Source organism: Epinephelus fuscoguttatus, linkage group LG12 (genome assembly GCF_011397635.1).
Source record: "Epinephelus fuscoguttatus linkage group LG12, E.fuscoguttatus.final_Chr_v1".
Taxonomy (NCBI): Eukaryota; Metazoa; Chordata; class Actinopteri; order Perciformes; family Serranidae; genus Epinephelus; species Epinephelus fuscoguttatus.
In genome coordinates, this window is record NC_064763.1 from 38,262,502 (window position 1) to 38,550,859 (window position 288,358).

The window sequence follows — 288,358 nt, forward strand, 5'->3', positions numbered from 1 at the left end:
AACTATGAATGAACACATGTGGAGTTATGTACTTAACAAAAAAAGGTGAAATAACTGAAAACATGTTTTATATTCTAGTTTCTTCAAAATAGCCACCCTTTGCTCTGATTACTGCTTTGCACACTCTTGGCATTCTCTCCATGAGCTTCAAGAGGTAGTCACCTGAAATGGTTTTCCAACAGTCTTGAAGGAGTTCCCAGAGGTGTTTAGCACTTGTTGGCCCCTTTGCCTTCACTCTGCGGTCCAGCTCACCCCAAACCATCTCGATTGGGTTCAGGTCCGGTGACTGTGGAGGCCAGGTCATCTGCCGCAGCACTCCATCACTCTCCTTCTTGGTCAAATAGCCCTTACACAGCCTGGAGGTGTGTTTGGGGTCATTGTCCTGTTGAAAAATAAATGATCGTCCAACTAAACGCAAAACCGGATGGGATGGCATGTTGCTGCAGGATGCTGTGGTAGCCATGCTGGTTCAGTGTGCCTTCAATTTTGAATAAATCCCCAACAGTGTCACCAGCAAACACCCCACACCATCACACCTCCTCCTCCATGCTTCACAGTGGGAACCAGGCATGTGGAATCCATCCGTTCACCTTTTCTGCGTCTCACAAAGACACGGCGGTTGGAACCAAAGATCTCAAATTTGGACTCATCAGACCAAAGCACAGATTTCCACTGGTCTAATGTCCATTCCTTGTGTTTCTCGGCCCAAACAAATCTCTTCTGCTTGTTGCCTCTCCTTAGCAGTGGTTTCCTAGCAGCTATTTGACCATGAAGGCCTGATTGGCGCAGTCTCCTCTTAACCGTTGTTCTAGAGATGGGTCTGCTGCTAGAACTCTGTGTGGCATTCATCTGGTCTCTGATCTGAGCTGCTGTTAACTTGCGATTTCTGAGGCTGGTGACTCGGATGAACTTATCCTCAGAAGCAGAGGTGACTCTTGGTCTTCCTTTCCTGGGTCGGTCCTCATGTGTGCCAGTTTCGTTGTAGCGCTTGATGGTTTTTGCGACTCCACTTGGGGACACATTTAAAGTTTTTGCAATTTTCCGGACTGACTGACCTTCATTTCTTAAAGTAATGATGGCCACTCATTTTTCTTTAGTTAGCTGATTGGTTCTTGCCATAATATGAATTTTAACAGTTGTCCAATAGGGCTGTCGGCTGTGTATTAACCTGACTTCTGCACAACACAACTGATGGTCCCAACCCCATTGATAAAGCAAGAAATTCCACTAATTAACCCTGATAAGGCACACCTGTGAAGTGGAAACCATTTCAGGTGACTACCTCTTGAAGCTCATGGAGAGAATGCCAAGAGTGTGCAAAGCAGTAATCAGAGCAAAGGGTGGCTATTTTGAAGAAACTAGAATATAAAACACGTTTTCAGTTATTTCACCTTTTTTTGTTAAGTACATAACTCCACATGTGTTCATTCATAGTTTTGATGCCTTCAGTGAGAATCTACAATGTAAATAGTCATGAAAATAAAGAAAACGCATTGAATGAGAAGGTGTGTCCAAACTTTTGGCCTGTACTGTATGTAATCCCTCCAGCATGTTCTGGGTCTGCCCCGGGGCCTCCTACCAGTGGGAACTGCCAGGGGGCCAACGGGAGGCACCCAGGAGGCATTTTGATCAGGTGCCCATTCCACCTCTGACTCCTTTCAATGCAAAGGAGCAGCAGCTCTCCTCCGAGCACCCTATGAATGTCCAGACTCCTTACCCTATCTCTAAAGCTGAGCCCAGCCACCCTTCTGAGGATTCGGCCCTTCACTTCGGCTGCTTGTATCTGCAACCTCATTCTTTCAGTCATTACCCAGAGCCCATGACCATAGGCGAGGTTTGGGATGTAGATGGACCAGTAAATCAAAAGCTTTGCCTTCTGGCTCAGCTCTCTTCACCATGACTGCCCAGCACAGCACCCGCATCACTGCAGACGCTGCACGATTCTTTCCGGAAGAGGACCATGGCCTCAGACTTGGAAGTGCTGACTCTCATTCTGACTGCTTCACACTTGGCTGTGTGCCGCAGCCAGTGCATGCTGTCTATCACAGTGTGATGAAGCCAACAGAGCCACATCATCTGCAAAAAAGCAGAGATCCAATTCTGAGGTCACCAAACCAGACCCTTTCCTCCCCCCGGCTGCGCCTCAAGATCCTGTCCGTGAATATCACGAACAGAATCGAAGACAAGAGACAACCCTGGCAGGGGCCAACACCCATTGGGAAGTGTTTAACTTTATGATGAGTATGCAGACACAGCTCTCACATTGGTTATACAAGGACCGAATGGCTCATAGTAGTGACCCCGGTATGCTGTATTCCTACATAATTCCCCACAAGACTCTCCTTAGGATCTGGTCATGAGCCTTCTCCAAGTCCACAAAGCACATATAAACTGGATGGGCAAACTTCCACAAACCCTCCAGCAGCCCTGCAAGGGTAAAGAGCTGGTCCACTGTTGCACGACCACAACAGAATCCGCATTGCTCCTCCTGAATAGTTTCAGTTGTCGAAACATAAGAAGTGAGAGAAAAGAGAAGTTGAGCAATAGTGTTTTACACATAGCTGCTTTTAATTTGCGTCAACTGATTTTTTTTCCTGGTCAATAGGAGACAGAGCAACAAGCTGTAACACTGACTTGTTATCACTTTATAAATGTGTTCAAACAAACTTGTCAACAATTGCCCCCATCAGAATACACAGAGCAACATCAGCTTTTATTAGGGTCTGGGCAGCTAAGATGGCAGGACGCTATTGTAATCCTAGGTATTCTTCTTCTGCTTCTTCTTTCTTCTTCCGAGGAAATCATACTTCCCATGGGTGAAAACTCACCAAACTTTGCACAAAGGTCCAGTCTCATGCCAGATATCCTCAGCTGTAAACTCAAGCCAATAATCCTGATGGTGGCGCTACAGCAAGCGCCTAAAGTTCAAAACTTTGAAAAGTCATAACAAATCAACCATACGTGCTACAACTTCACAATTTCCATCAAACTGTAGCCCCAATACTGAAGAAACTTTTGTACATTTAAACCTATTAAAAATTATGAAGTTCATCACTCTGTTTTTTTCAAAAACTGTAAAACTTCTTAAACCTATCTCCTCCCACAATTTTTGCTCAATTGACACCAAACTTGCTACAGAGCATCTTCAGACTGTCCTACAAAAACTATGTTTCTCAGATTTTTGATTGATCAAAAATTGAGCCTACAGTGCATCAAAATGTTTGACTGTGTACTGTAAACATATACATGCAAATTCTTGCTAAATAAATCTTCAATGTTCATGAAAAAAAGACAAAATTCTAGAGTCATGGTAGATGATGTGTGGCAAATTTCAGAATTTTATCTCAAAAACTGAATTTTTGACAGCATTTTGAATTTTGCTCTAATGTGAACAATTGGAGTCAATGTAAAAATGGCAATTTTAAACATCAGTTTTTCACTTATGAAGCAAATCAATCATTGTTAATAAATTACCAACACCTCCATGCTGTCTAGATGCAATATGTGTATTTTCAAATTTTTGTTTTCATAACTGAATTTTTTTTTACAGTGGTTTGAAATCTGCTTTTCCATGCTGCTAAACCTGCACGTCTGGCTTAATCAGTTTGTGAAGCTACACATGAATTGTCACTGACTAATTAGCTCAGTGAGATAGAAATTGATTCTTCGTCTCAGAGGTTGTGAGTTCAAGCCTCAGCTGATGCAAAAGGCAGATTGTGTTGCTAAATTCCTAAATGTCTTCCAATTCTTCTGCTTGTTGCTCAGAATTGCCTAAAAATGCCCGGACCCGACCCATCGCTGCGCAGCAGCTATAATTTGGAGTTGTGTTTCTAGATATCCGGCAATCCAAGTCCATTATTAACTCTTCTTGTAGCTCTGTGTTGCTCTCTGCCTACTCCTCGGGGAAATATGTGGCTCTTTAGCTGCTAAATGCTCCACTATGTTCACCAGCTAATTGCTAAGTTTGTCTGTCTGCCGTTTGGTGCTGGGCTGTAAAACAATGAGCGGAGAAAAGAAAGAGGAGCTGTAGAGTTGGGTGATAATTCTCCATGGGTGCATCACTGGAAGCACCACATTTCACATCACACAGTCATTTGACACATTGTTAATATAGAAACAAAGATTAGTTCAGCTTTAACCAAATGCCCGTTGAGGATTGAAAAGGAAATTGTGAGACAGTATTACGAGACTATTAAAACTTAATTTTAAAAATGTGTCTGCACCACTGAGAGCATGTGTTTGAAATGGCAGCAAAACACAAAGTGTTTTAGAGGGACATGGACACAGATGCCTAGGGTTCAGAGGAAAGCACACAATAAACCAAAACACAAGCAAACTACAGAGTGGACTAGCGTTCATATTCAGCATGATAATTCTCCATTTGATTTTAATTGGTGTATGAGCTGCAGAGAAGCAGAAACATGAACACAATTGTTGGCTGAGGTTACAAAGCAAAAAGTTTTTTCTCTTTCTCCTGAGCTGTGGTGTTTGTGTCTCTGATTTCTCCCCCCGGCTGCCCTCAGTACCGATGAATCGATGAGGACGGGGCCGCCTCGGTTCGAGCTCGGTGTCGTTTTGAATTTCATGGACAAATCCGTCTGTCTGTCAGTCTGTCTGTTTGTCTGTGGAGCTTGTTAGTTTGTTTTGAAGCAAGGTTTGGTTGGTGATGTATTATCTCTCAGACTGGGGTTGTATTATCCTTCACTGACCCAAGACCAAGATAACAAGACTGTGGAGTAGAGGGCTGATAGCTGAGAGATGATAAGGAGAAGGGAGAGGCCACAAGAAACAAACACAATGTAATTTACTCCATGTTCTCTTGTTTCTTTTTATTATCTTTGTGCTGTTTCCTCATCTTCTTGTATTACTCAGTCTCACACTGAGGCCGTCTATCCTTCATATTTTGTGCAATGATTACAAATAGCTGTTATGATTATAGTTGGCCGTGAGCAAAAAGTTTCCCTCTGCCAGTGAAACAAGACTTGTTTCATTGTTGTCTGTTAAACTGTTGACTTTTTAACAATTTTGCTATAAAAACATGGATTTTTTTTTTTTCCTTGTGGTTCAGTTCAACCCAATTTTGTCTTGTCAAGGTCACGAGAGTCTGGAGCTTTGTCACTGTGGAGCTGCGCAGCTCTGTAGGGTCATTTTCATAGGTAGAGGTATAATGACAGTCCACAGTCCCATGTAGTTATATAAGCACGGTGGTGATGCGACCCTTTATGTTAAGAAAGATACATTAGAGTATTTTAGTTCTTAAGAATATAACAGAATTATATCATAAATTGGTTGTATCTAGGGCAGGTTATGTTTCCTATTAATAAGGGCTTATTTTCATGAGCTGCTCTTCCTCACTTGGCAAATAATGACTCACATATATTCAAACATATCTCACCATGATAAACGGTGACGTCTTTCATTTATATTTAATTTCATGCTGCCTTTAGAAATTGTTTTAGCAGCACATCGTGTCTAATAGCCCGCCACCTGTCTGTGTTTGAGATGCAAATCATTTATCCTGATTTTTAGATATTACAATGTCATGTTTTTAGGATTTACACAGGCATTGTATTTTACATTGTTGCCACAGTTTCATGGAAAAAAAAAAGTTTGTGAAAGCTTTTGGTGTAATTTATAAATGGGAAAACTTTTAGAAAGCTTTCATTGTGGGGCCAAATGTTTGTGATTGAGGGCCGGATTTGACCCATGAGCTATTATTTTTTCTGCTATTGGTCTTAGGGTTGGGTATCGTTCATAACTGAACCGATACAGTACCGGTACCGGTATCTGGAATTTGGTACCGGTACCAAATGGTACCTTATTTCGGTACTTTTTAACCCTATGGGCCCAAGGCCTTTTTGGGGTATTTTTACTGCCTTTACTTTTAAGCTCATATCACAGTCATTATAAAGGCTACATACACATGCTATATCTTTGCCATTATTTCATGTCCTTCTATGTGCCTGTATTTTATATCAATAAGTTTATATCAATGAAAAAAAACAAATCCGTGTTACTAAATTGTTACATTTTTACATGTATCTCATCATAGCAAGTTGGAAAATGACATATTCTGCCATATATGCAGAGGGGAGACTCTCTGGAATCTGGCGATATAAGAACCATGATGGTGGGACATTCTGTCACTTCACAGCTGTCCAAAACATGTGGTTTGTGCCAGGTGGAAATGATTGCCAGTATTTTTTCATTATTGCAAGAGTCAAAAGTCAAAAATGTGTTTTATCTGAAAGAAACGTGCAATATTTACATCTAAGATCATAGAAAAATAGTCAACCAAGTGCAATGATGTCCTCCAAGATAATATTTGTTTCTCAGTTTCAGTTATATATTGGTGGGACATTTTGGCATTGGCGGGGGGGCACGTGTCCCCCTCAATGTATATGGTGACTACGGCCCTGTCAGCATGCATAATTAGGCTGCAGTTGTCTGGGTGTGCAAAGGTGAAGTGCGCTTGTCTTGTCATACAAAGTTTGATGGAGTGTCAACTGGACAATATGGAGATATTTGCATCTTGAAAGCCGGACTACAAATGTGGACAGACAGGGAGAAACACACGCAAGCCTAAGACGTGGTAAGATACGATATTCCTCACTATATGAAGTGACTGATAACAAGATCTGTATAATGGATTGTAAAGAAATTCGTCAGGTTTTTATTTTGTAGACAATTAATCTGGATTTATAGCGTGATGGCATGACAGCACAATGATGGGTGTGGTATCAATGGAAAGCTCTGCTCCTGCACTTTCATGTGACACACGTGGCATTTCTGTGCGAGCCTGCATTCGTGAGTAATCCATCCAAAAGTAATGTGTGTGCAAAGCATGTATGAAAGCTCTGTTATCCATAATTTTATTGTAATTTTTCGCTGTGAAAACATTGGATTACCGACAAGTGCTTGGCCTTGTCGGAAAGCTACAGTTCTGCTGTTTCCGCTGATATGTGTGGCTTCTCACTGCGACGCATGGTCGCGGAGAAAATCCACAGAGAAGAACAGGTGTGAATTTGGATGCACCTTGCGTCGTTCGGGCCCATAGTCTAAACTTCTCAGTTTCAACATTTTATTGAGAACATTTAGGAACAGTGCTGCACGTTAACTTTTGTCTGCACATTTTTTTTGTCGCCATTGTTGCTGAGTCTGAGGTGCGAGTCATGCGCTCTCGCTCTGCCTCCACCTCAGGTACCGAAATTTGGCACCGATTCATTTTAAGTGAATCGGTACTTGGTTGTACCAACGTGAATCGGTACCAAGTACAAAAAGTACCGAGTTTCGGTACCCAACCCTAATTGGTCTGCGGTCACATTAGCAGCTCTCTGAGGCTGCACTTTGGCACAGTGAGCTAAATGCTAAATGGTATCAGAATCAGAAATACTTTATTGATCCTCAAGGGGAAATTGTGATTCATTACAGTCGCTCTGATGTAAAGAATAGAGAATTATAAGCAATAAGAATAAGAGTATGAAATAGAAGTATGTAAATATAAAGCACTGAAATAAAATTCAGTCAGGAACACTGAAGTCAAAGAAAACGTTATTTCCATTTGCAGTATTACATTTGGTGGTATGGCTCTCTTCTGGGGCCTCTGCCTTTCCTCAGGCCTACACAGAAAGCCGCTTCCATATGCCTACTGTACGTGGAAAGCATAAGGCAGAGAGAGCACAACTCTCTGCCCTTCCATGTGCAAATGAAGAAAGCCTAAGGCAGAATAAGCACACCTCTCTGCCCTTCCATGTCCAAATGAGGAAAGCCTGAGGCAGAATAAGCAAACCTCTCTGCCCTTCCATGCGCCTACATGGAAAGCCTAAGACAGGGAGAGCAGCAGCAAAGACCCCCTGGGAACAGAATAGAGCAGCATCAATGACAAACAGAAATTACATTGAATAGTCAGACACAGCATGAAAAGGAGGAGCTGGGGTGGAGCCAGGTTGCAAAGCAGATTGCAGAGGAAGCAGCAACAGTAGGCAGGCCAGAGGAGTTTGAGCCAATTAGTTGCATAGAAAGGAATCACGTCATCTATCAGCTGACTTTCTTTCATCAATCAGCTGCTTCATGGCTGTTTGAGATCAGCTGATGTAGCTGGGATGTAAGCTGAGCATGACATCGTGTCCTGCCTGACCTAATGCTATGCTCCATTAAGAAAGAAATGAAAACATTAAAAATAAATATAAAAATATAATGTGCATTGTGCTACAGTGTTTAACACTGGTACTTAAGATGTTAAAATATTGTAAATAAAATATATATTGTGACTGTGCTGAGGCTGTAAGAGTGAAATTGAACTACAATATATGCATCAATAGAACGTGTACAGTTAGGTGCAAGATAAAGTCGTGTGCTGAAGAATACTGCAGCAGTTAAATTATTGCACCCGACAGATAATGATGAATTATAAATGCAGAAGGTGAATGAAGTCCAGATGCCAGTCTACTGACTCAGAGCAGCTGGTACTCTGAGGGAGGAGTCGTACAGGTTGATGGCCACAGGCAGGAATGACTTCCTGTGGCGCTCTGTGGTGCATCTTGGGGGAATGAGTCTGTCACTGAATGTGCTCCTGTGTTTGAGCAGCACATGGTGGAGGGGGCGGGAGACATCCTCCAAAATGACACGTATCTTGGATAGCATCCTCTTCTCTGACACAGAGTCCAGCTCCACCCCCACTATGTAACTGTCAGTTTACTGAGTCTATTGGCTCAATAACCAGTAACCAGGTATAATGTTCACGATGATAGCTCAAAATGAACTCGTTAGCACGCTCAGATTGCTATGATCAAACAAAGTTGTTACGCAAAATCATATTTGACAAGAATGATGAAGTAAATCATGAACAAAAACACCCTCACATTTTGTTTGAAGTGTTTAAGTCCAACAGTGTGGGACCTTTGCTGCACCTCCTCCTCTTCTCCACCCATAACTTTTCTGTCTCTCCATTTAGTTCTCTCCCACGATGGCAGAAAACCAAAAACAGTCTTGGAAAATAAAGCAAAGTGAGTTTCCACACACGGACCTGCAGCTGAATCTGTCAAATGCGCCCTGCCCTCTGAATATGTGACACACTGTCATTGAAACATCTCTCCATTTCGCTGTGTAATTGCAGGGAGCTGCGTGCCGAGAGAGAGAGGAGGAGAGAGGGGGAGGGTATTAGTGAATTATGGGAGACAATTGGATTGCCTTTTTCTTTTTATAATAGTGCTGAGCCCTATAAAGAAACTTAATGGATATCTTCAGTGGAACACTGTGCTAATGTAATAGCCTGATCTCTGTCCCAGTTACAGCTCATGAGTCTGAGGGAATGCTGATTATTTGCTAATTAACTGGAAATAAATATGAATGGAAAAAGCATTATGCAGAAAAATAACCTTCTGATAACATCGCTTTAGTTTGCACACACTGAGAAATGTAAAAGCAGGGTTTCAATAATAATACAATAAATAAAAAAACAAAAAAATACAATTCAGTTAGCCTTTTACTGCTAAACCGTTCTTCGTTTACTGTGATCGTCCAATTATGTGATAGCTCCAATAAAAACCTAGGCCTTAAAGTGTTCCCACATTCCACCAAACCAAAATGGTCTCCCTCTCTCAGAGCCTCTGTGACAAGTTGAGCATTACGTGACGTCCCAGGAGAGTCGGAGAAATGGGCCAACTTGCAAAAGCAATATCGTTCCAGCCACGAATAAATCACTGGAACCTGAAAGCTATCAGAGTTAGCGGGTTGCCAGGGGAAATGATTATGGGATTAACGTTTGGGAAAAGTGTGTTTTTGCACCATCAGTCACAGAAGCGATTAAAGTAATACAAAACCTACAACAAGAAGTGACAAGGGGAGGAAATTAGAAAGCTCTGGGCAGCAGACATTCACTCCGCAGTTATTTAGAAGGGACGATTGCGGCTGGAATGAGCAGCCTCTCTGTCCACCTGGTGCTCTGTCATCTCTGCTGGATAGGTCGCTGCCTTGCATGTTAGAAAAGTTCCTGGAAATGTTCTGTTGTAAAAGTTAAGATGAGAAAACCAACATGCATTTGGCCAGATTAATGAGATCTGTGAAGTTATCAGCTTATTACACCTTTATTTCTGCACTCAGTGTGCAGAGGCCTTTACCTTGTGCCACCTAGTTTGATTCGGGCATTTATGAGCTATTTTGTTTGCCTTATGGTGTTATCCAAACACATTTTCAGTGATGTAGAGCTGTTCTGAGTGGACACATTTGAGGGTCTCTCTTCAGAGTACAGTCATCAGTTGTGCTTCATCCAGTAACATGTATGCTGCTTTGTAAGCGTCCACACTGTACAAAACTGTACAACACTTCACTCTGTGTAGCTGTACTCAGGCATTACAGTGTTTTGTGTTAAATGATAATGGTGTTCAGATGATTTTGTTCAGATTCTCTGGCTGAAAGTTTCAAACCTGTTTGATCTGATGTACCTGTAACAACACTCAACAGTGATGTCACAAGGTCCTGGAGTACACCTGTAAAACACTGCAGCACAGAGAGAAGTCATAGTATAGAATAAGATAAATAAAAAGGCGTATAATACCATGTCTTAAAACAATTGACGTATGGTGTGTCATAAAAAAAAGTCATGTAAAGTATGCCATAAAAATGTCATATAAAAAGCATTTGTATAGATTGTATGAAATAAAAAAAATCAGTAATATTACAGTATGGTATAAAATTGTAATAATTGTTAAATATAATTAATAAGTCACAAATAATGTCATAGCATAGGATGTCACAAAAAAACTTATTTCATGATATAGTATTTCATCAAAAATTACTAAGTCATAGTATAGTGTGCCACAAATGTGTCTTTTATGACAAAAAATGTATTTAATGACAAAAGTCATGAAATGGTATGACACGAAAATGGCATTTAAATGTCATAATATAGCATGCAAAAAAATCTTCCCTAGTATTTCACAAATAAATCTTTAATGTCATTAAAAAAAATGCCAGTGTGAACCATGCCATAAAAAATGCAATTTAAACAAAAAGTCAATATAGTATGTCACAAAAGAGTCAGTCATAAAACACTGAGAAAGTATTGTCTGCCAAAAAATGCAAAGTTTTTCTTTTTAAATGCCATAAAAAAGTCAATAAAAATTCATTGTACAATGTGCCACAAAAAATTCATTCAAAAAAATCATAAAAATATCATAATAGTAAGAATAGTATATTTTTTTTCCACAGAAAAAAAGCCACTTCTTCAGTAAGGTATGTCATAAAGATGTCATAGTAAATTATAGAATGCCACAAAAAAGTCATGGTATAGTATGGCATGAAAAATGTCATAAAAACTCATCATACAGTGTGCCTTTTACATGACATAGAAAATGTCATTAAAAAGTCATTGCAAAGTATGCCTCAAAAAAATTAATAAAATGTTACAATATAGCATGCCATAAGTATTCATGCTCCTAGTATTTCTCAAAAAAAGTAAAATAGCATTGCATATCATGCCATAAAAATGTAATTAACAAAAGTAATTAAAAATATGGTATGCCACAAAATTCTTTATTTTTTTTTTGCCATGAGAAAGTCATAAAAAAGTAATGAAAAAAGTCATAGTATAGTATGTCATTAAAAAATCATATAGTCAAAAAGTCATAGGTTTACATGCTGTGAAACATGTCATAATATAGTACATCTTATTATCATATCATCATATGTCATAAACATTTTCTTAAGTCTCTCATAAAAAAAGTAATGAAAAAAGTTATAGTATATAATGCCATAATAATATAGTCTGTCATAAAAAAGTCACAAAGAGTCATAGTATAGTATGTCATAAAACATTATCCTATAATATAGCATGTCATGCCGCTGCTTACTTTAGCATACAACATCCTTGGACAAATGTACATATTGAAAACAAGCTTCACAATGTAACACTATGGGAAATGGTGTTTAAGACTTTTTAATTATTTTAAATGCCTGAATTGTCACTAACTTGTTTTAATAACTACTTTTAGTAATACTTTTAGGACCCTGTGGGCGCACTGATTTATCAACTTTTATGTAATTCATCACCACAGACACATTTTCATCCAAATATAGAAACCTTTTTATTTTACAATTTCAGCAAAAATATTATACAATTCCAGTTTAATTGTACAGTTTGTTAAATATCTAAATACACTTTTACAGTTGCAATGTCAGTAGAAAAAAATATTGGATATTTTTTGTATGAGATACAAAATGTACACTTCCCTACACATCACACGTGATAAATTCACACACATGTACACAACATAGTGTGACTGGCCGATGCTGGCCGCTGACATTAAAAACCTTTGCGCTTATAAAATAAAATTTCTTTACACTGCTCACCAAATTTTAGTCTGAAAATTCATACTTAAATAAAAAGCATCTCGATATCACAACAAAAATTGGCAGCACTTTTACAACAGCCTTACTCCATAAACTGTGGAAAAGTATCGTGACTACAATACTCGATCCGTATTTCCACGCTGTTAAATGGTTATCAAGGAGATGCTCATGTCGTTGATACATGGTGATAAGAGGTTTTAATACTTCACCACAGTGGATATAAGATGGATTAAAGCACATGTAAAGAGTCACCAATAAGATTCAACCCCAGTTACAGTTTGATGTACTGTAATAAAAACATACTTTACATGTGCAGTGGAAAGGTACGATGTACTCTGATAAGCAAGAAACAAACAGAAAAAAAAATCACAACAAACTTCACTTCAAGGGATACAGTTAGCAACATTTTGGGCTATACTTTTGGCAAATTCCCCGTAAAGATCATATTAGTTCTGTTTCTGAGCGTAAATTTGAATTCAAATTGAACAGTTGCTTAGCAGTTTGTGTAAAACACAGTAATGGCACAGATGTTCATAAACACTGACATCATCTAGTTTGCTCCAAATCCCCTGGATCTGTCACACACAACAGTTCAAAATTATCATCATCTGCTCCTGATTATTCAAACAGAATGGCATCACTGTTGTTCCCTGATGAGGCTCGGAAAAAGAAAGCTACTCAAACTGAACACTAGCCAACGATATTAAGAGCTTTGCATTTAATTACTAAGGAGGCCATATTGTTGAAAAGCCAGGAGTGTTGGTTGGAGTGTTGAAGTAGAGCCTGTCAAAAGGCAGGTATTGTGTACGAAATACATCTTATTGGACTTCTGCTTAAAGCCGTATTCACTGACGTCTGTTTGCCACATAGCTGCCAATGCTCACCTTTTTTCACCAGCTAGTCACAGATTTTGCCCATTTGCTCTTTGGCACCAGGCAGGTAGCACAGAGTAGGTTTATCAGGTTGTATTTGGTGAAAACAGAAAGCTGCCTGCTGATGTTGGAAACAAAACTGAACTTGACAGTAAAAATGTGCCATAACACCAAAACTGGGAGCTAAAAGAGGCTAAAACGCTTATTGAGCTGCTTCCAATCCGACTGCCAAAAGCCCCATTTCCACTGAGCAGTACGGTACGGTCAGTTCAGTTCGGTATTTTTTTGTCTCCACTGTGAGAAGTTGTGGATGGCACCATGGAACCATTTCGTACCGTGCCCATTTTTGGTCACTCGTCTGTCTCACTGCAGTCTGTTCTGTTTTTGCGTGCAACCTTGTTCTGGGGACGATAAACGAGGTGTGGACATTCCATCTATGAGGAAATACAGTGAGTGAAAACAACCTCGCCCACGTCTAAGGGTGATGTTTGCGGTGTAAATGCTAAACGGACTTAGGGTCTAGGTACCATGTCTGAAGGGTTACTTTTAGTTCCAGGTGTTTGGTGGAAATGGGACTAAGTGTCCTGTTTCAGGAAAAAGCACTTGCAAAATACCTGGCATGTCAGCAGCAGTTTAAAATGTGAAATATTTTACATCATCATCACTGTCATTGTCTTTCAGCTACTTTATATGGTATGTGTAATGGCTCTTTTATGCTTAGACACGTATGCAGATGCAGATGGAGCCTTCTATCCATACTATGTGTTCATTTCGTTAGTATCTGGGCTCGTTACAGATACGCACAAATAGAGCAGTACCACCGGAGATCGTAGGGGCAGTGTAGCATAGCTCAAGCAAGATATGACCATAGGACGCGATGAAGAAATTTTAACCAAACAGAACAAATGTGTAATAGAGTGAAAAGAAAAAAAATCTCTGTCCACGTGTCGCTATGTATTCAATGGCCTCACAGACCGCCGTCTGCTACGCTGTCTCCGTTAAAAGGTACATTATTAAGACTTCCTTCACTGTCGCCATGTTTGTTGTGAGAAACTTTTGACTATGCCCTTGGGTCATGTAGGAAGGACGTATGGAATTTTGTAGGCAGTGACAGTCACAACATTTGGAGTCAACATATCTTCTTTGTACATAAAGGGAGTATAAATCCACCATCATTTTTTATCAAAGGTGGAGCTGATAGGAATCAAGTTCCAGTCAACAAGTTCTGATTTTATGAAACACTGTGGCTATGCTGCACTGTGAGATGAGCATGGCTGGCTCAGGGCAAACCAGATGTAATCAAACTGTTCTGTAGGACAGACATGGGAAAATAAAAACAAGGAGAAACTTCCAAGATGACTACATCTCTCGACAGGTACTCCAGCAATACAAAAATAACTTTACATTTGCACAAGTGTCTCATTTCAGCCCAAAATGTTGCCCTGTATATTCGGCCCTCTCCACAACTTTCTCCACATGTACAGTGTTCGCATTAAACAGCCTTAACAGTCCTTCACAATAAAGTCACATGATTGAACAGCCCAGATTGCACTACTGATCCGAAGAGGACTTTGACACGTCACCCCGATGACAGTGTTTTAAAAAGAACAAGGAAAAACAGTAGGAAATGTAGTGGAATCAGGGTGTAAAGAGGTCAGATGGGTGTTCAGTTTGGTCCTGTAGTGGAAACTTGGCTACAGCAGTGACTCAGTGGTCTGAAGCGGCAATTCCCACTCACCTCTTAACAATCTGACAATGTACAAGTCGCCCAGGCGTGTAGCTGGAAGGTCAGGGGAGGAAAGGACACAGACATCCTGAACTAAATTTAAAACTCTATGCTCTTCTATCAGGAGCGCAACGTCAGGATTTTTCTTCACAGTAAAACAGGTAGAGCGAATCATTCTCTAGTTACATCATTATTATATTACTTGATATATTGAGTAATTGGTAATTGATGGATTTGCAACAGAAATAAATGATATGTGAGGCTGTCAGCTGCAGGACAAATCACAGATTAGAGATATGCACGGTGCATGGGCTGCCACATTTATAATTAGTCTACAAAACATGGGAAATTCTACGTATACTGTTGAATTTATTCTTTTGTTCTTCACACTTTGTGGCTTTGGCTTTATTTCAATTCAAACTTCTGATGTCTCCTCTGAAGCAGATCAGCTAAAATGTGAAGTCAAGCAGACACTCACAACATCACATTGGCATTTCCAAGTCCATGACAAAGACTTTGCCAAAATATTCAAGCTTCTAATCTGAAGGTTATGGAAGAATATGGCATTCATTCGACAAATAAAAAAAATCTGTTTTATTGAGTAATTTTTTCTGTTTTTCGGAGTAATTTTGTTTCTGTTTTTTTTTTCTGTTTTTTGTGGTATTTTTTAAGAGTTAAGAGAGCAATAGAACAACAGACGCTTTCATTCATTTCTTGAGAGCTCAATATAATGGAAGCAAACATGACCTGCTTGTTTAGTTTAATCCAGTTTTACTTTGTTTTGGGTTATGTGTCCAACTGATTCTGGAGAAACACTGCAATGTCCAGCAGATCTGAATGGGCTTTTCGTCTGAACAACCGCAAAGTCTTAAGGTGCCTGCGTAAAGTCGACAAACTAATGATAACACCATCTATATGACTTAAAGACAAGAGTATCTCCCAGTGTCTCAAACCCAAAACAAAGTAAAACTGGATTAAACTAAACAAGCGGGTCATGTTTGCTTCCATTATATCGAGCTCTCAAGAAAGGAATGAAAGTGTCTGTTGTTCTATTGCTCTCTTTACTCAGAAAAAAATACTCAGAAAATGGAAAAAAATTACTCTGAAAAACAAACAAAAAGTGAATGCAATACGCTTCTGTAGAAGGTATCATCTTCATCATGATAAATAATTTAAACACTGTCTGTTCAACTTGGGACTCACTAAAAACAAAGGGTTTCACCTGGGGGCAGTGCCATGCATCCTGCGCCCTAGAGTGTAGCGTGCCTGATGTGTGTTCTCGTCGGCTCACATTGGGTTGTCTTGATACTCATCAGATAAGCTAACAAAACTGTAACCTAAAAACTCTTCATTAATCCAATCTTTGCCGTAAGCGCAAGATTTTTTGTGATGATCAATTCACAAAGATTCTCTTAGATATTTGCTTCTTGTAATTTACTGCTGGCATGGCTCCAACCACAACAAAATCTTCCCTACAGATGTGGAGTCTGTATGGTGATATCAATGTCATTTCCTATATCAGTAATATGTGTAATGTGCAAGACCATACAAATTATAGGAAAACATGAACAGTATATTCTTTATGCCTTCATACTTGTCAAACATCTAACAAACTCATTGTGTGTATTCAGTTTAATTTGCCTAACTGTCCAAGCTTTAGAAACTAAACTAGCCTATACTTCTCATTCTCATCAAACCAAAATAATTCAGGATTCTTGTTCTGCATTCATACATGCAGGTTATGATATAAAGTATGAATGTGTATTCAGAGAATGGGCTGAGACAGCACAATCACGGAGCTGGCCAATTTCTTAATTTATAAAATGCAGGATTTGGAAGTTGAGTCAAGTGTCTATTTGGAGGACTTTTTCTTATTATTAGTGCAAGTAATGAAAATCAAAATATCAGCAAAGCTACCTCTATATTTTCCAGCTCTGCAAAATGTATTGCGTCTGTAAGTGTCTTGACTGAAAAACTGTCAACAGATGGACATATGATTTGATCATTATAAAATCTGCACATTCAGTTCAGATTTAATTGGCGGTTTATCTTTCTTGCTTTTACATATTTGTGTACCACACAATCTGACATGCACAGACACATGTAAATTTAGCAAACTAATATGTTTGACGTATGTCGTATGCTGTAAAGCCCTGTGAGGCAAATTGTGATTTGTGATATTGGGCTTTATAAATAAAATTGATTGATTGATTGATTGATTGATTGATTGATTGATTGATTGATATGTGCAAGCTAGCCTAATCTATGACTTAAAAGTATCCTGACTGAGGTATTTTGAAAGTATGACTTTGTGTTTTGGTCTACAGCTAAAATCTAACAGAGCATGAGACATGGAATTTAGGATTAAAATGGCACAAACTGTACTGTACATTGTTCTGCTTCACAAAATTGGATTAGAGACTGGGTGCAGGCGACAGACCAGAACATCACGTTGAGCAGGAATCTAAATCATCATCGTTTCAACCACAGGATCAAAACAAATAATAAAAGAACGTTTCATTAAAAACAGAAAGAAAATCAAAAGGGGTTTAAAAAGGTGGCAAACAACAATTCCCTTTCCCATAAAAGTACTTTGGATCGAACAGGTGGGACAAACAGCACAACAGCATCATGTCGTTAAAATAGAACGGAGGTCTTCTTAGGGCTAGAGTTAACTTTTCAAGGCAGGAGGAAAATATGGTGGAAAAAAGTCTCTTTAGCTCTATTCACAGCCAGCAGTTACATGTGTGTTTAGAAAGCCATAGGAGTCACGAAGCCAGTGGTGCCTTCAATGTCCTTCACCAGAGTCAAAGGCAATTCATCCTCAATTCAAATGAGATTCTCTTTTGATGTAAAGATGAATTGTCCTCTCTGCTGATGTAGACATTTTAGACCACAGACACACACACATTCTGAAAATACACACACCTACATCTAGTCCTCTTCCAACAAGGCACGAAGATTTCATTCAAGTTTATCATTACACAAGTGCTTTATGCATTTTAAACCCACATTCATCTCAATCCCAGAGCTACCTCAGCGAGCCTATCCACAGTAATTCTCCCATTCGTCTCTCCGGCTCACACTGTACGCTAAAGTGATGTGTCAGCTCGGCAGCCGGCCAATCGGGCGGCCCTGCTGTGAATCAGCGGGCCTGCCAGTCACATAGCTAGTCATCCAGCCAGGCAGGCGTCCGTTTACAGTCCTGCCTGCTGCTTTGTGCCGCGACGTGACCCCGCGCTCAGCCGTCTGTGACGGGGTCGTTTCAGCGACTGATCAGCGGAGTCGGCTGGGGAGCAGCAAAGGGCGCAAAGACAGCAGGGGGAGACTCTAAGAGGGGTGACAGCAGCTCCCACCCCCACCATCACCACCACAAACAACAAACAAGCCCTTGGCCAGCAAGAGCTGGCCCGCACTAACCCTGGCGTTGGATAGCACTCGCCTCTGAGGAATAAAAGAAGAACGTGGCACAGTGACAAACCCGCAGACGACTCATCGATAAATCCAACGAAGACAGTACAGAAAAGAAGAAAAAGGAGCGAAGGGCATTAGAAAGGTCGTCGTCTCTTTCCCTCACGCTTTCTTTGTCCACTTCCACTTTCTACCTTCAAAGCAGCTCTGCCCACATTGGCCACAAAGAAGAGGAGAGCGGACCAGGAGAAAATACAAGCCAAGGGGGGCAGGAGACACGAGGGTGGATGAGGGAGGGAACAGAGGGTGGATTAGGGTTGTAAAGGAGAATCAATTCACCAGGTGATTTTCAGAGTGGTTCTGCCTGGCTTCACCCAGGTGTCAGGATGACTTTGGCTCAGCAGGAGCCCCCCCCCCCCAGGGAGGTTGTCAGAGCTGGAGAGACATAAGGGGATTTGAGAGCGAGTATGGAGAAGGTGGGCAAAGGTGCAGTCATGCAGGCAGATAGAGACAGACGTGCAGGCAGAGGCGGATCAGGAGAGACAGAAGGGGGAAAGAGATGGAGACAGAGGATAAAGGTACATAGACAGAGAGGGGAAGTAGAGAAAAAAACTGTGAGGGAACAGGTAAGGGGAAAGAAAGGCAAAAAAGGCAGAGAACAATTTAAATAGACAAAAGGAATGAGAAAAGAGAGGAATGTCAGATAACCAATCAACAGCAAAACCAGGAAGTGAGACAGACCCACTGCCAGAGTGGCGCCATGACAGAACAAATACATCTCACACACAAAATCACTTTTAAACACAAACCCATCAATCAGAGCTCAACTCAAGTCTTTCGTCTCGCCGATGTGTTTAACCAACTTCCCCCATGGTGTCCCATCCTGCCTCTGTCTGAGCACCCTAAAGAGAAACAGCTGTCACCTTGGTGCCAGGTAAACGGGGAACCAGAGTAAATGTATAACCCCATTTCAGAGCAGCAGCAGCAGCAGCAGCAGCAGCAGATCCACATCTGAGCGCGTCAGGAGTGGATGCTGCAGGGCCTCAGTGGGCGCCCCGGTTGAAGTGTTCCAGCACGGTGGCGTTGGTTTTCTCAAACAGCCACTGCTGGCTGGGGGAGGAGGGGTTACATGTGTTCATGAAGACTCGCCGCTCGTTCGGGTTGCTGTCAATACAGCTGTTACTGACGGTGTGATACAGACTTTTATCCTGGAGGAAAGAGGAGGGAGAAACAGGAAGGATTGTTGAGAGAAAAGAATTAAGATTAGAGTTTAAGCCCCCTTAAAAAAAATAGCTTTTCCATTTTCCAAAGCATACAATAACTTTAGCTGAAACCTGCGTAAGATTTTTAATCCATTACAGTATGGTCATGGCACTTTAACCTTTCCTATTTAGCATTTTAAAGATGTATTATAGCACTAGATAGTTTGTAAAGCCACGACTGTTGCAGGTTGTGGTAATGCTAGCATTTTATTCCATCACCTCAGCAAAGAACATGTTGGAATACCAAGAGTGTTTGCGATTATGGTCATTGAATTCAAGGCTGTCAGGAGCGCCAGTGAAGCCAAAGGGTCAAACATCATCAGTATATGCTTGAGGCATTGCATGTCATGGAAAAGCAAGCGATTGAGTGACATTACAAACGCAATAGCAATCAATCTTTGCAAGGACATGGTCTCGCAACTGACAGTCAAGAAAGAGGAGTTCAAAGCAGTGATTACAACACCAGAGTTAATATAACACTTAATATTAGGCTTGTGTTTTACTTGTGCAGTAGAATATTTCAGAAACGCATCTTTGGATACTTGAATACTTTAATTATATGGGTTTACAGTGGCTTATCCTACAGTCGGGAGTACATAAAATATAAGAACGTTTTAATGTCATCATGTATTACTGAAGGCTTCGATCCCTGTGTTTATACGACAACCTAAAAATGCTTAAAGTTAAAGTTGTTGGCATGTCAGGGTTTTTTTTGGGTTATGTTTTACATAACATTACATTACACTTTGCACAATAAAAAATGTTTATGTTCTGCAACTGTCTCATACTAACTCCTCCATATATTGTTTTGTTTTGTGGGGCAACACAAACCCTGTAATAATCAAGGACTAGGGCTGCCCACTAATAGTCGACCAAAAGTTAGGCAACCAGAAAGGTCTTTAGTTGGCACTCTTTCATTGGTCGCCTAGTTGCAGGAAAAAAGCAAACTCCAACTCTATCAGGAGCTGCGCCTTATCAAAATAAATCAAAACCTATATAACTGGAACATGTGGGAATTTAATTTGAAAGGACAGACACAGGAAGAGGCCATGCTCAACAGTCAGACAGGAGTCATGTTAAGTTGATCATGTTAGTGCAGGGCTACCCAGAGATTCACATCTGTCCCACGGACGATAGGCCTACACACTTATAAACAGCGCCTGGAGAAGATCAACTCTGCACTCAGGATTTCAGGTCAACAGGCTATGATACAGTGCTTGTTAAGGTTGCTTAGCAACCTCAGACGCAACCTGCCGCCACACACTTGAAAGCTGGCACAAAAAAGGCACAAGAATAGCTCCCAGCGCCGGACCTCATGTTCTCCAGACGTGGCATGTGTACGGCCTCTAATTTCCAGGGCTGGTACCTGCGGTTATTCCACAGGCTAGTTAATAACATGTTGGGCAGGAAATCCAAAGTGTGGGATCATTTTGAGAAGGTGAAGGACGAACCCAAGGTGATATGTAAACTCATCTTCATTGGTCGACTACAAACATGACGTATCATCTGAAACATGGAAGTAGCTACATGCCCATTAGCCCACAGCGTCATTAACAGGCGGCTCGCTCAGTGTGTGACGTGCACTTGGAGATAAAATATAGGCCTATATTAATGAAGGTTCATTAGTACGGTTTGTATTTCTCTGTAATGTAGTACAGTGTTAACAATGTTACTGATACTATTCTTTCTCACACCTTCAACTCAAACCATTGTGTTGCCCCACCCAAAATATATAGTTTCATAATTAAATTAATATCATAAACATGCTGGCGAGTAGTCGACTAATGGCCCTAAATGACCACTATTGGTCGACTAGGAAAATTCATATATTCATATATATATATATATATATATATATATATGTGTGTATATACCAGAAAACCGCCAGAGTCAATAACAAAAAACAAAAAACAAAAAATGATGTATAACCAATTGATAAATGTTTATAACACGCTAAAATGTACTTATTAGCAGATATAAGGGCTTAAATGATTATGAGATGTATTCGTTCTGTTTATTCATCAAATGTATTTGTCAAAAACTGTTTTGTACATTTTGCTGTATTAACCACCAGCTTGATATTTTCTTTTGCTTCCATGTGTTTACTGCTGTGAATAAGCTTGTTTGTGTCATCGCATTAAATCCTCGAAATATTACAAAAATATAAACACGGCCTCGTCTATGGCATGTTTTTGTATTAACTGAGCTTAAATGCGTAACAACAGCATAATGAGGTCCTTTGAATATCCATCAGCTTCGGGGCAGATTCTGTTTAAAAGTGCAAAACTTTATGAAATGATTACAAAGCCCTTAAGTGATTTATTTTTTAAGCGGTTTTGTTGTTAGTGTTGTTGTTTTGTACAGAAAAAGAACAAAGTGTTGAGAAAAGAGAGAGTGATATACTGAGATAATGTGTTTACAGTTTGGGCTCTGACACTGGGGTGCTCTTTCCTCTGCCGTACCTTTCTGTAGCGCCACAGCTGGTTGCCTTTCATGCCGTGACAGTCGTACAGGGTGACGGGGCTGTTGTGGGAGATGGCGTCGAAACAGACTTTTTTTGTGTGCATGGGGTCACCCACCCGGATGTCCTCTCTCCAGCCGAATGTGAACACCTGCAGGAAACAAATCCTGGTTGTTATGTTGAATTCTTTGTAATTTTAAAGCATTCTAATGCAAGCAGATTATTAAGATGGCTGACTCATACCAAGGTGAATCAACCCTTCAAGTCTCGTCAAAACAGACAAATTGGAGAGGCAGAAATTATGGTCTTTTAGAAAATCTGACCTGTACTTGCGAAGCAGCAAATTATGTTCTTAGCCTGTTAGTGTATTTAATGTAAAAAAGTAACACAGCAGGAGAAAATACAGTAAGTGCCGAGTGCACAACAATCTTTTAGAAAATGCAAGCTAGAAGAGAAACAGGATGCACTGTTCAAGTAACTAGTAAAATCAGGTTTTATTTCTGAGTATATGCTTGCCGTCTGTTAGTCTGTTCTCTGCACCTGGCAGCGATACCCTTCTACTTTAACTACATTTCTCAAAAACAAAGATTCTAGTTTTTGTTTCTTCAACATTCAAATCTCTACAGTCAGTTATGTCCGAGTGGTCACTGCTCCTCCAGCTCAGGAGGACTCTCTGAATGAGTTCCTTCACTCGTCTTGTACAAAATCAAAAAGCCCCGACCAGGACAGCTGCCAGGGGGCCTCCTGTGATTTGCAGTGAATCCATTTCTCGCTGGCGCTGAATACAGATTGCGACTGTGACACAGATTAAACTACAATGCATCTTCAGATTAAAGCAATTAAAGTGTCAGAGCTGTGAGGCACACTGTTTCAGCTGTGGAAACAAAAGGAGACATTCAATCCATTAGGGCTGTGTTATGAGCTCGGCTTAAAGATCTTCAGTGTGATGTGTGAGAACAAATGGACTGCTTTAGAACAATGCAAAGATAATGAAGCAGTGTGTGTGTGTGTGTGCTGTTTATGCTCATTCGACATTAATGTGCGTTACTAAAAAGACAATCAACAAAGGCGAAATCCACTTTCAGCAGTGGTTTTCCATGTAGTTACTTTATGTGTTGTAATGAACTCTCCTTGCTGTTGAACTCTCCTCTTGCTCACTTTAACCATTTCAACCTTCGAAGTAGACCTCTTTGTCACTTGAGGCATTCATAGTCCATCCATCCATTTTCATCCACTTATACGGGGCCAGGTCGTGGGGGCAGTAGGCCAAGCAAAGCACCCCAGGCGTCCCTCTCCCCAGCAACACTTTCCAGCTCCTACTGGGGGACCCCAAGGCGTTCCCAGGCCAGACGAGATATGTAACCCCTCCAGTGTGTTCTGGGTCTGCCCCGGGGGCCTCCCACCAGTTAGACTTGCCCAGAACACCTCCAGCAGGAGGCACCCAGGAGGCATCCTGATCAGAACCATCTCAACTGACCCCTTTGGACTCAAAGGAGCAGCGGCTCTACTCCAAGCTCCCTCCGGATGTCCGAGCTTCTTACCCTCTCTCTAAAGCTGAGCCCAGCCACCACATGGAGGAAACTCATTTTGGCCGCTTGTATCCGCGATCTAATTCTTTCCATCACTACCCAGAGCTCATGACTATGGGTGAGGGTTGGGACGTAGATGGACCAGTAATTCGAAAGCTTCACCTTCTGGCTCAGCTCCCTCTTCACCACAACAGTCCAGCATCACTGCAGACACTGCACCAAACCGCTGATCCACTCCATTCTACCCTCACTCATGAACTAGACCCCAAGATACTTGAGCTCCCTCACTTGGGGCAGTAACTCTCCACCAACCCGGAGGGGGCAATCAACTGGTTTCCAGCAGAGATCCATGGCCTCAGATTTGGAGGTGCTGACTCTCACACCGACCGCTTCACACTCGGCTGCAAACCGCTCCAGTGCATGCTGGAGGTCACTGTGGCATTCATAGTGTTTCTCTAAAACTGCAGATGTGCTGAGTAGGTAAAACAAGAGGTGCCTGTAGCTCAAATTTTAGACCTTGTCCTGCAGCAACCTATGGAAAACCTACCCACACCAGTCGTGCATACATTCACTTTCAAAATAAAGATTCTATCAATTCTAAAGGGACCTGATTACAATCAAACGACATTTGAGAAAAAAAAACTTGAGGATAATCAGACTGGATCTAAAATGCGGTTGACCTGAACAGAACAAAACAGAGAGAGAACACCAGCACAGGTAGCAGCACAATGCTCCACTGATTAGCAGCTGAAGTAAAAAAAAGTAAGGCAATATGTCACTTCTCCTGCATTACAAATGCTGCAAAATACTAATGCTGCATTTACAACAGCTTTAGTGTGTTTCCTTTTATCTGTGCACAAGTTGTGTCATATTGTCCTGTTTGTCTCAGTTGCACTAAAATGATTTTCTTTCAACTTTTATTGTAACATCAATAGGGCAAAGTTTAAAGAGCTTGACGAGGTGATTTATTTAGATATTTATGTTGCTGCTCACCTGTCCATGGCTCCAGCTCACCTCGCCCCGCCCCTTCACACAGGTCTCCAGTCGGATGGGACTCCCTGATACAAAATGTTTACTTTCCATACACATGCCGCTGCCCACGTTCCGGATCTACAAACACACATAACAGCAAAGTCATTAACAAGGATACAAAGGACATTCAGCTGTCAGTCAGCAGACATGATCATCATCATTAAAAGCAAGTGACAAGAGATTTTCTCAAAGACGTAATCACACAGGACATTGCGCACAGAATTGTTGAGGCAGATTCAAGTTTTAGAATTAGACTCTTGGTTTGGTTTATTTGTGGGAGGCAATAACATGCAAATTAATCTCTGATTCACATCAAACAAATGTGCTCTTTCCTCTCTGAGTGCAGTCAAACCAGATTTCCAGGCGGCAGTCTGTGCCACGGACAGATCTGATTGTTAGAGCCAACTGGCCAACATTTTCTTGACAGCCTCTTGAGTTATTTCAGAAAAAAAAAAATAGCTGTTAATAATGATTTGGATTTTTTGGTCTGATGCAAAAATGTTCAGCGTCTGAATATTCAGAGTACGGCTTGATTAAAGGCAAACTGTTTTTCTCTGTCAGTTTTGTAATGTGATATTAAAACAAACAAAAATTAAAAATAAAATTTCCATTTTTTGCTGTCACAACTTTGTCATGCTGTCCAGCACTACCATGAACCAAGTGTCTGCTTAATTAAAATACTGATGTGACAACAACATAACACACAGGCTTGTTGAGAATAAATTAAATATTATTTTAAGACCAAAACTTGGGCTCTAATAAAAACATTTTCAGGAGAAAATAATTAAAAGGTTTATTATTTTGTAGTCATGATGCCATGGTTTCAACTCTGACAAACCAACTGTTGAGACAAATTAATTTCACCGTCTCTCCTTTTGTGTTTATGTAAGACAGCTGACTGTACCTCTCCCCACGCAGCAGCAGGAGGCTCCACTGGTGGGTAGTGCTTGGGCAGATCCCAGGCCACCTTGTTCATGAACCACTTGAAGTTCATGCAGTTGAGGCGGTTCCTCAGCTCCTTCTGCACCGTCATGTCGCCTGCTGACAGGTGGCGGTACTCAGGCCGACGCTGGTAGATGTATTCGGCGTACTCGTCCATCCACACCTCTGCCACGCGCTTCAGGTTCTGAAATCAGAGTGAACCAGTTTTGTATGTCCATGTAAGGCGCTTTGTAAATGCAGTTAATCATTTTAAAATACAAAGATGATCGTAGTTTGTGCGATAGGAAAAGTTTCTGGAGCACTTCCTGTACCTGATTAGATGACCCAGTCTGTTAGACCGTCATTAGGTTTGTACTTGAATAAAATTGAGGCTGATCTAGAAACTTAGCAAAGTTTCACCTCAATTATCTACTTTACACTATAGATGGCCTGCACTTAACTCAATGCTGATGCTAAGTGAATTTGCTTTCCCACTGTGTCAGACAGTAAAAGACACTCACTTGAAAGTCTGCAGGTCAACCGGCTTCTTAGCAGATTTTAGACTCTCTGGACATCATGTCTTCATTCAAACACAGACTAAGACATCATCTGTACATCCTGCCATCTCTTAATGCTTTGATTCATCTGACACGACAAAGTGATCAAAGCCGCTCAGTAGAAAAAGGCAGCCAGTCGTCCTAAAGGACCTGTCATCGTGTCCCAGAGGGCGAGAGATGAAAAAAATAGGAGCAACTTGTCTCCAGTCATGAAAGCAGTTACAATACTGAACTCAATTATCAGCTAATTTACAGGGTGGCTTCATAAAAGACAAAGTGTTTCTGTCTCTTTTTCTTTTCTCCCTGACACTTTCATTATGACAGACGTAGCCTATTACACTATCTCATGAAACAGTGAGCAGGCTGAAAAGTTGGACTAAATCTGGATGGATTTTGAACTAAATGAAAACTGTAAGACTGGTTTGATGATCTCTGCCAAGACACCAGATTTATACAAACTTAAAAGCATTAGCATTTCTCAGATGTGGTGTTAAGCCTTTGACATGACCACTTCCTCGGAAAATAATGTCCCAAGAAACTGTGAGAAACATGCGAGACCACTTAAACTTTACGAAATAAGCAACAAAATGAGAACAGTGTCAGACAGAAATATCCTGAAACCCACCTTCTTTATATTGTGTAATTCGCCAGTTCGTGCGGCCTACATACATAATACAAACGCTTAGTGCTCGTCTTAGATCACAGTTGTCCCAAAACGATTGCTGGCGTGGAAGCTGATTTTGTGAGTTTGCATTTTTGCTGTTTTTAGGTGAGAAGTACCTCCAGGTTTTGTATCTCATCTGCATTTTTTTTTTTGTGGCTCTCCTTTAATCTTTAAACGTCTTTTTATGATTGCCTTTTTATGGTGTCACAAGTGTTTTCACCAGACTACAAAGAAAGCAGCTTGGAATTAACTACAAACTAAATTACAGGCAGATTTATAATGGCAAATGCATGAGAAAGACTTCACCTAATATACAAAAAGTATCAATCCTTCAATCAGTGTGAAACAGTCTAATATCAGAATGAAACTGTCTCAGGTTTCAGGTGACGGAACTGTAAGCAGCAATGACTGCGGGGCAGACAGCTTCTTCAACAGGCCCTTTAAGCTTAGACAATTGCAAACATGAAAGATTTACACCCAAGCAATGGGGAATCCATCCATCTGAATCATTTGAGGTGTGAAGTAGTAAAAAATCCTGTCAGCCTCTAAGGTACAAATGCATGTCTGAGAATACAGATGGTCGTGGCCTTGGAGGTATGGATGGTGAAATGAATGAAAATACAGGTTCAGTGAGCCTCCCAGCAATGTATAAATACACATTGTCCAGCCTTTGGAGGTACAGATGTAAAGGAAAAAACCCTCCAGCCACAAATAGACTCTCACACAGACTCCCTGTAGCATGGCTCATTGCCTGCAGCGATACTTGGGCTCTTCAGGTGAAGTAGAGTTCAGCGGTTCTATCTCCTTCCATGTTGACTGGACTTAGGTGGGTGGGGGACTCTTCTACCTCCTCCCTCTACTCTTGGGTGAGGAATAGCAGAGTCAGAGTTTTTGTGAATGTGTCTGGAGGGCTCTTGTTTTCAGTATCAGTGCTTGCTGAATGGGCTTGCCTGATGTACTGCTGTATTGTAAAGTAAGTATGGTATCTGTAAGTGCCAATAATGTCCTCTATAAGTGAGAGAAAACTTTTGTTTCACCATGAGACAATTAAATGGAGGAGAGATATCTACAAAATCAACATTGTTTTGATACTGAAACAACATACAGCATCTCAGGGAGGCTGAGTTAGTTAGCATGTCCATAAAGTTTGGAAACTTTTTTTTTTTTTTTTTTTTGCCAAAATCAGTGCTACAACAGCCATCAGAGCCGGACTCAAAGACTCAGACCGTTAGCCCAAATGTCCATTTTCTGACATATCTGGATTTTATCCAGATTGATTTTATGTTCGGACAGAAACAAAACACATGAAAAATCATTTTTGAAAATTGGATCCAAACCACATTTAGAGGTGCTTTGAAATGTGATTCCAATCACATTTCTACAGATGCATCCCATTCCAGATGCTCTGGTTGCTCAAATCCGATTTCAAAGTGTCTCACACACAACTATTACATCAAATGTAGAGTCCGAAGCGCTGAGCAGAATCTGGGCTGCTACTAGCAGAGTGCTGTGGAGGACAACATGGAGAACAAGTCTGTGGAAAGATGCTGACGGAGGAGTTCTGCACCGTGACTTCACTGTGCAACTGTTTGGAGATAAAATGATGGACTTCCATTTAGTATGATTAATGCAGAGAAATGTCTTGCCTATCAGACAGAATGTGCAACTTGTTACACTCCGTTTCCATCTTCAGTCTGACATTTTGTCCACTCTAACCAATTTCCATGGGGGAGGGGGATTCAATTTTCCCTAACCCATCATCGGAGTCCAACATATCAACCTGAATCTAAAGTCCTTTTAAGGCCATCCTGATAAGCAGCCGTGCCAACATACTTGTTTTACTGAGGTTTAAAAGGTGAGGTGGAATGAAGTTAAACAAACTATGATATCGGGCGATATTGAGAAGATGTGGATTTAAAACAGCCTTCATAGCAGCATCTTTCTTGTCTAATAATCCTTGCCATTATTGTTATCACTACTCAGCCCTTTTTAGACAGGAGTTGTGCAAATTTGCAGGAAAGCCCAATCAGTCTTCTTTCAGCATTGGTAGTATAAAAACAAAATCAGGGAGTGCAGCAAAATGCCGCCTACCTACTTTTGTTTATACAGAATGCACCTTTTTCGGGGCAATGGGGGGCGTGAGCAAGTAACAAAACGTGTAGCTCAGCGTGTGACGTAAACAGTGACGTGGGAGGGAAGCCGCGGCTGGTCAGTCCTTCGGCGATTCTCTCATAAGTCGGCCCGTCCTTCACCGTCCCCGTCATCTGACGGTTAATGGCCTCTTCGTTTGTGAGGACAAGGAGGGCGCGCAATTCCTTGTCTCCCCAGTTGCTCATCTTTACAGTGTCTGTCAGGTTTGTGTTTCCCTCTTGCTACTAGCTGCTCGCTAATTCCTGCTATCAGCTGTTTCCTGTTTATCCACCGCCAGTGGGTTGCACGTGCGGCGTCATCAACAGCTCCTCCCACAAGTCTTCAACAGCTCGTTGTGGAAGGCCGCCTCGGTCTTTTTAAACTAAAAAGGTTCCACCAATACGTCTACCCTACGAGGTGGAAAATTGGGCGCCTCGGATCAACTCGCCAATCTGGCTCCGTGTGTCTAAACGCTCGCAGCTTGCTGGCAAAACCACGTGACAATGCTTGACAACAGCATTAGTCCTGCCCATGGTGCTGATTGGCTAACTAACGAGAAACCGCTGTCTCATGTCACAATTCAAGATGCATTAGTCAACTCGGTGGAGAAGGCAGATTTAAAGGTCTGGACCTCGGCAAGTTATGAACACAACACCAACATGTCATCATTTTAAGCTGACATGGCAAATGTGCTACCAAACAGTAGCTTACTCACGCATCCAGTTGTTACAGAGCAACTTTATCATTCATTTAATTGTGTTTGTCTAAGTCCAATATTCACCCTCTCTACCTCGGTTTTCTCTGCCTCTCTCTACCAACTCCTGAGGGAATTATCTGGCTCTTTAGCAGCTAAATGCTGCACTATGCTCACCAACTGTGTCTGTCTGCTGTTTGGTGCTGAGCAGGTCGTGTACAATAGGGTTTTAATAGCTTTACCCCTGAAAATGTCTGCCTACATGATGACAGTGACCTTATTCCCTTGATTCAATTTCTACAACTGCAATGATGCCAGTGATACAAACCCAAATTATATTAAAACAGTGTATATTTTTAATGAAGATGTTCAGTGAAAATTAACTTGACTACAAAGTTTTATCCATTCCCGGTGAATACCAAACAAACTCACCACTTAACTAAAGTAAATCATTTCAAAGGGAAAGGCTTGCTTTTTAAATTACAATGTAGAGAGGCACACAGGGGAAATAACAGAATTCATCACAGCCTGAGGTACAGTAAATTTTTCTGCGTTGTTAAACCTGCTGCCCGTTTGATATTAGCATTCACTACAGCCTCAGCGAGGGGCTAATGGTCAGACGGAAGAGGCAAAAAACAGAGGTTTAATTACATATTCAGCCAAGGCAAACAGAGCCAGGTGTCAGACTGAGGCTGAGTCATGCATAATGAATAATGTTCAGCTACAGGCCAGACGAGCATTTTTTAAATATTTCCCATCCTGTGTCAAAATGTTGACGCTCACATGAAATAAAGAAAGTGGAGCTGATTATTGGAAAATGCTAAGCTGTATATTGTGGATACAGGGGTTTGATTCTGACCCACGATGCAACTCAGACCAGCGATAGTTTGGTTGGAGATTTGGGTGTGTTATGCTAGTGGAGGCTAATGTAGCCTTGCAGCAGAGATGAGGAGCTGGCTACAGGTCTTGTAAGCTTACTTCTTTTGAACTCCACAACTCCAGATTGTTTTTGTTTTTTTTCGCAACTGAAGTCTTATAGAATGGGATCAGCGATGCTCAAAGAAGCCAACACGCATTTGAAAAGCTCAAAACATGCTTGTTGTGCTCTGGGTGATCTACACACCTTGCTGTTAACAGCTGAGATGTTCTTAAGGTAGAACATACATTCCATTCAGCTCCACACATTCAATGTAAAAAATCTGACCATGAAAAGTTTACACAGAAACATCAACAAAAGCAACTAAGACATTCTTGTGCGTCAAGGTGTCCATGCTACCATGCTATAACACATCACACTCACCCTGGCCAGGCTGACCCCACCAGGAACTTTGTAGGGGACGTACTTCCTGTAGATGTGTCCTACCCTGGAGCAAGGGATGTCCTCCATTCGACCACCACACATCCACACCTACAGAGACACAGAGAGAGAGAGAGAGAGAGAGAGAGATATTCAGCAGTGTTTGACAATATCGGGTCAAGGTCTGGTCAAAGCTGCAGCGCTGGTGTTTGTGCAACTGAACAGTGTGAATATCAGATGAGCTGACAAGGTCGGCAAATCAGACAGATGAAACAAAACTGTGTGAAAAAGACAAAGCGTGGGAAGATGTGATGAAAACAGCAATGGGGAGCAAACAAGGTTAGAATGTAAAGAAAGGGAGAGATGGAAGGAGTGGGAGGATGACAGAGACGTGAAGCAATATATACTGTATGTACACAGTTGCAGGGTATATTGACTGGGGTCATGGCTCTGTGGAGAGAGGGATAAAAGGGAGGGACAGGGTATGTCTGGGAAAAAGAAAAGAAGAAAAAGAAGTCAGAGTAGAGATGTACAGTCAGACTCACTAATATATTATAAGGTTAGATAACAGCTTAAAAACTTCTGAAAATAATCCTCTTTTATGGAGAGAGCAAGAGTGAGAACACCAAAACAACCCAACAAAATGAAAAAGTTTGTAGTCTGCATAGAGACCGGAGAGAATAAATGACATCAAAGAGAACAAGACAAGTCAATCATGCTTAGCTAAATGACAAAGACTGAAATTGGATTTGTTATGCTACTTTTAGAAAGCAGAGCCTCTTTTCAAGTCTACAGGGTGTGAGTACTTGAAATTTCCAAAATAGATTTCTGGTGATGTATTACGTGAAACTTCATCAGAGCAGTCTGAGGTTAGAAGGTCAGACAGTGAAAGTTTGGGTGAACTTTAGTTTCCACTTTGAGTATCTTAAGGAACACTTGCCAGTTCACTCCTGAGCTCATGCATTTCTCTTTATACTGCAGAAATCCTTGAAAGTGTGACAAAGCTCATGTCTTTTGAATCAAATAATAATCAAATAATAATAATGGTTAAAAACTGTCAGTGAACCATGGAACCAGTGAATGTTGGGCATTTTAACTTGATAAAGGATGTGGATGATTAATTGATAATCTTACAAAGACAAATGGAAACCAGTTGCTGCTTCAAATGGTTAGAAAAATATGTCAAATAAATCTGAAGAACATGCAGTTGAAAATTATAGACAAACAGCAGGGAAGGGCAATACCTAACTTTTTATTTTATTTCATTTTATTTATTTATTTTTGGCTTTTTCCTTGCCGTTATTAGATGGGACAGTATAGGTGTGAAGGGGGAGGAGAAAGCGGGAGAGCCACTGTGGTAAGGTCATTGCCTTTGCACATGGAATGCCTACTCTACCCACAAAGCCGTCAGGTGCCCCGAAACTTTTTAAATTCGATATGACTTAATGTTAGAACTTTAAAGAAACCAATCCCGGCCATTAATAACATTGTTATTACAGATTTATTGTGGGCACATTCTTGTTTTTGTTCAGCCTCTTTGCAATCTGGAAATCCATCGGTTTAAAAAAAAAAATTCTTCCTTTACCTCTGGAGGCACTGCCCGTAGTTTTTCAACTAATGGAAGTGCAGGGGCCTCGGGGATCGCTCACCCGCTTCACTTCTGGCGGTGCCCCCAGTGCGACACTCCTACCTGCAACTTGAACCAAACGGCAGTAAAAACGTTGCCGCTAATGCCCTTTTTTCCTGTCGTGAGGAGTGGAAGGTGTGCTGGTGGATGCACAACGCTTGTAAGTTGTGCTGCTGTCCGTGTTTTTCACATTGACGAGACGGCGTTTTGGGTGGAGCGGTCGCCATGGACGCGGAGCTTGCTGTTTCTGTAGGTACACATTTCCTGGGGACACCAGCACGTCTCGGCCCCGCCCCCTCCATTGTGACTGGCTAAAGCGCAGCATCGCTCAACCTCAAAGATCCCCCCCCCCCCCCCCCGCCGACAGATTCTACAATGTAAATTGCAGAATCTGTCTTGAGAGATTAGCCTCTTTGTAACTTTCAGGGTGCATTTTTGTGGCTCCTTTTATGAATGTTTGAAGACGTTACTCACGTTGCTGCAGTGTGGCACTTATAATAAACAGCGCATCTTGTTTTATTTTTACCTTCAGGTGGATAGAACGCCACGCTATGTTTCCTTTCTGCCATATGACTCACGAGTCTCACGCTTCATACAGACGTGCGTCTGTGTGTGTCTGTGCACTAGGTTGTGACACAGGCTAGCTAAAAATGTCAGGGCTGTTTTGGCACAAATATACAAAAGAACTGAAATGTTTGGAGGTGATGCAGCCACCAACGTTTTGTTTATATGTCATTTTATATGAAGTATTGATCCCACAGCAACGTTACAAGATGAAGTGGAAATGATTTGTAGTTAATGGGCTACTTGCAGACTCATTGGCATGGTCCTAAAAAAATCACCAGTTTCTCACTTCTTTCAACTGATGCCCATCTATTTCTTTATCATTGAACTTAATCATCCATCCATCCATTTTCTGCAACAGCTTATCCTATTCATGGTCACAGGGAGGCTGGATCCAATCCCAGCTGGCATTGGGCGAGAGGTGGGGTACACCCTGGACAGTTCACCTGACTATCAAAAGGCTGACAGATAGAGACAGACAACTATTCAAGCTTGTGACTCTGCAATCACAGCCATGCTGGGTTATTCATACTTTCCTTGACCTCTTATACCAACTCACAGCACACCGTCCTCCACAAGCTCCCAAATCTTGCAATCTACTCCTACTACTCCTCCTGTCGTGACTAGAATCTCTTAGTTCTTGTCTAAAAACTGCTTTGATGTAACCAATGTTTCTCTATTTTTTTCATACCATGCTTTTATTCAGAATGACTTGCAATAACTTTGGTGTCTTTCTCACAGATGTGTCTGATGACGGACATAGCCCGGCCACAGGGAGAAGCTCAGTGAGTCAATAATGAGAGGAAAATGCTGCTCTATCCCTGACTGATGGACTCCCCTTCCCTTTTGGACTTGATAATTTCCAGTCAGTTTGTTGTTATTCTGCATCACTCCCCTTCCTGATTCCTCCAGAGTGGACATCAGCTGGCTGCTATTTCAATTCAATTACTTCTTGTCAAGTTTGTTGCACCACTCCAGCTTGGACAAACAGAATCGGGGGAAATAACAGATTGAATCCAACCCTCCCCACATCTCGCTGTAGGGAAGGTCTGACCTGCTGTGCCAATCCCTTCCATCGTCTTCATCCCGGACTGAAACACTTGAGCTTAATAACAGGGGCGCCTCGCGGCAGGGGGGATCAAGAGCTTGAGTTCAGCGCCGGTCAGATTAAATTGAAAGTCTTATCACTCGCCTCAAACACACAACTTCTACAATATGCTCACCTCAAACTATGAACACTAAAACCATACCGCCAAGGCACGTAGCAGCATTACCACCTCTTTTAAAAACAACTGTATTAATGTCGTGCTTTTCAAAAACAAGTCCCAAAATGCAACGAAAATGGGGCCAGCCAATGCTCTACAATACACGACACTATCAACAATATTTGACCCAACAGCATCGACTGCATTTACATACATATGTGATATATCTGATCGTTTATGACTGTTGCCGGTAAACTTCTTTAGATGTTGTCAAACTAAGGACTGTGGTTTCCTTTTTGAGGCCAATAGACAAAGAAATAGCTGCTGTAGGTGTTAACTGCATACTTACAAGGTACCCTGTGAAGTTTCTGACCACCAATATCACCAAGGAGCAATGTGTTTATGAGTTGGTCCCTGTTTTGTTTGCATCCAGTGCACATGCAGACTCATATTCATGTGCGTGTTAATACAGTCAACACATACTCCTGCAGATGGTTTCACGCTTGATCAAAAGTTGGTGGCTTTAATAGTGCTTAGAAACATGACATTGCCCCTACATAAGTGGGGAAGGAGCAGACTGCAAGCAAGCAAACATGGATGTTCATATTATTCCAAGATTTGGCTTTGAAAATGTTTTATGAGGAAGGAAATGCATTTAATGAGCTTCCTGGGCCTTAGTGAAAACTCCACAGGGTACTTTAAACAATTTTCCTTGAGGAATTTCGAAGTTTTTTGCATTTAAAAGACACAGATTTGGGGCAGGAATCTGCATTCTGACTAAAAATGTTTCGTGTATTTAACATTTGACTTTCACCACCCACTAAGTCAGTTGCCACAGATGAACAGAAGGCTATTTTTATTATTAAAAACAGTGATAAAACCTTCTACATGTCTTTGTCAATTATGCTTAAAACTGTTGTCTAGAACATCTGACAGTGTGATTTGAGGTTCAGGACAACAGGGTACGATCCTCTCACAACTGTCAACTGGCATTAGTAACAAAATAACAAATTAAACACCATTTTCTACCTTTGTTTTTTGGGTCACCTGTCATTGCACTCACTATGTCTATCTAAACTCTGTATAGTCAACATTAGAGAAGATTTGGACTGATGTGGGAATTATTCAGGAATCTGTATTGGGGCTAATTTCCTACATCTTGGAGTCATGACATTTTATTTCTTTGGGAGGAGTTTTCCTGTATTGATAAACCAGTTTTTTGGGGGGAAATCTCCTTTACAAGTGCAGCTGGTGGGTTCAAACTGGGGTCAGAGCTTCAGTATGGTATAAAAGTCTGTACATTCTTTAGCCTGACAGAGAACACTTGAGTCTACTCTCCATGCTGCACACTGAGTCTGTCACTTCTTCCGAGAGGAGAATTTCCCTCACACTAAACTTGCTGAATGTCTGAGCGTGCTTGAACGAGTTTTTATATAATTTTCTGTTGTATTAGAAGATTCGGCATCAGAATTCAGAATAGGAGGGCTGGTGGTTTGATCCCTGGCTCCTGCAGTCTACAAGCCAAAGTGTCCTTGGGCAAAATACTGAACCCCAAATGTGAGTGTGAGTGTGTGGATGATTAACTGATGAGCAGGTGGCACCTTGTATAGTAGTCTCGGCCACCACTGCATGAATGGGTGAAAAGTACCTGCAGTGTTAAGACATGTGAGTGGTTGCTAAGACTATATATATATATGCAGTCCCTTTCTCATTCGTTCCCTGCTCACTAGCTACTCTTGTACACTCCCCCTGTTGGTCCTGCTTAAAACAGCAATGTAAAAGCTTTCATGCATACCATAGACTGTATGTTGAATCACTATCATTTCACTATCAATTAGCAAAACAGAGTAACAAAACAAGTATACAGTGATGTGAAGGAGCAACAGAAGGTGAAACAAATATGTCCAATCAAAGCAAACTACCCAGCAGTGGCCTTTGTGCTTAATTGAGTGAGACGACAAAAGACCTTACTCATTCAAACTAGAATTCAATTATTGTGACGGGCCGTTCTGTCTGTGCAGAGCACGCTGACGGAGCCGGCAGAGAGGAGGGAGGGACTAGTTCTTATTAACATGCTGGCCAAGTCGCGAGCAGTTATGGCTATGCTATAGAATGATTCATGCTGAAGCACCAGACAAAAGCGTAATCTAATATGGTATTCTGAGTATGATTAATGTGGAGAGTCTTCCATGCAACAGAGTATGTTTAGCTCAAATGATTGGAACAAGAGTTGAAAGCATAATGAGGGATGTCTCATGGGCTCTGGAGCTATTTAGTTAAAGAGCTGTGGATAAAGAAATAAAACATGAGGAGAAACATAAAGAACATGATCCGTTCTTCTTTGAAAGCAATTCAATGTCAAAATACAGATGCTTTCAGCGTCTTAACACAAAATGAGCAAATGTTCATTAATTAGAGGGAGCTCTAGATGAAACTCAAGTGTACATCATTTGCACAAAGATGCAACAACTACTGAAACCCTGCGAGTCCCAATCTGTCTATTACTGTAAATAAAGCTGAACAATATCAGCAGAACTTGAATAGCAATATAAACTCCTATTTAAAGGGGCAAAAAGTGAAACCGTTTCACCGCTAGGTTTGCTGTTGTGCACTGCCTGTAGACCAAAACAAAGTGTGTCATGAGCCACACCTCCCTCTACCTCTGCTCTCCAGCCCCCACCGCCCCCACTCGCCTCATCTGGGCAGGTGAGCACCGCAGCTTCTCCACGGACTATTACATCCAGACGGTCCCAGTGTTTCTTCCGCAGGCTCCACTTCACTCAGCTGCCCGATATACCCGCTGCTTCTTCCCACATTAACCTGAATAACAAACCAGGGCTCGGTGCTCCGGTTGGATCCAAATGGAGAGCCGGGGTTAGCTGGGAAGCTAGCGGAGGCTAACTGGCTGTGCTGGCAGCTGAGTGAAGTGGAGCTTGAGGAAGAAGCACCGGTTAGCCCCCGGTTTCACTACAGGCAGATTCACTCGCCACAGGGGCGAGGAAATAAAACCTAAACAGCCAACTAAGTTTGGCTTAGTTTAGCAGTTAGCAATGTCTTTCACTCACTCTCAGTCTCTGCTGTGTTTAGCTATTTCCCTGATTTCCTGTTAGCATTAGCACTAGTTGGCTGCCACGTTAACGTCCCTACTCTTCTCCGTGAGCCCGTGAGCCCGCGGCTCATGGCTCCGGCTCACACAGAGTAGGGACATTAGCATTAGCTCCTGGAGTTAGCACTAGAGCTACTACGGCTACTGGAGTAGCTTACAGCTATGGAGCGCTTCTACCAGCTCTTCTAGTCACTGAGCCTCGCCTCCATCTCAGCAAATATATTACATTTATTACAAGTACCATCATTGAAGTAGGCAGGGGAATAGCTAAACACAGCCCGCCAGGCTACATTTTACAATGCTAATTGCAAATGTTAGCTGGGCTGCCGGGCTACTCACCTAACACAACCGTAACGCCTGACCCATTGCTGGGACAGAGCCGCTAATGACTCAAGCGCCGGACATTAACCCATGCTACGATTGCAACATTAAATTCAATTGAATCTATATAAATGTAGAGTATGTGTAAATGTAGAGTGAGTATGTAAAATAAGCATGCAAAAGATGTGAGTATGCAAACATTGTTATCAAAAATACTGAATACAAAGCCAATTAATTGATCAAATCAATGAAACTTACAATGAAGACAATTAACAAATTACAATTTGCCTATTGCTCATGTTTCTAACAAAATACCATGGTTCATAGTGCTCCCCACCACTTCTGAATTATACCACATTCGCAACAAGAGGGAAGGTTTAAACATTTTTAAGGAGTCCTCACACCCTGCAAACCCTCTGTTCAGTCTTCTCTCTTCAGCTAAAATACTACGTGGTATTAAAGGTCCATTGTGTTGGATTTAGGGGGAATAGGGCCATTTAAGTTTTTGCATTTTCACGCCAGCCACTGTGGTTCTCCTAAATTCTTGGCATGTGGGAGAAGTTTCAGTTCTACAACCTCACCACTAGCTGCCACTAAATCTTACACAATAGACCTTCAAGACTAGAACATTTCGCTGCCACAATAGCACTTATCCTGCAGGAATATGCATCCTAAATGCTTCTCTGGTTGTAAATTAAATAAATAAATAATAATAAATTATTGTGTTCTGAATCAGTGTTCTACATACAAAATAGCATCCTGTAATTCATTAATTTTCTGTAACCACTTATCCTGTTGGGGGTCATGGGGGGCTGGAGCCTATCCCAGCTGACATTGGGCGAGAAGCAGGGTACACCCTGGACAGGTCGCTAGACGATCGCAGGGCTGACACTTTGAGACAGACAACCATTCACACTCACATTCACACCTACGGACAATTTAGAGTTACCAATTAACCTGCATGTCTTTGGACTGTGGGAGGAAGCTGGAGCACCTGGAGGAAACCCACACTGACACAGGAAGAACAAGCAAACTTCGCACAGAAGGGTCCCCCACCCCAGGGTTTGAACGAGGAACTCTCTTTCTGTGCAGCGACCACACACGACACACTACACTGTGGCTCTGTGTGTGATGGTGTTGTGTTTACCTTAAAGGAGATCTCGTACTGTTCTCCTCCCCAGATCTCCAGACCCGTGTCATATCCTCCCAGCTCCCAGAACCACTTCCTGTCCACAGCAAACAGCCCACCGGCCATTACTGGTGACCTGGAAGACATGTAGAATACAGTTAGTGTGATACAGTAAAAGTGTGATGGACAATATGACATTGAGGTACAATCTTTCATTACCATAATCAAAATTCCACAAGATAATCTCCTGTTATTTAGGATAACTGTCATGGTGATTCAAGGCTGTTGCTAGGAAGCACTGCATGGTTGCCAGGGTGTACTGTGTGTTTAGTCATAACAGAGGCAGTACTTAAAGCTCTGGTGGTATGTAGTGTAGCTATTAAGAGACAATATAGACAAATAGAGGCTACGTCTGAAATGACTCTCTCAGTAACTCAGTCATTTCTCTCTATACAACACAAACTCAACAGTTTACCTCATGGAAGCAGCACATTGATATTTCTGACATTTATGAATCATCATTCTGCGTCATCGCTGACAGGTATTGTGTCGCACAACTGATTTGCACATCTATAAAATGCTCTGTGGAGTTGGCAGCAGAGAGTTGTGAACATGGCATTGATGCTACTTTTTTTGTTCCATTGTGGGGATTTGAAAGAGCAAAATGAAAATGGTAGTAAATATACTGCTCTGTATAAACGGGGATTCCTGACAGCCACACAGATATCACATCTGACTGCTTCAGCAGCACAGATAGAGTACAGTGAGGCAGACAGAAGTGAAAAATGCAGTGATGACAGGGATAATGAAAACGTAAAATCCAGATTTATTTTTGTTTGTATCTTATTCAATATTCTTGTAGAATACAAAGAACATCTGTCCACACAGAGAAGAAAGTTGTTCAGATTACTTATTGCTTCATTTCCATGAGGTTTGTGTTTTTCTGATGTCTGTGTGAGTTTTTTAGTAAATTTTATGAAAATGACAAAATTATGAGACTGCCAATACATCGGGGCCAACTTTGAAAACTACAGGAGGTAAGCATACCTAATGGTTTCCACTGTCGGTGCACCGATCTGATCTACCGTGGTGATCAGGGTGTCGATCCACAGATATGAACAATATGAACAGCCTGTCAGACTTTTTTACACATACTTACATTCAAAAATAGTTTCAAGTATAAAGCGTTTATTCAACTGAAGAAGAAAAACCAAAACATTTTTTTGCACATTCCTCACCATGATACAGCAATCCAGGATTTTAAACGAATATGGGCCAGAGGTATAAAGTTCCTATCCCATGCTTCCAGCGCCTTGCTCGAACCACACCCATCTTCGAACTCGGCCTTCATTATGATCTCAACTATGAATCTGGAAGGTTTCGTGACTGCATTTTGCATTACTTTGACGCAATCACACTCACAAAAGCTGTTTGCGGGCAGACACACAGACATATTAACACCTAGCAACATACTCAAAACAGCTTTTGTAATAGTTCCTGCCATAACAGGTGCCATCAGGACCACATTTTGCCATGATGACATGCACACACACAGAATCACAAGCTGGTAATGAATATTAGGATGTGGTTAAACCCGTCTTTTCAACCGGAACAGGTCTGAGCCCTGGCATTACTCATAAAAGAAGGCGTATCCTTCATTACTGTAGACAGCTCCCATCTCACTTGTTTTCCTTGAACATCCAAACTAGATTTGTGAATATGACTGCATGCTGTACAGCTCAATTTGATCCTATAAGCTGGTAAATAACAAGGACCTACTTCTGACCACATAAGACTGAATCAAGAGAAATGCAGGTCTAATATTTTATTACTGCTCACAGGCTGTGAGAGTTTATTCCTCCCAAGAACTGTGTATTTTCCTGCTGTATGTGACTATGTTTAGCAACCCAGTGACAGTCCGCACAGTGCAAACCCAATTAACTTATCCAAACCAATGTGAAATCTGACTGGTATGACAAGCTCTGCGGTGCCAAACATAATGGTCCTCGGCTCAGAGCGCAGAGGGAGCTCCTCCCTGGAGTGGAACTGAATGAAATGTATTGAGCAGCTTCTCACCAGGACACCAGTGGTAGAAACAGGGGGTGCAGTAGGGAAGAGAAAGCAACTTTTTATTTGGAGAGCATTTTGTATATTGAACTATGAAATAATACAAGATAGACGTTGGTTGCTCTCCACTGTGCTTTTTCTTACTCTGACCTTAACCACATCAAAAAAGGAGGCCATATGGAAGAAAAGTGTTCCACTAAAAGCAGTTCTGCCCTGTGTCTGAGGTAATTCAAGACACATTCATATAACAAAAGGAGGCACATGGTAGAATTATGTCTCACTTCAAATCCAATGTGCTGGGGTACCTTGCCAAAACACTCAAAAATTTTGAGGTGACTCAACTGTACCGAAAGCAACTGGGAAGATGCTAGAAGAGCAAATCTGAACTGAGTTAAGTTTAAAATGTTTTGACTTAAGCAAAAAAAAAAAAGAGCTTCATGACTCTCAACTGGAGTTTCTGAGTCAACTGAGTTCTTAGATCAGGAATAATGGTTCAAAGGTTAAACTGACATTACAGACCTTGATGCTGAATTCCTAATCATTTCCTTAGATTCACATGTTTTGCTTAGACTGTTTACATTCATGTTTAAAGTGTCCCATACCTGACAACAGTGTGAATGGATCTCCGCCCTGAAATGCCTCAGTAAAGTCACACACATGCACTTTGGAACAGCAGCAAAAAACGTAACGTTTGCAAGACTGGCATTTGGAGGAAAAATTAATGACATATCAGTGCAAGCGATTGCCTCCTGAATTATCGCTATAGTAGGAAAGTCAGTTTACGTTGTGTGCCATGTGCTTCTGTTTGGGTGAGAGTGTGCCGTATTTGCGGAAAAATGGTCCCATGGAGGCAAAGACATTTGTTTTTGGGATAATAGGCGGTACAGGCTTTCAGTCCACTAGCTCTATTAGCTATTGCTGGTAGCTCTATGAGGAAAGAGCTGTGATGTGGAGGGTTTCATGGAAGAACAGTTCTTCCGAATCTTTGGATGTCGAGGGCTACGATCCAAAACTTCTGTCAGTGCCTCATGACAAGGCTTACACGGAAGTGTCTGGTAGTTGGGCTCCAATGCCTGGTGACTGGGGCAGCCTAACGCTGGAATTCCACTACATGCGTGTCCATTGCAGAACGGCTGCACTGGTTATCTGCTGTGTGCTCCACTGTCCTTCAACACCCACCGGCTTCATTTGCTGTGCGGAGCGGTGCAGCTCCGCCGGACAGAGGGAGTCACGAGGACCCACGAGATCTCGTGAATTCATGCATAATCGCGCGATATAACAAGATGTCGTTTCTATAAACAGAACCACAAAACCAGAGGAGTAGTAGGAAGACATCTGGGTGCACCTCCATGATTAACATCTCCTCGTCCATGGTGTCAATGGGGTGAAATGACATCTGAAACCTCTGACCTGTTGACTTCAGGCCTGCCTCCGCCCATTATGACGTTTTCAAGGTGTAGTGCAGGGAAATATGATCCGCCATGAACACTGTGTATTTTATTTTGAAAATTACCTGCCCTGCACGATCTGCTCCGTGCTGAATTGCTGCGTGGTGCTCCAGCGTCCGGCAAAAATAGAAGTCCTGCGTATCTGTTGCAGAGGGCTCCGGAGTGCCGCAGCTGTGACGGAGCCGGAACGCAGCACAGTCGCAGCCGGTGGAAGCACACACATTGACTAGAATTTAAACGTATCGGCTCTGCTGCCGTTCCGGAGCGCAGACGCAACCAACACGCATCTGGTGGAATTTGGGGGTAAAGCAGCAGCAAAGTGGCTAAGGCAGCCCTCTGACATTGTATGGTGATTGATTTGCACCTTTGTAGTGTAGTATGACATGGAATAAAAACATGGATGTATGGAAAAAAACACATGAATTCTGATGTGACTGTTCTCACAGCTGTTGCAGGGCCAGTGCTCTGATATGCATCAGCTTTCGGGCCACAAAAGGATGTGGCCGTATCTAACTGGAAAATTGGTGTCCACACTACTCTAAAAAAAAAAGAAAAATCAGATATGATTCATATTAGAGCAAATAAATCTTATTTATGTCACAATTGCTGGTAGAGTGAATGTAGCCAAAGATACATGTCTCTGTGGGTCTCTGCACAAAGTAGAGGCCTGCGTAGAGGCTGACAATGTGTAGAGGCTGTGGGTTCATAAGGAAAAGGAAAGAACAAACCCTGCACTTCAAACCTGTACAAATATATATTCATATTCAAGAAAGTTTGAGCAAATAAACTCAGACACAAAGTGAAATGAAAGAAAAATTTGCTTGACATTTCATCATTAAAGGGATGGGGTTACAAGTGCAGTCAAGGAGTGAGTAAGCATGAGTGAGCCCTCGAATAATTGCACATTAAACCTTGTAAAACTTAAAAAAAAAAAAAAATACACGACCAGCAATATCACACTCTACTTTCCCTGCCTTCCTTCGGACAACTTGGTGGACAGGCCCTGAGACCTTCTTCTAGACATTCCACTGTTATAACATTTTAGGACTGCAATGCATTTCTCTTGTCTTTCTAATAAAGTGTACATTTTAAATCCTGTGATCCACGCTTGACAAACTTGTAGGATTTAGTAGAAACACAGGAGGCATAGACGTTACCCTCTCCAACTCTTTAAATATGTTTGCCACACTGCTGACTTGCTTGACTGGGTACAGTGGGTTTGAGCACTTCATTGTCCAAGACTTGTTACTTGCATGCTGGAGGAAGAAAACACAAAGCTGACACTTTGCCTCCCTGGAGTAGTGCTGAATAGAATGCAATGTGGACCGACTTTCATAAGGAGATAAAGGATAAACAACAGTGGCTGCAAGGGGACAGAGGAGTGGCGTGTGTTGCATGGGTGTGTGTATGACTGCACCAAGTGTAGTGATTGCAAGCTGTTGTGCGGTCACTGGAGTGTGTGAGCTTAGCAAAGAGATCATAGACACTGTGCGGGCTCTGATTTGTGGGGTGGAGAATGTTAGCTCTTGTTTGACGGAGGGCAAAAACACAAACACACTTCACCTCCTTGGAGTTGTGTGGAATGAGGCGCACTGGCTTCAGGATAGACAACATGGATATCTCCCAACTCAGATGAAGCTAGTGAACACAAGGATCATTTAAACACAACCACTTCCAGTTTAATTTACCAGAATAACAGCCAGAGGCACATTCAGCTACAAATGTTTGCCAATACACACTGTTTACTTTTAGCGTTAGCGCTCAAACCCCTGTTTGTCATCAAATATTAGATCTGCTGCCTAACACAATTACTTGAGGAAATTCAAATAATTTTTTCTGCCCCGAGGCTTTTATAATCTGCCGAGCTTTTACACAGCGGACGACTGCGTGGACATTAATCACTGTCACACCAGGAGCTGACGGTGGCTTTCAAATGAAGGGAAGAGAGGAGGGCGGAAAAATGAAGAGGCAGGTTGTAAAAAAAACAAAAACAAAAAAAAAAAAACACACACACCAGAATTTATCACAGTGTTGATAGCATTTCAATTTGAAAGCTGCTGGTTTTACTTAACACAGCAGTAATTAGCAGGGGGGCCTTGCCAATGCTAATTACAGGGCTGTAATTAGCTTTGGCAAGCTTTGCTAGCTTAGCTACCACGGCGAACAAGGCAACAAAACCATATCAGTTGTAAATATTGATATTGATAAATATTTTGATGTTTTCGTACAAGAAAAAAGTGATGGTGTATTTCAAAAGAGACTTCACTTACTGAATCTGTTTATTGTGCTCTTCAACAATGATAATTCTTACTCAATTACTCAATGTATCACTGAAAGAAATGATACCAAATAATGAAAATAATCAATAGCATGAGCCTCATTTATTTCCTTAAGTTTATATATGTATCATGCGATTACATTTGAACATTATATATATATGTATATATATATATATATATATATATATATATATTTGCAGTACTAATGGCACTAAAGAAGTCATTCCACAAGGGCTTTACTGTTGCCTTCAGTTCTGCACAATATTGTTGCATAGGGCTGTAACGGTACATGTATTTGTGTTGAACCGTTCGGTATGTGACTTTCGGTTCGGCACGACCCTGTACTGAATTATTGGGCGCAGGACATTATTTTATTTTATTTTGTTTTATTTTAATTCCGTTTTTGCGAGCCGAACCATTTAAAATATCTAGTTCCCCAACAGACATAATTGAGTGACGGACCGAGTCCGACCGTAAATCTCCGCTTTCACTTTGTGCAGCGCATTCTCGCACTTTGACAACATGGCAAGTGAGCCTGACGAACCTGAAGACCCACCCGCAAACAGTCCTCCGTTTGGGAACACTTTGGTTTCAGGGTAAAATAAAAAGATGGAAATAAACAAGTGGACAAGACAAAAGCAGTGTGCCGACACTGCAGAACAGCGGTCGGGTATGTACTTGGAAACACGTCTAACATGCTAACGCATCTAAAGTGACACCACCTGAGTTTGAACGTTAACCGGCACGACTAGAAAAAGCAATCTGGTGCAAACTACGATATTGTCGTTATTTAAAAAGAAAGAGCATTTCCCTGACCATCGCGCTAAAGAAATAACCAACGCCATTGGAGTTGAGTAAAATTGTTTAAGCTGCACTTGAGATATAAGCATGTTTTGTTTACTGCACTTTAACAAAGTGGGAAAGCTCAGTAAGTTCCCAGTAAAACTGAATCTGAGCAGGCTTTAAAGCTGACCAGCTGCACTATACTTTTTATTTTAATTGAGTAAAACTGATTCAGAATCATTCAAAAAATGTGTTAAAAAGAGTTATCTGCTGTGGTGGTACGTTTTAATAAGGTTACCAATAAGTAAAAGATATTTAATAGTTGTCTATTTTTTCATTACTGTACCGAAAAAACCCCCGAACCGTGACTTGTGTACCGAGATACGTACCGAACCGAGATTTTTGTGTACCGTTACACCCCTATTGTTGTATGAAGGGTTTATGCACTGCATTCAGACAATAATATTCCTCCTTATGTAACTGCCTTTGGACTCTTGTTGCTGACAGTCTGATTGCACCCTGCACTGACATTCTCAATCACCTGTGGAGGAGTTGCTTCTTCGTTTTAATTTACATATATCGCACAAATTCTCATGCATCATGGTCATGTAATGTAATGTGCACTGCTGACCAGATTTTTCAACCCTATTTACCGATGTCTTCAACGATCTAAACACAGATGTAATTTATTCACTGTTCCTACTGAAGCACTAGCGTGTTAAACAGTCTTTGTGACTGAAGCTCCTGCCTTCCGTTACCCAAACAATGAACCCTCTTTCTAAGGCACTTAGATCATTTCCTCTTGCCATCTTGATTCATAATCAGCATCAATGGGGTCTGATCAACATTTTCATATGCCACTGAGCATGATTAGATGTTAATTACTGAATTGTACCATGCAGTGCACCTGTGGAAGCATCTGCATTTGTTACATTTCTTCACTCATTTATTCAGGTTTTGCTATATGTAATATGTTACCATCTGCATTCTGTCGATGCTGATGTTCAGGAATTTTTGTTGAAATACTATTTTGTTGGCCGGCATTGAACTGAGTTTATTCTTAGATAAATGATATATACTGCATGTAAACACTTAACACTAGTTAACTCTAATTTGCAACACCTGCCCACAGGATCTTACTATATAATAACAAAAACTCTGTCTGTGTGTCTGTTCCACGTTTTTCTCCTCACTGACTTGGTCAATCCATATGAAATTTGGCACAGTGGTAGAGGGTCATGGGAGGATGCCAATGAAGCAATATTACATCAATTGGCCAAAGGGGGGTGCTATAGCAACTGATTGAAATTGCAAACTTTGAATGGGCATATCTCATGCCCCGTATGTCGTAGAGACATGAAACTTTGCACAGAGATGCCTCTCCTCATGAGGAACACATTTGCCTCAAGAACCCATAACTTCCGCTTATATAGATTTTCCACCATTTTGAATTATTTGAAAAACACTTCAAATGGATCTCTTCCTAGGAAGTTTGAGCGATCTGCATGAAACTGGGTGAACATAATCTAGGGACCAATATCTAAGGTTCCCTCTTGGCAAAAGTTGGAAAACTTCCTAAAACTGAGCTTCTATAAGGCAATGAATATTGCGGAGGGCGTGGCTCATCACATAAAGGTGTATAACATCTCAAGGGTTTCACCCATCACCACGCAACTTTGTAGGCATATGACCACACATAATCTGAGGACCCCTCCATTATTGACCCCATCAAACAAAATGGGGGCGCTAGAGAGCTCATTTCTTATCTAGGCCTAACCGCCATATGGATTTTTACTAAACTTGGTAGATATGTAGAACAGGACGCCTCAAGGTGACTGGAGAAATTTAACTCTAATTGGCAACTGGGTGGCGCTATAACAACCGAATGTTGTTGTTTTTTCTAATTTTTGGTATGACTAAGTCATGGTATGGTATGCTGCTGCAACAAGGGCTAGCCGCACCTTTCCCATGTCAACTACCAGTGCGCCCCACTTTTAAGTCAATACAACATATAAACACTTTAACTATCTGCCTTTCAACGTGCTACCTCAACTACTAATGTACAGTTTTAGCCCACTAACTATCCCACTATTGGCGATGGTACTACTGTACTTTCAATAAAGCAATCATACTATCAAATTCACAAAAAGTCTGTCTGAATACATTGCTCTTCTTAATGGGTTCAGTTGACTATTTAATCTGCAATTTCCTATGACCTGTACAGACGTTGCGCTAGACTTTTTTGTCGCCGGTCATTTTGACCGACAGGGTCATAAAAATCCGGTCATAATCTATTTTTACCGGTCATTTTAATTTTCATTTTTAAATGATAATAAAGATATTCAAAGACATTTAGTTTTCATTAGTTTGTTTTTAATAAATCCAACAAGCAAGTTATAATGTGTGCATTAATAAGGACATGAACGAAAAGATGAACATACATCCACACACCCGTGCCATTAGACTTCGCCCTGGACACACCGGACGGCACTAACGCATCTGGTTTGTCCAGGGCGTTATGTAGTTATGCCTGTAGGTTTGGTGACACAAAATTAAAATTGTAATGAAGTGATTATGGTATTGAAAAATGTGTTCAGTTATGCACTGTTGTGTTATTTTAAATTATAAACACGGCATTTTGTCCTCACGTTCCTCAGTGCGTGCTGTTGTTATTTTATTTTGAAAATTGGCCAGATTCTCTCGTCTTTTCTGTGTCCGACTTCCTGTTTGGTACGATCCGCTCTATCCAGCTTGACAGAAGTGATCCTGGCTCGTGTGAAAAATAGACCAGACGCCGAACTGAAGCGCTGCTTCCGCGGACGCTCCACTCTGCTCAGCGGCCTGTGTGGACAGTCAGATAGGTTAACATGGGCGCTGACTGCCGTGCTTCGGTTCCGCGTCAGGTGTGTCCAGGGCGTTATGTCAACAACGCTACATGAAGCAGATGAATGACTTTTTTCTGCAGTGTGAAAACAGCAGCCACTTAAACCACTGACTGTGCACTCCGCCGCCAAGTGGGCAGGGGTGGTAATTGCAACCGGTCAAAATGACCGACGGCCTTCAGATTTTCCGGTCATTGTTGTAAAAAAACGGTCAATGACCGAGAATATCCGGTTAACGCGACCCCTGGACCTGTATCCCAAACACACACCATGTGAAACTGTGCGTGGGCAACTGTGCACTCAATGGGTATGGACTAGTACTTAGTTAAAAATTTGAAATAGTAGTATATATTCTGAAATAAAAACAAGAAGCCACTTAAAACTGTGAAAGGTTTTGATAAAACAATTAAAGAAAATTAAGGCGACGTAGAGTAGTTTGTTTAAATCCATGGCCTTTTAAAGCATTTGAGTCGTTCTGGCAGCGTTGCTCCACTGGCAATGTCACCACTTTGGGTACAGGATATCAACAACTATTGGATGCATGGCGATGATGAAACAATTTTAGGATGGGCATTCATGGTCATCAAAGACTCCTGATAGCTGTGATGATCCCCTGATTTTTCCTCTAGCACCACTTTAAGTTTCAATTTATTGCTTTAGTGACATGTCTCACCAACTATTGGATAGATTGCCGTGTAATAAAGTAGAGAGTCACGTCCTCCTCAGTATAAATTGGAATGACTTTGGTGATCCTCTTACCCTTCATCTCACGCCAACATCAGATCAAATCTCCAATTTGCCTAATACTTTGGTTTATGACCAAGTACCTGACAACTCATCCCCCTTAGTTGTACTTTGTGTTTCGTGCCAGTGAGAAAATATTTGCATGATAAAATACAAAACTAAGATGTGAACATGGTCATTACATCTAAACATTAGCAGGTTAACCATTGTCTTTGTGAGCATGTTCGCAATTTGACATTGGATTTAGATCTAAGCACCACTGCGCCCTCATACAGCCCCAAGGAGCTGCTAATGTGGCTTTAGTTTTACAATACCACTACTGTTTTATTTGACAGAAAAAAACACAGAAATTCCGCAATGGCAGACCTTCCAGTAGCGGGACCCCATACAGACTCCCTTTGATTACCTGTTCACACACACACACTGTGAGGTACAAGCTCAGTATCGACCTAAATGATGGTGGCAACGAATATGTGCAGCCAAGTTTTTCCAAACTTTTGTTCTTCTTCTTCTTTCAGAGAAAAGGAAAGAGAGAACAGTTCAGCTTTGAATGTCTGAATTTACCTTCTCCACTGTTTTCATGTTACATTTTAGTTTTTCAAAGAAGGAAATCGCTTTGGAAACACTGTGGAAAATTGGATTTGCACAGTACAACTGCAGACTGAGCAAGCGAGCAGCTCCACTGAATTAACATTGACCAGCATTGACTGAACTGACCTCAACAGTTCCTAAAACAACTAGAAAAATACAATAGCATAAAAGTAAAGTGCTGGGCTGTGTAGCAAACCTCAGTGCTTTCTTATTGCAGACTGAAGTGTGTGCTTGGTCAGATTCTTAGTCTTAAATAATGTTTAATGTAATATCTCTTGGATTCAGGCTATATTTTATTTACATATGTCTTTATATAACACTGACACACTGTAAAGATTAAAGTAAAGCAGTAATAAAAATAATTTTCGTACTCACTAAACTCCATTTGGCCTTTAATATTTGGTTAGATTTGTACTCTTCTTCAGTTTTGATGAGTTGATTAACATTTCCTGATGCCAATCACAATTTTGCTTATTTTAGACAGTTGCCAAAGTTGTTGTAGGTCTGCTTGTGTTTTGACACAATTGCCAAGAACAGGTTTTAGTTTCTTCAGCTGGACAAAATCCCTGCTGGTCTTCCTTAGTCACTGTTCTTTGGCAAGTGTTAGTCTACTGATGAAAGGGAAAAAAAAAGAACTCAATGCACCATGAATATTCTAACTCTCAATTTAGATTTAATTAGAAATGCTCAAGTTGATATTCTCCATTTCAGTCTACTGACCTTGAGCAGAGAGAGCGTCAAGGCCTGAGCTTATTGCTAAATGAAACATTGAAGCCCGAAGGAGGGATGAGAGAGAGACAGGAGGAAAGAAAAGCGAGAGAGAGAATGAGGTGATGGCATTGACAAAAGACACAGTGACAGAAGCATGAGAACGGGGATAAAATCATATTCCCACACACACACACACACCTCCAAGATGGATTTTGCCGTCCCACCGTGCCTCATTCTCCGCTGCGGCAATGTCAATCAGAATGAAAATGAAAATCTTTGCGACTCAAATTGGATTTGCACTGATGAAGGTCATTTCATTGGGCAAGAAGAGCAGACTAATTCACGAAATGAGGATTGATTCTGATTGTTCTGCAGCTCATTTCTTCTTCTTTAGTCTCTTATCTTCCTGCACCACAGCCACCCTGCCTGATGATACCTACTGTATTTCCCAGGGTACCCAAATAGTCTTTGGCATCCAGACATAGAGAAATGTTGTCTAACTAATCCCTCAGGGCTCACAAATGGAGTGTCTGGCATCACATGCAGAGTTATTTGGCCTTACAAATAGCAAAATGTGTCTCTGGGTATAGTTTATTTATTCTGGCTTCCATTACTTAAAGGTTACCTGCCAGCAGCACAGGCAGCTGCTTGTTGAGGAAGGACACTGTGGTCGAAATCGGTCCTGTTTGCACTGGAGTAGTATTACCTGGGCAAGGACCGACTACACATGGATTTAAAACAGGCAAGCAGCTAGGGTGCAAACAGTTATTATTTTTAATCTCAACTACTGTTTCAATTAAGTGATTCATGTTTGAGTCTACAAAATTCACACAAGAGTTCCCAAAATCCCAAAGTTACAAAATCAAACAACTTATTTGATCTGACTAAGGGGGCGATCACACCGAGATGAAACGCTAGAAGCACGACACCAGTAAAACAATTGTTTTCCTATGATATGACCGGCGTTCAAGCGTCTTTTAAGATGGGCGTTTTTCTGGCATCTTTTTGGGTGCGCGTTTTTGTAGACACTTCTTTTTAGACGCGCGTTTTTAGACGTGCGTAGACGCTGTAAACTTAAAATATTTTCAACTTTTTGAGCGTCAGACGCCAGTAGCCAGTATCAAATCCTCCTTCCTGTTTTGTTGTGGCAGTTACGGCCGTTTGGTCAGTTATGGCAGTTTTACGGCACTTACGAGCGACAGACAACACAATGCAATCCGAAGAAATTTATCCTGACAATATTTGATTTTGAAGAATTATACAACACACGCACACCTCAGTACTAGTTTCATATAAGCTACTGTCTCTACTGTCTTTGAGAGAAACACTAGATTCATAGGGAGATGACAGGAGGTGTGTGTGTGTGTGTCACCCGGTTGCGTACGCACCCCCGCTCCACAGGCGCTCCTTGCTGTTTTTTTTTTTTTTGTCTAGTGCGCATTGAATAAGCGCTTCCAGCGTTTCTAGCGTCTTTGAAGCGTCCGCGTTTCTGCGTCTCATTTCTGTGTGATCGCCCCCTAACAGTCCAAAACCCCCCAAATATTCAATGATCACTTGTGTAAAACAGAATAAAGCAGCAAATCCTCACATTTGAAAGACTGGAACCCACAAATAGTTTGAATTTTGCTAGACATGTTTATCAGTTTCTGTAAATCTGCAAATTGTTTAAGCATTTAAAACAGACTGAATTTGCAAATGCTGTTGATGTTTCTGCTACAGCTAGCTGAGCTGAGTTTCTAGAACTTTCAGCTGCATCTTATGGTCTTCCAAGACGGATGATTTTAAATCAGACATGATGAAAGAGCAGTGCTTCAGGAAGTTGTCCACAATTGCCAAAATCTTGTGACCACATTCACTCAAAGGAGATCACACAAAAACTAAAACATTTGCTGTCGCCATCACACCAGACATCAGCTGATGCCACATGCATGGGATCTGATGTTCATAGCTGTTGTCGCCCAAAAGATGCAGACTATGATCACCTACTGTAGATCACATCCATTCTAAAGTGAAGAAATCTGAAACTGATTGTGTCCACACTAATGTTTTAAGGTAACTTTTTAATTGCCAGCTCAGTGGCAAAAGGTCAGAAAGGACAGGAAAATTATGCATTTTCTGATGGACCATCTTAGTGTAGACAAAGTCAAATGATATGGACACTGTTAAGCCCCAAACTGCACCCCTGTCATTGACTGTCCTGGGCAGCACGCAGGTGTAATAGATGATGTGTGAATGGATGTGGAAACAGTGCTGACAAAGCATGTACACTCACAAAACCCCTCTGTGAAGAGCGTGGCGCTAACACATTGAGTTGAAGAGTTTCAACTCACACTGGGGCCCCTTTGTCACAGATTTTTGTACTCATGGCACAGTAAGATTACTATGATAAAAAATCATCTAGCAAATATCAAATATGTCAAAAATAACTGCACTCACTCGAAGGGTTCACTGGGGTCATCCTTCTGGAGCTCTGAAGGGATGGGTATCCGTTTGTAGTACATTTCCCAGTCGAACGCTCCTCGCATGGCGTCCCCTGCTTGTGTCTCGTAGCCGAAGTTATCGTGGTCGATCACGTCGATCATCGGACACACGATGGTCTTCCTGTTCTGCGCGATTCGATCTGAGAGACACAGAGGGAGGCAGAGTGGTTGGTGGATTAATGACAACAGGTTGTGCAGAGAGGTTTTTCCAAAGCTTTTCGGCTTTAAAACATCTACTCGCAACTTGTCCTCACAGGTTGCAGATGTCTGGGAGCCGGGAGCAGCCCAACCAAAGCAGGATGTTCCCTTCTAAGAATCTTTTAGTTTCAGTTTTTTAATCTATAGTTTTTAGTTCAGGAGAGGTAAAAGTCTCCAGTGTTTCACAGAGAATATCAAAGATTAGAGAAAAGTTAGAAAAAAGTATTTTTGTGAAGCAGAAATGTTTTTCTCTCTACAAATCCTTTAAATAAACTCATTTCAGACAGCCTCAGATTTACTTTAAGGGTCCTGAACGCCAGGTTGGGAACCACTGAGTGTTTATTTGCTTGGCTGATACACCTATCAACCAAGCAAATAAAACACTCAGTCAGCTGTGACGGGTGCCCATATCTCGTCTCTACTCAGTTCCACCCAGGCTGCACTGTGTTACCTGAATTGGGATTAACTGGCTTCAATAACAGACAGTAATGCTGGTGATACTTTAATTAATTGATGAATGATATGATGTATGGAGAATGATCTGGGAGATAGCCATGTAGTACGTAACTGGGTGCTGCTTGGCATGAGTGATGCTTGCCAACTGCATTTTCCTACCACCCCCTCCAAAATGTCTGTTACTGTATGTTGTCAATGTGATGTTTATGTTTTCAGTTCTGTAACTGTCTGCAAAACATATAACTTCAGAAAGCTGATGTAACAGACAGCAAGTCAAGGTTTCTCTACAGTCTAAACACTGAACAAAAGTAGCCAGCAATGCATTAAAGACTCTTGATGTGTGTGGTGTTTGCTTTCTTGTAGTCTACTCTTATCTTTTTGAGTTTTGGACTTTTATCAGGACTCTGTAGCAAAAAGATGTTAATTTGACCCCAATCACACAGAGTGTGTTTAAGCTGCCTGGGGTGGCATTTTATAATTGTTTTCAAAGAGAGTGAAGCGTTTTGCTTGCTGCTTTTGCTTTCTTTTATGTGCCTTGTGTTTTTGCAGTAGAAACCTTAACGTCTCAAGTTGAAAAAAAAAACTTCAAGTCAGAGCAGAAAAGTCGTCCATTGACATTTTTTGTGTCATTTCTTCTGCAGTGGCAATGAAAACAACTGGTAGTGTACATAGTCTGTGTTAAGCTAACGTTAGCTCACTTTCATCCCCGTAGGCAAGCTGCAGGGCTCAATGATTGACAGCAGATTACCTCCTAGAACTTTAAAACTTCCCCCTAAAGAAACAAAACCAAACAAAAAACGGCCGTTCTTCACATGTTTAAGAGCTTCACATGGAACCAACATGGAACCTGTACCGTTCTGGTTCCAGTATCTAATTTTGAACTAATGAGAGCATTCTGACCAAAAATAAATTGGTTCAGAACCCAAAAAGTTGGTTCTCACCTGGAACCAAAAAACAGCAGATTTTCCTTGACCTGAAATGTGAACCATGATGACATCTGTGGGCGTGTCATATTCTACGGGTTGGAAAGAGTGGAGGGCGGCACGGTGGTGTGGTGGTTAGCATTGTCAAGAGGGTTCCTGGTTCGATCCCATGTGTGGGAGCCCTTCTGTGCAGAGTTTGTATGTTCTTCCCGTGTCAGTGTGGGTTTTCCCCGGATACTCCAGCTTCCTCTTGCAGTCCAAAGACATGCAGGTTAATTGGTGATTCTAAGGTCCTGTTTAGACGACAACGGTTTCTCGAAAAACAGAAAAGTCTGTCCTTTGCATTTTAGAAAACTTCCGCGTTTATATGATGACGTTATTGAAACGATCCCCGTTCACACGGAGCCGCAAAATCTACTGGAAACACTGTAGTATGTACGCCAGGCCAATGGGTGGCAGTGTAAATTTGCAAAGCAACACCACGGCATGACGCCAAGCGCTGAAGCGCCTTCCTCTACAACACGGTCATTACAAAACAAAGAAGACACAATGGCGAAAGCATGCACAGATAACTTTGTCTGCATGGACGACGAGGTGGAGTTGCTACAGTAACAGATCTACACTTCACTTCAAATCAACAGGGTGAGCAGCACAAACAGAGCTCGGCATTGTTGTTGTGACGGTCGGCATGCCTAGTTACTGGAACTGTAATGCGCATGTGCGAAAGTCTCCATTTTCAGAGGAATTGCATATTGCAAGTATACATGACAACAGAGACGCTGCCGTTTCCAAAAAGTTGCACTCTGGAACCTGTTTTCAAAACGTTGCGTTTTCAGGCACCCAAAACGCCGCTGTCGTGTAAACGATTGGCCAAAACGCAACTAAAGTTTACCGTTTTCAGTTGAAATCATTGTCGTATAAACGGGGCCTAAATTGTCCGTAGGTGTGAATGTGAGTATGAATGGTTGTCTGTCTCTACATGTCAGCCGGGCCTGCAATAGTCTGGCGACCTGTCCAGGGTGTACCCTGCCTCTTGCCCAATGTCAGCTGGGATAGGCTCCAGCCCCCAGTGACCCTCAAGAGGATGGATGGATGGATGGATGGAAAGAGAGGATGGAGAAGGCAATGAACTGAGAAACTGTAAGAAAAAAAGCTTGCACTTGTCTCATTAATGGTTGATCCAAGCTTGTTTTTTGGGTAAAAACAAATATCTGTAATAACAGGACAAGAGTTTTAAGGTATTCAGAGTAATCCCTGACTTTGCTTCTATTGTTGATTTCCATGGTGCAACACAGTCCATTGACTACACATCCTTTATTACAATGGTTCCCCTCACAACTGGTGGAGACGCAGGCTGGTTTGCTAGATAGCACAGAGGTTCAAAGAATCCTGAGCAGAACTGGTTCAAGAACCAGAGTTAATATGGTGGAAATGGTGGTATGAGGTTATGATACAGGTATAGGGTTAAGGTTACAATGCATGTAATACTGATGACTTGGATGGGTTTGTGTTCCTCACCCAGCAGTGGAGGCAGCCAGTTGACGTTGGCCTCGCAGTGGGAGTCCAGGAAGGTGATGACTTCTCCTTTAGCGGCATCGGCTCCAAGCAGACGAGTCCTGATCAGCCCCTCCCTCCTCTTGGTCCTCAGGATGCGAACCTTCGGCAACCGCATCATGTACTCCTCCAGCGCTACCTTTAGGTGCTCTGCAGAGATGGGGACATACACAGCAGTAATCAGAACAGCGAATGCATCAGAGTAATATAAAACAGTATTGATGTCACCAAAAAAGCACAATAGGTTCAAACCCTGTGCTGACATGAAAGAACGCTGCTTCAGAAAGTTGTCCACAAATGGCAAAACCTCACTACTGCGCTCTCTCAGAGAAAAAAAAAAGATCAAACGAAAACTAAACCATTTGCAGTCACCATCAAACAAGACATCTGCCTATGCCACATGCTCCAGACCGAAATGTCTCCCTGTAGGCCTACATCACACTCTCACCCATACTGGGGAAAAAAATCACTTACTTTTCTGCACTCACAGACTTTTTTTTTTTATAACTTCACTGTAGTCATTAGACAGAATGTTACCCTAAAGAGAAAGAATCCAACTGTGAGGAATGAAATTAAATCAGTCCCTCCTAACGTGCGGTCATAAAGCCTCTTGGCATAAGACAGTGTTCCTTCTCAAACTGCAGTGATGCTCATGAACATTTCATCAGACACAATCCATAATGCCCTATGAGGGAATTACAGATACTACACGCTCCCCAATAATCAGTTTATTGTTAGTGAGTAGATCACACACTGCAAGAGTTTTAAATAGTTTATTTCAGACTTGTTGGTGCAACAAATGAGTCACTTTGGATCCAGACTATATTTAAGTCTTTCTCAGGCTGCAAGAACACAATAAATATCAACAGAGAGGAAGCTGTTGGCAAAATGGGCAGCTTCTTCTGCTAAAACTGCAAATATACTGGAAGGTGAAAACATACAAAGATACACAAAGAAAAGTCAAACAAAAAAAAAAAAAAAAAAAGAAAGAACGCATTCATCAATCAAAGAGAGGGCTATAGATACATGTTTTGCTCCGGTCTTTTCACAGAGCTGCCTTCGACAGAAATCAATCTTGCCCTAAATGGAGCCTGTAAATCTTTCTGCTCAAACGTCAAGTCAGTTCTGACAGGTCAATAAAAAAAAATTGGAGCCAGGCTCAAGGCCATGTTTCATTTACTGTCTGTCTACTGTCACTGTGTTTCCAAAGCTGAGATACCATCAACCATCACAGAGAAGCACCATGAAACAGATCATCAACCCTGACGACTCAAGCGCCACTTTAACTTTTTAGGAGTAAATCATCACTGCGATAAGGCCAGGATTCGAAGAGCCAATAAAAAACATTATGGTTTGGAAAAAGGTCGGCAAAACTCCAATTCTATCAGTCTTATCATTTATCGCTCCTTCACACCTGTGAAGGCATCTGTCTAATACCATCCATCATGAGTCTCCGTTCGAGTCCTCAACATGTTGCTGAACTTCATTTGCATTTAATGCCATCTTGATTTGGGGAAGTCTTGATAAAATACCATATGGTGCAAACCAACTGGTCAAGAATGTCTCCAGATATCATGTTGCCCACCTTGACTGCACCCACAACAGATGCATGTGAAAATTAGACACCCAAAATGTAAAGCTGAAACGCTCCTTCGCCACAGAGATATGACTAAGCAGTGTTTTTTTTTTTTTTTTTTTTTTATTGCTCTTTCTCTTGGAACACAGACCGTTTGATTTTAACCAAAGCTGTCGTCTACAGCAAGTCTCCAAGCTCCTGCTCCATCACACATGCAAACAAGAATGAGTCCAACTGTCACTGCTGGTGCGATGATGTTTTTTTTTTTTTTTTTTTCTCAATATCCATTTTCTACATCATTACCACACACATCAAATTGTAAGGTCGGCACTATTTTATATTTGTATCATCAACAATAGCACTAAATAGACAACAGCCAGTGTTGGATAGAAACTATTAAAAAGGACATTAGAGAATCATAAGTGACATGTTCAAGTGTATTCCCTTCAGCTCATCAACAGCATAGCAATGTGGCTCCTTCTGGACAACACTGTATGAAAACATAGCTTTATCGCCCCTGTGGCTACACAGATTTGTTTAGGGCTGGGTATTGAATTTCAGTAAAAAATTTTTGGTACCAACCAAAATGCGTCCATTGGAAACTGTAAAGTATCAAAGGCTGGCATCCAAGCATCAACCTCCAGAACTAAAACAAAATTAAGCCAAATCAGGAGTGCCAAAAACTGCACTTTCTTTTGGCCACTTGAGGATGGCTCCATAAGCCAGCCAATCCCCATAGACTCCAATGCTAAAATGCCCAACTTTACAGCAGAAATAAACATAGTTTACAGCCTGGCACAAGAAATGGTTTAGGTCTCTTTAGCTACTTTCCCGCTGTCCAGCATGGTGGCTTTAAGTGACAAGCTGTCTGCACATAGTGTCCTGGCTCTAAAAAACCAAGATGGCGACGACCAAAAAGCCTACCTTGAGGCTTCAAAAGGGAAGTCCACAAACCAGTGAGTGAAGTCATGGTAGCTATATCCATTGTTTTATACAGTCTATGCTGGCACTGAATGTCTTGTCAGATTCTTTGATTACACAGTTCAGATCGGTGCAAGTATTGGAATGTTTCAAGTGATACCCAGCCCTGCGTAGTGGTGGTTTTACTCTTCCCACTGCGCTTGTTCATAGCAAATAGATAAAATAATGTCAATCCTATTCTTTAATTCAATGGGGTTACCAATTTAACAATAGCTCCTCAAAGTCACGTAAGACACACGCTGTTTCTGACTCCTGAATTATGTCAGTCAAATCGGATTTCACTGTCCAATAAGAATATGGGAATATCCGTTTCTTTTTTCATACAGTCTTTGAACAGGGTGCAGCGGAACGATTACTGTGACAGTGACATTCAAGAAATACAGTTATCTCTGACTTTCAGGACGCAGCCTAATGCAAGTCAGCCTGGCAGTGGCAGTATTGTCCAGTCCTGTGTGATGAATCCTCAACTGTGCCTTTAAATGCTGATGTGACACTCTAGAGATGATGTCATGCATTAACTCTGTCCAACACACACACACGCACACGTGCACACACTTGAATAAGCAATCAATTCAGATACAAAATGATTTACATTTTAGCTTTTCTGAATCTGTCTCTAAACTTCAGCCCGGAAACAGTGTTGTGTGGTCCAACAAAAAGAGCCATTATTTGCAGAATACAGGCCAGACATTAATAAAATATTACCTCTGTCAGTGTTCCTCATTGATAGCAGGTCTTACAAATGGGCCACTGTCACTGAGGAACCCCCCTCCAACAAAACCACTAATTGGATTCTGAATATCAGAGGAGAGGATGGAGGAAAGGCAGCAGTCCTTTCAAACCTTCACAGGATAAACCGAAGCTGTTAAAATGACAGACAGAACGTCTTTATCTCTGCACTCTGTTGTTGCCTTCCTGCTCAATTCTTGCTTTCCTTTTTGTCCCTCCTTTGTTCCTTCTCTTCATCTTCTTTCCGTCACTCAGCTCGTCCTTCTGTTTTGATGCTGCTTGGCAGCAGCTGCCTCTCGGGGAAGCAGTCCTGATTCCAACGGACAGCTGAGACACTGAAGACAGCAGGACAAGCCAAAACCAACAAACCTGAAGCCAGCAGGTCCTCAGATCTGTCTCTCCCACTCTATTCCTCCATCCTTATTTTCCTTCTCCTGTGATTTATTTTTTAATGAGCCTGAGTAAATGACAGCCCATCTCCTTGAGTCAAACAGCATCAAAACCCACCATTACTTCCTCGGACAAGACAGTCCAAACCGGAGTGTTTGGGCAAGACCAGATCTGACTAGACATTATTAGAAGCAGAGAAAACGTAATTAGGAGAGGGCAGTGAGGAGTGCTGTCTATCAAGCTGTCACACAGGCCTCTGCTGGTTAATCCTGAAAGACCCATTTGGGATGCAGCCTGCCTGAGGTGGTCTGGCTCAAATGAACCTGTTTAAACCTGTGTTAACGTTACTGCCAGAAGCTGTGCCTTAAAGCCAGGTGAATGATTATTCATCAAAGTGATAATCAAGCCTGCTAGTGACTTGAACATTGAGTGCAGTACGAACATTTAACAACAGTGACGCATTTCAACTAAAACAATTACAATAAGGGTGTTGATTTTGAGCTTTGATTTATATCTGCATCACATGGACATTGTAGAAACTGTAGCCCTTTAAACTACAGTCCCAAAATTTTAGAGGCAAGAAAATAATTAATTATATTATATTATATTATTATTTAAGCAATATATAAAAGACACTTTAACATAACTGTATGCCAATATAAGAACGTTTTTAATCTTCCTTGGTGCTTTCCTTTGGAGGTTTTCCGGGGCCTTTGAACTGGTACGAGACCCACGGGTAAACCCAGAACACACTGGAGAGATACTATATTTCATCTAGCTTGGGGACACCTCAGAATCCCCCCAGGAGGAACTGGAAAACTTTACTAGGGAGAGAAAAGTATGGACTAACTTGCTTAGCCTGCTGCCACCACATCTCTACTTCAGATAAGCAGCAGAAGACGGATGGATGGACCCTTAACGCTGGAAGCCAGCTCATCAACCTCATGCAAATTGTGGAATTTTCAAATTTAAAATGACATTTTTTTAAATTCCAAAGTGATGGACCATGCAAACAAGGTAATAAAAAACATAAGGATGTCCATTCTTTATACTTCCTGACAGCACTTAAACATACTAAATCTACCCACTATATGTGATGCTTTACGTTGGGTGGTTTTGTGTGCCTGCTTTACATATTTGCTGTGTGCCTCTTATCTGCTGTCCTTTGAATGTTTATTCCAATTAAACCAAGTAATTATCATATATGCTTCCATATGACAGCTTTACAGTCTATGTTATTGAACTATGTAAAGTCAAGTCAAATACAGCAACTCACCAATAAAACTAATATCTAATTATTCTATATTGAACTCATTCTCGAATGACTTCATACGTGCTGCAGGGTTCTGACACTGAAACAGAGGCCGAGGGGCTCCATAGGGTCGGTGCCACCTTTAGAGGAAAGGCCAAGGCTTCACCTTCATAATACGACAATAAATCAGCCCAGCAGCTATTAACCAGTAGGAGATTGATTCAGGCTACACTTTTGCCCCGCATGGAATGATTCTTACATAACCTTCCTAATGGCAGCCAGTGAGATTAAACAATGGACATTTGCATTGCATGTACAGCACATTCAGCGGAGAACAGGGGAGCAGGAAAGGTTACTGCGTCTAATTATGAATGGTTAATTTGACCTGAATAAATTGGAATACTGCTCCTCTGGTTTACGGAAAATTGGCGGGGCTATAAATCACCCTAATGAGAACAGGCTGACGTCTGCAAACATATTAGTCATTATTAGAATGTGAAGTCCAGGACATGATGAGGGCTCAGACATCATCGAGGCCCGGGTCACCTCCATGGACCCCATTTACCAAACAGCCGAACATTCGCTGCCCTCCATCTGTTTCTGCTGCGGGGATGCATTGCATCTTCCTCTGAGCGGTTAATTAGAATTCAGGCACAAACACCAAAACTAAGCTAAAGAGAAGACACATTGCAGTGTGGCAGGCTGTGCTCCACAAGTATCCAACAAGGGAAATACATGCATTTACCCTTATCAGACTGTTTATCTTGGTTCAGAAACCAGGCGCATGAAACATCCAAAAACATACTGTATTTTCATCCCTATGTACAGTCTTCCTCACTGGAGGTTTTTATTTATTTAATAATATTTTTCTGGGTGAGGCTGAGGGGATTTTCAATTCAATTAACCTCAAATTACAGTGGATCCAATAAGGCATCCAAATCTTGTCTTTCCAAGGTGCTGGATTACTTCCCAGAAGTCTTGGCGCAGCACCAAAGCGCCAAGCTGCTAATTTATTCCTCCAAAATATTCGGCTGCTCCTGTGAACTCCATCACACATCCTCCCTTTTTTGCCTTGTGCCAGGCTGGGAATATTTGAAGCTGCTTTTTTTTCTTGCAACCGTCATTTAAAAAAAAAAGAACAGGATGCTGAGGGAGCGTCTGTGATGATATAAGCCAGTCTTGGGGGGGATTTTAAGAGCACACTCTCCCCCCTGTGCTCCTCCCCCCGCACACAAAAATACACACCGCTTAAATAGCTACTGAGGCAATGATAAGAGATGTATTACAGATGTGCACTTTGCCGCCAAGCCGTAAAATGATGGAGGCAGCATTTTGATAAGCAAAAGGAGAGAACGGACAATTTCATGTCTCTGCCTTCAAGCACTGTCACACAGGCAGGCACACATGCTTCCAAACACAGCCACGACGCTGACATCTCTATCAGGGCTGCTGCATATTTGAATTTGAAGGTCCCACAATGTTTTAAATAAACATGAATTTTTCAGTCAGTTTTGCTCATACGTTCTCTGCGTAGAACAATACGGTTGGGTTCTGTCTCGGTCCTAGGGAGTCCACTCGACTTCCAGTAAGACCCAAATCTCCCCAGGTCCAAATCATATCAGGTAAGGTCTTGTGGTATGGCTGCTGGTCTCAGGTCAGAGTGTTAATAGGTCTAACAACCGAGCAACTCACTTTCAGATCTGATCATGTGGCATGTCATAATCTAGACAAAACTGTGTTTACAGTCACAAAACGAAGAGTGAGAACTGTAAAATGACATTATCACTGTTACTGTTTTTGATCACAGCTGCTTATACCCGATGGACCATCACGCTGCTGCCAGTGTTGGTGTTCTCTCTCTATTTGGTTCTGTTCAGGTAGACTGTATTTTGGATCAGGTCTATCATTTTGGTACCCTGGAAATCCAGAGTTCTCACGAGAGCACAATTTGAATTTGCTCAGTGAGTCACTCTGGCAATCAGTAATGATGCTCATTACCCATGCCGTTGGAGCCGAGCTGCACCAATCACATCGGTGTATCTGATATAGGTGGGCCAGAGGCGAGCTAAACAGATGACAACAGCGCTGCGACGAGTCCAGAATCAGTCAGTAAACACTGCAAGATGGCTACGGATGAACACCAGTTGTTTGAAACAGCTTTGGCCGCTACAGTGAACGAGTTAGACTTGGCTAACCAGACCAGATACGGCAAGAGTCTAATCTACCAGTTCCCCCCCCCGGTTCTGATTGGTCGTAGTGTTATCAAATTGCGTGCAGTGATATTTTCAAATGCATGCTTGGTGCCGCCCCTCGAGTTGGGCCATTTGCATTACTCATAGCCAGACCCTAAATCTTTCTAGATTTGGGTCTGGATTTCCAGGCGATCATTTTGGGTCTATTTTGGGCTGATTCTTACCGAAACGACTTTTAAGACTGGTGATCTGGGATATCAAAGCAGTACTTAATTTTATTTCTTTTCATGCAACAAGGGAACTTTTGTATCTGGCTCATCTCAGGCCTAAAACATTAACTGAGAATGAGGACTGATACACCCTGATGCACTTGTTTGTTGTGCGGTAAAGACAACTAAAAGTTAATCAGTGTTCTCCAGTCCTCTCTCCTTTCTCAATGTAGTTTGGTTTATAAAGGAAATTAATCACGATGCATGAGGAGCTAATTTGCTTTAGAATGCTACTATAAAGTAAAGGATCATAAGGTTTCACGTAACTTTCAGGAATGTAATTCTTGCATTTAAACCAGGAGGACGACGCTGCTTCTGGGCTTTGTGTGGTGGTGGCTGAATGAAGTCAAACTATCCACAGTTCTGTATAAGAGATAATGCATTGACACAGTCAACAGCCAGGTGTAAAGTATCTAAGAATTTGCTTTTTCCCTGCAAATAATAAATGGTAACACCAAAAAAAGAGGAGAGTAAAATGAAGTGGCATGACAGAGGAAAGTCGAAGCATACTGACTTCATAAAGACAGAACAGAAACAGAGAAAGAGTCACTGTTAGTCACTGTTAACGCGGCAGCACTGATGTTGTGTTCACTCTAAATCTCCAAACCTCATCCTGTCGAGCGGCTCTCGTACTGCTGCTGTCGACTGCTGTAAAAATATCCCTGTGGGGATTGTTAGTCCTTGAGAGAGTCATTGTCAGAGTCTGAACAGCAGCCTGCCAGCTCAGACCTGCGAGTTCAAGTTTTCTCACACATGCTGTCGTCTAGCTTCTGTTGAGGACAAGTACAAGGGAAAAGAGGAACGACTTTGCTGGCCCCTGATCCCATTTTTTATGTTCTTAAAATCCACGTGACCTCATAAAAAGAAGAGCTGTCAAGTTGTTTTCAATGGATCACGTAGAAATGAGGACATATTTCCAGCCTTCCACATTAAACAACTATCAGTATTGAAAATCTTTCACAGCCCTGTCTGAATAATAAGTGGCCCAACTTGATTCTGACCCCAATTTTGAAGAACTCAAATGCTCAGGCAGGTGTGAAACGTGAATCATTATTTTGTTTCACCTGTACATCAAGAGTTAGAGCCTCTGTTAGAGGTGCTTTGTTCTGACAGGTTCTGACAGATATCAAACTACCCACTTTTGCCTCTTCTGTTTATTCCAAAAAAGCATATAAACTGCCTCACTCCTGTGATGTGATAGTTGGTGTTTGCAAGTCTTTGTTGAATTTGATTTTGTTTGAATCACTGTTTAAGGATTTTTAGACGCATAAATACGCATTGTGTAAAAACTTAATATTGATTGCATTTAACTGTTGTTCTTCTGAGTGTTTTGGGATAAGCAGGGACTGTAGTTTAAGGCAGTAACCCCCAAATTCCACCAGATGCGTGTGGGTTGCATCTGCGCTCCTGAACGGCAGCGGAGCCGATCCGTTTCAATTCTAGTCAACAGCTTCACCGGCTGTTCCGGCTCCGTCACAGCTGCGGCGCTCCGGAGCCCTCCACAACAGATACGCAGGACTTCTATTTTTGCCGTACGCCAGAGCACAACGCAGCAATTCAGCACAGAGCAGATCGTGCAGGGCAGGAAGTCGTGCACAGAAACAAAATAAAACATCCAGTTACTTTTCATAATAAAATAAACAGTGTTCAAGGTGGGTCATATTTCCCTGCACGACACCTTGAAAACGTCATAAAGGGCGGAGGCAGGCCTGAAGTCAACAGGTCAGAGGTTTTCAGACGTCATTTCACCCTGTTGACACCTTGGACGAGGAGATGTTAATCATGGAGGTGCACCCAGATGTCTTCCTACTACTCCTCTGGTTTTGTTGTTCTGTTTATAGAAACTACATCTTGCTATATTGCACGTTTATGCGTGAATTCACGAGATCTCGTGGGTCCTTGTGACTCTCGCTGTCGGGCGGAGCTGCACCGCTCTGCACAGCAAACGCAGCCGATGGGTGTTTACGGACAGTAGAGCACGAAGAGGATAACCAGCGCAGCCGTTCCACAACGGACACGCATCCAGTGGAATTCCAGCGTAAGTTTAGACACTTCTCTGTTAATGCACGTGCATTTTGGAAGGATCCTACCTGTGGGCTTTAGGCCTCTCTCCAGTATCTCTAAATTTTTTATCAAAAGAAACCATATACTTGATGTAAGACAGCTTATTTCAGAGTTCCAATCAATTTGCACTCAAAACCTTACATAATCAATTCCTTAATTTCTTCCACTCTTTAAATGTTGTTCTAAAGATGCATTAGCCAAATCAATATAAATAACAGGGAAGGAAAAATAAAATCAACAAATACACAAGGTGAATAAGACTAAGACGAAGGAACAATGAAGGTAAATGAAAAGGAGAGTACTGTACAAGTAGAGGAAAAGAAGGAGGCAAAAAAACAGGCCACAGAGTAGAGAAATAAGTGATGTGCATTAAAGCTCATCTTCATGGACATCATTTATCGTTGCACTCTGGATCCTGAATAATAAATACCAGTCTCCATCCACTTAAAATCAGTACATTCAGCCAACGTACAAGAATGTCCTAATGTGAGCCACTATTCGTCCATCCTTTAGAGCTGCTTTTGCAACTTGCTGAACAGCCAAAAAACGGCATCTCAGCTCTCCAGGGAAGACTATTAAAACATAATAACAAGTCTTTAGCTCGAACACCCCCCTATCTCTTATTGGCCATTTCTCTTATCGTCGCTCATTTCCTCCCTTTCTCCCATTTTTCCTTCCGTTCTCTTTTGCTTTGTGCTTAATGGGTAACTTGCCTTTATGATTGTTTTGGTACTAAGATTGCCCCCATTAAGCTGGCGGGATGCCAGTTATTCTACTATTACATATGCTAATGACGCTCCTTTGGGAGCAGCTCCAATTCTCAATTTAAACTTCAATTACACAGAAATAATAATAATAACTGCTTTATGGAAACAAGATAAAACCAAGACCATGTCTCATTCTGTGATGTCATGTTCACCCTACGTGTTGAAACGGAAAGGAAATGACTTCAGAGCACTACATTAATTGAGGCGCGCAAGTTTGTCTGGGAAGAGGAGGTGCAACATAAGATAACTTTCGACTCAGTTTGTGATATCACATCTAAATATTTTCTGACAAGCGCTCTTTAAAGATAACTCTCCCAATATGCCTTTCTCTCTCAATCTCTCCCTTTCCGCTAACAGGCCTGGACACTTACAGGTGCTAATGAAGTCAGCCTCCCCGGAGAACAGCTCTCATCTCCAAAGTACACTCCAATTAAAAAGGAAGGAAAAAAAATAAACACTTGCTTAAACATGATAACGTGCTCCATTGCTTCGCGCTGCCTCTCGTGTAAAATCACCGCCTTTTACCCCCTGGCTCTGAACACACAGCTTTATTAAAAGGAAGCAACATTTTACCAGAACGTGGCTGCAGAGTGAGGCAGAGAAAAGTAAACGGGGAGAAAAATGTTTGCGAACGCAGATTAAGAGTGTGTTTCTCTGCCATTTTGAACACACTCAGTGAGCAACAAAATAGAAACTCTGACCCTGCAGAAAGAGTAGGACTCCCCTTTCCTTCCCTTTCTGAGAGCACATAATTGTTTATGTCCATAGAGAAAAATAGTATGTGCACAAAAACTCAATTTCAGCATTCACCTGAACAAACTTTTCCGTAGGACATTTTTCAAAAGGTTTAATCCAATCCAATATTATGCACTTTTGCTTGATTCATGAATTCTATGGTTAACCTTCCCTGTTCATTGATTGATCGAATAGTTATTTCAGCACAAAGGTGAATACAAGTAAGATGATTTCAAGAATTAAACAGTGGAACAAGACAGAGACCAGCTGGTTGAGCACTTTTCGAAATGTGCTACTGTATGTCAGAGGTGGATCATTACGGATTTACCTGGCAGGTAAATGTCTGAACACACAGATCACACTGAAACCATTGTTGTCTGTAGATCAACCACTTAAAGCCAAAACGTCAAGCTAACATCGTAGTGGAGCAGGTTTTTCAGGTTTTACTATCCATGACAATCATGCACACCTGAAGAAATGATGGGAATTTTAACCACAAGATAATACTTTTGTAGTGGCTATCCAGGAAGAGTTCAAGAAAGGTGAAATGATGTCAAAGTCACCATGACGTAGGAACTTTGCCTCCCTCTGTCCCTTCAGTAAAATAATACTGTTAATGTCCTAAACAAATATGAGACTCCATGATGCATTCAATGACCTGGACACAAAAATCACTTAATACTGATCCTCTTTCAAACGAACTTGCACAAATCCCTCATAGTACTGCGTATCAACTTTGTGCAGGTACATGAAACAAAAGATAAAATTAAACATTTAGCTTTCCTTTGATTCCATCTGTTACATCTATCAGGAATCCAATAACCAAGAGGGAAAAAAAAAACATAACCCAACATTTACACTTCAAACTGCGGCAGCACAATGTGTTTCTGCTGAGCAGGCTGCTGCCGTGATACTCGTCGATGATATCCACCTAAAAACTTTTTTTGGGAGATAAGGATGAATGTCCTTCCAAGTCTGTGTGGTCAGCTTGAACACTGGGGCACTGCAGGTCCCTTGTTGAGTCACTGCCACAACGTGTGTCAGCTGTTATCAGGGCCAGAGGTGGTCTACTGCGCCACTGTCTCTCGCATGTTGCTCCAATCTATTTCAGTAGTCACACGGTGGTACATGTACTTGCCTGCATGTTCAGACATGTAGATGACAGATGGCGAGCAGAGACATCCATGGAGAAAGTAGCCCATTAGCTGAGCTAACCTTGAAAGTACTGGGGAGGCTGGGAAGCCGGAGTGAGCCAACACTCCCCTGCAGGGAGAGCGAGGGCTGAACATCCTCCCTGCACGGGCTGCGGAAATTCAATTACAGCCTAATGAAGAGTGAGCTGACCTCCCCTCACCATCACCACTCCTCCTCCACATCTCCTCCTCCCTCCCCGCCTCTCATGCAGCTGGAGATCAACATGGACTGTAGCCGGGTTAGCAGGAACAACTGGCTTCACTGGGACAGGTGGTGTCTTTGTTTCTCAGTGCATCTGTCTCACTGTCTTACTTCCTCTTGCCATTATTACACAGCATTCCTCTCCTTTGTTTTCTGTACTATCCACCTCTCTTTTGCTTTTCACTGAGCCTGCAACCTGTTTAGTCTGTTTTGTTAGGTAGCTGTGATTTGAGACCGATAGCAAATGCCTAGACACCAGAAACCACCTGGTAAATATCACTTAGCTTACCCATCCTCACAAAATAAACTGTGCTAGAAGCTTGGTGACGTAGGTACTACCAGCAGGGCTGCTTGCTGAACCACTGTACCCAATGAGCCAACAGCTTACATGTCAGGTGGCAAGCTCACTAGCTTGGTTGCTATCCAGACAATTAAATTTCCTCTCCAGACATGGAATCATTGGAGAGATTCAGCCATCAATGTTTGAACCTCAGTCAGACTCGGACTCAGATGAGGAGTCGGTTGTGCACCAAAATCGATGACCAACAGATGTATCAGAATGGTAAATGAAGTTAACATCAGCACTGGCTGAGACAGCGTTAGTGTTTGTGAAGCATACAATATCTGCTACTATGGGGTTTTTAGTAGACACTGGAGGGAAGCTCCAGGGTCTGGTTTATATGTGTTTCCCGTATTAAACAGTGATTGGCTTTTGTATTAGTGACGTTGCTAATAGAGCTTGCCTGGCGTTTGTTTGAAACTCAGATATTAGGGAAGAGCACAGACATCACCCCCTTCAGTAGAGGATGGTGAAAACACGTCTCTAGTGACGAACTTTGCACAGATACAGCCAGTAAAGTCAGACATTTTAGGGGACATAATGATGAGAAAACTAAAGATTTAGTAGAAGGGGTCTTTTGAGTTCAGTCAAATTTGTACCATCACCTCCTGCCTTATAACTGTGTCTCATAACTGTGCAGCAATTACATTCCAACAGAGGAGGAATAAACAAAAGTTGATGGTGCTGCACTGCCAATGAGCTAAAACAGCTTCCTCTGTTTTGGACTCTCCAACTTTCTGTTTCCTCAAAGGTCAGCACTGTCTAGACAGCCTGCTATTGATGTCAAAGTTTAACAAAGTTGAACCTGATGGAAAATATTTAAGCGGATTTACTTCATCCCCACGAGCAAATCTGTCAATCTATTGACTTCCGTGCTAAACTTCCTGTCTGAGAACTTTCAAATCTTAAAATGGTCGGTGTTTGATATTCACAACATTGGTTTTCAGTGGAACACTTCTTTCACTATCCCCTAATACAGAAATAGCATCATGAATTCATTGGATTATATCAGCACGGATGACTATAAGTACATTTACTAAGGCGGTGGATTGATTAAAGCATTGTGACTGGCATGATGATTCCCCTGATGAGAGGGAAAAATAATATAACAGAGGACTATAACATCAAAAGGAGGGTGTTTGTTTTCATCATCATGACAGCCATTTGGCTAGATTTTAAATTTCCATCTGTCCTGCTGCCAAGAGAATGGCAATGCAGCTCTTACGCTTACTCAGACTGCAACACAAGGGAGATAATCTGGTTAAGGTGTTATTCATTTGCCAGGAACTGACATGATCACTTTCAGGCAATGCTATTACAATCGCTGCATTGACATTTTTAACTTTTTTCCAAACACTGAGGATGTCCTGAGAACTGAGATTTCAACACACAAAGAGAGATATGTGTGGTGCTAATTGTCCTCTTTATTACACTTGCTCTAATTAGTGTTTTTATGTATTCCATTGCCAAAATGCCTTTTACGTTTGTGTGTATTTCAGGTCACTGTCAGACACGCCAGAGATCTGTCGATGTCGACCTCATTCACTAATACAGGTTGATAAAAAGCATTAATTACTTAATTCCCCTCGAAAACATCCACCTCACCTCTCTGTTTCCCCCCTCTCCTCCCCTCTCTGAATGTTGTTTCATGCGTCTTTATTGCTCCATTTCGCACTCTATGACTACGTTTATTACTCATGCCCATTTATCACCTGCCTCCACACTGAACTGCTCTTTCATTTTTCCGAAAACCACCATTAAAAACATGTCATACCATCTCAAATTGCTAGCTACAAATTGGCAACCAAGTATACAGAACTAATTACTTGTTAAATTTTAAAAAAAAGAAAAAATGTAATCCACTCTCGAAGCACAAACACTGGAGTGTACAATCCCCATCTAGTTAAATACTTCATTTCTCCCACACTAATATTTCACTCATACTAACATTCAGTGTCCCCAAATGAAATATCCCCATTTCTGCTGTTTTCCAGACAGCTGTCTAATTGATCCCATCAGGCACTGGACAGTGACTGAATAATTGGACAATCAATCTGGAGTCAGTGACAGGTTTCCATCGCAGGAGGTGTTCCTGCAGTGTGGCTTAGCGGTCCTGCTGAGAGGGATTGTCTCTGTCACAGAACACAGTTAACCATGATGGATACATCTGGTCTCACACTGTCCCCGGTTTAATGAAACTCTGCTATGAAGACGTCTAAGCCCAATAACATGCCAGAGATGAGATATGAAAGGAAAATATGAAGCTGTCCTTTGGCTGACAAAATCTTTTGAAACCATGTGATTTCTTGCTATTTCAGGAATCTTTTGTAAAACAGCCAAAACATTAGCGATAATTTCTCATCTAGCCACATTTTGCCTTAATGAGTAAAAGATTCTTAACACTGACACAGCAGTCCAAGTAGATGTGCATAACTGTAACATAAATGCAGTAACGTCATCCTCACTGCATAATTCAATCTGTCAAACGTGGACAAAAACACACCAATAGGAGTTCCTCCAGCGTGCACAGAGGGTTTATCAGAGACTTTTGGCTGAAAACAGCTGCCTGCTGGCAAGGTTGGAAACAAACAACTTTGATGAGGTCAGTGAGAGTGAACCAAAACAGTGAGCTGAATGACGCTTTGAGGCTCCTTGGATCTGAGGGGAGCGGCATCTCTGTGGGTTCGTCACTTTAATCAAGACCTTATACATCACATGCAGTCATTTCAGCCATCGCCAGTACATACATATTGACAGTGCGGCTTCAAGGAAGTGAAGAAGCTTTAACAATTTAGCATATTACATTGTGGCAGATAAGAGGCACAATTTTCAGGGCCCGAGCTCTGACCACAGACAACTGCAAAGGCCCGAATGAAACTGAAGGAATTATTAGAACTGGTGACAAATTTGATATTTTATTGGTCTCGTGCTTGGGTGTGACAGGATGGCTCAGTAGCGCCTCCAACAAAATTTCTACAAAGCAGCCACCCTAAGCTGGTTTCACCTGCATGTACGAAACTAAGTCAGCACATGTGACATCCCAACACTTACATAAAGCCTCTTGGAGCAGTACCTTTAACCAAACAGGAAGTCAGACATTTTCCTCAAACTATGTGACTGTGACAAGGTGTCAAACTTCCATGTTTTACGATGGAACAGGAAGTGGTTTGTTACTCCAAGGTAGATGGTCCAATCTGCCCCAAGCTTCATGTTTGGTAAGAGTCTCGCCCTGAACAAATCTACATGCCAATATCTAGTTATTGTTATAGCGCTGCTACGGAAAACATCAGAGATGGGACCAAGTCACACATGTGCAAGTCTCAAGTAAGTCTCAAGTCTTAACCTTCAAGTCTCAAGTAAGTCCCAAGTCATTTTTTCTTGGGCAAGTCAAGTCAAGTCCTGTAATACTGTAGGTCAAGTCAAGTCCAAGTCAAGTCACCTTATTATTGTAATTTTACCTGCAGAATCTGATCTTAATAAAGTGAAAAGATAAGATATAAGTAATTGTCAGTAAACATTGACTTCATTGCTGCAATGTTTACTTTGCAGGGACGACCCCCATGTATGCATGCACACACACACACACACACACACACACACACACACACACACACACACACACACACTAACCAAGGCAGCAGCCAAAATCACCCATTTAGCTCATTTAACCCTGTGTTGCTCGTTCATAAAACATCCAGCCGGTCTTGTGATGAACCGGTTGGAATGTTCGCTCACGTTTCTGGGGTTAATGTTAGCAAATAAATTAAAAACAAGTTCCACCAAACCGACCCACCCCCCCCACCCCACCCCCGTATCGTATCAAGCTAAAGTTAGCTAACTACCGACTAACCAGATAATATTAGCTGACTGACAAGCACTTACCGGGCAGAAAGGCTCTTGGAATGACGAACAAAGTTTGAAGTTGTCGCCTGGCTGTCTGAGATGTTTATGTCGCATGTCTTGCACTGTGCTGTTCGTCTTTTGCCGTGATAATGGTAATTCTGAAAGCCGAAGACGATGACTCTCAGTACCCCTCCCGCTGACATGTTGATGCCTATCTGATATACGAGGGCCTGTTCCTCCAATAAACACATAAAGTACGTCGAGAGGGCATGACTGGGTAGTGATCCAATCATGACAACGCCATTCTCAGCCTGCGCTCCTACCGGGTAATTGACATTATTTTTTAAATTAATTTATTAATTTTATATTCTAACCAAAAACATGATAACACACAGAATAACACTCAAGTCATTCAAGTCATCATGTCTCAAGTCAAGTCAAGTCCCAAGTCTTTAACTTCCAAGTCCGAGTCAAGTCTCAAGTCTTTTAATTTTTGTCAAGTCAAGTCACAAGTCATCAAAACAGCGACTCGAGTCGACTCGAGTCCAAGTCACAATGACTCAAGTCCCCATCTCTGGAAAACATCATGTTTTATACTTTGCTTTGTATCTCCAAGCAGGTTGACCAGATCCACCATTAAAGAGCATTGCCATGGCAACCCCTTATATGCCAACAGGAACTTGTTGTAAATTCCATGTACCTTGTCCGATCTGTTCCAAATTTTAGTTAATCAATAAGGCTCCAGGCAGAAGACATAAACATGCCAATTACTTGTCATAAGCATTGCGCCTACTACTGGCAACAGGAAGTAAGTGTTGTCTGACAATTATCTTTTTATTTACATGGTGTGGTCTACAATTGATTTACAGCAACATGACGTATGATTAGTGTGTTGTGGAGTGCCAGCTAGTGGACACAGGAAGTGGTACAAAAACAGTGGTACAATAGAAATACCATCTCACTCCTCCTATGTATATATATATATATATATACTTTCTAAAAAACATAAAACATATCTATAAACATCCATCTATAATTGTTCCTAGTGGTTCTTTATCAGCCTCCAGCATCCTCGACTCTGGGTGTGATTTAGGTCAATACAGAATAAAAAGCTTATTATGTACTTTCTACTTGGGCTTGAAAATCTTTCAGTGTGATTTCAACCAGGTGACACAGCACTGGTAATCAACAACAGCCATGTCAGGACAGCTCATCTGATGATATTTCCATTTATCCACAGACGAAAAGTTTCATATTGGGCCAGAAGCAACATATCTGAGGGATAAAAATCATAGTGACAGCAGGGAATTTCTTTTCTTTTTTTACCAGTCCTCGCCCCTACTCAAAACCCAGCAGGTGCTGTGGCTGCATCATATTATTTTCTATTGAGGCAACTGTGAGAGGAAAGATTGGTCCCTCTGCCTTTTCTATGATGGATTTCTGTCTTTATGATTGCTGAATGTCAGTGGGAATAGGAAAAAAAAAGAAACAACACTTGCTCTTTGATTGAGGGACTGACACAGAAACCTGACATTTACTGTTTCCAACAATCTTTCGCTGAGTTAAGTTTCCCAAGTCAATCGCAGCAGAGATTAGGACTGAAGCTGATGGATCTATTCCTCTATTCATCTATTTGGATTCAGGAGCTTTGTTGATCTGATCCTTGGAAGAGATGGATATCACTCCCACATAAAACACATGGCAGTTCAAGAGGGACAAAACAAAAGAAAAAAATTTTTTGGCTGCAATTAATAATCACTTTCAGAGCCCAGCCGATTCATCATCATGGCCAATATTATCAGACAATTTAAGCTTATCAAATATGAAATACTGGGATCAAATCTGTTTGCCTACAAGTAGAGAGAAATAGCAGTGCTGAAATGACACACTTATGTTTTGGATAATTTCGTAACAGTGTCTTTATTAAGCAGATCAGATACACCAAATCCGGGGGAAGGAGGACCTTATTTTTTAATTTTTTTTTTAATCTTTATTTAACCAGGTTTGTCCCACTGAGATCAAAGATCTCTTTTACAAGAGAGACCTGGCCAAGAATGGCAGCACATGTAGTTTCAACACATTGTCACATTAAACATAGACATAAAAGATACAATTAACAAACAATTGAATTTACACAATCAGGTCGAGATCAAATAAAACATTTGCACTCATAAAGCCTGGATACAATGGGATTTATCGTGGACTTAAATACATTCAGAGATACCAGGCTTTGGAGTTTGAGCTCTGACTGCAAATTGTTCCATGAAGTTGGAGCAGAAAACCTAAAAGCCTTTTTCCCCATTTCTGTTCTGACCTTAGGAACAGTAAAATGTAAAAAGTCCTGAGAACGGAGACTGTGGGCTCTATTATTCAGGATTAAAAGAGATGAAAAATAAGATGGAATCATCATGTAAATCAAGATGTACCAATGGCCGAGCCGGCGCACACATAAAGATGACCAATTTACTTTAGTGTATAAGACACAATGAGTTAGAGCACCACAGTTTGTGATAAACCTCAGAGTGCCATGATACACACTATCCAGCACGTGGAGGCAGTGAGCGGAGGCATTCATATATAACACATCACCATAATCAATAATCGGAAGAAAGGTCGACTCCACCAGTTTCAGTTTCACCCCAAAAGAAAAGCAAGTCTTATTTCGGAAATAAAATCCAAGTAAAAGCTTCAGCTTCTTAGCAGTATACAGAATATGTGCCTTAAAAGACAAGTGGTCATCAATCAAGAACCCCAGATATTTAAAGGTAGATACAACAGTTTGTTGACCATTACTGGTGACAATGACAGACTGATTTGACCTTGCTGATTTTGAGTTAGTGAAAGTTTTGTTTTATCAGCATTTAAAACAAGTTGCAGCTGGCAGAGCTGTTCTTGCACTCTATTAAACACATTCTGCAGATATGTAAACACTTCTGTAGGCGTGGGTGCAAAGCAATATATGACTGTGTCATCAGCATAAAAATGAAAGGCTGCATTTGGAATATTCACCCCATTATTATTTATATACAAGGTAAATAACAAAGGGCCAAGTACTGAACCTTGTGGCACCCCCTTGTGGACTATGAGAACCTCAGATGAAACACCTTCTAACTGGACAGCCTGGGTTCTGTCTTTAAGATAGTTTGCAATCCATCCAACTGCATGTACAGAAAACACAACTGCTGTAAGATGTTCAGTCAAAATGTCATGGTCCACAGTATCAAAGGCCTTAGAAAAGTCTTTAAAGAGAGAAAGACAGCACTGTTTTTTATCTAAGGTTTCTGTTATATCATTTATAACCTTCAAGGCTGCAGTAGTAGTACTATGTTTTTTGCGAAATCCTAACTGGGAAATCGAATAGAATAGAATAGAATAGAATAGAATAGAATAGAATTAGTAGCCAGGTATTCTTTTACTTGTTCACAGACAAGGAGTTCAAGTACCAACAACAAGCTGCAGTTACTGTCTTTGGTACACGGAATCAATTTTACTTTACATGACATTCATTTTCACTTCATCGCCATTAAATGTGTTTGCATTGCAAGCAGCATGCCAACAATAGACCAACAGGCAACTGCTAAAGGTCAAAGCCAAACCACTTTTCCTCATTTTATAGCATTTACAGAGGTGTTATGATGTTTATGTTAGCAGATAAGGTTTGTTTATTTGAGGAAAATGTGATGCCACGAATCACAGTTTAAGTACTTTGAGGGACAACAAGTCAGCTACCAGAGAACATTGACAAGATAGAAATTACATTAAAGGGGAAGTCCTAATCAAAAACACTAGTTTTGCCGATACATTTTCATAAGATACTTGCAAATTTTTATTGCTAAATGATCACAAGACAACTAATTTCAAGTAAAGGTAAAACAGAACACAAAACTATACCATATAACTGTTTGAAACAGATGAAACTGTCTTAGTTCAATACGGATACCTCTATATGACCAACAGAAGCCAAAGAAGCAATCAGCATGAAGACTGGCCTTTTCTGTTTAGCTATCCTTAATGCCTGTCTCTGGGTACGATTCCGCACAAAATCAGAAGGAACACTTTACTACATGCAGACCAAAAGAGCCTGTGTTTACATGTTCCCAGGCAGGATCACGCAACAACCTCTGTGGCTGAAAAATGAAGCCAATCCAGACGTGCCAAAAACTGCAGTTCTTTTAACGGCCACTTGGGGCTGCCTCCAAAAGCAAATCAATCCCCAGAGACCCCCATGTTAAAATGCTTACATACAAACAGATGATGGCATGGTAGCAGTGTCCATAGTTTATAGATTCTATGGGCAGGATTAGCAAAGAGAAACAATAAGCTAAAAGGGTCAGTGACAGAGTACGGGTTAAAAATACACGAGTCAACCTTGGTCAATCATTCAACAGAGAATGGAGAGAATTGTGGAGCTTGATTAGAATTCAAATCTGACCCTGAGCAGGCCTTCCTCCTCTGATACAGTTATGTCTCCATTATGGCACCACAAAATGTTCTGTGACTATGAGCATGATGACCAACATGCATCTGGCAATCCATAGAAGTTTGTATCAAGCTGAGAGGCTTGACCAATCAAGTGAGTAAACCCATTTTTGGGTTATGGACATTCATATATTACAACATTTTCTGTTGGCCTTGCTACCGAGCTGCATCTTGCTGTATAAGGTCATAACATTACCAGAAAAGTTGATAACTTTAGTTTTCTCAACAAAATTAATACGACCGAGCAACTGCATCTGTTACATGTAGGTTTACATGTAACCTAGGTACGTGAATGCTACTAAAACAAAGTTTCTTTTGTTTTATTATTGTCATGTTACAGCTATCTTACATAGCCACACATATATACATTTCTCATCATTATAGAAAGAAAATATATTTTTTTAAAAAGCATTAAAAATTAGTTGTCTGTCTTTTACTCACTTCCAAATCAATTGCACATGCTTGCCATATCAAGACCTTTACCACACAAAGAGAGAAAAAGAGACTTAATTTAAACGGCATATCAGGGAAAACAGACAGAAGATAAAGTAATGATAGATGAGAAGAGCGGTTAATATAAAGAAACACTAAAGAAAGACAAGAAACAACAAGAACACAACTAAAAAAAAAATCTCACCACACCACAATGGACGCAAACACATACACTAAGGTGAGAAAAGAGAAGCACAAACAAGAAGAGACATCAAGAAATGAAACAGTGTAGATGTCAAGAAACAGACAGAGGCGCTAAAGATAAGAAACGTCGAGAAATAACAAAAAGGAAACAAGAAGAGACAAGATTAGATACACCAAGAAAAATAAAGAAACGAGAAGAGTGGCGAGAGGAGAGGAGAGAAAAGAGACATTAAGGGAGATGAGGGGAAGAGAGGAGATAAAAACAGCAGGTTTCAGTGTTTGCATGTTATCTGTGAGTCAGTGTTCTGCCTGAATGAACTGCTCCGACAATGCAGAGGTAAGCGTGGGCGGGGGAGAGTGAGAAAGGTAGTGCGAGGAAGGGCATGAGCACAGACAGCGAGGAGGGATTGAGATCATTTTACATTAATAAGGTGATAGTTATTGAAAAACAGATGAATATGGATGTAAATATTGCTAAATGTCATTTCAGGTTTTTCGCACACGCGTGGGCAGAAAGGGAAATCATAATCATCGCTCTGCAATTGCAGGTGAGATTTTGCATGCACTTAAGCAACCAGGTTACAGCTGGCCAACCTGGGTTCTTTACAATCATATAAAAGAGAAACATGATTTTTGTAATAGGATGCGAGGATTCAAGAAACATGACATCAAACAAGACCTATTCAGACAACATAATAATTAATTCTTTTCACCAGCCAGCCCTCAGGGTTCTTTGGACATTGAAGCTCCCTTGAATACGCCTTGCTCATAACTACACCACTATGTGATCAGAATATTGCAACTACAAAGGTATCTTAACCAAGTGTTACATCTTAGAGTCAAACTTTGGGTTGGGTTGAGAGGAACAAAGATGTGGATTGTATAGTATCACTGCAGATTTATTGCAGAAGTTAATTTTCTAACTAAGCTGTAGAGACATAACATTATTGAGTGGTATTTTTTTTTAGTAGCCAATATCAGACTATAAGGAAATAGCCCCAATTCATGTAGGTGAAGTCTTATTTTCATTTAACACTAGCACCATCAACACATAATGTAATATATTGTAAATAACTGGGGGGTTTTAAAACACAGATACCGAAAAAGTTGGGACCCTTTGTAAAACTTTGGTAAAAACAGGATGCAATGATTTGCAAATCATTTTTAACCTAAACTCAATTGAATACAGTACAAAGACAAGACCTCCCCCAGGAGAAGGTGAAAAGCGTTGCTGGGGACGTCTGGGGTGCTTTGCTTGGCCTGCTGCCCTCACTACCTGGCCCTGAATGAGCAGATAAAAATGAATGGAAGGATGGACAAGATATTTAATGTCTGAATTATCAACTTTATTGTTTTTTTGTAAATAAACACTCTGAATTTTATGCTTGCAACAAGTACTAACGGAGAAAGTAGAAGTCGTTGGGAACTGAGGACACTAATTATTGAATGTTTGACAGTAAAATTCTTTCCCATTTTTGCTTGACAAACAACTTCAATTGCTCACAGTCCGGGTATTATATTTTCATATTTTGCGCTTCATAATGCCTCACACATTTTCAATGGGAGTCAGGTCTGGACTGTCAGTCTGGAGCCCACACCCTTTTCCTACGTAGCCACACTGTTGTAACACATGCAGGATGTGTCTCATTGTCTTGCTGGAATCAACAGGGATGCCACTGTGAAAGACATCATCTAGATGGCAGCATATGTTGCACCAAAACCTTTATATACCTTTCAGCATTCATGGTGCCTTCACAGAAGAGGTTACCCATAATGCCATGGGCACTAACACACACCCCACACCATCACAGATGCTGATTTTGAACTTTGCACTAGTAGCAATCTGGATAGTTTCTATATACAGACTCTACATTCAGTGAATGTAGAGTCTGTAGGCAAACCCCGGAGATCTTGCCTCCGGAAGAAGAGCGGAAGAGCCCTGGTTTCCGGTTGTAGGCTGTTTGTAGTCCGCGTGATATTGACCAATCACGTTTGAGCCGGCTGGAGTTGTTGCCAGGTTGAACGGTCCATGCGATGAACTAACGAGGCGGAACATAATTGATGTCACTGCAAACTCTGAATCCATCGCAATGGTTCAGCATATTTACCTATATGTAAACGGAAGTCAGAAATGGAAATTCGCCTCCTCCGCCCAAATCAAACCGGAATGCCAAAAAATTGAGGGTCTGCCCCCAGAGGCTGTATCGCCATCTGCCGAAAGTCAGACGCCGAATACAGCTGATGGGTTCCGAGAATGCAATCTGGATGGTCTTTTCCCTCTTTAGCCCAGAGGACATGATGTCCATGACTTCCAAAAACAATCTGAAATGTGGACTTGTCAGACCACAGCACACTTTTCCACTTTGCGTCAGTCCATCTCAGATGAGCTAGGGTCCAGAAAAGCTGGTGCTGTTTCTGGATGTTGAAATATTACTTGCAATTTACATGGTAGAGTCTTAACCTGAATTTGAAGATACTGCATTGCCAAAGTGTTCCAAGCCCATGCAGTAATATTCTTTATACAATCATGTTTTTTACTGTACTGAAGGATCAAAGGTCACTGGCATTCAGTGCTGTTTTTCGGCCTTGCCCCTTATGTGCAGAGACTTCTGTGGATTCACTGAATCTTTTGATGATATCTCAGACTGCAGATTGAGATATCCCCAAGTTCCTCACAATTGTGCAGTGAGAAATGCTGTTCTTGAACCATGGGACTGTTTGCTCTCACAGTTTTTCAAAGTGACCATCCTTGCTTGTGAATGCCGAGCTTTTCAAGGATGCCCCCTTTCATACCAAATACTGACACTTGAATCTGTTAACCTGTTTACCTGTGGAATGTTCAAAAAACACCTGTTTGGAACACTCCAAACAACTTAACACTCTTTTGTTGCCCCTGTCCCAGTTCTTTTTAAATGTGTTGCAGGCATACAGCAGCTGTCACCACTGTTTAGTCTCCATTCAGTTAGTACTTTTTACATTCAATCTAGTTCTTTACAAGTTCTAAGCTTAAAGGAGACATTATTCCTTTTAAGGCTGGAATAAGCAGCAGCACGGCAGTAAGCACGCTGTCAGAAGCAGTACTGTAGAGTGAAAAGATTTAGAGAAGCAGGGCACAGTGGGGAGTAAACAAATAGAGACTTCCAATGAAAGCCATCTGACCCCCGCCTTGAATCTGATGATCCTCGACACACAACAACCCCCAACTGACGCCATCAGAGCTTCCAACAGCTCATACTCATTGTGTTTCTTAGACATACAGTTTACCTAAAAACACAGTACAGTTTTAGCATAGGATAACTCCTTTAGCACTCTTACGATGATACCACAAGAAGGTAAAACAGTTTGAAATGAAAAGAAGTCCACAATCCACCTGAGACTTTGCAGCACCCAAAGAGGAAAGTTTTCCGTCTAATTAAAACACAAAGTCGACTTCAGCACTGCGTACCAAGTATACAGACAAATATAAATCATCAGGTATCCTTTGAGTCAAATAGGAATAGTTGTATTAATTATGATTTCAAAAAGGAGAGAAGAGGCTGTTCCTGCAACAGTGCTCTGCAGTGAGGCTATAATTACACGACATAGAAACCGCGTACTAATTAGCACCTCAGAAAATATAACTGCACTCTGAAAAAAGCATCTCATCAATTGTTTATCTTCCTCTTGTCGGCTGTGAGGTACCAAAACAAAACAGCATCAATTAATGCAACAGGGCATCTGTAATACTGCGGGCTAGCATGCTTCCAAGGAGCAGGGAGATTGTTGTTGTTGACATCAGCATCAAGGAAATTGACTGAGAGGGTCTGATGAAATGTGAGCTATTTTTGTGGTGGCCATTTGGTGTTTCCTTAACCTTGTAGCTTGCTTTGCCAGTCTGTGTGGTATTTTGGTGCCTAAACAGGTGGGAGGATCATTAGCGCTAACAAGTGTGTCTGAGTAATTGGACTGAGAATAGACGTCTCAGAACTACATCTGTTTTTCTGGCACTATGTCACTCAACTTTCGTAACTTTTTATCAGTCAAGTTTCTCTTAAAGTTTACGTCCATGTCTGAGAAAATGTTGATGCTTCATACACATCATCCCCACAGCAGCATAGACGATCGAAACAATCAGCACAGTTTCAAGGTGGACACACAAAATTACTGTCCCCAACTGAGTATCTGACCAAATGTCTCTCCTTCTGCTCCTGAGTTCTGATGTTGAAAAATGGCCTGACAGTGTTTTTGGAGAACACGCTGATGTCGGAGTAGAGATGACCTTTGACCTTCTGAATATAAAATGCCTTTATCACATTGTCATCCTACTAGACATTTGTGTGAACATAATTCAGAAGGTCACAGTGACCTTGACCTTTGACCACCAAATTCCAGTTCATTGTTGAGTCCAAGAGGACATTTGTGCCTAATTGAAAAATTCTCCTATTGTGTTCTTGAGATATCGTGCTCACAAGAATAGGACGGAAGGACGAACAGATGGAAGGATCGAAAGATAGAAGGACAGACGGACGGACAGACAACCCAAGAAGATAATGCCTCCAGCAACGGTTATCGCTGGTGCATTTGATGTAGTTAAAGCAAGGAGGCTGGTAAATTAGTCTGCATTATCTATAAATTAATCTGTTGTCCGCAGCTGCTTTATACTGTATGCAATCTTCTCCTTCAGTTCATTAAATCCCTGCAGCCATGTGAAAGCGGCAGGGCAGATATATTGATAAATCTGCAGCCTCCCATTAGAGAGGAGCCACAGCAGAGCGCTGTGCCATTACGCACACACAGCCGTCCAGTGTCCTTGATTAAATCACATGCAAATGACACCAGGTTGTGACAAAATAATCACACACACATCTACACTCATCAGATAGGTTGGCTATAACTCATATTGTGATTGTTTATGAGGGATATGTTGATTTACTGGGGGCTCATTAATTCTGTGCATCACGGCCTCTTTTACTTTTTTTTTTTTTTCAAATTGAACAGTTCACTTTTTATTGTTGGAATGTAATACTAATGCTGCTATGTCACATTTTAGGATATGATGTGACTATTTGCAACATGAAAAACAGCAACATTATGACTGATATGGTAATTATGAAAACTGCACCAACCTACTTTTTTTTATTTGTTTATAATTATTGTAGTAATTAATAGTTAAAAACATCATCTACTGTTGGCTGCAGATTTATGGGGCCGATACACTGATTCTTCATTTGTTAAGCTATTGTCATGATGTGTCACTGTGACTGGCTGACAGCATATTTATCGAGTCCAGTCGCCAGAGAAAAAATGTTGGCATTGTTTGTTTCTGCAAACCATAAATACATTCTATTTGCACGTTTCATACATATAATAAGAGACATTGATGTATGAGCTGACTTCATCATCTGGAGGTGGAGGGGACGGTGGATGGCTTGTTACATAAGTGAGGCACCTGCAGACGACAGTTCTCACCCAACAAACAAAACAGTTGTGATTTAGCAAGTCATTGCTTTGCTTCAAGTAGCTGCTGAGGCACCAAATGTGGGTGTTTTGTAGCGAGCGTCAGGCCTCATTTACACCGCCAGCGATGCGCTCACATTAGCGCTCGCGAAGCGGTCCACAAGTGTAGCGGCAGCACACGTGTATTCACACCAAAACCGAATAGACACGTCACGCAGGAGCCGCTGCTGTCCCGTCAAAATACAAACCACACCCGAACAGTTGGTGACGGTAGTGCACCGTGACTGCAAATCTCCAATAAACCCCAAAGAAGAAGAATTGAGTTTGGACCCAAAGCCCAGGGTGGAGAGGTTTGCGCACCAGTGATTATTCCAACACTTGGAGAATTAATATTTAGCATCACAAATGGGCAAGTCTTTGTCTGCTTTGTATTACTAGCCTTAGCACAAACAGCCCATTCATCTCGGTGTCTACGGTGGCCGAGAGAATTCACAACACACACAAACACAAGTTTTTTGTTGAATACAGCAACCATGCGCTCGCATTTCGCGCAAAACAACAGTGTCTCTTCTATTTTCAAGTTTGCTCGTGAAAGCAGTGCTACTCGAGCAGCGCATAGAATGGATGCAGTGTGAATGCTCTAACCTGTTAACATGCTCGATGAAATGCAAACGTGAGTAAACAGCGACCGTTCGCAAGTGCATCACTTGTGGTGTAAATGAGACCTCACTGTTTTTCAAGTGGCTTTTCAGGCACCAAACATGTGTGTTTTGTAACAACCTGTCGCTGCTTTTTTAGCGGGGATAGCACCACATAAAGTGGTTGTATTTTACCAAGACATCCCTGCATTTCCTTTGGAATTGAACCCCGAAAGCTGAGCATTTTAAGCCAAAACATGATCTTTTCCTAACCAGAACAAAGTGATTTTTGTCCCTAGACCCAACCACATGGTAACCACAGTGTTGCTGAAACATCTATTCTGGCGATTATTTAGTTGCCTTTCCCTCCAATCTATATTCCACTTTAGCCAGCACCATTTACACAGTGTTGCTCATTGATAAACCAAAATAGCAGGTGTGTTTGAGGATGCCCAGACAATCAGCACACCCCCTGTGCCCTTCTGAGGCTGTAACATCGAGCTAAAAACTCACACACAAACATGCAACAACTGACATATACACACACTTGAACAGAAATTTACCTCTTAATGTCCAATTAAAATAATTCTTCATATCCTTCATTTTTCTCTCTCTCTCTCCCTTCATATATCTTTAGTGCAATATTTAATATCTAAGGAAATGGAAAAGTGAACAGGAAATTATGCGTCACACGGTGGCTATGAACCAGGCTTAATGATGAATATCTTGCTCCCTCCTCCGCTCACACCCCGGCGATAATATTGCACTTGTCCCCCGATTTATTATGCAAGGGTTCAAAGCTGTACATTAACTCCAGAGTTCAAACTGATTAAGTTGCCTGTGTGAGAATACAAATCCACACCAGGAAGTGGATTTTTTCTCTCGCTAACCTCGCTAACACTGGCAGGGTCGCACAATGCCCTCATCATCACCATCTGTTCAGAGGTCGCTGCAGTCTTTAGCTCCAAACACAATCACTCATGCAGCCTGTGAGGAAGCCAGAGGCTTTGCATTGAAAACTAATCCGCAGTCTCGGGACAAAAATTGGTTAACATCTTAAAAAAGATTAAAAAGAAAAGAAGATTAACACAAATATAATTATATTTTTTTGACAAGTTCCAGCAGCAGTGTGAGGATGTGATGCTGTCGGCCATGTTTATGTACCAGCGGTCAGTAATGAACCTCACATCATCACATCAGAAGTTAGCAGCAGTGACTCGCCAATATCCAGTAATTAAAAACAGCAAAGTTTTCCCTGGCAACCCAGTAGAACCAAAGTTTAAACATGTACACACACACAAATACAGAAACACACACACTCAAGAGTAGAGCGGTGAGCTCAGCTCAGCAATGCTAGCTGCTCTCTGATCCTTTTAATAAATGACCGAATGGGCCAGTGAGGTACATTCCTGAAACACTGACTCACAAGGGGGGGTGTGTGTGTGTGTGTGTGTGTGTGTTTTCTCCCTCTGCCTGCTTATGATGTACAAAAGCAAGAGCATCTTGAGATCACATCTGGGCCTCTGCAGAAGCTTGCTAATGCTCTGGTTTCTGAACAGCTCATTATTTGTGCAACGGTCACCAACACACTTGCAAACAAATAAATGGGGGATACATGAAAGAAAGAAAGAAAGAAAGAAAGAAAGAAAGAGACATAGGCAGAAAATACCACAGTCCACTAAAACTCTCAGTTATTACAAGCAAGCCTGCAGCTGGGTTCTTGTATCTGTGTCAATGTGTGTGCGTTTCCTAATCCGAGATGAGTGAGCGTCCTCTGTACCTTTGTCGCTGAAGTCGTCGACCAGGATGACCTCTGCTATGAGCTGTGGAGGAGAGCGGTTGAGCACGCTGTGGACCGTCCTCAGCAGCGATGACCAGCCCTCGTTATGGAACGGGATGATGATGCTGGTGTTGGGCAGCTTCTCTGAATACAGCTTCTGTTTGCAGCTACACATGAAAGAAAATGACAAATTCAGAGTGAGACGTAGACCTGAGTGGGTCATCCCTATGAAATAATAACCATATTTTGTAGCCACACTTGTGACATAGTGGTTGGTCCAACATTTTGGTTCTGAGTGAAATATAAATAGCTATAGGGTTTGTTTCTGCACAAAATAGTGCCTTTGCCATAATTCAATAATGACTTTTCATGTAGTGCCACCAACAGGTCATAATTTCTGCTTATTTCTTGTCAGGGCAGCTTTCACATGACCCAAACACCATCATGCCTCAGCTGTATGTACTGATGCTAACATAACATGATAAGTATGTGCATAGGCTTGGATGGTAAACATTGCATGCTTAAGCTTAACATGCCTAGAGCTAGAGTGCAGGACTTTTATACATAATTGAATACACGACATAACATCCAAGCCCTTGCCAGATGAGTTCACACCATGCCGATTAAGCCAAACGCCATGAGGAAAAGGTCTCTGTATGTCTCAGTAACTTTCTCATGCAGGCACACACAAAGTGATGTGTTTTACATCCACAAGCCAGAGTGAAGGGGGCAGAGAATAATTTACTGGTGTTTTCTTCTGATGCTATGTGTGTCAACAGTTCAAGATAAAGATGTAGGGGAAAGAAAGGGGGAGAGACCATAGCATCAGAGCAGCAGCTAGGAGTATGGTGGAGGCTACGAAGGAAAGTCCTAAGAAGCCTCCCAGAAAAGTTTCTGGAGTTGATGCTCCAGAAAAACAAGAAGAAACTCAAATAAAAAATACTTGAATAGAGTGCTCCTGAGGGCTGGACAGATGCGGAGTGCTCACCTGCAGGCATACGTCATAAGCACTTAAGCACTTGTATAGCGCCGTTCTAGTCATCCGACCACTCAAAGTGCTTTTTACATAAGAAGTCACATTCACCCTTTGACACACACATTCATACACTGGTGGCCAAGGCTACCATTCAAGGTGCCACCTGCTACTCAGTTTTTAACACACTGGCACACACATGGAACAGCAATCGGGAGCAATTTGGGGCTCAGTATCTTGCTCAAGGATACTTCGATGTTCAGACTGGAGGACCCGGGGATTGAAATGCCAATTGGTGGACAACCCGCTCTACCACTGAGCCACAGCCATTTGTTAGTCTTTGCCAGAGGGGGAAAAATTGTAAAATTGTTTGCATGGGCAACTCCTGATACAAATAACAGATTTTTATTTATCCTGTATAAAAAAAAAAATTCCGGGTTTACACGATCAGTTGTGAAAACGATATCCCTGTTCACACGAAAACTCAAAAACGGCAGCTTTTTGCTGCCATTAGCATGCCAGGCCAATAGTTAGCGATACGCCATATGTCAAACACCATAGAAGATCGTTCTGTGCATGCACAGTGATTTGTTTTCCTCTTGGTGCTAGTGATAAAAACAATGTGAAACTACATATTATGTAGCATAGTTAGCTGCTATGCACTTACTTATATTGGGCACAGCAGACTTCTTTGTGCGCCGATGTAGCGGTGATGTTGATGCAGCAGTGCAAAATTCATTTATAAGCTCGTAAGAAGTCCCAAAAGTGCTAACAAAACGTAAACAACCCGGCATATATCTGCCATTGTTGTTGTGGTTCCTGGGCGCCTAATGGGCATGTGCGAACTGTGTTGCGACGTCATCATTTTCCAAAATCTCCGTCTATCACATCGAAATGGATATTTTTAAAAACTTTCACTTTGGAAGCTGTTTTTGAAAATCTCTGTTTTCATTGAGGAAAACACCGGTTACGTGTAAATGATAGGTGCAAACGCAAAGATAAATACAAATTTTCAGAAATATACGGAACCGTATAAACAGGCCCTTATCTCTAAACAGTTTAACTTGACGATTTACATTTTAATTTTCTCAAAATCCATTTACAAAAGTCAGCTCATTCCAGTTTCTGGATCCTCTCTATTTATGCCATTTCAGTTCTGCAGTCCATACAACAGCTTTTATTAAACATTTTTTTTTGCAATTAAAAGTAAATTTAGGCGTATTTTAATGTAATGATAGCGACTTGAAAAAAAAGAGCTAATGATAAAGGTAGCTACAGTCAGTCACATGACCTGTTGGCCATAACATCTCTACCTAGTTTTATGAAATTATTTAGTGTGTTTCATTCAAATTTCCAAATGCTAATTGACAGCAGGACAGGAAATCTTCTAGAGCCAGTGACGCTGCCCTTTTCTTCACTGCACTGCAGTGCTCTCAAACCAGCCCAACCTGAACAATGTGTTGCTCTTTTAATAAGATGTAATGAAGCATACCACCTGCCGGCTTGCCCTTCCATCCCTTTCTCTTTCCTCTCTCTCTCTTTCTGAGAAGTCGAGGGGGAATCTGTGGAGACAGTAATTATCTCGGAGTCTCTCAGGCCTGTCTGGCTGCCTGAAACTCCCTCGCTCTCTCTGTCTCTCTATCATGTCATTCATTTGGTGAGTGAGAGTGAAATGAATGAATGAATGCTGCTGGGAGGTCTGGGTCACCCCCTGAGGACTGATGTGGCACCTGGTTGTCAGACACCTGTCACTCTGCTGTCACTCTGACTAATCAAACAGACACACCTGCTCCCCTCCACCATCCACCATTCAGTGCACCACCCCTATCCCTGTCTGTCCTGTGTGAGGCGTGTGGAACCTTGGCGGTCCAGAGCAGCCCTGACAAGTAATTTCTGTGGTCCTGTTGAGAGGATTTCAGTGTTGGACACAACAGCCCTTCGTCTGTCGGGTCAGACTTTGACCCGCTTTCGTTGGTCTGTGCATGATGAGCCAAGGTCTGGATTTCAATTGAAACCCATCGCATGACAGCTCAAACACAAGACCCTGCTTATTATGGACTATCATTAAAGAAAATAGCATTGGTTGCATAAGACACATCTAACAGTTACACAACAAAATTACAACACAGAGACTGTAATTGTGTCTTCTGGCTGCTTATAATGACGGCAATAGAAGCTGTACATTTTTTAAGGATTCAAATACAGATATTTTTCCTTTTTACATTATTTAGTAATGTTAGATATTTTCACTTTCAGCTTATTCAAAACACTTTGTTGTTGCAACCACATATGTAATGCCACAACAAAGTGCAATGAGTCATCTAAAATAGAACAGAAATTGATCTATTTATTGTGTATATTTCATTTTATACACGTCCCTAGCTTCATGAAACAGTCGCAGTTCCACTCCAGAACTACCTGGTTGGGTTTAGGTGAGAAAACTATATGATTAGGTTTAGAAAATAAACGTTTGGTCCGGACTTTAGGACTTTTCCGTTTGATCCTGACCAAATTTACAGGTGTGAAAGTTCCCCCAGACCATGGTCCAGAACAAAGACCCGAAATTTGGTCCGACCAAAATAGGTGGTCTTGGTCCGGCCCAAACGAAATCACGGTTCGGACTTTTGCAGTGTGAAAGCTTTTTTTTCGATAGTTCAGACTTTAAAACCTTTAACAGGAAGTTTCGGTGGTTAGCCTACACACGAAGAAGAAACACACAGGAGGAAAAAAACACACACGAAGAAGAAACACACACGAGGAAGAAACTGTGTGTGTCTGTGACTACCTGTACGGACTGAAGGCTGCTGGAAACTGTTGGGAAACCGTCCGACTTCACTGCAGCTTTCTGTCACCGCCCCCCCGCTGTGGCCGCCTGCTCTCGTCTACTTTACAGGTGAGGCGCAGTTCATCTCGAACGAGTCAAGTGCAGAGAGACGCAACATACGTAGTTAACGTCAATATGTCATTTGGTCCGGTCGCCTTAATGCAGTGTGAAACCAAACCAACCGGACCAAATGTAGATCCCCATTAGCTGATGTCATGACATCAGCTATTCTTCCTGCATACATTCAAATGAGCAAACGACACTCCCTTCTTTGGTTGGTGTGAAAGTCCCTAAGCTTTTGTCACTAACCATATGACACGTCACATAAGTCACTGGCCTAGAATGCTACATATACTAGCACACTAGGCTACGTACATTAAAAGAAGCCAATGTTGACTTTTCAACACAAACACTGGTCTCCTGGGTGAAAGTCCTGTGTTTGTTTGACCCATCCAACTTCCCTCTCGCCCACACTGTAGGTCGTTCTTCAAGATTTGTAGATCCAGTGAGGGTGCCGCCTTACAATAAACACAAGTATGGGCCTAAGAAAGCTGCTTGCACAGTCAAATGAAGTGGTCATTTTTTGCAAGAGCAGGCTCTACATTCTCACATTTGTGCTCCTCTGGATTCTCTGTTAACTAGGGCTGCATAGTATATCTTTTTCTTTATCAATATTGCAATGTCAACATATCACAAAAGAATATGATATTACACGCAGGGATTTTTTGAGTCAGTTGAAAGAGAGTACCAGTAGAAAACTGCACTTTAAAATATGACTATCATTCTTTTTAATCAGTGCCTTTTGTGTTTGGCTTAATGCTCAGTTTGTCCAAATGTTGGAAATAATTTCTTCTCAGTATTTCTTAATACAACATGCAATTTGTTACATTTTAGCAGTTTACCCAAAGCAGCAGAAATATTGCATATTCTCCTCATATCGTGCATCCCTACTTGAAGCGCTGTGCTGTGGAAGAGGAACAATAAATATACAAATAACTTTCATTCAGAATCTTAAAAAGAAAACGCTGCTGTCCAAAAGGCATGGAAATCATAAATCCCACGCTGGCTCCAAAGCTGCCTTACTGCTCCACCTCAGAGCTCACAAAAAATCAGACTGTTCCCCTGACAGCTATGGGAACGTACAAATTATTTTCTGTCATGTATTAATTTTAAAGAATGTGCAATGTTGGTGGAAGGTGGCTAGAATATTGTGGGATGGAAAATGCTTCATAATGGCACAGGATGCAGGAGATTTACAAATGTGGAGGAAAAAAATGTGAGAGAACATGAAGTGTTGTCCCGAAGAGACCTTGAGAGAGAAAACATTTTAAACTGCTTTCCACATGAAAGTGACGGCGGGGTCAAAAGAAGGCTCTTGTCAGGTAGAGTGAAAGCGCTGAAGGCTGATCTGTGACGAATCGGGTCAGCAGGTCCGAAGCTGTTTAGCAGACGGTATTTATAGTGTTGCTGGTGTGTTTATTTTCAGTATTTTGTTGTTTAATGAGTCAGAGGAGAGCTGGAAGAAACCCAGCAGTCTGTGCTGTAGCCACAGGTCCATATGGCTCATCATATCTCTACCGCCTGTTTTTTTAAGATACAAAACACAAGATTTTCCTAAAAACAATGTAGAGACTCATACAGAGGTAATCCCTCTCAGTCATCACTTATGACCCACTAGTAGTGTGCGGCAGTGTATTATTTTTAAACAGAAACTCTGGCCACTGCCTGTATTTACTTATTTTTCCTCCTATTTCCTGTGTTGGGGATGCTTATGGGCACGTACCCCCACTGAACTCAGGTGAGGTTGCAGTTTTATAAAAAGGTACAAAGCAGGTGCCAGGCCATAAGCAGCAGGCATCCGAGAGACACAGCACCAAGAAAAAGAAAAAAAAAGCAAATATGGCGAGGTGAAAACGCAAACACTTTCGTTGGTGCAACTACAAACCGTAATGCGGGGTTCACACTACTCGACATTTTTGTCTATTCCGACAGTCACTATGTCGGATTAGGCGATTATGGAGTCATAAAATCGTGCCATGGCCGACAGACCAACTTAGCCAACAGACATGACAGACTTCACGATGGTCCACGACCAATCATCCCTGGTCATCTTTCACGACATGTGTGGTGTCATTATAATAAATATTATTGCAGTCACTGTGGCTGTTCATGTGCCAACCAAATGTTATTTTAGTAATGTAAAAAAGCGCCAGCAGGTGGCAGGAGCTACATTTGAAGCACGGCATAAAACTATGCAAGTCACTGAATCTTCCACAACAAGTTTCTGCAAATGTTTCACAATAAAAGCCTTTTTAGAAAATAAGGAACACTCTCAACTGAAGTTATGGGAGGCTTTTAATTTTACACAGACACAGGAAGTGTTGAGTTTGAAATGAGGGCATGATGCATTAACTTTATCAAGGCAAGCGGGAGCGGATAAAAAGTAAAAATATAAAAATACAGAAGGAATAATAAATAACGACCCGTTTATAATGTATTAGGCTGGTACCCTCTGCAGTTGTGGTGAGTAAAATCCCCGCCACTTCTTTTTAAATGTTATTCCTTTATCCTCAATTAAAAAGAAAACACATTCATTGCTAGCTTGATGCTAATGGCAGCACTTACCGGGTTGCTAAAGTGCCTCTGCTGCTTCACGCCATCATTTTCCCTTTTCACTCTGTGTGGTAACATCCCTTGAGAAAATATCAAATAGCCTGGGGTGTTGTTGACCTACAGTTGTCTACAGCAGCAGATCGCTCTGTGTTTCTTTTGGTCAAAGTGACGGCTTCGACGGGAAAACTCGTGAACGACAAAAAGAAAAGCAAACATGCTAGACTTTCTGTTGGGAAGTCGTACGGCGTGCCAGACGTGGCGTTGGTTGTCGTCTACTATGACACACTACATGAGATAAAACAATGGATTATCACGTACAGCACTCATTGTCATCACGATCCGAGCAGATACCGTACGACGTTGTGTCAGGCTAATATGATGTAGTGTGAACCTGGCATAACTGACAATCATGCATGGTAGACCTTTAAAGCAACAGTACGTAACTATATATTTTTTAGCAAATACGACAAAACTTTATTTTCAAATAACTGTCACTATATGCTGACTGTTGTATGAGGCAGAAGATCTGAAAAAATCATACTCCTCTGCCTCCTCATGGTGCTCATAATGGCATTAGCAAGAATCACAAAAGCAACAGGTCAGAGCCAAGAAGTCTCTAACACAGCTGTCAATCATGTCAGTCACTGCTCGAGCACAATTAACCCAAAAACAAAGCATCGCCCACCAGCTGGAGCAAACCTTTTCATTTTACAGCTTAACATTATACTAAAATACATCTCTGAAAAAATATGAGAAAATATATAGGCAATGCAGTGACAGAATCTTGATGCATATTTGATCAGCGCTGCCTAGTTTGACAGTGTGACCGCAGCTCCAAGCTGTGATTGACATGATTGACAGCGGCTCTCCCTGACAATAGCCTGTGATTGGCCAAGTCTCCTGTCAGCCTAGATTTTCTAAAGCCTGAAAACAGAGCCGAGTAGAGGTGCAGACATCTAGTGTTCTTTGAGACCACCTGAATAACTATGTGCTCAAAGTTTTCAATGGGTGTTTTTGTCCAGTGACACCAAAATTAAGCTGCCTGCCCCAGCTTGAACACTTAATGTTGAGCTTAATGGACACCACCTCCATGCCTCAAGTCTATGATTAAAGGAGAATTTAAGCTGCATTTTAACGCACTAACATTTAGGATAATAGCACTCTTAGGCGTTGACATGCTAAAGTTTACCATGGCACCACCCTAAAGCAGGGTAGTCCAGTCACATCCGCAAGCTGTTCTTAGGGGACCCTAAAGTGTTTCCAGGCTAGATAGGATATATAATCCCTACAGAGCTCTGGGTCTGCTCTGGGGTCTCTTCCCATTTAGACATTCCCTCAACAAGGAGGCATCCAGGGGGCAGCTTCATCAGATGCCTGAACAACCTCAACTGACTCCTCCAAATGAGAAGGAGCAGTCCCTAAGGCAGAGGCCAGCCACTTCTATCTGCTATCTAACAGCTCCGTTTCTAACCTAAGCTCAAGACCACAGGTGAAGGTTGAAACTTAAATCGACTGGTAAATAGAGAGCTGAGCCTCGGGGCAAAGTACAGTCCAGTACAACGCATGCATTAATCTAAAGGAGAGGCAAAGGCTGACAGGAATTCGGTCAGTTTTCAAGGTTTGCTTTCACATCCAATTCAAGTGCTCGACAAGTGGATATTCTAACCTGTTAGCGACACTGGATAAAAGTCAGTAAATCACCAAAATCAGCAGGACCAGTCTTCTGGGGAACAACCTTCAATCTAATGTGGTCAGAGCATAATATAAAAACAAATACTGTTTAGGTATTTATGAAGTTTGCTCTGAATGACTGTGATACCCAGGGAGTGAATCCTGATGTTTCTGATCACCTCCTCACCTTCCCTCTGGTGCTGCCATCAAATCAACATTCCCATCTCTACTTGAGAAACATCAAACTTTAATGGGTAGTTCGCTGTGAAATTTACTTGCACAATTAACTGGAGTACAATGAGCATTGCGGCAACTGTGGTTCACCATGACCACTGTGGTAAAACTAGACTTTCTGCTCCTTCAGTTCTCCTTACTCTCCTTCCTCCTGAGGAACTGCTCCTTGAAAAAGAACCCCAGTCCCCCTGCAGTCAGAATAAAGGCCGCTCCTGTGCTGCACAGCACACATCTATCAGTTCTTCACACCTCGTGCACAGAGGGGGACATCAATGACACTGATAATTGCTGTCAAGAACACGGTTTATAAGCACATAGGTGTTGTGTGGTGTGTAATCGGCTTCTGTCAGTGTAAGGCTACATGTCTCCTGTGAATAGACTGGGCAGGCTGTTAATTGGAACAATTGTTCCAAACAGTGGATGTTGTAATGAGTTGGGAGAGATCCAGCATGGAAAATTAAAGGTGTAAACAATGCAATAAGTCTGGTTTGGTGTTGGGGTAGAATTGTCCTATTGACCACTGTCATCCCATCACAACTGGTGCAGGAGGGGGGATGGGCGCTCAGTGCAGCTACTCAATGTATCCTCATACAATGGTTCTTATGGTTGAGGAAAATAATCATGGTTGGGTGTCACAATTAGACATGATGTTATGTACAGTCCAAGAAGCAACCTCTGAGGCTGAAAAATGAAGCCAATTCAGAAATGCCAAACACTGCAGTTCCTTGATTGGCCACTTGAGGCTGGCTCCAAAACAAAGTCAATGCCCATAGATCTCGTAAGTTGTGTGTTTCTGTTTCCGGTACATGGGAACTTAAAAATCGATTTCTCATAATGTATTTCAATGGCTAGATGAAAATTTTTTTCTGGTCCCGTTTGAATTGTGCCATGAATTTCACATATGTTGTTTGTGAATTTTTAATATATTTTTTCGTGCAAAGAAGGCTACAATTTAGCGGGAAGAAGTTTGATACTGTTAGGTTTTGTGTGAGAGCGCTTTGTGGACTACAGCTCTTCGCTGCTCTTGACGCGTATGATATACGTCACCACTCGCACTCGGAACATGGCTGTGTCTCTGGTACACCTCACCGCCTTCTTCTAAGGAGAGGATAAAAGCCTTAAGCCTGGCGAAAACCACTACAAGTCTGGACATGTGGAAAGTTTCAGCTACGTCAGCATCTTGATCTGATGGCTCCGTAGATCGTAGCAGAAGACGCAGCAGCAGCACTGTGAGTTGAGAAGTGGAGGGAAAGTGTGATGACGTGACGTCACATTGGCGACAAGTAGTCTCTCATTACATTGTTTCCACAGCCTTTAACTGAAGAATCATACAATAAACTGTCAAACTCTTAACATGAAAAAATATTATTTAGACCCACACAAAGCATGTGTGTAATCCAAGGCATTTAATGACTGGGACCAGAAAATAATAATTTTCTCTCCATTGACTCCCATTCATATTTTCCGAGCCTAGAGGTTCGATGGGGGTCTACCGGAAGGGGCGTGACTTACGAGCTCTATAGACCCCAATGTTAAAATGTCCAACTTTACAGCAGAAATAAACGTGACAACCATACAAAGTCGCATTTTTGGATAACCCACCTGTTTATATTTTATTAAGGCTTAAAGTTGAATATATTGAAGGGTGGGGAGCTTGCGTGACAGGCTGTTTGTTCTCAAGTCTAACAGCAGTCAGATCCATATTATGTTGAAGTTTACAGTTCAAAAGAAAATTCTAAAAGAACTTGTTTTGGCAATTCGACCAAAAGAATTCCTTCAGCCTAAGAGTTGGCCTGGTCAGGCTGCAACATAATAAAATACATTAATACAAGCAGCTGTGCCAACATTTCTGACTCATACTCGGAAATAAACAGCCTCTCCTCAAATCATCAGAAAGCTCAGAATTCTATCATCTATTTGACTTTCTGTCACCTTCCCTTAAAAAAAACAGATTTCCCAGGTCTGCCTTGCATTCAAGCTGGCCTCTCGTCCAATAGTCAACCTTATTTTTGGGGAACAACAACCATCTGTCATGAGGGGCCGGGAGTCTGCAGGTTTTCAATCCAACCAAAGGCTGCACCAGGTGATTCATTTTTACTTTCCGGTTGATGGAGTGCCAATCTGTGAAATAACCTGCTGCAGTCTTTGGCTGGAATGAAAACCTGCAGACTCTTGGCCCTCAGTGGCCTGCTCCTTCCCCTATTCAGATGAAACTGCTCATACAAACACACAAGATTTATTTCTTTGAGGAAAAACGGCAGTTTTGCCCGAGGTTACCGCGCATTTTACTGGAAATTCTAAAAGGAAGTGCTCTTCGTCTGGTCACCATTGCACAGTCCATAAAAATGACTGATGTGGCAGACTGAAATGGGATGAAAAACACCAATGTGCTTCAGTTGGATCTGCTCTGGAAAAAAAAGTCGCTGTTATTTGTTGAGTCAGAAAATCTATTTATCTAAAATGTAATTACAAATCAATTCTAGTGATGGAGTCATGGTTTAACGTGACGCAAAACAACTTATCAAGACAGATGTTTTTGCAGAAAAACTGTGCGCACTTTATCAGTATTTATAGTTTATTACCATTTGCAGTGGTTGCATCATAAACTTTGTATAATACTGTCAGTTATAAAACACCCTCGAGTGGCTAGTATACAGCAAACTGGCCACACCTACATGTTTATCTTGGCACATCGTCCCTTGCTCTTCCTCCACTGCCTCCCTCCCTGTGTAAACACCCCTCACACACACTCACACCCACACACAGCTTACTTTGGATGGCGGATGTCCGGGACGGAGCGATTGAGGGAGATCCGGTCACTGACATAAATGTTGAAGCCGTTTTCTCTGTAGGCCTGGTCGACACGGTCAGCATCTGTCAGGGGGAACGCTTTCCCCTGTTCACCGTTACCTGCATCAAACACACACAGATTTCACTATCAAGACAAGTGCGAGACCTCAGTGTATCAGTTCCACCACACTGTATCTCCTCTGCAGATAAATATATACTGCAGGAGTTACTGAAAGCCTACACATCCTTTAAAAAACTAGGAAAATACTTTCATTTAGATAAGATAATGGCCATAATTAAAGTTTAAAGAATAATTTCTGGCGAAGTATTAAAAGTGGTGAGCCTCAAGGTTGGGAGCGTCCTGAAATAAAACCAGCTGAGTAGGTTTTCGCTCTTGTGAGTGAACACAGATCACAAACTGAACAAAATTCCCATCATATGCTAACTAATCATCAGTGTTGCTTTCCCATGGCTACTCTTACAAGGGAAAGAAAAGCTTAGAGACTTTTTTTTAAAGACCTTTTAGTGCCAATATGAATAGCAATTAATATTAATTTCAGCCAAATCATCACTTAAACTGTGAACCAAATCTGACTACCTCTCTCTGTAGTGTGTGGAGTTTGCTGACATCACGCCCACAAGCTATCCTGGTGTGTGGAGCATGTATGCTCAGGTGACCGCCCGGCGTGCAGCAGTGACCAACATAGACGCAGAAGAAGAGCAGGAGCACGACCATGAACAGGCTGAGTTGGTGGCAAAAAAACGCAACGTCTATTACATGGGAATACTTTGGATTCAGGTACGGCGACGTTGAACAGAAAGACATGCTGTGTAAAAGTTTAAAAGTTAAAGTCGCCACGTCCCGCGGCAACACGACCAATCTATATCAACACTTGAGACAGCACAGAGAAAAGTAGGAAGAGTGCATGCGAGAGAAAGCCAAGCCATGTAACATTAAAGACAAAGAGACAACTGAAAGCCGCCAGAGTCTCATAAAACAACATCCAAGCACAGTTACGCAAACATTTGTAAGTGTCACGGGGAAATCATGGACTCCATAATAAACTATATAATAACAAATGAAAAATTGAGCAATTTTGCTCGGGTTCGGCCCACTTGACATGCTGCTGTGTTGTGCTATGGCGTGCTGGAATTTGTCATTTACGTGACAACGCCTGAACGCAACACAGGCTCGCTCCGCTGTGCGTGCAGTGCCGTGCTGCGCTGCGCTGCTGTGTGAGCAGCGTGTATGCCTGTGCTCAGTCTGTCGATGGTCATTGACACACTGTCTGTCCATAACAATAACTACGTCAGGTCAGTGCCCCCCGATATAATGTAGGGAAACACTGAATCAAGCGAGAAGACTCATGATACCATTTATGTATTATATTGTAATCGCAATCAAAAATCGCGATATTGTCCACTCAAATCGCACATTTTTCTCAAATCGTGCAGCACTAGTCTAAAATTTAAAAAGAAATAGGATAATATAAAACAAAAGAAAAAATAATGAGTACAGAATACAACATAATGTCTTGTTGTGGGTTGAATCAGTTAGCAATGACCTAATTGAACAGATTTGTTTGCAGCCCTGGTCTGTATAAATCAAAGCTCGGACATTAAGAGCAAGAAACCCTCTGATGAAACATGATAAAATAAACACGAACTCTAATGGCTGAACTGCTTAAGAAAGTTTCATATTTTCACAGCTTTAATTTGTGCAGATTTATTAAAGGAGAATCAGGGACCTGCGGATACCCAGGGAACAAAAACACCCCTCATCATTCACAAACATGCATGTTTCATTAAGCAGAAATGATCCACTTTCCCTCCTAAAGGTAACAAGTGTGCAAAATAACTTTTCCCCTTTAACGGCTCATTTCAGAGATAAACCCATTTCAACTAATTTACACTGTTTGTATAGAAGCTGATTTCCCTGAGCAGAAAATAAAACTGAGTTGGTGATGATTGTACCAGATATAAACTGTATTTATGACAGCAGAACTGCATTCGAAGCAGAGATTTACACCGCTGCTGCAGAGCTGGAGAGCAATAAGGCCCAGAGAATGGGATGGTGTGTGAGAAGAGCAGTTAATCTGGATACAAGTGTATAAATGTGTGAATCTTTCTTCAGTATATTGGATTTTTGCACTACTGTGAAGACTGCACACATAATATACAGGTCATCTAGTTGTCTATCTACATCTCTATATGACAGAGTCGATGAGGAGGGACTCTGAGGAGGTTTGGACCTACCAGATCGAGAGGCATCTCTTTTGATTGCATCATAGTTGTGCCAGTCTTTCCTCCGCACGCCGTCGCGCCCCACCTGAGCGTCCTTCCCCACCCGGTTGACCCCCTGTGGACACACATAAGCATGCAGAAAGGTGGTCATGAATGCTGTCATACACACTGTGAAAAGAAAACCTGATTCATAAGCTGTTTTATGAGAAAATCAACTCTTAAATGTCACAAAAGGGGCTGGTAAAGTGTGATAGATTTATTATTGGTGGACATTTTCAAGTATCTGTAAGTTAATTTTCATAGTTATTATGTAGATCTAAAAGGCACCTTTTTTTCCATCATCAAGATTTCATTAGATGCCTGTCAAAGTAAGATTTCCGTAAAGATTATTCATCAACCTCAGAACTCTGTCTGAAAATGTGGTTACAGCTGCAGACTGACTGTAGAGGTGGAGTGGTGTATTTGTGCACTCATGTCCTATATTAGAAATTTGCTTAGCTACAAATTATGCTCTGAATGCAACACTATTTTTCAGCTGAATCTCAAGCACCAGATCTGTTTGGCTTCTCCACCAGCCTACAGTGTCTTTAGGAAACACTCACAAATGGTCATCAGTGATGTAAGATGTAAAAAAAAATGTGATGTTAGTGAGCTAAGATTTGCAAAGCAACCAGTGTGCACCGTTAAAACAACACACAGTGCTGCACACACAATAAGGTTTTTCCCTGGCACTCTGTCAGTATCAGTGTCAGCGAAGAGATTTCTCCAGAGCATCAGACTCTCACTATCCAACAGCGTTCTGCTGAGAGTTTATCCACGGAAAGTGTGCTCTTCTATTTCATGCTTGACGATCCTGTGAGGAGAATATCAATGCCGTGACGCACAACTCCGCGGAGGCCTTATATACACAACCACACACATACAGACAGATACGCTGCGGTTCAGCATACAAAGGCAGAGGCTGTTTCTTCTTCCACTTAGTCATTCTACACACTGAGTGACTTTCAGTGACTCGGCATCTTGAATTACAGGATCACAGAACAATGGAGAAATAATTAGCTCGATGGGAGGAGGCAATTAGTGAAACACTTTAAATACAAATGGCGCCACTGACTGCATGAAATACTGTGAATTATTAATCAGACTGCTAGCTTAGAGGAATCTGACACTGAATAAACTGTACAGTATATAAACACAGATCTGGTTTGAAGACTCGAGTTACGTGTGTGACTATCTTGTGTTTCAATCTTTTTGAGGACCAAGTGTTAGACCCTGACAGTGAGGACATTTTGGCTTTGGTTTTCAGGTTGAGGTTTGAGGTAGATTCAGGTAACTGTCAAATTAAGGTTTGCAAATGGTAGTATCCTGTTATGGGGACAAAAATATGTTCACACAGGAACATCAGCTGTGTTTCCATTAATTGTAAAGCAAATTTTTAGTGAAATGTCGCACAAAAGAAATGTAAATTACAGATTTCCATCAACTGTTTTGGAGTGTATACACTAGGCTCCTCAAGATGGGATTTTTTCCACTGTAGGGATGCACCGATCCGATATCTGGATCAAATATCGGCCCCGATATCATCAAAATTGATGGATCGGGTATTGGAAAATGCAACCAATACCTGAGGCGATACTTTACCTTTAAATCTGTTGCGACACGAGCTATGTCATACGTCATGGAGTGAAGGAGAGAATCTGCTGTGTGGAGGTACTTCACACTATTTCAACTGAACTGAACCAAACTGAAAAAGCTGGATCGGTGTATCTCTATTTCCACTGGTAAACTGAGTAGAAGAAGAAGAGGTTGTGAAATCAAAACAAAATAATTTGCATCTACAAGGGAAATATGGAGAGAGGTCTTGAGGAATTTGTTGCAATCTCGCAAGTTTTAACTGTTCTTTCATGTCAGCTAGAGCAGCACGGTGGTGAAGGGGTTAGCACTGTCCTTGTGGGGGGGACCCTTCTGTGCAGAGTCTTCATGTTCTCCCCGTGTCAGCGTGGGTTTCCTCCAGGTGCTCCAGCTTCCTCCCACAGTCCAAAGACATGCAGGTTAATTTGTGACTCTAAATTGTCCGTATGTGTGAATGTGACTGTGAATGGTTGTCTGTCTCTATGTGTCAGCCCTGTGATAGTCTGGCGACCTGTCCAGGGTGAACCCTCACCCTCGCCCAATGACAGCTGGGAATGAATGAATGTCAGCTAGTACTGGCCAGGTCTAATGCTGCCTAGAGATGAAGCCAAATGAATGCAACGATTCTTATATATGGTAAAATACCACAGCGTTACATACCGATCAGTCATGGGAGTTATAAGTTACTAATTATTTGGCGTAGGCATTTCAATATCCCATTTATTAAAACTCTTCTTTGACAAAGGCAAAAACCACCTTATGCAAGCGTAAAAAACTTTTTGGCGCATCCATCCATCCATCTTCTAACCGCTTATCCTCTTAAGGGTCGCGGGGGGGCTGAAGCCTATCCCAGCTGTCATTGGGCGAGGGGCAGGGTTCACCCTGGACAGATCACCAGACTATCACAGGGCTGACACATAGAGACAAACAACCATTCATGCTCACATTCACATCTACGGACAATTTAGAGTCACCAATTAACCTGCATGTCTTTGGACTGTGGGAGGAAGCCGGCGAGCCAGGAGAAAACCCACACTGACATGGGGACAACATGCAAACTCTGCACAGAAGGGCTCCCCCACCTGGGATTGAACCAGGAACCCTCTTGCTGTGAGGCGACAGTGCTAACAACCAACCGTGCCGCCTCGCTTTGGCACAATTGAGTGAATTTTTGCGAATTTTGCTATTTACATACTGCTTTTCTAATAGGATAAAAATGGCTATTATGGGAACTCTCATCTCTTCATACATACTATGTAACACAACTATATAGTAGTACATATAGACAGACTGCACTGGATCACATCTGAACTCCACACTCTACACCGTAACGTCTACATTACATTTTTTAAAGACTTCTCATTCTCTTGGAATGAAAGCTTTTATCACAACCCTCCATCATTCCTCCACATAATATCGGACTGCCTGGGTGAACCCGACACAGGGAAAACCTTGAACACCGTGTTTCAGCTTGTTTATTATTCCATCTCCTGACTGGCCTCTGCTTAGACACAGAGATGCTGTATAGGATCCTAATCTAAAATTCATTCAGCTCTCTCTCTCCACTCCTTCCTCTATTCTTTTTTCCCCTCTTCTGCTCACCTCTCTGCTTCACCCCCTCTCCCACTCTCCTCCCCCTCTTTCTGTCACAGGCAGATGCCCTCAGTGTGTCATACAAGGACCTGACAAGCAGCAAGAGTCCATCTGTGCAAATTTATACTAAAAAGAAGCGAGATTGTGCCGCCCCATTTCCTCCTGATTAAAATTTCAGCGCACGTCGCCATGATATTCCTCTGGGGCTTTTCTTGCTGCTCAACAAGACCTTGAAAAACAAGACAAGGAGAGAGGAAAACTTTTCTGCTAATGTGTGCACATGTTTAGTTTTGTGGAAGCAGAACGGGGGCGGGTACTGAACCTAAAGAAAGTAATTGAGACTGACAGTCGAAGAGGATGGGTATGAAAAAGACAGAATAATCTTGAGGAACAGATGGGGGATGCAATCGCTTGTATGTAATAAAAGTGGGATAAGACAAGTAAAAGGACTAAATAGCCAGTTGACTTGTACAAATTGTGGATGTTGTTGGGCTGAAAGACAATACCAAAAGCTCAAATTAAACACGGCTAACCAGTTTATGCTTCTGTTTAGATATTCATTTTGGGAGCGTCATTAGTTATGCATTCCATAATTTTGGCTTCATGATGGTGTTAAATGAAGTCAGGGGATCACCAAAGTGATTACAACTCATCCTGAGGAGGACATAAAAGTGTGTACCAGCAATCCCTCCATTACTGGCATTTCACTATTTCACTCAATCTGTGCCGAAGTGGACTGATCAACAGACACTGCCATTTGTAGAGTCTTGTAGCATTGCTAAAAACGCAGTTAATAATAACCAGACGTTCTGAAATAAAGCAGCCAATGGCAGACATTTAAGTCCATGAAGAGCTTGTTAGGGGGGCAAAAAATACAAATGAGAGCTACAACTATCTTAAGACTTTAGCCCTCGCAATTGTTTCGTCGAAAATATCCACATCAGTGCGGACACTGTCCCACAAGGGACACAGTATTAGATTTGTAGAAGCTGATGAATCTTTCCAGTAAATACTGGCTGAAAACAGGATGCTCTGTTGATCAGACAACAGATAAGAAAGCAGTCAGGGGACAAGATTCTCGGGAAGCGCAAACCTCCGTCAACACTGTCCAATGCTAAAACGCAGGGCACACGGATGCAGTGCCACACTTCTGCTGCAGCAGAGCATGTCCATTATAATCAACTGAAGCTGCTTCACTGACCACGGGAGCGGCGCTCGTCAGGACGGGCATCGCATGGCTCTTCTCTAGTTTTATCCAGCTGGTCTTTTTTTTCTCTCTCTCTAAGCACTGAGAACCACCAAAAGGCAAAAGCTACTCAGAACTGTATAAAAAACAAATACAATCGGTCCAAAAAGTATTGACATGAATACCTCATTGTGCCAGAGGTAATGTGAAGCAGTACAGCAACCTTGTGGGTGTCTTTACATTTCACGTGAAAATAAATCAGTCAAGTCAATGAATCCTAGAGTTAAAATGATCCAGTTAATTAATTCAGTACCAGTTAATATAACTTACACTTCCAAACCCTTCATAACCAACCTCTTTAACACTTGGCAAAACAAATTATGCACACAGTGAAGCTGGCAGTAATCACACAAAGACAGAGTCCGTGTAGCAGGTAAAACATCTGTTTCTGCCCCGCCTACGTGACGCATTGCTTCCATACCTGATGTATTTTGACTGTAGGACTCATGCAACAATGTGCCAGCTTGCACTTTTTGTTACATACATACACACCCCTCACGTTCAGCTATATTTCAGTTGAACTGAGAGCTTTGAACATACTGTGCATACAGATGGGAAGTATAGAGGCTGATTAGGTTGCAGTGGCTTGAAAAGTTTCCTCTGGACTTTTTGTCATTTCTATTCTATTTCTCAATAAACTGCATCATTAAATACAGAAATAAAACTAGAGACGATGATGTGCTGTAATGTTGAAAGAAAAAGGATCATTTATTTACTTTAAAAACTCCACAGGGCAACTTTAAATTTGCTTAATGACAGTGCAGGTTAGTAATGCAAGAGCTATTCACAAGACAAACCCGGCTCTATCTCAGCCAGCTCATAAGAATGCACATTCATAGCCAACTCAGACACGCCAGCCCAGATGAGGCATTGAAACTGAGCTGAAAATAAGGCGGCACCAAACATAGTCATCTGTTTCTCTGCTGTACTACACAGCCGAGTATTGCCTTCCTCTACTCTGCTAATCACCATCATCAGAAAGCTGAGGCTCCATGCAGCCACAAACTCATTCCACTCTGGGCACTTTTCCGCTCTATTAATATTCAAGACACAGCACAAACACACTGATAGGACATTGGAGGAACGACACCACGATCCACACAGGCTGTGCCGTCTCTAACCAGCGTGCTCTCATTAACTGACAGGCTCCAAAATGTCTCTGAAATGACAAGGCAAAACAGAAATCTATCTTTAAAGAGTAACAAATATTCTGCTTAAAGTAGGAAAGCAGCATGAGAAAGATCTGAGGAGAGCTGAGTGGACAGGGATGTAACTCGTGTCACCTGGCAGTGTGAAGCCTCATTAAATTTAATGTAGCCTTTTAGTGGTCTATTTAACTGATGACAAAAGGCCACATGTCAGTCAGTGTTTGCGCATGGATTCATGAAAAGACAGACTGAGAGTGTCAGTGAACAACGGAGACGGACACATGCGAGTTGCCTAATCTACCTCAAATGAGATATGTGCAGTGTCCAAACTCAAAAGCTTCCTCCTACAAAGACCACAACCTGTTAAAGTAAACCTGAACCTCATCCCCGAATCAGACCCTAACTTGGGGAGGAGTCGGGGACATGATAAGTTTAATATGGGAATATTTTGCACAGTCAGACAGTCTCTCCTGGAAGACACTGACGGATTGTTCATATGCAAAGTAACTTAAACAGTTGTGGCAAGAATGAAAAAAGGAGAGGTAGAGAGAGAGAAGGACAAGCGTTTGCTTCTTTCTCATTAATGTTAGACTGTGGGGTGAAGTGAAACAAGAAACAAGTATCTACTGTGGCTACAGTATGATGTAACTCAATATACCAGTGACCAATGATGACCTAAACACCAACACCTGGTAATTACAGCTTGGGTAAGCAGTTTACTTTTGGTGTCACTGGACAAGTATCCCATAATAAACTTCAAGCATAATTAAGTGAACTGCACCTGCTCTTCTGTTTGCAGGTCATTTTAGAGAGAGGGCATTCCTACTGGCTGTTCTACGAATGCAGATGCAGGTGCAGGTCCCTTTCGGTGCTGAGAAAGTTGCTAATTCTAACATTGGCAACAACTGCCTGTGCTGCAAAGTAACCAACGAAAAGGAAGACAGACTTTTAAAAAAGAGAATCTGAGAGAGAGTTCGACAATAAGCGAAATAACATGTGTAAGAGATGGAGTTAAGAAGTTGCTAACAGTTTAGCCTTCTGCTAACCGGCTCATAGCTGAAGCTTCAAGTTAGCTAGAGTCTGAATCACAGTGTGTTCTCTGCCTCATTCACCGCCGCTACAGATCACAACACTGGGAGGAGAGCAGGCAGCAGCTCCGGAGACAGACCCCCCGTCAGTGGCCCCAGCAACCCAAATCCAGCCAGTGCAAAACCCCAAAACCAGGGGACAGGACAGCCCTGACTCCCCACCGGATCAGCAAACTTTCTGTTGCTGCCATTACACAGATTAGACCTGGCACTTCCACTGGCTACACCAACTGGCTGTCCATCTCTGGAGCTGCTGCCTGCTCTACTCCCACTGAAGCAAATCACAGTGGCAAGGAGTGACCCAGAGGGACCTTGGGGTGATTAGCTAGCTAATTCTCATTTGTGGTCTGACAAAACACAAAGAGAAATAGCGGAAGAAAGGGGGCTGAGTGAATATGCTGCGCAAAACTAAAATAAATCAATGTATAGGAAATGCAGGGTTATTGTATGAAGCGTGTGCATATGCTCTTGGTTGTCTGGTGGAAGAGGCTTAGGACAGACCGAGGAGAGCTGCAAGAGGAGGGTGTATTTTCAAACTTTCCAGGTTTTTTATTCATTTACTTTTTGCCTTTTCCAGATTCCTGCCTACCCCAGCTTTACATGATCTTTTTTGATTTTAAGAGTGAATGAGAACAGTTTGAATGCAACAACATGCAAGTGACTGTGCACAAGGGGATTATGGCGTCGTCAAGACCTCAAAGCACATACTGATTTAGGCTTCCAAATTCACGCACAAGAAGGTGACATTTATCTGTAACCCTGCGGAGGACAGAGTGGAACAACACTGCCGACTCGTTACGACATATTCAGTTTTGAAATGTGGACAACACCTGAATTAGTACAATATGTGGGGCACTGAAATCGCAGGCAGTCATTGGTCCATCAGTTTTCCCCCTAGTGACCTCGATGGAGGGATTTGCAGATTATGAAGAGCCTCTCTGAAATGCTGGCTGCCCAACCTCATTTCCATGCTGCTGTGGTCTTCTGTTAATCTGCCCAACAGCAGATTATGTTTGCTGTTCGGTCAGATAGGGTGGGATTGGTGCTGCTGCTGTGGGTTTAGGCTCTCAGCAGCTGTTGCGGGACATTACGCAGTAATACAGCACCAACATGCCAGGAGGACGCTTCCTCCAATTGGCATGCTTGCTTTGATTCTGAGCTAAAGAGCGTCTGGTCTACTTTTATCTTTCTGCCTATTTCATTTCCTTCATGCAGTTATTCTTTCATTGCCACTCTTCGTTATATAATATTATTAAATCTGTCTGGCTAGAAAGCTGAACAAAACACTATCCTTGGCTTTGGTTTAGTTGCATTTAGGCCCACTGTGCTAAAGTTGCAATGCCACCTAAGGTAAAAATCAGGTGCAAATACTAGCTGGCTGCCAGAATGTTGTCAGAGTGGTCTTTCATTTTTAGAGGTACAGTGCCGAGGTAATGTCGCTGTCATCCATGAATGATCACCTTAAAGTTGCCGGTGAAAGGAAGGAGAAAAATAAGAGCTCTGCAGCGTAATACAATAGATTTTTTTCCCCTCTTCCTTTCGTTTACAAATTAGTTTTCTTGCCTGCTGCCTGACACTTTCAGCATTTAGGCTTGAATGAAGCCCTGAGGTGTGAAGTGGGCACCTGCATCACACAGTGGTAACTGTGGTTTCCCTCTTGCGGCTCTACTATATACACTATGTCACAAGGTTGTTCTGCTGTGGAACCACAAAACAAACCTATGATTGTTCTTAATTTCCTCAATGCTCTAATCAGTCTTCTGTGAACACTCCTTGAACTTTTGTTGGTTGCAGTTTTGCACGATACTTTTTAATTCCACAAGTTGGGCCAAGCATGCAAAACATCCTCTCATACTGTAAACAATTTCTGTTGTTTTGATTTTAGGTTTGGGTGGAGAGTAGCACTGCCTAAAAGGCCAAGTTTACAACATCCCTTCTTCACTGCATTAATGCTACACAGGCAGGACAAAGAAAAGACGAGGGAGCAGGTATGATCTTGATTTTATGGTAATAAATTAAAGAATAGGTCAAAGTTTTCAAGTTGGTCTTGTACTCATTCCTCCTGTTCATAGTGGCTATGAAGAGATCCTTTTCTGAAATTCTTCAAATGGAAAGAATGTTGGACAAAATCGACCATATTCGTTCCATGAAAAAAAGAAATGTATTTAAGCAAAATTATGTAAATTTTTACCTTAAAATAACAGTGTTAAGATCATTTTGATGGCACACTGACTTGTAACAGAGAGAGAGGTGCCTCTTTCATTCCCACTCCACATCCCAGATGCCTCTTCTTGTACTGTGTAACTTTACTGAGTGGGTAGGATATGCCAGAAGAAGTGCTAAAGCTTTATGGCTCTAGCTAGCTCGGCTGTTTGGCACTGCTTTTCATTTTGTTTTCTCAGTGCTCCAGCTGTATGTGCGTGATTCTAACATTTTATTTTGATACAATGTGTGCAGACAGTTTGAAATGAACATTTTAAGGAAAGAAGCTAACTTGGTTTTGTCAGAACGGAAATTTTTCATTCATTTTATTCAACTTTTATTTAACCAGGAAGTCCCATTGAGATTGAAAATCTTGTGCAATAGAGACCTGGCGGAGGTAGCAGCCAATCAAAGCACATTTGGAATGCAACAAATACAACTTTTAACACAAAAATCCACAATAAAACAGCAACTACTCAAACAAGGTGGCCTCTCAAGAAAAACAAGCACGTCTCTGTCACCACATTCTTTATGATGCCTTAAATTAATCAATGGAGATAAGTGTTCCTAATTTTAGATCTTTTTGGAGATTGTTCCATGTCCAAGGTGCAGAGTAGGAGAATGCAGTTTACCCCAGATCTGTTAAAACCCAGGATACATTGAAATGCAACCACCAGGAGGAGTGTAGCTGGTAACTACCAGAGCTGACACACAGACGGGTGCAGAGGTAGGCCGGAAGTTTGCCCAGTATTGCTTTATAGATAAAAATATACCAGTGCTGTTGTCTGTGAGTGGTCAATGACGTCCAACCCACCAAAGCATAAAGAATGCAGTAATGATGAGTAAGTGACTTCGCATTTGCACTTCACTTTAAGCTTCCTAACTAGAGCAGCAATATGCTACATTAAATGAAGCTTCATCATCACACACCATCAACCTTTTATATAAAACTTCCTCAGTTTCCACAGACACAGTTTCCTTGCTTCCTTCACTTACACTGGAAGCACAATGGGTAGGGATCTTTCGAACAAGAGAAAATTCTACTGCAACCTGTTACAGTGTTGATATGGGCACCTGGCTATTATTTTGATTTGAAAAACTGTGAAATGTTCATTTAGGATGAGACAGACTGGAAACAGATTATAAAGTGACAGCTCTGAGTGAGATTAAATTTTTGCACTCGACAATACAATAACACAGTAATTTTGTTGTTCTGAGGTATTTATCATTTCCAAACTGTGATTTTTGGGAATGCTACAAAAGAGATGCTCAGAGGTGCAAGGACAGACTGAAAACAGCACAAACTCTAGAAGCCTGTCTCCCAGTTAGTGATAATCTGAGAAATGTTTTCTGATTATCTGCCTGCTTTAGAACATCATCACATTGAAACGGCACAGACGTATTGATACTGGCAACAACCAGTGCTCACCAAGTCTTAATAATAAATGTTGTACATGTAATGATGTAGTCTTGGGGCTTGTGTCTGGGCCATCACAATGTACTTCCTCAGGAGGAAGGCCATTTTGGGACTCAAAAGTGGAACTGTATTCCTGGAGTCTAAAGGCAGGAAAAAGTGTGTAAAATGCATTTAGGGTTTCATGGAAAAGATTCCGTTGTGAGAAAACTGCCTGAATTTCATGCAGTGCTGCATTTCCTTACGTGGCAAACAAAAAGAAGATAAACCCTTATTCTTCTTGCTGCAAGACCTCTGGACTGCCTTGGGCGTAGTGGAAGCGCTGGTATTACCAGCAATGCAGTGTGTCTGATAAGAACAGAGTTACCCATTCATTCTCCAGGGAAGATGAATCAGACCACCTTAGGTCAAAACTTCCCTTTTGTGTTTCCTCTCCTCTTGCTGAGAGTCGATAGAAGCTCGGAGTGAGAAGAGGAAGCTTTTCTTTTCTTTTCTTTTTTTCTGCCCATCCTGTTCTGTCAGATCACAGGCCGATCCACCTCGACCCCCCCAGAGACACAATTACCTGTCGGTCCTATTCTGCCTCACCCTCTGCTCCTCCTCTTCCTCTCCTCGACAGACAAGTCAATTTGCCCTGGCTCATCACACAGAAACATAAGCTACCAATCTTCGCTTTCTAAAAATAGTACACTGAATACCACGGTACACACCAGCCTACACCTCCACCACCACACCAGTAACAGATCCAATGAGCTGTTGATCCAACTGTGAAACTAAAATGAATCACTTCTCTTGCAAAGTGGTTTGCTGGCAAATGGTCATCTTTGGTGTCATGAGTTACTGTAGCTTTGAAAATGCTACACAGCAGTGGGCATGCATCATCCCCCAAAATTTTGGCTTTTCTGCGATACCATCCCTATCCCTCCGACAAAGAAGTCCAACTGAAAGCGGGCAAAGAAAGTAATTTGTTTTCAGATGAAACCATCCTGGAGGTGTGATCATTCAGACAGTGAGAACTAGTGAAAACACAGAGGAAAACAAAATAAGCAGCAAAATGTTAGTCAAAGGGCAAAGGAAAGAAAAAGGAAAAATATATTCCAGAAAAAAAACCTTTTGACACGATTAAGAAAAACAGCCACAGGCAGCGACTGCATTGCTGAACCCATTCTGTTGTTTGGTGTTTTCTTATCCCTCGGAGAAATATTGAGTTAGAGAAAAGCCAATTGGGAGTTTTGACTGTAGATCTATTCCAAATCTCTGCCCCCCCATGGACTCCAGCGCCGCTGCTCTTTGCTGCTGAAGTTGAGGATCTCCAGGCGGATATTGAGGCACCGAGACCTCCCTGGACGAGGAGCCCGGCAGAGCTGCCACACAGCGTCTCATCTCCCAACAGGAGTCATTATCCACAGCTCTGCTGCGACCAGAGATACCAGGCAGAGGACTGGACAAAGGCCATGACAGATGGCTGCTTCTCTGCCTTCTGCAGGCGCAGAACTGTGCTTAATTCTTGGATGCCTGACACAGACGCAAAAATACTGGCAATTTTGAGACTTTCATGTTGTGCAAACGGTTTCACCCCTTGCAGGATGTTTATTCTGCAGAAAATCAGTGAGTCAGTGTTCATCTCAACTGCCATCAATGTAAACAGTAAGTCCTTGCCATACCTACACACCTGCTGCCAAACAAAAGCCACCACTCTATTAAATGTTTTCATGGATTTAGTTCAGCAGCATATTTATAATAGTCTAACGCTTCACCACACAGTTAAGTTTTAAGTATTATGCATCTATTTAAAGAGGAGAAACAATAATCCCTCATCCTACGTGGCATCCCAGAGGATTACAGTAGTGCCAAACATGGGACTTGGACAGATGTGTATGACAGAGCACATGTTAACCTGCTGAAGGTGCTAAAAATAAAAAGAATTTTAACAGGAGACATGGTGTGATGGATGTGTGAGGAGCTTCTGTGATAATTTACAGCTGTGTTACTGCTGCCATGATCACAGCTTCCTCTGGCTCTCGTCCAGACCCATCTGAGCAAAGTGCTGTTCAAATAAGCTCCTTATTATCATGTCTGAGAGGGAGGAAGCAGGGAAATACTGTACGGTGGCCATTAAGTGCTTAGCTGTGGTGCTGCCAGCTTTAGGGGCTGCTTTTGTCTCATCCGAGCTGGATGTCAAACCTCTCCTATCGTCCTATGGTCCCTGGACCTAATGCACAACAGGAGACTGTCCTTGAAGCTAGCGTGGGGTCAAGGTACATTGATAAAAACAATGTGACCTGTTGTTGCATCCTTGAACGTGAAGCGTAATTCCTCCAGGGACGTTGTTCTGTAACGCTGCACATCACTGTCCTTGTGGAGAGGTCAAGAGAGACAAGGCAAAAATGTCTCCACTGAGAGATGATTATAAGCAAAAGGAGAGATTCTTCCACGACGGAAAGATAGGCAACAGATGTTTTGACACATTTCTGCCAAATTATAAGGCAAGTGATAATTGAAAAAATAAAACTAATCAATGCAGAACATTATTGTGTTGCAGCTTACAGGCCTAGTCCAAGGAAAATGCGATTTACTGTCTCTGTCTGTAGGCTTTTGTACTGGAATTGAAAGCACTTGGCTGGTCACCCATTCTGTCATCATATAAACACCATTTTCCCCAGTTACCCCCATCATCTGCTCTGTGTTTTTGCAACTAGCAGCCAGGAGTGTGTTCACTACCTCCTCCTCCTCCCTTACCCCCTTACCCCTTCCCCTGGCTTCCTCTCTGCAAGCAGAACTCAGAGCCTTGTCTCTTCATGATGCTGCTGGGTTTGGCTGCGTTCAGCGTGGGAGGCTGGGTGCCACCAAGGGGACAGAGGACAGATGTGGCTTACATAATGATCAGCAAATCAGTTATCTCAGTGGCCCTAATCCTGCTAGCATGCCTCCATACATCTCCCTACGGCTGCCTCGTCCTGCTGCGCCAAGCTTTACCGTGTCGCGGTGAGCCAGAGAGCCGCAGGCACGCTGCTCCTTCCCACCACTGGTTAGGGAAGAGCGAATCAATGAGCTCAGCGGGGAGAGCTTTTACAGCTCCACTGGAAGGCAATTATCAACATTTGTCAGTAAGGGGCAATCACGCCACAGGATGATGGCTCGTGGTTCGACAGACAGCAGTCCAATATGAGAGCATAATGTGAAACAAAGTGGGCAGAGGCAACGCTTTGAAAACTGTCAGAAAGACCCTGATTCGGTGGCTGCGTCATAATGGAATAACATGCTGTAAATCTCCCAACTTGTTTCAGCCCGCTGCCTCACATCAATGCTGGGTACAGAGATTAATGGCAGGCACCAGTTCACCTGAGCAGCAAAGCGACCCAACAATAGAAGCAGAAATGACTCATTAGATTCTAGATGAAAATATGAAAAGTAGCTGCATCTCTTAAAAGGGCCATTCATATGCTGACACTTATTTGTGTTAGTCTCTAACCACGCAGATTGTTTATATTCGTTGAGGTTATACTATCTGTGAGATTTCTGCTGGTTCCCCAATTCAGTAGGTGCGTTTGGTGGAGGTTTGTTTTTGGTGCTCTATAAAACAGGCTAATGGAAGCTCAACATCTAGCCTTTCAGTAGGGGTGTACATCACAAATTTCATTCTGATATAATATTATAACAATTCTTCGGACAATGAAACAATATTTGTTCATTTCACCAAGGTTTCGACAATACAACTTCGATCCGATTCCATTCAGGGGCCTGCAATCGATATGAGATGATATGAGTAAACATCCTCATTGGCAGCTTGCCACTGTCTGCCTGGCATTAACACTGTTTAAATGTTTGGGAAGGAAATGTGCTGGGATGGAAATGGTGACAGATGTGCCATGGAAATTTCAAAATAGAGGTGTTTGCTAAAGATAACAATATATGTCGATTAGGGCTGTACCCAACTCAACTGCCTAAGTTAAAACACAGTTTGGCAAGTGACAGTGACGTACACATAATAGTCAACAAGCCAAAATAGCCTTCCAAGAAAATGCATGCTAACTTCGCTAACAATGGATCGAAAATGTGTAACAACAATTTTTGCCCACCCAAGACATCAAAGCCAGCCACAGTCGTATTAAGTTGCAGTTAGCGGTAAGTTCACCACTTCTAAGCAGTAGGCAGAGGATAACGTTATCTTGGAGCCTGACTGAGTTAAAGGCCTCTCTTCCTCCTAGCAGCTGGGTCTGAGTCCACAGCTGCCTGTACTGGACAGCTGCATGAAAAAGAGGCACACTCATTCTGAAGCTAAACCTTGGGGCTGAAACGTCCCCAGAAGTACATGCACAACAACTTAGGGCTGGGCGATAAATCGATTTTATCGATTAATTCGAATTTGTAGTTTAGGTCGATTTGTTTTAATGAAAATCGAGTTTCTCTTTAACACCAGCCACCAACGCTCCCCGCTGGGCTCCCATAGTTCAGTTCAGTAGTTCCTGTAGTTGTTATTTACGTGACAACACCTGAAAGCAACACAGGCTCCTCTCCATAGACGTGTGTGTTTGGTACCGTGCTGCAGGTTCAGGCCAGGCTTGGTTATAATTGTCTCGGAATCGGGAAAATGCATCCCAAGCTGCGCTCTAGTGTGCTCAACTGTGTCTGTGTGTGTGTGCGCGCGCACGTGTCTGTGTGTGTGTGCACATTGGGGCCGAACTCCAGCGTGCGTGACACAGAGCAGAGGAGGATTGTAAACGTGCACCGTGTAGAGACAGAACTGACATGCCGTTGTGTAAACAAGATAAATAACATAAGGCTCTTTAGTTAGTTTAATAAAAGGACAGGGTACAGACCTGAAAGTTTTGGAGCCCAGGTACATGCTACCAGGCCGCAAATATTTTTCTGAAAATTGATTTTAAGTAGAGGGGGAAATCGATTTAAATCGTGAATCGGATTTGTTGTGAAAAAATCTGAGATTTTTTTCCTACAACTAATGGACTCGAAGAGTCTCAGTCAACTGCAAAGTTTCCAACTAATGATTTGAATCTTCAAGTTTCAGGGGGCAGCCCTAATATTCATGTTTTCACTTTACATTATGATATTGAATCGTTGATCACTTAATCGATGTATCAGTGCAGACTGATGTATTGTTACACCCCTACCTTTCAGAGCTTTCAACCACATCTCAGGGGCTTTATTTAGGACATGATTTGTGCGCCTTTGTCTTTTTAACAGAACTCAAAATAAGCACTTGGATTATTCATTAAAACAAGTATCTCAAGATTAATCAATTGCCCTGCTTAAACTGGGCTAGCCAAAGACAACGCAGTGGAGCGTTTTGTCTGGAACTAGTCTCTTCAATATAAAGTAGTTCCAGTTTCCAATAATAATTCATGTGAACTGCCATTTTGAGAAACATGGTCAGACGTTTAGTGCAATCAGATAGTACGCCTATTACATCTGCAGGGTAGTCTCTGTACTCCAGAGCCTTGAAGAACAATTAACATTTTCAAAAGGTTAAACAGGGTCCTGTGCCACCAACTCCAAAACATTTGGTTTGTCCAACAAGTGCATGACACAGTTTTACAGAGAAGGGAGACAAAGTGTGCTCAGCTTTTCAGTAATAGTGTGATACGGCAGCTCAACAGCTCAAAAGGGAGCAAATGATAAAACTGTGTGCACGACCTCAAAATTCACTGAGAGCTCCTCTTTGCCTCCTCAAACATTCACCACACCCACATGCAGTGCAAAGGTCTGAAAACACACAATGACCCTCTTTGACCCTCTTTCCAAAGGGAGAAGCTTTTGATATGAATGGACTCTTTTTATGCCACTGAAATTTAATATTTTGTGGATTTTCTTTTTGACTATTTTAGAAGTTTAAACTGCTGCCAGTACAATTTGAAACTTTGGTGACATCTTGAGACATCTTGAGTCTCTCCAGTGGCAGCATGGTAGAATTTTACAGCAGCTAAGGATGTGAGTTATTTTTCCCTCAGCGTGACGTGTTCGTCATGAGCTTAATCGGTGGTTGAAAGCAACTACTGCAAATCATATTTCCACAAGCAGCTACAGAAGTGAGTCACCAATTAGAAGTGAGTGTGTCACATTTCCTAGAAGGTTGACATCCACCATTTCTAAATTAGTTCTTAAAGTAATATATGACATTTAATGACAGTATAAAGATAGAAGTCACTTCCTGTATCATGCACAAGCATGATGCAATGTAGGTAAGAGAAACATTTTCAGGACATTGAGTTGAATCAGACTCAACAGAACTCACTAAAGTATTTACTGCAGGTCTATGCAGTGGCATAGTTAATTAAGTAGAAGATGAGTTGATCTCCAAAAGGCATGATGTGAAAGATGAAACATGCTTTTCAACATTTTAAGCAATATAAGTGTATCGTTTTTGTTTTGTACAATTTTAGAGTGCAAAGGAGCACCGTGCAGAAGTCTGTGCACCACAAAACATTTGGCTTCTCAGAAAACTTTTAACAGGGTCTTAGACCATCATTAGCTTGTTAGTGCTGTGGCTTGTTCACAGCCATAATTAGGAAAGGCCAGGTGATGAAAATTCAAAGCGTTTTAAAGAATGTGACTCATGAAACCTTTCATCAATCAGCAGCCATGGGCTCCTCTAAACAGCTGCCTAGCACTCTGAAAACTAGAATAATTGATGCCCACAAAGCAGGACAAGGCTATGAAAAGACAGCAATGCATTCTCAGGTAGCTGTTTCCTTAGTTTGCAATGGAATTGAGAAATAGCAGTTAATAGGAACTGTGAGGGTCAAGTTAAGGTCTGGAAGAACAAGAAAACTTTCTAGGAGAGCTCCTCGTAGGATTGTTTGAAAAGCAAATCAAAACTCCTGTCTGACTGCAAAAGACCTGCAGAAAGATTCAGAAGACTCTTTGGAGTGGTGGTGCACTGTTCTACTGTGCAGTGACACCTGTACAAATATGACCTTCATGGAAGAGTCATCAGAGGAAACTCTTTCCTGTGTCCTCACCACAAACTTTAGCATCAGAAGTTTGCAAACAAACATCTAACCAAGCCTGATGCCTTTTGAAAACAAGTCCTGTGGACTGATAAAGTTAAAAAAGAACATTTTGGATACAAGGAGCAAATGTAGTTTGGAGAAAAAAATGGTGCAGAATTTCATGAAAAGAACACCTGTCCAACTGTTAGACATGGGGGTGGATCAATAATGCTTTAGGCTTGTGTTGCAGCCAGTGACACAGGGAACATTTCACAGGTAGAAGGAAAAATCGATTCACCTAAATTCCAGTAAATTCTGGAAGCAAACATCACATCATCCTTAAAAGAGCTAGAGATAAAGAGAGGATGCAACAGGACAATGACCCGAAACACAGTTCAAAATCCACAATGGATGACCTCAAGAGGCGCAAGCTGAAGGTTTTGCCATGGCCGTCACAGACCCCTGACCTAAACATCATTAAAAATCTGTGGATAGACCTCAAAAGAGCAGTGCACATAAGGCAGGCCAAGAATCTCCCAGAGCTAGAAGCCTTTGAATTGAAGAATGGGTGAAAGACTCTTCTCTGGTCGCTGGATACCAAAGTGTTTAGAAGCTCTGATAGCCTACTTGCCAAAGGAGGCTCTACCAAGTACCAACCAGACAGGGTGCCCAAACTTTTGCTTCAGGCCTGTTTCCTTTTTTGTTATTTTGAAACTGTAAGAGACTAAAATTAAAACATAAGCTTAAAATATTGAAGTAATGTTTCATCTTTAACTTTTTGCCTTTTGAAAATCAGTTCATTTTCAGTTCAAGGGTGCCCAAACATTTGCAATCCACTGCAGCAAGCTGTTTCTGTTATTTTGTCCACCATATCAGCATTCCAATGTCTGGAAATTTCATATCAATATTCAAATGGATTCCCTTACTAAATCTATGCCAGATCAGCTTGGGTGAACCATGACATGAATTATAGCAAACTGTTTTGTAGAGAGACATCACAGTGGATATTTCAAAATGGAGAACATGTTTGCTCTGCCCCATGGTTGAACTGTACGAGACCCTGCCACACAAAACAACAAGTTCTCCAAATACAGTAGATGTGGTATGGTTTTTCTATCCAACCTGAAATATGAGTGAACTGTAGGGCTGTGATGACACAGACTTTTTCTTACCGCCGTGAAAAGGCAATGTATCCCTGTGGTTTGGCAGTTAACCCAGTGGGTGGGACATTTAGCGAGGCTACAGAGTGGTGACTGTAGACCAAACAGGCAGCTTCTACGGAGCCAAAGTGGCGCAGTTTTCAATTCATTTGTTTTATCAGCTTATTAACAATGCAGTGGTGATGGATGAGCTTAAGCCCATGTTGGCTCACGACCGCGGTATTCTAATTATGCTGGCACAGTAGATGGCTCAACTACATTCCCTTGATTGTTTATCCCTAGCAAGGAACCAAGCTATTTTGGTTCGCAAGCCAGCTAGCATGTCACTCATCAGCGTGCTTGGTAGCTCACTAAACAATTAGGTTTGCCACACAGCTTGCTGATTAGCTAAGTACAAGGATATTTCTTTAGTCATTGACTGTGATGTGATGCTATAACAAAAGTTGTTAGAAATGACTGTTAAGTTGGTGGCAGCAAGCATTCGAAACAGCATACTAAAAGGGCACTAACAACACATCTAATAAATAAAAGAAATACCAATGGGTGAACAGTTTAAAGGGATAGTGCACCCAAAAATGAAAATTCAGTCATTGTCTACTCACCTATATGCCGACGGAGGCCCTGGTGAAGTTTTAGAGTCCTCACATCCCTTGCGGAGATCGACGGGGGGAACGGGCAGCACACCTAATGGCAGACGGCGCCCCAGACTCACGTCCAAGAACACAAAATTGAATCCACAAAGTATCTCCATACTGTTGATCCGTAGTGATCCAAGTGTGCTGAAGCCCCGACATAAAAAGTTGTTTCGAAAACGTCATATGAACTCTGTTTTCAGCCTCACTGTAGCCTGTAGCTCTGACTGCTCCTCTGTGCTCTGCGTTCACGTGTGCGCGCTCAGGGTGATCAGTGATGCACGGTCTCTGAAGAGCAGCAGTCTCGTCAGTACTGATGTCCAGATTCTCAAGTGCAGGCATCGCCAATTCCCAGTCTGAGCAGCAAAGACTTTCCTCACCCGTTGGTATTGCTTTGCATTTGAAACAACTACACCACCAGGTTTCCAGTGCTCGACTCCGGTATTCTGCGGCTGGCTGAGGGTTAGGCTCATGAGCTGCGGCGGCTGCTTCGTCCAGTAGCCTGAGTTCCGTGCGTATACTTGGGCTCAAAGAAATACGGCTCAACAAAGAAATGCTGTTCCTCCTCAATTTCAAAGTCTTCAGACATGTTGGGCTGTCCTTTGCTAAAAGACCGTAGTGCAAATTACCTTTTAGCTCTGTGGTTACCGTTGTCTCCGACTGCGGTGCACATGTCACGTGATGTAAACACGGGTGAGCCAAGCTCATGCTTTCGCTGGTCTCTCGCAGGTGCGCACACGTGAACGCGGAGCATAGAGAAGCAGTCAGAGCTACAGGCTACAGTGAGGCTAAAAACAGAGTTCATATGACGTTTTTCAAAACAACTTTTTATGTCGGGGCTGCAGCACACTTGGATCACTACAGATGAGCAGTATGGAGATACTATGTGGATTCAATTTTGTGTTCTTGGACGTTAGTCTGGGGCACCGTCTGCCATTAGGTGTGCTAGCTGCTCCGCCCGCTGATCTCCACAAGGGATGTGAGGACTCTAAAACTTCACCTGAGCCTCCCTCGGCATATGGGTGAGTAGATAAGGGCTGAATTTTCATTTTTGGGTGCACTATGCCTTTAAGGCCATGGTGCCAAGTAAGAAAAAAAACATCTTTCTTCGCAGCCAGTGTTGCTACTTAATCAGCTGACCTCATGATCACTCACAGTAGCTAGCAACAAGCAAATATTAGCCACTGCAACACCCACGCATTGCTACTCCATCACCAAGCTTCCAGAACCACGTGTAGCAATGCATTTTGCTCTGTTTATTTAAGGTGTGTCTGGGTCCACTGTCCACTCCGCTCGGTATGTGCGGACTTAGAAAAAGCAATCAAGGAACAACTCAGTCGGATAGCATTACAGTGCACCGCTGATGTATACTGATAGTAGGATTGATGGCATCAGAGATTGAATGTCTGGAACTGGCAGCAGGTGACTTCGGGTTGTGGATGAGTTTTGCTCAACTGAGGAGGAGGAGGAGGAGGAGGAGAAGGAGGAGGAGGAGGAGGAGGAGGAAAGATTATGCAAAACAAACAAAAGTTGATGTAAACTGGGTACCACTGTGTTCTGTCTTGCTATCCAGTTACAGCTTATCCGGTGCAACTCTGCTAAAAAAGAAAAAAAAAAACATAATACTCCATCCAATGCAGTCAGCAAACCAGCAGTTGAGTGTCAGCAGTGTTGACATTAAGCTTGACTGTTCCTTCATTGCATCAGCTACCACCTCAGCCATTCCCTAAGTTGGGGAAAAAAATCCCAACATTTATAACTTGTTTCATTTACCTTCTTCCCACCCACAGCTTGTCTCTTCACGCATCATTTTACATCCCTAATCAATGCCAAAGAAAATATTTTACAAGACGGAAGGGGAAAAAGAAATTTCCCCTGATTATGATCCAAGATGAAGACAGGGGGGCGTGTATGTGTGTCTGAAATGATCAAAGCCCTTTAAATGCTAACAGTGACATCACCTGCTGTTCCTACAAGTAGCTCAGTAAGGAAGGCCACGGTCTAGCGGAGCAAAAAATGCAGCAATTTCTTCCGGAGACAGCACGTCAATCTTCAAACAGCTGTTCAGAAGTGCTGGTGTGGCTGCAGTCTGATTGCTGAAAAGTGCTTTAAGCCTAGAAAACGAGACCAACTGCCTCAGTTCAAACTCTTCCTCTGAAGCTCTCTGAACTATAGGAAACATCTATTGCGCCATGACCTGTCAAAATGAAACAAAGTCGTCACACTTCACAGAGAAGCGGAGCGGCAGTAGCCTAATGGAGACAGAAAAAAGGTTTCATTCTGGAAACTTGGTAGTTCGAATCACAGCTGTGGGAATGTGGGTGAGGAAAGTTACAGGAAGCTTAACACTACGCTGGTGACAGCTGCTGAGGTGCTGCTGAGCAAAGAGCTTGAACCCTCCATCACTACCTTTACAATACACATACACGAAGAAGAACCAATTGTTCTGAGCAAACAAGCTATGGCAGGAAATCAGACAACACTGAAAACATTTACAGCACCTGCTGCAGCACCCGGGTTTATACAAGCAGGTTTTTTCTTTTCTTTATTCTATGAATTTTCTCAGTTGTTGTTGATAGCAGATGGAGAAATCAATGTTTATGATGCCACTTCATTAATAGTTTCATTGCTACCGATCTGGTGCTGTTAAACCTAAAATTTATCCTCCAATAATGCTGTATTTTAATACTGACAGCATTAAGTGGTCTAACAGAGTTACTGCTCCTGTGCTGTATCAATTAGGACATCAGCTTACTTCCTTTATCGATTAGCCAGGTTGGGTTCTGGCACAACTTCACCCCTTTGCTGGGAGGATGGCGAAAGAGGAAGGTCTAAAAATGTTCTCACCGTCTGATCACACATACAGGCTCTGCTTAATTGGGCTTTTATTTTCTGGTGTTACAACTGCACTAGTTCATTCCCAGTACAATGTGCTGCTGTGCACCTTGTCCCCGTAGCTCATTAAGGTTATGTGGCTGAGATTTGACTGCAGTGATCAACTTTTTCTCCATTTAGTTTTAGCTGAATGGTTGTAGAAAAGAACTGGGCTTCCATTTTGAATCAGAAAGTGGAAACAAAGGAAACCTGGTTGTCACTCCTAGAAATTAATATGAGGACATTCACTTGACGTTGAAGCCCTATCAACTGTGCGCTACTGGGTGGGGTTGAGTACCGAAACTCGGTACTTTTTGTACTTGGTACCGATTCACGTTGGTACTACCAAGTACCGATTCACTTAAAATGAATCGTGCCAAATTTCGGTACCTGAGGTGGAGGCAGAGCGAGAGCGCATGACTCGCACCTCAGACTCAGCAACAACGGCAACAAAAAAAAATGTGCAGACAAAAGTTAACGTGCAGCACTGTTCCTAAATGTTCTCAATAAATTGTTGAAACTGAGAAGTTTAGACTATGGGCCCGAACGACGCATGGTGCGTCCAAATTCACACCTGTTCTTCTCTGTGGATTTTCTCCGCGACTGTGCGTCACAGCGATAAGCCACGCATATCATGTGAAACGGCAGAACTGTAGCTTTCCAACAAGGCCAAACACTTCTCGGTAGTCCAATGTTTTCACAGCGAAAAAAAATGATAAATTTACAATAAAGTGATGTATAACAGAGCTTTCATACAGCTTTGCACACACATTACTGTTGGATGGATTACTCACGAATGCAGGCTCGCACAGAAATGCCACGTAAATCACATGAAAGCACAGGAGCACACCCATCATTGTGCTGTCATGCCATCACGCTATAAATCCAGATCAATTGTCTACAAAATAAAAACTGACGAATTTCTTTACAATCCATTATACAGATCTTGTTATCAGTCACTTCATATAGTGAGGAATATCGTATCTTACCACGTCTTAGGCTTGCGTGTGTTTCTCCCTGTCTGTCCACATTTGTAGTCCGGCTTTCAAGATGCAAACATCTCCATATTGTCCAGTTGACACTCCATCAAATTTTGTATGACAAGACAAGCGCACTTCACCTTTGCGCACCCAGACAACTGTAGCCTAATTATGCATGCTGACAGGGCCGTAGTCACCATATACATTGAGGGGGACACGTGCCCCCCCGCCAATGCCCAAAATGTCCCACCAATATATAACTGAAACTGAGAAACAAATATTATCTTGGAGGACATCATTGCATTTGGTTGACTATTTTTCTATGATCTTAGATGTAAATATTGCACGTTTCTTTCAGATAAAACACATTTTTGACTTGTGAATGAGTCAATGGAATTTCTTGCAATAATGAAAAAATACTGGCAATCATGTCCACCTGGCACAAACCACATGTTTTGGACAGCTGTGAAGTGACAGAATGTCCCATCATCATGGTTCTTATATCGCCCGATTCCAGAGAGTCTCCCCTCTGCATATATGGCAGAATATGTCATTTTCCAACTTGCTACGGTGAGATACATGTAAAAATGTAACAATTTAGTAACACGGATTTGTTTTTTTCATTGATATAAAAATTAATCTAAAATACAGGCACATAGGAGGACATGGAATGATGGCAAAGATATAGCATGTGTATGTAGCCTTTTATAATGACTGTGATATGAGCTTAAAAGTAAAGGCAGTAAAAATACCCCAAAAAGGCCTAGGGCCCATAGGGTTAAAAAGTACCAAAATAAGGTACCGTTTGGTACCGGTACCGAATTCCAGATACCGGTACCGGTAACGTATCGGTTCAATTATGAACAGTTCCCAACCCTACTACTGGGTGACCTTACAGTCTTGGAGAGGTATTTTTTAAGGTCCAGTTCACAATCAATACCATTCTGTCGACTCTCTGGAGGTCCATACTCTACATTTGTTTCTGACGCTCTTCCTTAATCTACTGATATAAAACAACAGATATAATGGAATCATTTCTGATTCAGGTTACTGCCCAAAGACGAGAATCACCACATTATTCGTGGAGCATGTGAATACACCAGTGTTTAAATAGACACAGCAGAGTGAGTGAGACAAACATACAGTTGAGCAACCTGCCTTAGGTAAAATGGTTCATCTGCTATGGACGCTTAAACTGTTCCTTCTTTCCAGTGAAGCTTTGCTGATTGTAATAACCGGATCGTTACTGCTCTGCAGCCAGACAGGCGATGTGAAAAACATGCTGCTTTGTCTTCTGTACACATAAACACGCACAGCTTTTATCTCATATGCACAAAGCCCACAGCAGACTGCCTTTAAATGCCGCTGACTCCAAGATTACGCAGGCTCCACGCATCAAACCATACTGCTGGAAGAAGAAAAAACAGAATAATCTCTCCAGAAAAAACTACACTGGTGCGTTTCCCCTCAGAAAGATAAATTCATCATAGGTCAGGTACTGTGGTCAAGTACACACAGAGTTTTTCAGCATGGAGAAAGGAAACACATTCACCCAGCCAACAACAAAAAAAAAAAACTGAACACAGCAAAGCTGATGGAGGTGAAGAAGAGTGCAGGTCCATTTATCAGCCAGCAGTTAATAACATGCTCTCAATGGAGACTTAATCAGGAACATTTTACAGTTCAGAAATTCATCTGATGATGTAACAATAACAGCAGTTAACAGTAGGTGACCTTTAATTCCTACTCCATCAAGATTACCAACGGCCGATAATAAGGAGTACAAGGGTCAGAGTCAATGTTCAAATCTGCAACATACAGAGTTATTAAATGAGCACAAGATACAGAGGAGTTGGACAATCTGCGTGAAACCATTCAGCTAAATTCTACTGATTTACTCTGTATCTTCATGTTGGACATAAAGCATTCTGTTCAAGCCAAGTGGCCATTTGGAACTGCTACAACGCTTTTGATTTCCAGTGTGGTTCGACAACACAACACACCAACTAGCTTTCTTAGAACATCCAACATACAAAACTGAAAACTAGAATTACTGCCTCACGGTTGAAATTCATGTCTATCCAGACTCATACAATATACAGTATGTAGTGAAGCCTTTGAAGAAATGTAAAAAGGTAAGAAGTATATTTTTGGGCACAATGTGGATGTTTCACACACATCTGCAACCTGGCAGCACAGGAGATCTATACAATCAGCACAGTTTCAGGGTGGGCATCCAAGATTAGTGTCATCAATTCAGTATTTGACTAAATGTCTCCCCTTCTGGTTCTGAGATATAGAGCAATTCTCAGAACATCATGATGAAACAGTGAAGCTGACCTTTGCCAAATCTGAGGAAGTTCCCTCTAGGCATTCCTCAGATATCGCGTTCACCAGAATAGAACAAACTGACGACCCAAAACTATAATACCTCGAGCCATGGCGGTCACTGGCACCAAGGCATGAAAACATGATGTCTCAGAAAAAATAGTTGAACTTTTTAAATGGATACTGCAGTGATTTTGAATATTAAGTTGGAGAGTGGGGAGCTCCCATAAGACAGATTCTTTTTTAAAGAATGGTTAAAATCTAAGCAGGAAAGCTGGGATATCCTGACTTTTATCTCCTAAAGTAGAGTTAAGCTTAAACAAAACTGCATGCTAAAATTCCTCCAACTCAAAACCCTCCATGCCTGGTAAAGCTTCACATCTTTGAAACTCCACATCCCAAATTTGTAATACAGGATTTCTGTTAAAATTTGATGTCTTAAACCAAATCTGAGATAGCCCTGATGACATCACCAGGGGGTCATTTAGTCACTCAAGAATGCTCCTTTCAAAGACACTGAAGACATTATACAACACTTCTCACAGCTTGACTAGCTGTGATAAGTAAACTGATATTCATGTGTTAAATTGGTGGAGTGCACCTTCAAAACAAAAGGTCACAACACATCTAAGGTAGCATTAAATTATCCTGGATAAAGGATAACATTTTAAAAACAAAAACAATAAAATGGGAATCCATCCATCCATTTTCATCTGCTTATCTGGGGTCAGCAGGCCAAGCAAAGCACCCAAGACGTCCCTCTCCCCAGCAGCGCTTTCCAGCTCCTCCAGGAGGACCTCAAGGTGTTCCCAGGCCAGATGAGATATAATCCCTTCAGCGTGTTCTGGGTCTGCCCAGGGACCTCCTACCAGTGGGACGTGCCCGGAACGCCTCTAACCCAAGAGGCATCCTGATCAGGTGCCCGAACCACCTCAACTGACCCCTTTCGACGCCAAACGACAGTGGCTCTACTCTAAGCTCCCTCCTGATGTCGGAGCTCCTTCCCCTATCTCTAAAAAGGGATTTATGGTCGTGCGTTGACCCTACGCACTTTGCCTACGCACGTCACTTATGCCGTTGTGAGCATTTTTACTTCTGCTGTGGTGTGTCTGTGTCACTCTGCAGTTACACCTCCAAAACACTAGTCGGCGGCAGAGGTTTCTGTTAAGTGCTGTGAAGTTTAATTGATTCAAAACACACATTAAACATGGCTTAACAGAGACAATTTGAAACACAAATTTGATACACAAATTGGCTTCACTACAACTTGCGGCATTCACAGACAAACACTTGTCTTTATCTGGATACATTTTCCCCACAAATTCAACATGCTAACATTATTAGCACTAGCCTATGGCATTTTACATTGTATAAATTACCCTAGCAACTAGCGATCTTTTCCTCTTCTCATATAAAACCAGGGACAACAGCAGCATTTAACAAAGGTAATGTCACACAGTTTGGCTCCATAACAACTCACAAGGTTCACTGACAAAACAACTGTCATATACTAAACACGTTTTTTTTAAAATAAATACAACATGCTAACGTTATTAGCACAAGCCTATGGCATTTTACATTGTATTGATTGGCCTAGCAGCCGGCGATCTTTCCCTCTTCTCATATGAAGCCACGATCAATCCCTAAGGATAAGTCACACACAAGACTTAACATGCTATTTTAGTGGAAGCTTTACTGTCTCCACAATTTATTGTTTCTCATCTGTGAACTTAAAGTAAATACAAGCTCCGTTTCCCCTGAGGGAAATGGTGTCAGGTCTGCGTCACTGCAACATATAGGCCTAGTTACAATTCTGGGGAGGTGCACGTTAGGCTACGGCGTAGGTTACGATGTAGGCTCAAAATCGACGTGGAGCCTACATCGTAACCTACGCGTCAATTCAACGCAGAACTATAAATTAGGTGTAAGGCTGAGCCCAGCCACCCCACGGAGGAAACTCATTTCGGCCGCTTGTACCCACAATCTCATTCTTTCGGTCACTACCCAGAGCTCGTGACCATAGGTGAGGATTGGGACATAGATGGACCAGTAATTCAAAAGCTTTACCACGACAGTCTGGCACAGGGCCCGCATCACTGCAGAAGCTGCACCAAACCACCAATCCATCTCACGCTCCATTCTACCTTCACTCATGAACAAGACCCCAAGATACTTGAACACCCTTGCTTCAGGCAGTAACTCCCTCCCAACCCAGACGGGGCAGACCACCGGTATCCACAGTAGGGTAAAAATTCCACTTCACAACTGCAATAAGGTTCTGCTCCTGCTCACAGTTTCACACTGAAGTGCACAGTGCTGCCAACATATGCTGGCTATTATTAAACTGGTGCAAAGACTGCATGTTTCAGATTTTGTGCAAACACAAATTTAATCCGCAGCCCGATGTTCTTATCTGACCCAAGGTTAATGTGACTGTGAAGCAGATTTATGCAAAAAATAGGCCTACTTAAGGATGCATCCTATTCTCTGTGAGGCTCAGCACTGTGAAGCACAGAGCTGGCCTTAAATTGGCGTCCTGGGATTAGCTTAATCATCTGAGCATAAAAAAAAGCAGCTCCATAACCCACGTGGCTGTAATTAAAAGCCTGACTCCTCGCTCCGTATCCACAGGCTGTCTGCTGCACCTGTCCCTCATTTGGCTCCTTGCACTGATCTGGGGCAGCAGATCCCTGACAGGCATACAGAGCAGCCACTGCACGCGCTCAGTCTGTGCCGCAGCCAGCAGCGAGTCAACGTCTGCCTTGTGTGAGGAACCTGGGGAGGAAACGCTCTCCAACAAAGTCAGCCTGTGAACAAACACCTCTTTTACCCGCTCTCTCTGCCTTTTTCTCCTGAGGTGTTTCATCCCCTCCCTTCCTCCCTTTCTCTCCCACCTCTGAGTGATAAAGTGCACCGACTTAAGTCTGCAGCGAGTAACTCCACTTGTCTTTGCAAATGACTTTCATCCCTCAGTCTCCCTTGTTTCCAGAGGCTTAACACGTTAAAGATAAAATCTCATTTCCCAGTCTGGCAGCACAGCTAGCCCACAGCTCAGTGAGACTGCATCAGGTACTGACGTAACGGCTTGTCCCCTGATCACAAAATCCTGGACGTATGTGATATACTGTCCCTCTACATAATCTTACGGTGATAAAATCCCATATAAATATTAACTAATTTTTACTGTACTCTTACATACCTGAACATGTGTTTAAACATTTCATTCTAAGTATTAAAAACTGTTACTCACCAGGATGAGATGGACTAATCACGTAACTATGTGAATTTGAACAAGTCTGTATCTGACATATTGCTATCAGAAACATGCTATGATATTTCACACAACACTGACTATATTTACACGTGCACTAATATTCCACTATTATTCAGAATATGACGATATTCTGGATTTGATACAGGCCATGTACACAGCATATTCCAATTGGATATTCACAACAAGGCCTTTTACCCAGCGAAACATTTTCCAAGTAAGTAGAGATGCACCGATCCAACTTTTTCAGTTTTGATTCCGATCCCGATGCTGTGGCTTTGAGTATCAGCCGATACCCGATACCAATCCGATACCTTTCGATGTAGAACAGAAAAGACTAGAGGCATCAGGCATTAATGACTACACAGTTCTTTTCTAAGATAAAATGAAACAGGATGAAACAGATTAATGCAATAATGAACTATTTATTTTAACAAAAATAAACAATTGTGCAACAGCATTTGAAATAGTGCGAAATAGGATCGCCTCAGGTATAGGTTGCATTTTTCGATACCCGATCCATCTATTTTGATGATATCGGGGCCGATATTCGATCCAAATATCGGATTGGTGCATCCCTACAAGTAAGATATAGGATATTCTAAGAATCCACAGAGCTTTTGTGCAGAGACTGTGCAAAAGCTCTGTACATTTTACACAATCCAACTCACTAACAGTTTCCAAGGCCGGGGTAAAGACGCATGCCTGAAATAAAACCCCACATTTCTGGTCAGAAGAGGAAACACACCTACTTCTAAACATTATGAAAGACTTGGATATTCACAGGGTTCTGGATATGGGCAAATAGCAAAATGACATAAGTGGCTCCAGCCGTTCCTTTTTCCCTATGTGGACGTGATAAATGGCATGTTAATCAGAGTATGCATGGCTGCATGTAAACAGTATATTACTAGAATATTCATTTCCATTAGCCAAGTAAACAGCTTAGTAGGAATATTGTCTAAGGAAAAGAAATAAGGATAAAACTGGAGTATTTTATGCATGTAAACGTAGTCATTCATTTGTTTGTATCAGCCCCTGCCCAGGGCTGTGTATTGCCAAGAATGGTATTACGATACGATATGATACAATACGATACGATACAATACGATACGATATGGCATACGAATCCAATTTTAGGAAATCTGTGAAAGTATAAGGAACAGATCACTATATGCATAAAAGGGTTTAAAGTTTTTTACAGTCTGAACAAAGGAATTAATATTTGCCTATATCAGTGAAAACAATTACGTTTAAAGTGCCTGCAGGATTGTTTAGGTAACCATATTCAGGAAAAAAAAGTTAATAAAAATCTGTGGTGTTTTTGGGGAATCAATACAGTATCACAACACATAATAATGCAATATGAAAGTGTTTTTTTTTAGTGTGTTTTTTATATTTTCTCACCCCCTACCTCTGCATGATCGCATTTCCAAGAGCATATGAGAAAACTGTCTAATTTTGTAATGTATCAGGGCTAACACAACACTACCTTTACAGAGGTTTGCCTACACAGCTAACAACAAGCTTAGTACACATACAGCTATCAAAGCACAACACTCACCAGCAACATTTTGTTGTGACAGTTTCTGACTGACATATTGTCCAGCTCAGGATGACCATTACACCAGCGACAGTGACGACAACAGTGCCTTTTCAAGTAGAAGCTCTGGGAGCGGCCGAACAAAGAAGCAGGAGCACTCTGGAAAAAAGATACTGAGTGCATCGCCTTTAATCTAGCAGGTCGCATGTGGCTGCATACGCTCTTACCTCAGTGGGAACAACTAAAAAAAACCACTGGCACTCAGAGACAAAAAAAAAAACCCAAAAATGCTGTGGACATTCAGCCAGAGGGCTGCGACTAATGATTCTAATCATTATTGATAAATCTTCTGATTGTTTTCTTTTTTAATCAATTAATCATTTTGTTAATAAAGTGTCATGGGATACTGAAAAATGCTTATTTTTCAAAACAGGATTTAATTCAAGAGTACAAGCAAATATTTTGTCAGCTTGTTTCCCTTCCAATTTCCTTTTCAGATTCACGACAAGCTTTGCCAATTCCTCTCTGTCCTCACATAATCCTCTCTCATGTTAAACACTGACAGGCAAAAATTGAGAGGTCATCCTTGCAGCGATAAAAGACTATTTTTACAAAAACATGACATGCAGCACTCTGCAGTGTAATAAACTCTAATGAACTCTCACAACTGTTATCATAAACTGTGTTAAATTGTCTTAATCCTACTCTCACAGCCTCTCTAATTGCTCTGAACCTCACAGGATTCATAGAGCTGATGTGATTTTCTTAATTGCAGAGAGCCCCCATTTCCCTCACTTGTTTGCCCTCATAAGGAAATTCACTGCAGACTCAAATTATTCCCAATTCCTAAACACGCCTTGAGGAGTCTCGCTTTTTCTTCCAATCCTTGTGCGTGTGTGGTGCAATCCACAAGAGCAGTTTTTGCGAGGGCAGCCTAAATCCACTCAATTTCAATTTTGTTTCTATGCTCTTTGGACTCGCACTTCCTGTAGGTGCAGCCTCGAGGTCCCCGAGCGTTCTCAAATCACTGCCTGCTATTGGCATGAAACATCATTCCCTCTCTCCCACATGATGTCAATAGAGCAGAAAGGAGAGATTTTTCACAGAACCACGGGCTAAACTCTTATTCAACTTTAATGTTTATCAGAATAGCAACAGAGAGGAAACAGACAGGGAGCTGCAGGTCAAACAGTTCGACACTGCCAGAGCGCCAAGGAAAAGCATCGGAATCTGGGACATTTAGATGACTTTATATGTCTGGTTTGGCCCAGTTCCTGGGATTTACTTCTCGTGATGAGAAACATGTCAACTCATTCTTTTTAAAATCCAATTGTGGAGTAAACTGTTATAGGAGAAACTATTAATTCACCCAGTTACAGTACATTATTTGTCAAGAGGCTGCATAATGAACACCGACAATTTTATCAATATCTACAGGAAGAGTTATGGGAGTTTCTCCTTCCAATCTGTTGCTATGAAAATATTAGCTTTTCTTATTATAACAATGTAGGCTGCAAAGCAAATTAGTCCATGAAATGATTTCATTGGGTCCAATCATGTCTCAGCACACTTGCAGCCTAATTATAGCCAACATGTGTTCTTCAAAAGGTTTTGAATAGATATAAAGTAAATGAATAAAGCATCAAGGGTTTGTTTATTTTCCCTCAAAGGGACAAATGTCAGACTTTCAGTGTTTTTTTTTCGGGCCTGTGGGAGCCCTGGAGGACAGGGGGGTCAAACAAATATGTGATTTGCATTGTGACTGTGGGGAAGGAATACATCACAAGCCGACAGCCGGGGAATTCAAAATCAGACTGAAGCACTGGGGGTATTTATTTAGAAAACCAGTTTATTCCGGAGTAATAATTTGCCTGGCATGCTGCGGTTCAACAAGCTGTGACTTCTGGGGCAGAAATGAGAAGTTAAAAGATACAATATTTTTTCAGCTGAGATTTCACCTTGTCCTCAGATGTTCTACATAGATGTCCTTGTTTACTTTGAGCTCTGCTCATTAATAAGAACAGGCTGTCGCTGACCGACCTTCTACCGGCTCTAAAAGCAGCATATATAAGCGCGTGTATGTGAGTCAGGGAGTGCACTGTACATGTGTCAGAGGGGAAACGCACAAGGTCCTGCCGTGATGAATGAACAGTAATCCAGCCTACAGTGTGTGGCTCATAAATGCAGCCTCCAGTGTACAGAAGCCTGTATGATTCTCATTTCTCTGTGACAGGGCCGTGAATCTCAGCCAAGTTTCCTTTCAAGAGCACACTTTATCTTCTGGACTTTTATCAGAGCTGATTACATCCAGTTCGCGAGAGGAAAATCCACCGGCAGGTTGCCCAAAAATGGAACCTGACGTGGGAATAGGCTACATATATCCCACATACCCTATATGCAGAATATATGTAGTCCATCTATACTTTCTGCATGCTCCTCTTGATTGGGCCGAACCCACCTTGAACAGTTCAGACTTGCTTTTTATCCAAATTCCTACAATTCCTTAGCAATTAACCTGTTGATTATTTTTCATATAGTTACCTATCGTGTTATCAGAGCCCAAAGTGATGGCCTTTTTACACTTTTTTTAATTGCCTGTCAGAGTAAAGCAGCATATCCTCACATCTGAAGTGCCTGTAACTGCAAAGATAAATTATTGATTAATTTTCTCAGTCGATTGATCAATCAATAATTCATGCCAGTATTTGCTTCAAAGCAAAATCCAGAGTTGGTTACCTTTGGCTGAGAGGCTTTGACAGCGAAGCAGCTGTAGGAAGAGCTGAGCTGAGTCATTGGAGGCAGCTTAGCTTAGGTTTGCTGGATTTTAACCCCATGGTTAGAAGTTAGTCAAAGTATGGCCATTATTTAAACATCTTTCACCTCACATTTACTGCATGAACTTTATAGGAAAAGAAGCTCAAACCTCCGATAACACAGTCACAACAGCAACAGTACAGGAACATATCTGCCATGGTTAAAAAATCAGGTTTTAACTAAGTAGTAGTGCAGTGGTTCCCAAAGTTAGAGTGTCTAATATGAACAGTATTAGACACTAGTAACAGTCTAATACGACCTTGTGAACAATGGAAGCATTTAACCAAATACAATCCATATTTTTAATTCAATGTTCAGTTTAATATTTGGACAGCAACATAGCCTGCTGACGTCTGCCAGCTCAAAACACGAGGCTCACCCATCACGGTGGAACATGTGAAATATTTCAGACAATAAGAGGCTCGACTGATCTTACAAATAAAGTGATGGCACCCCTGCCTGTTTAATTAAAACTAGATGGGAAAACTGAATGCTTTGGGGAGATAGCGTGAATGCTTTTGCAACGTTTGCCAAGCCTTTGTCAGGACATGCATGCGTCTCTGCCACTGCAGACACCAACTGGGTTTCCATCCAAATGTAGCACAAATTTCAACCAAATCTGCAAAATAAATTGTGATGGTACGCTCTGTTCTATCCTCTAATGTTATGCAAATATTGGGAGGTGGTTCATCGAGATAAGCAGTGGGTAGTGCCAATTCTCCAGTCAGGTGGCACTGCAGGGAAGGGCGTATTGAGATGATGTAATTAAAAGAGCACCAGTCAAACTTAAAGCAATGGAAAAAATGGATGTATAATGACTGAGAGCACACTGCACAATGGGAATAGAAAGTTTTAAACAACTAGTACGAGACCTAGGTGCTCTTGGAAGAGTTCTGGTACCAGCTCTGTGAGCATAAGCGTGCTAAAAGCCATCCAGAGACGATGCAGAGAGCTTGCGGTGGTCTATGCAATGACAGGATGTCATGACTGTACGTCATCATTTATTCACTGAATCTGTTTCCAAAGAGCTTAGTCACAATTTACCTTTTATCGATGCACCATCCTTTCCACCTGCCCCAAGCGTAAGACCTTTTTTGTAAATGATTTTTTAAAATTTTTTGGTTTCAAAATGTTTTCAGTTTTTTGTTGTTTTTTTTATGCACAAATTGAAACATGCATAAAAAGAGGTGGGTGTAAATGCACCTTCTCCAGTTAGCTGGGCAGCACAGCAGGCAGAAGGTCAGACTATATGGCCTCTTTTTTTAATTCTACCCGCTGTTCTCATCTTCTCTCACCTCCACTTAACCTGAGCTGCTGGAGCAGGCAGGAGGAAGCCGAGCCACCTCTGCTTCAACAGGCTTCCTTAATAAGAGACGGGATATGTGCAAATTACCTTTCTGTCACTGTCACGGTGGGGAGGCTGGGAGGCAGCTGATGTTTGCTAGAGCAGTGTGAAATACTCATTGAGGCACCGTATGCATGAGCACATGATTATAGCCTACACTACTACTATATCACTGTATTAGATACAGCTGTGTTGGCACGGTACAGAGGGTCAGCCCCTCAGAGAGAGAGGTACTCTGTTGTGCTTAGGTCAGGCCTGTACCTGTATATCAACATCTGAGGATCTACATCTTTTGTTTGATCAGCAAGTTGAGAACAATAAAGCCCTAGTGACAAGTCACCACTGCGGTAGCAGACAATGGCTGTCACAAAGCAGGCGTGCAAGGTGTTTGTAAGCTAATGTGCAGGGTTCTTTATGGCCTCCAGCCTGAAATAAAAACCACCAATAGAAATTTAACATTAATATGTGGGAGGAAAGTGCAGAAGCCCTATATCACACAGCAAAGGCCACATAATGTGTGAGGCAACTGACCAGAATAGTTAGTATATTCATCACAAGACAAAATGTGTCAGACTCAGCTCAGGTGATGACAGTTGACAACAATCACATTGTCCGTTAGCTTTGCAAGGAATGAATCAGAGCAGCACGTCCAAATGAATCCGCTCCTCATATAATCATTGGTTTTTCACCAATGAAGGTTTTAGATTTTGGCCTTTAGGGCCCAGATGCCCAATTTCTGAATCCTAGGACAGTGAAGGAATGGCCCATTTTACTGTCCCTGATTGGCTTACCCTAACCCTAACCATTCCTACTCCTTTTGCTTTAACCTAACTAAGTACGAGTACTAGCCAGTCATATGGAGTGTAGTGCAGGTCATTCCTTCACTACCCCAGGTTTTGCAAATTTCCCACCCAAACACACCGAACCAACATCAAGGAACTTGTGACAGTAAAGCCAGACTGTTGTATTGCCTCTCATCGTGTGTGTCTCAGCCAAAAAGTTGCACCTGAACACACCACAAAGACTACAGCTAGCAACCAACTAGCACGTACGTTCTGTGCCTGTTTGAGAGGAAATAACTCGCCATACCAGCAGGCAGCGCTAGTATGTATTCGTCATAAAAAGAGGACCGACTGGACAAATTCACAATGCTAGTTAGCCAGTTAGAACATTAACAGCTCAACCCAATGTGGAAAGAACAAATTATATTTACTGTGCGCTAGCAAACAATAACCCAAACACTTCCTAAACATTTCTGCTAAAAAGCTCAACGGCTAAAAACATCATCTTACCTAATATTACAAGTTTGTTTTGATGCCACAGCCTCTTGACTCTTGGCTGTTTATCTGCTTTCCTCACTTCTGTTTCTCTTCTCGTCCACCGAGCTGAACAATCACAGTGATTTCACTCTCAGATTCAACATCCCGAATTGCCAAATAAAACCGACAAGGCCCAGACAGTGTCAACGGTACAGAACACACACCGCCAAAACTAGGGCAACAGTTGCTCAACAATGGCCGACCGTCACCTTGGTGTGTCAAGGCCCTTAAATGAACAGAAATAAAGATGGCTGCTGAACAAGTTAGTAGTTATTGCCAGTTGTCATGTTTGTTCAAGAATGAAATTGAGACTAGGGGTGGGAATCTCTAGACTCCTCAGGATTCGATTTGATTACGATTTAGAGGGCTAAGATTCGATTATAAAACAATTAGCGATGCATTTCGATGCATCAAAATACTGTATTTGTAGTTATCCATAACTTAAAAACTGATGAATTTACTTGCATACCCCTGGTCAGTCAGATTGTATTTATCTGTAGTTGCTCACACGAATCCATTGTGGGACATATATATATGGGATATATACATGCTGACTTAGAGTCCAGTGTTTCCGTAGTGTAATATTTCAGCAGAAACAGTATGCAACTCACGTTCTCTTGAATAATATATGGCCCAAATCCTTTTTATTATAAAAAGTTAACTGCATTAATGAATTAATAAATTTGAAAGCATCTCACAAATCTCCTGTCTGTATAAGAATATGAGGGGGAGGCAGAGTGCTCCAGGGCGGCCGCTGTGTTGTTATTTACGTTATGCCAGCAGCGGAGTGCGAGCAGCCTCACTCTCCGTTATCTCCAGTGAAAGCCAAGAAACTGAGCAGGCCGGGCGAAGGTGTTTTTAAGGTGAAACAGACTGAGCAGAGTTATTTTCTTCAACACAGAGGTGTTTTATGTTGTTAAATGCTGCAGTATGTGTTGGTCAGCCAGTTTACGTAATGATCGCTGCTCCGTTAATTAATGCTAGTCTCTGGAGTAACATGCTTGCAACTGCCGCCTTTAGTGACGATGAATTACATGGTCATTCTAGCCTTTCCGCGCTGCAGACCTCATGGTCAAGATCTACCTCTTTCATTGCGTCAACATCATGTTATAATGAACATTTAGATAATCGATTATTGACATTTGTAAATCGATGGCGAATTGTCAATTGTCCACTATAATTGAGACGCACCTTGTTAGCCTCAAATGTTTGTCTTCCTGTTTTGGGCTGAACTCTCCCTTTAAAGGCTCCTAATTTATTGAAGCAAGTTGGCCTCAATTCAGCCTGCCTGTCTCTTATCAAACTCTTCTGGAGGTTGACAGCTGTTATCACAGTTTGCTAATATGTAACAGGCTTTTCCCGGCCTTGTAGATGTCCTTTAATCCCATTCATAACATCTCTTGTCATTTAAGATATCAAATCCAAACTTGAGCTGAGAAAAGTAATCCACGGAGAAGATTTAAGCTGGCTTTATCATTCCCACAATTCAGCCTGCAAATTAGCTTTAGCTGCCGATAACAACGACACATGGAAAACATCAGTGTGGGCTTTTGATGGGGATTTGTCAACATTTGCAGACTAAAAGATGAATTGATAATGAAAAGAATTGTTTACAGCGCTATTGCATACGTTATTCCAGTTTTATTCTACTAAAAGAGACACATGCAACAAACAATTTATGAGACAGGTTCTAGCTAACGCATCAAAACAGAACTCTGCTTCCTTACTTAATTTCTAAAATGCTTCTAGTCAAGCAAGTTTGCTGAACTTTGGACAAACACCATCGCCATCCAAAACTCACATTAACATACATGCACATACACACACAGACACACACACAAACACACACATACCATCAGTGAAAGCCTCCATTCAGCAGATCGCCTCATTTGAATTAGAGGAGCTACTATTGTCTGCCAAATAGGCTCCGTTTTGGTGAGATTTTCCAGTTTCTATGTGGACCAACAAAACAACACACCCAGCTCCTGCTTGAGCCTCACAGTTATTCATCTTTTTTACTTTACTTTTAAAAAGATTATTGCATTCAATTCAAGCCACAGCTCCCATTCTCCTTAAAAAATAACCAGAAGTTGAACCATGAAAGGCCCAACCCTATGACTTTGTTCCAGAATCCTTTAAAACTCCTCTGTCCTGCTGGTACAGATATATTCTGTCTCCTGTTCAGACAAATTGATTTTAAACCTCTTTGACAAAGTCCAACTTGACCACAAAGCATGTTAAACCAAAAAACAATGGCAACAGGACTTGGCTCTTCTCCCTGTTTGTGTCGAATGTAACAAGAAAAATATAAATACATTACTAGATATTAGCCTAATATAGTAATGAGAGAAAATAGCATTTATATAGATAAATGAACCTAAAACTAAACTGTAGTTCCAGATGTTTCCCACAAGATGAGCAAATCAGTGAGTGTATTTACATGGACAGTTTAATTCCCTTTTCATTCAGAATGAAAGTTCATTCCTATTAAAAGTGATCTTGTAAACATCTAGAATGAAAATGGCCAATGCAATTGATAATTCAATCCGATGTAAGGGGCTGGAATATTCTGTTTAAATTCCCAATGGAAGAATTTCTCGCACTTGTACTCATTCCTCTTTAAGTTCATTCTGGTCTTTCTGCGCATGCTTATTTCCTTGCCCTTCTGGCGCGATGACGTATATAACACACATAGCAACGAGCTGAGATAGAGCAGTCGGACTCGTTGCACTCACCGCTTTCCATTCGCCAAAGCACGGTCTTCTATCTCCCTTCTTCGACCTTCTACCTCCCTTCTCCTCCTCACCAGATGAACCATTAGCAGAACAAGGTTGTTGTCGTACTGCTGCTTCAAGAATATAAGCAAAACAAGCCTGAAAAAGGCACTAAGAACGGCGTCGTCAAGCATCTTGTTATCTGGAATGAGGACTACTTCCCATCAGAAACCTTCCCTGCCCCAAACCTTGCGCGGACCCGAATACAGGCGATTAAAAGGCGATTAAACTGATCTCCTGTGTAAACCCTCAATTGGAATGATAATTTCCCATGTAAACTACCTGGAAAAACTTTAATTCCGAATGATTTCATTCAGATTTATTTCATTCTGAGATTGAAACAGGGTTTATTTACAGTTAGAAATGCTTCACCATACAATTTAAACATGATTTTGTGTCTACAATTAATATGTTAATGTTTCCATATTCACATTATTTTACCCCAGTATGACAAACTCACAAACAAGGAAATGCATAGTTGAAGCAAATAGTTAATTTACAGGTACAATAAGTTCATAAGTTCACTGGCAGATAGGTAGATAGATATCCCGCCACTTGTGGTCTTTTTTTTAGGAGCTAACGCCATATGTTATACACTCAGACCTCCAGGGCTTTTAATAAAACAGATATACCGCCCCCATTTAGCCTGATATTTTCTACAGATTTATTTCATTCCGAATGAGAAGCCATCATGTAACCGCACCCAATAACACTTTAGCTGCTAATTCAGTTTAGATGAATAAATAAAACACATTTTGACAACATTGACACAATTTTATTCTATTTTTTATTATACTGGTTGTGGGTAGTTTTTGTTCCAGCTAAATGGGTCTTTAAGGATTTCTGATGTTCTTCTAAAACAGCAGCAAGCATCGCTTAAAAATGTAACTTATACTGAATCGTGAGTAAAACAATGTCTTACCGCTGTAAAGGATTTGAAAATGTTTGACTTGGTGTCACAATGACTTGACCAAAAGACATTTTTACAAACACAATAACTTGTAACACTGAAAGAAATAATTACTTTAAGAATCTTTCAACCACTAAATGACCATTTGTGTAACAGTTTGCTGTGCCCTATTACTTTGAATTAGTGAAGAAAACTTTGTTGTTGTTTTTTTACATGCATCCATGGAAAATGGCAAAACATCCATTTACTAACTCTCCTACAACTCGTGCAGTATAATCCAAGTCTCATTTTTGCATCCTCAGTACTCCCCAAACACATGTATTTTCGCTATAATAAATAAATACATAAAAAATAAACCTGACTAATAGTGAAACTTATCCATGCTCTCTTTAAAGTCTGACTCCAAAATTAAGATTTTTAAGCAAAAATGCATGTGTTTAAGACTTGGATTCAACTGCACAAGTCACGTGAGAGTTTGTAAACGGATGTTTTGATGTAGTTTTGCTGTTGTTACATGTGGTCCCCAGTCAGTCAATACATAAATATGTTCACCGTTTTCCGTGGAGGCATGCAAGAAAAACTTTCCCTCACTAATTCAAGGTAACACAGCGTGAATTATTGATTTACAAATGGTAATGTGGTGGGTGAAGTGTTCCTTTAATTTATCAAGTTGCTGAAAATAAAAGCTAATTTTAACGATCAACAAATACAAATAGAAACAAATAATACCAGCATCTCAAATGTGAGGATTTGCTGCTGTTTGAGGTTTTAGTTTATGTCACTGTGGTTGGAAAATCTTTGGATTTTGTATCGTTAGTTGAGAAATGTGACCTCAGACCTCACCTTCAAGCTCTGGGAAGGTTTGCTGACAGTCTATAAACTCAATCAGTAATCATAAAAGGCATAAGCTGATTGATTAGTAGTGTAAATAAACATTAGTTGCAGCCCTATGTGCTTATAATAACATATCACTTCTACACATAGGGGGCTTTAAACATCCATGCAAAGAGAAGATGACTACATGGGGGGCACAGTCTGACTCTACAAAACACTGTGGCCAAAAAAAGCACCATGCTGTTAAATCTGAGCCGATGACCACGTGAATACATAACCACTAAAACTGACCCTTTGCTGCACCTTTGCAACTGTGTGTGCTGACGTCTGTCAACCTGTGAACGCAGCACTACCAGCTTCACATTTTTTGACAACTTCCTGAAGTCAGTGTTATTGTAACTTACTGCGACGCCCAGCTTCGGCTTAGCTACGTGGCTCCCTGTTCACCCGAGCCGCTGTAACTAATGACCTGCCATGCTTGCACAGTGCTAAAAGGAGGTCCATTTTGTAAATCGCATCACACACTCACTCACACACACTCACACAGTATGGGAATGTAAAGGTTGGTGGTATTGGGGGGGTGAACCGTTGAGGCGAGCACAGAAGCACGGGGAAGTACGCAGCGTTTCAATCTCTGCTGCCACTGCAGCGAACAAACTAACATTTGAAGGGTTTCAGGCGGATCTCGCCACGGTTGGTACACGGCGAGGCAGCCGACGACCAGCGGATAGACCGTGGAGACCTCCCCGCCACAGTGAGCCACCCGCGGCCGAGCTCCTTACCTGTATCTGGGGGATGCCGCCTGGTCCGTCCACTGTGTCGGGCGAGTTGTCGAAGACTCGGTCCCTGTACAAAGACCACAGCCCGACGTTGGGGAGGAAAAGAAGAGCCGCTATGAGCAGCCCGGCGAACTGCAGCAGCCTCTTCTCCTTCCGCCTCATCTCTCCGGGAGAAAGCGTGTGAAGCAGCGGCGGTGGAAACTAGCGAGCCCCGTACACCCGCTTTTCCAAGCGGAGACAACTTTCACTCTGACTGGGGGACGGACACCGGCGCTGTGACGCTCCACAGCTGCGAGCTCCGCCGCTAGGGGGAGCGAACCACTGCACTAAAGCCGGAGCGGGGGTGAGGAGCTGGGGGTTCAGCCAAAAGACCACTTCCCCCCCTTTTTAAACTGGAAATTAACATCTCTTAAAAAAAATAATAAATTCCCATGTGTAACCACAGTCAGTAGATTACACACAGCGAGAGCAAAGTGAAACTAAATTATCATGGAAAGTTCTATGGGCAGCTGACGACTTGTGCCGCCTTCACATGCACCTCGGAAATAACACGAGCGATGTTTTCTCGGGGCATAATAACCACCTGTATAGGCTACCCAGTAAATCCACCCTGGAGACTGTCAAATAAATTCATTGAAGCATGATAGCATATAGAACCCACTTTGAATCACCTGAAGACATTGTCTCATGAATATAAATGGACACTTGTCTCAGGTGACTGGGATTATCATAAACACATCCTGCTGTCACTGTGGACTTTCCTGTCACTGCTAAAGTAAATTTGGTCACCAGTATAACAGCTCTAACTTTTAATTTTCATTTTGCGTACACAGGGCAGATCCCTTTTTTTGCAAACTCTTAACATGCTTAATGAGTAAACAGAAGGTATGCATATCCTTTTCAAATGGCACAACACCCCTCCCACATCCTCACAAACACAAAGGGGCCAAACTACCCAACAGGTGGCATCCCTACACAACAAAGAAAAAGAAATGACCAGTTTTATGACACATATCATGTCAAAGTTAAGAAAAATTCGGACTTAATATTAACGTAAATGCAGATGCTTCCATACAGTGCACAAGGTATAAAAATGATGTAAATCGTGATGCTGGATCACATCACACTCACCTAATCTCAAAGCAGCTGAGCACGTGAGACAGCGCTCCCCACCACTATCATCAAACACTTAAAGGGAAATTTTGGTTTATTTCAACCTGTCTCCTATCGTCCTAAATTTGTTTCAAGTGACTAGTGACATAAAAATAATAGTTAGCATGTTAGCCGTTAGCCTAGATACAGCCGGGGCGCATAGTAGCGTCAGACCTGTTAAAACATAAGTGAACGGGCAACCTTCAAGTGCAAAGTTAGTCCACTAAACAAGCTTTTTTTCCACAAAGACCGCCTCATATCGTTAGGATAAATGTCAGAGAACATACAGAAAATGACGAGCTCTAGATAAAGCCCAGCTGGATACTACTCCAGGTGGAGGTGTCTCGTCCTCGGTCACATCCAGACCTTGAAAATAAGGCTGCAACCGGTCCCATTCCTTGCAACAGAGGCATTCCTCTTCTGTGGGCACTGGGGCACAGCATTCACAGGTACACCACCAATCTCCAGAGCTACGCAGCCTTGCAGCAGCCATTCCTCCTCTCTCGTCCTCTACCTGTTGCGCCTCTCTCTCTCTCTCCTCCTCCGTTCTTCAATTTCACGAAGCTCTTCGTCAGTGTATTCTGGCTCAAATAAATAAGGGCGGCCAACAAACTCTGCAAAATCAAATTCCTCCTCCACAAAGTCGAAGTCTGGCAAAAAGTCAGCCATTATTCTATAAATCTTTCATAAAATAAATGAATGAACTTTTCAGGCTACTGTCCGGTTCTGCCTTCCAGCTGTTGCTGCTTGTTCTCGCGAGATTTCAGGCACGGTATGAGATCGCTGCTTGTTCTCGCGATATTTCGGCCGCGCTTTGGAAAGCAGAGCTAAATGGTAAACAAACATGGCAGCACACCGGTAAGGTAAGACAACACGTTTACATGTCATTTTCTATATGTTCTCTGACATTTATCCTAACGATATGAGGCGGTCTTTGTGGAAAAAAAGCTTGTTTAGTGGACTAACTTTGCACTTGAAAGGATGCCCGTTCACTTACGTTTTAACAGGTCTGACGCTACTATGCGCCCCGGCTGTATCTAGGCTAACGGCTAACATGCTAACTATTATTTTTATGTCACTAGTCACTTGAAACAAATTTAGGACGATAGGAGACAGGTTGAAATAAACCAAAATTTCCTTTTAATGAGGGAGCAGATTTAGGAAAAAATGACGTTCATCCCTCTAATGAAGTTCAAAAAATTGGGGACTCTATGACATTGACAAGTAGCATTAAAGCTGTTGTGGAGGCCCATGGTAGAACAGCACCTCACTGAGATACTTCATGTTGGTTTTTCATGTTATTTGTCACCCATCTGTCTATATAGTATATGGATGCATGCCTTGATGTCGGGTTTGTCAGCCTGATCAAAATCTCAGAGACTTCAAGGCATTTTTATGGTCTGTGAACAGACTGTAAAATGTTTTTCAGAAAAGCGCGAGTGATCAGTTAATGCAACTCACCTGCTCGAGAAGTGTCTCTTCCTGTTGCGCCTCTTCTCTTTAACCTTCAGCTGTCTGTGAAATCTTCTGCCTGAATTATTTCTGGATCTGTTTGTGCAGTTGATTGCACGACGGCTCTTTAACATTTTAGCAGCGTTTGTGAAATGCACAAAGGCAGATGCTGACTGTGTTGTGCTTGCCACCGAGCAGGGAATAACTGTGATGACTTCTGCATTTAGTGATGTGACGTGAAAATACTCCATACAGCTGTCTCATACAAAACCTGTAAAAGATCGTATTGTTGAGCTGATATCTCCTGCTTTTGTCATCACACCTGGCTGATTCGTGAAGCATGTAAAGCGTGTGATTTGTGCAATACAAAACATGCTGCTGAGAATCCGCTTTACAACACAACTTGAATGTTTAACTAAACTAAGAAAAACATTACAGTTTTATTCAGTAAATACTAACCTGCTAAGCATATGTTAACACACGACATTTCAGTGGGCATGAGCCGATTTTCATAGTCACATAGCACAACTGAAATATTTCACTCATCCAAATAAGATGTGTTGGAAATGTCATCAAAAGAAAGCTGTTGTACAGCACACTGAAGAAGGTATTTACTGATCCAGTGAGGTCCAAAACAACAACCATCTGTTCCATCGGGTTTCTCCTGCTGCCCCTTCAACACAGCAGAGCCAGCGGGGGAGGAAATTTAGCTTAATTGTGTCTCTGATGGAAATACAAGCAGCCACTGCATCTTTTTTGTGAGCACAGAACAAAGCCTACTGTATGTCTGTTGGGAACTAGATGTAAGCATGTGCGAGTGCATACACCCATTCCATACATAGGTGGAGAGATATATTGGGTTTGAACGTTAATTCTATGAGTTAGCCAAACAATCCAAAAGAAACTCTCGGCTGTTGTCTGGTTCATACACTCCGTGCATGTGACTGTACTGTCTGTACTAGCAGGTGTTTAACACGAAACATGACACACTTAAAATGTTTATTCATTAATTTTCCAAAAACCGCTTATCCTGTTAGGGGTCACGGGGGGGCTGGAGCCTATCCCAGCTGACACTGGGCGAGAGGCAGGGTTCACCCTGGACAGGTCACCAGACTATCACAGGGCTGGCACATAGAGACAGACAACTATTCACACTCACATTCACACCTACGGACAATTTAGAGTCACCAGTTAACCTGCATGTCTTTGGACTGTGAGCACCTGGAGAAAACCTACACAGACACGGGGAGAACATGTAAACTCCATGAAGAAGGGCCCCAGCTGACCAGTAGATTCAAACCCAGAACCCTCTTGCTGTGAGGTGGCAGTGCAAACCCACACCCCTGTACTATCTTGCCTCTATTATTTTTAATCAATTTTGTGAAAAAAGCGTATTGACTTTCTTGTGAAGGCTTAACTGCATCAGCAGGTCGATACTACTACCATGTCTTATCACTAAATATGAAGCTAGAGCCAGCGGGCGACTGCTGACAGAGGGTGATGTTTACATTTCAATCTTTGTATGGAAACAAACAAGAACCTGTGACATGTAATGAGTGAGCTTTAGAGGTGCTACTGTTTGCTTTAGCTTGTGACTTTTGAATGTGGAAATAAGAATAGTATTTCTCACATTGTGAAACCTTTCCAATGAATTAGGCTTAAAACAATAAAGCAGACAACATAAAAGCAAAACAAGATTAAGGTCCCGTTTATACGACAACGATTTCAACTGAAGACGGTAAACTTGAGTTGCATTTTGACCGATCGTTTACTCAACACCAGCGTTTTGGGTGCCTGAAAACGCAACGTTTTGAAAACAGGTTCCAGAGTGCAAGTTTTTGGAAACGGCACTGTCTCCGTTGTCATGTAAACTTGCAATATGCAGTTCCTCTGAAAACGGAGACTTTTCGCACATGCGCATGTTTCAGTCACTAGTCATGCACGAGAAAGTCGACCATCACAACAACAATGGCGGACTCCCAAGCTCTGCTTGTGCTGCTCACCCTGTTGAATTTATCAACGCTTCCCCATCATGGTATAGATTCACTGTAGCAACTCTACCTCGTCGTCCGTCCAGACAAAGTTCTTCCAGTTGCCATTTTGTTTGTTTATACATCGCCGCTCTGTAGAAGGAAGCGTAAGCGTCACACTGCCAACTACTGGCCTGGCATGTATACTGCAGCATTTTTGGTCATTTTTGCGGATCCGTGTGCACAGCGATTGTTATCAAAACATTGTCGTCTAAACGTGGAACTTTTTTCAAAATGAAAATGAGAAACGATTCTGTTTTCAGTGGATCGTTTTTGTGTAAACATGGCCTAAGTTAAATGTTCTGTTAAATGGTACATCCTGGATAAATTACCAGACTATCACGGGGCTGACACATAGGGACAGACAACCATCCACACTCACATTCACACTTATGGACAATTTAGAGTCACCAATTAACCTGCATGTCTTTGGACTGTGGGAGGAAGTTGGAGTACCCAGAGAAAACCTACACTGACACAGGGAGAACATGCAAACTCCACACAGAAGGGCTCCCTTTCTTGCTGTGAGTCAACAATGCTATCCACTGCCCTACTGTGCCGCCTAGTATGTAGGAATGAGGGGCATCAATTGGCAGAAATGGCATATAATATTCACTGTGTTTTCATTAATAATTGTTGTGTTTTCGCTACCTGAGAATGAGCCATTTGTATCTACATATGGAGTGGGTCCTCTTACGCGCCAGTCAGCCATGTTTCTACAGTAGCCAAGAGCAAACAAACCAAACACTGGCTCTCCACAGGGCCGTTCAACTTTTTGCGTCAGCTACCAAGTTCTCCTACACACTTGGCACATGGGCAAAGTTTCAGTTCTGCAACCTCACCACTAGATATCACTAAATCCTACACACTGGCCCTTTAACACAGTACACTAATGATCATCTCCTCCACAGGCATGTATCCACAGCAGGTGAGGATTAGACTTCCGGACCCAGCATGGCACATTTTGTTATTATGGTCATTTTTTTGGGAAAATCTCTTCAAACTTGCCAGGTTAATTTTGCCATGGTTTCCATGGTCCCCTTCTGTGCGTGTTGGCAACGTTCAGCTTCAGGCAAAGCGGAAGTCTCTGTAAGCAGGAAATAATGACCGGGAGCAAATCTGGTGGGCAGTAAACAATAAGAAAAAGAGGTATGGTGATCAGTGAGCTTTCAGAATATACTTTATAAAAAAACTGTAAGTTCATTTTCCAAAAATAAAAAGTACACACCATTTATCATGTCTTAATAGTACACTTGCTGTGGATTCCCAAGTAACAATCAAGATTTTTAAAGTTTTGCTGCAGAAAAACAGCTCAGAATATGAAGAGGGGAAAAGATCTTTTTTTTATTGTGATGCCCCGGTCTATGCCTGGTGACTTTCTTTTCTTCAGTGTTTGTTGCGTCAGTATTATACCTGTTGCCTGCTAGCACCACACCACCGCTGCTTCTGTGTCTCCGCATGCAACCTGCAGAGTTATGGATTTAAAAAGTGCTTGGCAAAAATCGATGCGAGTTGAGACAGAGGAGTGTGTCTGACACACACCAAAAAAAAGGGCATCAGAATCATGAGCAGAAATGAAAATGTGAAAACCTGCTCTGAGAGCATTCTTAGAAAAATCACATCTAGAGAGCCTGCTGGCAGAAGTACCTGAGCACAATATCTGAAACACACATTGATATTGTGAACATATACTCAGTGTACTTATGTGAAGAGTATGCTCCCAATACCACAGATGGATTATGTGAGAATGGCATGAATTGGACCAGCTACTTGTTTACACATGGAAATAGTTTTGATTAAGTAAATGAACCACTTTGAGTTGAGAATTTGGGCACAGCTGAATACAGGGAGGAGTACAGAATGTTTGATGAGCACCCAGTTACAAGGCTCCAAACATGAACATCATAGCTGAATAAATAAATCAATAATGCTCTTTAGATTATGTGACAACGGAGCATTTATTGTGTTTGGTTGCTGTTTAACAGTGGATGATGCTTCTGTGTCTGGATGGTGGCAGCTGCCAGTAGCTCATCTGTCCATCCTCCTGTGTCTGGGCTTACTGAAACATTGGACAATAGTGAAATAATTGTTTAGTGGTTTGTAGGTTGTGTCAGCAAGTTGTCTATGTTTGTGGGCGTGTGCACTACAGCTGCCCCTGACTAGGAATTTTCAAAGTTGACTAATATAGTCAAGTAGTGAGGGCTCACTACAGAGACCAGAGGTAACAGAAGAAGTAACAAAAGCCTATCTAGCCAGCTGTTTTTAGTAATATTAAAGTTTAGGTAACAGTGAAACAAGGCACTTGCTTTACTTTGCCATACAATGATGCTGGAAGATGTTCAATCTTAAGCCAATATTCTCAAAGATAACTGCTCTGTGGCTCAGCAAAGAAACACTGTGTAAGGAAAAACACACAGGGAAGGAGATTGTGACTTTGGATCGTACTTACTTAACTTGTCTCAAACTGCTGACGTCTCATACATGCTTCATCTGGAATGTATAATGCAAGGACTGTGGATTCTATCCCTTTATCTCATACAAAGGAAATGCATTAGGAAGGGATCATTTTGCAGTCCCTATGGACAATTACAGCAACAAAAAACTGATGCAATATACACACGGAATGGCTGTGGGAGTGTTGTTTTAAGATAGACTTAAAAAAAAGTGAACCTATTCTTTAAAAAACCTATCAGCCCCCATTTTTCACCAGCAGTGGAGTTTCCATCACTTCAAGTGCTGAACATAAAGTTACGCTCCAGTGACACATTTCCCAAGATGAATTGTGTCCTACAGGCCCGGGTCATCCCTCACAACCAACTGCTCAGAGATATCACTCTTCTCAACTGTCGATCGGATAAAACCTGGCATCAGATCATCAGTAATAGCACGCAGGCTGTACTCTTTTCATACTTCCCTTGGAACAGGGCTGACTGAAACGTTGGACAATAGTGAAATAATTGTTTAGTGTTTTGTATGCGGTTGTGTCAGCAGGTTGTCTATGTTTGTGGGCGTGTGCACTACGGCTGCCCCTGACTAGGAATTTTCAAAGTTGACTAATATAGTTGTCAATTAGGGCCATTAGTTGACTAGTCGCCTTCATGTTTATCCTATGAATTTAATTATTAAATTATGTATTTTGGGCGGGGCAACACAATGATTTGAGTTGAAGGTGTGAGAAAGAATAGTATGAGTAACACTGTTAACACTGTGCTACATTACAGAGAAATACAAAACCGTACTAATGAACCTTCATTAATATAGGCCTATATTTTATCTACAAGTGCACGTCACACACTGAGCGAGCCGCCTGTTAATGACGCTGTCGGCAAAACAGTAATGATTGTGCTAAGTGGCTAATGGGCATGTAGCTACTTCCATGTTTCAGAGATAGACTGTATAAAAATATGGGCGTAGTCACCGTGACGTCACCCATTGGTGTCTGAGGAGCGGGTTTGAAGCTCAAAGTAGTCAGCTCTGGCCGTCGCCATCTTGGCAGTGCCTGACTCTGCCCAACTCCCGGCCAATCAGAAATGGGCAAAGAGGCAGGCCAAATGAAGCCTGGTTGCTTAAACACGCCCACCTCACTCGAAGCTGCTAAGTTAGCTAAGGCTAACACGCTACGCTACTTTGGCTAGCCCTGTGGCGTTGGCTGCTCCCGCTTGGCGCCAGCTCCCTCATGAAACAAAATATCCAAAAGGCACAAACAAAGCTGAGAGATCAGGTTCAGTGACTTGCGAATTAGCTGAGATGACGCCTAGCAGACAGCCAGCGGCTAGTTAGAAACCCTTGATGACACCACCTGTCACTCAAAGTGACCATGCCCTTAATTATGCGCAATTTTAAGCCTTAATAAAATTTAAATGTATGAATTATAAAAAAAATTCACCCTCTGTACAGTTGTCATGAAAGGGGAAGTTAGCTATCAAGACCAAAACCGTTTTTTGTACCAGGTTGTAAACATTTTATTTCTGCTGTAAAGTTGAGCATTTTAACATGGGGGTCTATGGGGATGGACTCGCTTTTGGAGCCTGCCTCAAGTGGCCATTCAACGAATTGCAGTTTTTGGCACTTCGGCATTGGCTTCACTTGTCCCTGGAGGTTGCGATGTTGTCCATGTACATTAAAAGTATTGAGTCTGTTACCTTATTCGACATAAGTCTGTAATCCTTGATTATTATGCTAGCTGTCTCTAGGCATTTTCACATATTAACTTTATCAATCTCAAACAGTAGCACACAACAGAAAGTTTCCACAGAAGCGTTTTCATCCACTCTGGTTTAGGTGAGGGGTGTAAGAGAACATGATGCAAAAAGTACACTGTAATTGTAATTGAGCATTTTAAAGATTTTAACAAACAGCTTTTATCGTATGAGAAATCACAGGAAGTCCTCTCTTCCATTAGTGCTAGCCTCACAGTGGAGTGTTCAGGCCCTGTCAAAATAATACAGCAGAGAATGATGGAAATGTCATTGGTTTTGCTGTTTTTTTGGTCATGAACAATTTTTGGACTAATGGTTACCACAATTCATCCAGAGGGGGCTGTGAATGTCACTGCCAAATTTTACAGCAATCCATCAAAGAGTTGTCAAGGCACTGTACTCAAACCCTCAAATGTCAAAGTCATGGTGGTGCTAGAAGGAATATTCAGGGGATCACCCAAGGATACATGTTCTGAATATGTGTAGTAAATTCTGTGCCAATCCATCCAGGAGATGTGAGATGATGTGTGAGTGAAAACTTTAACCTGACCTTGACTTGAACAGGTAAAGTAAGGACACACCGAGGCCTCTCTGTACTGTCTGTGCAAAATGTATCTTAATCCATATAGTAGTTGATATGATATTTGAATTTGGACCAACTGACCACCCAGCAGATTGAAATTCTGTTCCTAGAGCAACATCATAGCCATGGGCTAGAAAAAGCGCACCGCACCCCTACGACGTCTACACAGGATCAAGACACACAGACTCAGTAATGGTTTTGCCTTTATTTTTGTGTCTCTTTGTTTGTGTCTCTCTTTTTTGTCATTACTTCGTGTCTTCTTGCAGTTTCCTTGCATCTCTTTGTGGTCATTTAAAGTCTCCTTTTGGTCAGTCAGTGTTAATTTGGGTGACATTTTGCAGGTGATGGCTAGGTTAGTGGCCCTGAAACTTTGGACCCCTGGGCCTGCCCCGTTAGGCGACCTTGGATGCTAATCCATCCACAGTTGCAGCATGGCTAAGAATAAAACAGGTAAATCATGGCTCATGTCTGGTTAATAGGAAACAACATCAGGGGTTCAAGGGGTACAGCCTCACATGGTTTTTGTTTTTACATATTTCAGTGGCATCATAACCCTGGTCTCCATCCTAGAAATGTTTTGTAATTGTACTCGACTAGATGACACATAAAAGTAATGGTTTTGTTTACCAGACCAGGGCTGCACCGTCAGAGCATCGGCTCCTGAAGTGGACTGGTGCTTACTAATTGTTATCAGAAGGGACTCGATGCCAGAATGAACACAGCTAATGGGTTTCAGCACACAGCAGTCAATCATTAGTCTGCCAACAGGGGAATAAAGGCATGCTAACAGGATGCTTTGCTTTGATGCTCTGCAAATTACCTTGATTTTTTTCCCCCAACCTCTTTCAAATCCACACTGAGCCTGTGACATGAGCAGGAGGAGTTATAAAGCGAAGGGATGCTCGATCAACGTAAATCCCCACCACATTCAGAGGTTGTAGGGTTCATCCATAATTCATGCGAGAAGACGCTGAACAGATTGAATTGTCACAACTCAGGCTGGTACAGACAAGGGGAACAGGAGAGGAATGAGCTGTTCTCTGTCTTTGTGAGTCTTGAGCAGGAATAGGGAGAGCAGGATTAGTACAGAGAGCAATTCCAACACATCCTGAGTTCAAGTCCTTTCTGGTGATGCAGCTAATCTTTGCCCTCAAGGACCCGTTATATGTCTGCATGTCAAATGCGGGTGTTAATGTCGGTTAGAAGCTGCAACTGACTTGTATATGATGCCAAGATAAGGGAAGGAGTCAGCTGAAGAACTAGAACATTCATGTTATTTCACCAGGCGGCAAAATATACATGTTTTGGCTGGTTTGGGGATCAAGGTTACTTAAACACTAGTCCATACCCATTGGTAGCTTTGTCACCTTCTACCTATGCCAGTCCTCAATGCCTATGTGCAGTTTCACATAGATTGACCACGTCAGTGAGTAGAAAAACATGGGACAGACAGAATGACTGACTGACAGAATGACACACTGACAGTTTCCATGATTATGTACAGCATACCATACCATGACTTAGTCATAACAAAAATTAGAAAACAACAACATTGGTCCACAGGGGGAGCTACAGCGATCGGTCGTTAAGCATTTTTCTGTTGTTATAGCGCCACCCAGTTGCCAATTAGAGTTAAATTTCTCCAGTCACCTTGAGGCGTCCTGTTCTACATATCTACCAAGTTTAGTAAAAATCCATATGGCGGTTAGGCCTAGATAAGAAATGAGCTCTCTAGCGCCCCCATTTTGTTTGATGGGCTCAATAATGGAGGGGTCCCCTCAGATTATGTGTGGTCATATGCCTACAAAGTTGCGTGGTGATGGGTGAAACCCTTGAGATGTTATACACCTTTATGTGATGAGCCACGCCCTCCGCAATATTCATTGCCTTATAGAAGCTCAGTTTTAGGAAGTTTTCCAACTTTTGCCAAGAGGGAACTTTAGATATTGGTCCCTAGATTATGTTCACCCAGTTTCATGCAGATCGCTCAAACTTCCTAGGAAGATTTTAAATGTTTTTCCAAAAATTCAAAATGGCGGAAAATCTATATAACCGGAAGTTATGGGTTCTTGAGGCAAATGTGTTCCTCATGAGGAGAGGCATCTCTGTGCAAAGTTTCATGTCTCTACGACATACGGGGCATGAGATATGCCCATTCAAAGTTTGCAATTTCAATCGGTTGCTATAGCGCCCCCCTTTGGCCAATTGATGTAATATTGCTTCATTCGCATCCTCCCATGACCCTCTACCACTGTGCCAAATTTCACATGGATTGACCAAGTCAGTGAGGAGAAAAACATGGAACAGACACACACACAGGGTTTTCATCATAATATAAGATTCATTCATTCATTCATTCATTTTTCGTAACTGCTTACCCTGTTATGGGTTGCGGGGAGGCTGGAGCCTGTCCCAGCTGACATTTGGCGAGAGGCAGTGTTAATAATCATGATCAAGAATAGTATTTCTCACGTTTCTCACTTTCCCAATGAATTGGGCTTAAAACAATGAAACAGACGACATGAAAGCAAAACAAGTGTAAGTGAAACGTTCTGTTAAATGGTACATCCTGGATAAGTCGCCAGACTATCACAGGGCTGACACATAGAGACAGACAACCATTCATGCTCACATTCACACCTACCAGCTTAGAGTCACCAATTAACTGAACCTGCATGTCTTTGGACTGTGGGAGGAAACTGGAGTACATGGAGAAAACCCACGCTGACACAGGGAAGAACATGCAAACTCCCAGCCCTGGGTTCGAACCAGGGGTACCACCGTGCCAACACAAATTTCTTCTCGAAAACAGAGCCTCCAAAATCTTAAAACAATAAACACCTGGGCTCACATCTTCTGTATGCGCAGTGAGTATTCATGCAGCAATGCATGCACCATTCTCAACAAATACACTTGGTTTACAGTTGTTTTTTGTTTGTTTATTTTAATAAATAATTTTCTGTTTTGGATCTCTACAGAACAGTGTAGGCCACTTATGTTGTTATGGAGATGATTGTTAATTTGCTGTATGTCAGGTTCAATAGGAGGCCAGATTGTTTTATGTAACAGAAAACAAACAAGGTCAGATGAAAAATATCAATTTAGCTGAAAGCAGCACTAATCTGTTGTATAATATGTCAGGGTCCTCAGGTGGCTTGGACTGAGTGATGAGAAAGATGGGGAGACAATGAGAGGCCTGAACATACTTAGTACAGACATAAAACAGTAGTTAAATGAAACATATGATTTAATCAAGCTTTTGACCTTCATACAGCTCTCCGGTTTTGTATTGCTTCTTACAGTCTCCAGCATCTGTTCATAATCCCATCACCCTCCTTCAACAAGCAAGCAGCAATTTTAACAATTTTCTATGCAGTTAGGTACAAAAATTCCCTGAAATGTAGTGTACAATAAAATGAATATCTCCTAGTAAAGTACCTCAACAACATACGAAAGTTGAATAAATGTCCTTCCATTGTTAGCTTTGCAATCATGGGCTATATTTATTGGAAATTAAACCTATTAGATAAACACTAAGAAAACAGTGGATGTTTTAGTTTCATGCTTTCAAAGGTAAAAATAAGAGATGCTGAAGCATCCTTGAATGCATTGACATGGATCCTGCCCACAACTGCAGAACAAAAAGATAATAAAGCCCCATTGATGAAGTACCGTGAAAGAACATATATCCACACCTTTTTTCAAAGCAAACTGACTGAACTAACTGAATGCAATGGCTGCCTGAAAGGAAGAAGATCAATCCGAAAATTAAAGTGAATGTAAGCTGTGGATCTGTTAGGCCATCTGTCTTTATCTAATGTGTCAGCAAACTGCAGAAAGCAAATTAAAATATCTCAGAGGCCTCAGCTTTTTAGGGTGAAGAATTTGAAACATTTTAAATCAAAGCAGACTGTGACTGGATGTTCAAAGACAGTTCATCGCTCAGGTACAGTTGCAAATAATGCCCAGCGTGGCCTTCAGTCAGGGATTTTAAATCTCCCACATGCTCTACCATGTGGCCACCTGTCCATTAAGCCCATATAATCTGCCAGATATTGATGCAATAAAAAAAGGCCACAGTAAAAGTGCCTGATTAGATTGGAACATCTGCTCCATATGGCCGGCATGTACACTGTCCTGAGCCTTCACAGTCAATGTAACACAGCAGTCACCACTGAAGGTGGCAGTTCGGATTTACTGATGGCATCTGGACCAGCCGTTATTTGCTGGCTTGACTCAGTGTAATCTGTGTTGGAGTTTATGAGCTGGAGAACTCTGGAGTGATTACGGCGAATATATTGACGCAGCAACAGAAATGAATCCATCCAAATTTCATCATATTATGTTCAATTGATTTATTGACAAGAGGCAGCAGTTTACTCAAATTGAAACTTTGACATTTAAAAAAATCTTTCTCAGAATTGGTCTACAATGTCGGTGTGGCTCACATGGTTTCTGGAATTTGTCGCTCTTCTTTCCTGTTTTCCAGCCTGTGTTAAAACAGATAGACCAGTCTTCCATATCTAATGTAACCTGTATTTGTTTCTGTGTAATTCCATCTCATGGTATTTCGTGTTTTCATAATTTTACATTTGTGTCATGTTATTATCCAGGTCATGTAATTGCCTCTCATTGGCTTCTACTATATAGGTGAGGCCATACCCATGTCTGAAAGATTTTTAAAGGCCCGCATAAAAATGTGGTCACAACATGTTAGCCTTTTTAATTATTTAGCCACTACAATTAAGGCTATGAAATATTTCCTTCGTCGTTGCCAACGACAGCTGATGCCAGAGTCATTATGTTTTCAGGTTGTCCATTGGTCGTCTATTGGTCCATCATCGTCATCCTCATTAAAGCAATATCTCTAGAGTGTCGTGAGGGAATTTTCTCAAATTTGGCAAAAGCAACCACTTGGACTCAAGGGTGAACTAATTACAGTTTGGTGATCAAAGGTCAAGGTCACGGTGACCTCACGAAATGTGTTTTTGGCCATAACTCAAAAATTCTTATGCTAATTATGTTAAAATTTCACACAAATGTCTAATAGGATAAAATGATGAAGGGATGACATTTTTATATCCAAAAAGGTCCACGGTCAACTTCAGTGTGACATCATAAACTTCTGCAAAACCGCTTTTCTGGCCATTATTTAACTCCATAAGGGGCCACATTTTTTGCACCCTTGAATTGATTGTTTTCAACGTAAACATGCGGCAGACATGCTCAAACAGAGCAACGGCAGCGCGGCATGCATGCGTTCCTGAGTGCCTAATTTTTGAAGATTCAACTTTTGGAATACAGCAGCACGTCTTGTGACAAGAAACAACCAATCACAGCCGTCAGGTATCTGTGGTAAATATAGAGGAGAAGTTGATCATTTTTTGGGCGGGGCTATCCAGAGCTTTACATCTGTCCCACTGACAATATTTTTTGGCCTAATACACACTTACAAAGTAGCGCCTGGAAGATGATCAGCTCTGCACTCAGTATTTCTGGTAAGTAGGCTATGATATGGATATGGTGCTGGTTAGGGTCGCTTAGCAACCTCAGACGCAACCTGCCTCCGTGCCCTCTGATGGCACAGAGTGGGCACAAGAGTAGAACCCAGCGCCGACCTCACGTTTTACAGGTGGTTAAAAGCGCGACATGTGTACGGCCCCAAACTCAGGAACAGAGGGGGAGAAATTTAGTCTGATGCTGAATAATACACTAAACTTGGGTGTCCAACTTCAAACTGTGATGATTATATAGATCTTCTGTGTTACCAGGTTGAAGATGTGTGTGAAGCATCCACACTTTAAAATGTGTAGCTTCTTTGCAGCAACATCTATATTTGAAGCATTGTCAACTCTCATGGCTACATATGAGTCGGGACAGACGTGAATATAAACTCATTCTGTTTTTCTTAGTTTTTAAAGACCACCCAACACATTTTTGATCTACATTTGATTATACAGAGGAACCAACACACGTTAATCAGTATGAATCTTCTCATCAATTGCTGTGTTTAAAGCAAAACAGGTGTTCCTTTAAGCAGGGCATTTACAGATGAAGATGTGAAGGCTAGGAGATAGTGTGTTTACTTACTTTACCTTAATTTCTAACAACCAGAGCTCACTCCCAGATCCTTGACAAGATGTTTTGTGCTGCTAGAATCTTTAATTATTGTTTTGAAATATACATCCATATATTTACAATATACACAGCTCAGCCAGGAGGAGCTGGCCGACATGGCTGTTGAGAAGGGTGTCTGGGGGAGTCTGCTAAGCCTGCTGCCACTGCCACACACACCTGGATAAGAAGTGGAAAAAGGATGGATGGATGGATCACTTACATGAACACAAGTTGCATTAGGGCCCTATCAATTTGACCTTAGATTTTTTAAATCTCTGGCAGCACGGTGGTACAGTGGTTAGCATTCTTGGTTCGAAGTCGGGGTGGGGAGCCTTTCTGTGTGGAGTTTGCATGTTCTCCCCGTGTCAGCATGGTTTTTCTCTGAGTACTCCGGCTTCCTCCGACAGTCCAAAGACATGCAGGTTAACTGGTGACTCTAAGGTCCCATTTATACGACAATGATTTCAACTGAAAACGGTAAACTTTAGTTGCGTTTTGGCTGATCGTTTACACGACAATGGGGATCATTTCAATAACATCGTCATATAAATGCAGAAGTTTTTTAAAACGCAAAGGACAGACTTTTCCGTTTTTAGAGAAACCGTTGTCGTCTAAACAGGGCCTAAATTGTCCGTAGGTGTGAATGTGAGTGTGAATGGTTGTCTGTCTCTATGTGTCAGCCCTGTGATAGTCTGGCGACCTGTCCAGGGTGTATCCCACCTTTCGCCCAATGTCAGCTGGGATAGGCTCCAGCCAAAAATCAAATCAAGTTAATTTATATAGCACATTTAAAAAGAAACTGCAGTTGACCAAAGTGCTGTACAAAATAAAACACAAATATATAGCAATGTAAAATGTACACAAATATAACACAGAATAAAACCAGTAAGAACAATTACAAACACGAAACAATTATAAAATACTAAAATATTAAAATCACTGCAGGCAACCAAAGGCCATTGACACCGTGTACGTTTTAAGATTTGTTCGGAGGATCTGAGACACAATAATATAAAATAAACTGCATACGATTAACAAATATTGATATAATATATTATACATTAATATAAAGTGCTTTTCACATAAATATCTGCTGACTTTTGGCATCAATCAGTTGTGGAATTCTTACCATGTATGTGTATGTATATTTTATCTCACTTAAATACCTGAGAAGAGAAGTGATGTTTTAGGACAACCTGAATGATGTATTATTACAATATTTCCAGTCTTTAAACTGTTTACTGAAAACAGTGGAGTACATGATTAAGTAAAAAGAAAAAAAGAAGCTAAAAGCAGTAAATGGTGATAATTAACTGTTGGTTCTTTTCTACAAATTAGCCTTTTCACACATCGCACAGTTGTTTGATACATTTATATAAAAAGTAAACAGTTTCCGTGAAAAAAGGACAGTCTAAATGGGTTTCAAGAGGAAGGAAAAATGGTTTCATATACTCTACATCATTATGAACACAAATACTTAACAATATTGGCTTTCAATCCCCTGAGCCTGTCTCGTGAAAAGTGAAACCACAGTAATGCTTCAAAACAGGAAATATTATTGTCCTTGAGTCAGATTGAGGAATATTGTATCAATGACTGTATGTAAATGGGATGAGCGAGCACTTAAACAAATAGTGAAAAACAAATTGATCTTAAATGAAATGCAAACACAGTCATTTGCTGTTTCTTGACAGTGGCTGAGCTGTTTGATTTAACAGCCTGCGTGCGAGGTGCGCTTTGGCTCCCTGGTGACATTTTAATGCATGGCGTTTTGAGCTGCGAAGGCTTAGCAGCGCTATCCAGACATAATATCGATGCATGCTGTTTTGTTATAAATCAATATGGAGCCAATGTTTCTGCCTGAGTGATGAAACTCTGTGGAGCGGGCGGTGAGGACGTGATTGCTTCCTGTTGAATTGCTACAACTCAACTGCAGGCCTGTGCAGTTAGACTCACAAGTTACCTATAAGCTGCATTTTGCCTAACTGGCATTGGAGGCTTTTGTTTTAGCTAATTTAAGTTTGCTAAATTACATGAATCACTGCTTACTTTATTTAACTGTCACCTCTATCTGCTACTGAACTTTTTTTCTGGCTTCATTCTTTGTTTCCTGTTTTTTTTTTTTTTTTTTGGTTGTGTCTAAAGTATTTTCAAAATGTTATTTTTTATGCAAGGAAATGAAGGACATTTATAGAATTTGTATTTGCAGTCTGTCTTTGTCATTACCCAGCATGGATCCATGTGTATAAGGTCAGTTCTTACTCCTTTTGTAGGTGCATTTGTGTGTTGACAACACTTCTCTGCTGAGAATGGACGGCACAAGCACACCAAGGACGCAGGGCTTGTTGGCAGCGAGTGAACAGGTGAGGCCGAGATGCTGGAGTGGCATTTCCTTATCTTCTCGTCAGTGAAGTTGTCATGGTGATCAATAGATACCTGCCAGGGTCACGACCTCTGAGAGCCAATTAGCGCTGCTCTATCTCTGTCCCCAGTCCTGTCATTCTTTCGCTACAGATCAAACTGCAGAATTTACAGGTATTTTTTTTCTATCTTGCTCCTGCCTGACAGCCCAAGATAAGCAAGTGAGCTGAGTGTGCATGTGTGTATTTAATAATGATTATGAGAGTATTGCATTTATAGTCAGATCTGACTGGAACCTACCGATGATTTAGCTTAGCAGCTATAAAAAGTATTTCAACCCAATTAACCCAGAATGTTGGCTCCGTGCATTTCTGCAATCCACATATATGTTATGTATTACATTATCATGCAGTGGATGCCATGAAACTTAATGTCTCAACAAGCAATGGTTAACATGGTTATGTTTAGGCACAAGAACCACTTGGTTATGGTTAGGAAAATATCATGTTTTGGCTTAAAATACCCAGTATTGGGGTCACAATACACACTGCACAAGCAGTCATGTCTCAGTGAAAAACAGTGGCTTTTTGTGGCACTATCCCTGCTGGCAAAACCACGACAGGTCACCACAAAACATCCATGTTTGGGGGCTAGAAAGCCACAGGAAACATAGTGACGTGTCACTACAAAATACCCATGTTCTGGGACCAAAAAGCTGTCAGAAAAACAACTGCTTTGTTGCTTATTGGTCTTTTTTTCATGGACTATTTTGGGGGCATTTTGCCTTTATTTGATAGTAAGAGCTGAGGAGAGACAGGAAAGGCAGGAGAGAGAAAAGGAGAATGATACGCAGCAAAGGGCTGGGGCTGGAATCAAACATGGGCTGCTGAGCCATAATGGTACGCACACTACCAGGTGAGCTACTGGGGCACCTCAAACCTCTTTTGTTTTTCTTTGAAGTCATCAAACTCTCTTCCCCTGCACAAACATATTGCAAATCGCTCATCATGACTTGATGAGTGCCTGTTCACAAGGAGGTGCACGTTTCTGAGATGAGATCATCAGCGTAATTACGGGCTAAACAGCTTTTGCATGAAGTTTATTTTAGTTCAATATTTGATTTTAAACCAAAATCCTTTCAGATTAATACATTGGATTCTTAAATCTACATATTTTTTTCTCATTGTGGATCATTCGATTCAAATAAACAGTTTGTGTTCTAGAGAAAGGATCAGCACTCAGTGAATAACCTCCTAAGTCCTATGATAAGCTATTATGGCAAGGCTTAACTATACAGACCAGTGAGCAGTGATAACTAACATGTCTTTGGGGTCATTGGGTGGGAACCTCCTTTCACCAGTGTTTCGTGTAGTTGGTCCCACGACACCTCCAGGAGGCTAGACAGTGATCTCTGGCGTCCAGAGACACCCCCCTAATGCCAGGTCTCACTGCTCCCCGCACCGACCCAACAACCTCCTTTACCTTATTTACATATGGCTTTCTCAGCCCAAACAACACTGCCACCTTCAACAAACCCAGGCTCCGTTCATGCGAGCTCCAGGTAGAGACAGTGCCGATACTACCTTACCTAGCACATTCTCCATACCCTCTTTCACATGCTACATAATAACTCCAATATAAGCTAAAGTTAAAGGAGATAGATAAACTTACAGGATCAGCAAACACACTCACCTTGCAGCATGGTCTCAAACAAAAGGGATTCAAATAGGCCACTCCCACACTTAAATAACCTTCCTCTTCCTGGATTTTCTCCTGAGAGGACTGATTGGTGGATCTTTCCACCTGATCTCAAGGAGTTATGTACCCTGCTTAGTAGTTCCCCCTGCTGGCCTCCAACTGACATTATTCCTCCTCATCCAAATCCACTGACTAGCTCTGGCTGCTTCATCTGAAATTTCCTTCACTGTCTTCCTCAAACTCTGTCCCCGCACTCCAAGTTCCCCCAGGAGCGAGTATCAAGTATAGACTCTGTCTTCATATATTGTATTTTGATTTGTAATGAGAAATTGCTCCTCTAGGGTTTTCTTCTGTAAGCAATAATACATGCTTGATATGTATTAAATCTATTCTCTTAATAAAAAAGATTATCATGCATTATGGTTTGGACCTGCTTATGTGAGAAATCTAAAGTACAGAGGTCAGCAGTTTTCTTTTTGTTTGCTCAGACAAATGTGTTCTGTGTCATTTTTCCTGGTCAGACTGAGGGTCGGAGTACAGAGGGTGTTTGGATACAGTCTGCATGTGCTTTGAAGCAAAGTTGAGATTTTAGATTCCATGAATAAAAGTCACTTGATGAACACTAATTGGATATTTACTTGAAAGGAAGTCATTGATCACCCATAATGGATAAGAAACAGGCATATTTCATTTATAAAATCAACTAAATATTCAATCAAGATCAACAGTATGTTCTGTTCCAGCACCAGTTGGGTTGGCTTTTCCAATAAATACCTGGATTAGATCTACAGTAGGTGTGCAGAGCTTTACTTTTCAAATTAATTATAAAAAAACTCACCAAAGCAACCGGAGTTTGCTTCAACTGCAATTTCTGTACATGTAAAGGCAAACAAATGGTATTTTAAAACATGGCTGGGACACTTTTGTATTGACACAAAATTGCCTTCCATTACTGACAGAAACCTTGAACAGTCATGAAAATAATGTGACACCTAAACAGATACAGGAGTGCTAACAGTTCATCTTTTTTTTTACAGTCCAACCCAAATATGAAAGGCATGATTTTGTTAAATGTACATTCACAAATTTACTGCATTTTCCCGTAATTCTGCCTCCCCAGGATGGTTTGGACAGTGGGTAGGATCAGATGGGTCAATTCAGACCAAAGATTCTGAGATGAGCTGAAACATGCAACTACTTGAACTATGTGACCTACCTGAATATAATTTGTAGCTTCTTAAAATATGAGTGAGGATAGTGATAGTGAGACACTGGCTACAGCTGCATTTGTAGTCGTGATGAAACAGCAAAAAACATAAACACAACAAGCACCGGATGGACTGTATTCATAATCAATAGACCACAATAATATAAGTAAGCAGCGCCAATTAGTTAGTCAATGAGAATGTGTGTGTGTGTGAGGGGGTATAAGCACATACAGTGAACAGCAAGGACGGAGCACCTGCCGCAGCAAGCAAACACATCGTCTGCAGTTATTTTGACTTGACCAGTGGACTTCACTACAACAGCGATTGGCTGTAGAAACAGGTGACAAGCTTTACAGAACAAAAACCAGCCGCCGGTAGTTGCAGGTGACACCATCAGTTGGCTTGAGTCGAGCTCAGACCAGCCAGTTCACACTGCTGCAACTTTTCTCTGCAACGTTCTAAATGGTTTCATTTCGTCTTGTCTCATCGCTAATCATTGGTCTGAACTGGGCTTAAATTTGTACAATTACTGTATTTTCTTAAATTAGAAAGAATAGTTCATACCCACTGAGTGCACAGTTGCCCACGTACAGTTTCACATGGTGTGTGTTTGGGATACAGGTCATAGGAAATTGCAGATTAAATAGTCAACTGAACCCATTAAGAAGAGCAATGTATTCAGACAGAGATTTTGTGAATTTGATAGTACGATTGCAGCCACAGCGATCGGTCACATTTTAGCCATTTTTCTGTTGTTATAGCACCACCCAGTTGCCAGTTAGAGTTCAATTTCTCCAGTCACCTTGAGGCGTCCTGTTCTACATATCTACCAAGTTTAGTAAAAATCCATATGGCGGTTAGGCCTAGATAAGAAATGAGCTCTCTAGCGCCCCCATTTTGTTTGATGGGGTCAATAATGGAGGGGTCCCCTCAGATTATGTGTGGTCATATGCCTACAAAGTTGCGTGGTGATGGGTGAAACCCTTGAGATGTTAGACACCTTTATGTGATGAGCCACGCCCTCCGCAATATTCATTGCCTTATAGAAGCTCAGTTTTAGGAAGTTTTCCAACTTTTGCCAAGAGGGAACTTTAGATATTGGTCCCTAGATTATGTTCACCCAGTTTCATGCAGATCGCTCAAACTTCCTAGGAAGAGATCCATTTGAAGTGTTTTTCAAAAAAATTCAAAATGGCGGAAAATCTATATAATCTGAAGTTATGGGTTCTTGAGGCAAATGTTTTCCTCATGAGGAGATGCATCTCTGTGCAAAGTTTCACGTCTCTATGACATACGGGGTATGAGATATGCCCATTCAAAGTTTGCAATTTCAATCAGTTGCTAGAGTTTTTGACATAATATAGTAAGATATGGAATTTGGCAACCTACAAAAATCCAGGAAGCTAGCACTAGCAGCAACTTTAAGGCCACATCTTTTTGTCTGTGGATTAGCTAAAAACAATATGGTAGAAAAATAACAAAGGAGCCAAAAATGTTGTTACAAGAGGCAGATTTCAAAAATGTGAATAAATTGCAAGGAATAGTCAAAATGTCTACACTTTGAGGTGAAAAGTCATAGGCATAGGTGCTTTTTAACTTGCTAAAAAGACACTCTCCCAACTGTCCCCCTGTCCCAACTGACCCCAGTCTCCCCTACATCATATCACATTGCACACATCTGTAATACTAATGTTGCCAGTGTGATGCAGTACATGACACTGAATGTGGATTTTGTAACAGAAATGTCAAACTACTTTATCTTATTTTCCTTTTAGCATATAGTCTTCTGTAGTTTAATTTGTTGCCTCTATGTCACAGGCTGTTCCCTTCCATTAGTCTAGACACGACTGTCATCTCCATATAAGGTCTCTGGGAATGTTTGCTGCCCACAGCTTTCTCATTTCCTTCCCTTGTCACTCCTTGTTGTAGATTTTTATATTACTTTAATCGTCTCTCTCGCTCATGCTGCTAAAACACACTTCCTCTAAATGTTGATCCCATAATCATTTCCCTTGGCATCCTATAAGCTCTGATAGTCCGCAGCTATCAGTGATGTCTTCACAGCCAAAGCGATATTGCTTTTGCAGCGTGGCCCATTTCCCTGAGTCCCATGGGATGTCATATAATGCTCAACTTGTCACACCCACTCTGAGAGCAGGGAGAAGGACTGTGGGTATATTTTAAGGGACCGCATTATATTCAAGACAATTTTTGGAGCCTGGACATGTGTCCTAGAGGATATAAACTCTGTAGTGCAAAAGGGATTTAGATTTTCTTCCCTTTCAAGCTTGACAGTAAGAGAACCAAAGACTCATTTATCTCCTCTGCTGTTACAGTATCTCATTTGCAAGTGAAATATAATGTCTACAGCCTGATAAGAACTTTACATTTATGCTGATGGTGGCAATGTTGCTCTGTCGCTCCAAAACTTTGGACTACAAGATATCCTACTGAAATTTGCAGTATAGTCACCAGAGGCTGATTCCTTCTAATTTGGTGAACCCCTGACCTTTTCTCAAGCATCACCAATAGGTCAAAATCCCTCCCAAAGGACTCTTAAGTCCATGCCAGATCACCATAAACTAATGAATGGATTCCCATGTAATTCTTTGTGGACATTTATGGTCCCCAGAGAAAACTTCTAAAAGAGTAATTGCATCCAGCCTAATAATCCTGCATGCTCTACCAGCTGGTGGTGCTGGTGAGTACATGCCTTTTCACAGCTTGTGCAGAGGTAATGTTGCATTGCACTGTAATACAACAGCCTGACATGGCCACAAGTACAACAGCTCTCACCTGTGATAGTACATGTCCAACCCATAGAGGCCTGTGCAGCAATGCATTTCCTCCCTACACAATCTACATATGGAACGTGATCTATGAGTGGAGCTGCTGAAGGTAAAATAGGAATTCTTCTGATACTTTGTCGGAGAAAACTTTAAACATAAACTGTAATGACACTACTGTCAATTTCCATGGAAGGCTATTGACTAGAGAAAGTCAATTAGCCTATGATATTACAATGTATTTTTTTTAAAGCCCCTACAAGGAACTTTCATTTTGAGTTGATTTTGGCGACCCTGTGGCCAAAAGCGGTAGTGTTTTGCCGGAATGAAGCCTACATTCCCCATGAGCTCTAGCGCATATTGTTGTAAAGACGCTTACCTGGCTCATGCATGTGTTTGTTTTGGGGATGAATGAAACAACAAGATGGGAAAACTTTGCCCCCACTCCTATCGGGGATCCCAGCTCACCTCTGCCGCGCCCCAGCTCCACCTCTCCGGCGTAAGCGCCACCGCCACCGGGGTAAACGCAGCGGTCGGCTGGTAAGGCTGAAGGCCTGTTTGGCAAGCACTTCCACGGCTTCTTGGACTGAGTATGGAGCGGTGCCTCGCCTCTTTATTTCTCGGCACTCGCTGGACCCTGTCGACGCCTGGCTGGTACCTGTCGTCGGCCCGGATGAGGTGTTCCAGCCCCGCGGCCCCTGCTCTCCTCGTCCCTGCTGGTGCGGGGTGAATCTGCGCATCTCTGTGTGTGGCTCCCCGGACAGCTAACGCCGTGGACCCGCCGGCTCCTGCCAGGATTGGGCTGGTAAATGCTAGATTGCTAGCGAACAAAACGTTTATCCTAAAGGATTTCCTGACTTCCCGAGGTTTGGATTTTCTCTGTGTGATTGAGACGTGGCTGACTGTTGGTGAGTCCAGTGCTTTCACAGAACTTTTACCCGATGATTGCTGCTATTTTAATTCCCCGCAGACGTCGGGTCGAGGAGGAGGAATAGCAACTATTTATAAGAGTCACTATAAATGTAAGCAGCTAGGTGAGATGATGTGTGCCGTCTGAGTGCCGTAAATCGTTTCGTCCTGGAAGCGACCTGGGGCGGACCCGGAGACAGTTTCCTAAAGGTATGGATATACACGATATAGAAATAGCTTATCTTCACACCGATGGTCTCATTTGCTGTTGTAGGTCACGCACAGACATCAGCAGAAACAAGAGACTTCTGCATATCCAGTTAAAAGTTCCTTGTAGCGGCTTTAATAAGTCTACTATCATTAGGGAATTCATCATTTGGGATAACCCGTCATTCTGCTTGTGAAAGCCAGCTAGCCAAGCAAGACTGCCCACTAGTTATTTTTCATGCATATTATTTCAATGACTGCAGAGTGCCACACACTCACTGTTGTGTTCATCCTGCTGAAAAGAGGCTGTCTAGCCAACCCTAGTCTGTCTCACTCTGAAGTTGTAAAAATCCGGCGCTTGGGCAGTGACTTGTGGTGTTACGAAAAAAGCTGTCCTTAAACATCGGCATGATACGTGGTTGGGCACCATTATAGTTTAATGGCGCTCAACGGTGTCTAGAATGAAAGTTAAGGTGATGAAAGTCTGAGTATGGCGGGTGGGAGGGGTGTTGGATGGGTCCAACAAACCCTGACTTTCACCCAGGAAGCGGTGTTTGCATCCTGTAAGATTATGAAGCCAAACCCTTTTATTTTTTTCCCTAAACCCAACCATTTATATTAGCTGTTGCTGAAAAAAAGAAAAGTTAATTTGTGGTGTTGTACCGATGTAGTGCCTTTATTTTGAAAGCGACTCTATGTAAATGCTAAATTTCTTGTGAAAACAAAGTGTATTTTGATAGCAGACGATGCATGTAACAGGCAGAACTCAACACGGCATCCCAGAACGTCAACAACCAATGCACCCAGGGTACCTTTCACATCATATCAGGACATGGAAAGTCCATGACCAAACATCGATATGTGACAAGGTTGGAGTGAGAATGTGTTTGTCTAGCTAGCATTGGCTGACTTTGTGCTCATGGGAGTTGTCCACATTGTCAAAACTCTAAGCAAGGCCCTAACATAGTTCAAGCCATTGCTAATGTGTTCAAAACTATATGAACACTACCTTGATCAAGCAATTTTTGTATTTCAGGGTGTAATGTAATTAACTCTGCAGAAACTTGGGGGTGTTAGCTGACTGAGCTTTGGACTTTTAGTGTTGTGCGCCTGGAAACACATCGCATTAGAAAAGGTTCACTGAGTGAAATGAGACATTTTTGTGCTGAAGCTCAGTGAGTGCAGGCCTCTTCATTATTTTTTTCAGTTACTCTATAAAATGTCTGAATATGCTGAGAAATGCCAGTCACAACTTTACAGAGCCCTTGAATTGCTTCTTTTGTCTAACCAACAGTCCAAAACCCAAAGATACAGTAATATGCTACATTTATGAAAATATAAAACTGAGAAAATCTAGAGAATGTTTGCAGTGTTTTTCCTGATTTTTCCTGACTGTTAACTATGATTTCTGCACTAAATGGCTCACAGTAAACAAACAGTCAGATCAGGTAGAAACTGGGTGGATTAGTTCTGATTATCCTATCACAGCAAGCTTGGGATATCCCTACTCTCAGCACCTCTCATGACAAAACATACGTGTTGAAACCAGCTATAGCTGGCTTGTTTGGTATGGACACTCCTCTGCCCTGCTACAGTAAAAACTTCCTCACTATCAGCAGCAAGTGAGTGCCCTGCTAAGAGAAAGCTCCATGAGACTATGTTAGATCTTTACCCTTGGTCGTCTCTTCGGTACATGGCAGAGCAGCTAGAGCAGTAAACCTGAGCATGCTGTGTTGAGTTTATTGATGAGACACTGCAGGATTTTTGGGCATTGTAGTTCAAGATTTTCTCACATAAATGCTGCAGTGCTGTTTGGAACTGCCAACATCTCACACAACTTAAAAGAGTCTCCAGCTGTAGTGTGCTGTGTATGTCTGTCGTTTTCTCCAGTGTGTGTGTGTGTGTGTGTTTGCAGGCTGGTCGCCAGGTGACTCATCTGACTCCTGAGTCTTGTTATCTCAGTCTTTGGTCAGTGAGGGATGATATAGGCTCAGTCAGAGACAGAGTAGACCGCCTACTAGCCCTCACTACAAATACAAACAGGCTACACACCCAGATGTCAATAAAGTCCAGACCATACCTCACTCCTCAGTGTGTGAAAATAAAAACAGCACCATCGCAGGAGAATCATCTTTAATGAGACCGGAGGTGAGAACCAAACTGCAGGTTTCACATATTGTAGAATATTACTGTTAAGATAAAAGGGAAATCACCTGTTGCGCTCCCTGATATCACGCTGATTTCTGTCAGCCACAATAAGCTCGGGGTACTGTGTGCCAGGGAAAGCTGTTTTCTTTTATTCATCAGAGGAGTCAGCAGTGTGCACCCGTCAGTGGGTTTGTCTTTTATTAAACAGAGACTTTTGAATAAAAAAAGAGCAAAACCATACATTTAGTCACAGATGCACAAACAGACTTTCACCTTCACCTTCAGAGGAGTACGAGCAAGTTTGTCAGATTTTGCCACTTTGGCTGGAGTCTTCTGAAGCCACTATGCTTCCACTTTTCACTTTTAATCCCATTTAACTGGAACAGAAGCCTAATTATGCAGAAAACGTGGTTTTAAATTCATTAATTCTGTCATTATCAGTAAGCGCTTAACCAGATACAGGGTCATGAAAGGGATGGGTCATTAACCTGCATGACTTTGGACTGTGGGAGGAAGCCGGAGCACCTGGAGGAAACCAACACAGACACAGGGGGGAACAGAAGTTTGCAAGCAGCTTCGAACCCAAAACCCCAAACTCCAATACTGCTACCATGTCTGTACACTAAATATGAAGCTAACACTATGCATGTGGGTGCATATGTGTATCCCACTGGCTAGCTCACTGCTGCCTCTTTTGTGCTGCGCTCATATGATGGTAATCACTGATATCTGCACGGCGGGGGCGCGGCACCCACCTTCCAGTTCACCCTGGTTAACACTATCAGCTCTGTTAGCACTGTTGCTGCTGTTTAGCACTTGTTAGCACTGTTAGCTGCTAGCCGCCACCACCATGTTGACAACCGTGTCTTGAAAACTCATATACTCTGAATTTAGCCCTTTTAAGCAGTACACATACTATGGTGGAAAATATGGTGGCATTCCAGATCACATCATTTTTCTTTTTACTTTTAGCACACACTGCAGCTGCTCTTACAAAGTACGTATTGTTGCATGCAGTGTGAATAAAATCAGGACCTACTGCTTCTTCATAACTTTGTGCCCTGAACTTTGACCATTTGAACATCATTCACTGAGTTCGCTAGAAATGGAGATCAATACGGGAGCTCTGCTGTTGTTACTTTGCAACGCATGTAATTTAACTTTTAAGTAATAACTGCATACATTGTAGATTCTAGCATATTCACAACAGTAAAATTACATGAGCTATGCACTTCTCTTTCATTGTTACTAAGTTTAAGTTAAGTTAAGTTTAAGTTTATTCACGTTATTAATCATTTATGTCATTTTTTTGGGTAATTTTTATTATTATTTTGTTCATTTAAACAATTAATAATCCTATAATTACTATTCCACTGGTCAACAGTCACTTGAATGTGCTATCATCCATCATTGCGGCTTCTTTCTGTGAACAAGCTGACAAGCTGTTGTCTGTCAGCGGCTCAGTCAATGTGATGTATCCTCCAATGTGAAGAGGACTGTGGGTCAGAATAGTTAGAAAAGTATGCATGCATACTGCAAAATGCGACCGGATGCAGTAGAACATCCTGCATTAGGATCTTTGTCATACTGCATCAGTCTTTTTCTAGCATACTAATCGATCAGAACGCCATACTTACATATTTAAAACAGCTCATTCTAAGGTAAAGAAAACACAACAATTCTTATTTTCATGTGATTATAAACCAATGAAAACATAGTAATAAATATCATATACCATTTCTGCTAAAAGATGCCCCCAAATCCTACACACTGGACCTTTAAGACTTTCTTTCAAAAACATATTACGGTCAGCACAGAAGACCCTGGAAGAAATGTCCCCGACTCTTTCCCCCACGTAAATCAAGGTGAAAAAAGTACATCGCCTCTCAGCCTCTTTCAAAGTCTTTACACAGAAAGACTGAATGATGAATGAGGTGTCGTTGGGATTCTCATGCTGTGGTCATTGTGTGTGTGTGTGTGTGTGTGTGTGCTGTGGCAGGGATATAAAGAGCAGGATGGGTCTCTAGGGGCTTCACATTGATTCCCCTCCTGCCAGAAGTGCAGCGCTGTGGAGAAATGACAACAACATTCATCATCTCACTGGTCATTTGTATAGACGGGGCAGGACTACAATACAAGGTGGCTGTGCAAGAACACTGTGCGTCTGTGTATGTTTGTTGTAAAGGGCGGCTCGACATGATTCGAACATAGTGGGCATATCGACAAACTAGAAAAGTGGATTACACTGCAAGAAGTTCCTGTGGACATTCTTTTTCTGTATGAAACTGGAACTGCTGTGAACATGAGTTTACAGCAGCAGCCATCCTCCATGAATGGAGAAGCTACAAACGTTTAAGCACTAAGTGTATCGGCAGGAGGTATTTGTAAAAGATTTATGATCACTAGAGAGCAAGCTGTAAAAATGATAGCTAGGACAGTTATTTTTAATAAGATGGACATCATAACTGATTAAACAGTCAGACCAAGTCTGAATTCCCACAAAGAGGGCAAGAGATTCCTTAACTCAGTTTTACTCTCACTATAGCGTCATCAATTCTTTAAAATGTTTTTATAGCTAACCTGCAAGTTGTAAATATGACATTAATTTTTCACAAAGTCACACATGAATTGTAGCATTGGTGTACAACATTTGAGATCCTGGAGATGCTGTCACACAAACTGGTGTGTCTGTTTAGATTGATTTGTTTGAGCTGATGTGAAAGCATCCTGACCAGTACTCTGACACACTCTATATATTGGACACCATACTTTAATTAATCTCCTTTTCCCAATGGATGAACAAATTTTACTGCTGCAGTGTAACGCCCCCAGAGGAGAAACCAATGTAAGAGGACAGTGCTACAATGACAACACTGATGGCAACCGACTTGGGTGTGAGTTGAACAGATCAACGCGTCCACTTTGGAATTGATGAATTTTATGTCGATGGAACTTGACTTGACTCAAGATTTTAAACCCAGGGCTTTGTAAGATGCCACAAAGCTGCTGAGGCAGAAAAAAAACCTGACAGCTGAGTGGATATCAATAATCAACAAGTTAAACCCCACGGCATCCTCATCATCATCCTCACAAGCTGCTAGTCCTGCAACCTTCATGACAGATCTGAATGTGAGCCTGTATTTGGAACAAGCGGCAACCTTCGGGGCTGAAAAATGAAGTGCCTAAGTGCCAAAAAAACACAATTCTTTGAATGACCTCTTGAGGCTGGCACCAGAAGCTAGTCAACCCCCCCACCTTTACAGCAGAAATACATATGTTTACAGCCTCGGTTTCTTTAGCCAATTTACCTCTTATGACAACTGTACGGGGGTGAATTCTTTATGTAACTAACCTATTTACATTTTAATAAGGCTTAAAGTTACGCATAATCAAGAGTGGGCTACTTTGAATGAAAGCCTGTTTGAAGTAAAAAGGAAGTTCCTCTTTTTTTTTCAAATTTCATATGACATAGGTTATTTCTTTCAACAGTATCTGTTTTAATTTGATCATCTTTGAGCCTTACGCCTGAGCCACACTGCCTGCATGACCAGTGTATGACAGCTACCTCACTGAGCTACATATGCGTATGGTGTTCACACAGACAGCGTTGCTGCTTTGACACTGCTGCAGAGTTACCTCCACATTAAAAAGCCAGAAAGCCACAAATTTATGGAGCCGTGCAAACCAACCACTGAATAGTCAACAACACGGTCATGCAAATATTTCACAATAAGAGCCTTGTGTTAACATATGAAGGGATTTTGTCCACAGAAATATTGTCAGAGGACTTTCATTTTGAAACAGTTACAAACAAATATTTTAAACTTTCCATGTCTGTAACAGATAGACATTGAAACTGTAGTTGAAGGTGGTACAATGTAAGTGTGACTAACAAAACATAATTTTCACTTTGTATTTTTGCTGAAACCATGCATATCATGTGGAAAAAATTGGCAAGACTCCTTTTCTCTAGATTAGCAGTGCTCACGCAGGCAGTGTGGCTGCTCTAACCTGTTAACAGAGACACCAAATGTTCACACTGACTCATTATAATTGAACTAAGAGTAGATGTGACTTTGGAGCAGAGACCATGTAAACTACAGCATCCTGGGTAAAAGTCCAGCTGGGGACTTTTATTGTAAGTAATCTTGCTCTTCTCTCACTCCTCTTTCCTGTCTGCCTCCTGACAATACACCATTTACTAAAGAGGCAAAAACACCAGGTAGGCTTAAATGGTCCAGGTAGGGTTATATAGGTTATATCAGATGATACAGTCTGACAGGAAACAAACTGAATGCACAGTTGTGGTGAGCGTCATCCTGAATCATCAGCAATACATGCAGTTTCTCACTTCTTTTTAAAAAGTAATGAACAGGTACCCTGGAAATCCAGAGTTCTCGTGAGAGCACAATTTGAATTTGCTCAGCGAGTCACTCTGGCAATCAGTAATAATGCTCATTACCCATGCCGTTGGAGCCGAGCTGCACCAATCACATCGGTGTATCTGATATAGGCGGGCCAGAGGCGAGCTAAACAGATGACGACATCGCTGCAACGACGAAGTCCAGAATCAGTCAGTAAACACTGCAAGATGGCTACGGATGAACACCAGGTGTTTGAAACAGCTTTGGCCGCTACAGTGAACGAGTTAGACTTGGCTTTTTCTCTAAAAGAGGAACAGAAGACGGCGCTCGAGTCTTTCCTTTGCAAGAAGGACGTTTTTGCTGTTTTGCCGACCGGATACGGCAAGAGTCTAATCTACCAGTTAGCTCTGCTGGTAGCTAAGCTCTGGATACGTCATCCCGTGTATTGTTCTGATTGGTCGTAGTGTTATCCAATTGCGTGCAGTGATATTTTCAAATGCATGCTTGGTGCCGCCCCTTGAGTTGGGCCATTTGCATTACTCATGGCCAGACCCTAAATCTTTCTAGATTTGGGTCTGGATTTCCAGGCAAAATGAACAGGTTCAAACAGGACAACAATTAGAGGTGTCTCGTTTCATGCAAGCTGTTCTCATGCACTGCTTGTATGTATACCTACAAAAAGTAGTGCGCCACAATAAGTATATAACCTACATAATCAAGAAGACTGCAATCACGTGACCAATGTGCTGATGGGTGTATAAAAGGAAGTAGTATGAAGAGCATAAGTCCCGGTAAGGATGCAGGATGGGGTGGTGGACAGCACTTTACCCCAGGAGAGTGGTGTTAGTGTCCCATGTGAAACTAAAACTAAACTTTGAGTTATTTTATGGTGTGTTGACAACATGTTTCTTTGTGTTTTGTTTTGTTTCTTTACTGTGTGTTTGCTTAGTTTTACTTCGGGTGGCTGTGGCTCAGAGGTAGAGTGAATCGTCCACTGATCGGAAGATTGGCTGTTGGCCAATCCCTGGCTCTTCTAGTCCAAGTGTTGAAGTATCCTTGGGCAAGATACTAACTCCAAATTGCTCCCGATGGCTGTTCCATCAGTATGTGAATGGTTACTGAGTAGCAGGTGGCACTTTGTATGGTTGCCTCGGCCAGCAGTGCGTGAATGGGTGAATGTGACATGTAGTGTAAAGGCCCTTTGAGTGATCAGATAACTAAGAAAAGTGCTATACAAGTGCAGTCCATTTACCATTTACTTTCTTTTTATTAGGGGACTGCTAACAAAGTAGGACACATGGACTAGGACACACAATACACACTTCTGGTATAACTCATTGTCACTGATGTACCAGGGAAAACATCTGTGCTTGCATGCTCATATACATATATATATATGTTTTACTATGGTTGGTGAATCATCATGCATAAATATTTATGTGGCTCAAAAAATTGCTTCCTTGATAAATTCCATGAACAGCTGGTCATTTAAACCAAAAAAAGGTTATGTGTGAAATTATCCTTACAGGAATAATCAACTTCAAAGGCTGAGAGCTTCTTTTCAAGAATGACCATCTTGGATCAAGAGGCGACAAATGACTACGGTGTACTATTTCACTTGAATAAAATAAACACAGCCCCTGCATTTCTAGTCTACTTTCAAGTCTATTTTCTGGCTTTCTCAAAGCTCTTAATGTTCTCATGTTTTATTCCGGGCCAAAGTAAATTCAACTTCTGTGTAGTTGTTGTTTATAAAATACTAAAAAGAGGAGGAAAGGTCATTCCTTTTGGGGTATGTGCGTTGTTTTTTCTGTTTGAAGGGTATTCCTTTCTCCTCCTCCTGCACGATGTTTTGTAGGAGCAATACACAGAGGAGACGGCATCCTCCTCTAATAAGCTGCACAAACAGCTTGTGATGCAACGGTTAATGTATAACAGTAGGAAGCAGTCAGAGAAACTGGTGTCTGATTAATAATTCTTTCTCATGCTGCGTGATTTCAAGACCAAGTCAGCAAGAGAGCACAAACATACCAACACTTAGCATATTAATGCCGGGGTTGGGATTGAGTAAAAGGGGAACTGCAAAGAAGGAAACCATAAATTAATAATCGCTGCATTGCAGAGAGAAACCAGAAACAGAGATTAATGGTAGTGTTTAAATTGCTGTTTAAAATATCTTTGAATCTTTAAAAATCCTCTTAAATGTTTATATCTTGAAGTAACAACAGCTCAAGAGGCTTCATTAATAAAACTCTGCAAAGAATCGTCACTTTTGCGTGCGTATAAACGAACTCTACATGGCCAAATTTAACCATAAAAGATCAATAAAAAGCACCTCATGAATGCTGCATGGAAATTAGCCTTCTGATCATTGGTTCTTTACAGTGAATCATAGCAACAACCAAGAAGAAGACCAAGAAAAGGAATTTTTTGACACTGTGTTGTAGCTGCTTGTGGGCAGTGTTGTAGTCAAGACCACCTAAATCAAGACCAAATCATGACCAAGATCAGGGTGCATTGAGGCAGAGACAAGACCAAGACTTTTCAGGGTTGAGATCAAGTCAAGACCAAGACCAGATCAGTGGGAGTCGCCCACCGCATGAGACACTTATGATAAAATGTGGAAGATGCTTACCACAGACCGTCCTCAGATTTCTCCTCTTTCACTTCTCTTGATGCAATACTGTATTTATATGTATATATGTAAGAGAAATGTCGATAAAATAAGCAAAAAGCATTGCAGAGATGAATTAGTGTATGAGAATTTCCCATGGCCATACAAAAACAGACAAACACTAAGGACACCAACGAAAAAATCTTTAAAATTGGCATGATACGTGGCTGGTTGGCTGGGTGGCTGTTCAATGGCGCCTGGTGGCGTCTGAGGGACGAAAGAACGACAGTTAAAGCAGCGAAAGTCCCAGTTGGTTGGGTGAGAGCAGTGGTAGATGGGTCCACCAAACACTGGCTCTAACCTGGGAGAGTGCTGCTCACGTTACGTTAGATTCTAAAGCCAAACCCTGTTCTTTTTTCCTAAACCTAACCATGTGCTTTTGTTGTGAGAATGTATGCAAATGGTACATTTCCTGTGAACACGGAAGTGTATCTTGAAAGAAGACAATGCATGCAACAGGCAGAACTTGACACGGTGTCCCAGAACGTCAACAACCAACGCACCCAGGGTACTTTTCACATCGTATGTAGACGTGAAAAGTCCATGACCAAACGTCAATATGTGACGAGGTTGGAGTGAGAATGTGTTGACTTGTGATATCCCTGCAGTTGTGGTCTTGACCAGTTTTTAATCAAAGTCTTTTTGTCTTAAGACTGAGCCCGATCTTTATTACCACAACACTACTTGTGGATGAGGTGGAGGTTAGAAGGCACATATTGTTTGGTGGGGCCACAAACAAAAGGAGATGCAGTGAAAGGCAACACATTGTTCCTGTAGATAATACAGTGAGTTTATCAAAGAAAACAGTACTATGCTTTGCTGCAGGGGTGGCAATGTGATGGTGACACAGCACTGATGAAATATTAAGGAGAATTAGATTTGAGATTTGAGTTGGACTCATAGCTTACAATTAAAAGATGCTTATGGAATAGTTATAGCTCACTAATATCGCTACTGTTTGATTGTTTATGCTAAAGTGGATCTATAGCAGCCTGGAAATCCAGACTCAAATCTAGAAAGATTTTGAGTTTGGCCCTCACCGATACACCCTTCCTACCCAAGGGGCGGCACTAACTGAGGCATATTAAATGCCGCCGAACGCAATTGGATAGCACGATGGCCAATCAGAGCAAAAAACAAGGCGACATATTCATTGCACTAAGCAGGGGCGAAAATCTCATTTCATAGTTGGGGGGGACAATAAACAGTAAAATTTTAGAGAATAATTCCAGGGGGGGACAAGGAAAAAAAGTTGTAGCCTGTCTTTTATACAACATCTTTTACCGCAATTTGACGCTTTAATCTTCTCTCTATCTCACCAACAGGCAGAGTGAATGTCTATACTAACTAAACTAAAACTAAAACTAAACATTTCCTGCAATTAAACTCGTAAACTGGTTTATAAACAGTGTGCTGTGAGATCTGCCACTGCGTACCTCACAACCGTGTGTAATGACCGCTCCTCGTCTGCATGTCTTTGATGTTTGTCTCACTGACATGAGGAGAGTCTACAGACAGGTACCCATACGAGCAGCTCCGCCACAACCGTGCGTAATAGTCGCGCGTAATGACCGCTCCTCGTCTGCACGTCATTCATGTTTGTCTCACTGACAGGTGGAGAGCCTACAGACAGGTACCCAGTGCTTGGCCACTGACTGCTCTTGTCCTGTCCTCTCCCTCTTCTTTCTCTCCTGTCCTCTCTATCACTAAACTCTGAGCTTAATCATTAGCTTTTAGCTTAGCAGCACTCGTAATTGAGTAGGCTTTTGAACAATGCAGGAGAAATGTTGCAGACAGTTTATATGATCAGCCTGGGCCTGGGGCTTGTTGTAACAGTAAATGGGATGTGTTGTAACTTGTGTAAGTTAAACTGTGTCTGTGTGAGTGAACATCTTACCCTGCGATGCACAATGTGGGCAGCAGTTCCAGCCACACGCTACTGCTGCTGCTGCCAAGCAGCCCCACCCGTTGGAAAGAGTGTGGGATATACCACTACTAGGAATGGGAGGGGGGGACTAAATCTTTTAAGATTTAAATAGCACATTATTGCGCGATTATAATGAGCACCGCTTACATTGTGCTTTCAATAAATACTACTGCATTGTTCAAACATTATTAATTGTGTCTTAAATGATTCTAGGGGAGGACAGCTTTACTGAAGGAGGAGTCATGTCCCCCATGCCCCCCCAGGATTTCCGCCACTGGCAATAAGCTCCATTTGTTTGCCTAACAGTGGGGCTAACTGATATATTATGCTTTTGCCGTATCCCGTCGGCAAAACGGCAAAAACATCCTTCCTGGAAGCAAAGGCTCCTAGGGCAGTCTTCTGTTCCTCTCTCAAGGAAAAAGATAAGTGTAGTTGGCTTAGCGTTTCTTCCAAAGCTGAACTGAATGGACTGCGCAGCGCTGTCGTCATCATGTTACACCCACCCAGAGCCCGCCTCTGTCAGATAGACTGATCTGATTGGTCCGATGCCGATTCAGCGGGCTCTGCTCGTTGGGGCCAGATCCCTGTGCAGAGCAAATTCGAATTTGCTAGGGGCGGGCCATCTGGATTTCCAGGTTAGATCTATAGGTGACTGGTGATGTAAATTGAACTTAAAGGTGTCAAAGGCATCACTATACGTATAATGATTCATCTCACATTTAATTTCTCCGACCTAGCTTCAATTTACCACCTCAGCCTCTACGTCACCAATGTCCGAATGATTCTACATATGGCTTGGGTCAGAGTTTCTGTACAGATGTGGACATTCTCCCATCAAGTTGGTTTTATAGACTTCAATTTTTGCATAGAAAGTATTGTATGTGTCTTTTGGGTCCCGTTAAAAACAGTTGTGACAACATGCTGTAAAGGACCTTGGACAACACGTTTGTAATCAGGAGAGGATTTTTCACATTTCAAGGGTCAAATGAATTTACTCCTAATCATGTTTCATTCATGATTTAGTATCTATGTGGTATTTACTGACAAGATTTATAAAAAGCTTTAAAACACTTTAATTGCTCACAGGACTGTAACTGCCATTCAGGACAATGAGACATGCCCTTGGGATTTCTGAATTATCATTCGGAGTAGAATTTGACTTCCACAAGGTGTTTTTGAAAAGACTGATTTGGTTCATTTGGACTAAATATCTCAGAATATAAATGATTCTCTCTTTTTTTTCATTTCAGTTTAGCAAAACAGAAATGAAAAGATTCATTTTGCCACCAGCATGTTATTCATAACTCTGTGGAAACTGGAGCGGCACAGTGAAAGCACAGTCAGGTCTTAAGGTTGGGAAGTAAACTTTACAGATTTGACAGACTTGTGTTTGGTCAAATTTGGCTCTTGCAGTCTTTACTGCTTGTTGGTGAAAATGCAAAGACAGTATTGGACAATTTATCAATTCAATGATAGCGATTCTAAATAATTTAAAAATATTTTATGCCAAGAATTACACTAAAAGGTATTTTAAACTAGATTCACAACTCTCAAATTATCTACATAGTGCTTATGCCTGGAAGAAACAAAACATCACCAATAGCATATAATAATAATAATAATAATAATAATAATAATAAGTTGTAACGTAGTGTGTTCACACACGTGGGGTGACATCTAGAGGAGGTGCAAGAAAAAATTATACTAAACCCCAAATTCCACCAGATGCGTGTTGGTTGCAGCGGAGCCAATCCGTTTCAATTCTAGTCAGTGTGTGTGCTTCCTCCGTCACAGCCGGAGCACAACCCAGCAATTCAGCACGGAGCAGATCATGCGGGGCAGGAAGTCGTGCACAGAAACAAAATAAACATCTGGTTAATTTTCTAAATAAAATACACAGTGTTCACGGCGGATCATATTTCCCTGCACTACACCTTGAAAACGTCATAAAGGGCAGAGGCAGGCCTGAAGTCAACAGGTCAGAGGTTTTCAGACATCATTTCACCCCACTGACACCATGGATGAGGAGATGTTAATCATGGAGGTGCACCCAGATGTCTTCCTACTACTCCTCTGGTTTTGTGGTTCTGTTGATAGAAACTATATCTTGTTATATCGCGCGATTATGCGTGAATTTGCGAGATCCCGTGGGTCCTCGTGACTCCCACTGTCTGGCGGAGCTGCACCGCTCCGCACAGCAAACGCAGCCGGTGGGTATTGATGCATGGCGGAGCATGCAGCAGATAACCAGCGCAGCCGTTCCGCAACGGACACGCATCCAGTGAAATTCCGGTGTAAGGCTTTATGAATGTAGAAGGAAAGGGAAACTGACTGGAGGGAAATACAAAAAGAACTGGAGTTCCTGGTTTAGTCAGAGGCTGAGTCGAACACAAATACACAGCCACGCCTCCCCACATTGGAACTGTCCGTGTCCATGAAAATTCCAAAGCCCTGTTAGTCCGTCATATGTCCCATTGGACCGAAAGCCTATTGCTCTGAAGTCCAGTTTCTCTGAAAACACACGCTTCCTGCAGTTGGACCTCCAAATCGCTGGAAAAAATGCTCAGATTGCAAGGTTCTGTAAACCACAGAAACATTTGTCAGCAATGCTTTGGAGAAGGTGTGGTTCACAGTATATGGGTGAACTGCAATGGAGTGAAGTCTGTTGCCACTAACAACATAATGCTCAATTGAAATCAGCTGGTGGCAGAATAGTTTTAGTTGCTTAACTTAATGAAGCCATACTCATAGAGGTGACAGATCACAAAACTCAAATTCTACACTTTATATATAGGATACAGTATAAGCTATATCACAGTATATTTCACATGTGACATGAAAACACCCAAAACGAACCAATTAGCCACATGCAAAATGCACAAAATCTGTGACAATTCAGAAAATATGGAACTAAACTTTCCTCCTCCAGGATGCACCAGCAGTTAAACTCTTCCCTCTCATCTCCTCTTATCTGAATCTTTCTGTTTCTGCTGAGGCAGGGAGTTTGAGTTTTGCCTCAGAGACACTTCCTTCTGTTCAAACCATCAGACTGTGTAAACAGCCGTCTGTGGGCGATTAATCATGCCTGGTGCAGAGACACAGAGAGAAAGAGGCAATGACAAAAGGGGCAAAGATGGAGAGAGGAGTGTGCTGGGTTAAATAGAAAGATAAGTGTGAATGTGTTTGAGAGCAGATGAGGAAGAGGAAGAGTGAGGGGGTTACACTTGATTGAACACATCCTTATCCTCTCGGCTGCACCTGCTTGTCTTTTAAACAAGTGAAAACTTTTTTTTTTTTCAAATTCAAATAGGAAGTGTTTGAAATTGAGGCTCTATCTTTTATTCATCAAAGGGAAGCAATGCAAGCAAGTTCGGATTAAGATACTAAATTTAACAGGGACCCACTGAACACCCTGCATGTAGATCTGATCAGTTGGTGCAGCCTCAAGCAACACACACACACACACACACACACACACACACGGAAGCAACACAGATAACAACTAAATTAACCGTGGGGCTGGCGTATGCACCATATGCAACAATCCAAAGGTTTGCATCTACAGCCATTCTTGCAGCACCAAGCGACAGCTGAATACCGAACCAAGTGTGGAGAAAAAGTGAAGAAGAAAAAGAAAAGAAAATGTCAGAGAAATGAGGCTCTCAGTTAAAACTATTTTCACTTCTAACATTTAGTTATCTAACTCAGAGAACAAACAGTGCATGTGTTTGCATAAAGCAAGGACACCGTTTTTGGATTGTCTGATTTCGTTTACAAATGATACCAAATTTCTTAAAATTATGGAAAAACTGGCCTGTTATAATTAAAATTAAAACAGGCCGCATTTTACATCCATTTCTGTCCATTCTCATATGTTGACAGTTTTTCAGATATGGATGTTGCTGCAAAGAAGCTACAACGTGGATGCTTCACAGACATCTTCAACCCAACAGCACAGAAGATCTACGCCGTTAGCACAATTTCTAGATGGACACCCAACATCAGTATCAGCAATTCAGTATCCAGTATCTGGCTGAATGTCTCCCCATCTGTTCCTGAGTTTTTGTGTTGAATAATGGCCATACAAGTGTTTCTGCAGAACATCATGATGTCACAGTGCAGTTGACCTTGTGGATATAAGATGTCATCACTTTGATTTTATCCTATTGCACATTTGTGTGAAATATTGCCATAATTAGAGCATGAATTCTTGAGTTATGGGCAAAATAAGTCATGGTGACCTTGATCTTGGACGTTTGTGCCAAATTTGAAGAAATGATCTCAAGGCATCCTTGAGATGTCACGGTCATAAGAATGGGTCGGACGGACAACCCCAAAACATAATGCCTCAGGCCATAGCTATCACTGGTGCAGAGGCATAAACACTGTCTGACAAAAAACATACTTGTTGATTGAGAGAGCGTAGAATATCAAACACACAGCAGTGCAGAAATTACAGGAATTCGGAGACTCCTACAACAACAGACTGAGGTGGGGAAAAAAATGTGCGTGTGTATTTTATGAATTACACTGTAAAGACTGAGGCTGTGTCCTTTTGTTTGAAACAACATAAACATCTGCAGATTATGATCAGCTCAGAGAGAATACAACTGTCTAAAGAGACAGAATCAGTACTGGCATGTGGCATGGGCAGTACAGGCGAATGCAAAGGGCGCCGTCATCCATGCAGTTGTCACAAATTTCTTTTACTAATTTTTACCAATACTTTTACTACTATTATTTTGAAATGTCACATATGGCCACAGCTACATAACTACATAGCAGAGCCTACTAAATTATAGAGAGGCCTTTTTTTTCAGGGTTCTTTCCGCCCCCTTGTAAAATGGATCTTTTGTAGAGAAATCTGAATAAATTCAGCTGCTTGAAGGAGAAATTTGTTGATGTTTTCACAGCTCTATAAAGTAAATATCAGGGAGGGAATTATGATGTATTTTTAAATATGTTTTTCCTGTGACAGAAGGTTATGTTAAAGGTTGTTTCATAATTATTATTATCATTATTAAATTTGTGCTGATTCAAAGGGAGTGGACTGAAAGGGGGAGGCTCACCTAGAGCACCAAATGTGCTATCTGCATGTGTGAATGTTACTGTTTTCACATTGAGTCTGTATGTAACTTCCCATGTTTGTATGCACACATGAATTTCTATTTGACTCATCCTCTTTAGTGCTTAACATTTGTCTTACATAATGTCAAGCTAGTGGGCATGGGGCAGCAAGAGAGGGATCTGAATCCAGACAGTAAAGGCTGAGTTTGGTGGTTTATCAAGAAAGTGAAGATACAGAATCTTGCAGCTGACATTGGCTGAGAGGCAGGTTTCACCCCGGACAGATCACCAGACTATCACAGGGCTGACACATAGAGACAGACAACCATTCACGCTCACATTCACACCTATGGACAATTTAGAGTCACCAGTTAACCTGCATGTCTTTGGGTTGTGGGAGGAAGCCAGACTACCCGGAGAAAACTCATGCTGACACGGGGAGAACATGCAGAAGGGCTCCCCCAACCTGGGTTTGAACCTCCCACCCTGGGATCAAACCAGGGACCCTCTTGCTGTGAGGCAACAGTGCTAACCACTGGTCACGTCAGGTCATGACGTGATATATACTGATATTATTTGGATTTTAAGGAGCAGCCTATGGACGCAGCATATTTGGAAAATGCGTCTCAGTGGTGCTTTTTACCGACACACGGTACAATCAGTTCTATGCTTTGTACAGAAACCAACTACCCAACAGTTGGGTAGCAATGTAAGGGTGGAGATACATGGCCAAAAGAAAAGCCCACATGAAAGGAGAAACAAACCTATACTTCTGAACATTATGAAAGAGAGATTTTTGGATGTACACAAGCATCACAACACCGACCTTTTCAAAAAGGTGGCTGAAGGAATTAAAGTAGGAGGCTGACACAAGAGGCTCCAACCATTCCACTTTTTTAAGTGATAAACAACATGTTAGGTCATCGACCCCTGCCGAACATAGCCTGGCATTTTATGTTAATAATAAGAGTAATAATAAGAGTAAGCACAGCTGCATGTCAACAAGAATATTAGTGAAATATTCATTCTCATTAGCCATGTAAACAGCTTAGTAGGAACATTGGCTTTTTTGAAATAAGGGCAAAAACAGAGCACTTTGTGCAAGTAAACATAGTCACTGACAACCTGTCAGGGAATGAGTGGAGATGGGCCAGTATATATATTGCAAAGTTGATTAGGGAAATGGGAAGCAGGTGAGTGTGTGGGCGGGGAAGGTCAGCTAATGGAAAAGGCGGGAAGGGGGTTACTGCAGGGCAGGAGGGAGTGGCTGGGTCTGCATTGACAGGAGAGTTGGTAAGTTGGCAGGGAAACAGAGCAGACAGCAGGATGCTGGCTGGTATGGCAAGCCGTTTTAACATTTAATCGCTAGACTGGATATTCATTACTGATATCTGCAACATAATTTTGCCTAGTCAAAACTCTTATTCAAGATATCTGTAATTAGATTTTGACTAGTCAAAACTCTAATTACAGATATCTGTAATTCAGTTTTGACTAGTAAGATTCAAACTATTTTTGCCATTCATGTGTATGGGGTTTGTCATTATAGATATCTCCAATGTAGTTGTGGATATCTACAATTGTTATTTCGGATATCTGCAACTTAATTGCAGATATCTGCAATTCCAGTTTGAGATATCTATAATTTAATTTTGACTAGTCATAATTCAAGTTCAAGATATCTTTAATTATCATCAATTGAAGATATCTACATGGTCCTTTCTAGATATCTTGAATCAAGTTTCAGATAGTCAGAATGACGTTGTAGATATCTTGAATTCGAATTATGACTAGTCAAAATGACGTTGTAGATATCTGCATCTGAATTATGACTAGTCAAAATGACGTTATAGATATCTGCATCTGAATTATGACTAGTCAAAATGACGTTGTAGATATCTGCATCTGAATTATGACTAGTCAAAATGACGTTGTAGATATCTGCATCTGAATTATGACTAGTCAAAATGACGTTATAGATATCTGTAACTGAATTATGACTAGTCAAAATGAAGTTATAGATATCTGTAACTGAATTATGACTAGTCAAAATGATGTTGTAGATATCTACAACTGAATTATGACTAGTCAAAATGACGTTATAGATATCTGTAACTGAATTATGACTAGTCAAAATGACGTTATAGATATCTGTAACTGAATTATGACTAGTCAAAATGACGTTGTAGATATCTGCAACTGAATTATGACTAGTCAAAATGACGTTGTAGATATCTGCATCTGAATTATGACTAGTCAAAATGACGTTATAGATATCTGTAACTGAATTATGAGTAGTCAAAATGACGTTGTAGATATCTGCAACTGAATTATGACTAGTCAAAATGACGTTATAGATATCTGTAACTGAATTATGAGTAGTCAAAATGACGTTGTAGATATCTGCAACTGAATTATGACTAGTCAAAATGATGTTGTAGATATCTCAAACTGGAATTATAGATAGTCATAATGTAATTGTAGATATCTATAATGACAAACCCCATACACATGAATGGCAAAAATAGTTTGAATCTTACTAGTCAAAACTGAATTACAGATATCTGTAACTGTAGTTTTGACTAGTCAGAATGACATTATAGATATCTGTAATTCAGTTTTGAATAGTGAGAATGATGTTACAGATATCTGTAATTCAGTTTTGACTAGTCAAAACTGAATTACAGATATCTTAAATTAAAATTCATACTAGTCACAATGACATTACTACTAGTCAGAATGATGTTATAGATATCTATAATGGTAATTCCGGATAGTCGGACTTAGTGATTAAATGTTAAAACGGCTTGCCATAGGCTGGAGTTGTGGCACACAGTCTGTTTTTTTTTTTTTTTAATGCTTTCATTTTCTTTCTTTTGCAACGGCCCACCATGCAAATGAAGCATATATGTACTTGAATTTAAAAGAAGCAAGAGCAACATAGGAGAGAAAAAGAAGAAACTTTTATGAGAAAGAGAAAAAAAATCTGTCTTCAAAAATGTACAAGGACAAAATAATCTAATTTGTACCGACAGAGCATTGAAGTGGAAATAAAAGTCTTTGAATTCTTACTGCTGTTTCTCTTAAAGCAGCAAACCCAGGTAAAGTCACCTTAAAGTTGTATTTCTAACTTTAAATTCTCATCTAATCAAATTTCTCACTGTGTCATTCTGTATTTAAGACTTTATTTCTTCACCTTTGATACTGAGGTGCATGCAAATATGTATTAAACATCAGAAAATGTGTGACAAGAATAAAATGAGTGCATGTCTTTTTTATATATATATATATTTTATATGGTACACAGGCGTAAAAAGCTGAGGGGGAGCGAGCTCCCATGCAGCCTGAGAATGGGGATGGGGAGGCAGTAATCAGATAGCTGCTGCAACTGTTTGAGATTCAAGTGTAATCACAGCAAAAAGCGAATTCTTCCTCTGAAAAGCTTCATTTCACAGTGAGATATTCACCGTTTGAAAATAGGACGCCTGTTCCAACAAAATGATTGTTGGCATGAAAATGGAACTCTCTGTGGCAGGGGTATTGAAGTGATTTGCAAAGTGGGACGCTTTAGTCACAAAGTAGCAACATTTTCAAAGATGCAATCCTCTGCTGTGCTGAACTATTGAGTGTCGAGCTGCTCGTTTCCAGCTAAATGGAAGTGCAGTGTTTGGTGGTGAAACCCCTCACTTATTCATAACCCTGGTTATCTGTGCCTCCTCTGGAAATCTCAACCTTGGGCTTCAACATGAGAGGAGGTATACTGCTGTCATCTTTACATGCACAGAAAGCATCTTTCTGATCTGGTGTTTGAGAAGGAGAAACAAACAAACAAAAGAACAAAAATGACCATTTTGTTTGTGTTTACGTCGCCGCGTTAACCTTTTCCTGAACTTTTCAAGGAAGTGTCAAATCTTGTACGAACATACCTGCAATGTGACTGCAAGAAAATTTGTTTCAGTTTTGGTTTCTCAGGTATGTCTCTATAAACTACACCCTAAAGTCCCTTCTCTCTATGGAGAATGTTTTCATGGCACAGTTCAATTCAATCAATTGATACATGGGGGCGTGGTCGGCCCAGGACGCACAGGGAGTCCTCCACTAATCGGAAGATCAGCAGTTCGATCTCCTCTGGTCCGCATGTGGAAGTATCCTTGGACAAGATACTGAACCCCAAATGTGTGAATGTCTATAAGTGAGAAGCAGGTGTCTCCTTGTACAACATATTCTCACTCCAACCTCGTCACATATTGACGATTGCTCATGGACTTTCCACGTCCACATATGAAATGCGAGGTACCCTGGGCGCGTTGGTTGTTGACGTTCTAGGACACCGTGTCAAGTTCTGCTTGTTACATGCACTGTCTTCTTCCAATATACACTTTCACAGGAAATATAACGTTTGCATACGGTCTCTTTCAAAATAAATGCACTACGTCGAAACATCACTGTTGTAATCCAGTCTAGCTTGGTAATGACGAGATGAGGCTCTTTACTTGGAGTCCAAAAGTGGCTTCAGTGAACATAAAAACAAAGGTACATTCCAGCTTGTGAAACGTGGATACAACTTTGTTGCTAACGTGAGCTACACACTGCGCTGCAAACAAACATTACTCTTCTTCTCTCTTTCTCATTAAGCATTACGGGCAGCAAAGGGGCATGGGTAATGAAGTCTCTAAACACAAATACAAGTAACTGCATCCAAATTCCTATTTCTTCTTCTTTACAGTCAATAAACTTAAATGTATTATTTCCTTTTAGCTCATTTCCCATGTTAATGAAATAGTAACTTATTAATAACCCTTACATTAAAACAAGCTCGAACTAAAATAAGTCACAACAATCACCGCAAAATGATTTTTTCCCCCGTTAAACTATAACGGCAACCGACCGGGCTCCCTTGTACAGTGGCCTAGGATACCAGTGTGTGAATGGTTGAATATGACACATAGTGTAAAACTGTTTTGAGTAGTCGGACGACTAGAAAGGCACGACACAAGTGCAAGTCCATTTACATAGTCATTATTATCTTAACAAAAAAGGATGCTTCTAAACACCCAGGACTGGAGCTAAAAAAAACTGCTGGAAACACAGCAATTACTTACTTAAACACAACTGGTTTTGATGTGTGTTGGTCTCATACAGTAGTCTGCAATAGTCTGCAGCATGGCGGCCAAGTATATACCAAGAACCAAATACCGTTGTTTAGTTTTTCATTAGTTTTTGCAGATGAACCCTTCCAGATTAGTGTTGTCACGGTACCAAAATTGGGACCCACGGTACGATACCAGTGAAAGTATCATGGTTCTGAGTAATATCACGATACCACAGCATAAATGAGGCAGATGTGCCTTTTGTCATTTATAAAAAGATAAATCACTTTTCTATAATACATCAATGATATTTCAATGGAATAAATTACTTATTGACTTATTCATACTTCAAAAACAGCATCAATAAGTGATTAACATAGGGGGGATCAAAATAAAATAAATAAATAAAATAAAAATCAACCAGCCACCCTCCTCCCCTGACAAGTAAAGAACAGTCCCTTCAGTGCGGGGAGGTTTGTGGACCGTTACCTGCCACAAAGAGAGAAATGTGAACGGCTCGTTTCTCCTCTGACACGTCACATACCTGTGTGCCGCCACGGCTCTGCTGTCCAGGTACTTTTGGGCAGTCATGACGCCAAGAAGAGGACATTTTTGGAGTCGGACTTCTCCATCGCTGGAAAGCCTTATCTTGCACTGTGAAGCACTATGGCCGCCGTATTTGACAGGAATACATTCCTGTCAGTGTCTGTGAGCCCCGTTCAACCCACAGCCGGCAGGATTCGCCTTTCGTTTCTGCTGCTGGTTGAAATCTGCACTCACACAGCGTGCTGAATGATTTATTTTGCTCTATTTTGCTGACGGACGGAGTAAAATATTGCCACACTGCCAACATTTTACTCCGTCCATCACTGCACACTGTTTGATTGCGTTATCAAAACACGCCGCTATTATTCGGCCTTGCTTTTCACTTATTCCACCAAATACCGAATGTGTGTTTTTTTGCGATTACCGAATATTCGGTGCATCCCTAATATAAATGTAACACATCATGGTTTGCAGAAACATAAATGCCAACCTATTTTCTGGGCTGATATTATAAAAAAAATCGAGGCGCCATGAATATGCAAATTATCACATCTCACAAACATGCATTTATTAATGTTCAGGTGGCATCCATCAAGTTGAAATTGTAGTTTTCAACAAGTTGAGAGAGTCTGGTGAATCAAACTTGGAACATGCCTCACAGAAAAAAGCACAAGAGGTTGAGGATGAGAGCGCAGGAATGTTCTTGCAGCCCCATGTGTTTGTTTCTGAACCACTGATGCACTGATTGTTATGCAACTGTGTGGAGATGGGGGAGCTGATATTCTCAGTGCATTGCCTCCTGTTATTTATGTGTGGAACTGGCTCAGGTCAGTCTGTCAGCCTGTTCAGCTGCGGTCCAGAACAGGGACAAGCATTAATGGATTCTGTGTTTTCCATCAGGGGTTTTTGGTCTTTGTCCCTTACAGCTGCTGGTCAGGCCTGGAAACAGCAGGCTGGATGAGACGGACTGTCCATTATCCCTCATTATTATCATACACCAGCAGTGGTGATTGTCACTGGGGTCTTCTCCCTTTCACTGCTGTAATACTCATTTAATCACTCTTGCACTCAGACAATGGGACTCAATCACAATGGCTGCTGATGCTTTAATAGAAGGGATTTGACAACAAAACAGAGCATGATGGGGAGACAAGAAAGTGTGTGTGTGTGTTTGTGAGAGAGAGCTATTAGAAAGACCAAATAAAGACTCAAACAACTGTCATCTGAATCAAACTTAAAATGAGTTCATAATTTAATGAAATACTATTGTCATTTTTATCAGTGTTTACCCTCACTGATATAATACGGATGTGTTCTCTGTCAGGGTGGCACAGTGGTGTAGTGGTAAGCACTGTCGCCTCACAGCAAGAGGGTTCTTGTTCATTTTCTCCAGGTACTCCAGCTTCCTCCCACAGTCCAAAGACATGCAGGTTAATTGGTGACTCTAACTACTACTGCTCCCCTTTCCCACTGAACAACAAACCCACTAACACCCACTAACTTCCAGCTTTTGCATATATTATTGGGAAAGGTGACAATTGGCATTCACTCCTGGGACAATGACTCTGCAGTACTCATGACTATTTACCTGCTCCAGCTACCATCGGCTCTGATCAGCAGTGATGAACATACAACATCCAGGTAGATGTGTTAGGGTTTTGCCTTTTTCTCTCCCTTGTGTTTCCTGTTTCCCCTTCCTAGTGTCTCATGTGTGTTTTCAGTCTGTCTCTGTGTGTTTGCTGGGTGTGGCCTCCTGGTTCCCTCCTGCCAATCCTCCTGAGTGCCAGCAGCTCTGCCAGATCATTCAGTCACCTCTGCTGTACACATGTCAAGACCAACTAATACGCTTTTTGACACTTTGTCTTTTTGGACCACGCCAGTCTCAACTATAACCAGCCACGTCCACCTCTGCTCTCATCTTCTGCCTCTGAATTTGGACTGCTCTGTCTTCACCATACCCAGCCCACCTCAGCCCTCATTCCACTGGAGCCTTCAGCCTCCCATCTTCAAATTGCAATAAACTGCCTTTAACCATTCCCTGTTTCCTGGTTGTGTTTGCATTTGGGTCCTAAATTGAACCAGCACAACAAGACATGCTAATTTCAGCCTCTTTGGATCCGTGTACTTCACTGCCATTTGTTTTTGAAACTGAACTGAAATTGAAACACGGAAAACCAACCATTATCCGTTTTTTTGTTTTGAAATGACCAAACGAAAAAGGAAAAAAACGATCCGTCTCCCGTTTCTTATTTGATAATAAAGAAAAGAAAAACGGAAAACAAATTGTTATCCATTATCTGATTTAATTTGGTAATTTAAAAAAACCCTGTGGGGAAACTCCTCTCTCTATGTTTTGTTTGTTTCTTCTCTGTGACCAGTAAGTTGCATTCATGTGGTGTCGGAATAATTGGAAAAATGACTTTCCGACTGGGAAAATACACCTGAACGCCTGCTCATGTCGGAAAAACAACTTGGAGATAATTTTGGAACAGGAGTTGTTGACTTGACTGAAACTAACGTCACTTTCACAGAAAACTGGCAGCCGAAAAGGAACGTTTGGTCCATGGTAATAAAAGTTTTTATTAATTCACGTATTGCATATCATTTTTTGCGGACATGTAATGTGTAATGATGTATGCCACCAGTTGCTGTCCATGTAGAGTGACCTAGATTAGTTAGAAAAGTTACTAGCAATAAGCAATATTCTAGTAGTTATAGGAAATGTACATGCTCTGTATGTACATTTCACAGACCACATGAAGCAACTTACTGGTCACAGAGAAGAAACAAACAAAAAAATAGAGAAAGGAGAACTGGATAATGGATAATGGATAATGGATAACAATTCATTTTCCGTTTTTCTTTTCTTTATTATCAAATAAAAAACGAGAGACGGATCATTTTTTTCCTTTTTCGTTTGGTCATTTCAAAACAAAAAACGGGTAATGGTTGGTTTTCCATGTTTCAATTTGTTATTTTGAAATGAAAAACGAATGGCCGCGAAGTACATGGACCTCTTTGCAGGAGCGATACAACAACTGACTCCCACGAAATACCATCTGTCTTCATCTAAGCAGCAGCAGCATGGACATTGTTTCAAATTAGTCAGCACCGAGTTTGAAAGAGAGACTGAATAAGTAAGACATGTAAAAGAGAATAAGAAACGTAACATTTTAACTGGCCTCCATGCTGCTTTTCACTGTTTACTAACCAGTTTTCCAGCCTGTCTGTGATGTCAAAACAAGAAAATGAAACAAAAAAACAAACAAACAGAAAGGCATACTTGCTGGCGATGAGAGAGCAGTCTATTGCCTCATTTAATATGATTTCCTGTGTTTAAAAAACCTGCACACACATGCTAACTTTGGTGGAAGAAGGATATTGGTTATTTTCCAACTTTCTGACTTGGTACTAGCGCTGGATGAGAATAACAGGATCACCAAAATTAGGCTATCAGAATTCCTTCTGAGAGGGGATGAATGTGTTAACCAAATGTCATGGCTGCCCGTCAAATACTTTGTCAGTCAAATAGATGTTTCAGTCTTTCTTTTTCTTTTACATATATTCACACATTTTCAGCAGGATCAACTTTATTTAAACTTTTCTTTTTATTTATTTATTTTTTTTTAATTTCGGGAGTTTTCACATCCTCACATGAAAGCTGTCCTGTTCCCTGTTAAAAGGAGAAAAATCTAAATTACGAGGCTATTTGAAGTATTTTTTCAACAAGCGCACTTCAGAAACTGTAGTCAAGGTAAAAAAAAAATATGAAGGCATGCCACGGTAATAAAATAATTTTTCTTCTTCTGATTTTCTTCTAAGTAATAGATTTCCAAATATTACTGCTATTTCATAATTCATTCAAATGCTTAGTGCCATTACGTGATTACAAGGTTCAACATTTATTTATGTCGAGGTTTTAGTTCACACATTTGTTTTCCACAATGTATCCAGAGTCAGTAGGATGCTGCAGGAACAAGGACAACAGAGACAGTAAATAATAATAATACTAATAACAAAGTAGTCTTCCCTGTGTTGTCATCCTGGACTCGTCCATCCTGCTTGTAAATATTTTACAGTTTCCCTGCTGATGTCATGTGTATCGGTACCTTGAGCCTTGTTGATTCTCTCTGGCTACAGTTTGAACTGTCAAAATGTGTTACATACTTTACGTGTGTGTTTGTGTCTATTAACGTGTCTTACTGTTTGTTCATCCTCCAGCGTGTTGGTTTTTTCGCTCTGTGTGTGTGTGTGTGTGTGTGTGTGTGTGTGTTGGTGTGTGTAACCTGGCCGGATTCTGTGCTGTGATAAAGGGCCAGCTGCCACCTCAGCTCTCTGCCATATGGAGCCAGACCAAGGCTGCTGCTGCTGGATGGAGAGATTAGAGAATAAATGACTGATAACTGGGAGCCAGAGGGCCTGCTGTAACTGCAGAGACAGAGAGACAGTAGGAATAAAAAAAGAGAGGAAAAGAGGAAATGGAAGGAAAAAGTGGGAAAAATAAAGAGGAGTGAGGCAGTGCAGATCTCCAGGGATTAACAGTCTCAGAGTGCTTGGAAGATTTTGTTTTAGGGTTGGATATTGAAAACACATTCCAGCTCTGCACTGTTATCAAACCACCTCACTGTAATTGTTTGAGAGAATAGGGCTTTACTGTGCTGCTGCATTTACTCTATGAGGTCACTGTAAGGGCTGTTGTGGAGAATATGCTACGCTGCCTGATTTGAAGTTCAGACCAGAGGGAACAAAAAACACTTACTTTCTTTAACAAAAGCAATCAATAGCAAGACAGTTTGAGAAACAATAGATTGGAAGAAAATAAAAACCAAGAGACTCAACTCCCTCTGATTAAAAATGTTTTCAGAGACGTAAACTTTTAGCTGATGAAACAAGGCAGACCACAGCAGTTACAGTGAGAGTCGTGTTTTAACCCCTTAACATGCACTTTCTATTCTGAACATATTTGATCTCATTCATATATCGAATTTTAAGTTGCTGCACCTTTCCAAAAATTTCCCCCAAATTCAGCCCGACATGTCCAAATATCAATCAATCAATCAAACTTTATTTGTATATCACTTTTCATACGTTAAAAATGCAGCACAAAATGCTTCACAGAATAGAAACAAACAAAAATAATACATACATATTGAAAACCCGCCCCTCCCACCCCCACATATAAACACACACACACACACACACACACACACAGTCAATATAGTCAATGTCCTTATGTCCTTATCCAGATTATATCTTTGTAAGTTTTGGGATCTCCACTGAAATTCAAGAGAAATTTCAGTGGCTTCACACAGTGCTCATCTGCATGGCATATGTTTGTAATGACTTGTCAGTGAGGTTTAAGGGGTTCAACACAGTTACTGTTGTGCGTCTAAATAGAAGTGCGGCATAGACTTAGCTAAAATCAGGCCGAGACAATTGCTTAAGTTAGGTTTAGTTTAAAGGTGTTGAATTGGAACAAAAAAGGCGGCCAGTATTTTGAACCAGCAGCGTCATGGCTGGCTGTTACCAACAGTGATACATGGCTTCAACGCAACATCACTCACTGCCGTAACAACAGCAACTCGACCTGGGAGAGACGCTAGTCGCGGCTAGGAATTCATAATGCCAAAAAGTTGCTGCGTTGTTCACTGCACAGCAAACAAACAAACAAAAAAACAAACAGAATTGCGATTTTCTTTGCTCCCAGATAGAGTGAAGAATGGGGAAACAAGAAATCTGTGTCTCACAGCCATCAAACAGCAGGGTAAAGATGGAAAGCTGTGGGATCCAGCCAGTCACTACACCTAACGTTACGTCTGTGGCAGGCACTTCATCACAGGTTAGTTGGCTAATGTTAGCTAGCTAAAGTCAGTTGATCTCAACAACAACATGAGATGTTCAAAGCCAACAAGTTAATTCTAATGAATGTTAAAGGATAACTTCGGTATTTTTCAACCTGGGCCCTATTTCCCCATGTGTATGTGTGCGTATGATTCATAGGTACAACCCATTTTAAAATTGGTTCAGTATCGAGGGAGCCGGCAGCCGCGAGGTAGATATGGGGGCAAATGCGTCCCGTTTAAGTTTGCGCATTAAAAGTGCTTTTTTTCGCCACTGACCGGTTCAGATCGCCAGTGCTATCTCTGTAAATAGCATACTAAGCGTTTCCCTTACCCTTCACTTCCTCTGGGCTGTGTGTGACGTCATCTTGCGAGAGCTTTGCTTGTTGTTGGAAGAAAACAGAGGAGCCATGCTGAGCGCCACTCAGAGTGGTGCTGGTTGTCCAGGAGAACAGCTGAGAGTTTTACTGCATCGGTATCATGGCTGCATATTTACCCGATTTCGAGAATGACGGTGAGCCCTTTTATTACGATGGCCGCCTGTACTTATTTGAGCCTGAGTATACGGACGAGGAGCTCATACAAATTGAAGAGCAGACGAGGATAGAGAGAGAGGGCCAACGAGCAGATGAGGGTGAAGCAGCGGCTGCACGAATGCAAATCTCTGAGGACAGGTGGTGCTCCTGTGGTTGCTGTGACTCCATGCCCACAGAGGAAGAATGTCTGTGTTACAACGAGTGGGACCTGCTGCCCAATATTCATGGTCTCGATGTGTCCTGGGATGATACAGAAACTACCAAACGCTGTGTGACTACGTTAGAGGATTTCCCCCCTCTGATCAACAGGGCAGTGCTGGATACCTTTTTTCATGTGCCCAAAATAAACTGGAGGAGGCAGCCAAAACCACAGGGACCACATGGTCAACTATCCATCAAGTAAGTATAACTAATATGTCTTTATGCATGTAATACTGATACCTAGAATTGTCTCCGAGACGCACATTTACTGTTGCATACTTTGCCCTCGTATATATCTTACCGTTTTCTTCCGGCAACAAGCAAAGCTCTCGCGAGATGACGTCACACACAGCCGGGAGGAAGTGAAGGGTCAGGGAAACGCTTACTATGCTATTTACAGAGATAGCACTGGCGATCTGAACTGGTCAGTGGCAGAAAAAAGCACTTTTAATGCACAAACTTATACAGGACGCATTTGCCCACATATCTACCTCGCGGCTGCTGGCTGCATCCGCCTCCCTCAATACTGAACCAATTTTAAAACGGGTTGTACCTATGAATCATACGCACACATACACATGAGGAAATAGGGCCCAGGTTGAAAAATATCGAAGTTATCCTTTAATGAATGAATGAAAGGGCACACACCTCCTATCACTTTCACTTTCTCGTCGTACTGAAGGCGATCAGGACCTCTTAAACTCTCTCCGTAGCATGTAGCCTGACTGGCCATTTCATCTGAAGGGGAAATACTCAACTGATTTGTTTTTATTTACACTTTATGTGTGTGACGAGCTCTGCCGCCAGTCAAAATCCCATGTTTCTATCACCTATGACGTCACCGGCACGTGACCCGCTGTAGTCCCGTTGAAGTCATGTATACCACATGTAGCTTCAGTGTGATACGGTAAGCTACTGAAGTTAGCCAGCAGCAGACAAAGACTTTCTTTGTGCTGTTTGCATTTTAGCTGTTTAATTGTTTAGTTAAAGACCTGTGCAAACTGGTGTTCAACGGAAAGTAGCATTATTTGCAGGGTGCTCATGTAGCAAAAACTCAGAGCTGGCGAGTACCAACCTAATTCAAGAACTGGTTTAGAGTGATAGTCTGCTGAAAACATGTTGCTTGAATATAAAATACTCACTGCCTGTAAGATTGAGAAATGGTTCTTGAGAAATGGTCCAAATGTGTACTTAAAAACTAAGTAAGTACTAAAAACTACTCAAGAAACCATAACTTTCAAAATCAGCACGTTTATCAGCTTTAAATGATACGTTTCTATACTTTTCTTAATCCCATAAACACCATCGAGTGGCTGTCCCTTTGCTAATGGTCATTCTGGAGTATGTTGGGGAAGATATTGCCGCTTGTTCAATGGACTTTGGACTTCTATGTATGACATGCTGTGTATCCTGGGTGCATCTGTTGTTGACGTCCAGGGACACAATGTCAATTTATGCCTGTTACATGCACTGTCTGTTTTCAAAACACACTTCTGTTTTCACAGGAAATGTATGGCTGCTGCTCATTCGATTCATAAAGTTATTTTAAAAATAAACTTGACATTAAAACACCTTGTATTTACATTTATTTCCTTGTGCAACAAAAGCCCGTGGTTTGGTTTAGAGGAAAAAAACACAATGGTTTTGGCTCAACATTAACATGGGAAGCAAACACCAGGCTCCTGGGTGAAAGTCTGGTGTTTGTTGGACCCATCCATCAGCCCTCAAGCCCACAATATAGGGACTTTCCAGCTCTTGTGAGCTATGTTGTTTTCCAGCTGTGTTTCAAACTGACATTACATGACATTACCTAATTCACATCCATATTTGCCATTTTGTCTGCACAGCCTCTCAGTCAGTCTTTGTTTGGGATGATGCACATGCAGAGCTTCTGTTTTCAAACCTTGGAACTGAAAACTTTGCTTTGTTTTATTTAATTTATCCTGATCCCAACATTTTGGGTGTATACAGTAGCAGCCGCTATTTCTGACAATGTCGTTTCATGCTTCCATGCTGTTATTGTGCTGCATACAGTGATATCCAGTGCTGATATTCCCCTGTCATGAATCTATTCATCCCCACATGACACCTTTTCTTTGTATCACAAATAATCTTACTGGGTTTCCTTCTACACAGTGTCCCTGAAAAATGGACAAAAAGATTATCAGCTGATATGGAGCTGAGCAGAATCAGATTCAATTTATTCACAGTGGGCAGTTTAAAAATCAAGAAATTCACTTAGTACAGAGCAGGCAGCTGCTATTTATTATTATGTACAAATATGTGTCACTTCCCGCAATTCAGTTCAACTGAAGGTGGGCACTTTATAACACTACACTACAGTACAGCCACAACAGGGTGAATAGCTAGTAACTGAGTAACTCTGAATTGAGGACTGTAGAGACACAGTGTTGAGCAATCATTAGGTAACGATTGGATCATAAATATCTGTGATTTCTTTTTTTTAAATTTGACATATTCAAACCACATATCTATCAATATTCATGCCAACGTCATATTGTGTAGTGTGATGCTTTTGCCTCAAAATATAACAAAACTGGGAGCTGTGGGTCCTGTGACTGTGGTGTGTCAGTACATTTACTGGTTCAGTCTCACCAAGTCAACTGACTGTGAACAACCTGCCCAGAGGCAAACAGCCGACAGGCAAAATCTGACAGTAGCTGGTGAAGGAAGTGGAACATTTAATCAGGGGAGACAGGTGAATGAAGCAAAGGTCATCGATTAATATGGATTACAGGTGTACATAGAGGTGATGATTAAAATTTGACAGAAAGACTTTGGCGCTTAGATTCCACAAGGAGAGTTTGTGATCGAGGCACGTCTGCCCTGAGCTGCAGCAAAATAAATCCCCCAACACTGTAGAGTCCAGACTCTGGTGGTGGCTGCTGACTCTGCTAAGATCTACAGACTGATGAGGCTGGTGAAGCTGATGAATCTGTGAAGACTAGGCAGTGATGGAGAGGTGAGGGGTGCGCCCAACTGCAGCATGAATGTACTAAAGGCAGAAGGAGAATTATTTAAAAAGACAGCAAACAGCAATGAAGGCTAACAATGACGGTGTGTCACTCTGCTATTGGTAAAATGTAATCAGCTGATAGAACAGCTAATATCTCGGTTGACAGCTACACACAATGACAGCAACAAACTGTGAGTGAGCATGCATGAGTAGAATGAATGGCAGATAGTATGAGACATAAATTACAGACCTACGCCTGCAAAAATTATAGTCTTCCTGACTGAACTAGAGCTTCATTCAGCAACTAAAGAGCTGGATATATTTCTCAGGAACTGTTGAAGAACCAAAGAGCCAAAAAGAAAATGAATGTTGGACTTAAAGGCCCAGACTAGCGGCGATGAAGGCCCCTTGCTGCAGCCCCTACGTCACTGTATCTTGGCCAGAAACATTGTACATTAACACACCAAATCAGTCAACAAGCACACGTGTTCTGCGCCTGCACGAGAGGACATACCACTCCTCTCCAGCAGATGGCAGTCATCTGTAACCGTCATACAAATGGGTAAACCAGAACATTCTTGATGCTAGTTAGCCAGTTAGCACATTAACAACCCAATGCAGTATTAAAAGAACCGAATTTATTTAACATGCACCAGTAAACAATTAAAAAACCCATCAAGAAATGTTTCTGCTAAAGAGCTTAATGGCTAATGAAAAATAATCTTACTGTATGAAAAAGGTTGGTTTGGTCTCACTTCCTCTTGACTTTAGCTCTTTGTTTACTTTGTTCACTTCCGATTCTCCTTTGTGCGCTGAGCTGAGCTGCCAATCAGAGTGATGTTATTCACCCACAAGCTCTGCTGTGCCAACATATTTAATCAACATATTGAATCAACCACAAAAAAAAAAAGTGACGAGGGGTGACAAGAGGCAACCATGCGGGACACATCGCACCGTAGAGGGTGGCAGACACTTACCCATGGCCGAACATTGACTGACAACCGATTGTCCGCTTGCTCTCCCAGGGCCTTACGCCTTGTTTCCACTTCAGTTTGTGGCTGGTGCATCCGTAAATATTCGTATGATGCCTCTAGTGTCCAACCAAAGGAAGTGCATTATTTTACAGATGGATAGAAACCTGAGAGAAACCACCTGTAGCCATGGGCGAGAGGCAGAGAGGCCGTTTACACGTACACGGTGATTTTGATAAACAGAGACATCTTCCTTCGTTTGTGCCCTTCGTTTACACGCAAACGGAGATTTCTCCTCTGAAAACGAGTCTTTCTAAAAACTCCGGCCAGAGTGGAGATTTTGGAAAACTCTGGTTGCGCGTTTGCATGTAAACTGAGATAAACGGAGATAAACGGAGTTATAGGCAGCTGACATCACAGTATGCGCCGTAACTTGCGCCTGTGTCAAAAGTGCGACCTATGTTGCTATGGTGACAATGGATACATGGAAGGCTTGAGCTTCTCGTTACACTGCCACCTACAGGTTTGGCGTGCTCTTGTGTATATATACACGGGTAAGTGTAAATGAAGATCTTTATGAAAACGGAGACGGTGAAATGTCCGTTTATGAAAATAGCCGGCAACATGTAAATGGCCTATGATTTTGTCTGTTATTCACCATCCATCAGTTTGGAATATCCGCTTGGAACATTGCCCTGACAAAACTAGGATCTACCTGGTACCTAGCATGTCTCGTGAAATATTGAACTGAAAAGACTGTATATAATGTATAACCATATTTTAACAAAATAACATTACTCAGATTTACAATGTGTTAAAACTACATAAACAAGTTCCTTTTTAATTATACAAATTCACTTGACAATCAACACAGGTAACTGAATTAAAGAAAAAAAGCCTGTTAGCCAGTTAGCAGGATGTGTGTTGCTCCCAGGCTCCTCTGATAGCACTTGATACTCTGGTGTTTCCTGCATTAGGTGAGCATTAACACTTAATGTGTAATGTTGTCAGTGTTGTAATGATGTGTTGTATATGTGAAGGTTGAGTTAAACGACGAATTGAGATTATTGATTTGTTGACGTTGTGTAATGCTAAATGCCTGCTATGTGTTTTGAAGGTAACTGAATGCTAACTTGAGCCATAGTCTAAAGCAGAGTGTCACATCATTCTGTACATTTTTTATTTTATTTTCTGCTGTCATGTAATAACTCATAATGCGTGTAAAACTTAGTGACTTGTTACTTGTGGGAATCGCGGGCTGAGAGGGATGTAGCTGCAGCTGAACGTGTTGCTCCCAGGCTCCTCTGATAGCACTTGATACTCTGGTGTTTCCTGTATTAGCGACTGTGGACTTGTGGCCCGCCGTCTTGTGACCCCTTGACCATTTCCCAGGCAGACACACAGACATGTTCTCCAACTCCCCTGCACATATTACACGCACATACATAAACATAAATAAAAAGAGCTGGCCAGCAATTGATTTTTTTTTATTTTTGAAAGGACAATTTAAAGACTATTTTATTAAAGACTTGATTGGTGATTTTTTTTTCCTTTTATTTGTTTATGGAGGAAATACTCCTGAACTGAAGGACAATTAATGTATTTGCATTTGTAATTCATATTTCAGGCTCAAACAGAACATTCAAGTTCTTTTCCTTTCTCAAAAGGAAGATTTTAAGTTCTTTTTTTTTATAAAAGAAGGTGAATGTTTTCATAACTATTTCATTTGAATACCACTGTCTTTTTGAAATATTGCTACACAGTGAGATCTGGTTATTTTGCATTATTATAAAGGAAGTGTGAGTAAATTCTGTTTGCGTAAGAGACAATGAGGTGAGGTGTATTTCAGTCCCAGTAATGTATAAATAAATCCTGGGTTGGTAGTAAACTGCTATCAGGACCCTGAGTGATTCTACTTCTTCGTTACAATATCACAGAGATCCCCTTGGGAATGAGCGGACTTTCGGTTGCCTCTGCTCCGTACACATATCAGTAAAATGAGGCGTTAAGATGGACACAAACAGGTCCCCAGATTAATGCTGCTTTGTGTCAGAGACTGTACTGTTGGTACAAAGGTTAGCCTAAACTATGCTCCAAGCTAGTGATATGTGGTGACTTTGTATCCCATTTGGATGTTCTGCACTTTAGCTGCCAAAATTTGATGAAAAAGCAGCTTTAAGCTCATCAGTCAACATTTAGTAGGTCGAGTCTGTAAAACCGTTGACTGCAACCCAGACGCACTAAAGCTGTTGTTTTAAAAGATCTCACCGTATAAAAATGTATGGATTTCTTCCGCTTGCCGCTATAATGGAATGAACCTTTAAGTCACCGGATGAGAGATTGACTGCATGGTATTTCCTGACTGACGTTAACTGATGTATAAAAATGTGCATTTAGGTGATGGACACATAAAAGCAAAGTGTGGCTGACCTTCAGTTCCCTGACAGCTACAACTCATTGCTGTTTACTTCCTGTCCGTCACTCCCTGAGGAGCTGTAGCTGCCTTGCTGTGCTGCTGTGCTTCATTGTGAGACAGTGTTGGGTTTTAAAGGCAGTCTCATCTTCGCCCAGATTGCATTCCTTGCTCTGTTTTTAAGATGTAGCGCCTTCTGCCTACAAGGGAAGAGCTGCAACCTCGACAATACCGAACACACAACTTAAACTAAAGTGGGCTGTCTCTTCCCCTTCGTTGTTTCATCCATTTATTCGATCACTTTTTGTGTCTGAGTCCCTGTGGGAATGCAGGTGTTTCATCAGGAGTGTGTTCACAGCTGAATGTCGGTGCTTCAGATTGGATGGTGTGAGGTTTTAAAAGCAAAGTTTCAGTCTTACTTCTTCTCAGAGGACGACAGTTCTGTCCTCACCTTGAATGTCTTCATACCATGTGATTTATCATCATCTTGATAACCCCTGCATGACCCATCTATGTGCATAAACTGCCATAATGCAGCATGTAGAACTAATTCATTAAATTTTCAATTTTCCCTCACCTTGACTATCACCATAAAGCTGCGGAGCCACAGGTAAAATAATTTACCCTAAGCTTGATAACCTTCTCTCCTTCTCAAAGATAAACATGTATCTTGGTAAGTAGAGCAGGCAGACAGCGTAATGAGTGAGACTAATCCATTAAACTTTCAAGGTGTATCAATTTAAAACCACTGTACACACTGATAAACCTTGAGAGCTGTTTCTTTTAACAAATGAATGTAACACTTCAGCCGCTCTCCAATGTATAGTGAGAGTTACAATCACCGTGCAAAATATCTCATTGCTTGTCTTCACTTTGAAACCTGAACCTTTATATGCTTGCATTAGCAGATAATGGATGCCCTTACTTTGTGCATGACTGTGTGATATTCTTCATTTCACATTACTTTATTTCCTTTGCGACTGCAAATGCAACTTACCCCTGTGTTCTCATGCTTGTTTTTATTTTAAAGTGGAGTTAAGGCTACATTTCTGCTTCTCCCACAGCAGGATCATGGACATACTCTATGTTGGACTGTAAGTTTGTAAGGACACAAGTCAGGCAGAGTTTAGAAAATAAAAAAACTATACTGGTACACATTACACGACTTTTCTGTCCGTTCTGACAGTCACTATGTCACATTAGGCGATTGTGGAGTCATAAAATCATGCCGTGACTTGGCCGACAGACATGACACACTACACGACGGTCCACACCAATTATCCCCGGTCGTCTTCCATGACGTGTGTGATGTCATCGGGTTATTCTTGTCCTATTTTTATTACTTTTACTATTATTTTCAGTGACTGTGTCTGTTCATGTGCCAGCCGAAATGTTATTGTAGTAACCGAAAAAGTGCCACCAGATGGCAGGAGCTACATTTGAACATGCAAGTCACTGAATCCTCCACAACAAGTTCCTGCAAATGTTTCACAATAAAAGCCTTTTTAGAAAATGAAGGGATTCTTTCAACGGAAGTTATAATGGGCTTTTAATTTGAAACAGATACAAGAAGTGTTGAGTTTGAAATAACGGTGGGATGCACTAACTTTATCAAGGCAAATGGGAGCGAATAAAAAGTATATATTTAAAAATACAGAGGAAAATATATATTATGAAGTCACATTGTTTGCTAGCTTGATGCTAATGGCTGTACTCACCGGGTTGATAAAGTGCCTCTGCTGTTTCACACCATAATTTTTCCCTTTCTACTCTGTGTGGTAACATCCCTAGAGGAAATATCAAAAAGCCTTGGGTGTTGTTGACGTGCAGTTGTCTACGGCAGCAGATCGCACTCTATTTCTGTTGGTCAAAGTGGCAGCTGTGATGGGAGAAGTCGTGAACGACAAAAAGAAAATCAAACATGCTCGACGAGGTGAAACTATGGATTATTGCGTACGACACTCTTTGTCGTTCACGATCCATGCCGACACAGTACGTCGCTGCATCAGACTAGAAATGGGCTGATATCATGTAGTGTGAACCAGGCATTAGTCAAATGCTTTCCATTTTGCACCAACCGCCATATTGATATCCATGCAGTTTCTATTAAATATTAATTTAATAATAATTGAGATTGAAAATAAATTGCTAACACGGAATACTTTTGCGAAACTGTAATTTTTCTCACATTCCAGAGTGTCCTTAAATGCACCACAAAGGATACTTTAGCCAACAAATTGTTCACTGTGATGGCCAGTTTTTCTCCAGCAAGTTTCAAGCAAGATGACTTTCACAAATTTTTTATTTAAGTTTAAAAGTCTTCGTTTTTACCCCAGATGATCTACTTGTGTTTACAGCACCACAGCCTCTGTCTCCTCCCAAAAAAACTATCCAGAGTTTACTAACCTCCTCCTTCCTCAAACACGACTGTGGGGCCTCCCTCTCCAGTAAGGTTTGGTATTAAAGCAGACGAATCCATTAAGGTTTCAGGCAGGCCTGAATTTAAAAGCATTGCTCCACTGAGCACTAAGTGACAAAATCTAGCCTCTTCGACCACTTCTGTGCTTTTTTTTTTCTGCCAAACAGCACAGGCGGGCGGGTGCAGATGGTGGTGCTGGGAAAGCAGTCGGGCCGTGGATTACACTGAAGATTAGATTGGGCAGAGGCGAGGCTTCCTGCGCTCCAGCAGCCCCGGGGCAGATTGAAGTCGCCCAGAGCAGTCGACATTTTAACCTCAGAAGATGTTCTGCCTGCTGCAGTGAAATTATGACCAGTCCTCAACCTCAGAGCCTTATCTAATACAGATGCTACTGTGTGGGCTGTTTGTGCCTGTCTGTACGGTGGCTCTGAGAGCTCAACACAACTGCAGAAAGACAGAACATAAGCAAATGATGAAAGATCTTCACTAATCTTGGAACCAGTCGGCTATCAGTCTGACAATGGTAAGTCTCTGAGGGCAATGGGCAATATTCCAGGAGATCAGGTGTAGCAGGTGAAAATCCAGGCCAATATTCCTCTTCTTTGTGCTGGGTATTTCAGAGAATCTCTATAAGCAGATATCCTCATTTGAATGCAGAACAATTAAAAAAAAGAAGCTAATAGAAAGGTAAATTGATGGCTGATGGCTTCCAAGATCGCATTTCAGCCAATGTGTTCTGCTTCTCCATGCAGACTGTTTACCTGCTGCTTAAACATGATCATAAAACACGGATCACAAAGAGAAACCAGACTGCTTCCAATTCCAAAATCTTGGTGCGTTGCCTACAGATGCTGCATACATATTCTGATATCTGCTTAACTCGACCACACACAAAAACATCAATTTGACGACACATTTGCAGCATTTACAAAAAAAGAAGCTCACAACACAGTGTTAGGTTACCTGAAATGTTAGGTTAACGTACCATTAGCCTGTTTCTTTCTTATTATTATTATGTTAATTTAACCTGTAGTGCCACTGGCAAAGTAATGTAACTAGTAGGACTGCCCCATAATAGTCGACCAAACGTTAGTGGACCAGAAAGGTCATTAAGCAAGATTTCATTGGTTGCTTTGTCACAGAAAAACAACAACAAAAAACCCAAACAAATCTGAAGCTCTATCAGGAGCTATGCCTTATCAAAATAAATCAAAACCTATATGACTATGACCAAGTGGGAATTTGATTTGAAAGGACAGATACAGGAAGAGGCCACACTCAGCAGTCAGACAGGAGTCATGTTACGAACCAATCACAGCCGACAGAAATCTTTCCCTTCTTCCGTAAATATCAGTCTGTGATAAATATAGAAAAGTTGATCATGTTAGTGCAGGGCTACCCAGAGCTTTACATCTGTCCCACGGATGATAGGCCTACACACTTATAAACAGCTCCTGGAAGAAGATCAGCTCTGCACTCAGGATTTCAGGTCAACAGGCTATGATACAGTGCTTGTTAAGGTTGCTTAGCAACCTCAGACGCAACCTGCCGCCACACACTTGAAAGCTGGCACAATAAAGGCACAAGAATAGCTCCCAGCGCCGGACCTCATGTTCTCCAGACATGGCATGTGTACAGCCTCTAATTTCCAGGGCTGGTACCTGCGGTTATTCCACAGGCTAGTTAATAACATGTCGGGCAGGAAATCCAAAGTGTGGGATCATTTTGAGAAGGTGAAGGACGAACCCAAGGTGATATGTAAACTCATCTTCATTGGTCGACTACAAACATGACGTATCATCTGAAACATGGAAGTAGCTACATGCCCATTAGCCCACAGCGTCATTAACAGGCGGCTCGCTCAGTGTGTGACGTGCACTTGTAGATAAAATATAGGCCTATATTAATGAAGGTTCATTAGCACGGTTTTGTATTTCTCTGTAATGTAGCACAGTGTTAACAATGTTACTGATACTATTCTTTCTCACACCTTCAACTCAAACCACCAAAATATATCATTTAATAATTACATTAAAATATCATAAACGTGCGGGCAACTAGTCAACTAATGGCCCTAAATGACGACTGCTGGTTGACTAGCAAAATTGTAGTCAGTTAATTTAAGGACACCAGCTGTGGTTATCTATTTGTTAACTGATGAACAAATTAAGCAAAGTGATTTCATTTTATTAGTCATGTCAGCAAAACCTTAACCTTAACTTGCTTGTCTCCTATTATGGGTTCTTAAAGCAATTATTAATGTTAATGCAGGCTGATATATTGTTGGCCTGTTTCATATTTAATTGTGTTTTTTGTCTTTAATATCATGATTATGATTAATTGAATTGACAGGCTAGCTTAGCAGCTGATCTGCAGTCCGATCTAAATCATTTAATCCCAGTGTTATAAACCATGCCTTTCATCATCTGTAACTGAAATAAAAGCTGTTTCAGTTTGAGAGAAAACAACAGACAAGAGACATTAAAAATTTTAGCACCCTCTTACTTTATTTCGGCGCTGCTCATTATTACTATGACATGTATTTTTCTTCTGAACAGCTTCACACAGACAGCAGGATCCCTGGGAGGCTGCAGGCCTGGTTCAGTTGATGGGTGAAACTTTCATTGTCAGCTCATTTGCTAAACTATTCTGCCTCCAATTTGGCCATTTACTCAGTCTTTGTTTATGTTCTCTTCCTCTCCCTCTTTCTCTCTTTATCTCCCTTTCCTTCCTGCATGAAATGAATGCTAATGAGTATTACAGAAGCCATTTTCAAATAGTAAGACTCCATGAGTGGGAAACGCAGCTTCCATTAGTGGCATTCACAGTGACTCTACCATAAAAATAAAGACAGACTATTTTAGTTCACAGAATAATTGCTTCTCAGTTATCAGAGGAATTGGGTGTTTGGTTTTCAGAGCATCCCAGATGTAGTTTCAACTGTAAATATTAATTCACAAACTCATAAAATCATAAATAACTCCACATGAAAAGGATTTTCCCACATTTTCTGTTGCTTATTTTATGTGCAGTGATCAGGGTGATGGAGTGGCTGCTATTCTTTGGCATGCTTGGTGGCACTTCAGCCTCATGTCTAAACCTAGCGGTCTCTCCCAGATGTACTCTCAAGTACCAACAATTGGCATTAATGGATTTAACGTGATTGGTACTTAGTAGTGCAAATGTACTTTGGTCTGTGTACTAAAAAGCACTGAGACCGTGACCCAGACTCGGATCAGGGCATCAGTGAGCTCCTGGACAGACGTGGTGGTACTTGGCGGTGTCCCATAGGTGCTTAATTGGGTTTAGGTCAAAGCACCAGTGTAAGGTCTGACAATCGCTCTGAGGATTTCATCCCGGTACCTAACAGCAGCCAGGGTACTGTTGGCTCTGACATGGAGGTCTGTGTGACCCTCCAAGGATCTGCCTCCCCAGATCATCACTGACCCACCACTGACCAACCGGTCATGCTGAATGATGTTGCAGGCAGCATAACGTTCACCACAGCGTCTCCAGACTCTTTCACACCCGTCACACGTGCTCTGTGTGAACCTGCTCTCATCTGTGAAGAGAACTGGGTGCAAATGGTGGACCTGACAATTCTGGTGTTCTCTGGTGAATGCCAATGGACCTGTAAAGTGCTGGGCTGTGAGCACAGGTCCCACTAGAGGACACCGGGCCCTCATGTCACCCTCAAGTGTGTTTCTGACAGTGTGGTCAGAAACATGCACACCAGTATCCTGCTGGAGATTATCTTGCAGGGCTCTGGCAGTGCTCCTCCTGTTCCTCCTCACACAAAGGAGCAGATACTGGTCCTGCTGCTGGGTTGATGCCCTTCTACAGCCCTGTCCAGCTCCCCTCGTGTAACAGCCGGTCTCCTGGTATCTCCTCCATGCTCTTGAGACTGTGCTGGATGACACAGCAAACCTTCTTGCAACCGCACATATGGATGTGCCATCCTGGAGGAGCTGGACTACCTGTGCAACCTGATTGGGCTGCAGGTACCGCCTCATGCTTTTCTACTAGAGAAGAATCAGTCAGGAAGGATAAGGAGAGAGCAGCTGTTTGTGGACACCACATGTAAAACCATTCCCTTTTTAGGGGTTGCCTTGCTTTTGCCTCTCCATTGCACCTGTTGTCACTTTTATTTGCACCAAAGCAGCTGAAACTCATTCACAATCACTTGTACCTCCTAAATGGACACATTGATATCCCTGAAGTTTAACTGACTTGGTGTTATACTCTGATGATTAAGTGTTCCCTTTGAGGTAGGGATGTGTAAACAATTGATTAATTCCACAACCAGAAACCATGGATTACCAGACCCATTCAGAAACATGTATAGTTGTTATTAAAAAAGGACTAAATTGCAGTGCACAAGTCAAAGGAGCTGATGGAATCCAATTTCACTGGAGTTGTACCTTGAATAATTCTATATGACAAATAAATGATTGATTGATAATCACACAGTCAATCCCTGTGCACTACAGAGCGTTGCTCCTGTGTGGCTGTTTCAGCTACACCCTTACCCAAAGAGGCACATACTGGACTACAATAAGTAGTGGTTCATGAGTAGATCAGCTGCAAGATAACATCAGCTGAGCTACTGATGTGACAATGTGAAGTCACGAGTTATCTCTTTGCTCTGCAATAAAGTCTAAATGACTAAATAGGGGATTATTTGTGCCTCATAGTGTTGAAAAAACAATTCATAAAAAGTACTTGATTAAAATGGGAGCAGGATTGTGTTCAAGGGTAAAAGAAACAAATGTTGACTATTAGGAGAGAGGATGAGAGGTTAGGACAACATAAACACAAGTTAAGCATTTACACAAATGCTTTTCCTATTTCGTTTCAAAACAAAGTTCAGTGTGAGAACTGTAATGTAACCCTCTGCAGCATCCTCTGGCACAAGATTAGTTTTTATACTGTGCAGGTTAGGGCCTTGGATTGAGGGTTCTTGGCCTGAAACATGTTCTCTGTCATCTGTCAGAGAAACGTTTTGCCGCGCTGAACAGGGTCTGAATCCTCACCTCCAGGCGTGAGCCGAGCGGTGTCTGAGGTGCAGCAGAGCATGATGTGGACCGTCTCTGAAGAGTGTGGAGACTTTGTTGTTGCAGTAGATTGATGAGGTTTATTTAGAGAGAAGCACCGTGGAGGCTGGGAAGAAGAGAGAAAAACACTGAGACAGGAGAAAGAGGGAGAAGAAGTAAAGGCTGGTAATGGATTTTCTAATCTAAAGGGAATTAGCTGCTACATACAAGACGTCCTGTGTGGAAGAATGGGGAGAACAAGATGGAATGTGAGTGTAAAGTTGGGCAGATAAGCATCACCCTGCCTTGATTCTGAGAAGTCTGCACAGGCATTAGCACTGGCAGCGTCCTTTTTCTGTTGCTAGGCAACTACTATAATGACATTAGCTACTGTCAATCAGTGGCTGAAAGCAAACAGTCAGCAACTGTTTCAGATGAAACACTCAAAGCCACATTCTTATTGCTGTTGTTTTTCAGTGAAACAAGCTGGGCAAATGTTTACTAGTTTCACTGCCTACCACAAAAGAAACTCGTCTGCCCATATTCTGCTAAGACTGTGCACAGTGTTTATTCAGACATAGAGGGATTTTGGACAGATACATGTGATGCATCTGTGCAGCTCACGGAATTGATCAAAATAATTAAATTACAACAAATGAAAACATACTTAAAAGTACCAATGAAATTGCTGTGATAATCTGTTGTTTTAATTGTTTTACCTGTTGGTTTTTTCCCCCCAGCAGATTTGTGAGATGTCAGTCACACTGACTTAGATATCTAGGTAGTGGTGGTACATTTACAAATACTGATGGTCTTTATAGATATTAAAAAATATGCCCCATGTGATCCAGCATGATTCCGCTTTCTCCAGTCCACACACAACATCCACTCCCACATTTATGGAGACTTTCTTTCATGCATTCACATATGGCTCTGTGGGTGTCACATTCATTAGATCTCGCTCACCAGAGGGCACTAGTAAAAAGATTTTCAAAGTATTTCATCAACGATGTCATCACATGTTCCACCACGCATGTAATTTATATGATCAAATGTCCTTGTGGGTTATGCCATGCTGGTAAAACATCACATGCACTGAAGCAGAGAATAAGTGAACATAGGAGCTCCATAAGGAGAAATGATAGAGATAACCCGGTAGCGGTGCTTTTCAATGACTTCAGACATGATATCCCATCATTTAGGTTCCAGGGTATTGAAAAGGTTACTCTGCCAGAGAGAGGTGGCAGAGAGAGGTGGCAGAGTAACCTGTGTACTGGATATTTAATCTGCAAACACTATCTCCTAAAGGATTAAATGATGAGATACAATGGCATGTCATGCTACAAAGGATTTGGGGATCTCAAAAGACCGATTTATGATACATGGCATAAGAGTATATACGATGTTGAACATTTTGAATGGTTTATGAATGTGTTTATTCATAAGATCAACATTCTTTCATGAATAATCCTGTAAATAACCTCTATTATGTAAGGAACTTGAGTTTCCCTCGTCCTTTGTGTCAATTATTTAGAAACACACCCACAGATGATTAAATCCCTCACACTTGTGAACACATGAAATGGGTGGAGCAGTTTCTATTTGAGCTCAACGTTGTTGGATGTGTGAGTACCTTTCTTTAAACTACTGACATTTTTAGAATTGGGGTCAGAGGTCACTGACAGGCTCATTTCAGAAGTAAGACACTCAACATCGAGGTGAGAGGACTTTTATTGTTTTTCACATCAAAATGTAAAATTACATTTTTTCAATTAAATTTTTAGACTGCGTTCATATTTTATTTTCCCTCATTAGAGTAACGTAGGGACAACCAACCCCATGATGGGCACAAAATGTATTTGTCTGCTGATATCCTTTGAACAGATTATGTAAAGTGAGGTCACCTCATTCCAACCTGATATTTTAGGCTTTCGTTACACATTGAAACTTTCTGAGGGGTTTAAGTCAAAGTAAAAACTGTGACCACCAACCCTGGTCTCCCCTAATTAAAAAAAAAAAAAAAAAAGAAGCATCATAGATAATTGGGGACCTGCAGATGGTGAACGTCAGTTTCTCTGCCACAGTTTGCTCTTGTCTGCGGAAGAACAGGCCCAATCTGGATCTGGGATGTTTTTAAAAGCAGCTGTCAATCAAAACACACACCAAGCAGCTGTCAGCTTTCGGTCTGCCATTTCCATGAAGCTGATACCATTTCCTCCTCTGTGCTCATTCGAATACATGGGGAGGAGGAACTTTGCAAAGTGGACATTCACCATGAACATAACTTCACTGCACACTGTTTACTGTAGGATGTCCAGGTGTTGAAGTCAAATTGTCAACTTCCTCCCCCATTAAAAAAAAAAAAAAACAGCTTAAGGACATATGTATTTTTTTCCTATTGTGAAAAATGATTCAACAATTGATGTTTTATTATTTTCCATTTAAGGATGATACCAGTTTATTACCAATTAGGTTTTACTTTAACATTTTTGACCAACATAGCTATAAGTCATGATGACATTTCTATCTCGTTGTCTCCCCAGCTGCAGACCACGCGATGTTAGAGGCCAACAAATAACAAACCTAAGTGTTTTTTAGCAAGACATTGGTTGCATTTCCAGCAGCAATTGTGCCACCGAAAGCAGGGTCTTTTAGCGAGACATCAGATGAGTTTCCAGCAGTGATTGTGCCTCTTAAAACAAATTGATTTTTAGCCTGACATTGGCAGCATTTCTAAGTCATGATAATGCCACTAAAAGCAGATGTGTGTGGTTTTTTTTGAGACATCAACTGCATTTCCTGCCATTATTGTGCCACCATGTACTTTAAGCCCAAACATGGTCTTTTCCTAAGTGTATTTTGTGCCTGAACAAAACCATATATTAACTATAGCATTATTAAAATGTAAAGTTTTAGCATATCAGCTACATAATAACATACAAAATGTTACATATCTGTGGTTTGCCAAAATTTTGACAATCAGGTTGGAAACAAGAGAGGTCAAGTCAGGTATATTAAACCACTTTTCTTGGAGGTAAAAATAAAACTGTGAGTGTACTGAAAATGTCCATAATAATCCCAAATCCCACATCAAAGTTTACCACAACAATATGTTGTTTAAATGTTTAATTGTAATTCAGGAGGTGTTAGTTGTTGAGGACTGGTGAATGGATGTAAGTGGGGAGAAGGGAAGAGAGGAAGAAGGAATGTTGGTAGGGATAAGGTAGGGTCGAAAAATCTGAGAGAAACAGAGCAGGATGGGTTGAGCGGGTATAAGTGGGCTTGGCAGGTAATCAGAGGTGTGGCTGAGGCGTGGCCCTGCTCCCGAACCTAAGTTAAAGACTGAACTTGTTAAAAAAAGATTAGTCCTATATGTCATACCCCAAAAGGGCAAATTAATGTAGCTTTTACAGCATCATGTTCTTAAATTGCCCTTAATGCTACTTCATCTGTTTGTGTTTATCTCAACATTGTTTGCTTGTTGTGTGGTGAACCATGATTTTATCTATCTTGTACGAACATGATGTCTTTCCTATCATTGTGTTTTATCACCTCATCCTCTGCAGTTCATCACAATGAGAGTTATGTTGACATCTAAAACATTTACATAAAGGTAGAATATATATTTGCTGACATGTTGCTGCTCATGCAGGGCTTGAGTTTGGTTCCGTGGGCTGAATTTACAGGCAAAGAATCTCTCTCTCTGTTAATATTGCGTTCTTTACCCCATTATTCTCTTTGGACCACAGGATGGGAGATAGAATAAGAAAAAGGAGCAAGAGGGGAGTCATTGGAGTACATGCATTATGTATCATATCCTACAGTGAAGAAGACAGCGCTGCGAGTGGGAACGAGCGCGGCCAGCAGTGCACCGAGGTGAATGCAGGGAATGCTAATGAGGGAGCTGCATTGGCTGGAAGGTACATCTGATTAAAAGCACAAGTCATGGTGAACACAGCACAGTGGTGTTATCAGCAAAAACACACAAAAGTAAAGGACGCCATATCGAAAAAGAGATGAGTTTTTGTGGTATTTTTGGCACGGCTGAAGATAAAAGATCTGATTACTGATAAAAGAGCTGAGTCACTGATGTCGAGGAAGAGAGATAGCACATTAAATGTGAACTTCTAAAATGTGATCTATCCAATTTGCTCATCAGTCGATGACGCTTATGGACAGGTTTTTTTAAGCACACGAGGTTTGGATCCACTGTATAATTGTCCCTTTTTGTCACAGCTTCACACCGACACATTAGCATATGCAAGGTTAAGTGATTCTAGGTGGGTAGTATTCATCCACTCCCATTTAAAGCTGCACACATTCTACCACATTTATGTCCTGCACAAAGTAAGTGTTAGAAAGCGTGACCTCTCCACAAGGATAATTAAGTTAACTTGAATTAAGTCAAATAAGTTCAGCAGCACAAAACTCTTCCTGTGTGTGTGAATTAAAATAGCTCTGTGCCACGTTTCCAGGACGAGGAAACTGATGCAGGTGACGTGATAGATTTATGGGATTTTCTGAATTATGCTAACTGATCCACTTCCTGTAATTTAAGAGGATGGTTCACCCAAACAAAAAAGATATATTTGCCTGCACACTGACTCCAAACCATGTGGTGGTTTTCTTAATCTACGCATTCCTTTATGTTCTCTTCCAAATGCCTTGTTTTGAGCTTCTACGCATGCATCCTAATAAAATGGAGGTAAAAAGAATTTAGCTTTTGCCACTCAAATCATTAGTAATGTTATGTAGGCTATACATATATCTCAAAATATAAGCACATAAACCTGAAACTATCTGCATGTCTAGATACCACCAGAGGTAAATGAGAATAAATGCTTTGTTGTTGTTTGAGTGAATCAACCCTTTAATACCACAGCAGAAATATATTCTGACAGTCAGCTAAGCAAGTTTGGGGAAAGCAGCTCCTGAAATGAAACTTGAAACTTGAATCACAGCTTAATATTTGCAGAGAGAACATTAAACTTTTCTGTGGAGCCTCTGCAGAATCAAATCAGGAGCAAGTCTCTTCTTCTGCCTGGTCTACAATAACACTTTTATCTGTCACTGATTTACATTTGCTCTATAGCCAACAGTGTCCTTTTGTCCTTTCTGCCATATTAAGAGCAGCAAACAGCACTTTTCACATCCAGCTTATTCAGGTTTATCAGGCTGCTTACACATCAAATGTGTCATATACAGTGGCATGCAAAAGTCTGGGCACCCCTGGTCAAAATTTTGTTAACTGTGAGTTGTTAAGTAAGTAGAAGATAAACTGATTTTCAAGAGGCACTAAGTTAAAGATGACACTTTTCTTCAATATTTTAAGCAAGATAACTTTTTAATTTTAATCTTTTACAGTTTCAAAATAACAAAAACAGAAAAGGGCCTGAAGCATAAGTCTGGGTACCCTGCATGGTCAGCACTTAGTAGCCCCCCTTTGGCAAGTATCACAGCTTCTAAACACTTTTTGTTTTTCTTTCACTGCTTGTTTTGGGGATTTCATCAATTCTTCATCGTAAAAGGCTTCTAGCTTTGTGAGATTCTTGGGCCATCTTGCATGCACTGCTCTTTAAGGTCTATCCAAAGATTTTTAATGATGTTTAGGTTGGGGGAATGTGAGGGCCATGGCAAACCCTTCAGCTTGCACCTCTTGAGGTAGTTCATTGTGGATTTTGAGGTGTGTTTAGGATCATTGTCCTGTTGTAGAAACCATGCTCTCTTTATCTTTAACTCTTTTACAGATGGTGTGATGTTTGCTAACAATCCCACAAGCAGCTCTCTTGGAACAATTTCTTGGTCTTCCAGACTTCCACTGATCTCCACAGTTCCTGTTAACTTCCATTTCTTAATTACATTCTGAACTGAAACAGGTATCTCAAAATGTTTTGTTATCTTCTCATAACCTTCTCCTGCTTTGTGGGCATTGGTTATTTTAGTTTTTCAGAGTGCTAGGCAGCTGTTTAGAGGAACCCATGGCTGCTGATTGATGGAACAAGGTTTCAGGAGTCAGAGTATTTATAAAGCTTGGAATTTGCAACACCTGGCCTTTCCGAACGAAGACGCTGGCTGACTCTGTCATCTGTGGACATTCCCATAGGAAAGTTGTAATAGAACTAGTGCTAGCTCCCAGCGGCAGTGATGTGATTGGATCCAAATCCGTGTACTTCTGTACTTCCTCGACCAGCAGCTGATTAGCTTTGCCTTACACCCGCCTACACCGGAATTGCTGTTCCCCGAATTGTCAACTCCGAACAAACCCGATAAATATCCACATGTTTCTTCGGTGTAGTAGCCTGAGCCATGACTGACTACATTACGAATCTACATCACAGTACTACACACCGGTAACCTGCTCTCTGTGTTTCTGGTACGTCTCTGTTACATGTAACACACGTGCAGTACCTATGGCAACGCTGTCATGTGGTCTGGATATCCCCGCCCATTTCTATTACAAAACAAAAGACAAATGTCCCCAGACTCCCATTCCGAAGTCAGGGAGGCTGGTCACGCAAGACTAAACAAGCCATAGTCCTAACAAGCTACCTCTGGTCTGAGACCGTGGTAAAAGGTGTCTGAGAACTCAAATGTCTTGGGGTGCCCAAACTATTGCACGGTGCTCGTTTCCTTTTTGTTCAAAGGAAAAATAATACACTAATCTTGCTTAATATATCAAAAAGCATGGTTAATCTTTAACGTTATGCCTTTTGGAGATCAGTTTATCAGTTAATTTACCTACTTACTTAACCACTCACAATTTTTTTTCTTGCCACTGTTTAAGACCTTCTTATAAATGTGTCTTAGCAGTCTGCAAACTATTCCACTTTTGAAAGCTATGAAATTTTGAACTTTTTGGCCCCTTGCCCTCAAAGGTCATCACTGTCAAGATGGCTTGCCATTGGTCAAGTGCGCAAATTTTGGTGGCATTGTTGACCACAGCTGAAAGATTTGTGCAGATTTACTTTGCAGCAATGAGCAAATCCAAGTTCATTGAAATGAATTACGTTTGCCCCAAAAGAAACACTGGTGTGACAAGACCGTCACTGAAAGTGTCACAGCAGCATGACAATCCTTTGACAAACGTGCAACAACCCAGGTGATGATTAATTACTGCGCAGACCCTGTATGTAACTGCTGCCACTGCATGAGCCAGACCACGCTGCTTTATCTACTCCACTTCCTGTTGAGCTGTCAGTGTTATTCCCCGGAGACTGGAGAGAGTTAGAGGGAGCAGATTTGAGAGTGTGATTACTGAGCAGTCAAACTGGCCAGTTACAGTGCAGCTTAGGTCTGCCTGACAAAAAACTGATGATGGTGCTCATGATGACTGTGATGGCTAGGGCAGTGAATATGAGCAGAATGATAATGATTATCACTGTCATATGGTCTGGTTTATTTGACATAACTTGCCTTTAGCCTGCACGTAATGTCAGATTAGAAACAACCATCATAATAAAAATAAAAAGATTATTTAGTGACCCAATTTTCCATCGCATTTCTAGGAGTTTGTGACCATGCTCATCTTACAGTGTGCAGGGCCACATGTGGCTACAGCTGATCCCAGTTTGCTTGCTTCCTTAATTTTAATTCACATTGCAGGGGATAAAGTCATTAAAATTTAACTTTTAATGAATGATTATTTCAAATTTAAATGCCAGCTATGTCGGCTAAGGTTACATTAACATTTTGCTCATATTTTCCATTTCTTCACTGTCAAAATTCATTAACAAACATTTACATTTGTACAGAATACCATCAAAGAACAGTGTATGGTTTAGTGCTGGTGGGTGAAGGGGAAGGGAATAGAAGGAAAGGTTGTGACTGGATATTGATAAAGACACTTCAGTGATGACGGAGTGATGAAGCAAGAGGTGACAGCCTTAAGTGGGTTTTCAGTCCATTCACCCATCAAGATGTAAACACATGACCTTCCATCAGCGCCAAGGAGCTCTTTCATTCACAGTAAAAGCCTCATAATGCCATCATAACGGATTCATAATGCACTGCAGATTTTTCAGATGACATACTTGTGTAACTTACAACCGCATGTGCCTGTCGGTGTACATACTGTATGGAATGATGTGAGTATTGAATTAAAACAGATTTCTTTCAAAATACTGTTTATAAGGTAAAGAATAAACTTCAACGCAAGACTTACAGTAACTGTGTGTGGTTTGTAGGTGCCTGGAGTTGTTACTGGCATCTGTGCTCAGGGGCAACTGATTTTTTTTTTGCCATGTTTTGAGTTTCCTGCAGTGAGCCAAACTGGCAGCTTTTGCAAAACACTCAGGTTCCATGGGAGCAACAGCGTCTAATGTGAGTGAAAAACCCTGTGACGACTGGGAAATCTCAGAGAAGGGCTACAACAAAACTGATCGGTCTGTCGCTATTTCTCCTGTTCCCCCTTGTCTGTCTGTCTCCTTTTTGATTTTTAGTGTCTTGGTTCCTTTTCCCTTTTTCTTTTTAACTTTCCTTTAATATTCAGGCAACTAGCATGCATTTGTCATTTTATTAAATGGAGAGTACAAGCCTCAAAATTGCAAATGTAAAAATATTGTGAATGCATCAAAGAAGCAAACACTGATCTGAATATCCGTCTATATGTTCTCTCTCTTTCTGTGCCTCAGCAGGTGACACATGAACGTACTACACAGGAAAACTTGATGCCTTTTTTCTATTTTACCCCCCATTTTTTGAAGTTTCTTTTATTATAGCATTGTGTGTGAGACTGTTTTTTCCTCTGTCAGAATGCATCTTGTTTGTCTCTCCTCAGTTTGTTTCTGTTTCTCAGCAACAGATACGGAAAAAGAAGAGTGGAGGGTTTCTTGTCTAATCTCACAAGAACAGCTAAAAACAGACTTTTTCAGCAGAGCCGGGTGAAAATTTTGCCTCAAAGCTACAGCGGAGGCACTTTGTCGAGGCAGAGCCCTGCGCTCAGTGAAAGCGAGCGTCTCCCTGCCGGTACATGAAAACATTATCTGGTAATCTCTGCCCGTTGGCACAGACAGTTATTCATGAGCACTTAATACTCTTTTGGATCACCCTCCTGCCGGCTTTTGCTTTTTATTCTTCTCAGAGTAGAAATGTGAATTGACTGCTGGGGTGATTGTATTGTGTGCGCCTGCTATTAGACGTTTAAACACTGTGTGGCTCATGTTCAGTGTCATTATTCATAAAAAAGACAAACACAAACATCATCTTCCAGTTGAATTTAGTTAAAGAATGGAATGTTTAGCTGAAGGTTGAGAAAATCCTGCAAGGATTTTATTCAGATTGAGCCCTCAGTCCTATAAATGTAACAGCGCATGGTGGTCTATCTAAAAACGTTTTTATATATTCCTAACAAAAGTTGCTTCCTCGTACATAAATCCTGTGTGCTCATTTTAGACATCATTGTTGTCATGATCATAAAAAATGACAGCCGAGTTAGTGACATTTAAGGCAAAACAGGGCAAAAAGCACACTGAACAAAAATATAAAAGCAACACTTTTGTTTTTGCCCCCATTTTTCATGAGCTGAACTCAAAGATCTAAAGATCTACTTCTCCTTTGCTGAGATAATCCATCCCACCTCACAGGTGTGGCATATCAAGATGCTGATTAGACAGCATGATTATTGCACAGGTGTGCCTTAGGCAAAGGAGAAGTGCTCACTAACACAGATTTAGACAGATTTGTGAACAATATTTGTGAGAAATGGTCTTTTGTGTGTATAGAAAATGTTTTAGATCTTTGAGTTCAGCTCATGAAAAATGGGAGCAAAAACAAAAGTGTTGCGTTTATATTTTTGTTCAGTGTATATTAGTGGTAAAACAAGAAACAAAATACAGCAGCCCTTTAAATATGTTAATGGTAAAACAAAAACGGGTAACACTTTACTTGAAGGTATCTACATAAGAGTGACATGACACTGTCATAACTATGACATGACACGGTCGTGAACTTGTCATAAACATTATGTACATGTCATAAACGTTTATGACTGCTGTCATTAATTGTCATTTTTGTAATGACAAGTTGACATTGTTTGGTTTGTCTTGATTATGACAACTTGACATTAATAAAAGTGACATTACCAGAAGTTGTCTTTGTCATGACAAGTTGACATTAAATTTGTTTGGAATGTCCTTATTATGACAACTTGACATTAACCAGGATGACATCACCAGAAGATGTCGTTGTCATAACAACTTGACATTAACAAGAAATGCACCTCTTTTTGTGTTTATGACAAGTTGACATAATGATTATTATCATGACAAAGACATCTTCCAGTAATGTCATCCTGGTTAATGTCAAGTAAGAGCAAAAGTCTGTGTAGGGATAAGGTCTGTTTATTGGATGGGTCAAGAAAACACATGACTTTTACCCAAGGGACTGCTGTTTGTGTCCCATGTGAAATCAAAGTCAACATTGACTAATTTAAACTTCACATTCTTTATGTACTTACATTCCCTACGTAACAAACTAAGTAATTTGTGAGACCATGATCTTTTTCTCTAAACCTAAGCAAGTAGTTTTGGTGCCTAAACATAACTGTGACAGTATGACAACATGAACTGCATGTTTAAAGTCATGTATTCCATTTAACACATTCCCACCCCATAATTTCAACACATTACATGCCACCACCATGTAAAGGAGTGTTAAGAGACTGTAAACATTTCATGTAGCAGTGCAGCGCTCATTCACAACACGTCTGCGCTGAATGGGCTGATTACTCAGCCTGTGGTATTGCTGCCTACGGCTTTCTCAAGGAGCACTCATACATCAACTTCAGGCTTTGCACTGTACTTCCTCGGGTCCTGAGCAATACACCATCCTTCTACCACTGCAAATACCAACACTCATGGTTAGAGAAAGGGTGAAAAGTGAAGCTAAACGGTGTTTGCCTGGGGCCCCCAAATCCCTAAATCCACCCCTGAAAAACAGAAACAACAGTGGAAAAACTGGTTTAAATCAGCTTTTTTGCTGAAGGTAACATTATTAGAAAAACACAAAGAAAACACACCAACATCGTGGCTACTCAGAGTCAGATATGCCAGTTAAATGCACAAAATGGCTAATTTATACTCCCTTTACAAACAAAAATAAATGCAATATTTCGTAACCATCATTGCCTTCATACTTCCATGCGCCCTATGTAATGTTATAAATACAGCCAAAATGTGTCACTGGAGAGCAGAACCAAAAGTTGCAGGCAACAACAAACATGGTAACAGTGGAGGGTGTCATAATATTGTACCTTTAAACAGAGGCAGCATTGTAGACAGCGGTCATTAAATACATTCCAACATGTGGAGGGAGGATTCTTATTTATTTTCACTATATATTACCCAGACATTGCACTAGACTTTTTCGTCGCCAGTCATTTTGACCGACAGGGTCATAAAAATCCGGTCATAATCTATTTTTACCGGTCATTTTAATTTTCGTTTTTAAATGATAATAAAGATATTCAAAGACATTTAGTTACCATTCGTTCGTTTTTAATAAATCCAACAAGCAAGTTATAAAGTGTGCATTAATAAGGACATGAACGAGAAGATGAACAGACATCCACACACCCGAGCCATTAGACACCGGACAGCACTAACGCGTCACTAACGCTTCCGGTGTGTCCAGGGCGTTATGTAGTTATGCCTGTAGGCTTGGTGACACAAAATTAAAATTGTAATGAAGTGATTATGGTATTGAAAAATGTGTTCAGTTATGCACTGTTGTGTTATTTTAAATTATAAACACGGTATTTTGTCCTCACGTTCCTCAGTGCGTGCTGTTGTTATTTTATTTTGAAAATTGGCCGGATTCTCTCATCTTTTCTGTGTCCGACTTCCTGTTTGGTACGATCCGCTCTATCCAGCTTGACAGAAGCGCTCGCTGCTCCCGTGAAAAATAGACCAGACGCCGAACTGAAGCACTGCCTCCGCGGGCGCTCGGCTCTGCTCAGCGGCCTGTGTGGACAGTCAGATAGGTTAACATGGGCGCTGACTGAAAACTGCCTCCGCTGCTGGGCGCTGTGCCTCGGTTCTGCGTCCGGCGTGTCCAGGGCGTTAGCAGATGAATGACTTTTTCTCTGCAGTACTGTGCACTCCGCCACCATGTGGGCAGGGGTGGTAATTGCAACCGGTCAAAATGACCGACGGCCTTCAGATTTTTCGGTCATTGTTGTAAAAAACCGGGCAGTATTATGTATTACTGATTCATTAAGCTCCACCATTATTCAAATTTCTTCGCTGCCTCCTACGGTCGTATCCAGCGTGAACTACGTTACGCTGCCTCCGTGATCTCTGGTGGTGCTGCTTTCAGAAAATGTGCACAAATGCAGACAAAATGAATGCAGAGAACAGACAGAAGGCTCCATCCATCTCTGTATTTATTATGAGCATAAATGAGCGCTTAGTAAGACATGCTGGACTCCGTAGAGCCGTGGAACCCAAACCCCGGCTACTGCACAGACTGTTGTTTGCTTGCTTATTATAAATATGAATGTGTCCTGTTCAAACTGCACCACATTTGACAGAAATACACCTGCCAAGTTTGAAGTAGATCAGATGAATAGGTTTTGAGATATGTGAAGGACAGAGAGAGAGATGACAGAGATTCTTTGCTTTATAGTTAGATTTCTGCAAGATCAGGTTACACAAAAAAGTCGTTCAAAAACAACGTTTCAAATTTTTGTTGTGATAAGATTTTATTGCTTTATTCAGACTTCACAACAGCCTTAACCTCCAACAAATCCTCATACCTAAACAAAAAAGTAGATTTGACATTCCCTTTAAAAATAACCTGAGCAAATAGTTGTGCAGAAAGGTTCTGCTTTTACAGAGCAGCAACAATGAATCTGCTGGGAGAGCTAAACCCACCTTATTTTGAGGGGGGTTTCTTGACATACATTAGATCTAGTCGAGTCAACAATACCTTAACCTTATACACTTCAACATGAACCACCTGACGCCAGTAAGTACAACTTCTGTGCACTACCTGATCTACTACAGTTCTCAAGGTTAAAGAGTCATCACTCTCATGTTTAAAATAAACCACATGCTGCTGTTGGTATAAAACAGGACATGAGCCAAAATCTCCCCTGTTAAAGCTGGACTCTCTGTATACCCGACCCTTCTCCTTGACAATCCCGATCTCATACCGAAGTCATCGAAATCCGGCACTTAGGCATTGACTTGTAACGTCAGAAACCAACAAAAAAAAGGCGTGCTTTAACGTCGGCATTATACACAGCTGGTTGTCGTTATAGTTTAACAGCAGCTGGGGGCATCAGGGGGAAACGCGGCAGGACAAGGATGAAAGTTAAGGCAGCGAAAGTCTGACTGGGGCGTGCGGGCAGGAAGGGTGGTGGAAAGTCCATGACCAAACGTCAATATGTGACGAGGTCAGAGCGAGAATGTGTTGCCCTGACCTTCCCCTAAATACTTTAAGCAACTGTACAAATGTCTTCACTTTTAGACTTAAATAGCTAAGACATGCATTTCAAATTTGAACCATCACATTATGTTGCCTTCATGCCAGCAGGTAAGTTAATAGGTAAGATAAAAAGCATTACTCAAGACATTGTGTTAACCAGTTACAGTTTGTCTCGACAGAGATCTCCCTCAGACAGACAAAGACCCATCAGCAACAAAAACAAATCATCTACATTTATGTTGGACACAGAAGCAGGGCACTGTGGTAAAGGTCAGTTTTATTTAGAGGACATCACCTCCTGGTGGAGGCCTGTTGTTTCCACAGAGACCTGTCAAACACAAATGAATCTAAATGTTGTTAAGAAATAGCAATGTTTAAGCAGGAGCTTCGTCTTGTCACGATAAAGAGTGTCTGACTCCTCTCTGAAATGTTGGGTCACGTCCCGTAAAATGAAGCCACCAGCTTAAACTGCGGTGTTAAACAGAGTAGTGATGGGCAAAGCAGTTCTGTAGATGTTACTGAATCACTAGAATCAGTTCATTAAAAAGATTTGTTCAAAAGATTTGTTCACCGAATCGTTCAGTGCTTGGCAGGAGGAGTCCTGACCGTGTACTGCGTAGTCCGACTCACTGAACTGATACACGGCTGAGCTGCTGCTGCGTCTGCCCTGCACTGGTGAGTCTCATTACTGGCCAGCCTAACGTTTTTGTTTATCTGGAAACTAAGTCTGTTAAAACAATGGGGAGGTGTGTGATTGTGTTCATGTGGCTTGACTCCTGGCTACGTTAGCCGTTAGCTTGGAGAAAACGGTCCATATGAAAGTGTATCGCTGAGAAGAATTTGTTCACTGAGTGATTTGTCATGTGGTAGGCAGTCCCTCCCTGCACCCTGGCTGCCTCACAACTCGCGAGTGGTTCATCGTTTGCATGGACCGAATCGGCAGTTCCACTCCCAGCCTGCTCGCTGCTGAGCTCAACTGAACTGAGACATGAACGACAGATTCGCTCTTTTGAATGATTCGTTCGCGAACGACACAACACTAAAACAGATCAGACTCCTGGGTGCTGAGTGTAACAGAAAAGTTGTAGAAGCTGGTGAATTCAGACATATATTGTTTTTGTTAGTTTTTCAAGCCAATGCAGAGGATTTTGTCAAACAAAGCAAAACAACGCTCAGCTTGTATGAGCTGAAATAAATCCTTGCGGGGTAAATCATTTGCATGCTGTTGCATTTTCCATGTCATGCATTAGCAATGCTAGGATGCAGCGGTAATGGATTCCCTTATTTGAAGTGAATGAACTTTGATGGGACGGCAGCACATTTGACTCATTACTTTTGGTGGGTGGTCGGCAGTTTCTTTACACCAGAGTCATTATGCTGAGCCATTAGGCTGCAGGGAACAGCCGAGCCATTACGTTTGCATTATGTTTGCAGATTCTAGCAGAGTGAGCAGGCAGGCCTCTGCTGTCACTTTCTTTTCTAGATATGGCACTTAACCAAGCAGGGGAGCTGAACCATCGCCTTCACCACAGTGACATTTCCAACCAGCCCTCCTCCTCTCGCTCCCTCACTGTTATCTGCCCCGTCATATGTTTACCTCTGCACGTGATTTACATCCACTTGCAATTGTTCTGGAAGATTGCAGGCTGAACAGGCTCTCTGAGGGCTGTGATTCAACAAGATTCTCCCCACAGTTTCTCCTTGCACAGTGATTCATTTACTGTCTAATATTTACTCCATCAGAGGCAGCTGCTGCCAGAAAGGAAGATTTACTGTAGATTTAAAGTCCCTCTCCACGAGCATTTCTCAGGCCAACTCTGTCTAATGACACACACACACACGCACTGCCTTCAACAAATCAACTTTTTTTTTTTTTTTTTTTTCTTCTTCACAGGCTAACACGGTCGCCCATCACTCTTAAGTTATGGGCCCTTACAAACCCGCCCCCTCTCCCAGCTAGCCTCTGTTCCACTAGCTTCTGTAACTCAATGTACTTTCTCATTGAGAGTTTCTTTCATCAATCTTAATGAAAAGTCAAAACCTGTCTGTGCCCATATTTTAAGATTTATGAGTATCTACTCCTGTACCAACAGTTAAATGTGCACTTGTACAAAAAAGGCAAAATATTCTGTGAGAGAAATGTGCCAAAAAAAAAACTTCTAAATTATTTTATTAAAATCAGATAAATGACATGCAAACCTCCTTAAGACCTTAAAACTTTCTAAAAAAAAAAACGGAAAAAAAAGACCACAAATGTTATAGTATGCGAGAAATGGTGCTTGGTAAGACTGTAAATCTATTGTTCAAGGCAATTAAATCAAATTTTTAAAGGATATATGATCAGTCATATCATCAGTGAGCTGTTAATTTATCTGTCACACACCTCCTCAGAATGCTATTTTTTTTTTTTTTTTTTAGGATTTTTTTGGGGGCATTTTTAGCCTTTATATGATAGGACAGACAAGCGTGAAGGGGGGTGGGGGGTGGGGGGGGTGACATGCAGCAAAGGGCTGCAGGCTGGAGTCGAACCCGGGCCGCTGTGGCAACAGCCTTGTACGTGGGGCACCTGCTCTACCACTAAGCCACCGACGCCCCGCTCAGAATGCTACTTAACCTCCTGAGACCCTGCGTCCTCATAAGAGGACATCACATTTTGGGTTCACTTGACCTTATAGTTCATTCTACTTAACTTAGACCTGTTGTCCTCGTTGGTGGACACGTTTTTGTGCCATCTAGTGGTAATAAGAGCACGATACACTAATCCATGTAAAAACAGGATGGCAGCCATCTCTGCCAAGTCAGTTTGCAGCCAATCCCAACACAAAAGTGGACAAAACCTGATCACATTTTATGGCTGAAACTTGTTTTTTTAAAAATTATTATTAATAGTGTTTGTAATTTGATATGGCAATAAATTTGACCAATTTTAGCAACAGCAACAAGCTAAGACACTGTTGATTAAGAAGTACTCGTTTGAAGACATTGGGACTTTATTGTTTGTAGTGACATTGGGGCTTAATTAACGTTGACACTGTTTTGTTTTTTTATACTTATCGGGTCGTACTAATCCCAAATAGGTGAGATCAAAAATGTATACCAAACAAAAGTTCTGGTCTCAGGAGTTTAAAGAAATTATTTGCTGATTTTCAACCAGCTTTGTATCATAACAATTTGGGCAGTATGTGTAAATGAAATATGGTAAATTTTGTTCCATCTTGCCAGCAACCAGATCTCCCTCATCAACTCCCAGCACAAATCCACCAGATGACGCATTTCATGTCATCCAGTGGATTTTTCTTGCTCGAGTGCCGTTGCTCTAATACAAATTGAACTTCTGTGTTTTCGTATGCCCACAACCATGGGTACAAAGAGTATAGGAGCAGATCAAAAGCAAGAGCTACTCCTCTTTCTCAGACACGGACGAAACTTATATCGATCGGCAGTGCTGATCAAACATAAATCAAAGTTCTGTCACTGTGTTGCCTATTACCAAAAATGTTATCAGAAACATATTTTAGCTTACTGCTAACTTTAGTATGAGATTACTTGTAACCAGTCAGTCTCCATATTGTTTCAAGACTTGTCTCAAGTGCTTATTGGCCCGGTGTGACTCAGTGCATTCTTGCAGTTTCTACCTGTTGAGCAAAAGTGAATGCCACAGCCCTTTTACTTTCTCTGTATTTGTGTCTTTGTTCTGCACAGACAATCCCGTTTTATGAAAAGAACATCTTTCCAACAATGGCATATTTGTTTAAATCCAATGTGTTTTCAGTCAGTGTAGAAAAACAATATGGGGCTTATGATATGTAGAGCACTTTATGATACGCGGTGAATCGGTCTATAATAATGGCAAGGTGTTCTATTGTTTGGTGCTGTTGTTGTCAGTGGTATTATAGTTGTCTGTTTATTTATCTGATGTTTGCGCTGCGGTACATGATGAATTTCTGAATGTAGTAATACATATCTATCTGCATTAAAGTTTCAGCTGCGACAAGAATAACAAAAAAACAAATATGTGGAAGTAAGCAATGCAGGTATATAATACAAAATATATTTGCAAAATCAGCTTTATGAATTCTTTATGAGGTGGCGAATGTACTCAACATGTTACGCTTCAAGGATACAAAGTGTGTTTTGTGAGAAACACTGTGTTTGTTGACAAGAAAAACTCCACAGGGCACCTTTTAAAGCACACAGTCCCTGAGCAGTGCTGGAGTCTGGACAGTGTTAGAGGCAAAAGAATTTGGGCTCAAATGAAAGAGAGCTGAGCGAGCATACAGCACACGTTCATTTGAAAAACATTTGACCCTTTCTCCCTATCACAGTCTTGCCGTCTTTGTCTTTCAGTCAGCACACTGCTAATCACTTCATCAAAGCCTTAACAGCGTTAAATGGCTGCCTGAAGCGAAGGCAGCAAAAAAAATCTCATTGGTGCACTGAAAAGCAGCCAGTGAAACAGAATCCTTTAACAGCCATAGCACGATCTCTCATTAGGAGATCAAGGCTACGCAGTTTCATTAAGTGTACCGAAAATGTTTTCATTAACTGATAAATCCTGATATAAAAGTACAACTCCAGCACTAACTTTTCCTTACACGTTTTTTTTTTCTTCCTCTATCCGAGGTACATTTTCCAGTTATTTTCCGCCTCTGTCGCCAGCCTGCGGTATCGCTCTCTAATGTTCATTCCCTCTCTCCTTGAAGCCGGTCATTGGAGGTAACAGCATGTTGCTAATCACTTCATCAAAGCCAGAGATGCATGTAACAGCTTCCTGAAGTGAGGGCAATAACACAATCAGATTTATTCAGTAAACAAAAAAGGTGAAGGCGCACGCTGCTGAAGTGGGAGGCAGTGAGACAGAGGAAACGGTTTATTGCCCCCTCTTATCCACTTCCATTACTGTAGATTTTATTGTTTTCCACACTTGCTGTGTTTTGCAAGTATTTAGACCTTTTACAATCTCTCTTTTGTCCCTGTCCAATTTAAAACACAAATTGCCATGACATGCTGGCCTATAATGTAATACCTGCAACACTGTTATTATTACATAATGACAGTGATCCTTTTTTTTCATGCATTGATTGAAATTACTCTGTGTTATGTGAAAACACTGTGATAAACTCACAGAGAAATTTTACCAACTGTGCAGAGCCCTTTAGCCTCTCATGGCTCCTTGTTTTTGTGCCTTGATGAAGCACTGAATGGTTACGGGCCAAAACACATTTCTGCCCTGCTGCTCTCCAGACCTCTCAGTTGGTCTGGGACGGGTTTGCCCAGAGTCCAAACTGAACATGGAAAAGCAACATTCAGTTTTTATGCACCACATATCTGGAACAAACTCCTAGAGAACTTGAGATCTGCTCCAACTTTCAGTTCATTTGACTAAGGGCTTAAAACTGTAGCTGCACTGACTTCTCATTCCTCTGTCGGGTTTTTCTTGTATTTTATCTTCTGTTTTGTTTTACACTTTTTAAACTATATTTCTTTGTGTGTATCTTTTTATATAGTATTTTTATGTCGTCTTGTGTGCCTTTAATATCTTGCCTTGATGCCTTTTCTGTGTTTTGTAAAGCACTTTGCATTGCCTTGTTGTTACAAGCTGCTACACAAATAGACTTGCCTCGTCTTTATTAGCACATCTACTGTAAGGTTTAGTCTCAGCGCTCTCATCAACCTCATTTCCAGCAGCGGCAGGCAGCTGTTTTCAGCAAACAAGCTCCCACAAACCCACGACACACTGCTAACCCAGCAGGACTGATAAAGTTAGCATAAATCGAGAGAAACATCTGGCAGCTGATGATGGTTTTTCTCGGGAGCTGGAGGTTCAAAAGCAAAAAGAAGTGTGAGCATTGGACATACACGCATCAGGTGGACAGAAACAAAACTCCATTTGGATGGTGATGTTGCTCTGTGTCGACAGCTGTTTGTCAACATCAGGACTGGGTGTCTTCTTCTATCCCTTTGTGCTCAAACATTAATTCAAGCCTCAGCTGACAATCACAAATTCAGGCTACCAAAGTGTAAACATACAGCTTTACTGCTACATGCCAGCTGCTAACTGCATCTAACTGCAGTTGTTTGATATCAGAAACAAGAAAACAACACATGCATTATGGGGCCAACCCTGTCTAAAAACGGTGACTCAGCACATTAAAGGTGATAAAAATGTGTTTCTTAAAACCCAATCAGCAGAAAAAAATGTTGTTCATGTTTGTAAGCAACAGATAAGTTACATTTGCACATTATTAGGTAATGTGGATATGTTGAAAGTCTACATTTCAACATGCGGTGCCAGGTTTTTGTACTTATACCCCTTCTCCATCATAATTAGCGTGTGTATGCAGGTTATTTAAACATGGGAAACCCATTAGAGATGGTCAATTAACTCCTTTCACATTGCCAGTAGACCAGACCGTGTACACAGCTCTGCAGCAGATGAGCACACCTTTCTGTTTATTTATTTTCTTGTGGTGTGTCATATTCGATGTCACAGAGACATCAGAAAACATGTTAGTAAACAGTAGAAAGCAGCATGGAGGCCGGTGAAAATGTCACAGTGGTTACTTCTTTATCATTTCTCTTAATTTATTCACTGTCTATTAAACTCAGTGCAGACTAAATTTTGAATGATGTTAGAGAGCTGCTTGGACGGAGATGGACGGTATTTTGTGGATTGGAGCTAATGGAGCTGGAGCTGATAAATATCTATGACTTCTGAGAAGTCATTTGTCCCAGGAGTGAATGCCAATTATAACTTACAGTAGAGCCCTTTTTACGCTGCCAGATTCTCTGCGAATGTTGGGCCGTTTTGCCGGCAAGCTGCAAGCGTTTAGACACACAGAGCCGGATTGGCGAGTTGATCAACGGGGCCCAATTTTCCGCCTCGTAGGGTAGACACATTGGCGTCAAGTTTAAACAGACGGAGGCGGCCTTCTGCAACGGGAGGGGCTGTTGATGACTTGTGGGAGGAGCTGTTGGTGACGCCGCACGTGCGACCCACTGGCGGTGGATAAACAGGAAACAGCTGATAGCAGGAATTAGTGAGCAGCTAGTAGCAAGAGGGAAACACAAACCTGACAGACACTGTAAAGATGAGCAACTGGGGAGACAAGGAATTGCGCGCCCTCCTTGTCCTCACAAACGAAGAGGCCATTAACCGTCAGATGACGGGGACAGTGAAGAACGGGACGACTTATGAGAGAATCGCCGAAGGACTGACCAGCCGCGGCTTCCCTCCCACGTCACTGTTTACGTCACACGCTGAGCTACACGTTTTGTTACTTGCTCACGCCCCCCATTGCCCCGAAAAAGGTGCATTCTATATAAACGTAAGTAGGTAGGCGGCATTTTGCTGCACTCCCTGATTTTGTTTTTATACTGCCAATGCTGAAAAAAGACTGATTGGGCTTTCCTGCAAATTTGCACAATTCCTATCTAAAAAGGGCTATTGATAGGAAATACCAAAGCTAGTGGGTGTCAGTGGGATTTTGGTCCAGTGGGAAATGGGCTTTATTCATAGTTAGGAAAAGATTGTGTGACCGTGTCTTGGTAAAAACACAATTGCTTTTGGTGGCACTATCCCAGCTGGAAAAACAGCCATGTGTTGATAACAAAAGAAAAACCACCCAGGTTTGGTGAGTAAGATGCTGCTGGGAAAACAGTGACTGTCAAAACTACCCTTCTCTATCGGTGAATGCCCCTCCCTCTTGTTCTTGGTTTGCTCTCTTTTTTTTGTTTGTCTTCTCCCTCGGTGTTTGTGGGTCCGGCTGACGCTTCACCTGCCCGTCACCGCCAATTACCCTGCACACCTGCAGCTCATCCACTAATCAAGACTCAATGGTAAATCTCCCTGGTTCCTTACTCCAGTCTTTGTCACTTCACCTATGTGGTAACTTTCAGACCAACCTTTAACCAGTCTCCTGCCACGATCTCTCCTACTTAATCATTCAGATCCATTCAACAATAAGATCAAACCTTAACCGTCAACCTTATGTGTTCTGCTTACGGGTCCAATACTTGGAAACACAACAGTGAGAGGTTGCTAAAAAAACAACTAAGTTTGTTTTCTGTTGGTCCCTGCCTCCCTTGTGGTTTCTAGAAATGTAAAATGCCAACATTTTCCTCGGGTGCCTGGGCTGGTTTATTGGTGCTGCTGCTAAATGGATAGGCAGTGGCCTTGTTGGTGAGAGGTTGACCGTCATCATAATTGAAAAGCTCATCAGTTTATTTCCTGCCTGTGTTACAATTTAACAGCCAAATTCAGATCAAGCATTTTGTTTTAAAACTGATTTGATGGTTGCAGAGAATGCCAGCTGAGCGTAGATAAAAGGCCAAACTACAGAGAAAAAGTGGTGTTTTCCGATTTATCTCTCACCTCCAGCATGTCTGTCTATAGAGCCACTTATTGTGCAGGCAAATGGAAGAGCCACTTGAGCTCATGATCCCGACAACTTACAGCCACCATCTCCCACCATTTATCCACGCACGCACACACACTTCCCTGCTAAAAGGTCACTTCTGTTATTAAAGGTTGTTTTTCACATCCATTCTACTTTATTAGCTAAGAAGGCAGTGTGTGACAGGGGAGAGGGAAAGAAGCGCTGCAACAAAGTTCACTTGTGTCTGCCTGCTGGAGGTTCTTAGTGGGAGCCCGAGCCTCAGCGCCCTGACATCTCCATAATAGATGTCCTCTAAATGGCAACCGGAAACAGCAGGGCAACCTTTACCTCGTCTTGGGTGCGGAGAGAGAGACAGGGGAGGGGGTGCATGCAAGGTGGCTTATTGTTTTCCTATTCCGTGTCTGCAGAGAATGATTATGGATATACAATACTGGTGGCATATTTTCATGATGGATTGCACAGCCAAGGCGGGTGACTGTCCTGCTGGTATTGTGTGCTCGCTAATTAAATGACAAATTGTCACCCAGGAAATGTGTATTTGTCCCTGGAGTTGCCAAACATTTTTTTTCCTAATTTGTTGCTGTTGGGTTATTGTCTGTTGGTGTTCTGCAGGTAGACATGGAGGGTAACTGCACACCGTGATTAATCCTCATGTAATTTTTGGTATTTGCTCATGTATTACATTTAATCTTCTCATAAGTCTGGTAAAAAAAAAAAAAGTGGATTGTGTGGGTGTTTTTTTCCCCTTTTCTCTTCCATTAAAGTCCGTGGAAACAAGCTTTAATGATACACAAACCCATCAACAGAAATAGCCACTGATTGCTTTCTGTAGCCACTGTAGTGGATTTGTAATTTAGACTGCTGTTATTATTGTCCAATCAGTTGCCTCTATCTGTTGTCCAATTCCAAGAGAAAAGGGTTAGTAATTCAGCATCACTTTGACAGCAGCGCATAAAGCATTCATTACATATAGAATCATCTGAGTGCAAGCACAAAAGAAATCCCTGTAAACTCACACCAACACCCGTCACTAATGCGTGGCTGAGCTGCATGAAATATCAGAGGAAAGGGCTTTTCACAGCAAGTTTCAAACATATACCGTATATTGTCCAGAGAAAGAAAAGAAAAGAAAAGAAAAGAAAAGAAAAGAAAAGAAAAGGGGCATGATTATAACTACATATCTCTCTCCCTGCGGTGCTGGTAGCAGACGGGCAGTGTCTCTCCATGGTGCTGAACTCATGGAGAGACAGGCAGTGTCTCCCTCCATGGTGCTGAAGTCCGGCAAAGTACAAAGCTTCCCTCTCTATGTTCAGGGGCTTTTTTCTAAGTCACTGCAGGCTTTGCAGCAACACTCTAGCCTCTGAGTGTTCATCATGTGGCACTTAGTTTCCATTGCAAAATTTGGTGGCATTTGGTCTACATCTCTAAAAAAAAAAGGCATTTTAATATCACTATTGGATTTATGAAGTGCTTTTAAGAGGACTTTGGCGTATCTAAAACATACTGTGTATAGCTTTTTTTGCAGTCAAATGGGCTGGAAGTCATAAATTTGTACGTTGTATGAACTGAAAATGCCAGAATGTGACTACATAAAAGGGCTGGATGAGGCTGCAGGCAGCAGGCATCATCAGAAAATTAAAAGTTATAATGGATGTGATACAAACAAAGTGACAAAAAGAGATTTTTCCCAGCACTTGACCATTTATTTTATTTTGGTGTGAACACAATCTTCATTCAAAAACGACCTCATCCTCCAGACCTTCTAATGTTACTAGCAATACACAATGAGCCAATGAGAACACGCAAGAGTCTAGGGGACTTGTTTATGGCCAGGTGAGTAAGGCTCCGATCATACAGACTTTTGCAAGTTGCAAAATTCAGGGTGCACCACATTGCCTTTCTTTTTTAATGGAATACCACTTGTTGATTTAATTTTATTTATTTCACACTTTAGTAGCTAGTCCCAAAAATGCACAGGCAGAGGGTACTTGCTGTAGCTCTGGTTGAGGGTGAGAGGCTGTCAGCAAATACTTTGTTGGGCACATGGAAACAGAGATCTGTGTGGGTACATGAGACCCTAAAAAAAAGGTGGATCACACCAGTTGGTCCAGGAGCTTCTCCTCAATGTTAGCTGTTTCAAGTACTGCACTTATATACTGTAAACTTGTCGTCTTGACCATCACAGAAGGCCCGGCTCTTAAATCATCTGATTGGACAACGGTTGAGCTCACAGGACTTGGTAGTAGAATCCCTTATAGATTAATCAGTACTTGGTGTTGAGTGGGGTAGGGGTAAGCGCTTCATCGGGGTCTTCAGGTGGGCACCCTGCTTCACTGGTGTTTCGTTGATAGGCCCACGTCACCTCCGCAGGGCTCAACGGCGACACCTGGCATCCCAGGTGTGCCCCCCTCTGCTTTTACCCCCTGGTCATCATTTTGCAGTCCAGATGGGGTCCTTTCTCTTGATCCACACCCATCTGCTGCTTTGTTCGGCAGCTTCCGACAGTGATTTGATGGCTTGTCGGTAGGCCTGTCCTCGCATTCCCATTCCCTTGAGGAACTTGGTAGTGGATGTGGCAACAAACCCTCTACATCCGACCTCGACAGGAAGCACTTGGGCATGCCAGCCGCGTTGTTCTGCCTCGGTGGCTATGTCAGTATACTTCAGTCGCTTCCGTTCATATGTTTCACCAACTGCAGCCTCCCATGGTACAGTTAGTTCGACAATGAACGGCGACTTCTGGGAGGTTGACCACAAGACCAGGTCTGGCCTGAGGTTCGTTGTTATGATCTCAGGTGGGAACACAAGTTTCTGGTCTAAATCAACTTGCATTCTCCAGTCCCTGGCCGTGTCTAGAAGGGTTGCTTCCACTCTGGCAGGTGGTTTTACTGGAAGTTGTCCTGCTCTCACGAAGGGGGTGGTGTTTGAGTGTCTAGGCTCTGGGGGAGGGAGGGCATTGTTGGTAGTTCTCCTTCCTTCCAGGGCGATCGCCAGTTATCGTAGGACCTGGTTATGTCTCCAGGTGTAGCGGCCTTGGGACAGACTGGTTTTGCAGCCGGTGAGGATGTGTCTCAGTGTTGCAGGGGTTTGACAGAGCGCACACTTGTTATCTTGACCAACACAGAAGGCCCGGCTCTCAAATCATCTGATTGGACAACGGGAAAAAGTGGAAATGATGCAAGGTGCTTTTCAGCTCTGAGTTGAAGTTTCTTTTTTGAGGAGTTCAGAGTTCTCCAGCAAAAACGCCAGGCACCCAGAACTCAGAAACGTGAGGCACACAGAACCGCAAAAACATTGAGCTAAAAGCTTAATTCTCTTTAAAAGCTTCTAAAATGCTTTCTGTGTATTTGGGGCCTAAATGTGCTTGATTATAACTGTTTTGTTATATTTCTGCTCTGTACATCAGTGTTGCTAGCTAACATTGTCTAGCTTTAGCTACTGTTTTTTTTCTACTAGGTCAGCTGTTCCCATAGTCTGGTTAAACACCACTAAAAATCTGGGTCATGGCTAAAAACCTGGATAAGTTGTCACAGCAAATTGCAACTGCATCAAATTGCCAATTCAAATCAAACACTTAACATTAGTGTCTGACATTAGTTGACTCCACTCCACCAAAGTGAAGATGGAGGTTTTTGATTCAGATCTGCTGCTGTTTCACAGTGAGTTGTTTTTGTTTTTTTTTTCATTTTTTTTATCTCCCCTATTATTTTCAGGACTTAAAGCGGCCCTTGTTTTTTAACTATTTGTGGGCGGCTGTTGCTTAGAGGAGGAGTTGGTCGTCCACGAATCAGAAGATTGGCAGTTCGATCCCTGGCTCCTCCAGTTCGCATGTCAAAGTGTCCTTGGGCAAGATACTGCACCCCAAATTCCTCCCACTGGCTGTTCAATCAGCGTATGAGAGCGTGTGAATGGTTACTGAGTAGCAGGTGGCACCTTGTATTGTAGCCTCAGCCACCAGTGAGTGAATGGGTGAATGTGACATGTAGTGTAAAAAACACTTTAAGTGGTTGGAAGAGTAGAAAGGTGCCTTTTTCTTGTGTAATACTGAAGCCTCTTTAACATGGTTACCAAAAAAGACACAGTCTGAGAAAGGAATATTACTCTGTGACTGAACTGCCCACAGTCAATGACAAGTAGGTGTGTATGCATCACTTCATTTTGAAGGGTCACAAGCCAAAACAACTGGGAACCAGACCAATAATGTAATATATGTTTTGGGCTTCTTTTAAGACTCAGGACATATGGTGCGCAGCTAAGCAGAAGTTGAGTATTTATCCTCTCTGCCTGAAGTAACAAGCTTTGTGGGGCAAATCAATCACACTGATGAAAGAGGTCAAACGAAACAAGCTGTGCTGTAGTTGTACTGCAAGTGAAGAGATTGGTTTCAACATGGTTTATTAGCTGCACCTGCACACTGGCTTGTCCTCAGGCCAGCTTCCCTGAACTGCAGTGAGTCCAAGAGGGGATCAATTTCCCTTAATGAGAGTAATTGAAGCGGATCGGCTGTATAGAAGTAAAAATGATCTCGTCCAAGAGCAGCCCGATATGATGACCCCTGAATCATGCTTATGTGTAAGACATATGCTGCTCTACACATACTATACACCAGCCCATTCATTTCAAATGACAGGATCCATCACAGCAAGGGCCCATAGTGGCATTCAGAGATGAATATTGTAAACTTGATGTTTATTTTCCTTATTCTCCACAGTCTCCCTTGCATCGGTGCACAAAAGTAAAGATATGATGTGACACTCTAAGCATGTCAGTTTTGTCTCAACTCATTTGAGATATGCTTGTGCAGACACAATAACACCTTAATAAACAGTTATCAGACTGGTACTTCGAATAAATGGTAAATGGATGGACCTGCATTTGCATAGCGCCTTTCTAGTCATCTAGCGACCACTCAAAGTGCTTTTTACACTACGAGTCACATTCATCCATTCACACACACATTCATACACTGGTGGCCGAGGCCACCATACAAGGTGCCACCTGCTACTCAGTTTTAACACGCTCACACATCGATGGAACAGCCATCGGGAGCAATTTGGGGTTCAGTATCTTGCTCAAGGGTACTTCGACATGCAGCCTGGAGGAGCCGGGATCGAACCGCTGATCTTTCGATTGGTAGACGACCCGCTCTGCCTCTGAGCCACAGCCGAAACAAAAAAATATAACCTACTCACCTAAGAATGTCATTTACAAACCAGAGTCATACACTATTTAGATACAGCAACCTCATCCTGGCACTTGGATTATTACTGATAGTTGGATTTAACAATCACACGCTGTCTCCTCAAGCCCACAGTGAAATGTTACTAAAAAAGTGACATTACTGAGATCTTCAAAAGTCCCGTGGCGGACATTAAGCCCTGCTTGTTTGTGCCCAGCCAGGGACTGATAAACCAAACCATTTCAAAATGTCCTTTTCCCCACTAATGTTAATTCTATCCTGAATAATCTTTTTTTAAACACAGGGTACATGCTTTCATTTTCTTTAGGTGGCAGCTTGTTTCTTGTTTGTGGCTTTACAGCCTCCATCTGCATAATACATACACACTTACCCTTCAACTAGTTTCCACAGCGTTTTTTTCCCCCGAATACATTTAGTTTCCCTTCTTTGTAACTTAATGAACAAGAAGGTCTAGTGCAGCATTAAAACAACAACAGTGCATTATCCTAATTCTGTTATCCATAAAATGCTCATTTATTGGGTACACAATGAAGGATGTGCTGTAATTTGTGAGAATCCTTTCACCAGAGAGAGGCTGAGGGCTGTTCAAGCTCCGCTCTTTTGTTGGGTGCTAGTAATAGTGATGTATGTTTGAAATAAATCTGACCTTCCACACCATTTAGTGCTGTCTGGAGGAGTTTTTTCTTTTTGTTTTTTTTTTTTCTGCTTCTCCGCTCCAGGAGCTAAACTCTAGTGGAGCTTCACACTCTGCTGCTGGACAAATGGCATTGAGGCAGTTCATCATGGCAGGTTAACTAGCATCTCCCGTCTCACCGTGACACCAACTTCACACAGTTCAATACTTTACTGCCGCACCAAATACATCTCTCCACTAAACCAGACAGCGGCTTTAAGTCTCGGCTGTCTGGCATGACTGTTTATGGGATGAGAGTCCAAGCCAAACCCAGAACACGTTGAAGAAAAGTCTGGGACACTCATAGATACATTTGAAATTAAATTCAGCTGAAAATTAGGGAGCTAATTAAATACAAACAGTTAACAAAGATGTGTGTGAACAGAGAGGGATATGTGAGACAGAAGAAGTGACATGCTGAATACTTAATATTAAAAGTCAGTAGTAATGCACTATCTCACTTTTTCAGGCTTGCAACTCTGCTGTGAAATACCTCTTTAATCATTCTTTGCAGAGTAACAGCCTCATTTAAGTGGATGCCTGGTCTTCTGAGAATTCTTTCCAAACTATCAGAAAAGCTTCATCCTGCAAATGCATTAATGTCTTATTCTGTCATACATGTGTTGAAGTCATGAGGAACATTAGGAAATTAGGGTTTCAAAAATGTCATTCTCGTAGACAGGCAAATGTGTTAGCAGGGTGTTCTTGTGCACAAATACTTAAATAATAATTACTGCACCACAATTTATATAACCCACATAATCATGAGGAATTCATATAAAAACTATGTAATCAAGAAGGCTGCAATCACGTGACCAATGTGCTGACAGGAATACAGAAGGAAGTAGCATACAGAGCGAAAGTTGTCATACAGAGGCAGGTTGGAGTGGTGGATCGGTCAATCAACACAGGACTTTCCCTCAGAAGACTGATGTTCAAGATCATTTGAAACTAAGTGAACTTTGAGATATTTCATCACCACGTTTCTTTTCCTTAACCTAACCTAGATAACTTACAACATCCAACCATGTTTCTTTTCCTAGATTTAACCTATGGAATTTTACATTAAAGCCCCTACAAGGAACTTTCATTTTGAGTTGATTTTGACGACCCTGTAGACAAAAGCGGTAGTGTTTTGCCGGAATGAAGCCTACATTTCCCATGAGCTCTAACGCGTATTGTCGTAAAGACGCTTAACTGGCTCGCACATGTGTTTGTTTTGGGAATGAATGAAACAACAAGACGGGAAAACTTTGCCCCAGCTCCACCTCTGTGGCGTAAGCGCCACTGCCGCTGGGGTAAACGCAGCGGTCGGCTGGTAAGGCTGAAGGCCTGTTTGGCGAGCACTTCCACAGCTTCTTGGACTGAGTATGGAGCAGTGCCTCGCCTCTTTATTTCTCGGCACTCACTGGACCCTGTCGACGCCTGGCTGGTACCTGTCGTCGGCTCAGATGAGGTGTTCCAGCCCCGCGGCCCCTGCTCTCCTCGTCCCTGCTGCTGGTGAATTTGCGCAACCTGCGGCCTCTGTGTGTGGCTCCCCGGACAGCTAACGCCATGGACCCGCCGGCTCCTGCCAGGATTGGGCTGGTAAATGCTAGATCGCTAGCAAACAAAACGTTTATCCTGAAGGATTTCCTGACTTCCCGAGGATTGGGTTTTCTCTGTGTGACTGAGATGTGGCTGACTGTTGGTGAGTCCAGTGCTTTCACAGAACTTTTACCCGATGATTGCTGCTATTTTAACTCCCCGCGGACGTCGGGTCGAGGAGGAGGAATAGCGACTATTCATAAGAGTCACTATAAATGTAAGCAGCTAGGTGAGATGACGTGTGCCGTCTGAGTGCCGTAAATTGTTTCGTCCTGGAAGCGACCTGGGGCGGACCCGGAGACAGTTTCCTAAAGGTATGGATATACTCTATATAGAAATAGCTTATCTTCACACCGATGGTCTCATTTGCTGTTGTAGGTCACGCACAGACATCAGCAGAAACGAGAGACTTTTGCATATCCAGTTAAAAGTTCCTTGTAGCGGCTTTAAGTATGTAACGTCATTCATGGTGCGCTAATTCGTTAGATATAATACAAACTTTTGTATGTGCATTTTCATACTAACTTAGACTTAGCTCCTCCCGTTCCTAGTGAAACGTTGGGTGACGAGTCCCCTCCACTTGCTCCAGTCCCTGGCGACCGTCCTTGCACCATGCCAGCTGACACCCATCTCGCTTAGGTCTTCCTTAAACGTCTGTCTCCACGTCTTCTTTGGCCTCCCTCTCTTCCTCTTGCTGCCCTCAGGCACCCAATCTATTGCCACACTCGCTGGTCTCCATTCTTCTTCTCCTGTCAGACATGTCAGACAGTAGCGCCACCCCTGCCCTTCTCATCACCTCGTCGTTGGTGATGTGGTCTCGCCATGAGATCCTCTAGATGGTTCTGAGGCATCGTTGGTGGAAGACATCCAACATGTTGGTAACGGTGACAGTCCTCATCCACCTCTTGCAGGCGTAGGTCGCTGTTGGAATGACCACTGACATATACAGGCGTAGCTTGATGGCCGTAGTGATAGCTTTGGACGACCATACGTTGCGGAGCCGTTGGAACACTCCTGCAGCTTTGCAGATTCTCGTTCGTACGTCTTTCTCCACATCTCCTGTACTCGAGATGTTACTGCCAAGATACGTGAAGTTCGACATACTCAGTGTCATACTCGCCTAGAGTGAACAGTGGGTGGTGTCGATCCTGTCCGATCAACACCACCACCTCATAAGATATCATACAAACTGGATACAGTGGTGTAAGTGAAACCTCTAATATTATGGGCCTGACACGTTGTTGCCTCTCATTTATTCTTTTCCAGTGAAACAAGTCCAAAGAAATCACCGTAAGATTAGGGTTATACTTATATATTTATATGTATACTTATACATTTTTGGGGAGACGTCCATCATGGCTTGATCTACTGGCTATTTGGTCACCAGAAATCCAAGCAGCTATTCATAATGGAAGAGCAGGTCTTGTGGCAAAAATCCACTTCATTCATAAAATGCCTGTGAAATTAAAAATGAGAGGATGTCAAAGCCCCTTCAAGTCTTTTCATGACATTTCACCATGTGCATACTTTTGCAGCACGGGTTGTGAAATAATAACATTGCTGAATGTAACTGCTAGCCCCTGTGGGACACTGTAGGTGGTTCCTGGGAGCCCCTGACTCCCAGTGTTATTCTAGTCATTGCACACTGGTTTAGAAAAAGCATACCATATTGTGATCAGAGAGCTAAGCACACGGCCTGAAGCAGAAGGTACTGTTGGCACCATGCAGGCAGCAGCAGAAGGATCAGCGCAAGACACTGAAAGAATAAAAATAAAAAACCAACAAAAAAAAAAAAAGCCCCAGCCATTTTAAAAAGGAATTCAACAGTTGGAGGTGGAATATGGAGAGGTTTGGGTACAAAGAGCTTCTTCTGTGATGCCTGCTGCCAGTTTCCAGGAGCGAAAAAGAAGTTAAACAGATCTTTTGTGGTGCGGGCTGTTCATGTGCCTTCACACCGCTCAAATGTAATTAAGTCTATAAAAGTTGCCAACCAGCAACAGCAGAAATGCAGTTCAGGGGACAGACAAAATATGTGTTTAAATAAACATCTGTTCACTTTGAAAAATCAAAGGCCATTTTGATCCCAGATTTGTTCCTTTGAGATCAAACAAACTGCAGTTGACCACCTTTGACAGGAAATGACATTTCAGTCCAGTCAATCTGTGGTTTGACCCAGGGAAAATTGCAATAATATTCATCCAAGGTTTTCTTGTGATCTCTTAGGACATCCAAATAGCATATTAAAAGTATACCATTACGTCACAGCATCACAAAAAGAAGTTCATATCTCTGCTTCTGAACATGATATATTCATATGATTTACTGTATGTCTAAACATTAGTTTTTTCAATATGTTCCTTCACATATAATCATCAGATATGACCTGTCCTGAATGTGTATGTGCAATTAGGAGGAACCCTTACCCCAAAACTACCTTTTATTGAATGCAGACGCAGTCGGTAAATTTAGGTTATAAAGCACATTATCATTCAGTTTTCTGCACATACAGTTTTGTTTGTCCATGAAAACCATCATGCATATCAGCACTCAAACAGACCAAACATGAAACATGCCTTGGCTTTTTCATTCTTTGGTTTCACTGTTAGTGCCATTGAAGGTTCTGTAAATAAGCTGCCACTTGGGAAGGGTTATTTTGTTGAAATATTATCCTCAGATAAAGATTTTTTCATTGTACCAAACTAGAATTTCGCCACCTTGGATGGTACCAATTAGTGAAGCATTTTAACCTGGGCCCATAAAACACAATCAGCACTGATTTCCAATAATGTTTTCGACCGTGATAGATAGAAGTTTCCACTAACTGCCCAATATGTGTTTCTTATCCCATCTCATCTAGGATGTACAGGATGTATTTTTCTGGAATATCATCATGATTTACATCCATCCATCCATTTTTGTAACTGCTTATCTTCTTGAGCCTGTCCCAGCTGACATTGGGCGAGAGGCGGGGTACACCCTGGACAGGTCGCCAGGCTATTGCAGGGCATCATGATTTACAATTTATTTAAATTTAAATTTATTGTTTTAAGTGAATGAAAAAAAATAGATGATGACAATAAGAGTAAAGATGCTGATAGGAGAGTTGAATAGGATAGAATAATTGCTAATAGAACCAGTCAGCTCACACACACTCTGTATCTCTATGTCAACCTAACCCTTCACCACCCCTGCACTACGATCCCATACATAACTCTCAAGCTTACAATGAATGATGACATTACAGATATGAAATATATATGTAATAATTTAAACCCTATTTAGATGCAGATACACCCATAGGAGCTGTGGCACAAAGTGTAAGAAGAAAACAGAAAAATAGGTTAGTAGTACTCCAAATACAGGTATAATATATCAGAATAGCCTCTTAAAAAGTGTTATTGAAAGATTGATTCCAAAAACCTCAGAAAAGAAACAAAATATATTGGATATATGTTGGATAGAAGGGCATAGACCCTCCAATGTTAACATCATTTCACCCTGCAAAATGTTACCGTAAAATGTTGATTTGCTTTTGACCTTGAAAAAGGATTGTCCCTCTAAATCCATGATGGTATACTTTTATTATATGTTGCAGGAGGGTATTTGAACCAATAACATTATTATTGCAATTTCCCCCAGGTTGGGCCCATTTTTGAGTTAGATTCACTGGACTATTTGCACCCATTTTGAAGGGTGCAGAAGAAATGGAGGCATACGGGCAAGCAGAACCAAGAGAGCACATCCAATCATACATGTTGTAGGGGTGCGTGAACAGGGCCCCCTTACCACTTCCCTGTCAGAAGGGCTGGATATGGCAAGTTCTGTAGTGTGAATTTAATTGTCAGAGTCACCAAAGTTCAACTCGATCCATGCATTTTTACTTCTCTTCCATGTACAAATCCATTAATCACAAATAAAACTGAATTTGGTCTGATTTTTTTCATGTAAATATTAAATACTATGCTCTTAGAGTACATGTTACTGTGATTGCACATGGACAGAATCACAATTTAACTGGAACCGATGTGAGATCACTTGGTTAGCATGCATGTTCAGAAAAAGCTTTCACATCACCAGACCTGGAAGGTAAAATGGTGGGGAGGTGAGCTAAATCACTGAAATCATTGAAAAGGTATAGGTCGTATTTGGTTGCATTTGCCGGCTGAGCTTTTTTTCAAACTGTAAATTCTGGTCTTCATTTTTGCTGTTTGCTTCTTATCTGTGTTTGTACCAAGTGCTTGGGCTCTTTGCGGCCCTGTTAGTCACTTTGAAAGGACTTATCAAACTGCCCTTTACAGATGAAAAATGCAAGTAATTGCCATTTATAATAACAAAACCCTCCTTTGCAGCTTTGATTCAAGTTTTCTGTTAAGTTCTTGTTGTCTGAAAAGTGCATTAGGTTAAATCATAAAATAAATATTTTATTCATAAGCCGGTGCATGATTTGATTCGGCACCGGCTGGTTCTGCAGTCTGACACTGACAGACAGGTGATGTGCTGCATACTGAGATAAGCATCAGTCAAACACACAAACACTCTCAGCCAAACCCCAGAAAATCAATATCATCACCTTTTTAGAAATGATAAGAATAATCCACAGATGGATCGACAGAAGCTTCAGGGGACCTTTCAGCCATCTGCTTGTGTGTGTGTGTGTGTGTGTGTGTGTGTGCGTGTGTGTGTATTTGTGTGTGTATGTTTCTCCGGTCGAAAAGTCGTGCCAGCTCGTCCGGTCCCGTAGTTGACCTTGCCTGGAGCTCGGCTGACCTCTGCTCAACTTCCTGCTGAGTCATGGTTCTCATCCAGACAATGGCCTGTGGACTGTTTTGGTAGCCAGATGGCCGTTGCTGCTGCGGGGCTTCATTTATAAAAAAATATTACTTTCATTTGACCTTTTAGTTTTTAAACCAAAAACCCATTTTATGATTAAATTGAGTTGCTGACAAGATGCACAAGAGTTTTGGCAACTCAGTGATACCTGGGAAATTTGTGATTTAGTGGGATCCATTGTGGTCCTTGGGCTGAAAGATCCTTTCATCAAATCTCCAGTCAACTTGGATGAAAATAATTCAGTGCTTTTCACTCTAAAATTACAATATTGCAGCAAGATTTTGATTTACTCATCAGGAAAACATAAACATAGTTTATAGACGGTGTACAGCTTAAAAAAAATAATGAAAAGGACATTGATTATGCTGCTCTTGTAACTTCAGACCCTTCAGATAGAAACCCTCAAATCTATCAGTAGTTATTTAAAAAATGTACCACAGAGCCTCCAGGTTAATGAATAATAGCATCCGCTTAATTAATGGACGACCAATTGTTTTGCTCTGATGAATATGTCTAATCTTCGGGCTGTGACAGAAGAGGCAGTTAGTGCAGGCTTTGAATCTGTAGCTTCGGAGTCATAATTCAGTCTGGGTGGTGACAGGCGCACTGATCCTCCCCTAACTTAACTCCACCTAATCTCCACCCTTGTCATTTCCCAACAAACCAATCAAAGTTCCACCTGCACTCTTGGGAAAACAGTCGTAAATTGTGTCTGCTTTCTGTCCAACGCATCCGAGTGAATTGCATATTGAGAGCCGAGCTCCATAATTCACCATCCGCCGAATCAAACCGTGTAAACTAACAGATGAAATACATTTGACAGGCTGCCTCTGTCACCTGACAGCAAGCGACACCTCATCTTGTCGCTCATCATAATTCAAATAAATTACATCATTACCTCCAGACCGCCGCAACTACAGTCATTACAGCATCACCCAGGGAGTGCAGAGCAACATCATGTGACAGCAGCTGAACAAGGATGCATTGTAGCCTCTCGGCCCTGGGTGATTTCACATAAAATTTTGGCATAAATAACATGAAAATAGATGGAATGTGGGTGTATATACTCAATACCAGCCTAAATATTGCAGCAGGGTTTTTACCCTGTCAGGCACTGATAAATCATAATCTCTTCCACCAAGTAGCAGCGCTAACAGAGGGATGTAAAAAAAAAAAAAAAAAAAAGCATCAGGTCATCTACAAACAGGCTCAGACTGGTGAGAGAATGATACCAGCAGCATTAAACCAGGTGGTGAAGAAACAAGAGCACTCTGCTTTTTGTTTCATCTGCTCACCGTAACACTCTCTGACTCAGACCTATTTGTTAAAAGCTGGAGATCAATGATAAAAGGATGAGGATGCCTTTCTAATGTGTCTGCTCCTGACAGCTCATCTGCTTTGGCCCTAATGACACACACACACACACACACACACACACACACACACGTAAACCTCTGCTGGAATTGCTTCAGTGAGATAAGTGAATTGACAATTAAGAATTGCTTTCCGTCACTAAAAGGGTAAAAGCAAGTGACTACAAAAATTTAATCATTAATTAAGATTTGCATTGATAAACCCTAAAGGATCTTTAAGGTGCGTAGAGCATCAAAGATTAGTTCATTGACTGATTAGCTGATCGACAGAAAATTAATAAGCAGCTTTTTTGATAATTTATTGTCATTTTTCAACAGAAAAGGTCAAAAACTTCCAGATTCTCAAATGTTTTGTTGCAACACAGTCTCACTGAAATACAAGAAATGGACATGGCCTCCTAAAAACGCATTACGATGTGGTGGGCATGAAATGTGTTGAAATTACCTGCTGGCAACATGACAACAATGACAATGAACAGTCATAGTTTCTAACATTTTAATGACAATAATGTTGTGAAACAGTCACAGTTTAGGGAAAGAAAACCACATAGTTAGCAGTGGCGGCTGGTGTAAATTTCTCAAGGGGGGGCTATACCAAACTCCAAATATACATACACACATACTTTCACTTCGAGCTTCTCCTGCAATGTCCTCCTCTTTTTAAAGACTTCACAGTATTTGCTTTCTCTTTCTCCATCTCTATCTCGTTCTCTGTCACCAACTCTCGCTCAAACTCAAACTTGGCACTCCGCACTTTATGACAGACTGCTGTGACGTCATCCCACTGGCAATTGGGTGGGATGTAAATCAGCTGCATTCAGCTTCTGCCGACAGCTCCTATCTCTTGTATTAAAGAGGAGTGAACTGCGCATGTCCAACTTACAACGAGAGTCTATGGGCAAAGATTCTTGCGCCCCAGGGAGGAAACACGTGACCAATCAGTAACTTTAGACAACGTAGAAAACTTTTAATCTACATTTTCATTGCAGATGATGCATTTTACTAATTATATCATATTTATCTTGTTCATCTGAAAAAATTGTATATATTGCAAAGTATTTTTATTTTATTTTTGAAATGTGGGGAGAGTGGTGGGGCGATGCCCTAGCGCCCTCTATTGACCAGCCGCCACTGATAGTTGATTCAGAGATTGCCACCTTTGAAATATACATGTGTTCAAAGATGAATGATAAAAAAAAGAATATTATTTATTTATTGCTATATATGTCCTCAAAAAGACAAACTCATCTGTGACATGGTTTTCATTTTTCTTTTTCTTTTTTTGAAATAGTAGCTATCTCAAACAAAATTATACGCTTTTTTTTATAACCAATAAAATCTATAAAAACTCTTCAATGAAATGATTAACTTCTTACTTTCTTTGATTTTTTTTGTCAGATGTGCAATGATGATTGCTGGGTCATAAATATGTTGCCACTGAATGTGGTGTCAGGTAAAATAGCGACTCACGGGACTTAGGTGACGTAAATTCATTGATTGATTCATTGATTAGCTGATCGACAGAAAATTAATAAGCAGCTTTTTTATTGTCATCTTTCAACAGAAAAGGTCGAAAACTTCCAGATTCTCAAATGTTTTGTTGCAACACAGTCTCACTGAAATACAAGAAATGGACCTGGGCTCCTAAAAACGCACATACACGCATGTACATTATGATGTGGTGGGCACGAAATGTGTTGAAATTACCTGCTGGCAACATGAAAAGTCATAGTTTCTAACATGTTAACAACATTGATATTGCGAAACAGTCAGTCTAATTTAGAGAAAAAAAAAACACAGTTAGGTTTATTTTTTTTTTTAAAAAAAGATTAAGTTAGAAGAAAAAAAAACATGGTCAGGGGTATAAATATAGAAGCACATGCAGTGCCATTGCACTGGGGCCCCTGGGGTGGAGGGGCCCGTAGAGAGAACAGGCCATTTCTAAGTGATTCAGACTGCCACCTTTGAAATATACCTGTGTTCAAAGATAAATCATTAAAAAAAAGAATGTTATTCATTCATTAATGATGATTGCTGGGTCTTAAATGTATCGATATTGTCCAGTGTCAAGTCTCTATTTATGGTGAGACAACACATGCATGATAGTGTGCAATGGGGCCCATTGTAACTTCTTTATGCCACTGAATGTGGTGTCAGGTAAAATAACGACACACGGGACTTAAGTGACAGACAACCATTCACACTCACATTTGCACCTACGGCCAATTTAGAGTCACCAATTAACCTGCATGTCTTTGGATTGTGGGAGGAAGCTGGAGTACCCGGAGAAAACCAGTCACCTAGCTACACTGACTTTTGATTTCACACCGGATACAAACAGCAGTCTCCTGGTTGAAATTCCATGCTCCACCCTACGTGGACTCATTTCTTTATACCTAATTTGCATGTCCACCACGACAACAGATCCTTGTTGACTTTGCACTGTCATTGTTTGCTTGTTCCCAGCATGTAATTTGATCACATCTCATGTCCACCATCATGTAACGGGTTGTTAAGAGCTTGTATCCATTTCACATATTTGTATGACACTGGGTTGTTAATAGACTAAACAATTATTAATTGAGAAAATTATCAGCACAATAATTAATAATAATAAAAACCGTTAGTTGCAGCCAAACATGCTTAGACTGAACTAACAAGCCTCGGGACACATCTTTGTTCTAGCTGTAATATTTTCTGCTCCCCTGGATTCACCTTCAGTTTATTCCTTTTAGAGCAACCTTTCCAAGACATGATCACTTCTCATGCCCAAATGCAGCCTGCAATTTATTGTACAAGCCCTCCTTTTTTCTTTTTTTATTCATTCATTCATTCGTCAGAGCACAGTATGAACTGAAGGACCCCAACCTTCTCTCAAGACTGGGTTTGCAACATGACAACAAGGGGAAATAAACAAGCAATTACTTCATACAGAATTGCAATGAATTCTCCTGTGGGTTATATTTATGAGTATGAATGTACAACTTGTGTGGTCATATGGTTTAGAGGAATTGTTGATTTCACTTCATGCTATGCAGAACCTCTCCAAAGTCAGTTTGATGGCCGTGCAATCAGTTAGTTCTCTGTAGTTGGGCTCACAGTCAGAGGCACCCACTGTCATCTCAAACAGTCAGTGAGGTACCTGTCAGTCAGACGGATCTGGTGCTTTACTTTGATTATTTTCATCTGTGAGACGACCATCTCATAGAGATAAGTGGAGCAAGAGCAGGCTTTCACTTTTAGTGCACAGGAGGAGAGGAGAGGAAATTTCTCCCTTGCTCACAAGTCTCCAAAAGCTGCTGTCCCTTGCCCTGGCTTGCATTTTGATGTCACTTTGCAGTTTAATTATTTCCATCTTAGGTCCACATGGGAAGAAAAATGCATCATGCAGCTTGGCAGATACAGTGTCTGTGGAAAGAAATGGATTTTGGACGAATTTGACAATGTTCTCCATGACATGCATTTTTTGAAACTGGCATTCTTTCCAGGTTCCAGGTGTGTCCGTCTCCCATGTCTCAGCTGAGAGGTCCACAGACCCACTTTGGCTTTGAATGTATTGACAACACTAATCCTGTGTGCCACCTTTTTGTCTCTTTGCTCTGCTCATTCCTTACCTCCAAAAAGGAGCAGATATCAGGCAGCAGATCAACAAATTGCTGCAGCATTTTCCCGCAACTTAACCAACAAACTTTAGCACACAGGAACAAGACACCAGAAGCAACATAAACTTTGTCTCATAATTATTTGAACAAACAGTGCTGCAGTCCTTTTGCCGGCATGGAGTAAACAATCCTTGCAACTAGTGTTGTTATATTACGTTACAAAATCCACAGCTTTGCTTGCAACTGTTTAATGAATTACACAGTGATAACTGAGGAACTCTGGAAACTCGGGGTCTTTGCAGCACAAAGCAATAAAACCAAATTGTGTTCCTCACATGGCTGGTGCGCCGCCTGTTGTAATTGCTACTAACTTACTGTGGCAGGAACAGAGGTTGTTATTTTTATGTAGCATTGTCGGCAACGTCACCCTGGGGAATTTCACTCCCAAGAAATTATCAGAGCACTTAACCAGTTTAAGGCTTAACACATTCACACAGGTACAAAATCACTTTAACAGAGACAAGATTCCAAAATACAGACCACAGCCGCCAGACCGCGGCTTGTTTACTATTAATGCAGCACAGAGACCAAGGAAAGAGTTACACTTGCAGATCAAATAGAAGCCACCTGAAGTTAGCAGCATAAAATTCACCAGGATGCCTTCAGAACAGCAACGCTGCTTTAAGTGAAGGCTCAAAGTGAAGAGTGTCACTACGAATCTACCACCAGAAAACAACCAGCTCCTTTGCAAAACAAGGAGTGAAGGCAGATATGATGCCAATGACACAGCAGAACTGCAAGAGTACATACAGTACCTTACAATTGCTGGGGAACCCGACCACGAAGAGACACAGCATCAGCCACACCAAACTGCAGCCTATGCTACCAGCAGGGAAGACAGGTAGGAAATGTTCACCTAAGCAATAATTTCTCAGCTAGAGATAATGCTCAGAGTTGTTTTTTAGTTTGAATTAAATGTCAGCAGAGACAGACGTTACCTCCTTGATTAACTTTCCCTCAGTAAATGGTATTTTTGTGTTTAGCCAAAGGGAAAACATTATGAAAGGAGGCCTATTTTGCAGCATTTCGTCTGTCTGTGGACGTGGTAAACAGCAGCTGTTGAGCCTTCAATGCCGACTTCAAACTTTGCTGGAGCACAGAGTGCTTTTGGATGGGAAGTCCGTATTGAATTTTGGGTGGGTTAGCGGTACCCTGGAAATCCAGAGTTCTCGCGAGAGCACAATTTGAATTTGCTCAGCGAGTCACTCTGGCAATCAGTAATGATGCTCATTACCCATGCCGTTGGAGCCGAGCTGCACCAATCACATCGGTGTATCTGATATAGGCGGGCCAGAGGTGAGCTAAAGAGATGACAACAGCGCTGCGACAACAAAGTCCGGAATCAGTCAGTAAACACTGCAAGATGGCTACGGATGAACACCAGGTGTTTGAAACGGCTTTGGCCGCTACAATGAACGAGTTAGACTTGGCTTTTTCTCTAAAAGAGGAACAGAAGACGGCGCTCCAGTCTTTCCTTTGCAAGAAGGACGTTCTTGCTGTTTTGCCGACCGGATACAGCAAGAGTCTAATCTACCAGTTAGCTCCGCTGGTAGCTAAGCTCTGGATACGTCACCCCGTGTATTGTTCTGATTGGTCGTAGTGTTGTCCAGTTGTGTGCAGTGATATTTTCAAATGCATGTTTGGTGCCGCCCCTCGAGTTGGGCCATTTGCATTACTCATAGCCAGACCCTAAATCTTTCTAGATTTGGGTCTGGATTTCCAGGCTAGGTTAGCAGTGTAATGACATTGACAATGACAATTTACCTTTTTTCGTAGGGTTTCATAACAGCTCCATTCCAAATTAGGCAGATTTTTCTATCATTGACCAAAAGGAACATAAACATAAACATGTTTAAATTCGTAACAAAAGTTGTAGGTTTTTGGCTTTTTTCGTGCACTCTCCAACATCTTGCTAGCTGGTTGCCACGCCAAGTGACCGTAGGTTGATGACAATATTGTGATCCAGAAAAATTTATAAATGACATAAATTCCAGTAGGTTAAAACATCTTTTTATAACACCCAGCTGTAGCAGAGGTTTATCCCAAAAACTCAAGGTTAATGTTGGGTGCCAGACAGGAGAATACTAATAATCATTAAAACTATCACTTTACAAATTATAATAATAATACAGACACATTGGAGAGATAGCCAGGATAGCTTGTTACTCACTACAAAAGTATGCAAGATAAAAAAAAAAAAAAATACATACTAATCAAAATAAATTCAAAGCAGTCAAATCAGATGGTCTCTCACTCACAAAATGTATATTAAATCAACATAAAACAAATTCAGAGTCAAGCTGGTTGTTTGAACAACTGCCACTCTTTTTTGTATTTTAGTAAAGAAACAAGGTAAAACTTTAGTTATGTCCCTCTTTAGCTCCCCTCACCCATTTTCCTTTCCCCGCAGCTCACAGGTGTGTTTCATTTATCACCATTACCATGCCCTGTGCCTGTGGTGCACCGGGTAGGTGGAGTCTGCACACCATTTACATGGCGTCTGAGCTGATGCAGACACCAGATGCCCCGCTCAATTCAAGAGATGACATCGGCTTGTACGTCTACCTCCACCACATGGCTGATACAAAAACTTGATAAATCTTGATTCCAAGCAACAAGGAACTTGAATATGCTGAGTAAAGTCGATACATCTGCTTACTCCATTGTATGCAAGGCTGTACATGTACATGTTGCCCATATTCTGTTTTCTGCTAAACAATTGGCAAACACTTGAAGATTTCACTTAGCTGACTTAAGCCTAGCACTGCATGAGCTTGTCTATTGAATTAGAATAATTCTCATTTGGGCAAAGACCAACAAAGCATGCTTCTGGCATTTGCAGATGGTTGGCAACTTCAAGTACCAATTGACCCTCAAATATTACACAAACTGCAACAGCCTGATACACATGAGTGTATAATGATGTCAGTGTGAATGTATATCTGTAAGCACTTTGTCAGAATATAAAATATGATTCACTCTATTTTCAGTTTGATCGCTGTTCCATTGTGACTCACCCAGTTTAATGCGCTGCTGCAGACTTGCTTTAATGGAGGAGCTGTGGAACCAAGTACAAAGTATAATGAAGGAAATTAAGGCTCGAGTGATACAAGTAGCTCAGGCATGAGATGTTAAACGTTTTCAGATGAACAATGTTTCCTTACTGTTATCTAAAAATAAGTTAGATTGTTGTGTTCGTTCATAGTTAAAGACTATTGGGTTGAATACTTAACACTCAACAATGATTTGGACTGACTTTACAATGGCAAGGCCCTCAAATCATATAAAAACTGACTTATATAGTCATGGTTCTTTGTCTGTAGGCTCAGAAAGTGTTGTTAATTCTGCCACTGTGAATGTGAAAACCACACCAACTCTAAAATGAACAGCATATGATTTCACGGCCATTTTTGTTCCACCAATGTCTTTTTCATGCATATTTCCGAAGGTCACATGTAACCCAACGGGTAGTAGTCAGGCCCCGGTCTCTATTTGTAGCTGAGCTGCAGGGGGGTCCAAACCTTTCACAGGGTAAGATGTTAAAAATAGCAGTAGCACATGTCTAAGGTTATCTTGCAAGTTTGTACCTCAGTTGGCCTATGCACCTTTTGTTGCAGATTTTGAGTAGAATAAGGGTGGATCAAAGACCTCCTCATACAATATAAGACTCACAGTGAATGTAAAAAAAAAAAAATATATATATATATATATATATATATATATATAGGGAGAAAATAGACAAGCAAACAGCATCTTTATGTGCCTTCAGTAAAGTGTCTGCCAAGAGAGATTGATAGAAAGTTACAAGTGAATGTGACAGACTAAAAAAAGGCTGCAACAGATGGGGAGTTTTTCATTTACATTCCCAATTAGCCACCCTCTATTTAGAGTATACAGCCAGTGACTTCAGTCTGTAAAGTTGCATCTGAGTTCCTTTCACATTAGTGTCTTCATATATTTAGTAAAATGATAATACAACTGCTCAATATATCCAGATGATCTGGAGGTGCAACACTTCTGAAAAACCAAGTGGCCCTAAAAATAAATTTAAAAAAAGGCCCCAAGTGAGTGTGCTTTTAATGAGTGCCATTCTGCAGAGATTGTAATACCCCACCTCGATCCCTCTTAATGACTCCTCAACCTAGGCTTATGAAGCATGTATGAGTGAGACAACTTGACTGTCTGTATTTTTTTTAGGCTTTAGGAAACCTGCTGTAGCAGGCTTTGAATCATCTATCAGAAGTGGAGAGTGGCAAAGAGGAAGATGAAGAGAGGAGGCATCAGGAAAGGCTTTCTGTTCGTAAGTCTCTAATTGACATGTTAAAAAGGAGGTAGCCTATAGATGTAGTGTATTTTTTGAGAAGAATACATTTAATAGTATCGGAAAAAGACATTCATTTCAAATGTCAAAATATATGTCGAAATTGAATGAGAATGCAAACTAGAATAACTCTGTGTTCAACTTTTTCCTGCCCACTCCTTAAGGGTAAAAATAATTGGTGCCAAGATGCAATATACTGCCCAGACTGCTGATGTGTGTCTCGGCCCTGTACTCCAATGACCTCCACTATTTCAGGGTCAGCACATACTGTAGGTCATCTTCCTCAGCGCAAAAGCAAAGCATCCTGATCTTCAAGATTTGGGCCATGTACGCAGATCAGTGCAGGACACAGGCACACGACACTGTCCAAATTCAATCTTTGGAGGCTTTTCTTCAAGAGACCAAAGGCTCGATTGATGACCTGCTGATTTGATGCGAGGGCGATGTTGTAGCTGACCTTTGCTGGGGACAGATTTCCATCATCCCTATATGCTGGAGGGAGTCAGGGTTGTACTGGATATGCAGCATCTCCTAAGATGTGAAATTCGCCACTCCCTGTTAGAGCCAAGCCTTTGTTGTACAGACTGGACTTGTGGTATTCACTGGCATCATGCATGCATCCAGAGAAACCCACACTGACATTCATTAATTGTAGGTTTTCTGCACACGCTCCCTGAAGGATGACACTTGGGAATTGCTTCCTGTTGAAACATCTTCTCACATCTGCACCTGGAAGCTAGCCGATGGGATACGCCTTCGATCAATGCATCCTACAACTCCTGGAAATCTGTGGTTTCCCATAATATTGAATGCCTCTGAAATATGTTGTAATTGCAGGGTCTCTGCCATGTGATTGTATACTTTGTGTCATATTCTGACAATTGACTCTGTCACAGTAAAGAGTTGACTTGAGCTGTGTAATGGTATCCCTGGAACCCAGACACCTGCAGACAATAGCAAGTTGCTTTTCTGCTGTGATGGCTTATTGTCCTGCTTGAGCATTGTTTAGCTACTCTTCATCCGCTCCGACACATATTCAAAAGCACTCCTGGAATGCCTGAATGTGTGCTGGAAAAAGTCCTCTGAAAATGATGAAACCATATTCTTGAAGTAATTTGTATTCTTTTGTGATCCTCCCAGAGTCTATACAACACATGTCTTTGTAGGGCCATCATGAGGTAGGCTCCATAGTATAATTATTCAAAACATTTTGATTGGAGGAGAGATCGTATACCTCTAAATACTCCTTGTGATTCCAGTCTTAGCCCTAAATAGCAGAGTATAATACATAAAGCTATTACAACTGAATAAGCAAATGGCAATCAGGATATCTTTTCTCTGTGGCATCGTCATCTCTGTAACGATTATCAAAACCATACATTTCAAATACTCTGACAGGTCCATGCTTTGTTTGAAGGATCTGTAGGTAACATGACTTTTTGTCATATTATCTGGAACTGTCACTATATCCTGACAGTAGTACATGAGACAGATGTGTACATAATTGTACCAAAACCCTAGATCAGTTTTGCATTTCCGCCAGAGATGCTCCACTCTGTACTGTACTCTTAACTGTTGGTGTGGTTGTTACCAAATGGTACCAGCTGCATCACTGCTCCATCCAGCTTCCTCTGTATTTCCTCTTCATTTTCAAAACAAAGACAAAGGCCTCAGTGTTAAGACTGTCTATGGTTGGTGATGGGATATTTTAAATTAACAGGTTTGTGTAGTGAGTCAATAGACTGAAATGTTTCTTGCCCTGCCTTTTAATATCAGATCAGTGTGCTGAGTACCTCAACAGAATAAAACCAAACAAACTCCACAAGTTTTGAAAGTGAAAATGCAAAAATAATTGTTTTAATGTGCAACAAACTGAACTGAACCCAACTGCTCAGTGGAAATGAGGCTTTAGTGTCCCTAATGGCATTCACAAGAATCCTGTAAGAGCCAGGAGGAGTCTCTAACACAGAGTCAATCACTGACACTGCATGGACTAAAATATGGACCAAAATCCAACACTTGGTGCTGCATTTTATGCATGAATTGTGCTGTAAAATATACTACACGTACAACCAACATGTAATCATTCAACTTTACACCAAACTTTGAATTTAGTTGCGTATTAGTGATGGGCAAAGCTGTTCTGTAGATGTTACTGAATCACTAGAATCAGTTCATAAAAAAGATTCGTTCACTGAATCATTCAGTGCTTGGCGGGAGGAGCCCTGATTGTGTACTGCGTAGACCAACTCACTGAACTGATACACAGCTGAGCTGCTGCTGCGTCTGCCCTGCACTGGTGAGTCTCATCACTGGCCAGCCTAACATTTTAAGTTTGTTTATCTGGAAACTAAGTCTGTTAAAACACTGGGGAGGTGTGTGATTGTGTTCATGTGGCTTGACTCCTGGCTACATTAGCCGTTAGCTTGGAGAAAACGGTCCCTATGAAAGTGTATCGCTGAGAAGAAATGATTTGAATCACTCAGGGATCAGGGTTATGTCTTTCACCGAGTGATCATTCACCGAGTGATTCGTCACGTGGTAGGCAGTCCCTCCCTGCACCCTGGCTGCCTCGCGACTCGCGAGTGATTCATCGTTCGCACGGACCAAATCGGCAGTTCTAGTCCCGGCCTGCACGCTCACTGCTGAGCTCAACTGAACCGAGAAATGAATGAATCAGTTCCAGAAGTGATTCAGTTCAGTACGTTCACTCAACAGATTCATTCTTTTGAACGATTTGTTCGCGAACAACACAACACTGTTGCGTATAAAGGCAGCACTGTGAAACTTCTGCCCAAGTCCCCTAGAATAAACAGACACAATGGAGAACACAACGACTCTATTATTAGCTCAGCTGATATGACAGGCAGATTGACAGATTGTATATTAATCCCTTGACAGACGTCCATGTCATCGAGTAGATGAGCTGTCGTGCTGACTGATCACCGTGTGGGATTTTCATCTTTGTTTTACAGTTGCACTTAACAGTAGATACATTATCTTGAAATTTTATTCTGCTTTCAGCTTATTGAATTGGTCACTTCTCCCTTGATGTTTTTGAAAAGGTCATGATAGTATAGCACTAGATCCAGATTGATCAGGCTTTGAAGCTTGCATTTAACAATGGGAGGAAAAAATGGAATGAAGCAAAGGTTAATGACTAATGTAATCATTCCTTATAAAAGACTCACCCAATTCTAGCTTTTCATATTTTGCTGGAAAACATCCTCCAGAATAGAGTATCAGTACATAATTCTGCACTGTATGTGTACACGTATGGTTTAAATCAGCGTGTGTACATGTGTATGTTGCTACAACTACAGGCATAATTGCATGCATCCAAGTGTGTGAGCACGTATTTCTTGTGAGACCTGTACATGTGTTAGCTAAAAACAATTTACCCCCGGGGACGACAACCAACACTCTGTATCCATTATAATTGTGCTTTTCTATTTGCCATTCTGTGCATTCACCAGCCATCTGATGGTAATATTTTCATTTAAAGTGACAAACATCTGAATTAATGCTTACATTAGTGGCCTCTGTAAATCAAGATCTTAACAGTGGCAGCGAAAGTACCATACATTACACAAATAACAAGAAACAACCCCATAAAAATGTACCACATTATCGAGTTATATTTTATTCATGCACATTTTTAGTGTGTGCTTGTTTGTGTAAATGTGCATTTGTTTAAGTGAAACAAGTGAAAACAGGCAAACGTGACAAACAGAAGGACTAGATGGAATAAAGCAGAATGGGGAACAGATATTACTGCCACAAATATTACTGATAACACTTCTTAAAGTTACAAAGATTGGAATGGATGGGGCATCTGAATGAGTTGGGACTGGAGTGCTACATACAGGATGGGGAAATTCAAACTAACTGAAATGGTCAGCACAATGTTGTTTTTGGACTCTTTTTACATATATTAATATATTAAGACTTTTCCTTTACATGAGCATCAGCTGCATTGCCTGATCATCTAGTCAAATAAAGGGGTTTCCTCAGTATTTTTATTCAGTACAGCCAAGAATTAACATCCTGACCATATCTGCAGGGAGGGTAGCTCTGGAAGCAATCGCAGCCTCATCAACTTAAAATCACAACAGCTTTAAAGCTGAAGTCATTGACATAAAAGGACAAAGGACAAAACCACATCTTCAGTCTTCCAGAATCAATCGGCGGTTGCTGACCACTGTATTCTCTAAGCTGTTGCCTCAAGACCTGGGAATATAAATCATTACCACTCCTTATGGAAATGACTTACACCTTTAGAACTCTCTCCACAGAATGAGTGGCATTTTTGCATTATCCAAATATTATTATCGCGAAACAAAATGCTATTTGATAAATACACACAAAAATTTGAGACCCAACCTTCGCCAAAGAACCTGCACTCTTTGTGTCTGCCACTGCCACTTACATGATATGAATTGGACAGATACCATTGAGTTTAATTGGAAAATAATGAGTGCTTTACCTTGGCTCCAGGCCAGCTGCCTCCCTGCGATAGCATGGCTACGCTTGCGAGATACATATCAAAATTAATTTTACTGGATAGACATGCTTATCATTTAAATTACCCTGCCTGTCACTGTAGTGATTTGTCACATCAAAAGACGTGCTGAGAAACAAAGTCTGTACATGTTTGGTTGGGGTCTCCAGTGGGAAGTGGCCAACCAGAGACGAAAAATTAATCATTAGCTGTGACTAATTATGTGCTAAATGATGTGAATAAACACCTTTTTTTTGTAATAGCCCAGTACCATCAGGTAGGTTGGCTGTTTATGTCTGTGCTCACCAGAAATACTTCAAATACTTAACACACCTATGTTTGAAATTTTCTGGCAAGCAAATTGTTATGCTCCAAAACCCCAGGCAGCATACAAAGAAATTATTCTGTGAATAAGCAAGAAGTCAAGGAGTGTTACCAGAAGAACGTAACTGGAACAGTAGGCTGCCTGGCAACGGTAGTAAACAGTATAGTCAACAGTGACGTACCGCCAAACCTCGCATTTGTCTACATTAACAATTACTGTTTACCTCCAAGTCAAAAAATGTACCGTTTTTTTACAGCATCTCTCATGTTCTTCCACAGCCTGCAGCTAAAAGCCTCTTCTTTTACCAGTGTGGTGTGCCCTTTCTTTCCAAGAAGTTAAGTCCATTTGACTGCTCCTGTGGTTATTCATTGAAGAATTGTAGAAATGTTTGCACAGGCAAACCTGCAAGGCCAGTCTCCTTTCGAAGACATCCATGTTGAACTGAAAAGTCACTACACCAAGCATACACTGGACTTCGTTAATGGCTTCCCAGTTGCACTGATGATGGCAGGGTTTGGAGTTAATAGGGTTAAGAAGGATTTGGTGTGGATGGTTGCCGCTCTGGATCCATCTGATACAACTGGTACTTTCACACAATCTCTGCAGACAAATGAGTGACTGGTGTGAATTAAGTGGATACAGATACATACATAATACACCCAAGGCCCCTGGGTGCTCTCTATGTTCCTGACCTGATACTGTTCAGTTACACTCAATACTTCAAGTAGGACACAAAATGCCTCTGGACCTTGTAAAGATAGTGGCTTGCTCTGACCCCTGTGCAGAGGGTCACAAGGTCATTGGATACTGGAACTCTCTGACACACAGCATTAATATTGAAGAGCTTCTCTATCAATTTAATAAATGTAAAATGTTCAATTAATGGACCAGCTATAAGAAGTGGGCCAATGCCATTAGCTTCTTGTTGAAAACTAAGTTAGAAATTGAATTTCCAAATGTCACTGAACTGGATACCAAGCCACAAGATGGCATCCATACATTTCAGTAAAATGAAGGCAACTGAAAGTATTGACTCTCACTTTTTTGTTTGGATTTTGATTGTTTGTTTGTTGGTTTTTGTTTTGCTCACTAGTGTCTCTTTCTTAGACAGCTGGTTGTGTTCCGTAGACCAGTGGTTCTCAAATGATGCCAATCCAGCTGTGCTGTGGGATTTTGTCATAACCGCACATTATTATTGCAATATTCACTGCTGGGTTTGTGGTTAATAGAGTTAAGGAGGATTTGGTGTGGGTGGTTAGGCTTACAATGCTGTGATCTGATTCTGGATTTCACAGTTTGGGTCCTGTTTCCCACCAACAGGCACGGCATTGACTCGAAATTACTTGAATCTTGAAATAACTTTGTCAGATCGCACTGTCATCATCTGGATCTTTGGTCACATGAAATTATTTCGTGAAACTGTTCCCAAAGTCAATAAAGAACTTCATAAGTCATATGTACCAACTTATTTTTTCTTCTTGCGGAGGCACACTTTTCATGTGGTGTGAGGTGACACATCTCTTGATCTTTGTTTACTCTAGTTCTTTAAAGTTGACTTGGTGTGTCGGGGCCCTGTCATCATCATCAGTCTTTGGCAGGAGAGGCATTCTGAAGAGGCTCTAAACACTTCAGCTTGTGAACCTCTAAAACAAATGAAAGTCAACCCACGACAACGCCAACTCAGTGTGCGTATTTAAATATTTCAAGCAGAGTGATTTTTACCTTCACTCTTAAGAGTTGTGACTGAAGAAACAGTGCCCTGTATTTAGCTTTTGTCAAGTTCTTTCTCTATAATTTGATCATTTTGTCACCCATCAAGTTTATCTAAAGAGGATTGATCACTGATTTTTGGCTTCTGCCTTGGTTACCTTGAAGTTTCCACCTGTTTGTTTACCTACCTGTTGAAAGAACAGCTCATTCTAACTGTGTGTAAAGATACTAAATCTGTCAGATCAGTGAATTTGTGATATTTGGTTGGTTAAACAGAAAAACGTTTGTTACAGTATGTGGAAGCTGAGTATTTGCCAACATGTTCTCCAGTCTCTGTTGCAGAGGAACAATGTGGATGGGAAACAAAAATCCAATACATGAGCACATAGCAGTGTACGTTTGCTGGAAAAATGGTCAGTAAATCTGTCTTGCAAAAATGAAAACCCAATTACAGCATTCAAACTGTCTTTTCATTACTGCACAGTAGGGGTGACCCCGAATAGTTGATGATTCGGTGATTTGATTCGGAGAAGTCTGATTCGACTGCCAGTCTCGCCGTCGAATCATCACAAAATGTGGTTATGAAACAAGACCGTACCATTCTGACTACATGGGAGTGCCCACTGCTGCTGAACATCTTGATTTGACATAGAATGTATTTGTTTTCTAGTAATTCATGATATATAGCCTATTTTGATACAAACATCAGCCTAATTTCTGTTAATAAAAAATGGAACATGATGTGCGTTTAATCAGTAGGCATAATCATTACTACACAAGAATAAATCACCCAGTTGCTCGATCCAAATAAGCTGAGGTGAGTGAGTGCGCTGCAGGACCACCAGAGCAGCATCGAGGCCTACGGTGATTTACGGTGGTGGAGCGCATAAACAAACACTTTGGAGGAGGTATGTGCTCTCAAATCAAACTTTTTTTGAAGGATTATTCATTTACCTGAAGTGTCGAATTTCTTGATAGACTCTGATCTGACTCTCCAAGTTCTGGCGAATCAGAAACAACTCCTGTTAAAGACATGGATGAGGCTGCAGCGCGTCTGCGCTCATCTAGAGCATCATACCTTGATGAAGTGAAAGGAACAGAGATAAAGATAAAATGATAACCCTTTTACTTTTATTATTATTATGACGCTGCACCTAGATGAACTATGTTAAGAAAAAGTAAAGATGTCGGCTAATTTTCGATATTTTAGCTAATACGCTAGAAACCATGTTTTTTGGACGGTAGGTTTTTTTGCGGCTTGTTGTAAAATAGAGTCGTAAAAAAATACATCTCCTGAATATATCAAATGTCTAGTAAAGCCAAACTAGTAATGACACTGCACCGAGATGAACTATGTTAAGAAAAAAAGTAAGGATGATGGTTAATTTCAGATATTTTAGCAAGTTATCTAGAAACGGCGTTTTTGGGACTGAATATTTGAATAGGCCTATATCAAATATCTAGTACAGCAGAACTATCATGTTATTGTTATTATTATTATTATTATTATTATTGGTGGGAAATTATAACAGAGGAATATATTTATAGTTTTAATATCAAGAACACTTTTGTGTTTTTCTGTGTATACAGGACGTTGTTGAATCAGGGAATCCGTGTGTCCACCACAAAAAAGGATGCTAATTGACATTACATTGGCATTGTTTCTGTGGTACCGGCACGTAATTTCAACCCATTACGTGCTGCCACCACAGAATGTGGTGTTAAGAGGTCGTGGTCATTTCACGTATTTTTGTGAGATCAGGTTGAGTTTATTATCAAGTAGGTTTTCACTCAAGGAATTTGCCTTGGTGTTTGGAGCACACAACAAACATACAATAAGTCCATAACATAAAAATTGAATAGAAAAATTACAATGAAAACGTGCAAAATATACTGTAATTTTTTTGGCTACAGTAGTTTTGAAAACTCATTTTAATAATTTACTGTTCGTCAGAGCACAAATGAGACAACAATAAGCCTAACAGCGACGTTTTGAAGGTTCACGATCCACCAGCATCGGCTACTCTCACCTCAGCTTGCTGCAGCGACTCTGCACTGGGCAGCACTGTGATTCTTTCTATTTTTTTGTTCTTGTAACCGAGAGTTGTGCACTTCCCAAGGTGCGGATCTGTAAGAGGCCGATGCTGGTGCTGGTGATGACGGTGCAAACTTCCCACACGTCCTGCAACTGCATTTCTAGACAATGGTGGACCTTGATAACATGTCTGTTCATCCTGCAGTGCCCTGTGGGAGACAGTAAAGAAAAGAGCAAATGGGAGAGACGATCAGTGTGTTGTGTTATTTCTGCTGGTGGAATTTTGTGGAAATTACTGTGCTGCGCTGATAGGCTACAAATGCCATTATGAAAATAAACAACACACAATGCTAAGATGGATGACACAACTACACAAAGAGGGTTAACTAAGGCTATCATGCTACAACTACGGGAAAATACAAGAAGAGTTGAATGGCTAGCTTACAATAGCTATGTTTCCATCCAAAAGTAATTCAAATCATTGGGAAATGCGCATTAAAAGAAATACAAATCCCGTGTGTATCCATGAAATGTACGGACTTTGGTGAAAACTACGAACTCACGAGAGTTTTCTGCAGAACCGGAAACAAAACAAGTCTCGCATCCTTCTTCTTCTATGTTTTCTGGCGGTTGGCAACCAGCTTGTAAATGAATTACTGCCTTTTTTCGAATCAACCAAAACCCGGCTAAAGCGAGAGTATTTTAATTTGTGCAAATCAGGGGATTTGAATTCGAGTTTTGGCGTTTCCATCATTATTTTCCGATGCAATACTTGTAGATGCACATCTAAACAGGCTGATGGAAACATGGCTAACGATGATTATGATGTTTGTGCAGTACATATGTGTATATATATATATATATATATATATATATATATATATATATATATGTATATATACAGTACAGGCCAAAAGTTTGGACACACCTTCTCATTCAATGCATTTTCTTTATTTTCATGACTGTTTACATTGTAGATTCTCACTGAAGGCATCAAAACTATGAATGAACACATGTGGAGTTATGTACTTAACAAAAAAAGGTGAAATAACTGAAAACATGTTTTATATTCTAGTTTCTTCAAAATAGCCACCCTTTGCTCTGATTACTGCTTTGCACACTCTTGGCATTCTCTCCATGAGCTTCAAGAGGTAGTCACCTGAAATGGTTTTCCAACAGTCTTGAAGGAGTTCCCAGAGGTGTTTAGCACTTGTTGGCCCCTTTGCCTTCACTCTGCGGTCCAGCTCACCCCAAACCATCTCGATTGGGTTCAGGTCCGGTGACTGTGGAGGCCAGGTCATCTGCCGCAGCACTCCATCACTCTCCTTCTTGGTCAAATAGCCCTTACACAGCCTGGAGGTGTGTTTGGGGTCATTGTCCTGTTGAAAAATAAATGATCGTCCAACTAAACGCAAACCGGATGGGATGGCATGTCGCTGCAGGATGCTGTGGTAGCCATGCTGGTTCAGTGTGCCTTCAATTTTGAATAAATCCCCAACAGTGTCACCAGCAAAACACCCCACACCATCACACCTCCTCCTCCATGCTTCACAGTGGGAACCAGGCATGTGGAATCCATCCGTTCACCTTTTCTGCGTCTCACAAAGACACGGCGGTTGGAACCAAAGATCTCAAATTTGGACTCATCAGACCAAAGCACAGATTTCCACTGGTCTAATGTCCATTCCTTGTGTTTCTTGGCCCAAACAAATCTCTTCTGCTTGTTGCCTCTCCTTAGCAGTGGTTTCCTAGCAGCTATTTGACCATGAAGGCCTGATTGGCGCAGTCTCCTCTTAACAGTTGTTCTAGAGATGGGTCTGCTGCTAGAACTCTGTGTGGCATTCATCTGGTCTCTGATCTGAGCTGCTGTTAACTTGCGATTTCTGAGGCTGGTGACTCGGATGAACTTATCCTCAGAAGCAGAGGTGACTCTTGGTCTTCCTTTCCTGGGTCGGTCCTCATGTGTGCCAGTTTCGTTGTAGCGCTTGATGGTTTTGCGACTCCACTTGGGGACACATTTAAAGTTTTTGCAATTTTCCGACTGACTGACCTTCATTTCTTAAAGTAATGATGGCCACTCATTTTTCTTTAGTTAGCTGATTGGTTCTTGCCATAATATGAATTTTAACAGTTGTCCAATAGGGCTGTCGGCTGTGTATTAACCTGACTTCTGCACAACACAACTGATGGTCCCAACCCCATTGATAAAGCAAGAAATTCCACTAATTAACCCTGATAAGGCACACCTGTGAAGTGGAAACCATTTCAGGTGACTACCTCTTGAAGCTCATGGAGAGAATGCCAGGAGTGTGCAAAGCAGTAATCAGAGCAAAGGGTGGCTATTTTGAAGAAACTAGAATATAAAACATGTTTTCAGTTATTTCACCTTTTTTTGTTAAGTACATAACTCCACGTGTTCATTCATAGTTTTGATGCCTTCAGTGAGAATCTACAATGTAAATAGTCATGAAAATAAAGAAAACGCATTGAATGAGAAGGTGTGTCCAAACTTTTGGCCTGTACTGTATATATATATATATATATGTGTGTGTGTGTATATATATATATATATATATATATATATATATACCTACCGATGACAAAAAAGGGGTTTAAGATATGGCAGACTCTGTACAACAATTTAACATCATTAATTCAACAAATAATCAAGAAAATAAACATATACATACTATATACACTCATACTATGACTTTTTTCATAAGGTTTGAGTTATTTTGGTTCAGAGTAACTCATTTGCATATTTGGAACCATGATGGAACACCAGAATTTTACACAAAGGAATTCTAGAGCGTGGAACTCAGCATGGAACTCAGAACTAATGTGAAAGTTAGTAAGTACACGGTCTTTCTACCAGATCAGGAGTGTTGAGTCTCACTCAGATCAACTTCTGGACATAGCAAGTCATCGACTGACTCAACAAATTCGACAGACTCAGAAAGTCTTTGGCGATACAGGTAAGTCACTGTTTGTTTCTCCCTCATGTAAAGACACTTAACTCTTATGGTGGACAGAGACTACATTTTGGTTGGGATGAAAATCTGGTTAACAATATTTTTAATGTCTAATGATGTTAGATTTTCACACTGTGTGGACATGATGACATTTTGCAGATGTTTTGTGTTTGTTCTCCATATTTTACAACTAAATGTTGTTATTCTATGTCAAAATGGTGTTGGCATGAGATGCTATGAAGACATTTGATTTTGGTTCCTTAACAACACAACCTAAAAAATAAAGACAATATCAATGTCATCATCACGTCAGTAATCTATGTCAAATTGATGTTGGCTGAAATTAAATTTTGTTCACCCAAAGTCATAACACAAATTTAAACAAATATCCGTGTCAAACAATGTTGGTGGCCAGCTGGGATTTCACTTTGCCAGAGATTACATGAAATCCAAACTAGTGTGTTAAAGATATCGATTCATTGATACATATCGATTCTGAAAATGTAAACACAACGCATTTTCGTAGTCGTAGCAATGTACCTTTTCACAGAGGCAGCATTGTAGACAGACTTGGTCTGTGAGGCCATAAATACATTGTGACATGTGGAAAGACAATTCGGTTTTAACTGAAGTTCTGATTCTTTTAGTTCTGCCATTTTTAAAATGTCTTTGTCGTGTCCTATGGATGTATCTTGTTTGAAATACTCTACACTGCACCCGCGATTTCCAGTGGTACTGCTCTGTTTTGTTTGTGTCCATAAGCTTTCAAAAAATGTGCACAAATATGGGTGAAATTAAAGCAGAGTTGAGCAGCAGAGAGAAAGCTCTGTCTGTGTCTGTATATGTATCTGTCATTGAGCATAAATGAGCCTTAACACTGAGCTGTTTAACATGAGATGATGACCTGTCCTTCTCTCTTTAGGAATACCAGTTCATTATGGAACGGCCTGTGGGTGCAATATCCAGTCCATCTGATTTCACCCTTCACCCCAACATGTTCCCCAGCAACTATGAACTGCTGCAAAGTCTGGGAGAGGGAGGCTTTGGACAGGTGGTGCAGTGTTTCAAAAAGGACACCAATGAGACCGTTGCAGTAAAGATAATGAAATACGGCTGCGACTACCACAGTGAAGTAGGTCCCTTAATTCATTAGCATTTATTTTGCTTTCATTTAAATTCCAAAAATGGCTTCCCTGCCTTTATCACTTGTTAATGTGTCAGCTGTGTGTCAACAACTACGCATCAAACTCATGCATTTTGTTATCTCCAGATGACGATACTGAACATCTTCAAGGAGATGAAACTGGAGGAGTTCAACATTGTCAAGTTCATTGACTCATTCAGACTGACAAACAACAGAGTTGCTCTGGCTTTTGAGATGCTGGATATGACTCTAAAGGACTACATTGTTGACCACAGAAACTTCACTCCTATGGAGTTATGTGATATCAGGAGTGTAGTCCAGCAGGTGTGTATACATTAGCATCAGACACAACACTCAAGTCAAAAAGCTGTCAGTGTTGCACTGTTCTCTAACTGTCCTCACCGATCTTTGTTCTTGCAGCTGGCCATCGCATTAAACACCCTGAAGTCCATTGGACTGATCCACACAGATATAAAAATAGACAACATAATGCTGGTGGATCGGGAAGAGCAGCCCCTCAGGGTAAAGCTCATTGACTTCGGACTGGGTGTGCCAACCGAGTGGGCTGAGCAGGACCCAGAGAAGTGGGCACCTCTTCAAACAAAGCACTTCAGGTGAGAAATGAATCATGATTCTACTAGTTTGTTGGAAATTTGTACTCAAATATGAAAATGTTCCTCATTCTGTGTCTGTCTTTGTTTCATATGCAGAGCTCCGGAAATATTTCTCGGACTTCCGTTTTCAGAGGCGATAGACATGTGGTCTGCAGGTGTTGTGATGTCAATCATGATGCTTGCTAATGTGCTCTTCAGGGGAATTGATGATTATGATGTAGTAAGTCACCGACTGCTTCCTTTTATCTCTCTTCCTAAAAGATCTAATGCTGCTGTATTGGTGTGCTCTTCACTTTCTTATCTAAAAAATAATTGGCTCTAGATCTTCAAAAGTACCCTGTGGAGTTTTCTTACAGCCAAATACAGTTACACGTGTGACAGTGTGCTGAAGCTCAGCCAACATGTTGAATTATTTACTGCTCTAGAAAAACTTCCTCAAGCTTATTTTTTAATGTTTAGAATCCTGTATTGTTTATATCCATGTTTGTTAGCAAGCAGTCATCGTCCCTGCCTTTTGCTGGGTATGTGTGACCTTTCTGGGCTCGTTGCCACCACCAGCTGTAGATAAATGAAATAGCATGATGCCATCAGCAGGAATGCGTCACTTATCTCAGAAAATTGTGTTTTTGTGAGCTTACAATATATCTACAAATGGAGCAGGTCCCTTTTCCACAGAGTCAGTCATGTTGTTTCTGCTGTAGGCCAGAACGAACAAATCAAACACTGGCTCTTTTGTGTTTTCACGTTTCCATGTCGGCCACCGTAGTTTTCCTACACACTTGACACACTGGAAAAGTTTTAGTTCTGCCATCCTTACTGCAACATGCCTATAAATCCTTCACACTGAACCTGTTATACTAGTGGAGATACACTACATCAGATTTGGTGCCACAGTGATGTTTGCTAAACCCTACTGGAAACTAACTTTTCACGCTTTTTATTAAAAGTTTTTAGTGCTTGACAGTTTTTTAACTTAACTATTCCATTACCTCTGGAAAACAGTCCATCACCTAGTAGGTGTGGACATAAGATCTAACCAATCCTGAACTTTTATGTAATACTATATTGCGTGGAGCAACATTTGGCTTGCTGTTGTAGCAGCATTACTGTCAGATGTAATTTCTACTTTTAAGATGCTATGCAATGTACAGAGTTTATAATACATATTATTTTGACTACAGAAAAGCTTCCTCTCATAAAAAGATAAGTACCACACTGTAACATATCTGTGATGCTGTGTTTTGTCTCCAGATGCGATGGATAGTGGCATTCCTGGGTGTACCTCCAGACCATCTACTGGATGCTGCAACCAAGTCACAGCATTACTTCATAACAGACGCCTCCGGCCACTGGAGACTTAAGGTACGACAAACCAAGAGTAATCTCATCCAGAACATTCTCTTCCCTGGTTAAGATTATACTTTACAACATGTTCCACAATTTAATCAGTTACCGTGATTACACTTAACCTTTTTTCAGACACCTGAGGAGTATTGGCAAAGTACCACAGTTCCCAGCCGATACCAGCCCTTGTATTTCAGCAGCCTGGACATTTTGGAGGAGGTAGATGTTTATGTAGATTGTGCTGTGGCTGCTAAAGATGGACTTTAACCAATTCTTTATTTATGAATCAGAAATTTTACTTTGGATTTGCTGTGTTTTTTTCCTACATTAGTTGCCCCAGGAGAACCTGAACACGGTGGGAGCTGATGAGAAGAGGGAGTGCATTGACCTGCTGAAGGCAATGCTTCAGATCGACCCCAATGAGAGGATTACCCCCATTGAGGTCCTCACCCACCCCTTTATCACAAGGGGCACCCTCCACAAAAACTTTGAGTAAGTGTCCGTTAATATGTTATATTTTGGGATATTTAATATATTTATCTATATGTTATTATCACTTTTAGATGTCTGAAACTGGGGTTATAAGAAATGTATATGACCTCTGTTAAGATATCTAGTTACAAATAAGCTATATCCAGTTTGTAGATAGCATAAAAAGCACCACACAGGGTCAGAGTAAGAACAATATTCAGCATACAAACAGTCTAGTAGTATTTTAAATGTATTTTTTGCCTTTCAAAAACAAAAAAGTGAAAGTTTTAAGAATAGTTTAAACAGAGTTTATCTGCTGTAACACAACCCAATGAGGTTTCCATGCCTGGCTAACTAGCTGACTATCTACAGTAACCTAAGTGCAATCTGTTTTGAGAGCACTGTACCATTCAGTTATTCAGAGCACCACACTCTCAGAGAGGTGTGCTCGAAGTTTAGTGACAGTAATTTAACTTCATTGCTCGATAATTCAAACAGAAATAGACCGTTTTATTTCTCTAAACAACTGCTCTTCCATTTTAATGTAGAGCATCAGTGTAGATTCATAAACGCGCATATAGAAGCGTCCTGGACTGGCTCAAACAAAGTGCATGTATCAGTCCTGAATGGAACTTTTTCCAATCTGAAACTCTGCAAAATCATTTCATGAGCTAATGGTATGCTTCTCTTTCACTCTGCAAGTAAAACTAGCATTGTCACCACTGTAGGTAGTAAGCTAGTTAGCTTGGCATGCTAATTTTACAGGTACAGGTGTTAAATCCCTCCTTACACTTTTTTTTTGTCATTTTGGAAGGGTGAACAAAATTGAGTCATCCTCTGAAGTCACGGTTGCTGAGCTATGTTTCGAAATGATTTTTTTTTTTTGACCGGTCTAAATTTAATAAGATTAATTTTCAATTTCTGTTCTGACTCCTGATGAATGAGATCTGAATGAAGGCTATCTGAAGAACGATAAAATGGGGTGACGATATGTGTGACATTAAGAATATAATAACTAGTGTAGTTTTATTGTGTCTTTTAATAACTGCACCTGTCTCCATTTAACAGTACAAGTGAAAGACCTGAAACACCTTCAGAAACACAGGGTGTTATACATGTCCGGCCTACATCAAGAACATGTATCCTGACATTGGAAGGGGAAGAGGAATTGGAGCCCAAAACTTTGTAAGAAAATTTCCTCATTGTAACTTTTTAAACTAATTATGATGGTGAATGAAGACTATTCCTCATGTCAGCCACGTCTGTTTTTTAAATGATAAATAATGGATGAGTTCCTCGTCAACTGTGTGTTTAACTGCATGTGTATTTATTCCACAGCTCGAGTGCCCCTGATGGATTTCATGCATCTACTTCAGAGACATTACCCCCAGGTGTTACAATGGTGAAGTCTGCACCACCTGAATGCCGCCTGTGGGGGATCGAGGGCAGCGGGCAGAGTGAATCTTGGTGAGATGATTTCTTCTCAACATGTCAGTCATCAGATAGAGAATGGAGAAGTTAGGACATCATTAGAGCAGATTAGGGAATACTATATTAACTCTGTTTGTATGTGTTCAGCCCATTGGATTTCCTGGAGAATGTCTCTGAAAATCCACCAGTGGAGCCGACTCCCCTTTCAACGGAAGATGTGGAACAGGAACTCGCTGCCACGGCATCTGGTAGATAATGCTCACCTCCACTTGAGTTTGCATGGTTAAGGTCTTTGAAATTGTTGTTGGTTTTACTGAGGATATCCAAGGCATTTAATGTCCTTTTGATTTTCAGACCACACAGCGCCCAAGAAGAAGAAGAAGGAGAAGAGGAAGAGGAACTGCTTCAAGCGGTTCCTAGCCTGGACCAAGAGGACTTTCTGCTGCTGCATCTCCACCAGCGAGGATGACTGAATTACACTATGAAGGTTGTTTTCTAGCACAACACCTTGCTGGCTGGATTTCTCACAGGAAATGTACAGAGTATGCATGTGATATGGTACCCTGTATTGACACAGCTGTGGGAAATCAATGTCAGCTGTCATGAGTTGTGCCATAAAAAAACCTTCATAGTTGTAGAGGGCGGCACGGTGGCTCAGTGGTTAGCACTGTGGCCTCACAGAGAGCGCCTAACATCTGTTCCTCTCTGTGCAGAGTTTGCATGTTCTCCCCCGTGTCAGCGTGGGTTTTCTCCGGGTTCTCCGGTTTCCTCCCACAGTCCAAAAACATGCAGGTTAATTGGAGACTCTAAATTGACACTCAATCTAATCCTATTTGATCCAATTCGGCAAAATTTAATCAAACAATTAGTTAGTCAATAAATACTTAAAATATAATTACATATCTGTGTCATGACTTCTGAATGAGTGGGGAAAACAGTAATATATTCTTCAGTATACCTGTCCTAAGTGCCAGGAATCTTGGTCATTGTAATGTAGATGAGGTTGTTGTCTAGAAACATTTTAAGACGTCACACAAACAAAAACACACTGAATCTTAATTTTTTAAAGAGATGATGTACTTACAAAAAAACAAAAGACAAAGAAAGGTTGTCAATGTTCTCTGAAGCTGTAAGATGTTTAGACAAGCTGAGAAACAAAAGCTGATTTGAGTAAAGTTCTACAGTATTTAAACAATTTATGGACTATAAGTGGATAAATAAGATGCATCAGCTGCAAAACAACAAGTAAAAACAACAATAACAACAACAACAATAAAATTGTAGAGGCTTTCAATCTCCTTCCATAGAAATTAAATGCATATGTACACAACAGAATCAGCATATAAATAAAATTTGAAAAGAGTCACTGATTCAGACCATAGACTGTATAAAATAATGGACGTAGCTACTGTGATGTCACCCATTAGTTTGTGGATCGCCGTTTTGAAGCCTCAAGTTCGGCATTTCGGTCGTCCCCATCTTGGATTTTTAGAGCCATAAGTAATCATATTTCGACAGGAGGATGGAGCTGTGGATGAGCAAAGGGTGACCTGTCACTCAAATGTCCTGCCTTTATGTGTGTTAATGATGATGAATGCTAAAAGCTGGCACTGCTATTTACTTGGTGGATTCAGCAAATTTGAGACGTGAGCAGTTGTCTGCTGAGAGTAATGCAGTAAGAGCAGTAATGTAGCTGCAGCAAATATTGTGGGACATTTAAGCAGCAAAACTGAAAACTGTAGTTCATTTTTTATCTAGAGAATTGAGATGGAACCTTATTGTTTGGGGCTTTGATTTTTACTCTTCAATTAGGCTGGGAAAATATATTTTACAAAATCAAAGTCACTTTTCAACCTTGTTTTGTTTTCTTCATGGCATACATAATGGATGTCAGAGGTAAGATCTGACAGCAGTCATAATGAGTAGCTGTTTTATTTTTCAGAATTGCAAAGACTTTTCTTAATGCTATTCAAAGTGCTTGTTTCAAAACCATAATTCATATTTAGTTTTGATTTGAAAGGGCTGCAGAGTTAACATGTTATGGTTCAGACAATGAATTTATGATAAACACAGAAAGCTTACCAGTTCTTAAGCAGCATTTCTGCCTTTTTGAAAATGAAAGTAGATCAAAATGTATTGTAAATCATGTTTATTTCATACATATAAATCATTTCACAATGATATATCTGAATAATGTGCCCTTTCAATAGCAGAAAAATACTCCGCCATTCTGACTTTAGACCAGGCTTTTGTTTAGTCAGTGGTGCAGTTGCTTTCTGCTGCCTCAAAATATCAATTGGCCAACAATACACTGGACCACACCTCATTTTAAGACCTGTACACACAGATGGATGTAAGCACATTTGCTACTTACAAAACATGGGTGCTAGAAAATAACTGCGTTGGTCTGAGACATAAGCGCTGTGCTGTGTGCTGCTTTGCACCAGGTGTAAGACAGAGCCTTTTGTCTCACTTATCCAAGTACGTATGTAAGCTAAGCAGACAAACAGGGTTATATTAGTCAGCAGAATACAGAGTTTTCAACCAGCTCATGGAGTTAGCTGGACTAGCTAGTTAGCTGCAGTTGTTAGTTCAGCCGACAAAATCGATAGTTAAAAAAGAGAAGCCTGCTTTTGCCTACCTCTGATATCAAGATCCCATTGTTTCAAAAATCACCATGAATTTGGAGTAGTAGATGTGTCACTGTTATTACAAACTGCAGAAGCGCCGTGTAAAAAGGAAAAACTGACATGGCAGTAGTGGCAACTGTAACTTAAATATAAGCAGTTTTTTCCCATTAAAAAATTGAAGTCACTTGTTGCCCTCTCTTTTACTAAAGTGTGCAAATGGAAAAAAAAGTACATTTTTTGCAAGTTAATGTGTTGCGCCCTTTATCAGCTCTCCTCCTTCAGTAAGTGGCAGTAAATAGGTGCAGTTCAACCCAGTGGCGGCTGCTGGTTTTTCAAGGAGGGGAAGCTCATTTTCGGCCTTCATCATAAAATGTGGCCGTTTATTTATACGTAAATTCTACCCTCTGGGGCTGCTGCGCGAGGCTAGTGTGACCGCCTGTGAGTGATTTGGGACGGTGGAGCAGGGACAGTAACTGCAGAGCGACAGAAGTCAGAGTCTCCAAACACGAGTACAGTCTCCAATAACACCAGAAAAATATGCTAGATTTGTCGCTATTTGTTTTTAACAAAGAAAAAGTCATTGAGAGGATTGGAAAAGTCTCCAGATCAACTCGGAACAACGGAATGAAACTTGAAAAATGCTCCAGTGGTGGTTTATATTTCAAGATCACTGATTTGCTCATTTCGCTGTCAATCAAAAAGGGATTCAGCCTCAGACACATGATCCAATCATCATGCAGAAGCCCAGCGTCCAGGCCAGCCGAGGCCAGCCCACTGCCCCATAGACCCCCAGAGACGCCGAGCGTCCGATGGGCGGGACAAAACCGAGCATTTATCCAGTGATTGTCTAGTTTCGCTGCAGTGGAACAACCCACTCTATGCTTCCCCACTGAAGTCTTTGGACGCTGAGTGTCCACTGTTTAATGCACTGTGATGCTACGGGAATGAATGAGAAGGAAGTCGTGTCAGTGACCTGTGATAAGTAGCTGATTCTGAACAAAAGTTGAACGCGTTCTAGCGCATATTTAGTCAGTGAAATTCGAAGAGCCACACCAAAGTCGAAGTTCAGCTCATCTTTGCACAAAGAACTTCCAGCCTTGAAGAGTTATCTGTGTCAGTGTATTGTATCCAAGACTGTACTCATGTAGAAAATATCTACATATATCTACAAAATATCTACAATCCGCAGAGTTTGTGTAGCCATGCACCCTGAAAAGTGGACGACTCCCCCATGCTACGTCATCGCTGTAAATATGAAAAAAACTAAAAACAGTTTTCACCACATTTTTGCCCTTTTTATCTGTGAAGATGAAATTTTAAAATTAATTTTTGGGTATAGTTGGCCTAATCATAAGCTCAGAAATGTAAATCCATAAAAAAGTCATAAAAATTTTCAACCTGAAATATACACTTTAAGTGACTGAGAAATGGAAGAACTTTTGTAATATCTCCATGAGGAATTAAAGGAATCACTTCTAAAAGAGATGGGTGCCAGGTTGGAAGTAGAGGCTGACATTTTTTGAGGGATCCTGTGGGTCACAGGTTTTAAGACAGATTCCCACAGGATGGGAGTCAGTTTCACCATTCATCACATGACTGGGACGGGACAGGGAAAAAAGTCAATGGGAACAGATGGGACAAGAATAATTACAGTACTAATATTGAGTTATATTGTGAAGTCAGCAGCATTTAGCTCATTTTCACAGAGCATACGAAACATACGCCTATAAGTATGAGCACACATGTTGTTTGATGTTAAGCAGGTCAAGTAAAATGGATGTTTGTTAAGATTATATTAACACAATTATGATGCAAATTTCTGTTAGTGCCTTAATAGTAATTCCCATTATGCATTAGCAATGAGCTAATGTAGGAAGTGCATCTTGATTTGACATAGAATGTATTTGTTTTCTAGTAATCCATGATATGTAGCCTATTTTGATACAAACATCAGCCTGATTTCTGTTAATAAAAAATTGAAAATGACGCATGCGTTTAATCAGTAGGCATAATCATTACTACACATGAATAAATTACCCAGTTGCTCGATCCAAATAAGCTGAGGTGAGTGAGTGCACTGCAGGACCATCAGAGCAGCACCGAGGCCTACGGTGATTTACGGTGGCAGAGCGCATAAACAAACACTTTGGAGGAGGTATGTGCTCTCAAATCAAACTTTTTTTGAAGGATTATTCATTTACCTGAAGTGTCTTGAAACGAATTTCACCGCTGATTCTTTTCTTGATAGACTCTGATTTTTTATTTGGCTACTTTTTGTCTGACGTGGCCAAACAATTGAGAGCGGTGACGCACGGTCCGTGTGGATGAACTTGTATGAACCTGAGTTGATTAATGTAGTAACTTGAAGTCAGAAAGAAGGAGAACTGTTTCTAAACCTTTTGATGATGTTTTTGGATGTTTATTTGTGAATGAAATGGCAAGTTCTGACGAGTCAGAAACGACTCCTGTTAAAGACACGGATGAGGCTGCAGCGCGTCTGCGCTGATCTAGAGCATCATACCTTGATGAAGAAAGGAATAAAGATAAAGATAAAATGATAACCCTTTTACTTTTATTATCATTATCTTATTATGCCAACTGAAGAATTAAATTTGTTTATTTGGGTGTTTTAGCTCTTTTCTCTGGAGCGGAAACTGATGCAAATGAGCTCATTAATGAAGGGGAAAACAACATGATTCGACGATCAGTCAGCTAAAGGAAAAATCTGTCAAATCAGATTCGACTATGAAAATTCTTAGTCGGGGACACCCCTACTGCACAGCTCGAACATGAAACCATGTAAACTAATAATATCTAACCTCAGTCACATGAATTGTTTCACAGAGTAGAGATGCCTGGCCCTTTCAACCTTGGAGCACATTTGTTCCTATGAGTGTACACAATATTGTTCCTAAATTCACCCTCCTCTGAGTGACAATCCGTTGGATGCATTCCAATACAAGTGATTTTCACAATATGTCCCGGCCCTCCTGGGAAATTTCGCTTTCAGCACCCACCAATTCCCTCCTATCCCTGAGTAAAATGGGTTTCCGGCGATTGCAGTAGAGAAAATTGCGCCGTCTGTGCTGAGAGACATTTGCTGTAAATGCAGTTATCGACTTGATAGGACCCCTGTGATTATTGTGAAGTGGAATTACCCTGTTTTATCGCAGAATGCACCTTCTGCCATTAGGTTTGACAACGCCTTCCATTAGGTTCTGCGTCGCACTGATGCAGTGATTAGAGACAAATGGTCAGGTTCCATTTTCACCACCTGTGAGACAGAGCACCCATACTAATATCACATTAATGGATAATTCCCCTTGCACTGACTCTGAATACATTTGCATGCATCTTGAGTGCACTCAGCAAGTGGATTTGCAAGAAGTCAGGCTAACTTTTGATCCTCTCCACAGGCCCTAATGGTGCTTGAAATGATCACATAAAAACTCCCTTAAATGAGAGCTCATTCATTTTAAGAGATGGAAATTACTCCTAATTTGATTTTGGGATTATGCATCTGACGCCTCTGTGTATTTAATCATAATCACAGAGTGGCAAGGCTGAATATTTTGTCTTAAAACAAGCGCAGTATTTTACACTCTTCCTCATTGTTTGTCACTGCCTTGTAGCCATTACACACTCCTTTTGTAATACAGCAGCCACAGCAGCCTGTTTCTTGACACAGCAGACATGACACATCAGGCCTGAGCAGATTATGTCAAAGTTGGATTCAGATCTCGGTCTTGAAACTGAGCCAAGGTGTCTGTAAGTGCTGGCTTGCAGCTCTGACAACACCAACTATCATGTTCGTCATTCAAACGAGCTCTTTATCAAAAGACTAGTGTGACTTCAGTGGATTCTTCCATATATTTATTAGTCATTTATCAACCAGCTATTAAAGCCCTAAAGGTTGAAGGTTCCCATGGCACATGAATGCACCTCAGCACCAGGCAGAAAGCAGGGCTACAATAGCAGAGCAAAATGGTCTTTTCCCCACTGTGTTATATTGTAAGAAATGATGAGTTACTCATTGTGTTTATCAAGACTGTGGCCAAGGGGTCAGCATTTGGGGGGACTGAAACTGCAGGGGGGTACGGTAAATTATAATTACTGTCTCGCTGTTTATGCTTTAAAAAGTTGGTTCCCAATTACCAAATAAACAAAAACATTCAAATAAACACAAGAAAGTCAACGTTTATCTCTAACCTTGTTGGTATTCAGCCATTCAACACTTCCTCTTTGCAAGATGAAAACTATGATTTATTCCTTGTAAAATCCAAATATTCTAATCATTATTTTTTAAACACGCAAGACATCATGTGACTGCACAGTCTATGGCAGTGGTTTTCCGAACTGCCCAGGACACACCAAAGGCCAAGCCAAAATCCCAGGGCACACTTTTATTTACATCTGTGCACAATAGCTTCTGTAATGTGTTATCACTCTTACCACTGTGTAAGACAATAAAATTAGAGAAAATAAGACAGGTAGCTTTCGTGACAGTTTTTCTTTTCTTTTTTTTGCCGGCGGTAGGTTGTCTTCACTGGTAATTTGTTGTAATTTGCTCCGTGCAATAAAGTGATCCATTGTTCCACCCAAAGCTTTCTCCTTTTCACCCCTCACACTGGCTGCCAATCAGGGCTTTTGATATGTTACACACTTAGAATTCCCACACGCCAACGGCAACATATATGTTTCCCATGGAGGTTTCATGAAATAAATTAAATTAATGTTTTTAGCAAGAGTTTGCCTCTTTATTAGGAAATGGGTGTGCACAACATACTGATACATACTGATACTGGTCTATGTGACGCAACTAGCTGTCTAACAAAGAGACAAACAAACAAAAACAAGCAAACAAAAAGAGAAAAAAGTGAGAGTCAATACTTTTAGTTGCCTTCATTTTGCTGCAATGTATGGATGCCATCTTGAAGCTTGGTATCCAGTTCAGTAACATTTGGAAATGTAATTTCTAACTTAGAGGTTTCCAAACGGGAACTAATGGCATTAGCCCACCAATCAGTACAGCTGACTTCAGCATTTTACATTTATTAAATTAATAGAGAAGCTCTTCTATATTAATGCTGTGTGTCAGAAAGTTCCAGTATCCAATGACCTTGTGACCCTCTGCACAGGGGTCAGAGCAAGCCACTATCCTTACAAGGTCCAGAGGCATTTTGTGTCCTACTTGAAGTATTGAGCGTAACTGAACAGTATCAGGTCAGGAACATAGAGAGCACCCAGGGGCCTTGGGTGTATTATGTGCTGTATCCACTTAATTCACACCAGTCACTCATTTGTCTGCAGAGATTGTGTGAAAGTACCAGTTGTATCAGATGGATCCAGAGTGCAACACACTCCACTTCTGTCATTATGTCTGTTGGTATGTAACTCTCACCCATTGTGCTGGCTGAGCACCTCGAAAATTAAACCACAATTTGTTTGTTCCAAACTAACAGGAACGCTGCCACTCCTCACAGCCCTGCCAGTGAGGACTTTATCTCTAATGCTAGAAATAATTAAATCAATAATCCGCCGTCTGCGATATGATCTCGTACATAGTTTATATAGGAGATCAACACTAGATATGTCATGATGTAATTTCATTTCCAGCTGTTCTGACAAATAATTAGCAAACAGCAAACAGACTGAAGCTTGAACACGATGGCTGGGTGCAAACCCCCATAATGTGCTCCATTAAAAATTCTCGCTGAGCAGAGAGGAAGCTTCTCGCTCAAACATATGAGTTTATTACAGAAAGAACGCAGAATGATTTAATGACGATGATGTGCTGCCTCAGGATTTCAAGTACATACCCTTTATTTCAAAGACTTACAACCTCAATAATTAATAAATGCTATATCATAAGTCTAATATTGAAAGTGTGGCACTTTTTATTCACATGCAGTATACTAGAACAGTCATGTTCACAAGCTGAACATTTTCAACCCAACCGACGAGCATGAGTTAAGGAAAAAAAAAAAAAGACAATCAAAGCAAAAGAGACCAAAAGATAATTGCACCTGATCCAACAGGCAGTTTCCCTGAACAGAGAGCACTGGCAGCAGCATGATGCTGCACCACTTAACAGAAACCCACAGTGGAAAAGAGCACCGATATATTTCTGAACTTCAAAGATCACTTGTTCCATCTACCAAAAAAAAAACAAACAAACAAAAAAAAAAAAACGTTGAAAAAAGGTGATCTCGGAACAAACATTGGCGGCTCATTTGCAACCTGACTGCTTGCATTTCTTGCCATTTCAGAATTCTTTGTAGCGTTTTCACTGTCCTACTACATCTTACTTATTAACTTGGCAACATACCCTCATACAATGGTTAGCATGGTATCCTACAAAAATGCACACACAGTGGTTTGTATGATATCCCTCTAATTAGCACCCCACAAATGATGGTACCTTCTTGACATAAAGTTACGTAATTGACCTTTTGCTAAGCCCCGCCCATTTGTGATGGTCCAACAAGCTGATGGAGTAAGCATGGAGCCCACACTGTAACTAACTGCACTCCCTGAAGAAATATTATCATGTTTTTGGAACAATGAAAGAGTGATTCCAGAGAGAAGCAGACAGAGGGGTCTACAGTCTGTGTTTGAAGGATATATCCAGGATGTCAAACTGACTCAGCAGCAACAACAGGTTAAAAAGACAAAGATAGTTAGAAGCTAAAGCCGAACTATAGGCTACAGATCACAGTGTAAAAGTGAACCACCACATCACTGCTGATCGCCACACAAGACAATGAATGTAAAGGGAAACTTTGCTGATATTGAACCAGCTCTGTGGCATCGCAGTGTGTGCAGATGAATGGTGTTTGGCTTCACTCCTGCGCCACTGCTAGCACACGGACCTCCGTTGGGCAGGGATCTCCGGGGGATGTCAAGCACCGTTCATCTGTGCACACTGCGATGCCACACAGCCGGTTGAATATCAGCAAAGTTTCCAGGGTCTCTGTATAATCATTAAAAAACAAAAGCTGGATACATTCACGAGACTATATCTTCAGTAGCTAGCTAGCTAACCCTACACTTTTCAAGGTCTGATTTTGGTTTTGGAGCAAGGAAGAAACATATACTGTATCTCTTTCCAACCTCTCCAGGTAACGAGTATCATTAATACACAACACATTTAGCTCCAAATCCACAAAACCAGCCTGAAAATGAAGGAAATCTGAAAAGACTGCATTAGAGTCAATGGAGCACAGCTGTGTTGCTGTCGGACCCTGGTCTGAGCCGGCCTGATGCTACGATATGATTAGCCAGTCTGCGGACTTGGCGAAGGGTCAATTAACATAGAGTTACAGAGATTGGGTATAGGCAAGTAAAGCTACTTTAGTAACATGGTGAGAATGTACCTAAAAAGGCTCACACACACAGTTCTGCACACCAGTGTCCTGGTGAAAGTCCTGCAACTTGTAGCTGCTTGCCTTTTCTCTGTGATATATGTAAAACAGTGGCGTACGGTAGTTAGCATGGGCCCCAGTGCATAGTATCATGATGGGCCCTTGTGCCAGATTTTGTGTTGAAATAGCTACTGTATATTCTTTAGTACTGTCGCATGATCAAATACAGACTTGACGTTGGACAACATCAACAAACAAAGGACCAATCATCATTGCAAATCTGTATATGACAAAAATACCACATAAAATAAATTATTCATTAAGTGGATTTTTGAAATAGTTTATTTGTAGTTTATGTAAAATAAACACTGATTTCTACAGACTATTTCGCAGAAGACTACTTATTAAAGTAGATGTATTAGTTGCAGCTGTAAATCACCTCCTACGAGTTGCTTTCTAAATGTTGTGAGCTGAATTGTTTTTGTCATTCAGTCTACTCTGTCAAGCAGCTGCTGACACACCTTTTAAATACAAAGCCTTTGATTTGCCTTGTGGAAGATCTTAAGAAAATATATATTTCAAACAGCACTCATCATCTCCATGGCAACTTTACTGCAGGAGACCCTGGTGAGCTTCTTCTGGAAACATTAGTTTGGTATACATACAGTGGGTATATACTAGGGCTGTCAACGAATATTCTAAATTCGAATATAAATTCGAATTTGAAAAAAAAAAAAAATGGCCCTTCGAATGTGAAAATTGATATTCGATTGTGGAGAAAGAAAAAAAAACACCACCGCAGCTGTCCTCTTTGCAAGTGCAGACACGCATTTCTCCACGCTGGTCGACAAGCGGTTCTGCTCCCAGCTGTTGTCTTCGTCACCCGGCTTGACACATCGCACAGAAAATAGACCAGACGCCGAAACGATCGCTGCAGGGCGCGAGCCGGTCACGGGCCGGTGCTTCGAGGCTATTCGCAGTGCTTCCACGGGCGGTGTGGTCACGGGTCAGAGAGGGGGGGCGAGCGAGAGGTCCGCGGTCGTTTATAACATAATGTTATAGATAATTGTTTTATGTGTTTTAATGTGTAGGTATGTAAATGTTTTCAAAGACGTTTATGTTGAAATAAAAATACCTACAGGTAGTTATGTTTCATATACAAGTATGCTTCCTTGTATTAGTTTGCCCTCTTGTGGACATAATGCGGAAAAAAAAATATTCTAATGGTTCGAACCTATGAGTTATTTTTAGAAGGAATATTCGAACTTCATTTCTGAGCAATTTGACAGCCCTAATATATACTCAGTGAAATAAATGTTTTTTCACAGATACAATTATCAGACTTAAGTGAAGGCGTAAAAATGATAAATAAGTATTCACTTCAAGGGTGACAAGGTGAAGTCAATACATGCCACTCTGCTGAAATTGCTAGCACAGTGGATTATTTCATCACCTCCACCAAGGAGGTTGTTTTCGCTGGCGTTGGTCTGTTTGTCTGTTTGTTTGTTTGTCTGCAAAATAACTCAAAAAGTTATGAACGGATTTTGATGAAATTTTCAGGAAAGGTGGATAACGGGACAAGGAACAGATGATAACAATTTGGTGGTGATCGGAAAGCACGTCTTGTTCTACTTGCTAAATATTGCTGTAATTCTAAAATTGAAATTAAGGTTCTGTGTTGGAAAAAAAGGAAGTGAAAAATACAAAAAACATATTATATTCTGTATTGGTACAAAATAAAAACGAAATAAATACACCAAAGTGTCTCCATGGTGAAGGCATATATAACCTAATAATAATAGTGATGCAAATAACCTAATTGTGATGCAGGCTGCAAAATCTGATGCAGAGGGGGAGGGAATATCACCTACTTGGCGAAGGTCTGCACTCCCTGAGTGCTTTTCTAGTTATTTTTTTATTTATTTATTTTTTATTTACTTTATTAATCCCCTGAGGGGAAATTCAATGTTTTCACTCTTGCTTGTCAATTACACACAGGTCTGAAAGACACACACGCACAAACAGGACCTATACATGCACAAAGTGGAGAGATGTCAGAGTGAGGGGGCTGCCCTTGGTGAGGCGCCCCGAGCGCTTGGGGGGTTCGGTGCTTTGCTCAAGGGCACCTCGGCAGTGCCCAGGAGGTGAACTGGCACCTCTCCAGCCACCAGTCCACGCTCCATATTTGGTCCGGACGGGCACTCGAACAGGCGACCCTCCGGTTCCCAACCCAAGTCCCTATGGACTGAGCTACTGCCGCCTGATTTGCTGATGATTTGCTGATTTGCTTTAATGCACTTGTTATAATGTAGATATAAAAAGAACATGCATCTGCGTTATACGGTCATCTTTGTTTAATTTGATTTTATAATTCACTGTGAGTGGTGGGTGGAATGGCGAGCCATGTTCGACCTTTACAGTGGTTTGATTTAAGAAAGAAAAAAGTCTATATGTTACATGAAAGCAGAAGCTGCTGCAGGGAATTCATGTTTCATGTTCTGTCTGCAGAGAGAACAGAAAATACTTTGCCCAGCTCTGCAAATAGTTTTACAAATTCCATTAAATTTTCTATTAATACAGTACTGCTGATTAATATAGTGCTGCTGACCATTTCCTAAGGCATGTTATTTCTATTTCTAAATTATCAGTTAGAATTTATTTAAGAAAGAAAGGACATGTTCTGACATTATGACCACACACTGCAGTTTATTCTGGCTCAACTCCACATACACCATCCTGCCAGGGTAAAGCTACAGTTGGCACTTTTTATGAAATAACTTTGTTATATATGTTAGAAGTATATGAGACAGATAATTTGTGTGTAATTTATGTCCTTCTATTCCTACTGGTGCCATTTTCTGGATCTACTGCAACGCACTGAAAACAACCACTTGGCACCAAAGAGTCTCTAACACAGCTTTCAGTAATGTCAGTCACTGTTTGTGCACTGTCACACTGTTGAACTTGGTAGTGCTGAGCGAATATGAATCAAGGTTCTGAAACTGCACTGCACGTTTCTTGCCTCAGATATTTTTAGAAACATATTTTAGTGTACTGTTTAGCTGTGAAATGAGAAAGTTTGTTACCTGGCGGCCATGTTGGATACAGTTGACCAAGCACAGCCCACCAGCCAGACCAGTGTTCTCATTTTACAGTTAAACAGTACACTAAAATATGTTTCGTAGAGTTCTTAGAGTTTTTTTATAAAGTTACCAGCTACAGCTTTAAGGAAGTTAGAAAGTATTGAGGGACACACACACACACACACATGGTCTGCTGTGGTCTTTTAAAAGGATTTTTGGGCAATACAAAAATCTGGAATCATGCCACTCCACCATTGATCACTTATGACTATCAGATATTACAATTATTGATAAAAGTATACATGTGATAATGCATGTGTTGCCTGTTGCCTAGCAGCAGGTGCTGAAAAAAACGAAGAGCACCGAGAGGACCAGTCAAAAGACTTAAAGAAGTCATAATCATAAGGCTGGGAGAAGACGCAGGCTGCTGCTTTGAAAAGTGGAGCTGTTATTTTACTTTAACAGTGACAGGAATATTAAGCTATTTGTAAGTGTGTGGTTTAATTCACTGAGATACTTGAATGCATTTTTGCAGCAAATCAGTTTGTGTGCTGATTTTATAATAGTCTATTTCCTACTTAATAAATCACTGACTGGGGTATTTGGGGTCCAGCATGTACTTTTCCATTTTGATGAGAAAACAGTGATTTGTTTTTTCTGAGTAAGCTGCCCAACACTGGCCTCAGCCCAGCAGGCTCAACTCATTTGAATTTGATAAGCTGCTGTTGTTGGACAATCAGGGTTCAGCACTGTGTGGCTGCATTTAATCAATACCCAGTTAGCCAATTTGCATTTATTTGCGGAACATCCGGAACATGATGGTTATCCTGAGACACTTTATACGTTTATACAAAATCATGGAAACTAATTAAGACGACAAGATTTTCGGAAGATAAAACCAGTCTGTCTGAGAGCATACAGTTTTTTCTCAAGGTGGTTCCTGACACTTTAAAACAACTGATATGATATCATTCTTCTCGACCATGATGTTTGTGTACTTAATGTATTTTCCTCTTGGCAGGCAATGCTTTTTTTCCGGTGAAAGAGGAACTATATTTTTGCTTTTACATGTTGGTTGTGGGCAGTAGTGGTTAGCACTGTCACCTCACAGCAAGAGGGTTCCTGGTTCGGACCCAGGAGGGAGCCCTTCTGTGCGGAATTTGCATGTTCTAACCGTGTCAGGGTGAGTTTTCTCCGGGTACTCCAGCTTCCTCCCACAGTCCAAAGACATGCAGGTTAGGTTGATTGGTGACAGGTTAGGTTGATTGGTGACTCTAAATTGGTGGTAATTGGAAAGGTAATTTCAGGGAGACATGATTGCTCTATCCATGGGTGGATCATGAGAAAACGGGCCCCTAGGCACAGACTTCCTGAAGGTCCTGCCATCTCTCCTACAATAGCAGCAAGTTTATAGTTGTTTAGATTCTTTTACCTGATGTTTTGTGTCTCTTTGAAGTCATTTTCTATGTTTTTACCAGCTTTCTTAAGTCTCCTTGTATGTCATTGTGTTTTTTTCTTGTGGTTGTTTTCCCCTTTTTGTAGTTGTTGAATCTCCCAGTGTCTCTTTGCAGCTGTTATATATCTCTTTGTAGTCATTTTTTGTCTCTAAGGGGTCCTTTTGAGTCTCTTCCAGGTAGCTACATGTCTCTTTTGCAGATGAGCCAGATGGTCTGGCCCCTGGGCCTGTACCCGTGAGACCCGGTCAGTAATCCATCCTATCTCTGAGGTATGATGACAACCTTCCACAGGATTTTCTAAAAGACACAAAGAACCACAATAAACAGCAGCAACTTTATCCAATCAATACAAGTTTGTCTTACTCTATGCTAATTAAGCCCCTCAGGTCTCATGATAAAAAAAACCCAACTTTTATATACTCCTTGTTTTCTGGGTTTGTATCTGCATACTGACATAATCTGCAACAAGGAAACTGACAATGAAATCCTGATTTTAATCTGATTAGTTTTACCAATTAAAATTAGTAATTATAAGAGACATTCACATTTGTTATTTTAGCTTTAAATGAGGCTGTTTTTCTTTGATTTTGCTGCTAACAAATCCCAATTAAAGTTGTTTGATGCGATGGGTTATTCCAGGTTTCAAGGTGGATAAAACTGCGGGCATCATTATGAATCAAACTGGAACTAAACATGCTGTGTCTGGTCAATGGCACTGAAATGCATAACCCATAATATTACAAACACCTCATGTGAACCCAGCTGAGATGATGTACGACAGGATGTTCCTCATCTTTCAGCTGAGACAGGAGCTGTGGTGCAGGGGGACGTCTGTTGTCGCTTAGGAGGGGAGCGAAGAAGTGATGTGAAGGCAAAGGAGGGAAGAAGAAGAAGAAGAAGAAGAAGAAGAAGAAGAAAGGGGAGGACAGCAAAGAGAATAAGAGGGAAACGAGGATGAAAACAGGAGAAGAAAATGTAAGATGATGGAACAAAGAAAGAAGTTTGGAGGGGGACAAAAAGTAGAGAAAAAGGTGGAAGGAGAAGAGTTACAGAGAATACAAAGCAGTTAAACTTAAAACTATCTACGAGCTACAGAACACCCAACTAAAACTAACTGCTGGTGGCAGAAAATGCACACTGCTCCAAAAAAGTGGTACTCTGGTCTGTCAGCACAATCCAATCACCAAAATACTTGTTGGCATTGTGCACCAGAGATATGCGACATAGGCACAAAACCACTTGGTTTTGGTTAGGAAAAGATCATGTTTGGGCTTTAAGTATCCAGTTTTGGTGATGGCACTGATGTCTCACTAAAAAGACACCCAGATTTGTTGCAACCTGGGAGCCATCTTGCTGAGGTGTCACACCATCCACATGCCCTTCACCTCTCAATGACAATGTTAGCTCATATGCATGTAATCAGAGCTATTTTCATTGACAGAACAAAATGAAATAAACTATAAATAAGTAACTATTAAAACTACATATTTCTAAGTGCAGGCCACTATTTCATGCTCATCTCTTAGACACAGAAACAAATCTTTTCCTTGGATAATGCTACTTTATACTGTAGCTGTAAACTGTGATCTAATTGCAGAAGTGATGATCAATGACATAAACTAGGCATAAGACTCAACTGTCATTGGAATTAATTCATTTATATTGAAGAATAAACACCCACAGCAGCTCCCTGAGGGAACAGACTGATCTAAAAAACACAGCTGCACTGGAGCTTTGAATGAATTCACCTTTGACACAAGTGAGTACACAGCTCCTTAAATGCAATAAGCTGGAGGGGATAAAGGATGTTAAGTTTTCCATACACAGCCAAACAGAAGTTATAACCCACTAAATGCATGTGTGTGTGTGTCTGTGTCAAAGCTTCATTACTTTGCATGAGAGTTCCTTGGATAACCTGAGCGAGTTTCTGACTGAATGCACAGTGTTTGTCTTCAGCTCCCAAACTAAATGACTAAACAAAGCAGTAGTGACAGATGAAATGATCGCTGTGTCCTTGCCAAGTTCCATTTGAACTTCTCGGGGTGACGTTTCCTCCCACACCTGCCTCTTTTGTCATATTTTACCACAGAGCACTTTGTGAAATGAGAACTAAGTCTTGAATTTAAATGATCTGTTGTTGACATTACCTTTTGCCTCCACTGAAACATTTTGTGACAGTGAAGCATAAACATGACCTCAAAAGATAAGCTATTGGTTAAAGATCGTACCTGTGGTTTTTAAATGTTAAATACAAATTACCCTCATTTAAGCTGCAATTTTTGTTTTTAAGTACACATTACTGGCAGAAATGTTCAGCTTGCTAGGATTAAATCCCCTATAGTGAGCATGGATTTTTGTCAAAGTCACATAATTACTGCCTTATAATGCAGATGCAAGACTGGACTAAAAATAATGCACTGCTCAAAAAATGAAGGTGAACACTTAATGGTCACAGTCTAACACCAAGTCAGTTAAACTTCAGGGATCTCAATGTGTCCATTTAGGAGGTACAAGTGATTGTGAATCAGTTTCAGCTGCTTTGGTGCAAATGAAAGTGACAGCAGGTGCAATGGAGAGGCAAAAGCAAGACAACCTCCAAAAAGGGAATGGAATTACATGTGGAGGCCACAGACAGCTGCTCTCTCCTTATCCTTCCTGACTGATTCTTCTCTAGTTTTGTGTTCTGTTAGTGTCCTTGTCACTACTGGTAGCATGAGGTGGTACCTGCAGCCCAATCAGGGTGCACAGGTAGTCCAGCTCCTCCAGGATGGCACATCCATATGTGCAGTTGCAAGAAGGTTTGCTGTGTCATCCAGCACAGTCTCAAGAGCATGGAGGAGATACCAGGAGACCGGCTGTTACACGAGGGGAGCTGGACAGGGCTGTAGAAGGGCATCAACCCAGCAGCAGGACCAGTATCTGCTCCTTTGTGTGAGGAGGAACAGGAGGAGCACTGCCAGAGCCCTGCAAGATAATCTCCAGCAGGATACTGGTGTGCATGTTTCTCCTGCTGTAGTTTTAATGCTACCAAAACAATGGACTGTCAAATTGTGTGTAATTCTTGACAGATGGCTAGTGTGACCTGTCTTATTAATAAGCTTTACATTTTGAGTGATTCATTTTTCAATTAAATCTTTGAAATCTATTGGATTTAAGCTAGCACAAACACACTTGAATGAATGAATCTTTATTGTCGTTACACAAATGTTCGATGAAATTCCATTTGACTTCCTCGGTATAAGAACCAAACACACACACACACACACACACACACACACACACACACACACAAAGTTGAGAGCAGCAGCAATGAAAAGTGTCAGTGCAGTAAAAAAGAGTGTCAGTGCAACTTTGAAGTAAAATAGTAAAATAATAGAATAATAGCAGCAGCAGTGATGGTGCGTGTTTAACCCTGCGTATTGTGCTGGAGCGATGGAGGCCACACCTCTGGGATAGAAGCTGTCTATTGGTTTTTGATTTGATTGTCCTTAACCTTCTGCCAGATGGTAACAGTTCAAACATGGAGTGGCCGGGGTGTGTAATGTCTTTGAGGATACTGTGGGCTTTCCTCTTGAGTTTGTTGGTGTAAATAATGTTCAGTCCAGGGAGCTTCGACCTGATGATGCGCTGTGCCTTCTTCACCACACTTAACTATATAATATCACTGTTCATGAATTACGATCATTACACCGAACAGAGGACCATTTTGTCCTATTGGTTGTATAACACGGCACAGGTAAACAATAAATACACATTTCATTTAAATTTCAAAATGCTCAGTAGCACACTGGTCATTTCATAGGTTGTATGCCCATTGTATTAAAACTTAAAGCCCCTACAAGGAACTCTCATTTTGAGTTGATTTTGGCGACCCTGTGGACAAAAGCGGTAGTGTTTTGCCGGAATGAAGCCTACATTCCCCATGAGCTCTAGCGCGTATTGTCGTAAAGACGCTTACCTGGCTCGCACATGTGTTTGTTTTGGGGATGAATGAAACAACAAGACGGGAAAACTTTGCCCCAGCTCCACCTCTCCGGCGTAAGCACCACCGCCGCCGGGGTAAACGCAGCGGTCGGCTGGTAAGGCTGAAGCCCTGTTTGGCGAGCACTTCCACGGCTTCTTGGACTGAGTATGGAGCGGTGCCTCGCCTCTTTATTTCTCGGCACTCGCTGGACCCTGTTGGCGCCTGGCTGGTACCTGTCGTCGGCCCGGATGAGGTGTTCCAGCCCCGCGGCCCCTGCTCTCCTCGTCCCCACTGGCGCGGGGTGAATCTGCACAACCTGCGGCCTCTGTGTGTGGCTCCCCGGACAGCTAACGCCGTGGACCCGCCGGCTCCTGCCAGGATTGGGCTGGTAAATGCTAGATCGCTAGCAAACAAAACGTTTATCCTGAAGGATTTCCTGACTTCCCGAGGTTTGGATTTTCTCTGTGTGACTGAGACGTGGCTGACTGTTGGTGAGTCCAGTGCTTTCACAGAACTTTTACCTGATGATTGCTGCTATTTTAACTCCCCGTGGACGTCAGGTCGAGGAGGAGGAATAGCAACTATTTATAAAAGTCACTATAAATGTAAGCAGCTAGGTGAGATGACGTGTGCCGTCTGAGTGCCGTAAATCGTTTCGTCCTGGAAGCGACCTGGGGCGGACTCGGAGACAGTTTCCTAAAGGTATGGATATACACGATATAGAAATAGCTTATCTTCACACCGATGGTCTCATTTGCTGTTGTAGGTCACACACAGACATTAGCAGAAACGAGAGACTTTTGCATATCCAGTTAAAAGTTCCTTGTAGCGGCTTTAATATAAGTGTTTTAAGGCCTCACTTCCATTCCACCTATAACCCAACCAAAAGAGTAAGGTCAATGATTTTTCATTTGGCTTAAATAAGTTAAAGGTCGGGGCGGCACGGTGGTGTGGTGGTTAGCACTCTCGCCTCACAGCAAGAGGGTTGCCGGTTCGATCCCGGGCGTGGGAGCCCTTCTGTGTGGAGTTTGCATGTTCTCCCCATGTCAGCGTGGGTTCTCTCCGGGCACTCCGGCTTCCTCCCACAGTCCAAAGACATGCAGATTGGGGACTAGGTTAATTGATAACTCTAAATTGTCCGTAGGTGTGAATGTGAGTGTGAATGGTTGTCTGTCTCTATGTGTCAGCCCTGTGATAGTCTGGCGACCTGTCCAGGGTGTACCCTGCCTCTCGCCCGATGTCAGCTGGGATAGGCTCCAGCCCCCCCGCGACCCTCAAGAGGATGAGGCGGTTAGAAGATGAATTAATGAATTTAAAGGTCATGCAAATCAGCATCAGTGGGAACTAATACACTTATGAAATGCCTCCCATGCTGTTCTCCATTGACTTTGACTATTTAATAGTTAATTATTTCATTACTTTTTCCACTATGGTCTGACAAACTCCAGAGTCTACATGTATGAATGATGCCCATGCTCATAAAGTATGTCCAGTCTTACTCACTGCCGTTCTTGTCCATTAAAAACTGGTGGAGCAGATAGGTGTTAACATGAGCAGTCGATTCAAAACCAGTTTACAGTATGTAAATCTAACTGTGGGGATGGAAATCAGACTTGCACACATGCTCTTTATTAAAATAAGTGATACTTGTGAAACAGAGCAGGTTTTATAGATGCAATGTTTTTATTTTCCGACCTTTGGGCTTACCAAGAGATTTATGCAAATAGCCCCTGCAGGGTGTTACATTGCTGACGTCATAATTATCATGAGCTGCCTTGGAATTACATCACAGGTCTTTGACTCACTAATACCCCAGTGTTTATTAAAAGAATTACCTAATCGCTACCTGAAATGCAAGTCATTATGTGGTGATTCACATCCCATTGAACTATGGAGCATTTTCAGACACATCCATTATCTTTTCAGTCCTGTTTGCTCTTTTCTGTTCTCTATGTGATATAATGACATAATGATACAATGATGTACGGCAAAAAGACAGGATGAACACGGAAAAACCCAGCTGCAGCCATAGGTGTCTTTAAATGCACCAACAATTTTTTAGTTTGTTTGTTCAACGGAAGCAGGATATAATGAAAATGGGACAATGTCAAAACTAATGAATGGGTTGTAAGTGTTATGTGTAATGAAACATCTTAAGCAACATTCATGTCTCTGCCTGGAATTTCTTTTTACTATGTCAGGAGATACAGTGAAACCAAAGGCTGCCTGGATGGCTGGAAAACAAGTATTAGGAAAGGTGGTAAGCTGGTGCCACTTCATACAAAACTGGATAACTTCAGATCTTCCATGTGATGTACACTGCTCAAAAAAATAAAGGGAACACTTAAACAACACAATGTAACTCCAAGTCAATCACACTTCTGTGAAATCAAACTGTCCACTTAAGAAGCAACACTGATTGACAATCAATTTCACATGCTGTTGTGCAAATGGAATAGACAACAGGTGGAAATTATAGGCAATTAGCAAGACACCCCCAGTAAAGGAGTGGTTCTGCAGGTGGTGACCACAGACCACTTCTCAGTTCCTATGCTTTCTGGCTGATGTTTTGGTCACTTTTGAATGCTGGCGGTGCTTTCACTCTAGTGGTAGCATGAGACGGAGTCTACAACCCACACAAGTGGCTCAGGTAGTGCAGCTCATCCAGGATGGCACATCAATGCGAGCTGTGGCAAGAAGGTTTGCTGTGTCTGTCAGCGTAGTGTCCAGAGCATGGGTTAGGGTTAGGGTTAGGGTTCGCCACTGGCGCCCTGTGCTCTTCACAGGTGAAAGCAGGTTCACACTGAGCACATGTGACAGACGTGACAGACATTCTGCTGCCTGCAACATCCTTCAGCATGACCGGTTTGGCAGTGGGTCAGTAATGGTGTGGGGTGGCATTTCTTTGGGGGGCCGCACAGCCCTCCATGTGCTCACCAGAGGTAGCCTGACTGCCATGAGGTACCAAGATGAGATCCTCAGACCCACTGTGAGACCATATGCTGGTGCGGTTGGCCCTGGGTTCCTCCTAATGCAAGACAATGCTAGACCTCATGTGGCTGGAGTGTGTCAGCAGTTCCTGCAAGACGAAGGCATTGATGCTATGGACTGGCCTGCCCGTTCTCCAGACCTGAATCCAATTGAGCACATCTGGGACATCATGTCTCGCTCCATCCACCAACGCCATGTTGCACCACAGACTGTCCAGGAGTTGGCGGATGGTTTAGTCCAGGTCTGGGAGGAGATCCCTCAGGAGACCATCCGCCACCTCATCAGGAG

General features: G+C 41.4%; 1 protein-coding gene and 1 long non-coding RNA gene across 2 annotated transcripts; both read right to left on the bottom strand.

Moving 5' to 3' along the window:
• Nucleotides 1-13,590: 13,590 nt before the first annotated feature.
• Nucleotides 13,591-139,916, bottom strand: LOC125898521 (polypeptide N-acetylgalactosaminyltransferase 10-like). Its single transcript, XM_049592349.1, has 12 exons — nucleotides 139,660-139,916; nucleotides 98,836-98,938; nucleotides 96,561-96,699; nucleotides 85,475-85,641; nucleotides 55,937-56,122; nucleotides 52,798-52,981; nucleotides 38,875-38,992; nucleotides 30,908-31,015; nucleotides 25,546-25,767; nucleotides 24,603-24,719; nucleotides 22,082-22,231; nucleotides 13,591-19,565 (listed from the first exon to the last, which is right to left on the bottom strand). The coding sequence occupies exons 1-12, from the start codon at nucleotides 139,816-139,818 to the stop codon at nucleotides 19,401-19,403; spliced, it is 1,818 nt and encodes a 605-aa protein (XP_049448306.1). The 5' UTR covers nucleotides 139,819-139,916; the 3' UTR covers nucleotides 13,591-19,400.
• A 55,588-nt stretch (nucleotides 139,917-195,504) lies between these two features.
• On the bottom strand, nucleotides 195,505-196,815 carry LOC125898531 (uncharacterized). Its single transcript, XR_007450635.1, has 3 exons — nucleotides 196,706-196,815; nucleotides 196,456-196,550; nucleotides 195,505-195,767 (listed from the first exon to the last, which is right to left on the bottom strand). It is a non-coding gene; the product is annotated as an uncharacterized LOC125898531 (long non-coding RNA).
• Between the last annotated feature and the right edge of the window lie 91,543 nt (nucleotides 196,816-288,358).

Bases quoted from the DNA above. Each gene is read 5' to 3' on its own strand.
- LOC125898521 (XM_049592349.1), bottom strand. From the start codon at position 139,818: ATGAGGCGGAAGGAGAAGAGGCTGCTGCAGTTCGCCGGGCTGCTCATA. The intron at 31,016-38,874 runs GTAAACACAACA...GTGTCTCTGTAG, and splicing joins AGTACGAGATCTCCTTTAAG to GTGTGGATGTGTGGTGGTCG. The intron at 22,232-24,602 runs GTGAGCAGCAAC...TGTTTCCTGCAG, and splicing joins TGAGCTGGAGCCATGGACAG to GTGTTCACATTCGGCTGGAG.